Source organism: Cervus elaphus, chromosome 3 (assembly GCF_910594005.1).
Source record: "Cervus elaphus chromosome 3, mCerEla1.1, whole genome shotgun sequence".
NCBI classification, from domain to species: Eukaryota; Metazoa; Chordata; class Mammalia; order Artiodactyla; family Cervidae; genus Cervus; species Cervus elaphus.
In genome coordinates this window covers 37,528,178-37,816,535 of record NC_057817.1, presented here as the reverse complement: position 1 = coordinate 37,816,535, position 288,358 = coordinate 37,528,178, and the positions used below count along the sequence as shown (strand labels likewise).

General features: G+C 39.4%; 2 protein-coding genes and 1 pseudogene across 11 annotated transcripts; 1 reads left to right on the top strand and 2 right to left on the bottom strand.

Moving 5' to 3' along the window:
- The first annotated feature begins 88,795 nt into the window (after positions 1-88,795).
- LOC122678151 lies at positions 88,796-90,230 on the top strand (annotated as a pseudogene).
- A 41,177-nt stretch (positions 90,231-131,407) lies between these two features.
- On the bottom strand, positions 131,408-181,040 carry GXYLT1 (glucoside xylosyltransferase 1). Of its 2 annotated transcripts, XM_043886825.1 has the most exons (8): positions 180,621-181,040; positions 172,344-172,436; positions 162,969-163,140; positions 157,644-157,769; positions 153,268-153,519; positions 145,191-145,314; positions 144,815-144,987; positions 131,408-137,222 (listed from the first exon to the last, which is right to left on the bottom strand). In XM_043886825.1, exons 1-8 carry the CDS (start codon positions 180,839-180,841, stop codon positions 137,061-137,063), a joined length of 1,323 nt encoding a protein of 440 aa, XP_043742760.1. In that variant the 5' UTR covers positions 180,842-181,040; the 3' UTR covers positions 131,408-137,060. The 2 variants fall into 2 exon arrangements, with proteins under 2 accessions (XP_043742760.1, XP_043742768.1); XM_043886833.1 differs by lacking the exon at positions 172,344-172,436 and having other exon boundaries at positions 180,621-181,001.
- A 6,222-nt stretch (positions 181,041-187,262) lies between these two features.
- On the bottom strand, positions 187,263-272,847 carry YAF2 (YY1 associated factor 2). 9 transcript variants are annotated; one of them, XR_006337650.1, is made up of 6 exons: positions 271,777-272,847; positions 271,228-271,353; positions 247,327-247,398; positions 247,134-247,233; positions 202,801-202,855; positions 193,266-193,365 (listed from the first exon to the last, which is right to left on the bottom strand). XR_006337650.1 is itself a non-coding variant. In XM_043886780.1 (5 exons), the coding sequence occupies exons 1-5, from the start codon at positions 271,800-271,802 to the stop codon at positions 192,175-192,177; spliced, it is 615 nt and encodes a 204-aa protein (XP_043742715.1). In that variant the 5' UTR covers positions 271,803-271,961; the 3' UTR covers positions 187,263-192,174. The 9 variants fall into 9 exon arrangements, 6 of the variants coding, with proteins under 6 accessions (XP_043742715.1, XP_043742751.1, XP_043742723.1 ...); XM_043886780.1 differs by lacking the exons at positions 202,801-202,855; positions 247,134-247,233 and adding an exon at positions 187,263-192,412 and having other exon boundaries at positions 193,213-193,365; positions 271,777-271,961; XM_043886816.1 differs by lacking the exons at positions 202,801-202,855; positions 247,134-247,233 and adding an exon at positions 187,263-192,412 and having other exon boundaries at positions 193,213-193,365; positions 247,327-247,459; positions 271,777-271,912.
- Between the last annotated feature and the right edge of the window lie 15,511 nt (positions 272,848-288,358).

Sequence of the window (288,358 nt, the reverse complement as noted above, 5' to 3'; positions counted from 1 at the left end):
GAAAGAAAAATGGAAGGAAAGAAGGAAAGGAGGGAGGGAGAGAGGGAAGGACAAAAGGAAAAAAAGAAAATGCAGTCTTTTCTAAAGCTGTTAGAGCTGGTTAACAGCCAATTTATCATTTCTAACCCTAAGAAGAGTATAATGAGATGGTAAAAAATTGCTATTCCAGTGTCAAAGGGCTTAATCATTTTTAGCTAATCTGCAATCCTGTCATGCAGCATAGATTAAATTTGCCACCACATTTGAACTCATAACTATTTCAAAAAAGTCACAAAAGACTACAAAATATTGTATAATCTTACATATTCTTGTAATAGCTGCTCAATCCAAATTCTTTTCCAAAAGCAGTTATACGGTCTGAACCAGGACTCTGTTCTATACACCTTTAAAGTGGTATGTATTATGATTGTTATTGTTACTATTCTCGTAATTAAACATTCAAAAAATCCACAGTAGAGTCAGGAGGGGATCGACTGCAATTCATTCTGGTGGGTCCTGCTAGACAGTATCCACCAGACTAGCACAGAGTAAAATATTGATAAGGACCTTTCTTGAACAATAAAGTCCTTCACATATATATGAAGTGCTCAGTAAATGCTTGATGAAGAGACCCGAAAAACAGAAGCACTTCCTGACTCTATTTGAGCTTCCCTCAAACATCTCACCAGAGACCAGCAAAGAACAATAAAAATAGCCACAAGCAGTATTAACACCAACTATGTACAACCCACTCCAATATTCTTGCCCAGAGAATCCCAAGGACAGAGGAGCCTGGCAGGCTACAGTCCACAGGATTGCAAAGAATCGGACTCGACATAGTGACTAAAACAACAAAACAACAATGTAATCACTTTACCTCACACTGTAATCACATTTGTTACCTCATTTAGTCCCCACAACAAATTAAGGAAATAAGTACTGGCATTATTCCCATTCCACATATGGAAAAACTGAGGCTCAGATCCAGGAAGTTATTTGCCCAAAGGCAAACAGTGGTGGTAACTAATGGAAATAAGCTTCAGACCAATTTCCCTGATTGCAATATCTGTGCTCTTAACCTCCGATGGGGCTATAATATCACAACTATCCTTCATGGTGGAAAAGAAATACAGCCCCAAAGAGGCCAATAAAAGAGCAGCTAAAAGGATGACTGGCAGTCCAAGGTTCCCTGACATTTGAAAAGCCCAGGGCATTGTGTTTGGCTGTTGTGAGTGGGGATAGGACATACAAATCCTCAGTCCTATTAAATGTGCACTCACAGGAAAGTACCAGCGTCTGCAGCCCTCCTGGATGGCACATTTATCACAGTTTCTAGGTTTAGACTTACATAACTCACTCTGATTTAATAGGTTTCTACTTTTTGCCTACTGCTAATGAGGCAAGTTCTTTTTCATTCCACTCAGGAGAAAGAAACCCCAGCAGAAGAGAGCTTCAGTCAGCATGCCTTTGAAAACTAATGGACTTGGAATTTGGCCTTAGAATGGTCTGGTGAGAGGAGCCCCAGAGGAGCTTCTTCACCTGCATCCATTGGAGTCAGGAAGCCTTCTCTTCTTGAGAATGCTCTATTAAAATGCAGAAGTCTTCATCACTGCCAGATACAATGCCAGAGGCCTGCTGGTTCCAGCCAAGTTCCAGACTTGGCCTCTAGCCTATGGATTCACAGCACCTTCCAGAGCGCCCCTATCCAACCAAATCCCCAGCCTGGCTTCCCAGCCAGCCCAGGCCTGCTGCCGCCCAGTCAGGACATGGCAGGACTTACTTCCTCATTACGCATGTTCACTGCAAAATCTCCAGTCTCATGCTTTCTCCACTGGCTCACCTCCCTCCACCTTCAAACACTGCAACATCATGATATTTATCATCCACACCAGCCTACTCTTGAGAGTGAAAGTGGACAGTGTATCAGTAACATGCTGAGACGAGAGACCTAAATCCACAAACTGAGATCCAGTCACCCCATCAAAATCTACATGACTGCCTTACCTTTAAAACAAAATTATATTTCAGCGGCTTTTCTGGTGACACAGTGGTAAAGAATCTGCCTGCCAATGAAGGAGACATGGATTTGATCCCTGGTCCAGGAAGATCCCACATGCTGCAGAGCGACTAAGCCTTGCACCACTGCTATTGAGCCTGTGCTCTAGAGCCCAGGAAACCCAAATACTGAGACCTCTTGCCATGACTACGGAAGACTACATACCCTAGAGCCCATTCTCAGCAACAAGAGAAGCCACCACAATAAGCCTGGGCACCGCAACTAGAGAGTAGCCCCTGCAGGTCGCAACTAGAGAAAAGCCTACACAGCAATAAAGACCCAGCACAGCCAAAGAACAAATCATTTTTTTAAAAAAATTACATTTCAGTCTAGTGCCTTTTGCGGAAACTCATCCAAATTCTTCCCCTTTCTTCTCCACCAAAATTCTAGAATGCGTTGCCTACAGAGATGGCCTGTGTGTATTTGCCAGCCCCCGTCCTCGCTAATCTCCGATCAATCTCTGCCTCTATCACACAATGCAGCTGATTTTCTACATACTAAAGCAAAGTTCCTTTTCTCCAGTCCGTATTCTCCTAAAGGCTTCTGCTCCATCTGATCCTTTTCAATTCTTCTGTACCCCAGCCTTTAGGTTCCTGAAGGTCTCACTGTCTCATCTGTTCTTTGTTCCCTATTATAAGTGGCAGGTACCTTTAAATATTTGAAACACCTGACTTTTCTGAGTTAAGTCTCGGTCATCCCTCATTTAGCGTGATTATGAGGCACTGTCATCCTGGCTGCTTCCTCTGGTTGAGCTCCGGTTCATCAGTAGTCTCCTTAGACTGTTTCATCCAGAAAGGGGCACACCCTGACCAGCGCAGAGAAACTCAAGACTGTCTCCACCCTCGGCCTCTCTCCACCACTTCCGCCTCGTACGGTCTTAGCTTTGTTAGCAGGCTCTTCACTCTGGGGGCTTCTATCATGGTGACAGTCTACAAAATCTCCTGGATCCTCACTGGTGAATTCTTACTAAGTTGCTTTCTTCCATCTTGACCTTGAGCAGTGAACTTTTTTGTCAACCCAAATAGAGGATTTTACATTTATCCTTGTTCCATTTCAGTGTCTGATTTCAATCCTATTTCACAGCCTGTCAAGACCCTTTTGAGTTTTAATGCCACCATCTATCATGTCAACCCTTCTTTCTACTGAGTTGTCTACAAATTTGATAAGCAGCCCTTATGCGAGTTTATCATCTGTATGTCAGTTGCAGCTTGGAAATAGCTGATTTTTCAAATATACATGTTAAAGATCTATTCTCTGCCTCTCAGCATCCTGTGTGACAGTATGTCATGAGGAGTTCTCACTTCCCAGTCTGACGTTTGGGACAGTGGTTCTCAAACGTGAGTGGACATCAGCATTACCTGTCACATTTGTTTAAATACATATTCCTGGGCCCAAACCAACTATTCTAATCAGATTGGAGAGGAGTCCAAGAATACGTGCTTTACAAGCACCCCAAGTGACTAATGAATAAATTGCAGTTACTATTTGAACACTTCTTTAGGACTGCATATTTTTTGCTTTTCTGAATCTCTGTGCACTGGCAGGGGTGGGGGAGAGGGGGTTTGAATGGGATAACAGTGGCAGAGTAGAGTTATATTTTCTAACTGCCCTTCCAGCTCCCAAAGAACTTTTCTATAGTAAGTGACAATGTTATCAAAAAGAATACCCCCAAAGAAATTTCACCAGGCAATAAGGAACATTTACAGTAAAACAACAACCCATAACAGAAAGCAGTTGCAAAAACATGAAAGATGTGGCATGCCTGAAGAGGCAGGACATGATTTATGCTATTTCAAATTACCATGCTTTGAAAAACTAAAAATAATTTAATACTATGATTTCTCTTTCAAACGCATATTTTCATAGTGTTTTCTTAGAGTCAAATGTTTTAGTGAATTTCATTGGACATGCTACATCTTTTTTAATTTATTTATAATGGAACATAGTTGATAAACAATGTTGTGTTACTTTCTGCTGTACAGCAAAGTATTTGAATCAGTTATATATATATGTATGCATGTACGTGTACATATATATACACATATATATATATTATCCACTCTTTTTTAGATTATTATTTTCCCATACAGGTCATTATAGAGTATTGAGTAGAGTTCCCTGTGCTGCACAATAGGTTCATGTTAGTTATCTACGGACTTGCTACATCTTAAATAGGATTGGGAAAGAAAAAGAAACCATCTTAGTCACCTTGTCACTTAGGTCACCTCCCTTGACATAGTTAATCACACAGCAGATGAAGATGTAGTTACCAGAGGGGAGGAGTGGGGAAGGGTAAGACAAAATAGGTGAAGGAGATTAAGAGGTACAAACTTCCAATTACAAAATAAACAAGCCTCAGGGATATAATATATAAGAAATATGGTGACTATTGCTGTAATAATTTTGTATGGAGGCAAATGGTTGCTAGACTTATTGTGGTGACCATTACATAATGTATGTAAATATCAAGTCACTATGTAGTTCTCCTGAAAGTAACATAATATTTTACATAAACTTCAATAAAATTAAAAATAATAAGTAAATAAAAGACTAGCAAAATTCTATACTATTAGGTAATAATTATAATTCTTATAAGTGCATATTGTTTTATAGTTTACCAAATATCTTGTAAGGGAATTGGACATGAACATGATGTCATTCTGCCAATATTCAGTTCACATTTTCTAGGTAGATTCACATTATAGGTAAATGGTACCAAATGACTCCTTAAAGGAGCAGACTGGAAATTACTTTAAAAAGTGAACATAGGTCACTGAACTAAAATTGGATCCACTCACCTGATATATAGCAAAGCCAATCTACTGACACCAGGTTGTAGTGAAGGAAAGCATAGCATTTATTGCAGGGCACCAAGCAAGATTAGCAGCTGATGCTCAAAAGACCCAACTCCTTGATGGCTTTCAAAGACAGTATGAGGTTTTTAAAGACAGTGTGAGGGAGGACTTCCCTGGTGGTTAAGAGTCTACCTGCCAACGCAGGGGTCACAGGTTCAATCCCTGATCAGGGAAGGTTGCACATGCCGTGAGGCAACTAAGTCCAAGAGACACAAGTATTGAAGCCCACGTGCTCTAGAACCTATGCTCCGCAACAAGAGATGTCACTGCAATGAGAAGCCCATGCACCACAACTAGAGAGGAGTCCCCACTTGCCACAACTAGAGAAAAGGGCTGCGAGTAGCTACCAAGACTCAGAGCAGCCAAAAGTAAATAAATAAATAAAAATAAATGCATTGTGAGGGAAAGGATCACAGAGTACATGATCAGCCTTTGTGCAGTCCTCTGGTTGATGGTGAGGTGACAGGGTAATGTTTCAGGAATCTCAGTTGTTTACCTTCTGGTTCCAACTCGTCTGGGATCTACATGCTGATAGCCAATATGGAGTTAACTTCTCCCCCTAGGTAGGGGGTCTTAATATCTGCAAAACAACTCAAATATATAGCTCCGAATATTATCTTTAGCCCTTGAGGAGGAATTAAAGATACTTGACTTTGTTTTATGGCTGTTATTATTTATACTTGACAGTTTTCCTTTGTTTCTGTATTTTCTGACTTCTCAGGCTAAGTTGGTCATTGGAAAAGACCCTGATGCTGGGAAAGATGAAGGCAGGAGGAGAAGGGGACGACAGAGGACAGGTTGGTTGAATGGCATCACCGACTCGATGGACATGAGTTTGAACAAGCTCCAGGAGTTGGTGATGGACAGCGAAGCCTGGTATGCTGCAATCCATGAGGTCACAAAGAGTCAGAGACAACTGAGAGACTGAACTGACAGGCTAAATTTGCTCTTTGGAACTTGGGGAAGGCCTAGGAAGCCAAAACTTTTCCACAAACAAGAGGCAGGGTTACAGAGGTCTGTTCCCAACAAGGCCCTACAGGGTCCTGCTCTGTTTCACATATATGTACAGCTTCTTTATGGTCTTAACTTTAAACAAATAGAACTACCATATGATCCAGCAATCCCACTCCTGGGCATATAACCAGATAAAATCATCATTCAAAAAGATACATGCACCCCAGTGTTCATTGCAGCACTGTTTACAATAACCAGAACATAGAATCAACCTAAATGTCCTTCTACAGAGGAATGGATAAAAAAGTGGTACATATATACAAAGGAATATTATACTCAGTCATAAAAAGAATGAAGTACTGTCAGTTGCAGTAACATGGACAGACCTAGAGATTGTCATACAGAGTAAAGTAAGTCAGACAGAGAAAGACAAGTAACATATGGTATGACTTATATGTGGAATCAAAAAAATAAGTATCAATGAACTTATTTACAAAACACAAATAAAGTTACAAATAAAGAAAACAAATTTATGGTTATCAGGGGTAAGGGGGAGCTGAGAGATAAACTGGGAGATTAGGATTGACATACACATGCTACTATATATAAAATAGATAACAAATAAGAACCTACTATATAGTACAGGGAACTCTACTCAATACTCTATAAAGGCATATATATTGGAAAAGAATCTAAAAAAGAATAGATATATGTATATGTACAACTGATTTACTTTGCTGTATACCAAAACTAACACAATAAACTATACACCAACAAAATATTTTTTAATTTAACTAGATTATTTTCAGTCTTAATTCATATGTCTTTGACTTAAGTGTTGTAAAATAACCCTGGTCATACATTTTTGCAATGTTATATCTGTGAAAAGTGAAAGTGCAAGTCACTCAGTTGTGTCTGACTCTTTGCAACCCCATAGACTATACAGTCCATGGAATTCTCTAGGCCAGAATACTGGAGTGGGTAGACTTTCCCTTCTCCAGGGGATCTTCCCAACCCAGGGATCAAACACAGGTCTTCTGCATTGCAGGCAGATTCTTTACCAGCTGAGCCATAAGGGAAGCCCATGTAATATCTGTAGTTGTTGTTAAAAAGAATTTCAAATATTTTTGTGCTCTACTTTTAATTTCTATTATTTTAAATTTCCTATTTATTTTTAAATCAGCATTATTTTACTGGTTACTAACTTCAAAGGTTTAGTTTCCCTTTAAGCTTTTTATACTTTGCTCTTTGAAGATATTTTATTTAAAGATATATCACTAGAGATAGTTATTTTAACATTTTTTAGCTTTATGACTGTCTCACCTTTTTCAAGTTCTTTCATTTTATTGAACTATTTCTAGTCTCATCTTGTGCTTTTCTGTTTTTGGTCTCTTGCTTTCACAGTGCCTGAAAAAAAGTGGGTCATAGAAATGCTCAAAATGGAAGGAATCTGGTTACAACCAGGAAAGTGTCAAAGCTGCCCAGCCTCCTTTGTATGTATTATGCTGGCTTCTAATTCCTCATCCTAAAGACTCAAGAGGCTCACAAGAAATTCCATAATAGAGACTTGCAAATAATCTACCTAAAACATTCTATGTCATTTTTCTTATGCTCTTAATTTGTTAGAGAAAGCCTATTACATTATAACTAGTGTTAGAATGTGCATGTTCCAAATTGTTTTTGCTTTGTTTTGTTTTTCTTAACCTAAATTTCTTCTATAACTACCTTCATGCACGTTAAAATCATTGAATAAAATAATCCATGATGCTTTCACATGGATTAATCCAACAGACTCATGTAGAAAAAAGAGAGGGAAATGAAAGCAGTTACCATTTATTGTGGCTCAGTGGTAAAGAATCTTCCTGCCAATGCAGGAAACACAGGTTCGATCCCTGGGTCTGGAAGAATGCCTGAAGAAGGAAACGGCAACCCACTCTAGTATTCTTGCCTGGGAAATCCCATGGACAGAGGAGCCTGGTGGGCTACAGTCCACAGGGTCACAAAAGAGTCGGACATGACTTAGCGACTAAACAACAACAATAACCATCTACTGAGTGGCACATTCTGTGTTAAGTGACTGAAATACAGTAATATACACTCTGATTGATTTTCATAAGAATACTGCACTTAAGGTATTCTTATCCTTCTTTTACAGACAAATAGTGCAGACTTTCTCTCTTTCTGCTACTCCACACTGCATGCTAGTCATGGAGGATACAATGCTGGAGGATTCCCTCCCCAAGTGACCAGTGTTGCTGCCACCTCACTGTTGGACCTCTCTGAGATTTGCCCTCAGCTAAAGACAGCCCCTCACCCAAGGTCATACCTCCTCCCAGGGGCAGCCACATTCCTTAACTCATCAAAGGGAGAGAGAATGTAAGTGTCAGCCTCCTTGCCCAAATCCAAGACAAGACCACATGGCCATCCCAGCTCCAGAGGTCCCCTGGGATCAGCTGGAGCCTCAATACCTCTGCTGTATGCCTTGCTTCCTCCCCTTCTCTCACTTTACGAATGCTAAAAGTACTCCCTAATGAATGTCCTATGCATAAATTTCCTTATCAGGGTCTGCTTCTTGGAAAACATGACCTGCAATATTGTTTGTGGTGTAACATAGCTATTTTTATTTATGCTTCCTCTTTAACAAAAAGCACCAAAGGCAGTTTTCATGAATATGTAAATACAAGTTAACATATTAGAGGTGGCAGAGGAAGAATAAAGAAATAAAAAATAAAGAAATCAAAATGAGCTAGGCATGTGGCTAATACAAAAATGCATCCCTTAGCTGAGCCATAAATGTGGCTCTTTTTTTTGTCAATGGACAAGAAAGCAAACACTGCAGTCATACAATTCACTATAACTTTAAGATGTTTGACTAAATACATAGCTGCTCAGGAAAAAATCAAGACCAAAAAGACTTACCTCCTGAGAACTCATATAAAGATTTTCACAGCCTTATGTTAGATACACCAGTAAGTTCCAAGGTGATGTGTTTGATTGGCTGGTATGGTGACCAACCGTACAGGTTTGTCCAGGACTAGAAATTGCCCTGAGACAGGGACTCTCAGTTCTAACAGGACCATCTGGGCAAACTGTGATGGTTGATCACTCTGGTGATAATAAACTCCAACATCAATACAGTAAAAAGCAAACCCGCAAGGGGCCAAGATGAATCAGTCTAGGCACACAGCTTTATGCTCTCATGGCTCAATCCAGGAATATTTTGAAGTTATCCAGAGGAACATTTAAACTGAGCAGCCTTCACACAACCTCCATGAACACTGTTGATCTTGGCTGAGCTTTTGAGAGATCATGCATACAGCAACGAGCTTAATGTGCACTCTTCCAAAAATAACTAAAGTATGGACATTTTATGCTGTCATTTCACTACAGAGCCTTATGCTTGAGCTGAGCTAGGAAGAGAGTTAACATTCTTGGGTGAAAATTGAAAAGCCTGACAAGCACAAAAAGGTGATTTCACCTCGGCTTGCTGGTGAGCTAAGGGAGCATTTGGGGGCAGGAACAAAATTCTTTGAAAGTAATTTTGAATCTTCTGTACTACATAAATGTAGCAAAAATACTCCACTCCAAGAATTGGGTCACCACAATTTTAGCCTGAAAGAATCAGAAACTGAAAAAGGCAGATGTAACCAAAAAAACCAATCATAATAAAACATCTATAGAATAATTATCTAGACTCCTTGCTACTTTCAAGGACATCAACTATAAGCAAACTACCTGAGGAATTAACAACAGGAGATGCGGTTCAATCATTGGGTTGGAAGATCCTCTGGAGAAGGAAATGGCAACCCACTCCAGTATTCTTGCCTGGGAAATCCTATAGACAGAGGAGTCTGGCAGGCTATAGTCTATGGGGTTGCAAAAGAGTCAGACATTACTTAGCCGCTAAACAACAACTGAGTAATTGCCTAGGACCTGCGTCTCATTAAAATGGGATATTCCTTGATATTCACCAACTATTCTCTAACTAAAATAATAATCCACCACTTTATAATGTTAAGTTGTCTCTAATGGACTTTACCCAAGAATTACAGTCAATAATACTGATTCAGGAGTTCCAGTTTAGTTAGCAGCTGTCTCTTAGCAAATAACCTTTGGAAGTCATTTAACAAGCAAATATTCCTTTTTCCTAAGTGATCTAATCAGCAATCAGATGGATTTTCTTCTCTGGTTAGGTTCTAGTTGTCAATTGTAATTTGTAAAAGAAACTGGAAGGAAGTTAGAAACAAAGATGGCAATTACCCAGCTAATTGGGATTTGTGTATGGCTGCACACGTCAGATATGCTTGACAATATTTTCTATTTCCACTGACAACATTTCCAAATGATTGGTAACATTCTCTCTCATATCCTATTGCGTGAATAACCACTAGTAAAACTGAAATGAAGATATTCAGTCAGGCCCAATCTGCAAAGAAATGCATGCGTAGTTGCTCAGTCATCTCTGACTCTTTACAACCCCGTGGACTGTAGCCCGCCAGGCTCTTCAGTCTATGGAATTCTCCAGGCAAGAATACTGGAGTGGGTACCCATTCCCTTCTCCAGAGAACTTCCTGACCCAGGGATCGAACCCAGATCTCCTGCATTGCAGGAGATTCTTTACCATCTGAGCCATGAGGGAAGCCCCGTCATCACCTTATTCACCAGTTAATTTCCAACACTTCATTTCATTTTGTGCTGAGTCGATCCAGTGGAGGACAGAATAGCAGGGTGCCCCAGAGCCGTGTACCAAGACCACGCAGCAAGGCATTCTACTCCCTTCCCTTGACTCCTTCACGTCCCGACCTGCTTCACACTACCTAAATCCCATTCCAAGCCATTCTGCTATTTGCCACGCAGTTTTAATCATCAAACAGGAGGGAAAGAGCACCCTTTACTGCACAATGAAGCTATCCGTTTCCTCAGCTAAGCACACAGGCGAGCTTTGCTTCCTTCTAAATAACTAGTTTCATATGTGACGAAGAGATTTGAAATTTTACTACTCAACCTGCCAACTTTTGCATTGAACTGAAGGGAAGGTCAGTAATCTTCCTGACAAAAGATTTAAAACAAGCAGCTTAGCGATCAGGTCCAAGGACTTAACCCGCTATGCCCTCATGGTGCACTGCTAATGGAGCTCAATTTCACTTTCCAGTTGGTTTTTTAAAAAAGCTGATGAGGACAGAATGGTGCCCCCCTCCCTCTCCTGCCCCATCCACCTATAGTTGGACATTTTCTACACTTTCAAGAGGACTAATAAACAAGCTCCTGGCAGTGAAAGGCAGGACTGCAATGGTCATTCTAGCTCTGGGCTTCTTGAATTCTTGAATCCGAAACAGTTTCCAAATACATCACTGTCAGTACACACCTTTAGACTGCCATCAAGGAGCCTGGAAATTGGGTTGTCATCTTCTTCTTTTCTAAAGGTAAATGAGACTTTGGGGAAAAAAAGTTATATTTTACTATGGATATTAAGTTTTGCCTTGAATAAATGGATGGTATGTATTTCACTCTCTAAAGAAGAACATAACATTTCTATTTCCAAAATGTACATGCATACATTTGTTTAAAAATAGCTTCCTTCATTATCATAATGATTTTTCCCCTGTGTTCAGGAGCTCGGGGAATTAGTGGTAAATGTAAATGTAATCAAGGGTACCACCATGCTCTTAATTTGGCAAGTAAAAACCATTTATATCAATATCTCCCATCACTATGGCAGGACAAGTCAGCTTTATTACCAAAAGAAGCTTCGAAGTAATGTCTGACATCTGACTTTTTTTTTACGTCTATGTCTTGCCTGAATAAAAATCCTGGTCTTAAAATATAAAGTGTTGGTGCAGTTATGGGAAAATGTACTGTTGTTAAGCATGTAAATCAGTACTACCTTTCTAGAGACAATCTGCCAAAAATACATTGAAAATGTAAAACCATGACTGTCCTTTGACCTAGAAGCTCCACTTTCATGAATTTACCCTGATGTAGTTGCACATATAGAAAAAGATACATGCACTATAATGCTGTTTACAACAGCAAAAAATAGCTAAATAAGAAAATACCCTAAGTGTCCAATAAAAAGCATATTACAGCATGCAGATAAAGTTTAACACAACTATTTAAAATTATAGGACATTTGAAATGTTATTTAGTAAGAAACATCTTGCACAGTATATAGAATTCATATAAAACCTAATTCCGCTATGAATATTTTCAAACATTTACTAAATGACATACAGACATCATTTCATAGAAGAGATGGACAAACCTTTTCTACAAAAGTCTACAAGCATGTGTGCTAAGTTGCCTCAGTTGCATCCGACTCCTAGTGATTCCACAGATTATAGCCCACCAGGCTTCTCTGACCATGGGATTCTCTAGGCCCTCTTCCATGGGATCTTCGTGACCCAAGGACTGAACCCACCTCTCTTATGTCTCCTGCATTGGCAGGCTGTTTCTTTACCACTACCTGGGAAGCCCCAAAAGTCAACATAGTAAGTATTTCCAGTTTGCAGGTCACAGGGTCTGTGCTGTAGCTTCTTAACACTGCCACCAAAGCATGAAAGCAGTCCAGGCAACATGTAAACAAATGGGTGTGGCTGTGTCCCAACAATACTTTGTTTACGAAAAATAGGCTGCTAGATGGATTTGGTTACTGGTTATTAGTTTGCTGACTGCTATTCTAGACTACTGAGATATAAAAGTGATGCAAAACATACAAAAAGCTCTGTTCCAAAAAGGCTTACGTTCTGCAGATATCTGTTTATATATAACATATATATAGATAGATATAGATAGATGTTCACCAATCATCTGTTAAACAAATCTTTGGTGATTGTGCCAGACACCATGCCGTAATTAGCTAGCTATTCAATGGTAAACAGAAGAGATTTGGTCCCTGTCCTCATAAAGCTCATGGTCTAGTGAAGACACAAAAAAGCAACAAAAAAGAACAATAACTGTTTATTAAAATTTATAATCAAGTAAAATTATTAACATACATTATCTGGTTAGTGATATGTCTAATGTGTTTTCCTTAATTGATTTTTTTACTTTATTGTTTGAGGTTTTTATAATAAGTATGCTGTATCATTTCAAAAATAATAAAGTTAGTCTCAAAAAATTGTCAGTAATGAAATGGATAAAAATTAATTCATATTTTCTATAGAATACATAATCCTAATGGATTTAGAATGGCAGACAATCTCTACATTTTTCACAGTAATTTGCTTCATCTTTAAAACTGTTCAGTTCAATTCAGTTCAGTCGCTCAGTCGTATCCGACTCTTTGCAACCCCATGAATCGCAGCATGCCAGGCCTCCCTGTCCATCACAAACTCCCAGAGTTTACTCAAATTCATGTCCATTGAGTCGGTGATGCCATCCATCCATCTCATCCTCTGTGGTCCCCTTCTCCTCCTGCCCCCAATCCCTCCAAGCATCAGGGCCTTTTCCAATGAGTCAACTCTTCGCATGAGGTGGCCAAAGTATTGGAGTTTCAGCTTCAGCATCAGCCCTTCCAATGAACACCCAGAACTGATCTCCTTCAGGATGGACTGGTTAGATCTCCTTGCAGTCCAAGGGACTCTCAAGAGTCTTCTCCAACACCACAGTTCAAAAGCATCAATTTTTCGGTGCTCAGCTTTCTTCACAGTCCAACTCTCACATCCATACATGACCACTGGAAAAACGATAACCTTGACCAGACGGACCTTTGTTGGCAAAGTAATGTCTCTGCTTTTTAATATGCTATCTAGCTTGGTCCTAACTTTCCTTCCAAGGAGTAAGCATCTTTCAATTTCATGGCTGCAATCACCACCTACAGTGATTTTGGAGCCCAAAAAAATAAAGTCTGACACTGTTTCCACTGTCTCCCCATCTACTTCCCATGAGGTGATGGGACCAGATGCCATGATCTTAGTTTTCTGAATGTTGAGCTTTAAGCCAACTTTTTCACTCTCCTCTTTCACTTTCATCAAGAGGTTTTTTAGTTCCTCTTCACTTTCTGCCATAAGGGTGGTGTCATCTGCATATCTGAGGTTATTGATATCTCTCTCGTACACCTAAAATAAAAGGTCTTACTATTCTCCAACTAAATAAACAAACAAAAATCCTTGACTTCGGGATGAGGAATTTAGCAAAGGACAAAGGAAACTTAATTCTTCTCCACTCACACACTAATCTGAAGTGTAAAACAAAGTGCTTAAGAAAGCATTGCAATCAATGACTAGTAACCCTTTGAGATAATTGACTCCAAAAATAATTCTTTATTTTTATTTTGAAATAGAAGTGTATAGTATAAATGTGACTTTCCCCAAAGAGAGGGTTAGCCTTTGCCCTTGGCTTCTGGAAGGTAATCTCTGTCATATCTGAAACTGAAAGTGTTAGTCTCTCAGTCATGTCCTGACTCTTTGCGAACCCATGGAGTGTAGCCCGTCAGGTTCCTCTGTCCATGGAATCCTCCAGGCAAGAATATTGGAGTCAGTAGCCATTCCTGTCTCCAGGGGATCTTCCCAACCTAGGGATTAAACCCAGGTCTCCTGCATTGTAGGCAGATTCTTTATCATCTGAGACACTGGGGAAGCTCCTCATACCTGATGGGAGTATCTTTGTTGAGGGGGAGGCTGGCCACCCCTGACAATCTTTGGTTGGGGGCTGGCCACATCAGAAAAAGCAATGTGTGATTTAGGTGTGAGCTTTGGGTCACATAGTATCAGTCAACCAGGTGACTGGGTTCAGTCAAAAGGGCAATCAGCCATGCCTCTAAAATGAAGCTCCAAGAAAAACTTTGGATCCCAAAGCTCAGGTGAGCACCCTGGCTGGCAGTACTCCGTGTGTATTGTCACACATTGATACCAGGAGGGCAATGTGTCCCCAGGACAACAGAAACTTCACGTTCAATTCACTCTCAGACTCTGCCCTAAGCATCTCTCCTTCCTGCTGATTTTAATCTATGTCTTTTCCCAATAATAAGCATAAACATGCATATGGTCAGCTCTGTGAATTCTTGAGTCTTAGCAAAATATGGAACTAGAGGATGGTTTTGAGAATACCCTCAAACTTACAGTTGGTATCAGAAGGGAGGGTGGCCCTGTGGAGGACCGTGCCCTATGAACCTGTGGGGTGTCTAACTCTGTGTAGGGCGCATTCAGAGGAAGAAGAAGAGAAGATGGGGTGTTGTGGAAGTTCAGCTCTCCATGTGAGATGAGAATACATTCTCCCTTTGCTTCTTCTGAGTCTCAAACATCATTCACCAGATTTAACAGAAGGAATGACTGCATAGTACCTTTCGACTTTACAAAGATGCACAACTATCTTGATGAAAGGTATGTCTTTAGGGCACATTTTCATACACGATTTTCATATTTTATCTGTAACTTTTTGTAGAAAGATTCTGTACAATCTTTTTCTCTTTTAATATATGAGAAGCAAGTGAGAACTCAAAGTCTCAAATCAGTGCACTTCCTTCATGCAAGGAGCACAAAATTTGCCAAAATATTTTCCTGACAGTTTTTAAATGAGTTAAAGGAAAACGTGTTTCATTTGATTTTTCTGACTTATTCCATTTTTAAAATTTTTTCTAGAACACTAACTTTTAGATACATTCCATTTTTTTTTTTTTTTTTTTTTCAAAAGAGCCACAAAGACTTTGTCTCTGTGAAGGTTTAGATGAGTGCGCATGTCTGTCTCTGAGTGGTTGAGACCCTGGGGAGTTAACAACTTCTACTGAACCTTTCTTGGAAGCAGCCTTGGGCCTTTCATAATGGCAACCTCTAGTCCATTTATCTTTAAGGTAGGAGAAAATCCCTAAAGCTTAGTCTGTCATTTCCTTAGAGATTGCCCTAGTGGCCCCACCAATCAAATGTGGGTATATCATAAATCCTAGGTCACCCAGGTCACTATTTTTTAAATATCAAAAAATAATCCAGGAAAATTAGCACAGTGAACTTTCCTTAACAACCCTGGAACTCAAAAGTCTTTCCTCCATGCCTACATTTAACCTGCAGAAGTCTTTTATTATTAGTTTTGAAGGCTTGCATTCAGGATAGTTTCAACCTCTAGAAACTCAGTCTAGTTCTGAGCTTGTCCTTGACTCCAACTTCCAGTGCCTAGCACTTGAAAAGATCAGGTGCAATTCAATTATGAAGTCCTGTCTGACTTTTTGAAGTGTAAATCCACTGCACTTGAAAATGGCAAGTGTAAAATCCATTCTTAAAAAGCACTTGACATTTTCACATGCAGCTTTACAGCCATGGAAATGCGAGGAAATAGCCAAGAATGACTTTTTTAAAAAGGAAAGAAAAAAGAATAAAAGTTCTAATGCTTGGTCAGGAACAGAAGCCTGATTTTTAGTTCTTTGTTTTACTGAGAAATTAGAATTTCTTTAAAAGATGTGCTTTGTAAAACTCATCTCTGTAAGCTGATTTTTCCTTGTAATATTTAACTTCTGGTTTGCTTGCCATAATATCACAGGCTTTTCTCTTCACAAGGACTTTACAGGTTATCTTGATGTCTTTATTTTGTATTTGCAGCCTGAAATAATCAGATAGATCAGGGGTTGACAAACTTTGTCTGTAAAGGGCCAGACAGCAAACATATTTAGCTTTGTGAGCCAGATGATCTCTGTCAACAATATCATAGCATGAAAACAGCCATTGACAATAAGTAAACAAATAAACGTGGCTGTGTTCCAATAAAACTTTATTTATGCACACTGAAAGTTGAATTTCATGTGATGTTCACATGCCATAAGATACTACTCTTCTTTTGATTATTCTTCAACTATTAAAAAAAATAAATGCTATTAGTAGCCTGCAGGCTCTACAAATACAGGCAATGGACTGGATTTGGCCCCCTAGCCATAGGCTGCCAACCCCTGATATAGAAGGCAAAGGTAATTTAACAAAATAGAGCATAAACGGGACTTCCCTGATGGTGCAGTGGCTAAGAACCACCTTCAAACACAGGGGAGGCGGGATGGATCCTTGGTGGGGGAGCTAAGATCTCACATGCTGTGGGGCAACTAAGCCCCACTGCACAGCCACTAGAGAAAGGCCAGGTGCTGCAGCAGAGACCCAGAGCAGCCAAAAAAAATTTTAAAATAAAGCATAAATGGCAGTGCACATGATCTGAACTTTTACACATTCTGAGGAAAAGATCTGCCAGAGATCCTCAATATGTGTGTATTAGTTGCTCAGTTGTGTCCTACTCTTTGCAACCCCACGGATTGTAACTCACCAGGCTCTTCTGTCCATAGAATTCTCCAGACAAGAATACTGGAGTGGGTTGCCATTTCCTTCTCCAGCGGATCTTCCCAACCCAGGGATCGAACCCGGGTCTCCCACATTGCAGGCAGTCTCTTTACCATTTGAGCCATCAGGGAAGCCCTGTAATATCCTCAGTATTTCTGAGCACAAATAAGCCAGCAAGTCAATTTGACTCCATCAGTGGTTCAGTTAGCTCATTATCCTGCTAAAGCAGGCCAACCAAGGCTCTGGCCTGCCCTGCTCCTCAGTGGGCTGCAGCCCTGACACTAGGAGTCCCAGCCCCATCTAAGCACCATCCTTTTACCAGCAGCAGCAGCTGGTACAGCAGAAATGCTGGACCTCAGGCTCCATCCCCACACCTCCCAGATCAAAATCTGCACATTAGTAAATGAAGCCACACACAAAAAGCTCAGATATTGTGTGACTCCATTTATTTGTGTGACTCCCCGTATTTGAAACATAGAGAAGACAGAAAGGAGATTGGTAATTGCCAGCGTCTGGGAGAAGGTGGGAATGAGGAGTGACTGCTTGATGGGTACTGGATTTCCTTGATGGAGAAATATCTTAAAACTAGATGGAGGTGATGATTGTACAATTCGAACATACCACATGCCATTTGATTATACCCTTTAAAATAGTTAATTAATTAATTTTGTGTGTGAGTTTTACCTCAATAAAAAGTGCAAAAAAATTTGTGCATTTTAAGACCCGCCCCCATGTGATTTATATACACATTAAAGTTTGAGGACTCAGTTCTACTAGATGAAATATCAGGTATTTCTAGTCATTTTCAGCCTGGCTTCTAGAAACACTGAATTTTCAACACAAAGGAACAAAACTCCAAACTCCATGCATTGATACTGATGCACATAGCATCTCAATATTAATGGTTACCTAAATACTGTTGATAACATTTACTAAACCTTTGGTTTAGGAAATGTTAAAATCATCTCATTCTTTAAACTCTTATTCCAGATTTGTTCTACATATTCAAAGGGGAAATTCTAGTACCTATGAAATATCAAATACATTTCTCCTATTAAATTTGAGTTTGTGCAATTCTTTTCTTATTCCAAAAGCTGTTCCCTAGCACCACCTATTTCTTCCTGTTATTTATTCAACTATAACATTCTTTAATTTTTTTTAACTTTTACAGATTAACTCTCCAGAAGAAGTGTTACCCTACTTGATATTCAGTATATATTTTCTTGTGACAGCTTTATGGTACAATTAAACTTCATACATTTTTTTCAGCCCTCTCTGAATATGCATTAGAAAGCCAACCATCATAATTCTAAGCCAATTGGCTTGATTTGCTTTTTTAAGCCCACATCTCACAAGCCTGCTAAATTTCCATACATTCCTTTCCCATCTGTACTCCATCCACCTGGCAAAGTTATTGATTGTGCTGACAGTGAAGAAAACCACAGGGCACTGACAGTCAAAATATAATTTCCATTAGAAAGCCTTATTGAAAATATAAAATCTATATTTAGACTCTGTATTTTAATATGCCAAACTGTATAGTGTTGCCTATTTAATCCAGGTCACGGAAGAAACTGAAAACTAAATATCAACAGCAGACTGGGCCTGCAGTTTTCAAAATCATTATCAGAGTTTAGCATATAAGAAATTGCTATCCTATTGTACCATATGAGAGAAAACCCTGATGTTTAGATGGACTAAGTAACTTAATAAGGCTCATTTGGATGCAAAAATAAATGAGCATCAAGTTAACATTAACTTTTAATGCTTGCCATTTTATGTTAATTCATATTTTTCAATTATGGCTGATTCTTTGCAATCAGTCTATGGCTAATTATATCTCCAACATGTAAATCTGATGGAGTGCTGGGACCAAGAACAACAAAAAATATCCAACAAAGACCTTGGAGACTCAGAACTGTCACGTGCCCTTGTCAACCGGTAAAATCCAGCCTGCAAAGCAAACCTCAAGCACTGAAATTCTGTCACCATTCTTCCTCAAAGATCAGAGCTTCGTGTGCTTAACCATGGAAACCATATTGATGTGCCCTGTTTGCAAATGTTTTCCCTGAATTTTTTTATCTTTGCAATTGATGACTCTATCCTAAGACACAATACCTATATGTTAGGTAGAAATAGACTGGATTTTTAAGTAACCTCTAAGCTGAAACTATGTAAATAAGGAGTCTGGAATTAAATACATCCTCCCACCCAACACTAAGTTTCTATGGGTTTGTCAAGACACAAATATTCTCGCAATTATAAAAAGATACCCAGATCCAGCTCTCTTAATAAAGATGTCTTCTAATGGCACATTCTCATCAGAACCTTAGATTCTAATAATACAAAAACTAATCTACCACTTAATGAGGGTCTACCCCAAACCAGGCACGTTGTGAACACTATTTATCTCACTTACTCTCCACAACAACCCTGATGAGAAAACTGAAAGATATTTACCAAAGTTTCCAAGCTACTAAGTGACCAAAGCAAAGTTGTCTGATTTTAGAACCAGGTAGATGTGAACTGTTCAAATCCAGATGCTACAGATTTAACAAATGTTTACATATCCGATATCCACTAGCTTTAAAAATATAACTCCCACATTTCACAGGTTAAAACTCTGAGACCCAAAAAGGTTAAGCAATTCACCCAAGGTTGCATAGAGATAATGGCAAGTCCAGCACCAGAACCCAGATCTCCTATATGCTTGGCCATCTCTTACCTTCCACATCTTTAATGTGTATTGAGTCACCTAGGGACCTTGTTACAATGTATGTTCTAATTCAGTGGGCCTAGGAAGGGCCTTGGGCTTCCCTGGGGGCTCAACAGTAAAGAATCTGCCTGCAATGCAGGAGACCCAGGTTCGATCCCTGGGTCGGGAAGATCCCCTGGAGGAGGGTATAGAAACCCACTCTACTATTCTTGCCTGGAAAAATTCCATGGACAGAGGAGCCTGGCAGGCTACAGTCCACAGGGTTGCAAAGAGGTGGACATGACTAAAGCGACTGAGCACACAGGAAGGGCCTCAGGTTCCGCATCTCTGCTAACTACCAAGGTGGAGACGGGGCCCGAAACCAATTCTCCATACCACACTGCTATTACCACTGAGGATGAATGGACCTAAAAGACCTGCAGATGTACCTCAGGATTTTAGCTAGGATAAATGACAGCATAAATATTGTTCACTGACCACTAAGGTGACCAACTCATCTCAATTTGGCTGGGATTTTCCCAGTTTTAGCATTGAAAGTTCCACATCCTGGGAAACCCCCCAGTCCCTGGGAAACCAGTAATGGTTGTTCTTTCTATTGTCAACTGGTTTATAGACCACACCTAACACAGCACTAAATTGGGAGAAAATACGCAATATGGATTGGAAGAGAGCAGGCAAAAGGGGGAGGGCTTAAGACAGTGTGGTGGGGGTTGGGGGGGCGCACATGTGCAGTCACCCAGGCCCCAAACTCAGAAGGTTCCTCACTTTGCTTCATGTTCTGCTCTTGTTGTCTTGAAATTTTCTATTTTTTTTTTAACTGAGATATAATGCACATACCATAAAATCCCTTTTTAAAGTATACAATTCCATGTTTTTAGTATATTCAAAAGCTTGTGCCACCATCATCACAACCTAGTTCCAGAACGTTTTCTTTGCCCAAATGGAAATTCGGAATCCATTGGCAGTCATGCCCCATTCTCCCCTCCCTTAGGCCCTGACACCACTAATCTAATTCCTGTCTCTAAGGACTCATATTCTGAACAAGTCATCAAATTGGAATCCTATAATATATGGCCTTTGTATGTGGCTTCTTTCTCTTAGCATGTTTTCAAGGTTCCTTCATGTAGCATGTATCAGTACTTCATTCCTTTTATTGCTAAATGGTATCCCATTGTATGGATACAATATGTCCATTCCATGGATATAGTCATGTTTTGCTTATCCATTTATCAGTTGATGGGTATTTGGGTTGTTTTCACTCTTTAGTAGTAGCAGTAGTAGTTGTTCAATCATGTCTGACTCTTTGTGACCCCATGGACTGTAGCCTGCCAGGCTCCTCTGTCCATGGGGATTCTCTGGGCAAGAATACTGGAGTTGGTAGCCATTCCCTTCTCCAGAGGATCTTCCCAACCCAGGGATCGAACCCAGGTCTCCTGCATTGCAGACAGATTCTTTACCATCTGGGCTACACATTTTGGCTATTATGCATAATGCTGCTATGAAGATAAGTTTTTGTGTAAACACATGTTTTCAATTCTCTCTACTAGAAATAGAATTGCTGGATCACATAGTAACTCTATGTTTAACTTTTTGAGGGAATGCCAGACTGTTTTCCAAAGTTAGTAAATTTTACATTTTCAGCTACAGTGTGTGAGGGTTCCAGTCTTCCCATATCCTTGCCAACACTTGTAATTATCCATCCTTTTTATTACAGCCAACCTAATGAGTGTGAGGTGGTATTTCATTGTCATTTGATTTGCATGAAATTCTTAATAAATTTTGAACAAGGGGCCCTCATTTTCATTTAGCCTTGGGCCTTGCAAATAATGTATTGGTCCTAGCTGGACAAAATTAATGTAAAAGGAAGTATCAGCACCCAGGGTCTACAGTCCTACCTTGTTTCTCCCAGGCATACAAAAGGCTGGGGTGTTGAAGGAAGAATAAAGCCCCCTGTTTCTGATATACCCATCAGACACCTTGGAGTAACTGTTGGGTTCATTATCAGATGAGACCTACTAGGATTTCAGTTTACCTACTTCCCTAAGCCTATGGACATTCATGCCCCACCCTTCACTTACCCCTTAAACTCGAATTCCTTCAATTGAGAGGGAACTAAGTCTTTAATTGTTCATTCAACAGCAGTTTGTTATTTACCTACTAGGCAGTGAGTTAGAGCTGGGGCTACTACAGCAAGCAGTTTCAAGTCCCAGGATTCTTAAAGCTGATAAATGCTTGACTTCAAAGACCTGCTTGGGACTTCCATGACAGTCCAGAAGTTAACGCTTCGTGGTCCACAGCAGGAAGCATGGGTTCAATTCCTGGTTGCGGAACTAAGATCCTACATGCTGCATGGTGTGCCAAAACAAAACAACAAACAAACCAACAGACCTGCTTGATTTACCATATCCATGAATACTCATTCACATTAAATCAACATTAACAGTATTTTTCCAACAAATGAAAATTTCCAACAAAATCAGTTTCTGATGGAAGATAAGGAAAAAAGAAGGTGTAGAATGCCTTAAGTCAGAGGAGGGGGGAATCTGTGAAGACATAAAATGAAAAGTAGAGAAAGGCAGAAGGTTGAAATATTTCATACTTTTGCTAAAGAGTGGCCCTGTTTGCTTACATCTGGGCAGGGCTGAGAACCACTCTGCTGAGGGATGTTTCTGTCTCGCCAAATGCCTACAGGCAGTTCTGCCTGGCTTGATTTATGAAGATGAGATTGGAACATATTTTTTTTTCCACACTGCCTCTTTCCCTGAGGATTTGTTAATTGAGGTATCACCTCTCAAGAATCATTGAGTAAAACTAATATATTACATTGCATGTTTCTGATTTCCACCAGGGCAATTATTTCACAATGTGAATTAAAGGGAAGACCACGCTCTTGAGCACGTCAAATAGAAAGCAGTTTATTCAGGACCAAATGGGGAAGAGGTTGATTTCCCTAATTTACACACTGGAATTAGACGTTATTTCATTTCTTTATCTTATTTCTAGAAATGAAATCATAAATTTCTCTTGATGGGTCAGCACAAATTAGTTTTAAGTGTTCATAATTCAGTTATCTTTGGTGTGTCTTTGACCAGCATTCAGTCAAAGTTGATTACATAACCTTGTAACATCCAAAATTGTACACTTAACCCTTTTCAATATCCTGGGATGGTTACTTCCTATCTAGAAATATTATAAAATAACCTGATACAATTTCCAGGGTTTCCTAGACTCCTAGCAACTTAGAAAAGTGCAAATGAAGGTCCTCAAGCATTTTTATATTTCTGAAGGTCCAATGAAAATCAAACCAATACATCTGCACAAGACAAAAACAACAAAAAGTCTGTGATGCTGGGAAAACTGGTCAACCACTTGTAAAAGAATGAAACTAGAACACTTTCTAACACCATACACAAAAATAAACTCAAAATGGATTAAAGATCTAAATGTAAGACCAGAAACTATAAAACTCCTAGAGGAGAACATAGGCAAAACACTCACTGACATAAATCACAGCAGGATCCTCTATGACCCACCTCCCAGAATATTGGAAATAAAAGCAAAAATAAACAAATGGGATCTAATGAAACTTAAAAGCTTTTGCACAACAAAGGAAACTATAAGCAAGGTGAAAAGACAGCCCTCAGATTGGAAGAAAATAATAGCAAATGAAGAAACAGACAAAGGATTAATCTCAAAAATATACAAGCAACTCCTGAAGCTCAATTCCAGAAAAATAAATGACCCAATCAAAAAGTGGGCCAAAGAACTAAACAGACATTTCTCCAAAGAAGACATACAGATGGCTAACAAACACATGAAAAGATGCTCAACATCACTCATTATCAGAGAAATGCAAATCAAAACCACAACGAGGTACCATTACACGCCAGTCAGGATGGCTGCTATCCAAAAGTCTACAAGCAATAAATGCTGGAGGGGGTGTGGAGAAAAGGGAACCCTCTTACACTGTTGGTGGGAATGCAAACTAGTACAGCCGCTATGGAGAACAGTGTGGAGATTTCTTAAAAAACTGGAAATAGAACTGCCATATGACCCAGCAATACCACTTCTGGACATACACACTGAGGAAACCAGATCTGAAAGAGACACGTGCACCCCAATGTTCATCGCAGCACTGTTTATAATAGCCAGGACATGGAAGCAACCTAGATGCCCATCAGCAGACGAATGGATAAGGAAGCTGTGGTACATATACACCATGGAATATTACTCAGCCGTTAAAAAGAATTCATTTGAATCAGTTCTAATGAGATGGATGAAACTGGAGCCCATTATACAGAGTGAAGTAAGCCAGAAAGATAAAGAACATTACAGCATACTAACACATATATATGGAATTTAAAAAGATGGTAATGATAACCCTATATGCAAAACAGAAAAAGAGACACAGATGTACAGAACAGACTTTTGGACTCTGTGGGAGAAGGTGAAAGTGGGATGATCTGAGAGAACAGCATCAAAACATGTATATTATCTAGGGTGAAACAGATCACCAGCCCAGGCTGGATGCATGAGACAAGTGCTCGGGCCTGGTGCACTGGGAAGACCCAGAGGGATCAGGTAAAGAGGGAGGTGGGAGGGGGGATCAGGATGGGGAATACATGTAAATCCATGGCTGATTCATGTCAATGTATGACAAAAACCACTACAATATTGTAAAGTAATTAGCCTCCAACTAATAAAAATAAATGAAAAAAAAAAAGAGAAAAAAAAAAAAAAAAAACCTAGACTTTCTCAGTCAATACCAGGAAAAAAAAAGTCTGTGATGGACTCTAATTACATTGTTTCCCACATTCACTGAATATTAGGACTGACAAACATGTGTTGTTGCTGTCATATATATATATATATATATATATATTCCTGAATATATATATAAATATTTATTTATACATATACATAAACATATGTCATTACTTAATAAAATTATTTCATAGATATTTTTTAAACTGAATACATGAGGAAGGTGTCAATCACTAAAAGCGTCCTTGACATTGAGAATTGTGGGGAAAACCTGCAATAGACTAAAAACATCACAAAATTCTATTCCTTTAGCAGGTCTTGCTTTAGAATGCAAAGCTATTCAGGAATTCTTGTTCTCACCTTCTCATCCCTATTCACAGTTTATTCCCGCTCCCAGTCACTCCCACCTGGGACCTAGAATGGTTCTTGCCTGAAGAGTAGGGCTTACAGGCAGGTTTTTTTGTAAGCTGAATAATCAAAATGATGCAATGTCGATATATTTTCTCGGCAATATCAACTTAGGTTTCGCTTTTTAGTTTTAACAATAACTGCTTTCTCTCAGCTCACTAGAGGGGCCTCTGAAATGAAAGCCCCCTGAAGTGCCAATGGGCATCCTTGTTGCAGGAAAGTTTTGAGCAAAGATAGCTGTGATTAATTTGGTGCTTCTCTAGGGGGAAGTTCTAGACCGGGCTAGTGAAATTTCTGGAGTTGGGGCTTTACTAAGAGATTTTGATCATTTGTTAGGAGTGAACCTTATCAAAGAGCACCCAGGCTCATGAAAAAGTAAGCTTAAATATGTATGTCAATAACAAAGGCAGGTAGGTACAAGGTGGCAATGAGCCATTCCCTCTAGATAGAAAACAATGGAGCAAGTCTCTTGGCGTGCTCTCACTGTCAAGAGTGGCAGCAAAAAAAATAACAATACTAAGAAGAAAGCAAGTGTTTCATTAATACTTTGCTTTCCTGCCGCCCCAAAACTGAAAGGCTTCATAGAAATCTGCCCCCACTGGAGTTTACCACTCACAGGGAGACATAAACTAACAAAAGCAAACTCTGGTATAGAGCTTTGGCTATATTATGTGACAGGTAAACAAAAGCACTCCATCTCTGGCAAACAGCCTCTGATGCCTGTAGTTTCAGACATTGCAAGGCCAGAGTGAATAGAAAAGGCTGGATGCTGTTTTGTTTTGTTTCAGTTAGTAAATACAGCTACCATGAGCCATAAGTACATGCTATTTATATACTAGATTTTTTAAATTCTTTATTCTATAGGCAATAAAAAGCCATTAAAAGTTTTCTAAACAAGCAAATGACAATCTCGAACTTGCGTGCAAGAAGATAAGGCTGGTGGCTGTATGAAGGATGGATGGGCTGATGGAGAGACTGTGGGTGAGGCAGATAAGGAGCTTCTTGCAAAAGATGGTGCCAGGCCAAGGTAGGATAAAGGCAGATAGTGGCTGGAGGTGATAGATAAAAGGAACATGGTGAAGAATAAAAATCACTAGCAGTTAGCTGGCTGATTAGGAGTGAGAGAGAGGGAGGCAGAGCAATGATACTGAGGAACTGACGATGAGAAAGGCATGTATTGAAAAACTGTAAAGAATACATTCTGTGGTGGTTTTATAGATGCTTATGGAATCTTGCCCACAAGCCTCAGTGAATGGTGAACACCCAGTAGGACCTGCTCAGATGACTGGGCTGATAACTGCCTCAAATCAAAAGTGAGCCCATGGGTGTAGCTGCAGCACAGCCACAAAAGCCCAGATTTGAAGTTAACTGCTTGGATTTGGATATCTACATGCCACCCTCTCTCCACTACCCTCATGTGATCTAGGGCTGGCTACTAACTCTGTCAGAACCACTGCTTTCTGATCCAAAAATGAGGATGATGTCCAGCATTATTTCAGGATGGCACCTACTGCAGGCCTAGCATGTATCAGGGGCCTAACAATTGGTAATGGTTATCATCAGCCACACAGATTTCCTATTTGGGGCTCAGAGGGAATGCATGACTTTCCCGAGGTCAAGGTCATACAGTAAATTAGTAATAAAACCAGAACATAAAGTCAGTTTGTCTAACATAATCTTCCCCCAAGCTAGATTTCCCAGATGCAAGCACGAGAGGTGGTCTCTGTGACCTGTGCACATCTCCTTGTCAGATCCTGAACAAGATCCAAAGCAAATCACCAAAAGCTTCCATGTCCAATATCAAAACATTTTTCTGCTTACAGTGTTTACTATCATCGTCCTTAGCTCATGTAACAATTTTTTACAATTCTGAATGACACAATATACTGCATTGTTTTTGTCATCTACTTCAACAAAACTGCCCCAGAACTTACTGGCTTGATAAGGACAATTTGTAATTTCTCTCAATTCTGCACCTTGTCTAGGTGCAGATGGAAGGTTCTTCTGCTCCACATGCTGTTGGCTGGGATCAGCCTTGTGGCTGCATTAGGTAGAAGTTCAGCTATAAAGTCCAAAACGCCTTCACTCATGTGCATCTGAGGTTGTGACTCGAATGGGTCCCCCTCTCTCTCTTTCCACATTCTTCAGTTCTCTGGCCTGAACTTCTTTACTTAGCAGCTGAGTCCCAAAGGGCAAAGCAAAAGTTGACTTCAGGCTAGGGCTCAGAAGTCCAGGTCACCTCCACTGCATTCTGTTGGTCAAGCATCCCACGGCCAGGTACAGAAGGAAGGAAACAGACTCCATCCCCTAATGTACACATGTTCCCACAAGGATAGAGAGAATTGTTGGGAGGAAGCATTGATGGACCTCTTTGAAAGTATTAATATACTGTACAAGGAATTTTACAAGTATTATGATTTTATAAGAAAAACACTACTTGTAAAATCTGAGCTTCAGAGTCAACAGTGAACTATTTCATTAGGACTTTTTAGAAAATATCTCATCTATACATGAATAAAATTTTCCTTTTGTAAATGTCTTTTACCTTTGATTTCCCAGAAAGCACTGAACAATTGTAGTTGGTCAGATTGTGGGCTTCAAGGAGATGCCCAAATCCCTAAAACCTATAAATGTGGTGTTATTTGGAAAAACGGTCTTTGCAGATGTCATTAAATTAAGAATTTTAAGATAAGACCATACTAGATGACCCAGGTGGGCCCCAAAGCCAATGACTAGTATCTTCATAAGAGACACAAGAAGAGAAAACACATAAAAGAGAAGGTGATGGGAAGACAGAAGCAGACATTAAGGCAGTCACAAGCCAAAGAAGCCAAGGAATGCCCCCAGCCACCAGAAGCCAAAAGGGAAGGAAGAATTCTTCCCTAGAGTCTCTAGAGGGAGGGTGGCCCTACTTACAGCTTGATCCAAGACTTCTGTCCTCCAGGACATCAGAGAATTAATTTCTGTTATTTTAAACTACCCAGTTTTCAATAATTTTCTACAGCAGTCATAGAAAACTAATCAAGGAACTTCCCTACTTATAATTAAGACAACAATAGTCCCTCCTGTCAGTTGGAGATACATTCCAAGATCTCCAGTGGATGTCTGAAACCACCGATAGTACACAACCCTAAGTTGTTTTTTTTTTTGCCTATACCTACATACAAAGTTGAATTCATAAATTAGGTACAACGAGAGATTAACAACAATAACTATAAGAAGACAATTATATCATATACTGTAGTAAAATTATGTGAATGTGGTCTCTCTTTTTCAAAATATCTTACAAACGTGATGCCTTTTCCATCTTAATTCAGCACTTATCACACACTACAGGTATAACTTTTGCAGTTTGACGTTTGACAACAAAACTAGCAGGAATTTCCTTTTCCCTCTTCACATCTTCACAGGATCAAAGATTCACTCTTAGCATAGATATTAGCAGGTCAGCATAGATTTCACCTTTCTACCCAAAGAAAGCACTTTGTGGCTTTGGCATGCCACTCCTCTTGCCTCCAGGGCCATTATTAAGCAAAATAAAGGCAATCTGAACTGCAGCACAGCACCCTGGGATCTGATAGCCCAGTCCTCTACTGACTAACAGGCAGGAGACAAGGATCAGAGCACCACAGCAAGACTTCATCACCCTCCTCAGAAGGGCGTATAATTCTGAGCTTATGAATGGTTTATTTCTGGAAAGTTCCATTTAATACTTTCGGACCACAGTTGACCAAGGGTAACAAACTTTGGAAAGGAGCAGACAGATAAGCAGTAACTACTGTAAACATTTTACTCCCATTTTAGGATTGAGATGCACAGGTCCATGGCTCCTACTTTCCCAGCCCTTCAGTAGAGACTCTGCCTAAGGTCCTTTCCCTGAAAACTCAACTCAGCCCAGGTCTAAGCCTCTCCTTGAGCCTGGACAACTAGGTCCCACTCTAATTATGCCATCTTGCTGCTTCCGGTCTGTTTAAGCCAGAGCTGAACTCTGAGATTTACCCTACTCCTGAAAACTGAGTCTGGGCTCCTTATGGAAGGGGAGATGTGTGGGAGTCCTTTTGAAGTATCCCCAATTTGCTCCCCTGTTTCTCCCTCCTGTCCCCCCACCCACCATAGTATTATCCTAGTTTTTTCTTTCTCAGCTTCTTACCTACCCTGAGGAGGAGAGGCTGAACCAGGCCGTGGACATTAACCCCCGCCTTCCAGGAGCTATTCTCCAATTTCTGAGAGTGGAGAAAGGCCTGGACATGCTCAGACTTCATCTCTGATTTCCTCTTGGTCGCAAACTATTAAAACAAAACTACCTAAAAGTTCGGACCTGTGCCGAGACACTGGAACGAGAAGGGCCCAGCCTGCCTCCAGCAGTGCTCCTCAGGCTGGGGAGGAGACTGCAAGGACAGTAGGGGGCTGAGCGCGTGCAAGCCCAGGTCCTAAGTGGGGAGACACAGACGACAGGACAGGATCAAAGGTGGACACATATAGGTGATGTGATACGGTCTTTGGACTTGATCAGGATTTTATTTTATTCCTCCTGAGGCAAATTGATTTTTCCCTCTGTTGCCCCTTATTTATTGCTGAGTAAAACGATCCTTTATAGACTCAGTGCTGAGAGAATGGGACTTCTTGCTTTCTTTTGAGGGTCTGGCATGTCATTCGCAGGGTGCACTTTGCCATCTGTCATGGTCCCAGCATGAGCCAAAATGAATATGAATAGGTAAAAAATAATAATAATAAGTTTTTAATTAAACTAAATAAGGCAATTAAAACACCTGGCACAAAGGATCTTAAGAAATGGTGTCTCTTATTCCTACTATTCTTATGCTCTCTGCCTGTTTCTCTAGTTCACACTCTTCATACCCAGTGGGCCTGGAGCTGAGCCCCAGTCTGGTTAAGTGAGGCCTCTTGCCCCCAGCAACTGGCTACCCCATTGCAAACAACAGAATCAGTGTAGCAAAATTAACCGCAAGGTCAAAACCTGACTTTGAACTGTAAAGGCAGAGCATCTGACACTTGTACTGCCAACTGCTTTCTATAGCAGCTTGAGTACCTGCCATAGGGCACCCCCTGATACTTCTTTTTTCTGAGTTAACAATGTATTTGATAGTCATTGGATGTCGACTCAGATTCAGATTAAGCTGCTCATAAATCCTGCATTTATCCTACCAGGATCTCATGAGCTAGGCTGTAAAAGCCCAGAATGTTTATAGGATTCAGAACTGACTGCCTGCACCCAAAACCTGGGGCATTTCGTGCTGTGACCCACCCCTGAAGCAGAAAGGAAGTGGATCTTCAGGCTCTTCGGCCCCTCCTTGTAATGGTTCAGACAGATTCTCTCATTAAAGCTTCCTCCTTAATTACTGACATACATGCAATTCAAGTTACTTTCTTGCAATTATGTTATTCAGCAATAATTGGATTTCTAGTTTTAATTGGGCCCTAAATTAGCAATAGCTTTCATGAAAGCCATTACAGTGATTTCTAACTACAGTTTTTGCTGCTTTTTGAGTACATTATATTTCAAACAGAATGATTCACCAGTGGAAGAAGTCACAGCTGTGGCGAACTCTTACACGGGTTGCTCTTAATGATTACAAGTTGGGTGCTATTCTGTTGTAACTAAACATTTGCTGCAAATACTATCCCTCGAGTATTGCTATGTCACAAGAGAGGCAGCCTCTTGCCCAAGGTTAAAACACATAATTCTGTCTGTGATGAAGATCCAGTCATGTAAGCAGCTATTTAGCTTGGTTAAATGGGGGAGAGAATCTATTACTTACCATCTGCTAATGCAGATAAACATAATACAAAATAAAGAAAATCAAATTTTGTTGAACCTATAGAAGACATAATCCCCTTGGTTTCTTCCATTCCTAAAGGGATCATCTACTCAAATCAACTCAACAAATGGGCTGAGTGTCAGCTATGCACTAGTCATTGCAGAGGACACTAAGCTATTAATAGTAAGAGACAATACAGTGATGCAGTTAAGAGTATTAATATAAGCTTTGGAGTCAGACCACTTCCTGGCTGTGTGATCTTAGGCAAATTACTTAATTTCTCTGAGGCTCTATTTTCTCATTTGTAAAATATACCACAAGGTAGCTGTGTGGATGAAGTGATTTGCTACATGTAAAGAACTTTTAAAAGTGCTGGCATGTGGTAATCACTTATTAAGTATTAGTTCTATTATTCTGGTTTAAGGTGGCAAGGACAAATCTACATTACTCATCACTCTATTCCCAGAATCCAGAACAGTGATTGATAGATGACAAGTGCTCAAGATGGGCTTTTAGTCTAATAGAGAAATCCATGACTACAGAGAGTACCTTAAGAGAGAAGAGATTTAAAGGAGAGAGTAACTGTGCCTAGTTTGGGGTATACCAGTCAGGACATCTGGTAGTAAATGGATAGAACATCCAAAAGGAATAATTGAGGAGCATTTCATGAAATAACTACTTATGAAGAAATGGGGCAAATTTATAGAAACAAGCAAAACTGGCAAAGCACTGCAGGCTTAGCAAAAGCAGACTGCTGCCAATGCAGGAGGGGACTTCCCAGGTGGCTCAGGGGTATAGAGTTCACCTGCCAATGAAGGAGAGGCCAGAGACACAGGTTTGATCCCTGGGTCCGGAAGATGCTGTGGAGTAGGAAATGGCAACCCACTCCAGTATTCTTGCCTGGAAATCTCCACGGACAGAGGAGCCTGGCAGGCTACAGTCCATGGGGTTGCAAAGAGTCAAACACAACTGAGTGCACACACACACACATTATCATCTCTAGACCTCAGAGTATCTGAAAAGGCAGAAGCAGTCAAGAGCAGCAGCCTTTAAGCAGAGTGCAATCTGTGCCACCCGTAGTTGAACAAGAAGGGCATCAGGGCAATAATACCCTGACTGCTCTCTCTCTCTTTCCCCCTCATACTGTACAACTGGCCATCTCAATTAGAAACCAGACGGTAAATGACACAACCCATATAGACTAGCCTCCTAAGCACCCATCAAAGTGAACAAGGGTAGAGAGTGAATCTGGAAAAGTAGGCAGAGAACATTTAATTTAGGGGGAAAGTAGGAAGAGATTTGATAGGGGAGGAATTTAACTTGAACCTTTTAGCAAGGTTGGACTATTTATGCAAGGTGAAGTTGAAAGGGTGGGGAAGGTGTCCCAGGTGGAAGGAACAGTATGAGTAAATTAAGGCAAGAAACAGATTTAAGAATCAAAATTAATCCAATTTGACTGTTTAGAATAGGACATAAACTTGTAAGAAAAGATAACATTGAAAAGATAGATTAGAACATTTCACAGAATGTCTCAGTGCTAGGGCAAGATGGGAGACTTGGTTCTGGAGGCAGGAAAGGCCACGAAGTCAGGAGTCCAGCAGATAAGGATCAGAGTTATGGCCTAAGAAGTCTGATTTTATACAGGTGCATCAGAAATACACAGAAAAACTACACAAGAAAGGTCCTAATGATTTGGATAACCATGATGGTGTGGTCACTCAGAGCCAGACATACTGGAGTATGATGTCAAACGGGCCTTATGAAGCATTACTACTAAGAACAAAGCTAGTGGAGGTGACAGAATTCCAGCTGAGCTATTTCAATTTCTAAAAGATGATGCTGTTAAAATGCTACACTCGATGCATCAGCAAATTTGGGAAACTCAGCAATGGCCACAGTACTGGAAGAAGTAGTTTTCATTCCAATCTCAAAGAAGGGCAATGTCAAAAAAGGTTCAAACTACCATACAATTGCACTTATTTCACATGCTAGCAAGGCTATGTTCAAAATCCTTCAAGCTAGACTTCAGCAGTACATGAACCAAGAACTTTCAAATGTACAAGTTGGGTTTCAAAGGGACAAAGGAACCAGAGATCAAATTGCCAATATTTGTTGGATCATGGAGAAAGCAAGGGAATTCCACAAAAATATCTACTTCTGCTTCATTGACTACACTAAAGCCTTTGACTATATGGACCACAACAAACTGTGGAAAATTCTTAAAGAGATGGGAATACCAGACCACCTAACCTGTCTCCTGAGAAACCTGTATGCAGGTCAAGAAGCAAAAGTTAGAACTGGGAACAACTGACCGTTCAAAATTGGGAAAGGAATATGACAAGGCTGTATATTGTCATTCTGCTTATTTAACTTATACGTGGAGTACATCATGCGAAACGCCAGGATAGATGAATCACAAGCTGGAGTCAAGATTTCCAGGAGAAATATTAACCTCAGCTATGTAGATGATAACCACTCTAATAGCAGAAGGTGAATAGGAACTAAAGAGCCTCTTAATGAGGGTCAAAGAGGAGAGTTAAAAAGTTGGCTTAAAACTCAACGTTAAAAAACTAAGATCATGGCATCTGATCCCATCACTTCATGGAAAATAGATGGGGAAACAATGGAAACAATGATAGACTTTATTTTCCTGGACTCCAAAATCACTGCAGATGGTGACTGCAGCCATGATATTAATAAACACTTGCTCCTTGGAAGGAAAGCTCTGACAAACCTAGGCAGTGTATTAAAAAGCAGAGACATCACTTTGCCAACAAAGATTCATATAGTCAAAGCTATGGTTTTTCCAGTAGTCATGTATGGATGTGAAAGTTGTACCACAAAGAATGCTGAGCTCCAGAAGAATTGATACTTTTGAATTGGGATACTGGAGAAGACTCTTGAGAGTCCCTTGGACTGCAAGATCAAACCAGTCAATCCTAAAGGAAATCAGCCCTGAATATTCATTGGAAGGACTGATGCTGAAGCTGAAGCTCATGTACTTTGGCCACTTCATGTGAAGAGCTGACTCACTGGAAAAGACCCTGATGCTGGGAAATATTGAAGGTGAAAAGGAGAAGAGGGCAGCAGAGGATAAGATGGTTAGATAGCCTTACCAACTGAATGGACATGAATTTGAGCAAACACTGGGAGAGAGCGGAGGATAGAGGAGCCTGGCGTGCTGCCGTCCATGGAGTCACAAAGAGTCAGACAAGACTTAGCAACTGAAAAACAACAATCAGAAAAGACTGGAAAGTGAAAAGATTAGTGCCAATAATATGATCTGAGAGGTGTGAATATTTGTCCAAGGGAGAGAAAAACAAAAAAAAAAACCCCAAAAACAGTGTGAACCCAGGTGTGAGCCACAGGGGTGGGACTAAGGAAGCAGATGGGTTATGTGTGAGGTGGGGGACAGGGGTCAAGAGTTCACAAAGAGTCAAAGGTCATTCCAACATGTTTGGCTTGGATGGCTAGACGCGTAAAAGGAGGAAGGCAAGGATAGAGAAGATGTGAGAAGATTCAGCTCTTGGGAACAGAGGAGCAGCGAGAAACAGTCAGTGAGTGTCCTCTTGTGTATTCCCCACAGACCTCACACGGCACCCTTGGATTCCAGCCAGCTGGATTCTACTCCAACTCACTTCTGCCTGGACTCACCACTGTTACTCTGACAGCCCCCTGGTTGACCTGATTTGGTTTCTTTGGTACATGACTCATTTTCAGGCCCCTGGCTGCTTCTCATCCTGAAGCTCAACCCTGGTTCTGAACCCACCCCTCGTTAACCTCAGGACTTCAAGCCTCTTGTGTTTAGTTATTCAGCTCCGGACCCATTCATATTCAGGCCACAGCAATGCTGTTCTCCAGAACTTTCCGTGATGATGAACGTGTTCTATACCTTCACTGTCCAGTATGGTAGCCACTAGCACATGTGATTAGTAAGACTGAGGAAATGAACCTTTAATTTTAATTAATTCTAATTTGGATAGCCTCGAGGTAGGAAGCTCATTTCAGTGGGAAGGATGAAAAAGAATGAAGGTGTGCTAGATTTTGAATTTTTAAACAGATGTTGCGGGAGCTAGCCCTGGAGAAACTATTGTAAAAGTGAAGTTTGTCTTTAGCATGGTTTCAGCTTTACTTCTACTTCCCTTCCATACACATAGTTATCCGTCAGAAGCTACTCTGAGCCCCTTAGCCTGGACCTGCTCTGCCCTACCTCTCCTTGGAACATCTACAATGCGTGTCGCAGCTGCTACAAACTCGTCTCCCCACCAGGCCAGGTTTGAGCACTAGGCAACTAAAACAAAGAAAGCAGACCACACGCGGCAGGGCCGATCAAACGAAAGTGTCCAGCTGAACCCCCTTCTGGGGAATGAAAACTCTAAATCTCACTCTAAACCCTGCTCTAGGTTTTATCCATAGGAGTTTTTTTTCAGAGTGACTTTATTTCATCCTCAATTTAAAAAAATTAATTTACCGAGAAATCTAAAAGATACAAATGGGCTTATTTACAAAACAGACATAGAATCACAGATATAGAAAAGAGACTTACAGTTACCAAAGGGGAAGAGCAGGGGGAGGAATAAATGAGGAATTTGGGATTAACAGACACACAGAATTATATTAATGTATAAAATAGATAAACAACAAAGTCCTACTGTAAAGCACAGGAAACTATATTCAATATCTTATAATAACCTATAATGGAGAAGAATATGAAAAAGGAAAAAGAATATATATATATGTATAACTGAAACACTCTGCATTTTAATGTTCTAAAATACTACATAATTTAATTATGTTGTGTTTATTATTTAAAGCTTCTCTCCCCACGCAAGAATGTAAGCACAAGGGCAGGAAATTTTGTGTATACTGTTCATTGCTACACCAGATTACCAAGAGCAGGGACTGTTGGACAAATGAATTGGTCCTGGTGAGGGAGACATGGGCTGTGGCGAGTGGTACAAGGAGGCATCAAGATTCTAAGAGTGAGTTTAAACTGGAGTAGGATCCCAGACAATAGTTGAAGGGTACAAGAAATAAGATTTAGCTTAAGACAAGACCAAAATGTAAAATCTGTGGGCAATTCCCAAAGAACAATCACTCCTGACCACTAGGTTAGAAAAGACTGTGAAAACAAGCCTGACTCTAGCAAATGCACATTGCAATCAATCCGTTATGTCTGCCGTGAGTGCAGGACTGCTCTGTATTTGTCTATCTTGACCAGAGAAATGAAGGAGTAAGGCTTCAGCCCAAGGGCCTGTGATTCAGGCCAGCTGTTCAATCCAGTAAAGGAATTTGAGGTCACTGAAAAAAATAAAAACACTCGCCTAGTCATCCAATCTGTTAAACACAGCAGGGTGATATTAGGAAGAAATACAAGTGATGCCTATGTCCCCCACAGAATACAACATATTTCAAAATAAAGGCATCAGGATGCATCCACTGGTTCAACCAATGTCTACTTATTATCTCTGTTCCAAGCATCATTCTAGGCACATTCATTCTGGAAGACACAGCATTAATAAAACACAAAATTCCCTGCCTTCAAGAAGCTCACAATCTAGTGACAATAATCACAATAGCCAAAATATATAATATGATATACAGTGGTTAGAATTAAGCTGAACGGGGGTTAGAAAGTATGTATGGGAGTAGAATTGTTGGAATTTCAGATAGAGTAGCCCAGGAGGGCTTCATGCAACTGATAAATTGAAGATCCACCTCTTGTGGGCTGGAAACCCTAATTACAACAGAATTGCATTAGGATGGCTTGACTATTTTGGTGATACTGGCCTTGCAGACACCAGACTTGGCACCTAGAGAACATTCCCTACAGGGGAACAGGATGCTGGCTCGTTTTGTTGTGAGTCTTAGCTGGTTCTTTGGAGTCACCCAGAAGCGAGGACTTCCCACTGCCCTCTCTCCTGGCACAGACAGGAGGGTCTCCTGGCCATGGACCCTCTTAGCAGGCTGATGAAGCCTGAATTCCTTTTTAGAATAATTTTTTCAAGACATAAAATAAAATCCATGGTATTAGAAAGAAAAAAGATTTATACTGAAATTTAATTATCAAATATTTTAATAAATTAGTCATATATTAATAATAATATATGTGATTCTTTATTAATGTGTTAAATAATAAAATCTAGAGACAGGTATAATAGCTACCATAATTTCAAAGACAGAATAATTGAAAATATTTTGATATGTCTGAATTAATAGCATAATATTTTAAAAATTGATTTCTATTGCTGACAGTCTCTTGGGGTTTGTAGTTGAATAAATGCTACACATTTGTAGTTGAATCCTATATTTGTAGTTGAATAAATGCTAAATTTCAGCTATATGTAAGCTAAAATAAAATAGTCATCTTTCCCCAGTCCAAGTTCATGGACTCCTTGAAGAGTTCCACTGGCCTAATCCTGTCATGCCGTCTTCATGGTCACAATAGGCAGATGCTAATGAAAGCAAAACTAACACAGAGTGTTGATTCAAAGGGCCATTACCCTTCCTTGGAGACAGAAAATAGTTGAACTATTTGGTTTGCTGAGCCTTTGCTATTCCCAAATAAATTCTAATTATACATAATCATGAGGAAGATGGTCGTGGATAACTTGTGGAGACCATCTCATTAATTTATAATCAGTTTTCATAAAATTTACTCATTTAGCAAATATATATTGAGCACAAATGATATGACGAGCACTCTTCTATATGTATTCTATATGTGTAGTATATTCTATATACTAGGAATACATTAATAAACAAATAGATCCCCCCAAAAGCCCTTCCCTCATAACCTGGAGATTCCAGTGGAGAGTGGTTGGAGGCAGGGGCTGGTAGAAGTGGTAGTGAGACAATAAACTCAAACAAATGATATAAACAATATCATAGACAGGAGACAAGCGCTGTGAAAATATATATATAACATTGTAAGGAGTCAGAGGGAGAGATGCAACTTTAAATGGAGAGATCAAGGTAAAGGTAATTAGGAAGTTGAAGGTGATATTTAAGAAAACAATTGAAGGAGATGAAATCAATCAAATGACTTATCTCTCCCAAAGTGACCACATTTTCAATAGGCAGCGTGGCTAACACAAGGAGTTCAAGAATGGAATTCAACATGTACCCCCAGTGTTCACTGCAGCACTGTTTACAACAGCCAGGACATGGAAGCAACCCAGCTGTGCACTGACAGATGAAGGGATAAAGAAGTTGTAGTCTGTATATACAATGGAATATTACTCAGCCATAAAAAGGAACATATTTGAGTCAGTTGCAGTGAGGCAGATGAACCCAGAACCTGTTATACAGAGTGAAGTAAGTCAGAAAGAGAAAAACAAATATAGTATATTAAAGCCTGCACATGGAATTTAGAAAAATGGTACTGATGAACCTATTTGTAGGGAAGGAGTAGAGACACAGATGTAGAGAACGAACTTGTGGACACAGCGGGGGGAGTCCAGCTCAGCTGCTCAGTCGTGTCTGACTCTTTGAGACCCCATGGACTACAGCACGTCAGGCTTCCCTGTCCATCATCAACTCCCAGAGCTTTCTCAAACTCAGGTCCATCAAGTTGGTGATGGCATCCAACCATCTCATACTCTGTCATCCCCTTCTCCTCCTGCCTTCAATCTTTCTCAGCATCAGGGTCTTTTCTAATGAGTCTGTTCTTTGCATCAGGTGGCCAAAGTATTGGAGTTTCAGCTTCAGCATCAGTCCTTCGAGTGAATATTCAGGGTGGATTTCTTTTAGGATTGACTGATTGGATCTCCTTGCAGTCCAAGGGACTCTCAAGAGTCTTCTCTAACAACACAGTTCAAAAGCATCAATTTTTTGGTGCTCAGCTTTCTTTATGGTCCAACTCTCACATCCATACACGACCACTGGAAAAACCATGGCTTTGACTAGATGGACTTTTGTTGGCACAGTAACGTCTCTGTTTTTTAATATGCTGTTTGGGTTGGTCATAGCTTTTCTTCCAAGGAGCAAGCGTCTTTTAATTTCATGGCTGCAGTCACCATCTGCAGTGATTTTGGAGGCCAAGAAAATAAAGTCTGTCACTGTTTCCGTTGTTTCCCCCACCTATTGGCCATGAAGTGATTGGACCGGATGCCATGATCTTAGTTTTTTGAATGCTGAGTTTTAAGCCAGCTTTTTCACTCTCCTCTTTCACTTTCATTAAGAGGCTCTTTAGTTCCTCTTCACTTTCTTTCTTCCATAAAGGTGGTGTCATCTGCATATCTGAAGTTATTGATATTTCTCCCAGCAATCTTGATTCTAGCTGTGCTTCATCCAGCCCGGCATTTCGTATGATGTACTCTGCATATAAGTTAAATAATCAGGGTGACAATATACAGCCTTGGGGTATTCCTTTCCCAATTTGGAACCAGTCCATTGCTTCATATCTGGTTCTGTCATTTCTTGACCTGCATACAGATTTCTCAGAAGGCAGGTCAGGTGGTCTGGAATTCCCATCTCTTTAAGAATTTCCCATAGTTTGTTGTGATCCACACTGTCAAAGGTTTTGGGGTAGTCAATAAAGTAGAAGTAGATGTTTTTCTGGAACTCTCTTGCTTTTTCTATAATCCAACAGATGTTGGCAATTTGATCTCTGGTTCCTCTGCCTTTTCCAAACCCAGCTTGAACATCTGGGAGTTCTCGGTTCATGTACTATTGGAGCCTCACTTGGAGAATATTGAGCATTACTTTGCTAGCATGTGAGATGAGTGCAATTGTGCAGTAATTTGAACATTGGAATGAAAACTGATGTTTTCCAGTCCTGTGTCCACTGCTGAGTTTTCCAAATTGGCTGGCATACTGAGTGCAGCACTTTCACAGCATCATCTTTTAGGATTTGAAATAGCTCAACTAGAATTCCACCACCTCCACTAGCTTTGTAGTGATGCTTCCTAAGGCCCACTTAACTTCGCATTCCAGGATGTCTGGCTCTAGGTGAGTAATCACACCACATGGTTATCTGGGTCATGAAGATCTTTTTTGTATAGTTCTTCTGTGTATTCTTACCACCTTGCCTCAATACTTTCTGCTTCTGTTAGATCCATAGCATTTCTGTCCTTTATTGTGACCATCTGTGCATGAAGTGTTCCCTTGATATCTCTAATTTTCTTGAAGAGATCTCTAGTCTTTCTCATTCTATTGTTTTCCTCTATTTCTTTGCATTGATCGCTGAGGAAGGCTTTTTTATCTCTCCTTTCTAGTCTTTGGAACTCTGCATTCAGATGGGTATTTCTGGGGAAAGGAGAGGGTAGGACAAACTAAGGAAGTATATAGTACCATGTGTAAGATAGCTAGCTAGTGGGAAGCTGCTATCTAACACACGGAGCCCAGCCTGGTGCTTTGTGATAACCTAAAGGGGCAGGATTGGGGGGTGGTGGGAGGGAGGCTCCAGAGGGAGGAGATGTATATATACAGTTATGACCGATTCGTGATGGGATACAGCAGAAACCAACACAAACATTGTAAAGCAATTATCCTCCCATTAAAAGCTAAAAATAAACAAAAGCCCATGATAAAAACAAAAACAAAACACAAGAAAGAACAGAGTCAAGAATCCTTGTCCCTGTTCACTCTCTACCAGTTGACTTTTCCTGGACTAGTTTCCTCATCTGTGAAAGGAGAGAAAGTCCTAAACTAGGTCAGGTGTTATAGAACCATGATTGGCACAACCATCAGGTGGAGGAGGTAACTGGGGGCCCTGGAGGGAGATGCTGCTGCTAGAGGCTAAGCAGGGAATGATCTGAGTCATTTCCTCAGCTTCAACTTTTGATCTGTTTTATATAATGTGACTGCAAATCAGATTTTGTTTGAAAAAAGTGTTTCACTACACATCCTCCTTCCAAAGAAGTCTGAAAACCACAAATAGTAATTATAAAATTTTATCTTTTAAATAAAAGATTGTATTTGTTTTAAATAATAAAAATAGTTTAAATAATTATTCAAAAGAGAAATCATGACTGTGATGTACACTGCAGCCTTGATTCTTCACTGCTCACAGCTTGCCTGTGATTTCACTACTTCTCTCTGGGCTTTATTTCATTACTTTACACACAGTGGTATTTAGAGTGATGATAATGAGTTTCAAAACAAATCTAATGAAATGTGCATTTCTGTAGAAGTGTGAGTCCCTAGAATAAACAAGTATTGATTTAGGGAACCAAATTACCCAGCAACCAGGGGAGGGGGGCTGCCCCAGGAAGATGCATGTGCAGCCTGCATTTCTTTGCCCTTCTTCCTGGCACTGCGCTGCCCCCACCTGCTCCACTAATACACTCTGGATTGATTCTATTAAAGGATCATCTGATCATTTCCATTGAAAATAGTCCTCCAGTTGACGCAGGGGTGTGCTCACCTAGAGGAATTTTCTAATAGGCGATAGATCGTCAGTACAGGGTCCGCTCAGTCAGACATCAGACACAGCATACCCACATAACTGATTAGATTGCTCTCCCCATAAATATTCCACCACCAAGGAAGAGATTTACGATATTGTATCTTCAGTTCAATTTTCAGAACGATTTACAGCTCACACACATCCAAAAACTTATTACCAACTGCATTATTTGAAAACAAAGCGATAACTTGCTCTCCTCTGAGAGGAAGGGAGAAGCCTTCCCCCGTGCCCTCCCTCCCCCACTATCTCTGCCACTGCTATTACCAGGATATATATACATAAAACAAACCTCCTAAGTGAAGTTACAAAGCACACATGCTACACGGCGCCTAGTAGTCTATTAAGTGAAAAGCCTTCAGAGCATCACGTATTTGTCTTCAAACTGGCAACCTTGACAGAACTTTTCAAGAAACTGTGAGGCCTAGAGCAGAGATTGCACTGAGAATCCATAAGGCCCTGGGAGCATCCTCCTCATAACCTCTGACACCACCGCACAGAGCCAAGTTTAGACGACAACAGTGTTCTAAGTTCACCCAAGTTCAAGGCTTCTGTCCATGGGAGGCCCAAGGTGACTTTGCAGCATTGTTCCCAGCCCTGACTGTACATCAGAAACCCCAAGGGAACTTTTCAAGAAAAGACTGTCCTCCCCACACTCCACCAGCCCCATATTTAGCCATTCCAGTTTCATTGGTTTAGGGTAGAGCCCAGACATCAGTATTTTCAAAAGCAGAACAATCCAGGTGATTCTAATGTAACAGAGGTGCGAACCTCTGATGCCATGTTCTTGAGATTTAGTTTCCTGAGTGGTGAACTACAGGACAAACTCGCTTTGACAAACAGGGCTGATGTATACCCAGGGCTGAATTGTTGTCTAACCATGGTAGTTCACACTAGTGCCTGGCACACGTTAATAACTCACTAAATATGAGTTGAATTAATCATTGAATAAAGATCAAGTTGTGGGCATGGCTTACCACATGGTCATCATCAACCAGTGACAACTAATGTTGCTAATCAAAATGCCTTTCTAAAAACCTTTTAATTTATAGTTTTTGTCAACAAAAATGTTCTTATTTGACTCTTGCTTTCCCATGCAAAAGGCATTATCTCCTCTCAGGACCAATTTTTTGTTGTTTCATTATCACATAATAGGGAGAATTATGAAACCAGATATTGTTTTGAACTGTGGTATTGGAGAAGACTCTTGAGCGTCCCTTGGACAGCAAGGAGGTCGAACCAGTCCATCCTAAAGGAGATCAGTCCTGAGTGTTCAATTGGAAGGACTGATGTTGAAGCTGAAACTCCAACACTTTGGCCACCTAATGTGAAGAACTGACTCATTTGAAAAGACCCTGATGCTGGGAAAGATTGAGGGCAGGAGGAGAAGCGGACAACAGAGGATGCGGAGATTGAATGGCATCACCGACTCAATGGACATGAATTTGGGTAAACTCTGGGAGTTGGTGATGGACAGGGAGGCCTGGTGTGCGTGGTCCATGGGGTTGCAAAGAGTCAGACACGACTGAGTGACTGAACTGAACTGAACTAAACTGTAATAAAAGTACCAGTGTCCGGCACTGGCATGCACCTTTTTAACCCTAAAATATTTGCCTGTATCCTGTTTCAGTGATACACCGAAGAAGAAATGCTCATTGTCTCCATTTACCATTCCTCATTTATTGAGAATACATTTTTCCCATGACTAACTTCATACTGTAATGAAAAAGGAAAACTATATCCCAACATTCAACATTCTTAGAAAAAATCAGTGAATACCCTCTGTAGAGGCAAAATCACAACATGAAAAATTTCAAATTAAAATGTCCATTTTCATTTTAGTTCCAACAGCATCAAAGCTGTCTGCTAATCAGATAGGAGTGGGACACCCATCACATCTCTACATGAAATGCACCTCCTGTTAACACATACAATACAGTCATTCCGGCGCATTTCATTGATTGGTGCCAATAGCCACACCATCAATCCCACTGGGGAAGCAGCCCTGAAGACCAGCATTGGTAATAAAGGCAGCTGGACAAGCTAGTGCCACTGAGCTGAGTTCCACATGATAAATGGATACAACGTCAGGCTCAGTTATACCAGAGAAGAGGGATTCTGAAAAAGTAGCCACTGCAGTAGTTCACACAATTATCAGCCCATTTAATTGAGATTCACCCCTAATTCTTCCTTTTGTTTTCTCATTCTGAATTCCGTTCCACATCACTTAGGTGGTCTTGTGATTCACTTACACTAAATCATCCTTTTCAAACTAGGTCCTTCATAGTCACGACTTAAAACTTGCGAGTTTCATTCAGATTTGGCCACTTTGAAAGCCACCTTCAGACTGCTCTTTAAAATATGAATAATTTCCACCCCCTCAGCCAATCAGGGCGACCCCAACCACATTCTTTTGAGGGGCATGTTCCCCCAGGATTGCCTGCAATGCTTGCATGTTTGAAAAATATCTGTAATAAAATTCAAATACATTCAAAAATGAACATAAATAAAACATAATTTCTTCCAAATGATTTATAAAATACTAAAACATTCACTCTCCTGTCTCCCTACCTGTCATCCTTGGGGTGGTGGGGCTGCTCTGGGTACCCCTGCAGAGTCTTCCGCCAGCGCTGCCTTGACAACGGAGAAAACCCGGAAGTCTGCCGGTTCTCAGAGAATGTCACTCTCTCTTTATCCGTCAAAGCGCCAGGTTGATTTCATCCATGGCGAAATGGTACAGCTCTATATCTCCTTCTTACAGGGCTCTGATTTTAGCAAAAATGTTAGAATGAAAAAGTCTGTCAGGACATCATCAGGTGGGGGATGAAGAGTGAACCGCCTTATCCTTGGGGGATTTTATTCGCGCCCCAATCTTAGAGAAAGGCACTGTGGAGCTAAGTTCTCTCCTCCACCCACTTCAGCCTTCCCCTTTCCCTGCCGATCCCCAGTTCCCTGCCGTGGTAACCACAGAGATACCTGGAGTGGACGTAGGCTGTAGTTGACATGTACAGAATCCCCTGGAGGGCTGGTGGAAACACAGGCTTCTAGGGTCCAGAGAATTTGGATTCAGCAGCTCTGTGGTGAGACCTGAAAACCTACATTTCTTTTAACCCCTCAGCTTTATTAAGATATAATTTGACACATAACATTATGTAAGTTTAAGGTATACAACGTGATGATTTGAGAGAGAGATATATATACATGATTGTTGCAAAATGATTACCACAATACGTTTAGTTATCACATCCATCACCTCATATAGGGTGTGTGTGTGTGTGTGTGTTTGTGTGTGTGTGTGTGTGTGTGAGATGAGAACTTTTAAGATCAATCCCCATGGCAGCTGTAGGGAATTCAACAAGAGGCTCTCGTGAGGCTCTCTCGCCCCATGATCTTATTATGCCCTCTCGCCCCATGTTCTGTAAACGATGACTTTGCACAGGTATGTAACAGCTGAGAGCGCTTATAGCACTCACTGCACACGCACGTCATGAGGTACTCGCTTGGCCACGGGCTACTTTCGTTCTGTAAGTATAAATAAGCTCCACCTGGAAAAGCCCAGAAGGTTGTGTGTGGCTATGTTGTGTCACGTTATGGCGGCTGCTACGGCTGCGGCACCAGCCAGGAGAGAAGAAACGCATCTGCAGTTCCTTTGGCTCCTCCCGTTTTCTTCCAGCTTCCCCATTTGCACTTTTGTCTACCGTGGGTTCAGCAAACAGTGTGTACAGTGAGACACAGTGAGACAATTGGCGCTGTAAACAGGATCAGCAACACAACTGGTGTAGTCGGCAGGATACCCAGCAGATAGAAGAGCCCCAGGCTCCACTGGATGGAGGAAGCCAGTGGCCACCATATAGTTTGTAATACCACGTGGCTGTGATCCTCTCAGCGTGGGCTCCGGTGGAAGATTGAGAGGCGGTGGACAGGTCACTGGATAGCACTGAAAATGTGTCACAGGTGGTGAGTTCCCATTTGCCGAACTAGGCAGCACAGACTGCCGTTGATACCATGGGGTGGATTTTCCCGACTCCCTTGAAGGTGAATATGGATAGTTCTCTCTGTGATGCCACACCAGTGTGCAAAGTGCAGAGATGCTTGGAAGAACTAGAGCAATGTATATGGCATTAGAGCAAGAACCCCATGGCCCTGAAGAACCCAGCATCTCTGACAGTGAGGCTGAAAGCGATGGTGATCATGAACGTTATGAGACTGTGGGTTGCCACTTGGCAGTGAAGCCCTTTGTGCAGCAGAAAGTGAGCCATGAGCAGCATATGACCTGGGGGACATCCTCAAGGGACTCCCCCCCAATGTGACAGAGTTCACGACATATCGACCATATACTCAGGCAGAGTTGGTCGACTTGGGTACGCAATTTCAGCAAAAGCAAGGCGAACCATTGGCAGCAGGGCTTTTGCAACTCTAGAACACAGAGGTGGACGGTATCTTGTGTTCTGGGGATGAAGTAGAATGGCTGGCATCTATAACCACTCACTCCCCACTGAGACAAAGGTTGCAGAATGCTAGGCAACTCATGCAAGGTGCACCTAACCAAATGCACATCCTCACGGAATGGATTGATGCTGCCATCCACACCGTGTAGTTGAATGCAGCGGAGCTCTGGTATGCTGTGAGTAAATGGCATACCTATGCCGAGGTGATGCAAGTGGTGAGAGAACTGAGATTGAAGCAGTTGATATTTAACCCAAATACCCGAAGTCCAGATGGCAAGTGTTTTACTGGGTACCATTTTGAACAATGTCCCATCTACCACTTTTGGATCCCTGCCTGCTATTCTTGCACCCTATGTGGGGCGCCCATCTATAAAGGTGACCTCAGTGGTAGCTAGCTTGGGAGAAATAGAGGGACAAAAGCAAGCAACAGGGATTAGAAGTGTGAAGACCATGAAGGGGGCCAGAGCTGGTAAAGGCTCCATCTGGGTGACAAGAAAGTGGGCTGATTTGCTGGCAGTGGGAGTTGACAGAAATAAAATTGACACACAGCCCAGTGCTCTGCTCCTAGAGATATGGAGGTAACTGAGGCCGGAGCAGCAGCTTGCCAAATTTGGGAAGCACCCACAGCAAGCGATACAGGTGGTTCCATTAAAAGAGTACATGGTGCCCAAGGATATTCCTTTCGATGATGCCCTTTTCCACTTTGAATAGGGCTCAAACCTAGATGCCCACCTGAAGAGCCCAAGCAGGAACCAGCCCATGGTGAACTTGCAATACACTGGTCACTAGCTAATGTACAGAGAGTCATGGCCCTGGTTGACACTGGTGCTGAATGCAACCTTGTTTATATAAAGGCTGTGTCCTAGATTTAGAACAGTATACTGTAAAGCGGTGTCCTATGATGTAGATTTAGTAGAACAGTATGCTGTAAAGGCTGTGTCCTGTGATGTATGATGTAGATTCAGGCTTGTCCTGTGATGTAGATTTAGAACAGTGTATAAAGGCTGTGTCCTGTCATATGCTACTAACCTCTGATTCTCTTGCAGATTTAGACCAATATGAAAGCATTTGTAATCTTGTGGGTAGGGCCTCAAAAATTTCCTCCTTAAAGGGATGGACCCATTGCCTACTGGGGGTTTTGCAGGTCCTTAATAATAAAAAACCCTGCAGGGGTGAGGTTGCTCCCGTGGAGGCATTCCTGAAATTTCAAAAAGACAGATGATGGACTGGACTTGGCCATGGAAGATAAAGGAACTCCACATACAGTGGGTTGCTCTTCTAGCCCCATGAGGGCAAGGACTGCAACATGAGTTCCAGGTTACACCTGGCACTGGGTTTTGCGATGTCTTGGGGATGTAACTGTTTGTTGTTGTAGCTACTGCTGTGGCATGTTGTTAAATCCAAGAATCAGTGTTACACGCCAAGGGAACATCACAGAAGATGGACAACACATAGATGGTAAGGCAAGAGACCCTGAAGGGGTGGAATGTGGGGAAATTAACAAGATGACACCAGTCAGGCTCTCTCACCCCACACTCTCATGCTCTCTTGCCCCATGTTCTATAAACAGTGGCTGAGAGCACTTGTAGCACTCACTGCACATGCACTTTGCAAGGTACTCGCTTGGCCACAAGCTACTTTTGTTCTATAAGTATATATATAAGCTTCACCTGGAAAAGCCCTGAGGGTTGTGGGCAGTTATGTTGTGTTATTTTATGTCTGCTGCTATGGCTGCTTCACCAGCCAGGAAAGAATAAACACTTCTGGATTTCCTCCGACTCCTCGAATTTTCTTCCAGCTTCTCTGCTTGCACTCTGTCTACCATGGGTTCAGCGAACAGTGCACACAGTGAGATACAGCGAGACAATTGGTACTGTAAACAGGATCAGCGATACAGCAACTTAGAAGTATTCAATATAGCATTGTTAACAACAGTCACCATGCTCTATGTTAGATCCCCAGGACTATTCATCTTATAGGCTTCAATAGTACTTGAACCATGAACTTCCGGATGTTCAAGCTGGATTTAGGAAAGGCAGAGGAACCAGAGATCAAATTGCCAACATCTTTTGGATCATTGAAAAAGCAAGAGAGAGCCAGAAAATCATCTACTTCTGCTTTACTGACTATGCTAAAGCCTTTGACTGTGTGGATCACAATAAACTGTGGAAAATTCTGAAAGAGATGGGAATACCAGACCATCTGACCTGCCTCTTAAGAAACCTATATGCAGGTCAGGAAGCAACAATTAGAACTGGACATGGAACAACAGATTGGTTTCAAATAGAAAAAGGAGTACGTCAATGCTGTATATTGTCACCCTGCTTATTTAACTTATATGCAGAGTACATCATGAGAAACCCTGGGCTGGAAGAAGCACAAGCTGGAATCAAGATTGCCAGGAGAAATATCAATAACCTCAGATATGCAGATGATACCACCCTTACGGCAGAAAGTGAAGAAGAACTAGAGTCTCTTGATGAAAGTGAAAGAGGAGAGTGAAAAAGCTGGCTTAAAACTCAACATTCAAAAAACTAAGATCATTGCATCCAGTCCCATCACTTCATGACAAATAGATGGGGAAACAGTGGAAACAGTGACAGACTTTATTTTCTTGGCCTCCAAAATCACTGCAGATGGTGACTGCAGCCATGAAATTAAAAGACGCTTACTCCTTGGAAGAAAAGCTATGACCAACCCAGATAGCATATTAAAGAAAAGAGACATTACTGTGCCAACAAAAGTCCATCTAGTCAAAACTATGGTTTTTCCAGTAGTCATGTATGGATGTGAGAGTTGGACCATAAAGAAAGCTGAGCACCGAAGAATTGATGCTTTGAGCTGTGGTGTTGGAGAAGACTCTTGAGAGTCCCTTGGACTGCAAGGAGATCAAACCAGTCCATCCTAAAGGAAATCAGTCCTGAATATTCATTGGAGGGACTGATGCTGAAGCTGAAACTCCAACACTTTGGCCACCTGATGCGAAGAACTGACTCATTGGAAAAGACCCTGATGCTGGGAAAGACTGAAGGCAGGAGGAGAAGGGGATGACAGAGGATGAGATGGTTGGATGGCATCACTGACTCAATGGACATGAGTTTGAGCATGCTCCAGGAGTTGGTGATGGACAGGGAGGCCTAGCATGCTGCAGTCCATGGGGTCGCAAAGAGTCAGACACAACTGAGCAACTGAAATGAACGGACTCATTCATCTTATACCTGGAAGTTTGTGCCTTTTGACCCTTTTCACCCATTTCCCTCAAACCTGGCAACCACCAATCTACTCTCTATGAGTTCGTTTTTGGGGTGATTCCACATATAAGTGAGATCATGGTATTTGTCTCTGTCTGACTTATTTCACTTATCATAATACCCTCAAAGTCCATCCATGTTGTCACAAAAGGCAAGATATCTTTCTTTTCTATGACTGATTAATATTCCATTGTGTATACACAGACATACATCCAAAATAGTAAGGGTTTGGTTCTAAGGTGCACCACAATAAAGCAAATAGCACAGTAAAGTGAATTGTAAATTTATTGGTTTCCCAATGCATATAAAGTTATCTTTATACTATATTACAGTCTATTAAGTGTACAACAGCATTATGTCTAAAACATGTACATACTTTAATTTTAAAATACTTTATGGTTAAAAAACGCTCACCATCATTTGAGCCTTCAATGAGTCCTAATCTTTCTGCAGGTAGAGAGCCTTTCCTCCACATCAGTGGCCACCGACTGTTCAAGGTGGTAGTTGCTGAAGGTTGGAGTGGCTGTGGCAATTTCTTAAAATGAAATAACAATGAAGTTTGCCACACTGATGTCTCTTCCTTTCATAAACAATTTCTCTGTAGCATGCAATGCTCTTTGATAGCATCTTTCAAATTCATTCATTTTGTTTTTGGCTGTGCTGGATCTTCATTGCTGTGCAAGAGCTTTCTCTAGTTGTGGTAAGCAGACTTCTAGTTTTGGTGGCTTCTCTTGTTGCCAAGTGTGAGCTCAATAGTTGTGGCAGATGGGCTCAGTTGCTGCAGCTTCTACATCAGCACTTTCTTGCATTTCATCTTGTACTTTTATATTATGGGGATGGCTTCTTTCATTAAACCAACCTCTGCTAGCTTTGCACTTTTCTACTGCAGCTTCCCCACCTCTCTCCACTTTCACAGAGAGAGCTGGGGTCTTGCTCTGGATTAGTCTTTGACTTAAGAGAATGTTGTTGCTGGTTAGATTTTCTATCCAGACCACTACAGATTTCTCCATATTAATAAGACTGTTTCACTTTGTATTATTCACTGGAGTAGTACTTTTAATTTCCTTCAAGATTTTTTTTTACATTCACAACTTGTCCAACTGGCACAAGCGGCCTAGCTTTTGGCCTATCTCAGCCTTCCGCTAAGCTTAATCTTTTCTAGCTTTTGATTTAAAGTGAGAGATATTTCATGTGCACATTTAGAGGTCATTCTAGGGTTATTAATTGACATCATTTTAATATTGTTGTTTTCCAGGGAATAGGGAAACCTAAGGGGAGGGAAATGGGAGAATGGCTAGTCAGTGAAGCAGTCAATGTAATCAGTAAATAAATGTTATATTTATCAATTACATTTGCTACCTTTACATGGTCATGGTTTGTGGCACCCCAAAATAATTACAATAGTAATATCAAGGATCATTGATCACAATCTAAATAGACATTTCCCTAGAGAAGGTATTCAGACAACCAATAGGCACTTGAAAAAAATTACTCAACATCACTAATTATTGGGGAAATGCAAATCAAAACTACAATGAGGTATCACCTCACTCCAGTCAGAATGGCCATCATTAAAAAGTGTACAAATAATAAATGCTGGAGGGGGTGTGGAGAAAAGGGAATCCTCCTACACTGGTGATGGGAATGTAAATTGGTGCAACCACGATGGAGAACAGTATGGAGGTTCCTTAAAAAACTAAAGATAGAATTGCCATATGACACTGCAAGGGGTTTCCCAGGCAGTGCTAGTTGTAAAGAAGATGCCTGCCAATGCAGGAGACGTAAGAGATGAGGGTTCGATCCCTGGATGGGAAAGATCCCCTGGAGGAGGAAATGACAACTCCTTCCAGTATTCTTGCCTGGAGAATCCCATGAACAGAGGAGCCTGATGGGCTATAGTCCATAGCGTCACAAAGAGTCAGACACGACAGAAGTGACTTAGCACACGGGCACACGTGACACCACAATCCCACTCCAGTGCATGTATCCAGGGAAAACTATCATTCAAAAAAATACACGCACCTCAGTATTTATTGCAGCACTATTTACTAATAGCCAAGACAGGGAAACAACCTAAATGTTCATCAACAGAGGTATGAATAAAGAAGGGGTGCGCGTGCGCGCATGTGTGTGTGTGTGTGTGTGTGTGTGTGCACACGGGTGCACAGCAGAATATTACTCAGCCATTAAAAAAGAATGAAATAATGCCATTTACAGCAACGTGGATGTACCAAGAAATTATCATACTAAGCAAAATAAGTCAAAAAGAGAAAGACAAACATCATACAATATCTTACATGTGGAATCTTAAAAAAAAAATACAAATCAAATTATTTACAAAACAGAAATAGGCCCACAGACATAGAAAGCAAACTTATGGTTACCAAAAGGGAAAAGGGGGTGGAGTGATAAGCTAGGTGCTTGAGATCAACATATACACACTAATATATACAAAATATGGAGAACATAGGCAAAACACTCTCCGACATAAATCACAGCAAGATCCTCTATGACCCACCTCCCAGAATATTGGAAATAAAAGCAAAACTAAACAAATGGGACCTAATGAAACTTAAAAGCTTTTGCACTACAAAGGAAACTATAAGTAAGGTGAAAAGACAGCCCTCAGATTGGGAGAAAATAATAGCAAATGAAGAAACAGACAAAGGATTAATCTCAAAAATATACAAGAAACTCCTGCAGCTCAATTCCAGAAAAACAAATGACCCAATCAAAAAATGGGCCAAAGAACTAAACAGACATTTCTCCAAAGAAGACATATAGATGGCTAACAAACACATGAAAAGATGCTCAACATCACTCATTATCAGAGAAATGCAAATCAAAACCACAATGAGGTACCATTACACGCCAGTCAGGATGGCTGCTATCCAAAAGTCTACAAGCAATAAATGCTGGAGAGGCTGTGGAGAAAAGGGAACCCTCTTACACTGTTGGTGGGAATGCAAACTAGTACAGCCACTATGGAGAACAGTGTGGAGATTTCTTAAAAAACTGGAAATAGAACTGCCATATGACCCAGCAATCCCACTTCTGGACATACACACTGAGGAAACCAGATCTGAAAGAGACACGTGCACCCCAATGTTCATCGCAGCACTGTTTATAATAGCCAGGACATGGAAGCAACCTAGATGCCCATCAGCAGATGAATGGATAAGGAAGCTGTGGTACATATACACCATGGAATATTACTCAGCCGTTAAAAAGAATTCATTTGAATCAGTCCTAATGAGATGGATGAAACTGGAGCCCATTATACAGAGTGAAGTAAGCCAGAAAGATAAAGAACATTACAGCATACTAACACATATATATGGAATTTAGAAAGATGGTAACAATAACCCTATATGCAAAACAGAAAAAGAGACAGAGATGTACAGAACAGACTTTTGAACTCTGTGGGAGAAGGTGAGGGTGGGATGTTTTGAAAGAACAGCATGTATATTATCTATGGTGAAACAGATCACCAGCCCAGGTGGGATGCATGAGACAAGTACTTGGGCCTGGTGCACTGGGAAGACCCAGAGGAATCGGGTGGAGAGGGAGGTGGGAGGGGGGATCGGGATGGGGAATACGTGTAAATCTATGGCTGGTTCATATCAATGTATGACAAAACCCACTGAAATGTTGTGAAGTAATTAGCCTCCAACTAATAAAAATAAATAAATAAATAAAATAAAAAATTTTAAAAAAAAAGAGTCAGCTCTACGACCCAAGAAGGCCAGGCATTGGCAGGAATTTTGACTTGGACCACATATCAGCTTTCCATCTGTGTCAGTCATGTGGGTGTTCTACTGGTGATGAGGCTGTGAAGACTGTACCTGATATACAGCCACAGAGCCTGACACAAACATGAGTCAAATGCGCAATAATGATAAAATGTTAAAAGACAGACTGTATGGGTATAAGCCCAGATGTACAAAAATAAATCTTTGAGAAAATTGTTTTCCTATATCTCAACCTACCTTAGCTTCCAAACTTCAATTTCACCTGAAGCAGAAACTTTTGTATAGTCACTTCCAAGGAAATTCAGTCCATTCAGTGTACTCATCTTCTCCTTTTAACTCTTTTTTTTTTTTTTTTTGCCCAGAGATTATTTCAATCATGGACGCTCAAGTGGCCACTATGTGTCATTGGCAGACAGCATCTTTTCCCCATCTTCTTCTTCTTTGCTGTGTCCACTACTAACACCTCTGGCCAGGTGTTTTTACTTTGGGAGCACTAACTACACTGCAACTGCTGCTGAACCTTGCAGGCTTCACCTTGATCTCTGGGCACCAAGGTCATAAAGGTCAGCTGCATCCTTCTTGTCTGGATGTCAAGGCCTCTCAGGTACAGAAGTGGCTGCGCCCTCTTAAGAACACAATTGCTTTCTCTACTCTTCTGCATTACTCCAGGGATGAGTAAACTTGATGTTGTGGGCTGTCAACTCTTCTTTAAGTGTATGTTAGTTATTTTTAATCTACTAGGGACCCAGTTGGTGCAGGGGTCTAAGAAGCTTTTTGTTTTCTCAGGCTTCACCCAAGAAGCAAAGCACAAGGACACCTCCTCTGCATCTTCCCCCAGACTTCTCTGGGATTTCCATTGCTTAACCTCTGCCATGGACTTATCCCAGAAGGTATGGAATCCCCTCTCCATCACCAACCTGCTCTGGTGTAGCCCCTCCAACCCCCCTCCTACCAACTGACTGAACTTATGTCTCTTTCAGAGCAGTAAAATCTGTTACTTGAAAAAGAAATACACTTCAGTTCATTTCAGTTCAGTTCAGTTCAGTCACTCAGTCTTGTCTAACTCTTTGCAGCCTCATAGACTGCAGCACGCCAGGCTTCCCTGTCCATCACCAACCCCCAGAGATTGCTCAAATTCATGTCCATCAAGTTGGTGATGCCATCCAACCATCTCATCCTCTGTTGTCCCCTTCTCCTCCTGCCTTCAATCTTTCCCAGCATCAGGATCTTTTCCAAGGAGTCAGTTCTTTGCATCAGGTGGCCAAAGTGTTGGAGTTTCAGCTTCAGCTCTAGCCCTTCCAATGAATATTCAGGATTGATTTCCTTTAGAATTGACTGGTTTGATCTCCTTGCAGTCCAAGGGACTCTCAAGAGTCTTCTCAAACACCACAGTTTAAAAGCATCAATTCTTCACTTACCTCAAAATTATTTGTATAATATACCATGGTTATTCATTGTTTGTTACCAGGCTTCTCTGTCCATGGGGGTTCTCCAGGCAAGAATACTAGAGTGGGTTGCCATGCTGGCCTCCATGGGATCTTCCCAGCTCAGGGATAAAACATAGGTCTCCTGCATTGCAGGCAAATTCTTTACCAGCTGAGCTACCAGGGAAGCCCTATTGAGTATCTGCTGCTGCTGCTAAGCCACTTCAGTCGTATCTGACTCTGTGCGACCGCATAGACAGCAGCCCACGAGGCTCCCCTGGCCCTGGGATTCTCCAGGCAAGAATACTGGAGTGGGTTGCCATTTCCTTCTCCAATGCATGAAAGTGAAAAATGAAAGTGAAGTCACTCAGTTGTGTCCGACTCTTTGCGACCCCATGGACTGCAGCCTACCAGGCTCCTCTGTCCATGGGATTTTCCAGGCAAGAGTACTGGAGTGGGGTGCCATTGCCTTCTCTGATTGAGTATCTACTGTGTGTCAAATATGTTCTAGGCACTTTGAATATGGCAAGAAGTCAAATATGAAATATTTCTATACCATGAAACTTAAGTGCTAGAGGGAGATGGTAAACTATAATGAATAAACATAATACTTTATTATTTCATTTAGTTTATTACATTTACAAATGATTAAACAGTATACGTACTGATTGAATGGGGCTTCCCTTGTGGCTCAGACAGGAGAGAATCCACCTGCAATGCAGGAGACCCGGGTTTGATCCCTTAGTCAAGAAGATTCCCTAGAAAAGGGAATAGCTACCCACTCCAGTATTCTTGCCTGGAGAATCCCATGGATAGATAAGCCTGGCAGGTTACAGTCTATGAGGTAGTGAAGAGTCAGACACGACTAAGCGACTAACACTTTCATTGATTAAATAGTATGTTAGAAGATAATAAACATTATTTTTTTAAAAGCCCAATGCTAGAGACAAAAATATAAACCAGTAAGTCGAGTTCTATGGGCATGAGGCCCTGGCATCAGTATTTTTTAAAAGTTCTCTAAATGATTCTAAAGTGCAACCAGATTTGAGAATCACTGCTTTTATCCACGGAGAATATCACTATTGTTCTGTAGGAGTTCTTTCTTTTGTTGTTAATTCATTCAGTTACTCACTTATTCAAATAAAGATTTATTTATTAAAATATAGCACTTCCATTTTCCAGCCTTGCTGTAAACACCAGGGATACAGCAATGAGAAAAAGAGACAACGTTCTTGCTCTCATGCTTTTCACGTAACAGACAATTGTTTTTTTCTTTCATCATCTTATTTAATTCTCACAACAAGTATATGCAGTGACCATTATTATCCTCACTTTTCAGGTGAGGACACTGAGCATTCATCCAGTTAACGCATTACTGACCAGGGAATTTTTGCAGAAATTAACCCCTATGGCCAGCCATTTGTTATGTAAGAGAATATTGAAACACTGCTCAATAACATTCAGGTAACAAAAGATGTATTAATACCTTTCTGGTCAATAAGTTGTTGCTGCTACTAAGTCTCTTCAGTCATGTCCGACTCAGTGTGACCCCATAGACGGCAGCCCACCAGGCTCCTCCATCCATGGGATTTTCCAGGCAACAGTACTGGAGTGGGTGCCATTTCCTTCTCCGCAATAAGTCATTAAGAAACTTGAAAAAAGTCATACAACTGCTACGTGACAGATTCACTTAGTAGGATTCATACCCAGGCCCGGAGGAATCAAACCACTATACTCTTATAACCCTCTCTCATAACTGTATTTTCCCAGTGAAAGGCCTTTATGCACGTTTACTCCCATCTTATTTTCAGTACTTCATATGGGCTAGTTTTGTGATATAATTTAATGGAATTAAATGTGAGCAGCTCGAAATTGTATAATTGATTGCATTCAGTTTCCATCACAAATTACTAATCTGATTCATACCTGCTGATGTGACACCTGGAGGGAGGGAGTGGAGCTGGGTGGGCGGTTAGGCCTTACTGATCTGTGATATACCTGCCAACTGATCCTGCAAAAGCAATGTTTGAAAATTTCCAGTGGGCTGTGATTAGGCAGGCAGACCATATAGCTATCATTAGCCTGCCTGCTAGATACCTGGAAAATTTTGTAATCGGCCTAGTAAATTCTGAAGTTAATTTTCATTAAATCTTCTTATACAGGGGTTTCATTGAGGTTATCTCCATATATTGTATGTGATACTTGCAATGCATTCTTCATATATGGATCATATATTTATATGAGATCATATATTTATAGAAATTCTAAATTTTTGATCAGCATTTCACACTCAGTACTAATGTGTGTTATTTTTTTTCCATTTATTTTTATTAGTTGGAGGCTAATTACTTTACAGTATTGTAGTGGTTTTTGCCATACATTGACATGAATCAGCCATGGATTTACACGTATTCCCCATCCCGATCCCCCCTCCCCCCTCCCTCCCCACCTGATCCCTCTGGGTCTTCCCAGTGCACCAGCCCCGAGCACTTGTCTCATGCATCCAGCCTGGGCTGATGATCTGTTTCACCCTTGATAATATACATGTTTCGATGCTGTTCTCTCAAAACATCCCACCCTCGTCTTCTCCCAGAGAGTCCAAAAGTCTGTTCTGTACATCTGTGCCTCTTTTTCTGTTTTGCATATAGGGTTATCATTACCATCTTTCTAAATTCCATATATATGCGTTAGTATACTGTATTGGTCTTTATCTTTCTGTATATTGGTTAGTATACTGTATTGGCTTACTTCACTCTGTATAATGGGCTCCAGTTTCATCCATCTCATTAGAACTGATTCAAATGAATTCTTTTTAATGGCTGAGTAATATTCCATAGTGTATATGTACCACAGCTTCCTTATCCATTCGTCTGCTGATGGGCATCTAGGTTGCTTCCATGTCCTGGCTATTATAAACAGTGCTGCAATGAACATTGGGGTGCACGTGTCTCTTTCAGATCTGGCTTCCTTGGTGTGTATGCCCAGAAGTGGGATTGCTGGGTCATATGTGTGTTATTTTAAAGATATATACTGTTGTGGGTTGAATCATTCTCCCCTAAATTTCAAATGTTCAAGCCCAGTCCCCCAGGACCTCAGGATGTAATTATATTCAGAAATAGGCCTTTAAATGAGGTCCTTAGGGTGGGCCCTAATCTAATGTGACTGCTGTCCCTATAAGAAGAGGAAATTAGACACACAGAGGCAAGGCCATGTGGGGCACAGTAGGAAGGTGGCCATCTGCAAGCCAAGGAGAGAAGCCTCAGAAGACACCACACCCGCTGACACCTTGACCTTGGACTTCCAGCCTCCAGAAGTGTGGGAAAATAAACTTCTGTTGTTTAGGCCACCCAGTCTGTAGTATTCTGTTATGACGGCTGAAGCAAAGTAACACACATGCATGTTACATTCCATTAAACAAATAACACGGTTCTATGTCTGACATAAAACTATACAATTAGGAAGATACCGTAGACCCTTTTTTCAAGGAACTTCCAGTCTCTTAGAAAGACACATACATGGATGAGACAGAGAGTAATAGGAGATCCAGCAGAGGAAATAAGTGCTGTCCTCAAGGGATCAAAGCCAAGACAGAGCAGCACAGATCACCCAGAGAAGAGTGTAAAAGAGGGAAGAACGGAGGCTGGGTGGGGCAGGGGGTAGAATGAACGACAGTACAAACGCTGAAGGCTTCAGAGAGAGTGAAACAGGGAGGTGACCGGCATGTGTTCCGGCGCAGTCGTTACACTCAACTAGATACGTGACCTTCAGGTGGAGACGATAAAATGTACACGTCATGGGGCTGTGGTGGTTACCTGTGACTGTGCTATGGAAGTGATTTGCTGGCATATATTAAGCTCTCAACAAAAGTAACGGGATTATGAGAGAACAGTGAGGCCAGAAAGAAAGAAAAGATAACAGCCTGAGAAACAGTGAGCGATAAGGGGTATCCTCTGGAAGGACTTGAGACTCACCTGAATCCTCCCAGAAGAATTTCCCTAAAAGGACTGCTGTGCTCCCAAATTGACAATATATCCGTATAAGAACAGTTGACAAGTGCTAAGCACCCATGTGTGCCAGGAGCTATTTTAAACATTTTATTCTGTACTAATTTGCTTCACATGTATTAATTAGTTATTATTATGAGTGTGATAATCCATTGACATAAGTCTGATAATAATTACCCCCACTTTATAGATGAAGTAACTAAAATGGGAAAAACTGATTTATCACCGTGCAATGGAGTTAGGTGCCGGCCGTTCTGCCCCAGAGTCCCGAGTTCACGCACGCCAGGACCCACACCCTCCTCAGAAGCAGTCACAGTGCCCCGTAGGTGCGAGCCCTCAGCCCGCTCTCAGCTTATTAATGCAGGAACTGAGACACTGAGGAGGGTTCTGACTGACTACCCCGAACTGTATAGCAGACAGGTGGCAAAGCCAGAACTTAGAGTCCTTCTGGCCTGCGGCCTGTGCTCTCCCCCAGCTTGGCCCTGGCTCTCTTTTCAAGATATCTAATTTTCAGAGATGGTCTTTTTCTTCTTTTCCAAGTGAATATGTTGACTTTCACCAGACTCTGGATACTTCCTACCTCTCCATGTGATTTGGTGACTCTCAGAACAAAAAAAGAAAAGAAAATTTTCAAAATATAAATTCTGCGACTACAGGGTAAAAAAGAAAATTTAAATGCAACATTTCTGCGTGTGCATTTGCACAAAAAAGCTAGTATTTCTGAAGGCCCTAACTGACAGAGAGTCCCTTGGACTGCAAGGATATCAAAGTAGTCAATCCTAAAGGAGATCAACACTAAATATTCATTGGAAGGACTGATGCTGAAGCTGAAGCTCCAATACTTTGGCCAGCTGATGCAAAGAACTGACTCATTTGAAAAGACCCTGATGCTGAGAAACATTGAAGGCAGGAGAAGGGGACAACAGAGGATGAGATGGTTAGACGGCATCACCAACTCGAAGGACATGAGTTTGAACAAGCTTGAGAAGTTGGTGATGGACAGGGAAGCCTGGCGTGCTGCAGTCCATGGAGTAGCAAAGAGTTGGACACGACTGAGCAACTGAACTGAACTGACTGACTCAGGGCACATTCACGGCACTTTCTCATTTCATCCTCACACCAACCTTGGCAACAGGCAGGTGCCATTCTTAACTGTTGCAGAGATGAGACTGGGAGTCAGAGGTTGAGGTGGCTGGTCCAAGTCTAACAGGTCATCAGTGGTGGAGCAGGAGCCTCAGGACGTTTTGTCAGGCAGAGCCCACACCCCCTAACTCCAGGCTTCCTTATTAATGGGTCCAACTGGCATTCTCCTCTATAACCTCCACAAGTTTCCACTTGTGAAAGCCTTCTTTTCCCTCCAAATCCTAATCATATCCAAAGCACCAGTTTCCATCTTCCCTGCCCCACCTGCAGCCCTTTACACCAGAACACAAGCCTCAAAACAACCCAAGGTGGCTGGTTTAAATGTAACTTCCCGTTATTGTTGTTGTAGTTCAGTCACTAAGTCATGTTGCAATCGCAACAACTGCAACTCGTTGCAATCCCAAGAACTGTAGCACTCCAAGCTCCTCTGTCCTCCACTATCTTCTCGAGTTTGCTCAAACTCATCTCCATTAAGTTGATGATGTTATCTAACCATCTCATCCTCTGCCGCCCCCTTCTCCTTTTGCCTTCAATCTTTCCCAGCATCAGGGTCTTTTCCAAAGAGTCGACTCTTTGCATCAAGCGGCCAAAGCATTGGAGTTTCAGCTTCAGCAACAGTCCTTCCAATGAATATTGCCCTACCCCTAATCCAGCGAATTATAATCTAGGAGAGCGGGGCTTGATTGCATTTTTTTTTTTTTGAACTGTGCATTTCAATAGTCACTGGGGGATTCTGAAGCTCACTGATGTTGAGAGCACTGGTCTACCCTAGGTCATATGAAATGGCTGTACTAATGACAGGGTGATCCAGGGACACTTGGAGTCTGGAAGAATTGCACCAGCTCCAAGCAGGTTTGATCACAAAGACAACACTTTGTTTGGCATTTCTCATAAATGTTTATTGGGCTCTTAGGTTAGCCAGCCAAAGCAGGGTTATCCATCACGCAGCTTAACTGTGGAACCAGTCAAACCTTGGTACTAATAACGGAAGAAATGTTAGTCATGGAACACAAAGAAAGAGAGAGCATGTGGCTTGCAAAACACATGTCATGGGTTTCATTCATGTTTACTGCCTATTTACAAGTCAAAGAGTATGCACACCCTTTTGGCATTTCCACTTCAAACAAACAGATGTGTAAGAAAGCAACATGGATACCAGAGATTTAGATCAAGCTCTGTAATAAGCCGCTTCTAAACGCCAGGTGGCTAATTCAAATTAAAATACATTTTGTTTCTTTTCTTAATATGAGGGACGAGCAGAATAGACATTTTCAATAACATTTATGAAGCATTGATTTTCCTTTCTAACCCAGGGATACTCCATTCACACTACAAATACTGCCCTAAATATGAACATGATTAACAATGATGATTTGATGTCAGGCGTATTTGCAGTAAAGCAGCTTCTTTCCCAACATTAATAAACATTTATTGAACACCCACTATGTATAAACCATAAAATGAAAGAAAGATTTGGAAAATATCTGGACACTATGCCATGGAAACCTGAAGATGACAGTATCTTAAAGAATGATCAAGTCCTGGAGCAAATCTGGAGCAACTAGGAAGCATCCTCATTCAGTCTGATCAAAGAAATCATAAAAACACTGGAACACAAGATTTCCTCAACTGCTTCATCAACCAGCAAGGTTTAGGAAGCAGGAATTGCCTCCTTCAAGCATCCCTCCTGGCTCTCCAGAGAACATGCGATTGTACCATTGTTTCCTCAATCCAGTCAGTGACTACAGAAAATGGAGGGAAAAAAATCCATGTATCTTCCATAATGTTATTTTTGTAGTATCTGTTAAGAAAACGCATACTGCTGAAAGGTAATACATTCAGTTTTATCTTAAAATATTGTATTTCATTAAGCCCAGCAGTATCTGCATTCTACATATACCTAACGGGCAGTTAATCATGTGGTTGAGTCAGGCTACAGACCAGTCTTGGTGAACTGCAGAATCGGAAGTTCTCTTTAATAGTTTCAAGGGCCAGAAGCAGAGGCTCGCATTCCACAGGCTAAGATCTGTTATCCTAGCCTTTTATCTCAAGAGATTCCGCCCAGGCTCTTGTCCTTAGCTGGTCTGTGGAAAGAGAGCCCTAGCGTCCAGTGAGAGCACGGAGGTCAGACCTGTTAGGAAATGGGAAGGCTGACGGCAGACGCTGGCTTCCGCAGATGGTTTACAGCAGCATTTTCTAAAGTTGTCAGGCTCTTCACCACCTTTAGTACCGGGGACTGAACCTCGGCTGGCTCAGAGCACCTACTTCATCCTCTGCAAAGATCTGATTTCATCCCAGAGGACACCTTGACTGGCTTAAAGCATGGTGGGTAGTAAAAGAGTGAGGCAAAAAGGCGTTCTCAAGTAGCTCATAATCATCCAGTTCTCGCTACAGGAGGCAGACATTGTCCTTAGGAGTAGTTACACTATAAACCAGGAGGCAGAAGAGAAGTGGGTTAAAGCAGAACGTTCTTGAGGTTTATTCCTCAAAAGTCAAACATGATTTCAGTTTGGGGTCATCCACCAAGCATGAAGGTTGTGGATAACAGTATTATTAATATTCCATAAATTCTTTATATAGTACTCAGTGGAAAATCATCATTTGTAATATTTATCTGGTGCTTGAATGAGAACATGCGATAATACGACAATTCAATTTTCTACTTTGACATTTCAAATATGACCAAGTCATGATAATCAATCAGCAATGCATTTATCATCTACATGAAGCCAATTATGCACCAATAATCAGTAAAATTTCAAACTTGTAACCTAGACCCCTGTGCAGTGGCGACAGTGAAGGTGGAGACAATTTGCTATAATTAGGCTGTTATTGCTTCTAACAAAATGTTTTATACCTCAAAGGGCAGGCAGTGCTTTTAAAACCTCAATTCCAGTCTGGCTTTTTATTATAAATTGCCTTTTGAATCATAAGCTTTTTAGAAGGGCAGTAGGAGATGCAGTCATCGGAAGACAGCAAGAACATATGGCTCTGAAATCAGAAAGCCTGTGGTTCAAATCCCAGCCTTGAATTTATTAACTGAGTAACCTTGGGCAAGTGATCTCGCTCTTTAAGACTCAGTTTCACCATCTATAAAGGGGCTTCCCTGATAGCCCAGTTGGTAAAGAATCCACCTGTAATGCAGGAGACCTGGGTTCGATCCCTGGGTTGGAAAGATCCCCTGGAGGAGGGAAAGGCTACCCACTCCAGTATTCTGGCCTGGAAAATTCCATAGACTGTATGGTGCATAGGGTCACAAAGAGTTGGACACGACTGAACGATTTTCACAATAATTACCTCACAAGATTGTATAAGGATTGTAGGGCACACGAAAGTGAGAGTCACTCAAGTCATGTCCGACTCTTTGCAACCTCATGGACTATACAGTCCATGAAGTTCTCCAGGCAGGAATACTGAAGGGGTAGCCTTTCCCTTCTCCAGGGGATCTCCCCAACCCAGGGATCCAACCCAGGCCTCCCACATTGCAGGCAGATTCTTTACCAGCTGAGCCACAAGGGAAGCCCAAGAATACTGGAGTGGTAGCCTATCCCTTCTCCAGCAGATCTTCCCGACCCAGGAATTGAACCGGGGTCTCCTGCATTGCAGGCGGGTTCTTTACTAAGCACATAGGTGCTCAAAAAGTAGGAGGTATCATTAAATTCAAAAGAATATAAGCAAAGCTTAAGGGTTTCAATCATGTTTTTAAAAGAATAAATTTAAAACTTTCTATATAAATGAATCAGTGTTCAAAGAAGAAAAACATTTAAAACAGAACACTCATTATAATCAAGTATTTTTTTAAATATTCTGATTACTAGACAACAATTATATGCACTATTTTAGTAATATCATAAAGTGGTTACACTTGGTTCTTTGTTTATTGCATTCTGAAAGCCCATGTTAGAATTATAGGCACATAAACTGGAGCTATTAAGAATGCCTGTGGAGAGCATTTACTGATGCATCATTTAGCCTGTATCTTGTCTTTGGAAGAGAGAAAGCCAAATAGCTGCTTCTTTCAAATGTCACCCGGATACATGGTGTTCATTTCAGGTCATCTATATGTTTGTGTGTGTGTGTGTATGTGTGTGTGTACATTGCACACACACTTTCCACAACACCTCACAGGAGTTTCTCTGCCCCTGTGAGATAGTTAATAATACTGTGCTGCCTGGGACCAGGAGCGATTTGGAGGCAGCCAATACGCATGGGATGTGGCACTGTAGAAAACTTCTCATGAAACTTCACAGAGCTATAGAGTTGTTGCCAAGAATTCTTGAATCAATATGAACACAATCATTCACTATGTACAGTGTACAAAGAGAATATTATCACAAAGGATGTGTGTTCCAGTTATCAATTATTATATGATAGTAATAACAACCACCCCAAAACACAGAGTCCTAAAACAAAATGTTTTCCTTCTCATAATTCTGTGACTTGACCAGGGTTTCTGCTGCTCCACCTGGTGTTACCTGGAGTGTCAGCATGTCTGCAGTCACCCAGAAACTTGACTGGCCTGGAACATCCAGGACGTCTCACGTACTACATGGCTGCCTCTTGTTGGCCCTTGGCCAGGAGGAGCTCAGCTGAGGCTGTCAACTGAAACACCTACACACAGAGTCTCCATGTAGATTGGGCTTCATGGTTGGGTGGCAAGGTTGAAAAAGTAGCACCCCAAAAAAAAGGGGAGCGTTACAAAGAGCCAGATGAAAGCAGCAAAGCTTCTTTTGACCTTGCCTTGGACACCACACAGTGTCATTTCCTCCTCATTCTATTGGTCAAGCAACTCACAGGGCTAGCCTGATTCAAGTGATGACGATTAGACTTAGCTTCTGGGTGGGAGAACTGCTGGGTTTCAAGTTATTCTGTGTGTAATAGCTATAATACAAATTTATTGAAGGGCATATTGAATTCTTAGCAAATTTTAGTCATTAAATATTTTTCAATCAGCTCATAAAAATGTATAAGCAATTTAACAAGATGATTAGGAGTTCAAGCTCTGCTGTCAGACAGCTCTAAATTTAAATACAGACACCTATTGGTTACATAGCCTTGAGAAAATCACAAGTCTCAATCTCTCTACCTCTAGATTGGTGATAGAAATGGACTTCACAGAGTGGCTTCAAGGATTGCACAAGAAAATGCACAGCCGATTGCTTAGGGCTCAGAAATAGTGAGCCCTTGTAGGTTCCAGAATGTTGGGATGCACAGCTCTAGTTGGCTCTCTCTTTCTATTGGCTCCCTTCCCCTACCCCTATCCTTTCCCTCATTTCATCTTCTACTGGCTGGACTGCTACAATGCTGGATCATGCTGTGGCTGGGAAGTGTCTACAGGTAGAAGCTTATTGGAAAGATGAATTTTAACATTTACTTAGGCAAAAAAAAATTTACTAACGTCAAACAAAATTTAAGGGACATGACATTCATTGATGGAAGAAAATGAAAAACTGAAAAAGTAGCCCTATTATTATCAAGTATCTTTTTTCAAAAATTCTTAAAAGCCCAGACCTGACAAATAAGTTGGGAGTCAGCTACTACATATTAATTACATGTGGTGAGTCAGTTCTGGCCCACTTGCCACATTTCTTGGGACAAAATTAATCAAGAGGCAGAAGTGGGCTCTAATGCATAATGAGTTAAAGGCAGTATGTGAGTGCATATTGGGAAAATTAGGTCTAAAGCCCAGGAATGCAGGAGGAAGAGGGAGGCTGCAGGCCAATACAGAGCAGATAATCAGGAACCAAAAGAACTTCTGAATTCAACCTGTGCAATTAGGGTAACAACAGTAGGTTAAGTAAGTGGGAGGCAGGAAATCATACTGGGCAGAAGACAAAGTCAAAGCACTGAAGCATTGGAAGTTCACAGAAAAGATCCTGCTGGCCTTGGGGCTGTTCCTCTTACTGCATGTTTCATGCAACTATTCGCTGCCTGGAGTAGAAACCGGCACTGGTGTGGCTTCTGACCCAAGTTCAGTACAATTAAACCCAAGTTCAGCCCAGCCAGAAGCTCACTGAAGGAGTGGAAATTTTGTTAAATTCAAATCTATTATTGGAAGAAAGGAAGGGTACTCTCTGGCCCTAAACTATGCAAGTTACTATCTCATGAAGTGGTTCAATAAACATTATGCATGAGGTTTTGTTCCCATAGAGTGAAGACAGCAAGAGTTATGCACATTAGAGGAACCTCAGAATCTGCTTTATAAAGTGCTTAGAGACTCTGAGGGGAAAAACATTTATGAAAGTTCCATGGACAGGACCATTCTCTGGGTGTCATAATCCTGGTCATAGGTAGAAAAAGGTTCCAACAAAGCTCTCCAATATAAAACTTTTTTAAAAGGCTGACAGAAGGCTGATGGGCTTCCCAGGTGGCACTAGTGGTAAAGAACCTGCCCGCCAAGGCAGGAGACTTAAGAGACACAAGTTTGATCCCTAGGTCAGGAAGATGCCCTAGAGGAGGAAATGGCAACCTCCTCCAGTATTCTTGCCTGCAGAATCCCATGGACAGAGGAGCCCAGTGGGTTATGGTTCCTAGGGTCGCAAAGAGTCGGAAACGATTGACACAACTTAGCATTAGCACGTTAATAATGTTGAAAAACAATTTATAGACAATGCATTAGCCACCGAAATTAGACTCATACTAAGACTTTCGCACATTATTACATACAGTATTTGTTGTATTGTTGAGAGTAATTTTTATTTACTTACACTTTCTTAATGTATGAGCTAGAAAGGAAAATGTCACCTAACATTCCCATTCTGGGGCATTTCCTATTCTATTAGTGCCATCAAACTAGAAACAACTTTCTAGGACTGTCGGTCCCTTTGAGAATTTCTCTAGTACGCTGATAGTCACACCAGTTATCTAGTCATGATTTTGATGCGAATTTCTTATACAGTTTTGTTTAAACTCAAAAGATGCTGGTTGAATGAGTGGTTCAAATGAAGCTCATTGCCTTTGCCCCCTCCCTACCCAGAGAACTTCTTTTCTAAAAATGCTCACTGGCCACACTACATTGCAACTGAAAAGAAGAATTCACCTTTAGTGATACTCAAATGATTGTCCCATACCTTCAGACAGCCATTTATTACTTAAAACCATGATATCAGAGAAAAATAGGTTTATATCTCATAGCACTAGATTCCGCTGACTATACCCTTCCAACTATACACTTGCATTTAAATGTACACTTAATTGGATGGGAGTTTATCCAGGCAAAGGTGCAGATCTGCAGTCACCAGGCCATGTGGAATTGACTGTTACTCATTAAAGTTATCCTTAGATAAAGATTTAAATCTATTTCATTTCCTTGCTCGGTATCACTAAAGTAAATAGGACTAAGACATGAGAATTGAAGGAGATTTTCCAGCCAAGAACATTGACAGCTGAAATATGATCAGTTTCTAAGATTTATAATGCTATTGACTTTTCTTTTGCATCATAAATTTCACTGCTGACTCTCTGCCTGAGTTTTATTATAATATCATATCATATTAGGGAGATCAGCTTTGCTGGTGACAAATGAAAATCACTGATATGAAAAAAATTCCCATTATCAGCTCATCACCTAATCATATTAGCATCTTTGTATCCTATTATCAATTTTTTATATAAAATAACATTTCCTAATGACAGGGATTTCACTAATGTGGTATGAGTGGGACTAATGTCATTTGAGAGTTCTCATCTGCATATCCTACTTGAAAGCAAAGAGTATTTGTTTTCTACACAGATTGAAATTTTCAAATGGGTGTCTAGCAATTCAGGCAAAAGTGTGGTTTTATGGGAAAAAATCCTCGATTGGCATCTAAGCGCCCATCACAATTTGATCCCAACTTTCAATCAGCACCAGACTGACTCACAAAATTTGAAGGTAGTTACAGTAGATTTTTCTAAACCCCAATCAGCTAACCTATTGAATGCAAAGTAGAATAGATCTAATTTCTTTAGTTATCACTCATAGTATCCTCAAATTTAAATCAGGGTAAAGTTCAGGTGAATTCCTTGTTACCCAATACCAAGTATTTGCCAGTGCCACTGAATGAGTGATTCTTAGCTATTTGTTACTAAACTTACAACTTTCTTAGATCAGTTGAACCCAGCATTTCTCAAATTTATTACTTAGAATGTGACCAAATCACTGAAGTTTGTAGCTATATCTGCAAGATGCTGAACCAGTCAATCACCTCAGCGATTCAGTACGACAACCAGTCAATGCAGTGAGAAAATCAATTTTATCAGTTCATTGAACTGAACTGACACCTGTAGACACATGCAAATCAAAGGTTCTTCATGGTTTCCCATTGCTACTGTGGCAGCTGCTTCTCTCTCGCCGGATAGGGTAAGGTTCTCACGCAGCCAGAATTCCACAGAAGGGGAGCCCAGCCCTCCCATGTATTTCTGAGTTCCCTTGGCATCTAGAATGGAACTAGGAGACACTTGCTAAGCAGCACCAAATACCTCTCCAGGCCAACTGCAGTCTGGGGCCCCAGAGAGCATGCTGAGCTCCCTTGAGGAGGACTCCCCTGGTTGCCTTCTCAGTGCTTCTAGAATTCAAGGTTCACCTTTGACCCTGCTTGAGAGTATGTTACCAGTGATTCTCAAACCGACATCTCAGTCTTCTCCAGCATTTCATCCAAGAAGCTTGTTTACCAGGCTCTCATTGCATTCCATTCCTCTCATAGTCAGTCAACAGCTTCTAGAATCCACCAGTTCAGTTCAGTCACTCAGTCGTGTCTAAGTCTTTGCAACTCCATGGACTGCAGCACGCCAGGCTTCCCTGTCCATCACCAACTCCCAGAGCTTGCTCAAACTCATGTCCATCGAGTCAGTGATGCCATCCAACCATCTCATCCTCTGTCATCCCCTTCTCCTCCCGCCTTCAATCTTTCCCAGCATCAGGGTCTTTTCCAATGAGTCAGTTTTTTGCATCAGGTGGCCAAAGTATTGGAGTTGCAGCTTCAGCATCAGTCCTTCCAAAGAATATTCAGGACTGATTTTCTTTAGGATTAGCTGGTTGGATCTCCTTGCTGTCCAAGGGACTCTCCAGAGGCATCTCTAACACCACAGTTCAAAGACATCAATTCTTCCATGCTTATCTTTCCTTACAGTCCAACTCTCACATCCATGCATGACTACTGGAAAAACCATAGCTTTGACTAGACAGACCTTTATTGGTAAAATGATGTCTCTGCTGTATATATGCTGTATAGGTTGGTCATAGCTTTTCTTCCAAGGAGCAAGCACCTTTTAATTGCATGGCTGCATTCACCATCTGTGGTGATTTTAGAGCCCAAGAAAATAAAATCTGTCACTGTTTCCCCATCTATTTACAATGAGGTGATGGGACCGGATGCCATGATCTTCATTTTTTTGAATGTTGAGTTTTAAGCCAGCTTTTTCACTCTCCTCTTTCACTTTTATCAAGAGACCCTTTAGTTCTTCTTCACTTTCTGCCATAAGGGTGGTGTCATCTGCATATCTGAGGTTATTGATATTTCTCCCAGCAATCTTGATTCTAGTTTGTGCTTCATCCAGTCCAGCATTTCACATGATGTACTCTGCATAAAAGTTAAATAAATAGGATGACAACATATAGCCTTGAAGTACTCTTTTCCCAATTTGGAACCAGTCCCTTGTTCCATGTCCGGTACTAACTGTTGCTTCTTGACCTGCATACAGATTTCTCAGGACTCCATAGAGTGGTTAAATAGCTGAATTTCTCATGAACCTTCCCTACATGCCACCAGCTGAAATGAATGTGCTTGAAACAGAGGTTCCCTGTCTTTATAACCTATGCAATGAATGGCAGAGCATGGGGTTTAGTAAATATTCAATGGCTGGATTAATCAACTAATTAAAGCGTGCATACGTGCTAAGTCACTTCAGTAGTGTCCAACTCTTTGCAACCATATGGACTGTAGCCCATCAAGCTCCTCTGTCCATGGGATTCTTCAGGCAAGAATACTGGAGTGGGTTGCCATGCCCTCCTCCAGGGGATCTTCCTAACCCTGGGATTGAATCTGTGTCTCTTATGTCTCCTGCATTGGCAGGCTGGTTTTTTTTACCACTAGTGCCAACTGGGAAGCCCAATTTAAAGCAGCGGTTTTCAAATTTTAGTCGGCATTAAAAGAAATCACTTGAAATGTTTAAATATGGATTCCTAGACCCCGTTCCCCCCAAAATATTTATTTAACAGGTCTGGATTGGGTGCAGGTACCTGGATTTTTACTGAGTACCCTAGTTGACATGCTTTGATTTAAAGGATCAGTTGTCTTCAGTGATCTGACTCTTACTTAAAAAAGCAAAACAATATGTAAATGCTTGCTATATGACAAATTTTGTAAGCTGACCCATTTCTGCTGCAAGTGTCTATTTTTGCTGTTGCTTTGATGCATCATTTATCTAAGACTAGGAAAATGATCAGGCATATCTTTAAAACATATTTCCAGCCCTGAGTTTCAGCACCAATTAGTTAGGAAGGCGTATGTGAAACGTGTGAAAACATTTTCAGGCAGAATACATGAAGACATTTGTTAAAATGCCTCCTCTCACGTGGTTTTCTCGTGACCTCCACCTCGTGAATTTCCAAGCACCTGGCTATACAAGGAAACACAGGCAAGTCTGGAGCAGTTCCCACCTTTAAGGAGAGGCCAGAGGAGCTGGGGAGAAGCCTAACTACACTGTCAGGCTGAAGGAACAAGTACGGGAAAGTCAGCTTCCTAGGATGCTAGTAGCAGCCAGACAACATAAAGGAAGAGAGAAGGTTAGAAATGTCGAGTCTCTGCTGCTTTCTCTGGCAGTGGAGTTGCCTCCTGGCCGTGCTCCTGTTCCAACAAGGATATGTCTACACAGCAGAGCTTTTTACAGTATAGTCTAGTTCATGGCTCACTGCCTCCACGAATTCATAAACCCTTCAGGGCAGGGCCTATGACTGACGGTATGATTAACAGCTTGTTGTAGAGGCAGACCCCAAATTCAAGTCCAGGTCTGCCATTTATTAGCTGTGTGGCCTTGACAACTTACCCTCTAAACCTCAGATTCCTCATCTGCCAAATGGACACAGTAATAACTTCCCTAGAGAAATGATTAAATGAATTAAGTGAAATAATCCATGTGAAATGCTTAGCAAACCTGCTTAGTAAGTGTCAGATATGTGTTAGCTCTTATAATTATTGTTCATTTTGTGCCCCAGGAAAGTTTGTGATACACGGAATGGTAATGGGGGTGTCTGATGCCCATCCAACCATAGGCCAGCCTCTAGCTCCAGATGGGTCCCTGAGGTAGATAGAAGTCAAGGGTAGTTAAATGTCCACCGCTGGTCACTCTCAGTCCTGTCAATGAGCCTTACGTGGAAGCCTAACTGTGGTGTACTTGGACCAAAAGCTGAAGCCAGGAGATTTCCATGGCCCCTCACTTGGGTCCACCCTCTGATCTTGGGTCTTGAAGTTTCACCACCCTGTGGAAAGAAGACAATTAGAAAAGGGATGCTAAAGAAGAGAAATGCCTTTCCTAAGCCTCACTGCTAGATCATCTTGGTGAAATTATTAGTATAAGATTAGTATAATTATTATAAGACGCCTTCCCTACACACCCAGGTCCATGGAATTCTCCAGGCCAGAATATTGGCGTGGATAGCTGTTCCCTTCTCCAGGGGATCTTCCCAACCCAGGGGTGGAACCCAGGTCTCCTGCATTGCAGGCAGATTCTTTACCAGCTGAGCCACAAGGGAAGGAAGCCCACACACCCAGGTAGGGAGGATAAATTCTGTGGTTATCCAGCCCCTACGCAACAGAGGGCAGGAATCCCTCCAAGTGACCTGCAGCAACTTGGAAGGGGCTCAAGCCTGTCGCACGACACCAGCCTCCTGGGCTAACAGGGAGAAGAAACCATCCGGAGGAGGAGAACTTCCAAGCATGTGAACTGCTGGCCCCACCTCCACTCAGAAAGGCCTGCCCTGGGGCCTTGCAGCCCAGCTGTGTTCCTGGGAACTCCTCTGGCCCTGGACCACCTCTTCCTCAGTGGGAGGCAGCCTAAGGAGGTCTAGCTCCTGGGAGAGTTTTAAAGAGGCCTCTGAACCCCTTTCCTAGCAGGGCCCCCAGTCTCCATAAGGAACCCAAAATATGAACTTTCACTTCAGGAAAAGCCTTTCCATGGACTTCAGAGCTTGTTTGCTTTTGATAATCACAACATTCTTAGATAAGGAACAAAAGACAATCTAACAAACTGCTGGTTGGACAGTGGTCACAGGCTATCAAAGACAAGTCCAAAATAATAATAAAAATCATAGTCAGCCACAATAACTAATTTCTGTCAAGCACTTTCTGTTCCCAATGTGCTTCCACGACCTCATTTCTTGTCTTTTCTGACTTTTAACCTCATTGTTAGCCAAAATGACACAGAGAAAGTGATTTGCCATGATCACACACATGTAGCAGGCCTGCAAACTGAACCCATGGCTCGTAATTTCAAATCTCGTGATTCTCTTTAACAGTCAGTCACATCATAATCGGATTAAAATTGAACTTAAATATGGGGAAAAAAAGAAGAGAGAAAGATATAGCTAGAAGGGAAAACCAGGGAGGAACCATTTATGAAGTGCAGGCAACATCTCTGACCCATTCTTTCAATGTAAACACATACTGTGGAAGAAGAAAAGACAGAAGGTAGGACCTAGCTGTTCACTCAGTTCATCTCTGTCCTCAGATGCTTTCATGGAGCATCTCATCTTACTGAGCGTGATCCTAAGACTTGAAGGTTTGTATTTGGGGACAACAAACTCCTAAGTACAGATGAACCTGACTAGTTCTCCTCGTGTTCAACCCAAGGAAATAACCACGTGTTAGATATTGGAGGAAAACCCCAGTGAGGGACAGTATCTGGCCCCTCATGGCACCTTCCCCAGAGCTGTAGCCCCTCCACTGTTCAACACTGTACTGTTGTGAAAGTGCTTTCACAGACCCCACCTCATCCAATCTTGTCAACATGCCAGAGACAGGGGGAGATAGAAGAGATGAGTAAACCCCCAACTTGTGGCGGGGTAAGATAAAATTTTATGATAATACATTGTGGTTTTTCTCTCTGCATTTGTTCTACAGGGAAAGAGGGGATCAAGTGGTTAAGACTCAGGCAGATCAGGCCTCTCGGAGTGTAGCGCTCAGACGTGGGCAAGGTGCCTTGTGCCCGGGCTTGGTTCAGAAGCCTCAGAGCTGCCTGCCTCCAAGGTACGCGGCTTGGACAGTGCAATTGCCAGCCGTCAGCACACTGGACTGATTCTGCATGGTCCTTCCCGGAAAGCTAGGCACCCCCAAGCCTCCTGGGTCCTCACACAATGCAAAGGAGTCAGAAGAAGCCCCAATAATAACTATAAATAAGTTTCTTGCACACCGTGGGAAATGAGCTTGCACAATCATGTTCTTGTTACCTATTTGTCTTTAAATTAAGAAAATTTTTAGAGCAGTTTAAAGTTCACAGCAGAATTACCAGGAAAGTATAACGATTTCACATACACACCCGCCCCTACACATGTATTGCCTCCCTGCTTATCTACATCCTTCACCAGAGTGGTACATTTGTTACAGTGGATGAAACTACATGGACACGTCATAATCACCCAAAGTCCATAGTTACCATAAGGTGCTGTGCGTTCTTGGGACAAATGTATAATGACATGTATTCACCATTATGGTATCATGCAGAGTATTTTTACTACCCTAAAAATTCTCTGTACTCTGCCTTCTCGTCTACCCTTCCACCCGTAATCCTTGACAACCACTGATCTATTTACTGTCTCTATGCTTCCATCTTTTCCAGAACATCATATTTGTCGTATTGTCATTCAGTCTCTAAGTCATGTCCAACTCTTTGTGACCCCATGGACTCTAGCACCCCAGGCTTCCCTGTCCTTCACCATCTCCCAGAGTTTGCTCAAATTCATGTCCATTGAGTCAGTGATGCTATCTAATCATCTCATCCTCTGCTGCCCTCTTCTCCGCCTGCCTTCAAACTTTCCCAGCATCATGGTCTTTGACAATGAATTGGCTCTTCATATAGGTGACCAAAGTATTGGAGCTACAGCTTCAACATCAGTCCTTCCAATGAGCATTCAGTGTTGATTTCCTTTAAAATTAATTGGTTTGATTTCCTTCCTGTCCAAGGGACTATAGTAGGTAGCCTTTAGAGATTGTCTTCTTTAACTTAGTGATATTCATTTAAGTTTCTTCCATGTCTTTTTTGGGCTTGATAGGCTCACTTCTTTTTAGCACTGAGCAATATTCCATTGTCTGGATGTACCACAGTTTATTTATCTGTTCATCTACTAAAGGACATCTTGGTTGCTTCCAAGTTTTGTGCTGACTTTTTTTAATGAAAATATATTAAATTCCTTGCAGATCTTATTTTGTGATTGCAAATTTTTCCCTACCTGTGAATAAAAGGAAAATAAGATGCCAAACATCCAGAAAAATCACATATTTAAGTTATAAGAGCAACCTTTGTGTGGAATGAGGCAGTTTATTAGGCAGACTGTTGGCTTACATGTGTTTTTCCTTTGTTTCCTATACAGACCTCAGTCATTTAAAGTGCCACTTGGTGCCCCTGTGTTTACCACGTGATGGACTGTCTCTAACACCAATTACTGTCCTAAGTATGTGACATCAAAACAATTAGTGTGGCTCTTTGCAGACATACAAAAGAAAGGGAAGGCACAAAATCATTAAGCAAGTTTTTGCACCCAGGTGCCAGGGCCTTTCCTCATCGTATAAAAAGTAGCTCAGTTTAATCGTTCCTTGTCATCAAAGAGTCTATGCATATAAACTCACTTAATATTCATCTAGTTGAATGTATCTCCTACACGTGCTGTTCTGCTCTCTCTGCAGACTTTTGGCTTTGCTTATTTTTAGTATTTGAGGATCTGTTTTCTTGATTTCAGGCTCAGCTATAGTTAAGGATTTCTCTTACATCAAATCCAGCATGTCTCTATTTTCAGAGCCGGAGGAGGTTTTCTCATAGCCCTCAAGTTTGCCATTTTCAGGGTAGTCTCCACAAAGATTTCATTCTTTACACAACCAGCCTATTCGAAACCTTAAGAGGTGTCAGGCATTATGAAAGTCACAGGGAATGAGACAAACAGAAGTGAGATGAAAAGCCTGTTCCCAACAACCTGATAGCCTATAGAAGAACACTGATAAACGCCAGCACAATGGGGCTCTCGGCAGCCTGCGAAGGGAACAGGAGCAAAGAACGGACCGTTGGCTGTGGCCAGGAAGCAGAAGGCTTTGCGCGTAGGCTGTGTGTGATGAATGCGACCTGCCAACACCCATCCATGATCAGCGTGTCAGCGACAGAAATTAACTTTGACGTTTCTGCTCTGAACCTGTTTTAAAACGCAATAGAGCATAATGTAAAGTGGCTTGTTAGACTGCTTAAGAGCCATGGGTCATAGTTCTCACTCTGAGTCTACCGGCACTTGAGAGAACCCTTGTACCCATCTAAGCATCACTTTCTCCCCATATTATTTAGCCAGTTAGGTGAAATAATCTCTTAAGATCTTCTCTAACTGAAAGTTAAATGATTATGATACTGAACTGTTATCATTTTCCCACAAAAAGCATTTTTATTCAATTATTTAAGGAAATACAGCTAATCATACTTGTTTGCCAAAGTCAATAAGTGCAATTTAACTAAAGAAACAGACCCAGAAGAAGAAATGGACATAGACCAAAAGACTAAAGAGAGGAGAGATTGCTGATGACCATTAGCTGCAATTAGCACAGTAATGCTGGAACACTGCAAAACGAAGCTGGTTGTTTAGTATCAACGGGCAGAAATTTATTTTGACTAAATGTCTAAGGGTCACCACCTTAACCACAAACTTCTCAAAGTTACAAGTCACAACTTGGCAACTCACCACCAAGCATCAAGGGACCCTTAATAAATGCAAATTGGTGACAAGGAAGAAGACAGCATCCTTTTCTTGGTGTTGGTGGGGTGTTGCTGAGAACAGACTTTCAACCTCCCACCTCAACAATCGGGTCCTTTCTCCTGACAAGCAGCCCGTTCTCTTAGCGGTAATGAGCCCTGTTAATGCAATGCATTAAGCCCCCTAGATCAAAGATAACAAAAACTATGTCCTTGAGAGCACAGATCAGTATAAAGTGAGGTGAATTATGATGCTAAATGCGTAGTTTCATTTGCTCACCCAATTCTGAATATGTTTACGATCTTCAGCTCAGTTCTGCCAAAATTGGGTTCTGGTCCCATCCCTAAAGGCAGACAAAAGGGGAAGTGCAGCGCCATCTGCTGTCTGTCTGGGCGAAGAACGGACACTGGGAAAAAATGACTACTGTGTCCTGAAAGCGTTTCTTCCAATGGGACTGTGACTACATTCTGGAAAGAAATTTTCTCTAATATAAACGAATACATGACATTTATTTGTCGTTGAATTTTTTATTATTTACTATCATTTTATTTTTGTTTGATATTCTAGGTAAGGGTCTCAGATAAAAATGAGATTTGAAATTTAAAACCTAGTTTATAAAGATAAAGACCAACACAGTATACTAACGCATATATATGGAATTTAGAAAGATGGTAACGATAACCCTATATGCAAAACAGAAAAAGAGACACAGATGTACAGAACAGACTTTTGGATTCTGTGGGAGAAGGCGAGTGTGGGATGTTTCGAGAGAACAGCATCGAAATATGTATATTATCTAGGGTGAAACAGATCACCAGCCCAGGTTGGATGCATGAGACAAGTGCTCGGGCCTGGTACACCAGGAAGACCCAGAGGGATCGGGTGGAGAGGGAGGTGGGAGGGGGGATCGGGATGTGGAATACATGTAAATCCATGGCTGATTCATGTCATTGTATGACAAAAACCACTACAATATTGTAAAGTAATTAGCCTCCAACTAATAAAAATAAATGGAGAAAAAAATAAAAATAAAACCTAGTTTATATTTATGCATGTCATAGAACCACAGCATGCATTTTTTAATAAAGCATCAGAACTTAATTACAGTTCTTGCCTTTATTTTAAATATTACAAAGTTAATGCCACACACAAAGGGGAATATTGCAGAGGGAAAATGTATTCAAACAATGTTATAAAACAGCACCTTTTGAGTTACTAAGATAAATATTTTAAAATAACATTAGAATTTAAAGAATGATTCAAAACTATTATTCCTTCCTTAAAATGGCTGAAATGTTTTTAACTTTTTAATTTTGTACTGGAGTATAGCCAATTAACAATGTTGGGATAATTTCAGGTGAACGGCTAAGGGACTTAGCCATACATATATTTGTATCCATTCTGCCCCAGATTCCTTCCATCCAGACTGCCACATAACACTGAGCAGAGTTCCATGTGAAATTTTGTACCGAGTTTACTGATCTTTTCTTATTGGACTCAGAATGTAATTCTCTTTTGATGAAGCCTATTTTCAGACCTAATAGTGGTCCATGGGATTTTTTTCAACTACAGATGAATATGCCCCAGTGGTGGTGATGGTGCTGGTTTAGTCTTGCGGTTGTTTAGACCCTTGCGGTTGTTAGGCTTGTGGTGGTTTAGACTCTTGCGACCCCGTGGACTGTAGCCCGCCAGGCTCCTCTGTCGGTGGGATTCTCTAGGCAAGAATACTGGGGTGGGTTGTCATTTCCTTCTCCAGATGAAATATGCCCCAGATAGGACTAGATATTCGTCTCTAACTTGGATGATTTGGGGTTTGTGTAATTTGACTGGGGAAAATGGTAAACAGGATGTCAAGGACAGCCACAAGTGCCAGCCGTAAAATCCTAGATTGTGAACACAGCAGAAACCTCCACACAAAGGCAGCCGCTTTTGACACCTCCTGCCAACATCTAACTCCAGATGTTGACTTTTACTAATTAAATTTCTATTCCTAAAACTTGAGATGGGAGTGATAGTAAGAGATAAAAAAATGCTTATTTTTATTATAAATATTACCCAAAATACTGGGAGAGAACGAGATGCTAAAAATAGTACTCATGAAACAAATTATAGATTGAGCCATAAGAAACTGCTACTAGTTGACTATTTTTTACCTTAAATAAAGCAATTTCACACATCACTTAGGAAACAGGAAACTCAAGAAAAAGTACACCAACATGGGTGTGACTAGGGAATATCATTCCTTGTACGTGCAGTTTTTAACTGCACACCATTTGTTCACAGCCAAGGCCATGTTTATGCAACGTGCCTGGCTGGCTTCATGAGTTTTATCAAATAGCACCATCACTTAGCAGAATACACCCACTCAAATAAACTTCCAGTGAGGGCTAGCAATTTGGGTGTTGCAACTTAGTTTTCTCATTCTTGCTTACTAACTTTCTGTCAAACCTTTTTGTTATAATATAGATAAGAACTGCATATTAAATTATGTAATAGACATATTATGTTGCAAAAGTCCATTTTTATGGCAGTTGCTTGAAGGTAAGAAAGTACCTCCTCAAAGAACTAAAAATGTGGGTAAGTTCTCAAGCCAACTCACAAGTATGCATAGTTTATCACGCACTTGACATTATGACGTGATTATACAAACCCGAATCACAAGCTCGGGAAACAGAAAGCTAAAAAGGGGCAGGAAAAGGATCAAAAAGTGGCATTGTGATGCCATTTCCGGTATCTGCCTTATTATGCTATTTTTAAGTACTAAAATGCACATTTAGTTCTGGATGATACCGTTGTTCCAATGTTTGAAAAAATATGAAATCTGAATCCCTTATGTATTCAAAAATCAGTGACTCAGTTGTTCAGTTTGTGCCACAAAACAAATCTGTGCTTGTTTTTAAAACCTGGGCAAGACCACACCCAACAGGATGTGATAAGCAAGCAAATGTGCAATTGCAATGTTTCCACAGAAAGGATTAGTCTTCTTCCAATTCAAAGATTTTCTAAACAAGTGAAATATGAATCTGTCGGTACTGAAACTGATAAAGATCCCTCAACCTCAGTCTCCAAGACACTAAGAAAGACAAAGACAAACCCGAAATGCTTTCTTCCAAACAAAATATTGCAGCTTACCATAACAAAAAGATTGTCACTCTCAAAAATTTTCAAAAAGTACTCCTCAAAGAGATGGGATTATTTGAAGATAAAAGAGTCAAAAGTAAATGTCTGTGGTTAGCTTCCAGCTTACTTCTCCATTTCTGACATGTACAGAATAATGAAAGAGCATCAGCAGCAGCTGGAGAAATTTGTATAAAAACAGACTTGCGACTGAATAATGATACAGTTGACCTCATTTCTTTTAAGCTGGTACTTCTTAAAAGAACTATACATTACACTAGATATTTTATTTTCTATTTTGTGACTAATTTAATTTTCTTCCTTTTCTAAAAAGCCCATTTAAATAAGGCATTGTTTTATATATTTCATCTTTTAATAATTTATACTATTATAATGCCTATTTATTTTCATAAATGTATATGTTACTTGAGGGTTTCCTGGTTTATAATTTCATACTTGAAATATATGATGTTTTTAATCCAACTGAATGTTTAGAATTCTGAAATTTTGTTTTAAATAAATTATAGATGGATTTCATTGCTCATTTCACTTAAAATCAAAATAAATACAGAAGTGCTAGAAATGTCATTTTTTCTGGTAGATCATAATTTCTAGTGATGCTCAGAGACATCACGTTGAGGAGGAACATGGTGGAGGAACAAGGAACTAGGACCCAAGAGACCTGTATTTCAGACTGAAATAGGACCTACAGAGACCATAAATAGTGAATGTTACCCCTTCACCAGTATGTAATTAAAAATTAAAACAATACTAAGGCATAAACTAAATCCAACCGTCTTTCTTTTTCTCACAATGAATAATAAATATTTTTGTTAAATATTTCATCTTCCACAAGAAAATATGTGTTGGTTCCCTAAACATATGACATGCTTCATCCATCTACATGGAGTCCAGTCCTCCCCAGCCTTCTTTGGCTCCAACTATGCTTCTGTTCACCAGTGATTCCACCTCTCCAGGCCTCTTTCTTCATCAGCACAATAAAGCTTCTGATTAGACGACATCTAGCCTCCCATCCAGCTCTAAAGAGTTACTTCCCACTTCCAGTCACTGCAGAGTTAGTCCTAGACAAATGGGATATTGTGATTTATAATAATACATTGGTCTTCATCCCCATTTCTGGCACTTTAGAGCTTCTAAAAACCTTGTAATTTCCTAAGAGGTGAGGGGGATTAAGGTTCCCTTGTGTTAATTAGGCGGCTTTTGGACCCCACCTAGAGCTTCCTAGGTGGTGCTAGTGACACAGAGCCTACTTGCCAGGAGACTTTAGAGGCACGCGTTCAGTCCCTGGGTTGGGACGATCCCCTGGAGAAGGGCATGACAACCCACTCCAGTATTCTCGCCGGGAGAATCCCACGTACAGAGGGGCCCGGTGGGCTACAGTTCAGGGTCGCAGAGTCGGACCCAGCTGAGCGATTTAGCGCAGCGCAGCACAGGACCCCCCGAAGGATGGAGACTGGTTGCCAAGAGAACAAGCCAGGTGATTAGAGGGCTGAAACTCTCAGTCCCACTATGAGCCTTCGGGGCTTCCCTGGTGGCTCAGAGGTTAAAGCGTCTGCATGCAGTGCAGGAGACCTGGGTTCAATCCCTGAGTCGGGAAGATCCCCTGGGGAAGAAAATGGCAACCCACTCCAGTATTCTTGCCTGGAGAATCCCATGGAGGGAGGAGCCTGGTAGGCTACAGTCCATGGGGTCGAAAGAGTCGGACAGGACGAGCGACTTCGCTTATGAGACCTTCAGGAAGGGGGTGGGGCTAGAGATTAAATTCAATCACCAATTGACAATGATTTAATCAATCGTGCTTATGTATTGTAATAAAGGCTCCATTAAAAAAAAAAGAAACAGAAAAGACAGGATTTGGAGAGCTTTGGCATTGGGGTACACATAGTTATTGGGAAGAGTAGCACTCTTGGAGAGGGCATGGAAGATCCAAGACATTTCCCCACACCTCACCCTATGGATCTCTTCCATATCTAGTAAGTGAAATGTTCTCTGAATTCAGAGGGCCACTCCAGCAAATAAACTGACCTCAAGGGGTGGGCGGTGGGGGGGGCGGGTCGCTGGAACCTTGGATCTGTAGCTGGTCTGTCAGAAGCACAGGTGACAATCTAGAGTTGCCACTGGCATCCAAAGGGGAATTGGTAAGGGGAAAAGGGGCAGGGGGAGAGTGCCATCTTATAAGATTAAGCCCTTACTCTGTTGGATCTGACTCTACCTCCCAGATGATAGTGTCAGAATCGAACTGAATTGTAGGACACTCAGCTGCGGTCAGAGAACTGCTTGCTGGGGTAGGAACTCCCTTCCCATACACTGGAAATTGGTTGTAAAACCTTTTAGCCATGTATATGAATACCTTTGCAGTCTTCCCACCTCCATTTAAGACAGCAAGTTGTTGAACTCATTGAAAGAACTGTGTGAATGAATGATAGATAGTCTTAACCCTTCCAAGTATGTATTTATTTTCATATTATTAACCACAAGTCTCTAATTAGGTGGATTTCAGGCATTTTTAAGAATGATTTTCTTATGGGTGATAAGCATGGTATTTTCTGAGAACAAAGGCTTTGGTGTATGATTGATATGGATTTAGAGATTGACCAATTCTTCCAAATGGGCAGGTACATGGATTTGGTAAGGGCATGGAAAAATAAGTACTCTCAAATACTCCTCTAAGGAGAGTAATTTGGTTCTATCTTTCAGATTTTCAAAGTGTGTTTCCATGGGCTGGACAATTCCACTTGAGAATTTGTCCTAAAAATTTATTCACAAAAGGCAAAATTTGGGTAGAAGGACCTTTGTGAGGGCCAAGAATTCTAAGGCGTAGACCGTGCTAGTTATCCTCAGACCCTCACCCACCTCCTACAATATGTTCTGTGTTCCTGAGACTGGCAGTGTGCAAACTGCATTTTCCAGCCTTGCTTTTCAGCTGGCTTCCCATTTGGTTCTGCCAGTAAGAGACTCTGGAAGGTATTGAGACAGTCAGAGAAAAGAAGGCAAACTTTCTACTTCTGGCTCTGGCAATGTGGTAGTTACTGCTGGTGGCTGGCAAATACTATCATGGCAGCAGAATTCCGAACTTAGTACCTGCAAAGCATCTTTTCAGCCATTTCAGGGTTGACCTAGGTGCACAGATTCAGCAGCAGTTGGTCAGCAGCAGTCTCCAACAGAACAGCTGCTGGGTGGGTCTCAACCCCAGGGGTAATCAGGTGCCTGCTGACCTCAGATTGTCACACCATGTTCCATTTTTCTCCAGAGTCCCCTAAATCTTCTAACTTTTGCTATTCCAATCCTTCTAAGACCTTTCTAACCAGTGTCCTATGTTGAAGTCCTGTTTGAAATGCAAAATAAATATATTGTCTTTCCAAAAGGTACAAAGATCATTTATTCTAGTACTGTATTTAATAGGAAAGTATTTTAAAACAATACGTCACTTAGTAAGGGATTCGGGCTTCCCAGGCGGCATAGTGGTAAAGAATCTGCCTGCCGGTGCAGGAGATGCAGGAAACACAAGTTCGGGTCAATCCCTGGGTGGGGAAGATGCCATGGCAAACAGCCTCCCTTCTCAATACTGCCAGAGGTCACTTCATTCACAAAACGAAAGACACTGTTATCACTCTCAATAATTAGGCAATCCCAAGGGTTTGGGGAGCCGTGGATGAAGATCAAATATGTATGAAAAATATAAGTATCTGAATGACCAAATATACATTTCTTATAAATCACAATATCATAATAGGACTTTTTGATTTAGTATGCTGATGAGAGGAAGGGAAATTCATTTTCTCCACTTTGTTTGAATAGCACAAAGGAGATTTAATAGTCAAGTGTGCTTTAACTTTCTGATGGAAAAAAAAATATGATATTAATGAGAAGAGGAACCTAAACTTTTCAGGCATTTACCTGACAGTGAGGAGACGCTCAAATCAAATTCAGGGCATGTTGCTGGCAGGTCCAGCACAGAGGAGACATGGGAAATGAGTGAATTCTCCAGGGTAGGGAGACCTCTTCCTCTAACAGAAATTATTGTGTATGTAGCCGTCAGGTTTACTTAATTAATGCTCTTCCTTGACCCATTTCAGAATTTCTGGGAGCAACATAAAAGAAGAATTTACAAAAGCCCTTCAGGGGCCTCACTGCCTTTTTAATTAGTCCCAAGAAGTAGCTAACATATTTGAAGTGACTCCATAAAGATCCAAGCAGGATTTATCAATCTGGGTTTGGTCAGAGAACAGAGCCACTGCAAGTGTTAAGAAATAAGGAGTTTTACGTAGGAATTAAAGCCTGCAGCCGAAAAAGAAGAAAAAGAGCAACTAACAACCTTGACAAAGTAACCAGTGGAAGAGAAGGAGCAGAACACAGCGGGAAGTCTCATGGCTTGTGGCCATCACAACCAGCAGGGGGAGCTATAGAGAAACCTGCTGAGCCATCCCGTGTGGCCGCCTGACTTCCTGTGAATAACGGCTCTTGCCTTCACGTGTGAAATCTTTATACAACTTTCTCTCTTGCCCAGCTCTCTCCTTACAGGGGAAGGGATTCAGAGAAATGTAGTTCTAGCTTTACACGGTGCAGAGTTGGAAATGGACAACCTAGTATACAGAACTTCACTTTTTCCTCTACTAAAACCTTTTGCATTAGACACAGTTGGCTATTTCCTTCTTTTCAAAATACTTTCTTCCCCTGATTTCTGAAATATCACTTTCTTTTGGGTCACCTTTTACCTAGTTTATCTTTCCCTGTCTTTTTTCATACTTCCTCTTCGCTTCCCAGAGATATGTCCTGGGAATCTCCTTGCTCATCTCATCTGATCTTATAACTTTAAATGATATCTGTTTACTGATGACTCCCAAATGCATCTCCAGTTCAGATGCCCTGAAACTCATAATTCATGCACCCCAGTGCCCTCTTCTCTGTTCACATGTCTAGTAGGCCAAACCAAACTCTTGATTACTCCCAAGAAAAGTTATCCCTCAGCCTCCCACTTCCCAATAAATAACAACTCTATTTTTTCAGTTGCTTATATCAAGTCGTTTTTTATTTTCCCTCATACCAAAGTCCATGCGCACCAAATCCTATCAGCTCTATGCTCAAGAAGAATCCGTCCACATCTCATCACCTCCACCTCTGTAACCCTGTGCAAGCACCCATCTAGATTATTGCAGTGGTCTCCTATTCCATTTCAAATCTATTCCCAATACAATAGGCAGAGGGCTGCATCTAAAGCATACAACATACATTAGATCACATCACTTCTCTGCTCAGAATTCTACAATGACTCCGTTTCACTCAGAGTAGTCAAGAGTTTTTTTATCACAAAGGTTCATCCTGACCACCTTATATAAAGCAGCAGCCCCATCAGTTCTGCCCTTGGTGTATATCCCCATCAGACTATTATGTATTTGTGTGGTGTTCTATTTCACTACTGTGAACCGCATTGTGTCTCTCTAAGATTCCTATGTTGAAGCCCTGACCCCCAGAGTGACAGTGTTTGGAGACAGATCCTTTGAGAGGTAATCGGAGTAGATGAGGTCATGCGAGTGAGGTCTCACTCTAAGATGAATGCTCTTAGAAGAAAAGACAACTGAAAAGTTGCCTCCTCTTTCTCTGCCCTGTGAGGACGTAGCTAGAAGGCGATCCTCTGCAAGTCAGAAAGAGGGCTTTGCCAGGAACCGACTCTGCCCACACCTTGATTTTGAACTTCCTAGCTTCCAGAATTGTGAAAACATAAATTTCTGTTGTTGAAACCACCCAGTCCATGGTATGTTTTTAAGGCATCCTGACAACATTAGAACAAACCACTTTGCCCAGTTAGATGATCAGATTCATAAGGGAATAGATTTTATTTTGTTCCCTACTATATCCCCAGAACCTAGTTGCCACTTGACATATGGTGTATTTGCACAAAAATGACTGAATGAATGAGTTGCCCAATGTCTTGACTAGACTGTGGCAGAGCTTGAACTAGCTCAGATGCTAGCTGATAATAACACAATGAAGGATAAGTTTTCTATCTTCATTGTGTGAATCTATTTTGCAAATAATAATATAATCAACCCATTGTGAACATTCTAGTAGATTCATAAAATAAAAATATACAAATTCTTCCTCTCAACCTTTTTCCTGTTTGAAAGAAGTGGTCATCCACGTGAGAAAAACTCACAGCATGTCTATCCCACCACAGACTGCATCCAGTAAACAGCATGTGGAGATTCAGAGCACCACACTAAAGTTCACTCCCTATCCAAACCACAGAAATGTGTTTATTTCTTGAAAGCTATTGCAAAGCTAACTCCCAGTACAAGGGCCAACCAACACTCTTGAGGTCCTGACTTTAAAACCATGGCACAGCTTTTTTAATTGCCCCAGAGGGAGTACATGTTGTTAAAAGGACATAATTCACAACGCGAATTAGCTTTTGATAGCAATTCATCTGGTTCCACTAACACAGAAAGCTCAAAACCATTCAGACGTGTTTCCTTGAGACTGCTGAAAATAAGATTCCTTTCAAAGCAGTAAGTAGTAATTGCCCCTAGAAGTCAAGACCAAATGGACCAGAAATGAGAAACCATTTGTAAATCCTGAGTTTGGGTCCACCAGAGCCAATTACTCTATAAGGCACAATCTTGGTGTCTTTATTTGGATGCCTGAGGTAGATTGTTTACTACAAGGTAAATGAATTGATGTGTTCTCTAGGTGTAATTGAGGAGAAACCTGTTGGATCACAGATTCACCCAGTAATTACCTAGGATTCCTCTGAGAAAGTGCTTACATAATTTCCTTTGTATGTGTTTTCCAAAAGGACATACATCTCCAATCCAGTGTTCTCTAAATCACAAATGTAGCCCATTGATTTTTCTCAGTCCACAGTGTGCTGATTTTCAGCCCATCGTGTAGAAGGTGAAAGGAAACAATAATTGTATATAGAAAATATTGATCTGCAACCATTGATTCAAGGCCCCATGGTATCAAAAGATTAGTTACTTTTAAGAGAAGTACTAAAGGTGACTTTCAGCTACTTTTTATTGACTAACACAGACCAGATAAATCCTTTCATTCGAAGCCATAGACTCTTCTCCAGAGGCCATAATGAATACACTATTTTACTTCCTTGCTTGAGATCTAAATAACAGTGTCAACATATTTTCCAAATACATGTAAATATATGCTGCACTACTACTAAATGATTCATATTTAATCTTAATTGTAATAATGATTAATACATTTAATATTTACTATGTCCCAAGAATTGTTCCAAGTGATTTACATACATGTATTTTTTTTAATGTTCACAATACCTCTCTGAGTTAGGTGCCAATATTATTCCTATTTTACAGAAGAGTAAACTGAAGCATAAAAAGGTTATGTAACCTGTCCAAAGTCACACAGTTAGTAAGTAGCAGAGCCAGACTTTGAACTCAAGTAGCCTGACTCTAGTCAAGTTATACTTTTAACTACTACATAATGGTACCAGCCAAATGTTAATGGCAACCCACTCCGGTATTCTTGCCTGGAAAATCCCATGGATGGAGGAGCCTGGTAGGCTGCAGTCCATGGGGTTGCTAAGAGTCAGCCACAACTGAGCAACTTCATTTTCCCTTTTCACTCTTATGCATTGGAGAAGGAAATGGCAACCCTCTCCAGTATTCTTGCCTGGAGAATCCCAGGGACGGGGGAGCCTGGTGGGCTGCCATCTATGGGGTCGCACAGAGTCGGCCACGACTGAAGCGATGCAGCAGCAGCAAATGTTAAGGAAAATGTGAGAAACTTCATGGGTCAAAATTGCAAATAAAAATTATTTAAATAGCAGCCATTATTCTGCATCTGAAGAAGGTGAAAAAGAAAAGGTAATTTGTTATCTTTCCGATGATAGCTAATCTGACAGGCGCGAGGTGATATCTCTGTGATTTTGATTTGCATTTCTCTGATATTTAGTGATGGTGAGCATTTTTTATGTGTGTGCCTGTTGGCCATCTGCATGTCTTCTTTGGAAAAATGTCTTAGTCACATCCTCTGACCATTGTTTAATTGGGTTATTTGGTCTTTTGATCCTGAGTTCTATGAGTTCTTTGTGCATTTTGGATATTGATCTCATATTATTTGCAAATATTTTCTCTCATCTAAAGTTTTCATTTGTTGGTGGTTTCTTTCACTGTGCAAAAGCTTGTTAGTTTGATGTAGTCCCATCTGTTAATTTTTGTTTTTGTTTTTGTTTCCTCTGAGGAGACATATCCAAAAGTATTGCTAAGACCAGTGTTAAAGACCTTATTGCCTGTGTTTTATTCTGGGAGTTCTATGGCTTCAGGTCTTACATTTAAGTCTCTAAGCCATTTTGAGTTTATTTTTGTACATGATGCAATAAAGTAGCCAATTTGATTCTTTTGCATGCAGTTCAGTTTTCCCAATACCATTTATGAAGAGGCTGTCTTTTCCCCACTGTATATTCTTGGCTCCTTTGTCATAGATTAATTGGTCATATAAACATGGGTTTATTTCTTGGCTCTATTCTATACCTTTGATTGTGTCTGCATTTGTGCCAGTATTATATTATTTTGATTAGTTTTCCAGTTTAGTTTGAAATCAGGGAGTTTGATACTTCCTATTTCATACTTCTTTCTAAAGATTGTTTACAGTATTCAGGGTATTTTGTGTTTCCATATAAATTTTAAAATTATTTGTTCTAATCTGTGAAAATGCCGTTGGTATTTTTATAAGGATTGCACTGACTTTGTATATTACCTTGAGAAAGGGGAACCTTCCTGCCCTGTTGGTGGGAATGTAAATTGGCATATCCACTATGGAAAACAGTATAGAAGCTCCTCAAAAACAGAAAAGTAGAACTATCACATGAACCAAAAATTCCATTTCTAAAGCATTTTTCTAAGGAAAATGAAAACACTAATTTGAAGAAAATATATGCACCCCATGTTCATTACATTATTTACAATAGCCATGATATGGGAGCAATCTCAGTGTCCATTGATAGATGAAATGGGTAAAGAAGATGTGGTTGATATAGATATAGGATGGACTATTACTTGGCCACTGAAAAGAATGAAATCTTGCCATTTGCAACAACATGGATGGACCTAGAATGTATTATACTAAGTAAAATAAGTCAGACAGTGAAAGACAAATACCATGTGATTTCATTTATATGTGGAATCCTAAAAACAAAAATAAACAAACATAACTAAATAGAAACAGAATCATAGATACAGAGAACAAACTAGTGGTTATCAGAAGAAGGGTGGAGGGATAAAAAAAAGGTAACCATATGAGATAATAAATACTAATTAGCTTAATTGTGGTATTTCACAATGTATATTTATGTGAAACCATCATGCTGAATACCTTAAATACATACAATTATTTATAATTATGTTTATAATTATAAGTTGCAACTTTTTCAAGTTCAGTTTTTCTAGTTTATCTTCAAAAAAAATAATTTAGAGGATAACAAAAATTTTTTTATTCCATAGCTTAATAACATACTCAGGGAAGATTTCTTATCATCATGCATAACTTTCAAATTGTCTCAACTTATAGTCTAGAGAAATGCAAATAAAAATCACAAGATACCACTTCACACCCATTAGGAGGCCTGTCATCAGAAGGAAAAAACAGAAAATAACAAGTGCTGGTGAGGATGTTGAGAAATCAGAACCCTTGCTAGGGAGAATGTAAACAGTGCAACTGCTATGGAAAATAAGAAGGGGTTCCTTAAAAAGTAAACATAGAATCACCATATGATCTAGCAGTTCCACTTCTGGGTATACACCTGAATAAACTGAAAACAGGGATCTAAACAGACATTTGTATGCTCATGTTCAAAGCAGCATTATTCACAATGGCAAAAGGTGGAAGCGATTTAGGTATTGACTAAGAGATGACTGGATAAAATGTCATACATACATATGATGGGAATATTATTCAGCTTTAAAAGGGAAAGATAATCTGACACATGCTCAACATGGATGAACCTTGAAGATATGATACGAAGTAATATGCAATCACAAAAGAACAAATACTGCACAATTCCACATATATGATGTACACAGAGTAATCAAACTCATCACAATGAAAGTGGCATGGTGGTTACCAGATCCTGGTGTAAGAGGGAAATGAAGAAGTCGTGTCCTATAGGTATACAACTTCCATCTAGGAAGATGAAAAACGTTCAGGAGATGGATGATGGGTGACAGTTGCACAAGAGTGTGATCATATTTCATTCTACCAAACAGTACAGTTAAAATGGCTAAATTTTATATTAAGTATATTTTACTTAATACTAATAATAATTTTACATGTGTTCATTTGTGCATGTAGATAACGTAAGAAGATGATAGAGTCTCTTTTTTACACTAATTGAAACTGTGAACACGGTTCTGAATCTTCTTTTATTCTGGTAACAACATATCTGAGGAGAAAATTCCGTATCAGCACATTCTTTTAAATGGCTGGTTGATATTCTATGATACAGGATACTAAACTTTATCTAAGCTACCTGTTGGCAATGGTCATTTAATTATCTACAGTCTTTTGTTACAAGACACAATGTGGCAACAACAACAACTTCTCTACAATAAAAGGCACACCGGATGACTCTGAACGCCCATCCTGCCAGGTCCAGAGAACCTGGGCCCAGTGCTAAGAAGATGTTCATATACAAAGACCTGGGAGTGGAGAAGAGTGACTCAAAAATCAGAAGGCTGGTCCCCAAACTTCAAACTTCTGCAGTCTCAGCTCCAAATGAAGAAGGCAGCTCTCACTTGGGCGAAGAGCCAAGGGACAATACAAAGTACTGTCCTTGCCCCGGTCATCCATTGACTTCAAGCAAGGTGGCTCTTCAGATGAGCAGCAGATCTGGGACACCCCACCACACGCAGCCGCGGGCCTCATGGATCCTGTTCCCAGTGGGTTTTCTGCAGGAGAAGTTTTGATCCCTACAGCTGAGGAATATGCCACAGCGTTTCCTAATGATTATGAGAAAGTAGTGAGGGGCCAAAGAGAGGCGCGACAGAGGCAGCGGGAGCTGGAAAGACAGAAGAGAGAGAAAACAGGCATGAAGCCAGACTTGAAACTAGTAGCTTTTTCAGGTTAGGAGATCCAGATTGATGAACATGAATATTATGAGTGAGAGAGAAGTATGAGCAGAGCTGCCAATGCACCACCCGCTTCTCTTGTAGAGAAAGACAAAGAGTTACCCTGAGGCTTTCCTTATGAAGAGGATTCAAGACTCCGCTCCCAGTCTTCCAAAGCTGCTATCTCTCCCCCAGTGTAGGGCAACAAGACAGACCCAGATCCCCGACTGGCCCCGGCAACGCCTTCCTCACCAACATGGGGCAGGTTGGGGGCGGGGGGGCGGGGGCGCACAAACAATAACACAGAAAATCATGCAGAAGTATGGCTTCTTGGGAAGGTTGAGCAGGGCCTGAACACAATGCTGTCGGTGGGGCAGACCAGAAAGCGGGAAGGCAAAATCATCATGGGCGACACCACTCAGAAAGATGCAGCCAGGAAGTCAGATTCAAATCCATTAACTGAGATACTTGTGTCCTACTAAAGTGGTCCTACTAAGGAACATGGAGGAAGCCATGGCAACCCACTCCAGTTTTCTCGCCTGGAGAATGCCCATGGACAGAGGAGCCTGGCATGCGGTTCATGGGGTCACAAAGAGTTGGAGGTAACTGAGCGACTAATCACAGCACAAAACTAAGGAACGTGGTTGGTGCAGGAGAGGTAGACAAAGATTTGGAAGCTGAAACCAAGGAAGGGTGTGAAAACTATGGCATAGCTGTAAAATGTGTGATATTTTAAATTCCTGATGCCACTGATGATGAAGCAGTAAGAATGTTTTTAAATTTTGATAGGGTTGAATCAACAATTAAAGCTGCTGTTGATCCAAATGGGAGGTGTTTTGGTGGATGGGTGGTCAAAGAATATTTCTATAATTTGGATAAATTCAGGGTCCTGGATTTGGCAGGACAAGTTTGATTTAAAAACTAGAGTTTGAGTCATCTCCAGTGATCCTTCAACAAGCTGCAGACTGAACTGAGGAGGACAAGGCGATAGGCAACATTCGTGGCTGTGGGTGCAGAGATTCTGGAAAGAATTCTAAGATATTCATCAACCGATCCCTGTTTTATTTTGTGGTTTTTTGATATAGGATAAAAATCTTTAAAGAAACAAAGTATACAATAGTTCTTATTAGTCAGGATAGACTTCATAACATGACACTAAAAAAAACAAACCCCAAATCCTTTACTGAACTCCCAGGTTCTCTTAATACAAGAGATTCTTTCCTCCTCAGGTGACATGTCCTGCAGAAATCAGCAACGGCTTCTTTCCACACAGCTCCACCATCTTCTTCTTCATCATCTAGAAGACACAGCCTCCCTCCTTATTCACTGGGATTCCCACAGTCTCAACCCAGAAGGAGATACATCACATTAGCCAGGACTAGTATTTTCTCCCTCTCAACTGAAAGGAGGCTGAAAAAAATGTAGGAGAGTAAAATAAACTATTTCAGCATCTCTTCCCTACTTCAATCACACAAACAGAATTAATTTCCTCATCAAGGTAAGTCCAAAATTAACAAATTATTTCAAGAAGGCCTTTTTTAACTCTCAAGTAATTATATTTCATTCAACAAACATTTATATCACTCCTACCATATGTTGAGTGCAGGAACATGGTAGGCACTCAATAATATTTGCTGAATAAACAAATGTATGATCCCTAATTATACTAGTAATTGCTACCTACCATTTCTCTCAGAGCAGTCCAACTGCTAGAAATGAATACGAAAAGAATAAGAAATGACCCTGTCTTCTCACTTAGCCACTTGACCAGAGCCCAAATTAACTAAACTTCCTATCTGAGGGCAACCCTTGACCATCAGGAGGAAAACCAGGAGTCTGACTAAACTCTAAGCTACAATTAAGCCATGATTATTGCCCAATTCAAAATTCTCATTGCCTCAAGGTCAATCCCTGAGCCATAGCTGGCACTTAAAACACTTCAGCTTACAGCTCATATTTGCATTCTGCACAATTATGCACAGGTAAAAGAAGAGAATACGATTCAGCTTAATCCAATAGCTAATTAGCAACACCTGCACCAAGACACTATTAGCATCTTACTATTAGGTTACTGTTTGCCTTAAAGGATAAGTGATTATGCCTGTCAAATTATGACAGGACTTGCTTCATATTTTAGTTCATGTATAAATTTAAATGCCATATTTTTTAAGGTCCCACAAAATGTTTAGATATGACATTGCTATTTTTGAACTGCTGTTACAGATTTCAGTTCAATGACAGAATTACAATTCAATGACTAGGAAACTTAAAAGTTGTATTTACATGAATACTTACATGAATATTTACATGTCCTTTTAATTATTAGTATCAGAATATCCCTTCTAATCAGTCTCCCTGTTGTCCCTAAGGCTCTGGTGCCTAGATATTAACTCTAAAGGTAGTAACATGTGCTAATGCTCAAAATTTTATGCCTATGCCTAAAAAGATTACCCAGCATATGTAAGTGCTCAATGTATATTGGTTAAATTAATTCATCTTCTGCATCTCTGTTGATGACCCTCAAATTTCCACTTCTAACCACTTTCTAAGCTCCCGGCACCATTCTACAGACATGCTCTACTGTGATACAGTTGTAATTATTTTCTAAATATAGAGTCATTCAGATCAAGATCAAGAATTCACAGTATCCCTGGTCCACATGTGAGGGAAATCTTCCTTCTGCTAGAGAGAGAAGTGGCCAAGATGGTGGAGTCGGAAAACCCTGAGCTCACCTCATTCCAAAGGCACACCAAAGCTGCAGCTATTTGCAGAGCGATTATCCATGAAAGTCACCTGAAGACTAGCAGAAAACATCTTCTGAACTAAGAACCAGAACCAGCTAAGAACCAGAACCAGCTAAGAACAAGATAGGTAGGAGAGGCGTAGACACAGTATAGTCAAGATCCACAGTCCAGTTAGGCAACTCACAGATGAGACGATAATTATAATTGCAAAAGTTCTCCCCAAGGAGCACGGGGTCTGAGCCCCATATCGAGCTCCCAAGACCAGGAGTCGTGCACCAGAAAAACAGGCCCCCAGAACATTTGTCTTTGAAAGCCAGTGAGGCTTATTTTTAGGAGAGCCAGAGGAGTGTGGGAAATAGAGCCTCCACTCTTAAAGGATGTACACAAAATCTCACGCACCCTGAGACCCAGGGCAAAAGCAATAAGTTGAAAAGGGCCTGTGTCAGACCCACTTGTTAAATATTGGAGAGCCTCCTAGAGAGGCAAAAGTCAATTGAAACTCACCCTGGGGCCACTGACTCTGGCAGCAACCATTTTTGAAAGCTCATTTCACCATGAAGACACTGACGCTGCTAAGCACCATTTTGAAATCCTCCCTCTAGCTTATTAGTGTTAGGACCTGGCCCTGCCTAACACTTGGTCATCACCAGCCCTGGGATGCCCTAGGCCAGGTCCCCACCCACCAGCAGGCCAACTGCTCTAGGATCCCCTGAGCATCTAGCCAACCTGGAACTCAGCCCCATCCACCAGAGAGCGCAGGACCTACCCCCATCCACCAACAAGTCTACTAGCCCCAGGACCCAGGGGCCCCCATGGCTAGCTGTCAGATTGACCCCTACACTAGCAGGCTGACACCAGGCCCTGACAACTTCACCTCATAGACAGCCATTACTCACCAAGTCAAGACCCATTACTCACCAGTATGCTGGACCCTGGCCACACCCAACAGTAGGCAAACACAAGCTCAGAACAATTTTGCCCCCTCTGCCAGCATGGCAGAATCTGGTGCCATGTACCAGCATGCTGCGATCAGCTCTGGCTCACCCCAGATTCCATAGCCAGCCATGTCAACAGTTGACCTCATCTACCAGCGGGCTGATACTAGTGCTAGGACCCCAAGCCCAGCAGTCAGGTGCCTGAGGACCCAGCTCTGCCCAACAGTAGGCCAACATGAGCCTGAGGATCCCCAGAGTTTCACAGCCAGTCACTTTATGTCCTGGCACCACTCACCTGATAGCCAGCACCAACGCAAGGACTTCTCTGGACATGCATCTGCTCCACCAGGACCCAGTCTCACCTATCAGCAGACTCCACACAAGGCAGGGCCTGGCAACCAACCAGACCAAGGACCAGTCACACATCCAAGTATTTCCACACTAGTCAGCCCCACCACAACATAAGGACCCATGCAGCCCACAAAGAGGGCACTCCTAAAGCATATAGCTCTGGTGACCAGAGGGGAGGACATTGCTGGGATCCATAAGATGTTTCCTACACAAGGCCTATTTCCCAAGATCAAGAAACATAAACCAACCTACCAAATATATAGAAATAAAAATATCACATTGGGCAAAATGAGGCAACAGAGGAATATGAAGATAAAACCCTAGAAGAAGAATTAAATGAAGTAGAGATAAGCAACCAATCTGATAAAGATGCTAACAGAACTCAGAGGGGGAAATGGATAAGCAGAGGGAGTAGTTAGAAAGCTTTAACAAAGAGTTAACAAAATATAAAGAACAACCAGACCTGGATGAAGAATACAACAACTGAAATTTTAAAAATGCACTGGAAGGAATCAACAGTAGATTAGATGATACAGACAAATGAACTAGAAAATTGGAAGACACTACTGGAAGTCAGTGAAACTGGACAGTGATTTTAAAAAATGAGGACAGTTTAAGAGACCTCTGGGACAGCATCAAAACATTCACATTTTAAGGATCGCAGAAGGAGAAGAAAGAGAGAGAAAGGGGCCAAGACATATTTGAAGACATACTAGTGGATAACTTCCCTGGCCTGGGAGAGGAAATGGACATCCAGTTCCAGGAAGTACAGAGAGTGCCAAACAGAATCAACCTAAAGAGGACCAAACCAAGACACACTGTAATTAAAACGGCAGAAGTTAAAAATAAAGAGAGAATATTAAAAGCTGCAAGGGCAAACAACAATTTATGTGCAAGGGAACTTCCATAAGGCTATATGCAGACTTATCAACAGAAACTCTGCAGGCCAGAGGGAATGGCAAGATACTCCACTTTTTTAAACTGTTAGCACTTTTATAAAGTGATTAAAGGAAAAAAATGACAACCAAGAATACTCTACCCAGCAAGGCTTTCATTCAGATTTGATAGGGAGATCAAGTTTTTTTAGACAAGCGAAAGTTAGAAAGAGTTTAGCATCACTAAACCAGCTAAACAAGAAATGAGGTAAAGATATTTCTCTAAGTGGAAAAAGGTCAAAACTAGAAATATGAAAAGCACAAAAGAAAAAATTTCATTGGTAAAAGGCAAATATAGAGTAAAGGCAATAAATCAACAATTTATAAAGCTAATAGGAAGGTTAAAACAAAAAAGTAATGAAATCATTTATATGATTAATGAGGAAGTCAGTTCAGTCACTCAGTCATCTCCAACTCTTTGTGACCCCATCACTGCAGCATGCCAGGTTTCCCTGTCCATCACCAACTCCCAGAGCTTACTCAAACTTATGTCCATTGAGTTGGTGACACCACCGAGCCAACTCATCCTCTGTCATCCCCTTCTCCTCCCACCTTCAATCTTTCCCAGCATGAGGATCTTTTCCAATAAATCAGTTCTTCGCATCAGGTGGCCAAAGTATTGAAGTTTCAGCTCAATATCAGTCCTTCCAGTGAATATTCAGGACTAATTTCCTCTAGGATGGACTGGTTGGATCTCCTTGCAGTCCAAGGGACTCTCAAGAGTCTTCTCCAACACCAGTTCAAAAGCATCAATTCTTCAGCACTCAGCTTTCTTTATAGTCCAACTCTCACATCCATACATGACTACTGGAAAAACCATAGCTTTGACTAGATGGACCTTTGTGGTCAGAGTAATGTCTCTACTTTTTAATAGGCTGTCTAAGTTGGTCATAACTTTTCTTCCAAGAAACAAGCATCTTTTAATTTCATGGCAGCAGTCACCACCTGCAGTGATTTTGGAGCCCCCCAAAATAAAATCTCTCACTATTTCCATTGTTTCCCCATCTATTTGCCATGAAGTGATGGGATCAGATGCCATGATCTTAGTTTTCTGAATGTTGAGTTTTAAGCCAACTTTTTCACTCTCCTCTTTCACTTTCATCAAGAGGCTCTTTAGTTCCTCTTCACTTTCTGCCATAAGGGTAGCATCATCTGCATATCTGAGGTTATTGATATTTCTCCCGGCAATCTTGATTCCAGCTTGTGCTTCTTCCAGTCCAGCATTTCTCATGATCTACTCTGCATAGAAGTTAAATAAGCAGGGTGACAGTATACAGCCTTGAAGTACTCTTTTCCTGATTTGGAACCAGTCTGTTGTTCCATGTCCAGATCTAACTGTTGCTTCTTGACCTGCATACAGATTTCTCAGGAGGCAGGTAAGGTGTTCTGGTATTCCGTCTCTTGAAGAATTTTCCAGTTTGTTGTGATCCACACAGTCAAAATCTTTGGCGTAGTCAATAAAGCAAAAGTAGATGTTTTTCTGGAACTCTCTTGCTTTTTTGATGATCCAACAGATGTTGGCAATTTGATCTCTGGTTCCTCTGCCTTTTCTAAACCCAGCTTGAACATCGAGAAGTTCACAGTTCACGTACTGTTGAAGCCTGAGATGGAGAATTCTGAGCATTACTTTGCTAGCGTGTGAGATGAGTGCAATTGTGCAGTAGTTTGAGCATTCTTTGGCATTGCCTTTCTTTGGGATTGGAATGAAAACTGACCTTTTCCTGTCCTGTGGGCACTGTTGAGTTTTCCAAATTTGCTGACATGTTGAGTACAGCACTTTAACAGCATCATCTTTTAGGATTTGAAATAGTTCAACTAGAATTCCATCACCTCCACTAGCCTTTTTCGTAGTGATGCTTCCTACGGCCAACTTGACTTCTCATTCCAGGATCTCTGGCTCTAGGTGTATGATCACACCATTGTGATTATCTGGGTCATGAAGATCTTTTTTGTATAGTTATTATGTGTGTTCTTGCCACCTCTTCTTAATATCTTCTGCTTCTGTTATATCCATAGCATTTTGGTCCTTTACTGTGGCTCAGTTGATAAAGAATAATAAAGAAAGCTTATGCATGAAACAAAAGGATGTTAAAATATGATGTCACAAACAATAAACATGGAGAGCAGGAGTAACACTGCAGAATTTTAAAATGAATTTGAACTTAACAGATCAGCAACTTAAAATAATCATGGACTGTAGCCCACCAGGATCCTCTGTCCATGGGATTCTCCAGACAAGTTTATTGGAAAGGGTAGCCATTCTCTTCTCCAGCAGATCTTCCCAATTCAGGGATTAAATCTGGGTCTCCGACATGGCAGGCAGATTCTTTACAGCCTGAGCCACCAGGAAAGCCCATATAAACCTATAGATTACTACATATAAACCTCATTGTAGAGTGCAACAAAAGACATAGAGCAGCTGAATGGATAAAAAGTAAGACCTATATATATGCTGTCTTGTTGTTTAGTCGTCCAATCATGTCTGACTTTTTGCAGCCCCATGGACTGCAGCACGTCAGGCCTCTCTGTCCCTCACCATCTCCTGGAATTTGCCCAAGTTCATGTCCATTGCATCGGTGATACCATCCAACCATCTCATCCTCTAATGCCCTCTTCTCCTTCTGCCCTCAATCTTTCCCAGCACCAGGAACTTTTCCAATGAATAAAAGACACTCTTTTCAGTAAATAGTATTGATAAAACTGGAAACTACATTCAAAAGGCTCTAACCGGATCTCTTTCTCACACTACATACAAAAATAAACTCAAGATGGATTAAAGATTTATGTATAAGAATGAAACTATAAATCTCCTAGAAGAGTATCCTCTTCTAGGCAATACACTCTTTAATGTCTTAGCAGAATTTTTTTGGTTTTTTCATCAGGCAAGGGAAACAAAAGCAAAAATAAATGGAACTCCATCAAATTAATAAGCAAACACAGAGAAGGAAATGATAAAAAAAAAAGAAAGAAAAGAAAACCAAAAAACTGCATACTGAATAAGAGAAGATATTTGCAAATGATATATCCAACAAGGGGTTAATATCCAAACTATATAAAGAAATCATATTCTTCAACATCAAAATATTAATAGCAAACAACTCAACTGAAACTGGGCAGAGGACCTGAATAGACATTTTTCCAAGGCAGACCTATAGACGACCAACAAACACATGAAAAGATGTTTGACAACTCTTATTATCAGGGAAATGCAAATCAACACCACAATAAGGTACCATCTCACACCTATCAGATAGCTGTATCAAAAAGACAAGAAGTGTTGGTAAGGATGTGGAGAAAGAGCAACCTTGTGCACTGTTGGTGGGAATGTAAATTGATACAGTTGTATAGAAAATAGTATAGAGATTACTCAAAAAATTAAAATTAGAACTACCATATGAGGGGAAACTAGATGAAGGTAGTCAAAAGGCACAAACTTTCAGTTTTAAGTACTAGAGATGTAATGTACAACATAATAGTATAATTAACACATTATATATTATAATGTAAATTGTTGAGAGTAAATCCAAAGAGTTCTCATCACAAGAAAAAAGTATATATATTTTTCTATTTCTTTAATAATGTATCTATATGAGATCATGGATGTTAACCAGACCTGTTGTGGTAATTATTTCATGATGTATTAAATCAAATCATTATGCTATACCTCTTAAACTTATACAGTGCTCTATGTCAATTATATCTCAATAAAACTGGAAGAGAAAAGCTTTCTTCCTCTAGTCCTAGAAACAGTATCGTGTGTGAAATGGGCTTTAGAAGCTTAGAGTCTTAACCTAGAACCACAAAGAGGGTTTTAGAAATCCAAGAACCTCATAAAACTCATACAAAATTTGTGTCTCGTGGATTTTACCCTTTCTCTCAGGGTAAGAATGGGGTTGTACCTGTCGTACTGGCATGTTGGCAATCCCGGCTGCAGCAGAACATGTTTGTAGTGGCAGCGTAATGGCAGTGATGGTTTATCTAGGTCTATGTTCACGGTGTCCACAGAGTTGGTGGTGGTTGCTCCAGGACCATATGGGCAGTCAGGGCCAGTTACATAATTCACAGGGCTTAATGCAAAATGCAAATGTGAAGCCTGGTGTTCAAAAATGATTAAGCAATCCAAGGTGGTAACGATAGAGCATTAAATCAAATGTAAGCCCTTCAGAACACGGTGCCCTATGCCACTGCTCAACTTGCAAGCCCAGGAGCAGGTTCTATTTGTAGTGTTGACAAGATGCAGATGGTGGTTGCTATGGGTCCACATTTGTGAGGCCAGCCAGTCTTGATGCTTGTTGCTGTGGGACCATGTTAGTGGGTCGTTTCTGTCTGACCATGAACAGCCTAGCTCCTCCTAACACTGCCCACCAGGTTCAACTATTTCCAGGTGCCAGATCAGCTAGGAATCCTCATCCACCACCATTTGATAAACACAGGTTAACTAGGTTTTGCTGTAAAATTGAAGGAGGTGCTCCACAGGCAGTTCCCCTTTCTCATTATACCTTCAGGAAAACCAGGAGGATGCTGGACAGATGCATCATGGCAACATTGCCTGGGATTGACCAGGCCGTGTTCCAGTGGGAGACTGGCCTTCCCATCCTGTGTGTGGACTCCACATGGAGGAACTGGGAGTAGCTGAGGGAAGGTTTCTTTTTGATGCTGACCCAAGGCAGAGAGCTCCTGACTCAGAACTGCTTCTCTACCTTCACCCTGATGAAGTTGTGGCACTTCTTTCTACTGTGCAGGGCAGCCTAGGGGTCAGACACGCACAACACCTTCCTCCTCATGGACTACAGAGTCAATGCCATTGCCTTCTGCTTCTATGTCTTCTAGTGGGGCACTTGGCCCTGACTGCACTCACCCCCCGGTAAAGAACCCACCTGCAAATGCAGGAGACAAAAGAGACATGGGTTCGATCCCTGGGTCGGGAAAATCCCCTGGAGGATGGCAACCCACTCCAGTACTCTTGCCTGAAGAATCCCATGGACAGAGGAGCCTGGCGGGCTACAGTCCATAGGGTGGCAAAGAGTCAGACATGACTGAAGTGACTTAGCACGCATGTATGCACTCACCTCTAGGCCTAGTGGACACTTTGTGCTGGAAGGGAGGAGGGATTTTCTCCTTTTCCTTAAACACATACACACAAATAGAAAGAAATAAACACAGTTTACCCACTTCCCAAAAAATGGGGTGGAAGCTATGGTTTCAAAAGCACTAAATTCCAGAAATAGCAGTCCAAACTGCAGCTTATAGTGCAATGTAACAGTGGATTCCTCACCAGACACCTCTGTAGGGTGGGCTTGGACATTTCTTCCTGGTTGGTTAATCCCAGTTCCAATTCTACAACTCTCCCAGAGGTTCTGTGAGCTACCAATGTCTGAAAACATAAAGCCTCCTCTCCATTTCAAAATCCAATTCTTTTTTTTTTTTTAGCTTATAACAGACAACCCCAACTGATGTGTGGCTTAAATGGATTTATTGGGAAGGGAGGTTTGGCTGTCATCAGATTCTTTCAGAGGTTCTCTGCTTCAGAACAAAACCTAACTGAATTTCAGTGACAACTCTGTGCCTTCCTTGCTTTACATCTTACTTCCCTCTTATATAAAACAGGTATAATAAAATCTGCTTTGCAGTGTTTTCTGAGGGATAAGCAACAATCCAAGGAGGAACTGTCTGGCATACATGTACTTCATCAAGGTTAATTCCCTTTCTCTAGACTAACTTAAAATATAAATAAAACTTGTTTCACATTAAGAAAGAGGGTCATAAGGTAGAGTTAAAATACAAAGACCAGTGATAGCATAAACATATTTAATATTTGTAAAAATAATCGGATATCCTAAATTTGCTAAAGGTCTTTTGAAAATACAAATAAAATCTACAGAAAACTAAGATGAGATTAAAGGCTTCTATAAACAATACAGGGAAGAATTAAACAAGAAACTGGGAATAAAAATTAAACACCATTATAGGGACTTCCCTGGCAACAAAGGTCCATACAGTTGAAGCTATGATTTTTCCAGCAGTCATGTATGGATATGAGAGTTGGACCATGAAGAAGGCTGAGCTGTCAAAGAATTGATGCTTTTAAACTGTGGTGCTAGAGAAGACTCTTGAGAATCCCTTGGACTGCAAGGAGATCAAATCAGTCAATCCTAAAGGAAATCAACCCTGACTATTCATTGGAAGGATTGATGCTGAAGCTCCAATATTTTGGTCACTTGATGCCAAGAGCCAACTCAATGGAAAAGACCCTGATGCTAGGAAAGATTGAGGGCAGGAAAAGAAGGGGGGAACAGAGAATGAGTTGATTGGATGGCATCACCAACTCAATGAGGATGAGTTTGAGCACACTCCAGGTGATAGTGAAGGACAGAGTAGCCTGGCATGCTGCAGTCCATGCGGTTGCAAAGAGTCGGACATGACTGAGCAACTGAACAACCAGTGGTCCAGTGGTTGAGTCCACCTCCAAGTGCAGGGGAGATGGGTTCAACCCCTGGTCTGGGAAGATCCCACATGCTGCAGAGTGACTAAGCCCATGTGCTGTAACTACTGAGTCTGCAACTACATAGATGGCACCAGTAGTAAAGAACCCACCTTCTAATGCAAGTAGACAGCAACAGATGTGGGTTCCATCCCTGAGTTGGGAAGATCCCCTGGAGGAGGGCACATCAATCCACTCCAGTATTCTTGCCTGGAGAGTCCCATAGACAGAGAAGCCCAATGGGCTACAGTCCATGGGTTTGCAAAGAGTAGGACAAGACTGAGTGACTAAGATTAGCACAGCTCACTCTGGTGCTCTGCAACAAGAGAAGCCACTGCAATGCGAAGCCCACGTACCACAATGAAGAGTAGCCCCTGCTCACCACAACTAGAGAAAAGCCAGGCATAGCACCAAAGACCAAGTGCAGCCATGAATAATTTTTTTAAAAAAGAATTAAATACCATTATAGTTTAAGGTCAACACAAATATTTCATTTCTGGGACTATCGGTCAAGTCAAGTCCATGTGCATAGTATCACTGAATTTCAGAATGGTATTATTATATTTGGTGGTGATCTTGTAAGATATAAGAAGTGTGCTGGAAGTGACTTAGCGTGGTAGGCCCATAACTGGTTGAATGACCAGAGTCTAAAACACAGATTGTGGGTTGCAGGACCAGGGTTTAATGAGGTATGTAAGAGAGCAACTTCCTTGGTCATGTACACATGTTTCTTATTACCTTGCTGAGGCCACTTGACCCAAGAAATACGTAGTAAAAGCTCACTATATGCCATGCATTATACTAGACACTGAAGATACAAAATGCATTCAGGATCATACACGTTAGTGAGGAAATGAGCCAAGGATATGACCATTATAATGTATAATGGTTTGATGAGTGCTAAGACTAACATAAATACAGAGCACTATAAGAGCTCCAAAGTAGGCCATCTCACCCAGCAATAAACAAAGTCCTAGAAAAAGTGATGTCTCAGTCAAACCATGAAGAATAAGAGCTTCATAGCAGAGGGAAAAAAAGGAAAAAGTATCACAAAACAGTATAAGCAATGACTCAAACCGAGATAAAGCATGACTTGTCCCAAGAATTATATTTCTGATTGTATGTATGGAGTAGAGTGTATGAGGGTGGAAGTGATGAGCGATGAGGCTGGAAGTGACATAAAAGAGCGTTATAGGATTGCTAGCTAATATGAGAAAAATTCATGAAGATTCTGGTAAGCCAAAATGATAAGCTAAATACAACAAGAAATTTAAGAGAGATAAATGCAAATTTCAAAGTCTAACTCAAAATCTACTCAAGGATGTGTGAAAGTGTTTAAAGAGCATGAGAAAAGAGAACAGGGATTTTAGTTGACAACAAGATTAACATGATTTAAACTAGTGTGAAGGTAACCCATAAAACAAACTTCTTCAAAATCCAAGTCCTAGGGACTTCCCTAATGGTCCAAGAGTTAGGAATCTGTCTGCCAACGCAGGGGACATGGTTCGATCCCTGGTCTGGAAAGATTCCACATGCAGTGGGGCAACGAAGCCCTCGTGCCAACCACTAAGCCCACACACGGCCAGCTGCTGCAGCCTGCGTACCTAGAGTCTGTGCTCCGCAGCAAGAGAAGCCACCGCAATGAGGCCGTACGCTGCAGCTAGAGAGTAGCCCTGGCTCTCCGCAACTAGATAAATCCCGCATACAGCAACACAGGCCCGGCACAGGCTCCTCTGTCCATGGAATTCTCTGGGCAATTCTACTGGAGTGGGTCACCGTTCCCTTCCCCAGGAGATCTTCCTAACCCAGTGGTGTAGCACTTGCCACACCATAAATCAAATTTTGTATCATTGTATTTGACTTCAAATGTCTAAAAGGTTTTTCACATGGAAGAAGGAACAGACTTGTTCTGAGAGGCTTCAGAGGACAAACCTAGCATGAGAAAGTTATTTACTGAACAGATTTGGCTTTTCACCTTTCAAAAGCAAACAACTGAGAGGCAAGTATTGATGAGAAAGGAAACCTGCTTTATTCAGAAAATCTGGCAATCTGGGGAGATAGTGAACACTTGTCTGAGGTTCACTCAGCCATGACAATTTTTTAGGGAAAAGGGGGAAACAATCCCAGTAAATCATTAATGTAAGAGGTCAGATTCTTTGTCATTTTTCCATTGAGTGCAGACCAACTGACTTCTGACCCTCTTTTGGATGCTGTCTTGCCCACATGGACAGCATGCAAATTTGCTAAGGGAAAGTTTGGCATAGAGAGTCAGTTATTCTTTTACTACTTACTTCTTCACTTTTCACTCCTTTTAATCCAAGAAAGGAATCAACAGGTTAGGCAAGGCATTGTGTAGGTTCAGTAAAATAGAAGTCAAGAATTAGGTTAAATGTTACCTAGGGATCTCATTTTTGTGATTAAGATTCAAGGAAAACAGAGATAAATAGAAAAGCTGCTTGCCAGTTCCCACTGTCAGATATCCTTCCATTTCTATGAGATTAGAGGCAAAGGCCCCTCTTCTCTGATGCTGAGAAAGGGCATCGAGATCTTAGAGTGAGAAATACCAGCATGGGTCTGTAGCATCTCTTTGCTGACAATTCTAGAGCAAGCTACAATTATTCTAATGCCCACAAAAATATACATGATTATAAGCAACAGCATTAATCCCAATTTTTCATCAGACACTGAGTCTATGACTTTATTGTCCTAATCATTCATTGCTTGAACCTGCTCTTATGTGATCCTGGGAGGCCTGGGAGACTTCAGCTTTTCTACAAACAAGAGTCAAGAGACACAGGGGCCTTTGTACTTGCAGGCAGGGAAGCCGCAGGGCTCTGCCCAGTTTCAGTTGAAGAAGAGAGAATGAAAATTCTTCAAGAGAAGAAAAAGGTTCTGCCTAAGCTGTCAAAACCAGGATGGGTTGACTGGTATAGTGGGGGTAACAGTGCTGAAACACGTTCAAGCAGAGGCTTGCCCATGACTATTTAGATGAATATCTCCAAAGACCTTCATCCAGGACTGACCAGGCATAGTAGGAGTGAGAGGATAAAAAAGTGAATAAGAGATGTCCCTGCCTTTGATCTAATATCATGCTCTATATAAAGAGGTGTGTGGAAATTAATAAGGGAAGTTAAAATTATACTGTCACTCAAAACTATCCTATTTTGGAAAGATTCTTTTGCCTAAATATTGACTTTTGCAGCTCTTTGTGTATTTTTTAAAACTATATTGTCAAAATATTTTGTATTTCAATTTTGCAGTTAAAAAGCATTGATTTACAACCTAACATAAGCAAACCCACACTCTGACTCTAAAGATTGAAAAGCTGTTTTCTGTGCATGCCACCATGGGAACCCATTCAATAATCAAGGCTCCACGCTTTCTGTGAAATGGACTCAGACTTCGCCTCCAGCTATACAATGTAGAACCCTGTGGACAACGTTTTTAAATTTGCCATTAAAAGTATAAGAACGTTCTTCAGACTCTACAGAAAACTACTCTTTCAGACAATGGGAGTCATTTTTTTTTCATATCACTAAACTGAAAAGGGCACTATAAGTCAGAATCTTTATACTCAGAGAGCACACGTATTCATTTATTCCAAATTCCATCTGAGAATGAACCGCAGCAGCAGTTGACACAATTTGTTACAGACCAATTTATCCTGAAAAGATCCAAAATAGCCTTTCTATTCAGCATACAATATCTACTCATCTATTGTGAGAAGCTCATCTTCACTACATACTCTTTCTAGGTATGGACATTCTTTGTGATACTCACTTGACTTTGATGACCAGTTTGCTAGCTTTAGCCTCTACTGAAGAAAAGTGTTCTCTAGTTTAAATATCTTGACTTAAATAGAAAACTGTAACAGATTAGCTGAAGCAAGGCAATTGTATCTATTTTAGAATGTTTAGATACTTGTAAGAAAAAGACATTTTGAACTAGCTAATTTCTGTGGGTTTTTAAGAAATAATAATAAACTGATTTTTATAATGGACTCAGTAAAAACAATAGTTTGCCTTTATATCAGGGACTAAGAAAAGTAGGGGAGGAAAGAAAGAAAGCACAGTGGTTTTTAATATTTCTCTTAAATAAGGTGAGAACTCAAAATATAGTTTTCAAAACAAATGTTACCTACTTTTCAGAAATAAGACAAAAGTTGGCACAATGTATAAGCAATAGAGCCTGGAAGTTTTACTCTGTAATGCTGTCTCTATGAAATGTCTTTGATTCTATACATTATAAATCCTCTAACTATTAAAATTCAATGTAATTTAAAATTAATGATGTGAAGAATTTTTTTCACTTATCATTTAATCAAGCCACTTTCATAATTCAGCTAGTCACCTTGGCTTTTCAGAAACTAATGAAAGAAATAACTTCCCAAATGGCAGGGGTTATGGACTCTGGCATCTGATCTTTTACTACAAATCAATCACTGACTACCTCTATAACCTTGGACAAGTCACTTCACTTCCCTGGTCACAGGTCTTTATCTGAAAATAGGTACATTTTTTTTATGTGCCTATCACCAATGCTGTCACCAGCTATGGACTGAAGGTTCCAACCAATCAAATTTGGTTTGATTAATTTGCTAGAGTAGCTTGCAGAACTCAGAGAAACACCTTACGCACTACATTAGCAGTTTATTTTAGAAGGCATAACTCAGCAACAGCCACATAGAAGAGATGCATAGGGTAAGGTCTGGGGAAAGGGCCCAGAGCTCCCACTATTCCTGAATGGCATACCATTCTTCCTGAATCTCCACGAATTCACCAACCTGTCCTTTCAGGTTTTATGGAGGTTCATTACATAGGCATGACTGATGAAATCACTGGCCATTGGTGATGAATTTAACCTCCAGACACTCTACCTTCCCAGAAGGGCATGTGGTAGGACTGAAAGCTCCAGCCCTCCTAATTATAATGGAGTGGGCTGTCATTTCCTTCTCCAGAGTATCTTCCCAACCTAGGGATCAAACCCTTCATTGGCAGGAGGGTTCTTTACCACTAGCACTGCCTGAGAAGCCCAATTAACATAACAAGAGACACTTTAACAGCTCTTATCACTTAGGAAATACAGAGTTTTAGGAGCTCAACTGAGTGAAGACCAAATATGTATTTCTTATTATGTCACAATGGAAGAACTGATGCTGAAGCGGAAGCTCCAAAATATTTGGCCACCTGATGTGAAGAGCTGACTCACTGGAAAAGACCCTGATGTTGGGAAAGATTGAAGGCAAAACGGGAAGAAGGCAACAGAGGATGAGATGTTTAAATATCATCACTGACTCAATTGTCATGAATTTGAGCAAAATCTGGGAGCCTGTGAAGGACAGGGAATGCTGTCATGCTGCAGTCCATGGGATCACAAAGAGTCAGACACAACTTAGCGACTGAACAACAACATCATAGAAATATACAAAATACATACAAGGGGTGGATACAAAGAGTAATAGATAGGGCCCCATTTATATGGTATAATCAGAATTACAGTAAAGATGACAACAAAATGGAATCACAAATATAAAGCACTTGGTGCATAAATGGTATTCAATAAACAGTATTTTCTTATTACAATGCTCAGAGCAAGATATGGAGAAAAGTCTAAAATATGAGTAGGTAGGATTTGAAATTTAAAGGAATAGCAGGCTAGATGTTTTCAATTTTTTTTTTCTATAAGATACATAGAAAAACTGAATCAAATATAAGTCATTCTTTCCAACGCATACCTGAGTTCATTTTTTTTTAATGTATGAGGAATCCCCCCTAAAAGCAAGTTGTAACCCATAGTTGCAGGCTGACACTGAAAGTGCATTTGGCCTCAAAGCAGTTAATAGTTCCCATTTTCTAAAGGCTTGGTTTTTAAGAGTGACCGGTAGACAGAAAATAAGATCTTGAGCTTACAAAAGACAGGGATTTGGAGTTGAAATCCATGTGCTCAACCTCAGTAAAGAAAGAAGGCTGGAAAACTGCTGTCTGCCTATCAGCAAAAAGAAAACACAAGATTGTTCTGTCTTGGCACAGATTTAGGGTGCCTAAAAAATAAAAAATATCTTCTGAAATTCATAACTACTGGTTTACCCTTATGCATTTGGGATTAAAATGCAGGCTCTGATTGGTTGGGAAACCCCCAAACAATAAATTAACATAGAAAATTCAAACAAACATGGTATCACAATCCAAAATTACAAAACACACTGGCCATGAGCAAAAGAGCTGGAGAAATAAAGAATTGGGCCCTCAAGGACTGTAGCTATTGGAAATATCAGATAGAGAATCAAAAATTAGAATGCCCCAAAGCAGCTTAAAGTGACCCCAAAGTAAAAATCTAGAAAAGATTATACTGATGATGGGGTAGGATACCCACAAAAACTTAATCAAAAATAAAAATTAAGGTGAAAAAATTATAGGAGAAATGGATGTCTATAAAATATAATGGAATTGTCCAGAAGGTGTCTGAAATTTACACAGATGTCTCAAACTACTTCTAATAAAATAAAATTCATGCATCACAAATTTTTTAAAGTTTCAGAACTGAGAATAAACTGCTGAAATAGTGTCTTCTTCAGTGAAACAAAGATTCTTGTGCATATAATATAATATGATATGACATGATGTCTGAGGTGATCTCAGGCTTTCATTAGAACTACCTTATTTAGAATTGAAACAGCTATTCATTTTACAATTTTGATCAAGAATAATTTTGACCAAGAACTGCTATTAGAAAAATAGCTTCACAAAATTGGTATTTGTAACGTAAGCCCAGGGTTGATCAGGAGTGTACAAGAGAATCAGATGCATGAAATACAGATGTGCACACATCGGGGTAATGTCGTTTTATCCCCACTTGGTATCTGCTGAGAAAGTGGTCTTGCATATCTGCCCCCAGGCTGGCATGAACAGAGGAAGGGGAACAGGGGAGAAGCATACAGAGAAAGCAGAGGTTGGAGTCAGCACTTGTGCTACTTCGTATGAATAACATGACTTTCCTGTGTGGTTGATGGATCCACAGAAACTGCATGGAAAGGAATCATCCAACCAGAACAGCTCTCATGGAAGCCATTGCTAGGAAAGTGGTCTGGTAGTAAGAGGAGGTCAAGGGAAGAGGCTGATCTGAAACCAAAGATCCCACAGGAAGGGATTTTGTAGTGGGGACCCCGTCAGAAAGTCAACATCTGCACTCTGCAACCAGGCATTCTCTCCCATCAGCATTACCAGAAAAGCAACGACAAGCAGATTGTAATCACCCAAAGAAGACAAAAGAAGTTTTTCTTCCCTGCCATCACTTCCCCAAGTTCTAGATAGAAGACAGAAGAAGAAAAAGTCTGACCAGCCCTGAAGAAGAGTTTTGCATCAGATATGAAACTGAAGCTTTTACCTGGACTCAGTTCAGTTCAGTCCATTCACTCAGTCATATCCGACTTTAAACCCTGTGGACTGCAGCATGCCAGGCTTCCCTGTCCACCACCAACTCCCAGAGCTTGCTCAAACTCAATCCACTGAGTCAGTGATGCCACCCAACCATCTCATCCTCTGTCTTCCCCTTCTCCTGCATTCAATCTTTCCCAGCATCAGGGTCTTTTCCAATGAGTCAGTTCTTCTCATAAGGTGACCAAAGTATTAGAGCTTCAGCTTCAGCATCAGTCCTTCCAATGAATATTTAGGACTGATTTCCTTTAGGATTGACTGGTTTTATCTCCTTGCAGTCCAAGGGACTCTCCAGAGTTTTCTCCAATACCACAGTTCAAAAGCATCAATTCTTCAGTCCTCAGCTTTCTTTATGGTCCAACTCTCACATCCATACATGACCACTGGAAAAACCATAGCTTTGACTAGATGGACCTTTGTTGCCAGAGTAATGTCTCTGCTTTTTAATATGCTGTCTAGGTTGATCATAACTTTTCTTCCAAGGAACAAGCATCTTTTTAATTTCATGGCTGCAGTCACCATCTGCAGTGATTTTGGAGCCCAGAAAAATAAAGTCAGCCACTGTTTCCACTGTGTCTCCATCTATTTGCCATGAAGTGATGGGACTGGATGCCATGATCTGTTTTCTAAATGTTGAGCTTTAAGTCAACTTTTTCAATCTCCTCTTTCACTTTCATCAAGAGGCTCTTTAGTTCCTCTTCACTTTCTGCCATAAGGGTGGTGTCATCTGCATATCTGAGGTTATTGATATTTCTCCCGGCAATCTTGATTCCAGCTTGTGCTTCATCCAGCCCAGCATTTCTCATGATGTACTCTGCATAGAAGTTAAGTAAGCAGGGTGGCAATATACAGCCTTGATGTACTCCTTTCCTGATTTGGAACCAGTCTGTTGTTCCATGTCCAGATCTAACTGTTGCTTCTTGACCTGCATACAGATTTCTCAGGAGGCAGGTAAGGTGTTCTGGTATTCCCATCTCTTGAAGAATTTTCTACAGTTTGTTGTGATCCATATAGTCAAAGTCTTTGGCGTAGTCAATAAAGCAGAAGTAGATGTTTTTCTGGAACTCTCTTGCTTTCTCGATGATCCAACAGATGTTGGTAATTTGATCTCTGGTTCTTCTGGCTTTTCTAAATCCAGCTTGAACATCTAGAAGTTCACAGTCCACGTACTGTTGAAGCCTGAGGTGGAGAATTCTGAGCATTACTTTGCTAGCGTGGGAGATGATGCCACTGTGCTCAGAATGTGGGGCTTACCTGGTGGCTCATCTGGTAAAGAATCTGCCTGCAATGTGGGAGACCTGGGTTCAATCCTTGACTTGGGAAGATCCCCTGGAGAAGGGAATGGCTACCCACTCCAGTATTCTGGCCTGGAAAATTCCATGGACTGTATAGTCTATGGGGTCACAAAGAGTTGGACATGACTGAGCAACTTTCACTGGCATTGCCTTTCTTTGGGACTGGAATGAAAACTGACCTTTCCATTTCTGTGGCCGCTGCTGAGTTTTCCAAATTTGCTGGCATATTGAGTGCAGCACTTTCACAGCATCATCTTTTCGGGTTTGAAATAGCTCAACCGGAATTCCATCACCTCCACTAGCTTTGTTCATATTCCTCCTGAGGCCCTCTTGACTTCGCATTCCAGGATGTCTGGCTCTATGTGAGTGATCACACTATTGTGGTTATCTGGGTCATGAAAATCTTTTTTGTATAGTTCTTCCATGTATTCTTGCCACCTCTTCTTAATATCTTCTACTTCTGTGAGGACCATACTATTTCTGTCCTTTATTGTGTCCATCTTTGCATGAAATGTTCCCTTGGTATCTCCAATTTTCTTGAAGAGATCTCTAGTGTTTCCCATTCTATTGTTTTCCTCTATTTCTTTGCATTGATCACTGAGGAAGACTTTCTTATCTCTCCCCACTATTCTTTGGAACTCTGCATTCAGATGGGTATATCTTTCCTTTTCTCCTTTGCCTTTAGCTTCTCTTCTTTCCTCAGCTATTTGTAAGGCCTCCTCAGACAACCATTTTGCCTTTTTGCATTTCTTTTTCCTGGGGATGGTCTTGATTACTGCCTCCTGTACAATGTCATGAACCTCCATCCATAGTTCTTCAGGCACTCTATTAGACCTAATACCTTGAATCTATTTGTCACTTCCACTGTATAATCGTAAGGGATTTGATTTAGGTCATACCTGAATGGTCTAGTGGTTTTCCCTACTTTCTTCTATTTAAGTCTGAATTTTGCAGTAAGAAGTTCATGATCTGAGCCACAGTCAGCTCCCAGTCTTGTTTTTGCTGACTGTATAGAGCTTCTCCGTCTTTAGCTGCAAAGAATATAATCACTCTAATTTCGGTATTGACCATCTGGTGATGTTCATGTGTAGCGTATTCTCCTGTGTTGTTGGAAGAGGGTGTTTGCTATGACCAGTGTGTTCTCTTGGCAAAGCTCTGTTAGCCTTTGCCCTGCTTCATTTTGTACTCCAAGGCCAAATTTGCCTGTTACTCCAGGTATCTTATGATTTCCTACTTTTGCATTCCAGTCCCCTATAAAGAAAAGGACATCTTTTTTGGGTGTTAGTTCTAGAAAGTCTTGTAGGTCTTCACAGAACCATTCAAATTCAGCTTTCTCAGCATTACTGGTTGGGTCATAGACTTGGATTAATGTGATATTGAATGGTTTGCCTTGGAAATGAACAGAGATCATTCTGTCCTTTTTGAGATTGCACCCAAGTACTGCATTTTGGACTCTTTTGTTGACTATGAGGGCTACTCCATTTCTTCTAAGGGATTCTTGCCCACAGTAGTAGATATAATGGTCATCTGAGTTAAATTTGCCCATTTCTGTCCATTTTAATTCACTGATTCCTAAAATGTCAATGTTCAGTCTTGCTGTCTGTTTGACCACTTCCAATTTACCTTGATTCATGGACCTAACATTCCATCTTCCTATGCAGTATCGTTCTTTACAGCATTGGACCTTGCTTCTATCACCAGTCACATCCACAACTGGGTGTTGTTTTTGCTTTCACTCCATCTCTTCATTCTTTCTGGAGTTATTTCTCCACTGATCTCCAGTAGCATATTGGGCCCCTACCGACCTGGGGAGTTCCTCTTTAAGTGTCATATCTTTTTGCCTTTTCATACTGTTCATGGAGTTCTCAAAGCAAGAACGCTGAAGTGGTTTGTCATTGCCTTCTCCAGTATACTATATATTGTCAGAACTCTCCACCATGACCCATCCATCTTGGCTGGCCCAACAGGGTATGGCTCACAGTTTCATTGAGTTAGACAAGGCTGTGGTCCATGTGATCTGTTTAATTAGTTTTCTGTGATTGTGGTTTTCAGTCTGTCTGCCCTTTGAGGGATAAGGATAAGAGGCTTATGGAAGCTTCCTGATGAGAGAGGCTGATTGAGGGGGAAACTGGATCTTGTTCTGATGGGCGGGGCCATGCTCAGCAAATCTTTAATCCAATTTTCTGTTGATGGGCGGGACTGTGTTCCCTCCCAGTTGTTTGACCTGAGACCAAACTAAAGGGGAGGTAATGAAGATAATGGTGACCTCCTTCAAAAGGTCCCATGCACACACTGCTGCACTCAGTGCCCCCGAACCTGCAGCAGGCCACTGCCAACCCATGCCTCCACCAGAGACTCCTGGACACTAACTCACCAGTAAGTCTGGGTCAGTCTCTTGTGGGGTCACTGCTCCTTTCTCCTGGGTCCTGGTGTGCACAAGGTTTTGTTTGTGCCCTCCAGGAGTCTGTTTCCCCAGTCTGTGTAAGTTCTGGCGGCTCTATGGTGGGGTTAAAGGCGGCCTCTTCCAAGAGGGCTTATTCCACACCCAGGTCTGCTGCACCCAGAGCCCCTGCCCCTGTGGCAGTCCACTGCTGACCCAGACCTCTGCAGGAGACACTCAAACACTCAAAGGAAGGTCTGGCTCAGTCTCTGTGAGGTCTCCTGGTGCACAAGGTTTTGTTTGATCCCTCTGAGCATCTCTGGTAGGTATGGGGCTTGATTCTAAATGTGATTTTGCCCCTCCTACCATCTTGCTGGGGCTTCTCCTTTGCCCTTGGACATGGGGTATCTTTTTTTGGTGAGATCCAACATTTTCCTATCGATGGTTGTTCAGCAGCAAGTTGTAATTTTGGAATTCTCGCAGGAGAAGATGAGTGCACGTCCTTCTACTCTGCCATCTTGGCACAAATAACAGAAATTGATCAGAAAGGTGTAGGAGTTGCTCAAGGCGTTGCTAGGGGGTTGAAAGTCATACTTGGCATAGAATTATTAAAAGTGGCTTGTATTCCAATGTTTCACATGTCTCAATATTGCAATGAAAACTCTGCAAAAAGCAGAAAACAATACAGTACTCAGTTTTCCAGTTCCTCCATTAAATAGTACACCTGCATTGGTTTTTCTTGTGGATTGAAGTTTACAGTCTATCTAAGAGAGACAAGGTTCTCAGACATAAAACATTAATGCAAAGTACTTCACATAGGCACAAGGGGTTAAATGCTGAATATGTGGCACAGACTATGAGTTGAGAGAAGGAAAATTCTGTGAGCTACCCAGTGAGGTTCACGGACAATATAGGACCTAAGCTGTGCCTGAAGAGATGAATATAATTTGCATTGATAAAGCGATGTCAGAAGGATTTTGCAAAACGAAGAGGCAGCATGAGCCAATGTGCAAGGATGGCAATCCAGGCAACCATGGTCTACTTAGCTGCCAGGGGATTCACATGAGGGAACAATGGGACATAAATGTGCAGAAAGAGTTCAAGGTCAGATTCCAGCAGCCATGACATATCAGCCAAAGGAATTTGCTTCTGATCAAACAAATAATAAGAAACCATTAGGGGTTTTGCACAAAGGTTTTTGAGATGGTTGTCAAAGGAAGAGAGAGAAGGAAGCATTTAGCAAAGGAAATAAAGCATTTATTTTCCAAGAGGGCAAAAGAGTCAGACTTCAGAAGAACTGGCTCGCCAAAGTATTTAAATTTAAAAGCTGCAGAATTACCCAGGTTACCAAGTTTACATAATTCTGTCCATGAAGGAAAAACAGCAGTTTTCTCACATGCTTATCACATTCAAATGGTCATGATGTATCTTTGGACACCAACATGGCAAATAACAGGTATAAAATGATTTTCAGGAAATATGCAAGGTTTTGCTCTGCGTGGGCCAGACCCAGTCAAGGTGGCCTCATTATTTTTGGTGTATGTCAGAGGGTTACATGTTTTCTCTGTCATATATGAATTGCTTAAGCATATTGGAAAGAGGGCAAAATGTCACTCTTGGCTTCTATGGGATCAATGCAGAATTTGAAGCCAATAAACTTGACACTGGTGTTCAGTCAGGTTGTTGAGATGAGCAGATGTCTTTGTAGGTCTGAGCTGCTTTTGTTTTCCAGTTTCACCACAGAGAAACTGAGGCAGACGTGTCAACTGACAGGCCCGATAACATATCCCACTGGGCCACAGTATGCAGCTGACAGTGTAGCTGTCCATTCCACTTGCCCAGCCCTTCTGATTAGGCTGCTGAATCATTTCACTTTTCATTCAGTAATAACTACCAGCAAATTAATTCAAGTGTGGGTGTTTTGGAGTTGCTATCAACAAGACAAATGGTATAAGCCTCACCAGCAGGGCCCATAATTCAATTATTCATAATTAGGCAGTGCTAATCTGAGGAGGAGCCATCCTACAAGATCCCAGATGCCTCCCTGGATATATCAGCATTATTGTCAGAGCATCTGCCTCCTTTATTGCTCATTCCAAACCATATGATTTACTTCTTATTATATTGTGGGGTTTTCCCCCTTGAACCTGGAATGTGCAATTGGTGTCTTATTATTACGTTTTTCATCTGGCCACAGAAGGAGCAATGTGAGGTTACAAATATGCCTCGGTGGTGTCATACCAATTCAGCCATTAAGAGAGTCCCATTATTTCCGCCTGGCTCCATCTGCTCCTGTGCTGATGGGAGGAATCTCTTTTTAAAATCTTGACTGTATGCATTTGGTCTTTACTACACAATGGACTGTTGTTCAATAACTAAGTATTAAAAAATACAATACTTCTCTACAGTATGTTGTATAAAGCAGAGAATTTTTTCCATACCTGTTCTTCAAAGTTGCAAATTCAGACCTTCTTGGGTCTTCATTTGTGTCACACAATTATTTTTTTCTAACAGAGTGTTGACTTGGATTTTTCTGTTATCTTGACATTGCTGTTAATTTAGTCGCTCTTTGTACTGATCTGACATACAGAGCGTTCAGTGCCAAAATAGACACACAGCTCCACAACTCTGCAGTTAACAGTTGTGTCTGTAGACAAATTTCTGAGCAGAAAGCTTGTCCTTCAAGTTTTTGTCTTCTCCCCATTGATGACAGTTTTCCCCTCAGCTGGTTTGATGTCATTTTATTGAGAAGCATTGTGTTCTCTAAGAGGGTGGTAACCCTGAGGCAGAAGGAACCCGCTACCCAAACTGGATTCTGGAATGAGAAGTGTGTCGATCACTAACACCTTTATGGTGTGTGTGATATAATACATATACCATAAAATTTAACATCTCATCCATGTTTAAGTGGACAGTTCCGTAGTGCCAAATACATCCACACTGCTCTGCAACCCATCACCAGAATTCTCCTCATCTTTTAAATCTGAAACTCTCTACCCATTGAACTATAACTCCCAACCCCTCCTACCCCGTCCCCTGGCATTTATGGCCTTTTAAGAAACCCCTGTTTCATTTCCTTTCAGTGCTGTCTGCCTGATGGTCCCCACCAGTTTTCTGCTTCTAGGAATGAAAGGCGCCGGCTTTGCCATCTTCCATTCTCTGCCCGAGAAGCCCTCTCAGCTTGTCACACTCATCTCCATGCTTCTCCTCGTCATTCCTCACCTACTCACTGCTCTCCGTTTCCTCCTAGGCAGCCATATTGGCTGGGATAGCTCTTCCTTCTCCCCAGATTTATTTTCTTTTAGACTGACTCTGAGTTGACATTTTAAACACAAGTTGAAAACTTTTCTGAAGGCTGTGGTTGCTGAGTAGCAGTAGTAGCAGGTGTGTGGGCAGCTGTAGCAAAGCAAAACAGAGACTGAGGAGACAGTGAAAAGATGTCTGCCTAGAGCACCTGGACCAGAATTCATTCCGAAAAACTACTTTCTTGGCCATTCTCCCATTAATAGTCTTCAACCTTCCCTTTTCAACCATAGCTCTGTACTTCCACCCCCACTTAAGCCACTGATACACCATCTTCTAGCCCATTGTTTACAAACAGCATTGCATAGATGTGTCCGGAGAGATAGGAGGTGGGAGAAAGACTTCTGTGAGTACAAATTTAGACAATACTGCATATTCTTTTCCCCTCTTGGAAATTCCCAATGTTCATTTGAATAATAAAAGCTCTGACAAGTGCTATAATGAAGAAATTGATGTAGTTTCATCTAAAATGTTGTTGTTCAGTCGCTCAGTCGTGTTTGACTCTTTGCAGACCCCATGGACTGCAGTACACCAGGCTTCGCGGTCCTTCACTGTCTCCCAGAGTTGGCTCAAACTCATGTCCATTGAATTGGTGACGCCATCCAACCATCTCATTTTCTGTTGCCCCCTTCTCCTCTTGTCCTCAATCTTTCCCAGCATCAGGGTCTTCTCCGGTGAGTCAGCTCTTTGCATAGGTAGCCAGAGTATCAGAGTTTCAGCTTCAGCATCAGCCCTTCCAATGGATATTCAGGATTGATTTCCTTTAGGATTGACTGTTTTGATTTCCTTGCTGTCCAAGTGACTCCCAAGAGTCTTCTCCAGCACCACAATTCAAAAGCATCAATTCTTCAGTGCTCAGCCTTCTTTATGGTCCAATTCTCACATCCATTCATGACTACTGGAAAAACCGTAGCTTTGACTGTACAGAACTTGTTCTGCTTTTTAATATGTTGCCTATGTTTGTCATAGTTTTTTCTTCCAAGGAGCAAGTGCCTTTTAATTTCATGATTGCAGTCACTGTCCACAGTGATTTTGGAGCCCAAGAAAATAAAATCTGCCACTGTTTCCACTTCTCCCCCATCTATTTATCATAAAGTAATGGGACCAGATTTCTAAAATAGCCTTTTCCAAATTACTTGACTATGTACCTCATAACATGATGGTGAAAAACACAGGTTTTTTGGAGTCATGAAGCTCTAGATTCCAGGACCAACTTTTCTACTTACAAGTTTCACCAAGTTACTTACCCTCTCTGGACTTTGGCTTCAACATCTGTGCAATAGGTTAAATAACATCTACATTTGTAAGGAAGAAAAGGGGAATCCTATAAACTCAATTTCTATGATGACATGGATTCAAACTATTTTGATTCCATAGATTTAACCTAAATATAATAGTAATAGCAAAAAAAAAAAAAAAAAAAGTCAGGATCAAAAACTAAAAGAAGCTAATGAAATGTTTCAGATTAAAAGAGACTAAAGAAACATGACAATGTCATAATGTATGTGCATGGATTAAATCTTGGACCAGAAAAAAAAAAAAAGCTATAAAAGACATTATTGGGATGATTGATAAAATGTGAATATAGGCTGTATTTTAAACAAACAAAGGTGTATACTTGATAAATTTCTTTTTGTTTTAGTTCTTTACTTTGGGCTGTGTTGCGTCTTCATTGCTGCATGGGCTTTTCTCTAGTTGCGGCACTCGGGCTTCTCATTGTGGTGGCTTCTCTTGTTGCGGAGAACAGGCGCGAGGTCTCTCGGGCCTCAGCGGTCGTAGTGAATGGGCTCTAGAGCACAGGCTCAGAAGTGGTGGTGCACAGGCCTAGTTGCTCCACGGGATGTGGGCTCTTCCTGGATCAGGGATTGAACCCATGTCTCCTGCATTGGCAGGAGGATTCTTTACCTCTGCACCCCCAGGAAAGCCCTAAGTTTCTCGATTTAAATTATTGTACCATGGTTATAAAAGAGAATGTCCTTATGCCTAGAAAACACACACTGAAGTAGTTAGGCTAAAGGAGGCATAATGTGTCCATCTTACTCTCTAATGGTGGAGGGAAGCCTCAGAATGAAAGAGGGGAGATGGAAATGATAAAACAAATGAGGCGAAAGAATTAAGTATATACAGGAGTTCCTGGTGCTATTCTTGCCAACTTTCTAGTTTGAAGTGAATCAAAATGAACACGTACCTAAAATTCATGATAACAAATATATGGAACAGCTAGCTCAGGGCTCATCTTCTCAAAAACACCTTTGTCTAATGATGCCTTGGGCTGGTATCTCCCACTGGCCCCTCCAGTTTGGCTTCCACCACCCTTCTTGCCCCAGTTTGATCTCTGGGGATCTGTCTTTGAGGCCTCTATTGCTGGACTCTGTGCTCTCTGGTCTTCAACTGGATGTGCCCAGTGGGAGATGCTCTCTGGGTTCTGGCAACTCTACCTCCCTGCTCTGCCCCTTTGGACTTAGAAGTGATAATAATTCCCCAGTCTTATGAGCCCTGGATATTCCAACATTTTATATTGTTTTCCCTAAACCTTGACCCCACATTTGTAACTTGTTTCTCCATGTACTTCTCCTCAGTTACCCAGTTTGAACATACTTCAGTATACTCCCTACACACTAGAGATAACAAGATGGTTGAACATGAACCATGCATTCTAACTGCTCACAATCCAAAGTAAAAATTGAATGCAGCTAAATAAAATGCACTGTGATACCCTCAGTCATAACCTGAATTACTCAGGCACCTTTCCTCAACCCTCTCTTGCCCAGCCTTGTGGTTTGGAGAGTAATCTTGCCTAAATGTTCTCCAGCTGTATTTGAGCCATCCCCAAAGGGGGCCCCCTTACAGACACCAGGAGCAGGGTCTTTGGTCTCTTCTGCTCTGGCCTCCTCGTGTCCACGTGCCACTGTGTTTGATGACAATGACACATGTACAATCACCTGCCACCGAGCCCAGTTAATGTGGTTTTCATTCATTTCTTAGAGCAATGATCTTCCCTCTAAATGGTGGTACTAGTGATAAAGAACCCACCTGCCAATGCAAGAGATGTAAGAGATGTGGGTTGCATTCCTGGGAAGATCCCCTGGAGGAGGGCATGGCAACCCGCTCCAGTATTCTTGCCTGGAGAATCCCACAGACAGAGCAGCCTAGCGGGCTACAGTCCATAGAGTTGAAAAAGAGTCAGACACAACTGAATCAACTTAGCACACAAATCAGAGAAAATGTAGTCAGTGTTAATAGAAATTACTAAAAGCCTTAGAAAAATGGAATATTATAACTTAACACCTACCACTCTGCTCTGGAATGTCCTGGTGGTGTTCTTCACCTAATTCACTCACTGCTCCAGTCACCAGAAGCAACCCCGCCTAAACTTCCAGTGTGAAAAAATTGAGAAGATTAACAGATCAAATAAATCTTTAAAATGATGGGAAACTAAACAGACATTAAAGATTAAAGATATGCTAACGAGCTACATAAACAATAGTGTTTACAATGGTTGAAGAAAAATAGGTTACAGAACCCCTTGTAGAGTATGAATTCATACATACACATATATGTATATAAACATATATATACGAACATGTATGTACTTACACACTCATCAAATTTGTTAACCTGGGAACCATGTTTCCCGGAAGCCCCTTCCCTGTCTGGGTCTGAACTGGAGTCAGCAGCCACATTCTGTAGGAATTCCCAGTGAGATACAGTCAGACAGACCCAGACTTTCCTGGTGGCTTCCAACTTGTTCTAACTCTTCTCATTCCACATCCATCTCTTCTGCCACAGCAGCCCCCCTCCCAGCTCCCCCCCACAGAGGCAACAGCTTCCCACAGACCTTGCCACAAGTCTTGGCTTTTTTGTGAGATGTAGTAGGGCTTCTCAGATTTCCTGCAAGCTCCAACTTATCCACCCACAGCACTGCTTCAGGAGAGTGGCTACTAGATCTTTCTCAATCCTCCATCTCCCTCTTCTGGACTTTCATTTCTCCAGCTCCCCCCACAATTGGCTAGAGTCTAATGACTATCATTAACCCCTCTTCTGTAATATCCATGGGGACTCTGCTTCCCTGACTGTACCCCGAGAGAAACGACACATGAATGTGTGAAGGAAAATATCTGAAAAGATACATACCAAATGGAAACCCTCATTATCTCTGTATGGTAGGCTTTTTTAAACTTATTATATACTATCGGCTCCCGTAAACTGTGTTTCCCATGCTGTACAATATATCCTTGTAGCTTTTTTATTTTATGCGTGGTAATAATCCCCTTCCATGTATTACTCCTCCCACTTCCCTCTCCCTGTTGCTGACCACTATTTGTTCTTTATAAGTTTGTTTCTGCTTTGTTATATTCATCCATTTGCTTCATTTTTTAGATTCCACATATAAATGAAAACATATAGTAAATACTATATGTTATGTCTTTCTTTGTTTGACTTACTTTACTAAGCATAATACTCTCCAGGTTCATTTACATATATATATATATATATATATATATTATACAGATAAAACATCTTTTTCCATTCATCTGTTGATGGACATTTTTTTGCTTCCATACCTTGGCTAATGCTGCTATGAACATAGGGGTACATGTATCTTTTCAAATTAGTGTTTTTGTTTTTTCCAGATATATACTCAGGAGTAGACTTGCTGTATCATATGGTAGTTCTATTTTTAATCTTTTTGAAGAACTTCCATACTGTTTTCCACAGTTACTGCACCAAGTTACATTCCCACCAGCTGTGCACAAGGGTTCCCTTTTCTCCATATCTTTGCCAGCAATGGTTATATGTGGTCTTTTTGATGACAGTCATTCTGACTGGCATGCAATGATAACTCATTGTAGTTTTGATTGAAATTTCTCTGAGTTAAGCATCTCTTTATGTGCCTGTTGGCCATCTGGATGTCTTCTTTGGAAAAATGTCTATTCAGGTCTTCTGCCCATTTTTTTAATTGACTTGTTTGTTTTTTGATATTCAGTTGTATGAGTTGATTATATATTTTGGATATTAACCACTAATTGGTCACAACATTTACAAATATTTGCTCCCATTTATTAGGTTGTCTTTTAGTTTTGTCAATGGTTTTCTTTCTTTCTTTCTTTCTTTTTTGGTTGAGTTGCATGGCTTGTGGGATCTTAGTTCCCTGGCCAGGAACTGAACCTAGGGCCACAGCAGAGAAGGGCCAAGCTCTAACCATTGGACCACCAGGGAATTCCCTATCAATGACTTTCTTTACTGTGAAAAAACTTTTAAGTTTAATTAGATCCCATTTGTTTATTTTTGTTTCCTTTGCCTTAGAAAACAAATCCATGAAAGTATTGCTACAGTTTATGTCAAAGAGTGTTCTGCTGTTTTCTTCTAGGAGTTTTATGGTTTCTGCTCTTACATTTAGCTCTTTAATCCATTTTGAGTTTATTTTTGTATGTGGTGTGAGAAAATGGTCTAATTTCATTCTTTTACAAGTAGCTGTCTCATTTTCCCATCATCACGTTAGGAATGTCTTTTCTCCATTGTACAGTTTTATCTCCTTTGTCATAGATTAATTGACCATAGGTGCATGGGATTATTTCTGAGCTCTCTGTTTCATTGATCCATGATCTATGTTTTGTGCCAGTACCATATGATTTGATGACTGTATCTTTGTAGTATAGTCTAAAGTCACAGGGTGTGATAACTTCAGCTTTCTTCTTTTTCTCAAGATTGCTTTGGTAATTAGGGGTCTTTTGTGGTTCTATATAAATTTTAGGATTATTTTTCCTATTTCTATGAAAATGTCATGGCTATTTTGATAGGAATTGCATTAAATCTGCAGATTGCTTTGAGCAGCATGGACATATTAACAATATTCTTATAGTTCATGAATATGATATATGTTTCTATTTGTTTGTGTCATCTTCACTTTCTGTCATCAGTGTCTATAGCTCTCCATATAAAGGCCTTTTACCTCCTTAGTTACATTTTTTTCTAAGTGTTCTAGTCTTTTTGATGTGATGATAAATGGGATTATTTCCTCAATTTCTCTCTGATCATTTGTTGTTATTGTATAGAAATGCAACAGATTTCTGTATATTAATTTTATATTGTGCCACTTCATGAAATTTGTTGATGAGTTCTGGTATTTCTCGTTGAGTTCTTTAGAATTTTCATGTACAGTATCATGTCATCTGCAAACACTGACAGGTTTACTTCTTTCTTTCCAATTTGGATTCCTCTTATTTCTTTTTCTTGTCTGACTACTGTGGCTAGGACATCCAATACTGTGTTTTTTGTTGTTGTTGTTCCCTGAGGTAAGCTTGTATTACTATAAACTTCCCTCTTAGAACTGATTTTCCTGCATCCCAGAGATTTTGGATCATTGTGCTTCCATTTCCATTTGGCTCCAGGTATTTTTTATTCCCTCTTTGATTTTTCAGTGATTCATAGCTGTTTAGTAGCATATTGTTTGGCCTCCACATGTTTTGTGTTTTTTGTAGTTTTTTCTTTGTACTTGATTTTTAGTCTCATAAAATTTTGGTTAGAAAAGATGCTTGAGATGGTTTGGATTTTCTTAAATTTACTGTTTTGTCACCTAGTAACAAGCCATTTTTAATCACTTGTTATACAAGAACCCTAACAGGAATGAATAGGACTCAGACTAGCTGGCATCAATATCAGAATCTTCTCTTCAGTATTTAGCCAGAAGTACTCAGTTTATTCCCTGAGACAGTCAAAGCATCTCTGAAATATTATGGGGTTTTTTTAAAGGAGAGAAACAGAATAATTACAAAATTTCAGACTTTTGATCACCTTCACATTTCTTCACTGATTCTTTTCTCACCCTGGAAAAATTCATATACAAGCCTTAATTATACAGAGGGAGAGACTGACAGAGAGGGCAAAGGAAAGCAAATTTAAAAATTTAAAGTTTAAATATAATGTTTTTCTAAAACTATCACAAATAAGGATCAATGATATCTGGAATATATACAAATTCTGTATCAATTTGTAGGTCTTTCTTGGGTGGGAAGGTTTTTGTTGTTTGCTTTTGCAGGGTAAGTTGATTTTTTTTTTATAGACTGAGTGGTCACATGTTTGGAATAACTTAGATAAATATTATAATTAATTTCACAGATGATATTTTGGTATTAAAAAGTTGGCAAATTGTCAGCAAATTTGACAATTGTTTAAAACTGAACATTTTATCAAATGTGCCTGTATGGTGCAGTATATAATTACAGAGCTGTGGATATGATGCTAAGCTGTCAAAAGGATACATATGGAGTGGATTTGATTCTTGGAGCATGAGGGTAATGAAAAGCACTTTACTCTAATAAACCACCCTCCCTCACATGACCTAAAGTGGTATTAACATAAAAACCAACAGAAAGTCTTTTTAAAGAGAAATTTAAACGACTCATTCAGTACCTAACATTATATTCCCCAAAGATAATATAGTAGTAGAAAAAGGAAGAGCCACAATAACAACAAAGCAAAAGGATGCATATTAGTTGCTTTGAGGCTAAGAATAAGAGCACTGAGGAACTTCTAGTTCAAGACGGCATAGTAGAAGGACATGTGCTTATCCCCTCCTGCGAGAGCACCAAAATCACAACTAGCTATTGAACAGCCATCAGCAGGATGCTAGAACCTACCAAAAAAAGATACCCATGTCCAAAGACAAAGAAGAAGCCATAGCAAGATGGTAGAAGGGACACAATCACAATAAAATCAAATCCCATACCCACCAGGTGGATGACCCACAAACTGGAGAATAATAATATCAAAGAAGTTCTCCCACTGCTGTGAAGACTTGGAACACCACATCAGGCTTCCCACCTGGGGACTGATAAAGGGACTGGGAATCCCCAGAGAATCTGACCTTGAAGGCCAGTGGGATTTGATTATAAGACTTCCACAGGACTGGGGGAAACAGAGACCCCAGTCTTGGAGGGCACAAACAAAACCTTGCTTGCACCAAGACTCAGAGGAAAAGAGCAATGACTCCACAGGAAACTGAACCAAAACCACCTGCTAGTGTTGGAGAGTCTCCTGTGGAGGCCACGGGAATGGAGGCACTGGCAGCAGTCCTGGAAGGACCCCTTGGCATAAGCCCTCTTGGAAGCTGTCATTAATTCTACCATAGACTTGAAGGCTGGGTCACCTCAGGCCATAAACTACCAGAGAGGGAGCATAAACCCACCAATCAGCAGATAACTGCACTAAAGCTTTACTGAGCAAGGGCCTGCCCAGCAGGGCAAGATGCAGTTTTTCCCACCACCAGTTCCTCCCATCAGGAAGCCTACACAAGCCTCTTAGCCTCCTCCATCAGACGGCAGACAAAAGAACCAAAATCCCACAGCAACTAAAACATTACAGAAAGTGAATCAATGAAAAAGCAGAAAGTTATGTCCCAGATGAAGGGACAAGATAAAACCCCAGGTAACAACTAAATGAAGTGGAGATAGACAACCTTCCAGAAAAAGAACTCAGAATGATGATAGTGAAGATGATTCAGGATCTTGGGAAAAGAATAGAGGCAAAGATTGAGAAGATGCAAGAAATGTTTACCAGAGACCTAGAAGAACTAAATCAGTTCAAGCTGGTTTTAGAAAAGGCAGAGGAACCAGAGATCAAATTGCCAACATCTGCTGGATCATCAAAAAAGCAAGAGAGTTCCAGAAAAACATCTATTTCTGCTTTATTGACTATGCCAAAGCCTTTGACTGTCTGGATCACAATAAACTGTGGAAAATTCTGAAAGAGATGGGAATACCAGACCACCTGACCTGCCTCTTGAGAAACCTGTATGAAGGTCAGGAAGCAACAGTTAGAACTAGACATGGAACAACAGACTGGTTCCAAATAGGAAAAGGAGTACGTCAAGGCTGTATATTGTCACCTTGTTTATTTAGCTTATATGCAGAGTACATCATGAGAAACGCTGGGCTGGAGGAAGCATAAGCTGGAATCAAGATTGGTGGGAGAAATATCAATAACCTCAGATATGCAGATGACACCACCCTTATGGCAGAAAGTGAAGAACTAAAGAGCCTCTTAATGAAAATGAAAGAGGAAAGTGAAAAAGTTGGCTTAAAGCTCAACATTCAGAGAACTAAGATCATGGCATACAGTCCCATCACTTCATGGCAAATAGATGGGGAAACAGTGGCTGACTTTATTTTTCTGGGCTCCAAAATCACTGCAGATGGTGACTGCAGCCATGAAACTACAAGACACTTACTCCTTGGAAGGAAAGTTATGACCAACCTGGACAGCATATTAAAAAGCAGAGACATTACTTTGCCAACAAAGGTCCATCTAGTCAAGGCTATGGTTTTTCCAGTAGTCATGTATGGATGTGAGAGTTGGACCATAAAGAAAGCTGAACGCCGAAGAATTGATGCTTTTGAAATGTGGTGTTGGAGAAGGCTCTTGAGAGTCTCTTGGACTGCAAGGAGATTCCACCAGTCCATCCTAAAGATCAGTCCTGGGTGTTCATTGGAAGCACTGATGTTGAAGCTGAAACTCCAATACTTTGGCCACCTGATATGAAGAGCTGACTCATTTGAAAAGACCCTGATGCTGGGAAAGATTGAGGGCAGGAGGAGAAGGGGGTGACAGAGGATGAGATGGCTGGATGGCATCACCAACTCAATGGGCATGAGTTTGGGTAAACTCCGGGAGTGGTGATGGACAGGGAGGCCTGATGTGCTGCGATTCATGGGGTCACAAAGAGTCGGACACGACTGAGCGACTGAACTGAACTGAGAAGAACTAAATAACAAAGAAACAGAGATGAATAATACACTAGAAGGAATCTGTAGCAGAATTACTTAGGCAGAAGAACGGATAAATGACTGGGAGGACAGAATGGTGGAAACCACTACCATAGAACAGAATATAGAAAAAAGAATGAGAATAAATGAAGACAGCCTAAGAGATCACAGACAACATTAAATGCAGCGACATCTGCATTACAGGGGTCCCAGAAGGAGAAGAGAGAAAGGACCCGATAAAATGTTTGAAGAGATAACTTCAAAGAGATAATATTTGAAGCTGAAAACTTCCCTAACATGGGAAAGGAAATAGTCAACCAATTCCAGGAAGCACAGAGAGTCCCAGGCAGGAAAAACCCAAGGAGGAACACACCAAGACACACAATAACAAAACTGATGAAAATAATTAAAGACAGATAAAATATTAAAAAAACAGGGAAAAAAGACAGATAACATACAAGGGAACTCCCATCAGGCTATCAACTAATTTCTCAACAGAAACTCTACAAGCCAGAAGGTAATGGCATGATATACTTAAAGTGATGAAAGGGAAGAAACTACAACCAAGAACATTCTACCAAGCAAGACTCCTCTTCAGAGGTAATGGAGAAATCAAAAGCTTTCCAGACAAGCAAAAGTTGAAGAGGATTCAGCACCACCAAACCAGCTTTACAACAAATGCTATAGGAACTCCTCTAGGCAGGAAAGTAGAGAAGAAAAAGACCTACTACAGAAAACAATAAACCAAAACAATTAAGAATACAGTAATAGGATTATACACATTGATAATTACCTTAAATGTAAATGGATTAAATGCATTAACCAAAAGACATAGACTGGCTGGGTGGGTGAAAATGTGCATGTATGCACTTCCATTTACCACATCACTCTGCTTGATCCAAATTGTATGTAATTATTTTATATTATTAGGTTAATAATGTTTCCATGATGGTTTACAATTGTAATTATCTTTTATTTTGGTCTGGCTATTGATTGTAAAAAGTGATAAACATCTTTTACTATTGTGATTATTTAACTATTACTCACTTAACACCATTGCATCATGACTGGTCAACAGAAAAATAAAAGAATTCTATATCACCAAAATAACCATTTAATAGAAAATCCTGTAATCACTTTTTAAAATCCAGGTGTATATCAGAGTTATCTTGGAATTTTTTGAAAAATACAAATGTCCAGGTATTGCTTTTATTCACCAGAGAGCCAAATATGTTTCTAATGAGCAGCCATGTTTAAAAACACCTGGAGTATATGAGGATCTTTTACTTTTGTCTAGTTTGATTTACTTTTTCTATTTCATATTCTGTGCTCCCATTTTGTTTACTTTATGTTTTCCAATTTCCTCATCTCCTTTTTTTCTGATGTTCTTTCTCAAGCCTTTATCAAACATAGTAGAAAAGCTTTTGTATATGTATATATAAATATGTATAATATATATATCTTAGAAAACTTATGAATTTTTGCCTAAAAAACTTATGACATTTTGGTTTCACTTGTTTGACTTAGTATGAATAGAATGTTAGATTTCTAATTCAAAAAAATAGACATGCAAGAAGCAACAAAGGTTTACTGTACAGCATAAGGAATTATACTCAATATCTTGTAATAACCTATCTGAAAAATAATTTCAAAAATAGTATGTTTATATGTGTAACTGAATCACACACAAAAAAATAATTCTTTTTGAAATTTAGTAATGTTTATCTTTTTGCCAGTTTTTCTAAATGTCTAATCACGTGATACAAAGTTTTAAATATATTTGTGTAGGACATAAGATTAATATAAATGAATTAAATATAAATCTATTTTATTTAAATTACTAATGATATCATTCAAGATGCTCCTGTTCTTATTTTTTCTCCACTTGGTAAAATATTCTCAGAGAAATGTTAATATGTCTCACTATGATTACATATTTTTTCTTTTTCCTTATATTTCTTCTGCTTTTTGCTTTATGTTTTCCTTCTTTGTTGCTAGGTGTCTAATGGTTTATGATTTCTATTTTCTTTGTGAATTGTACCTTTTATCATTAAAAAACTCATCTGTTTCATTTATAATAAATAAAATAAAAACAATGCTAAAAAAAAAAAAGAATTCGAGCATTGAAGTCTGCTTTTGCCACTTAAAAGTTGCTTTGCCTTAGGCCAGTAATATACCATGCCTCTCATTTGCTCCACTTAAAAAGTGCAGATAGTACTATCTCGCTCCTAGAACTGTCATAAAGATTTCATGAGATAATAAATATAAAGCAAAGAGCATCATACTTAGTGCTCTATCTCAGAAAAAGCTTAGCTCCTTTAAATAAAGTCTTGTGTGGGTGGAATAAGGAGCTTTCTGAAAGAAGATGGAGCTTAAAACACCCAGAGTTTAGCTAAATGAGTCTTTCACATGTAATGAGGGCCACTAGAAAAGTATAAAGTTAGAAGAATAGATAGAAAAGAAAATCAAAACTCTTCATGTTGAAGTTTTAAGAGCAAAACTCTTCAGGGTTTCCTGGTGGCAACAAAGATCCAGCACAGACAAAAATAAACAATTTTTTTAAAAAGCTCTTCATGTTGGGCCATCCCTAGTGATCCAATGTTTAGGACTCCATGCTTCCACTGCAGCATGGGACACAGGTTCAATCCCTGGTTGAGGAACTAAGATCCTGCAACGGCTCATGGCTAAAATACAACAAATTGCCTAATTAAACATAGTGAATTGAACTCACATATTACCTTTGTGTCTTCACTAAATTCCACCAAAGTGATAGCAAAACAGAAGCATACATCCACATGGGCAAAGAAAACAAGAAAGATGAAAGCAGCAACAAAAAATTGAAAGCTGAAAAGTAAAGGAACAAGGAGTTGCTGACTATTTTCTTTGTTGAAATGTAAGCAGGAAATGGGCTTCCCTCATGGCTTCAGCAGCAAAGAATCCGCCAGCAATGCAGGAGACACAGGAGACATGGGTTTGATCCTTGGCTTGGGAAGATTCCCTAGAGAAGGGCATGGCAACCCGCTCCAGTATTCTTGCCTGGAGAATCCGATGGAAAGATGAGCCTGGCGGGACACAGAGAGTCAGACACCACTGAAGCAACTTAGCCCACAGCACAAGCAGGAAACGGGGAAAGCACGGGGACAAGCCGCTTGAGTCAGAGTCCTGGAGGAATATCAGGAACTGCAGTACAAGGTTCTGCTGAAGGTAGGGGCACTGGTGGCCTCAGCAGATGAGCTGCTAGACAGCCCGCCCAACCTCACCCCAACACTGCACCTCCGTACAGTGAGTACATTCCTCCACGACGACAGAGTCTGGAGTTTAACTGGCTAAAGAGTTTGAATTTAAAAAAAAAAAAGAAAAATAGTGACTTTGGATATATTTGCCTCAACTCACTTTCCAAAAAAAAAAAAGAGGGGGAGGTAAATTAAATGATAGCTAACAGCCCCCTTCCCCTCCTTAGTTCTCACAATTGAATGCAGGCTCAAACCACATAAACATGTTCTCCTTTCTGAGGCATCTGACCAGACCAAGAAAAAGACCTATAGATACTGAGAGAACCAAGAATTCCCAATAAAACAGCACAGATTATCCTGTAGTAAAGCCCATCAGATAATAAATCGCACCCATGCAGAGCTTCTACTCAGCTCTTAGGCACCTCAATATTAACTATAATCATCAGACATCCAACATTAGAGGCCGACCAAAACAAGGAATAAAAAGAAACTTTGTGATTGGGATTATGCAAAATCCTTAACATCCTTGGGGAGAAAAGAGTACATTTCTGAAATGAGTACAAGATGGTATAAAAGAAAACATTGGAAATTTTAAATACAAAAACAAATTCTTAGATGAGTAGGAGAGAGGTGGGCACGCGTGCTAAGTCACTTCAGTCGTGTCTGACTGCAACCCTGTGAACTATAGGCCGCCAGAGGGGCCCCAGGGAGAAGGCAGCGATCCACCTCTCCCCACACTCTCCGCCATGAGCACCACCCCAAGGGCGACTGTTGGCAGAGTGGGTACCTCTCACCACCGCACATGCCTACGGCAGCCCCATGACAAATCCAGCTCAAGGTCAAAGAACTGGCTTTAGACGGGAGGTTTAGTAACACAGGGAAGCCAGAAGATTCTACCAGAGCAGATTCAGATTTATTATAGATTTGAGATTAATGTGTGTGCATGAATAATCAATGACCCAAAAAGTGGACCAGGAGGGTATGTGAATCACATGACCTCACACTGTCACCTGAAGTTCTGTGCAGTAGACTCACCACATTGCTAGCACTGAGCTTCCTCTCATTATCTCAGACATACACACTTTAATTAGACTAGAATTTTTCACCTCTTCTGGTTTAACTTCTTTCACTATCCATGAGGGTATACATTTTGGGGAAATAGAATTTTATTTCTTGTTTTTAAAAATAAAATGGCCAGAGTTCAAACTCGTCCCAATTTACAAAACACCTCCACAGTTTTATAAAACATCCCTCAATTAAAATGTATTGAGCAAATCTGTGTATAGTCATGTATAGTCATGGTGACAGACACCACTTGAAAAAAGAAATGACTTTTGCCTCGAGTTTGCACTCTAGTGGAGCTGTGCTGTTCAAATTGTTAACCACGAGCCGCAAGTGGCCACTTGAAATGTGACAAAGCTGAAATGAGATGACAAAAATGTGACAAATGCTGTATGTGATAAACACATGCTTATTAGTACAATATGAAAAAAATATGATCTCACTAAATATTTTTATATTGACTACATGACCAGATGATAAAATTTTGGATATACTTAAGCAAAATATATTACTAAAATTAGTAGCAAGTACCTTTCACTGCTTTTAATGTGGCTACTAGAAAACTTAATTATATATGTGCTTGTATTATATTTGTAAGACAGCACTGTTCTAACAGATTAAAAACCTCTTTTAACCTGTTAAGTTTATTAAAATATTAAAATATTTTAAATGCTAAAGAACAGTAGATAAAGTATAAGTAAAACTGATGGTCCAATTCTGTTAATTTTCACAAATAAATTTTTTAAAACTTTACTATTCAAAAATGTCTTTTTAAGAATGGAAAGGTAAAAGAATAACCCCGAAGTAACAGTACTTAGACATGTCAGTCTCACAAAGATATAACTATTATTTACTTTTATTATTTTATTGTATACTTATTACAAATTATTTTACAAAAACTTTCCACTTAAGGTACTTAAATTAAATCACAACTAGAAAAATGGTAAAAGTAGTTAATGACTACTTCCCCTAACAAGTTAAAACTCATTATTTTTGGTTTCATACTTCAGAAGTCCATAGGCTAATCTCTACTTAAGTACATTATTATGACATAATATGTAGCTAAAGAATGAGGTGGATCTAATGTATCAACAAGGCAAGATATTATAATGTATAATCTGAAATGAGGCAAGCTGTCAGACGTTGTAGAAGCCAGCCCAGTGTGGGTGCATCACGTGTAAATGTGCAGAGCAAGACAGGGAGGATACATGCCAAATGTTCTCAGGGGTGGCTTGTTAGGAGTCTTTTTTTACTTCATATACTTTTAATTCTTCTGTATTGTTTGAACCTTTTTTAATAAGGACATTGTGTAACTTATAAATGATATAAAACAAAAGACTGTTGATTTTAACTGTCTTGTAAGTACTCATCACCTCAGTAGCTTTTAAAACCCTTATGCTTGCTATCAATTGTGACCGGAAAATCATAGTATAAATAACAAAATATGTAAACCTGAGAACTATTGGATCATAACATTACGGAGACCCATTAAAGTACAATTACACACACTCTGGCACAGAAAAAGTGCTCTTCTCTAGATCTGAAATTTGATCCTCTGGGAAGTTTTAAGAAATACTTGGGCCAGTAAAATCATGTAGGTCTGTTATCTACCCTTCTACCCCACAGACTTCTAACAGAACCCTGATGTTACTTCCTTTTCCTTTCCTGTGAGTAGCCATTTTTCAAGGGGAGGCTACGGTTAAGTGTGGGGCAAATTAAGATCTGAGCGAACCATTCAAGTTTTATTCTCTTTGAAAAGTAATGGTTTTGGACACAGACAGCCACTGCTATGGCTATGAGGGCAAGTGAATGGGGACAGGTGGCACCTTCCTCTTATAAAAAGATGTATTTTTGCCTCTGGTTGCCATTTGGGACCCAGAATGCTGGCTGTCACTTAGGGGCTATGGGGGGAAAACTAGCTCACATGGTGAGAACTGTAATGTAAAGACAGAAGGTACCTATGTTTCCAATGACATTGTCCAGTTGGTGAATCAGTCAATCCAAGAACTGCCGCCTGCCTGGACTTCTAGTTATCAACTTTCCCAAGGCTAATGATTTCAAAACTACTTTTTTAAAAAATTACTTAATTGGAAGATAATTACTTTACAATACTGTGATGGTTTTTTGCCATACATCAACATGTATTGGCCTTCTAGAGTAATTCAGACACACCATTTGAAGAAATCAGACATTTATTGAGTATATGTTCATTTAATACCACCACAAAGTGAAAAAGATATGAACTCCCCCCAAAACAGAACAAAGCAACTTGCCATTATTCTCCTGTTATATCTGAATCTATAATCTTGCACTCACCTTCTCTTTAATAAATGTCAAGACACACAAACTACTTGGAGGAGGATATCCAATTTATCCTAAAATCGTAATATTTTAAGGTAAAAAGCAGTTTAAGAGTAGTAATCGCTATGTATCACAGTATAGCAAAATGCCTTCTTGCAGCTTTAGAATCATTACTACTCGAAATATTAACACATTTATGCAAATACTTGTGAAAAATGGAACCACCTTCCAGTTTCTGATTTCAGGAACAGGTGCAAACCACCATCTCCTTCACAGATCTTCTGTTACAACATCCATCAAAAGCCACTGGCCCAGCTCTCAAATACTGACAATGACTATGATGCATGTGTGTTGAGTTTGGAATGGATGACACAGTCTACAGCAAAGCTACAAGACCTGAATTATTTTTGCATAACACCCCAATACTCCCTGAAGAAATTTTACACACAGGTTGAAAACAGCTATTGTCCATCATAGTTTAAGTCAACTTATATTTTAAATGGAAGGTACACTGTTGCTTCTCTTTAGTTTTTACAAGGACTAACTATGATGTTGTATATTTGAATATGCTTACGAATTCAGACAGTATATGTAAACTACACATAATCAGAGGCTTCACATCAGTTAAGTTTGTATTAAAAAGTCTGACCAGACCTTCCAAATAGCATTCACAGCATTAGAAGTGAGAGAGATTTTCCTTTTTCTCTCCACATCTTTTCAAAGGCTCTCTTTTGTTTGAAAACTGGAGTTACAGAAAATTCTTAAAAAATAATCCCATTAGACATTTTGAATTATTGGTAGAAATGAGGTGACAATAGGTATTTTTCATTTAGAAGTAAGTTTGACATTTATTTGTAATCATTTCTAAATTGCTTAGTCCAATATCCTATTCCATGCTCTTCTCATAATTCTATAATTGCTAGGTATCTAAATTAACATCATATTCATTTTTAGTTAACAAAAATTCTTGCACCACAATTTACCCCTGCCTTAAGTTCATATAACTTAGCTTTTAAAATCTAGTTTCATGTTCAATGAATCAAGAAACAACAAACATTAGGACAGTTAAGCCAGGCTTTAATAGGCAAAAAAGGGTTGCTTTGGCAAAGTATAAAAGGATAACTGTTACAGTACTAATCATTATTTAATCTACTTTTATTAAATATTAGAACACAATAAGGCAATTGTTTTAAGACACTTGAAGTTACATTTAATAAACTGATAACTGGTCCTACACGGACACATTGTGCACCTACCTTTCCTGATACACTGTGCCCCTACTTCTCTTCTCTGTTTACTCTAAGAAATCAAAAAGTTAAAAATGAAAAATTAGCGGGCTTACTAAATCACTACTGATTAACACTAAGATGTTTATTCCTTACAATATAAACTTCTGAAAAAGAAGACTCTGACTACCCTCTTTCAAGGTTTTTCCATTTAATGTACTCCTGTTGTCTCCTGGTATCTTGAATCCCTTCCTAACACTCCACCTGGAAGTATGCCTACTGAGGAATCAATGGATGTGATGTGTGGTTTAAACTGCCACTCAAGGTAGGGCAGTGGTTCCCAAACCTGGCCTCCTATCAATATCATCTGGGAAAACCAGATAAGATTCCTGGGCCCTCTTCACATCTAATAAGGTTATCCCCTTCCACCCTAACCTCCCATATGATCTATGTGGTCAGTCCTGCATAATCCAGTATCTGGGAGGACTAAAAGGATGTTAAAAAGGAAGATATTTGTCATCGTGTTTCCACAGGTCTTGGGTCACAAACTGGGATCCAATATATAGAAAGAAAAAAAAACTACAATGTAGAATCATAGCACTAAATAATCAGTGAGCAGAGTAACTGGGGAAAGACTTTACTATCAACAAATCAAACAAACAAATTCAACAGAGGTAGCCTGGCTGCCCCTTCCATGAAAGCCTGACCCCGCAGGGCCATGAACAGAGGAAGGCAAGCTGACCGCAGGACAGGCTAGGGGGTTGCAGCTTCAAAAGTGACTGTCCCCACACCACTTCCCTCCCTCTCGCCTTCTCCATTCCCCGCTCTGAGCCACTCTTCTCTTCCTCTGCCTTTGGCCATTCTCTTATTCCCTTCTCTTTCCTCACTTTTCTCACTTCCTCTCTCTTCCTTCTTCCTCTCATCATTCATTTACATCATTCTTTTCTTCACTTTCTCTTCCTTAAAAATTCTTCCTTACACAAGCTAAGCAAATTCACACTGGAGATATAATGCACGTCAGCAAACATTCGGTCTAAAACAGAATGATCTGTGCAGGAGACAACAGCGGGGCACAGAACTTCAACAGCAAGGCCGGAGTGGCGTGAGACAAGCCATGCAGCTAACCCGTTCTCTCCCGGGGCTCACGGCTCCAAGACTGCTGAGTCTCATGAGGTGGGCAAGGCACAATGATTGTTCGCAAGCTTACGGGACTGAGAAGGTGACTGACATGCCCTGGCCCCCTGATCAAGAAGAGAATGCAGATCCAGTTCAGTTTGGTTTTCTTTCCTTTATACCAATAACATTCGACTTGGGGCAAAATGAGAGAGCAGTGAAGCAGTAATACTGTTTCAGGCTCGCAAGTATCCAGAGATAACCGGGTTACTGTATATACATTATGAACTACTCTTCACAGGGGGGAAAAACAAAGTATGCATTTTCTTAAAATATAAATCACAATATATATTTTCTCAAGGTTTTTTTCCTCTAAGATGGCAACTTCATATAAATGAAGGTTGACTACATTATAAAGTCATTCCACTTTGGTAACACTGTAGCCCAGAGATAATTCTGAGGTCAGAATTTTTCTAAGACATAGACTCGAAGAATATATAATATAATTCAAATACACTGCATAGATATACTGTCTTAAGGAAAGAAATATAAAACATTCTGTAAGCTGCTCTAGAATTTAACCTCATTAATGCTGAGAAACTGTATTTCTTGAAACTTCTCAAGGGAAAAGTTTATCTAAAGATAAACTCAGAAAATTCATTTTAACATTGTTAAGGACTTCCTGTGATATCCTAAATTTTAGGTAAAAATAGTCCCTCAGTGGAGAGTTTTCACCATAACCCAATTTATGGTAAAATGCTAATATTAGGTCAGGTCTGAATAAACCAAGTGAAGAACCTTCCAACTGACCCCACAACGAAGAGTGTGTGATGGTATAAATAAGGCACAACATGTGTGAGACCACAGCACACAGTCCAGTTAAACTATGATACACTCTACCCAGTCTCAATCATACTAGAGCCCACGGGGCTAAGAGTCTGTTCACTGAGAAAATTAAACCTAAGGAGCTTCCTAATAATATAAATTCATATCTTGGAAATAACCCCAAGTACTTCCACTAACATTCCAGAGTCACATTTATAATCCACCAACTGTGCTGAGAATTGTGGTCCTAACTTCAGCCTTCAAGTTGGCAGAATGATTTCCAGTGGTTCCCAAACTAAACGACACCAAAATCATCTGAGGTGCTTATTAAAAATAGAATCATAAGGTGACTTATTTTTGCACTCTTATCATAAGGGAAATGTGCCTTCGATATTAACTGAAGCCAAAGGGGGGGCAATGTCATTGCAGCTACCAAAGTGTTTATACAGGTGAAATAACATGATGACTGGCATTTTCTTTAAGATACATCAGCAAAGGAAAAAGGGACAGATAACACAGAAGTGGTAAAACACGGACGTGTTCAATCTGGACGAGGAGTACCACTGTACTATTCTCTCCACTTCTGTGCAATGTGCAGACCCATCTGGATATGGCATACCAGGGTCATCTAAGGTGAAGCCCAGGCCATTCTCATCAAGGTCTCCACAAAAGCCTAATGTGGCCAGGCAGCCAAGGGTCTTCCTCTGGGGCCATTAAAAATGATCCTATCTGCTCCAAACTTTGAAATTCTAGGGATCCCATTTTTTATTTAGCCAATTCAATCTCAACACGTTCACGAGTCCTCATGTTCACCGTAGCATTCCCTAAATGCTTCTGCCCCACGAGAGCCGGGCTCTTGTCAAATTCTGATTCATCTTTCTCACACCTTCCTTTCTCAACCTGTCCTTGACTCAACTGCTCAAGGCAGAGGCCAGCTGTTCTCCCAACCCCCACAGAGGGCTCTGGGTCTTCATAAAGCCAGTCACCACTATTTCAGGTACTTCATAAACTACCATGGCAGTTTTCCTTCATGATTTTCTCTTCTCTATTTAAGTATTAAAATACCAAAAGGAGAAAAAGAAGTTAACCTCATAGTACTTGGTAAAGAGACATGTGCCCCAGCACAGCACATGCTAAGTACTCAGAATCTATAGTTATATCAGTTAAAGGTCAAAAACACTAAGAAAAGTAATATTTTTCTTACTGTCAGGATAAAAAAAAAATAGCTGTCTTAAGTGATATTCAAAAAAGGAGGACATGCACATTAACCAAATCAAAACTATGTTTTCTACAGTCAGATGTGACAATCTTAAGCCAAATCATCCATGATAGTTTTCTAATGTACTTAAATTAAGGTTGTATATGTATATTTGCTTCTTCAAAGATATTTTGCAAAGCCATTTTGAGGTAGAAGGGAAAAGGTTTCAATGGACCACTTTTTCCTGCTCCACTGTTAACTGTAATCACTGCTCACAGAAGACGTAGCTTCCATATTTTGGTCCATCACATTTTCCACCATGACAGAAGTATACTTCTTAGGTTCTCACTTTATTATCTGCATATTTATTGCTTCCAGAATGCCCAGTAAAGCTGAAATTTTTCATTTAAAGTGATAAAAAATTTTCCTAAAATACTTGCTTAATAATCTTAGACCTGACTTTTGGCAAGACAGTTAAGCACATACAAATGAAAACACTACATTTCACAAATACACACAAAAACTAAAATCCAAACTTTCACTGTTTTTCTTATGGAGCTCAATCTTAAATGTGCAGCTTACGTATAAACTAAAAACACTTTTAAACATGATTGTCACAAAAATATTTTAAACAGAGATGAAATGTATAAAGGCACACACAGATTGTCAATAGTGACATCAGTTCCATCACATTTCTTTAGAAACAGAACCTTTCCTGTTTCTGTAAACAACTTCTTTTTCTCACACATTTAAAGTGAGGTTAGTGCTGACGTAAGATTATTGCTATACTCACAGTTTGAGTGTTTCCACTGTGTATGAGGTACATTTTCTCCATTCATACATCCTTACTGCCCTTACCTACTGAAGAGTTAAGAGTCAACCCAAGTCTGTAGGCTATAACCATTCAATAACATTTTTGTCAATACTGGAATGATACCAGATAACATTATAAAACATCAGAGATCAAAAATATCTTCTTGTTGAGGTCCAAGACTTCAACTTGTTCTTCATTACATGAAAATACAGCTCATTTGACTTCTTCAGGAAAAAAATTCTACTGAAGATGAATAATTCCTTCCTGAAAACTTCATCTAAGACTATTCCTTCACAATAGTCTCTGATATTTTGTTGTTTTAATTCATTTGATTTAGCAGTCACCAAGAATCACCTTTCTTTCGGCGGTCTGTCATAACGGTCTTGTATGCTTTTTGTCAGCTGTTTGATAAATATTTTGTAAATTTTTCCACAGTATGTATGCACTGTCTTTTGTAGTTCCAGTTCTAATGGTTTTAATAAGGAATGGATGTTGTCATCTTCAAAAGAACACTAGAGAAAGAAGATAAAAAGACAAAGATATATATAAAAATTTAACTATTCCCAATAACTTCTTCAATCAACTTTGTATCAACAGTCTCCACTTTAAAAAGTCTCATAGAAAGCATGTGCCCAACAAATAATTTCAATGAATTAAATAGAAGACATCTCACAGGAGGAAGGAGGAGGCAGAGAATCCTGAGTCAAGGCAAGGACATGGTCAAGAGCAGAAAAGACCCAGAGATTCTCACAGCTGTGAGAAGACAAGCAACAGGTCTGAAGGTGGCTGAGAGAGACTAATAAAAGCCAAAAATCACTCTGGTAACACTGGTGAAGCTGGACTGGGAAGGACTGAGATGGAGACAGCACAGTTCAGGGTTTCCCAAAGAACCCCAGCTGCACCAGGATAGATGTTTGAGAACTGCTAAACACCATGAACTCTTGAGTGAGATTCACAGGGACACGTGAGAAACTATTAAAACAGAAAATACACCTGTTGGACGTTGTTTGATCCACTAATTCCAAAATGTACTTTCAGAATCCTTTTTCACTACAAAATGTATTAATATCTCAAGAAATATATTTTGGAAAACACTGTAGTAGTAATAAGTGGAAAAAAAGCTGAGCTCTTAGTATTTTCGGCCATGTACCTTTTTATTATTTGCAACTACAATCAGAAAGACTGATGGGGCTTGAAAATATCTTACAGGAAAGTTTAAAGTCAGTAAAAAATGGAAGACTCTAAAGGAAATTCAGAACCAGAAATCTAGGAGGACTGCAAATGACCCGAGGTTTACTACCCTGCCGCAGAGGGAGAGGAAATGGAAGCACCACTTGAATCACAATTAGTGCCTGGTGCACTGGGAAGACCCAGAGAAATCAGGTGGAGAGGGAGGTGGGAGGGGGGATCGGGATGGGGAATACGTGTAAATCTATGGCTGATTCATATCAATGTATGACAAAACCCACTGAAAAAATAAATAAATAAATAAAGGAAAAAAAAAAAGAATCACAATTAGTGAGCCTGTAGGAAGCTGCAGCCCCTTTATGGAGAACAGGCCGAACTTCAATGCTCATTCAGAACACTGCCGTGGTAGGGCTGCACAGAGATCCTAAACCCTTGTGCCTCTAGTGCAAGAAACTAGAAGCATTAACTGCATGAAACCTTCCTTCTTGGGTAATTTTTTCAAACCTAATCCCATACACTGAAGATAAATATCTTAAAGTATTAAAAAAAAAAAAAGCAGGGGGGAGAAGAGGCTTAACTAGAAAGAAATGTAATGAAAAGAATAACAGCCAGCACTCTGGGATCTGGAAGAAACTGCTGAAAGCTGGACTGGTTAAAAAGCAAGCACTCCCTACACACCAGGCATCAGGCTAAGAGCTTTACATGCAGTAAAGCATGTAAACCTCACACCAACTTTATGAAACATGACAATTCACAATGAAGCAACTAAGGAAGGGAGAGAGAATTCTCCCAGTTACAAAGCTCTGAGCGCTCAAAGCACACAGCACTGCCTACCCAAAAAAGCAAATGCAACTGTGCCAAGTGAGCTTCAAACCTCTGCTGAAAAGATGAAGCTCAGTTACCAGTGGTGAACTGCGGTGTGCTCTATATAGATGTGTCTACATTTGTCTGGGGCTAAAAGTAGCAGCCATACTGAAGAAGGGAACCTCATCAGGGTGTAACACCTGTAATGGAGTGACGGTCTGCTAACAGTTCACTGTGTACAAAAACGTACTAGGGCAACGGTGGCTGAGAGGCGAGTGATACTGGGCAGACCAAACTGGTCTTTTTCCTACTCTACAACGACTAAAAATGAAAATGCTACAAAGGTGTTTAAATGTTAATTCCTGGGGAATACCTGAGATTCACTTCATTTTCTTGTGATTTTAAATCCCAGTGTCTGTGGTTAAAAAAATGTTTTTCTTCACTGGGAAGGTCTTGTGATGAGTATTTTCCTGAAATAAAAACAGTGCCTCAGGGATTACAGCTCCTTTAGTCCACCATAGAAGTTTGACCTTTAAAGAAGAAGGTGAGAAATCACCAGATGCCCACCTGTATACACAGAGCCAGCACTCGCCCTCCGCCAGGCTCAGACTCCACAGCACCCAGGACTGCACGCACCTGGCCTCCAGAAGCTCCCCTGCCCAGAGGCCACGGTGCCCTCCCCTGGCTGCAGGCCTCCTCCTCCCCTACTGCGTGCTACCCGACTCGTCCACACCTTTGGCTGCCTGGTACTCGTCCTTCCAGCTCAGACCGATGTCTGCTCCTCCGAGAAGCTCTCCTGACACAGATAATCACTCCCTCTTCACTGGCACCATACCCAGCACACAAACTTTTAGGAAGGTCATGTTTTATTTATAAGAATGTCAGCTGAAGGCAGAGAGTGAACAGTGAGGCTATGATGCCCACAATGAGATACTTCAAGGCATTTTCAAAAAACAGAACATATTTTAAAAATACAAGTACAATGGCAGGCAGTTCAATCCTTCAGATGCCAAGTGCCAGCTACATACAAGATTGTGCAGGAGAGGATGTTGAGTCCCCTGAATCTCTGCAAATCTACTGCATCTGATGCAGACACAAGAAGGGTATGAGGTAAATCAAAGTTAACCCAGAAACACCACAAAATCTAATAACTCAAATGAAATACAGGAAGCAGAAAATACTTTACAGAGCAATAAAATGCTTTATTCCCACTGTGAATCTGCACTTTTTAATCTTAGTATTTGTATTCACTCAACAACTAATATTTAACAACTATGTATGGACTGTAAAGCCTGATTTGCTGGCAGACATAGCCATGCATTCAAATTTTACAAATGGTTCACATCCTATGGTTCACAACATTCAATGGCTATGACTAAGCTTCTCTCTGAAACTTGCATAGATACCTCTGTCTGAACAGTAATTCTTTTAAAAATTATACTTTCCATTGAATAATAGATAAGAGAAGATAAAAACACTAACCAAGCACCAAAAAGACCGATTAACTTCGTTAAGATGAAAACTGGGTAGATAAGGCTAATTAATACAAACCGAAAGCAACCACTAGTCATTAATTACTTCAGGGTTTGAAACAGTTTTTAAAATAAGATTTATTTCTTAAAAACCGAGTGTAATTAATCAGCTTAAAACAAATACTCAGTTTTTTTTAAAAGTATATACTTATAAGAGATCAAAGAAAAGATCAAATAAAACTAGTAAGATTTAATTCCTTAATAATGGATTTTTTTTTTAATGCTCAGAGGCAACAAAGAAATCACATTTTTATAGGAGTGCATTTCTTTTCTACCCTGCAAAGTCTCAGAACTCCAAAACTACCTTTTGTTATTTTTATCACCTCTTGACAAGCCATAATAAAGCACTATTAAAATATGATACTGATTCTGAAGGCATACAAGGTCAGCTACATGAAAATGAACATCAACACTAAATTTTATCATTCTTCAGTGAGTGTAGCTGTATCATGATAAACTGATTATTCAGAAACCCTTTCTCTCAGGCTTATAGGATTAAGAAACTTAGAAAAACACTAAAGCTGTAGCCTACAATGCTATCAGCATTTTCCCTACCACCAAGTGTGAGCAACACTCATTTCCAGGAGAAAACTTCAGCTGCAGATCATCACCTTACACAGCACACATCGTCACCACGTCCAGCCCAGTCCAGCCACTGCCTACTTGCACCCATCACCCCAGTCAAACAGCTCAACTCCTGACCTCCTCACGGGATTTTCACCACCCTCAAGACCTTTTCTCAGGCAGTGTTGGTTCTGCCTGCTCACCTGGCAAAATCTTACTCATTTCTTCAGGGTTCACTTCAAATGCCTCTTCATCAATGAGGCCTTCCTTCCCTGGCCCTTCGGGGCATAGCTGCTGCACTCTTCGTCATCCTAATACAGTCTGTGTCTCAGGAGGTTAGTTCAGTATCTTTATTCTCATTCCTATTAGTGAGACTGTACTAGCAAATACTGAGATCAGTCATTAGCAAATACTTAAGAGTCTCGCCAATAGGGGCATCAGCTCTTTTGATCCCCACACTTAGACCAAACCAGCACTCCTGTTGCTGATATCTGTCTTCACATCCATAGAAGATTAGACACCGTCCAGCAGCGCAGAGAACATACCCCCTGAAAGATGAATGGTCACTTATAACTTCTCCCTAGGTATCGGTGAATTAGCTGCATGGATAGTGACTGATATACAGCTCATTAAGCAAAACCATAAATCCAATCCTTATTTGGCTTTGCCCCAAGTCTTGGTCCCCAACATACTCAGAGACCTGATTCATGCATCAATCTACAGGTACGTGAAGTATAATCATCTCCCCCTGTCAATCCACCTTAACTACATAAAAGTGGACTGTTAAGACCAAGGGGAAAAAGAGACAGAAACAGGTACCTGGGGTGACAGGGCCAGAATAATTTTTTCCAAATTTAATATAAAGTTTAGTATTTAAAAAAGAAAACCTCATTTACAAAGGCAACAAAGAAAACTGAATAGACTTAAGATGTGTTCAAAATCCACAGTATGAAGAGATCTATTCAACATTCCTGAAAGACACAAATCAAAGACAACCCTTGTTCCTAAGATGTCTCAATACCATCAAAACGTCAGCAGTCACTAAGTCGACATGTGACGATGACACACTCCCAACGAAAAAACAACTTTTTGTTAAATGTGTTGATATCTGTGTAAAAATAAAAATACACTAAGTAGGAAAACACTATAAGGACAGGATGTGAACAGGGAACAACCCTTCAGTTCAGTTCAGTTCAGTCACTCAGTCGTGTCTGACTCTTTGGGACCCCATGAATCGCAGCACGCCAGGCCTCCCTCTCCAGCAGGTATTAAAATACAGCACAAAGACATCATAGTTAAAACAGTGTGTAAGTGCACAAATGGACAGACCAGTGGAGCAAAGAGAAAATCCAGAAATCACAAATGGAACTTTAGTATATGATACAGTCAGTATCTCAAATCTTCAGGTTATAGATAACCTTTCAAATAAACATAATTGGGACAAGACGGCCACTTGGAAAAAGATCAAATCAGATCTACCCCTTACTCAAGAGTAAATTCCAAATTGAGCAGAAGACTAAACGTAGTAAGTGAAACAGTATATAGGTGAACCTTTCTGTAAGCTGAGTATAGGTAGGGAAAGACTTTCTATGACTTTTTTTTAAAGGTTTTAAATTTGATTACACAAAAATTTTTAAAAAACAAACAACTCTGAATGACAAAAAATGCCATAAACAAAGTCAAACTGGGAGAAAATATTTACATCAGATATAACAGAAAAAGAACTAATATCTTTAATACACAAAGAACTTGCAGCAAATGATGGGCAGGTGGGAAGTAAAGTATGAAAGTCTCACATGGTGATGACTGTACAACTCTGTAAATATACTAAAAACCACCAAATAATTTACACTATGAGTGAAAAGGATGGCATATGAAATATGTTAAAAATAAGTCATTTTTAAAAATCAATAGAAGACGAAGTAAGAGATCTGAAAGAAAATTCACAACAAAAAGATGTAAAAACAGCTGTTAGATATATAAAAAGATGTTCATCTCACTCATACGAGAAAGTGAAATTTAAACTAAGATTCCATTTCTCACTTATTAGCATGGCAAAAAATTTTCAAGGTTGACAATACACTCCTGTGCATAACAGGCTTCCTCATGAACTGTTGGCAGGAATGCAAATAATCCCTATGTAGGGGAAACAGGCAGTAACTTCCATTAAAATTATCCCATGTCCAGGAATTCACCCTAATTAATACATTGCTTTCTCCTTCCTCCCTCCCTCCGCCACTTCTTTCCTTCTTTTCTCTCTCTCTCTCTTTCTCTCCTTCCCCCTCTCTATTGGCCCGCCTTTCAGTCTGCAGAATCTTAGTGTCCCCAAACCAGGGATCTAACCAGAGCCCCGGCAGTAAAAGCATGGAGCCCTAACCACTGGTCCACCAGGGAATTCTGCAGCATTATTATTCAAAATGTTGGAGAATACCAAAACGTTCAAACTTAAGAGATGAGTTGAATAAACTCTAGTACATGCACAAAGTGGAGTGTCATACAGTTGTGTAAAAAACATATGAGGAAGATATTTATAAATGCCCAAACTTACAGAATATTGTAAAACAAAAGCAAAGAACAGATAAAGATGAACAATACCTTTCATGTAAGAAAAGGGGACTTACAAAACATACGTGTACCCTCTCATCTGTACAAGAAGGACAAACCAGAAAATGAAATTAGTGATGGGGCTGGGACTTGGGGTGGAAGGATGGGGAAGGAACAATTTCTGAGTAAACCCTAATACAGCTTTGACTTTTTGAAGTATATTAATATTCCTCATATCAAACTGAACTTAGGACTTTCCCTGATGGTCCAGCGGTTAAGACTCTGCCTGCCAATGCAGGACACAGGTTTAATTCCTGGTCTTGGAAGATTTCACATGCCATGGGGCAACTAAGCCCAAGAGCCACAACTACTGAGGCCCCTGCTCTAGAGTCTGTGCTCTGCAACAAGAGAAGCCACTCTAAGGGGAAGCCTACGCACGGAAACTAGAGAGCTCCCACGCACTGCAACTAGAGTAAGCCCTTGTGCAGCAGCAAAGACCCAGACAGCCAAAAAGTAATTAATTAAGTCCTTAAAAATTCAATCAACAAAGATGAGGGGAAAAATCTTAAAACTGAAAGCATATGGAAATACATGAATCCAACAGTATTTCAAATGAATAAATAATGACACTGACAGGAGAAGAAAAAAACTAATGCAAATACAGTACAGAACATGCACCCTCATCCAGGGGTGGGGAGGGCAGGAGAAGGACTGTAAACAAACTGAATGTTTACAGCCAGCTAGTTTTTCAAGGAGAGGAGTGGGGATAGTAGTACAAATGGAGCATTTCTGAAATTATTTTGAATGTATTATAGCATTAAGCAAAAGAGGAATTTCTAGTTTGCAGCAAGGATTCTAACTGGAAGAAAACAGAAACCATGTAGAAGAGGAAAGGAAGGAGCCTGGGGGAATGAAACTGGGCACACTGGTGCGGGCAGAGGTCTCTGTGTGTGTATGTGTTTGCATTTTTGTATTTCCCAGCTCTGCTGCTGAAAGGGCTTGGAAGGGAAGACACCTCTGCAGCAATAAGCATCAGAGTTCCTTAGAGAGACAGCTGATTTCAGGGCGAGGGCAGGGAAGGCATAGTAAGATAAGCCTGGGATATTTTGCTTGTACCTGCTCTTTGAGAAGGTACTCAAAATGATGGGAATGCGTCAAATAAGCACAAGAGATGGCAAAAGGGGCACTCAATCGCTAAATTTGGCACAACTTCAGCATCAATATAAATAACATTGAACACTGCATTACAATTTGCTGAAAAGAATAGTATCAGTGAGTTCATACTGATAATGCATAGGTCAGTAAGTGGGCAAAAGGCAGTGTCCTTCCTTAGCAGAAAGCCAAGTGCCAGAGCTATATGGGGAGGGTGTGGTGGGGCTTATCACTATGGAACTAGAGTAAAGGATATGCAAATTCTCTGTAAACCAGGGAGCATGTCCACAAAAACACTTAAAAAAAGAAAAAGAGCTTACATTTCTCAGTGCTTCATAAATAGCTCTAAATGCTGGTTGTTTATCATCATGGTAAACACCTCTGTTCCCATGGAGAATAAAGATTCCTTCTTCTTCAGCTTCTTGGCAATTGCTTCCATATATGCAATGATCTGGTCGATAATTCCATTGGCAAGGAAAAACAAAAAGGCTTTCTACGCAAAGATAAAACAAAGAAGTAAACACACGCTAATTCCACAGAATTAACATTCTGCAAAGATTTTAAACTTAGTTTACTCTGTCTTAAACATAAAGACTGATAATATAAGCCAAAATCAAATAAATGCATTTTTTTCAATTTTGACTAAATACTATGGTTTTTTTTTTTACAAAGAATAAAATAAATTTTAAAAATTACCTGGATTATGAAAAAATATGATATTCAACAGATCTTGATCACCCCATGTAATGTTCAGTTTGTATTTTTTAAGCAATGGCATCAGTATATCTCCCCATCGTAGTCGTACGGTGGTCATATCATTCTGTGGGTAAATACATTAACAGATTTCTCAGACTTCCAGGTTAAAAATGGCAGCATAGTGACAGTTCCTCATTCTTCCCTTAGCAATCATTACGGAGCAACAGGAGATGCGCAAACTTTTTTGTTACAAAACAATGTGACCCTAACGTAAAGTGAGGAAGAATGAACAGCTCAAGTGGAGAGATAACAAAAGATATCTGAAGCTGTAGGGAGACATGATGAAACTAACAGAAGTCAGGAAAAAAAGGGAAAGAAAAAGGAGATGCTGGTTTCAGTGCTATGACTGTACCCTCATCCTAAAAAGCACAGTTTTAGTACATCTGTCACATATCTAGACACAGCACCTATGTCTCTGCAATACGCTGCTGAAGATTAAACATGTTACTATATAAATGAAAAGTACTAGGAGCAGTGGGGCTTCCCTGGTAGCTCAGACGGCAAAGAATCTGCCTGCAATGCAGGAGACCAGTTCAATCCCTGAGTCACGAAGATCCCTGAAGAAGGGAGTGTCTCCCCACTCCGTTATTCCTGCCTGGAGGATTTCATGGACAGAGGAGCTTTGCAACCTATAGTCTATGGGGTCGTAAAGAGTGGACGTGACTGAGCGACTAACACACACACGAGCAGTACTTGGCACGGCGTTGGTTAGCTCTCATCACCATGATCACCATGATTCTTAGACTGATCTGCTAATCCTTTATAATCGACATTTCAAAGAGATCACTTGAAACTGATAAATAAAAAATAGATACTGAATTTAATCAGATGCCTTTGCAGCCTCTATGGAATTACTCTTGGCTCATTATTTTAAAACTCAAAGTCAGATACGTAAGGAAACAACAGAGTTGAAAGAGGCCTGGGGATCATTTGAATCTAGGGTGAAAAGGGGTGGAGTTGAATACTAAGTCTTTTATACAAATCTGACTTTTGGAAACTCTCTAGGTTTAAAGTAAGTACTTTTCAAACTATAGTTTGCAACATGCTGATGAGTGAATTTTTCATATCCTCTGAGAGATTTAAGTACAGAAATTGAGCGTAAAATTTAGAAACTTTTATAGCAATTTAACAGAGTAATTTTATGTCTATTTATTTTAACATTTTCCAAGTAACTTATTTATATTATTTTTTACAAAACCATTGGCTCATGACAGATTGCAAACAATGTTTAAAAAAGCACTGATCCTTCTTCACTGATCCTATCTCCTGAGAGTCTGAAAACAATTGTTACAAGCTATTCAAGGATATATAGTAAACTCAGTGGAGGAATAAGCAATCTATCCTTTGAGAAGGAAAAGTAAGAATTCCTAGGAGAAAAAACTACACATTAAAACTAAATATAATCTACTGTAGTAATTGTATTACCTTCTTTCTCAGGATGCAGTAAATACAGTGACTATACACAATGAGAAATCTCACACACACACACACACACACAAAATCTGGAAAATGACTGAAACAAATATTACTTAAGGAAATAGTAAGAAAACAATTTATTGAAAGGACAACTCTGCAATGAGTCACTGATCATGTTAACTAAACACTCTTAGGATCTGAAAAGGAAAATATGAGTTGATCAACAAGGACCAACACCAGTAACGCATTCAATAGACAGTACTGATGGAATAACCTTTGTATCATGTCATGTTCAAGTTTTCACTAGATTTTACTTATTTAAAAAAAAAAAAAGAAGAAAAACATACCTATTCTAAGAAACACATCTACTCAAAGAAGAAAAGATAAATAACAAGTCCAGGGCAGTTTTAGGGGGAAACAGGGTGGGGGGCATGGTGGGGGGCGGGGAGAGGAATCTTTATAACGCAAAGGAAAAGTCCTACCAGAAAAATATTGGACAAGAAGCAATAACACTAGTAGTACTTGTTGAGGATATAATGTAGAATATCCAACACCAAAAAAGCCATGAAAAATGAGTTTAATAAAGAGGCATTATATACAAAAAGAGTTCAAGCTAACAGAAACAGAAAAACAGCAAAATAGAAGTCAAAGGAAATGGACATACAGCCATTCACAAAGGAGGAAACATAAACGGCTAAAAATTATGAAAAGATTTTCACCCACATAGGTGGTGTAGTCAGGAACGTAAAAATCAAAATACATGAGGTATTTTTCAGCCATCAATTCAGTTTAGTTCAGTTGCTCAGTTATGTCCGACTCTTTGTGACCCCATGAATCGCAGCACATCAGGCCTCCCTGTCCATCACCACTCCCGGAGTTTACCCAAACTCATGCCCATTGAGTTGGTGATGCCATCCAGCCATCTCATCCTCTGTCACCCCCTTCTCCTCCTGCCTTCAATCTTTCCCACCATCAAGGTCTTTTCAAATGAGTCAGCTCTTCACATCAGGTGGCCAAAGTATTGGAGCTTCAGCTTCAGCCATCAGTCCTTCCAATGAATACTCAGGACTGATTTCCTCTAGGATGGATTGGCTGGATCTCCCTGCAGTCCAAAGGACTCTCAAGAGTCTTCTCCAACACCACAGTTCAAAAGCATCAATTCTTCGGCGCTCAGCTTTCTTTATAGTCCAACTCTCACATCCATGCATGACTACTGGAAAAACCATAGCCTTGACTAGACGGACCTTTGTTGACAAAGTAATGTCTCTGCTTTATAATATGCTGTCTAGGTTAGTCATAACTTTCCTTTCAAGGAGTAAGCGTCTTTTAATTTCATGGCTGCAGTCACCATCTGCAGTGATTTGGGAGCCCCCAAAAATAAAGTCAACCACAGTTTCCACTGTTTCCCCATCTATTTGCCATGAAGTGATGAGACTGGATGCCATGATCTTGGTTTTCTGAATGTTGAGATTTAAGACAACTTTTTCACTCTCCTCTTATCACTTTCATCAAGAGGTTCTTTAGTTCTTCTTCACTTTCTACCATAAGGGTGGTGTCATCTGCATATCTGAGGTTATTGATATTTCTCCCACCAATCTTGATTCCAGCTTGTGCTTCATCCAGCCCAGCGTTTCTCATGATGTGCTCTGCATGTAAGTTAAATAAGCAGGGTGACAATATACAGCCTTGATGTATTCCTTTTCCTATTTGGAACCAGTCTGTTGTTCCATGTCCAGTTCTAACTGTTGCTTCCTGACCTGCATACAGATTTCTCAAGAGGCAGGTCAGGTGGTCTGGTATTCCCATCTATTTCAGAATTTTCCAGTTTATTGTGATCCACACAGTCAAAGGCTTTGGCATAGTCAATAAAGCAGAAGTAGCCATATAACTCGGAGAAGGCAATGGCACCCCACTCTAGTACTCTTGCCTGGAAAATCCCATGGACAATGGAGCCTGGTAGGCTGCAGTTCATGGGGTCACGAACAGTCGGACACAACTGAGTGACTTCACTTTCACTTTTCACTTCCATGCATTGGAGAAGGAAATGGCAACCCACTCCAGTGTTCTTGCCTGGAGAATTCCAGGGACAGCGGAGCCTGGTGGGCTGCCGTCTATGGGGTCACACAGAGTCGGACACGAGTGAAGCGACTTAGCAGCAGCAGCAGCCATATAACTACATATTAATACTAGTACACACATCAAATCAAATTATTCTTTCTCCACAATATCACACACATTAAATGTGACAGGCTATACGTACTGACATAAAAATCAACTATATATTTGCTAAGTGAAAAAAGCAAACTGAAGCTGTATAAAAGGTCTCCACATGTATATGCTAATGTACATGTATATCTGCTTCAAAATGCCTTTTTAAAAGGGCCTGAAGAATACAGAGCAAAATACATAATGTCATTCGGGCAAAAGAATGAAACTGGGGATAGTGGAATGTAAAGTGGAAAAGTGTCTTTTTACTCAATGAATTGCCTGAATTTTTACAAGCATGATTTATTTTGTAATTTTTAAAAAAAGATGTAGCTTAATATTCATTTCAGCAAATCTACCAAAAATGCACATGTATTATGCTAAGATATATTAGTTTCATTTTTAGAATTATGTAAGCTTTTGAAAACAAACTCATTATTACCATCAGTCTATGTTATATGTAAAAATAAAATTAACAGATGACTATTCATATCATGCTCTGACAATGCTAGAAACTGAGAACTCATCCATTCTCAAAGATTGATTACTAATTTCTGAAAAGTTCTGCCCCTTTTGGAAAGATGTTCACTGACATTGTTTTCTCAAGCTGTATATGTAACACAATAAAAGCCTTCCATCACACACATATTTCAAATATGTAAAAACAATCATCACAACTACCTCACAGTAAGTATTCTATTTTTTTATACTTTTCAATAATTCATCAATGGCAAAAAAAAAAAATAGTTCATTATTGCCTGGTTTCCAAAACTTCTGTCTGTCCTCTGCAAGTAATTATCTGAGTTGCTACTTTATGCCAGACTCCATGCTAAATATTCTGAAAGCAAAGCTGTATAAAAGACATACCCTCCCCTCAGTACCTGGAGAAACAGGCCAAAATTAAACTTTACAAAATAATAAATGGCAGGACACGAACAAGGTACAGCAAACATACAAGAAAAGAATTCTCAAGATGCCTAAAGTCTTTGGTTTTTATCTAATAAATAGGAAAAGGTCAAGAAATATCCTAATAGGGATTCAACACTGCAGAAACAATCATAATACAAAGTAGTATCTTAGCCAGGGTTATATCAGTGTCTACCAAGCATTATGAGAAACAAAACAAAAAGCTAAATTTTTACTATTTTAAATTTTAAAATATTTAATTACAATACATAAGGTTGGAACTGAATAATTATGAATGGCTGGAGCTGGCTACAGCAAAGCATATTAAGAATTTAAAACATGGTCACTGCCCTGTGGGTTGTCTTACAGGCTTTCATGTGATAATAACTATGGGATAACATTTGTGGACCTTTATGAAACAGTTTGAAAAGTTATTATAAGTAATTCAGTTATATCATTAGAGCTCTAAAATTTGACATCTGTGCCAGAAATTATATAAAGTCAGTAGGAAAAAAAACAAGGCCATGTCTGCTAAAGATATGTTTGGAAATCAGGAAAAATAAAGAGATATAAAATGGAACAACAACAAAAAAAATCAATAAATTTTGTCAAAACATATCAGCAATCATAAACAAAATATTTTAAAAACAGAGCAAATCTTTGTTCCCAGTGGGCAAGAACAGAGTTGTCTGAAACAAAGGGACAGTATGTATGAAGTAAACTGCACCTACTAATTAATATACAATCATACACCTCATATTTTTCTTCATTAAGTCATTAATACACAGATAAAAACAAGTTTGAAAGCTTAGAAATTTTTTCAATTCCCATATCTACATCTCTAGTTGGATTAGAACATGCCAGACTAAAAGGAAAGGGGAGAAACTATTCCACGTACTTAAGAATGACATTCTAATAAGTAAAAGGCAAATAAAAAATAATTATAGATTTGAACTACATAGCTGTAATTTGAAATGTTCTTAAAAATCAAATAATGGTGTTACACTAAATTGTCTCTAAGGTTCTTTGCAACACAACACTTCTCATAATTCTGAGAATTCCAAATGAAGAGTCCCTAAGCACTTACATCATTCCTTAGCACATAATCTCACAGCACCATCTTCTGGTATAATATTACTGTGCATAGTCTAACCATCAGAAAAGGAAGAAAATTCATGGCATGACACCTGCCTTACTTAGTAAAACGTTATGGTAGATAAATTTTTAAAACTCAAAATATATTCGCAAACTGGGTAACTGAGGTTGACTGATGAGAGCACACGTTACATTGACTTCATTAATGCATTCATTTGTGGGAGACAAACTGAAGAGAAATCAAGATTTCAGAAAGGTACAGAAGATGGGAAAGCTAAAAAAACAAACAGACCAACCCTATGTCTGCTAGATATACAGAAGATAAGAGTGATGGATATTAACTGCCTTAAGAATGAAATGTCCAGATGTGGGTGGTGACGGTTACAAGCAGTACAGTGGCCTGTCGGAAGGATACAAAGGGACAATAGATTTAAATCAGACGTGAAGACAGGAATAAAAATAATGGTGTAAACTTTGGTCCACCACAGCCAATGGAAAAATCCTAAATATATATATGTGCAAATATGTATGCATAGATATTCATATCATAAAAGATATAATATCCCTTAATGTTTAATTCAGTATTAACCAGATGTAAAGGGAGAAACAGTGAGCGTGCTTATTTACTTCTATGCAGAGTACATCATGAGAAACGCTGGGCTGGAGGAAGCACAAGCTGGAATCAGATTGCCGGGAGAAATATCAGTAACCTCAGATATGCAGATGACACCACCCTTATGGCAGAAAGTGAAGAGGAACTAAAAAGCCTCTTGATGAAAGTGAAAGAGGAGAGTGAAAAAGTTGGCTTAAAGTTCAACATTCAGAAAACTAAGATCATGGCATCTGGTCCCATCACTTCATGGGAAATAGACGGGGAAACAGTGGAAACAGTGTCAGACTTTATTTTTTTGGGCTCCAAAATCACTGCAGATGGTGACGGCAGCCATGAAATTAAAAGACGCTTTACTCCTTGGAAGGGAAGTTATGACCAACCTAGATAGCATATTAAAAAGCAGAGACATTACTTTGCCAACAAAGGTCTGTCTGGTCAAGGCTATGGTTTTTTCAGTAATCATATATGGATGTGAGAGTTGGACTGTGAAGAAAGCTGAGTGCCAAAGAATTGATGCTTTTGAACTGTGGTGTTGGAGAAAACTCTTGAGAGTCCGTTGGACTGCAAGGAGATCCAACCAGTCCATCCTAAAGGAAATCAGTCCTGGGTGTTCACTGGAAGGACTGATGTTGAAGCTGAAACTCCAATACTTTGGCCACCTATTGTGAAGAGCTGACTCATTGGAAAAGACCCTGATGCTGGGAGGGACTGGGGGCAGGAGGAGAAGGGGATGACAGAAGATGAGATGGCTAGATGGCATCACCAACTCGATGGACATGAATTTGGGTAAAGTCCGGGAGTCTTTGATGGACAGGGAAGCCTGGTGTGCTGCGATTCATGGGGTCGCAAAGAGTCGGACATGACTGAGCAACTAAACTGCACTGAACTGAAAGTGCTTACTATGTGTCATGCCCTATATTAAGCACTTTGAATGGGTCTCTTAAAAAGACAACCTACATGAGTCCATTTATTATCTCTATTTTTCAGCTGAGAGAACTGACATTTGAAAACTAAGTAGCTGGCTAGTAGTTGTGGTGAACAGGCAACAAAGTTAAACATAAGGCCAAACCACTTGACTCCAATGGCCCCAGACTACAATGACTTAAGGATTCATCAGCATGAAACTGATAAACAGTACAGTGTGTTCAGAATGCACAGTCAGAGAATTCTATAAGCTGGACTTTTCTGATCCCAAAATTTGAGACAAGAAACATGTAGGGATTTTTTTAAAAGTCACTATAATTTCCAATAGCACCAAAACAGCCAACATTTCCTATGTGTTAAGCCTCTGTTCTAACTAATTTATTCCTCACAAAAATCCCATGACATACATACTGTTATCTATCATACCACTTCACAGATGAGGAAATCAAAGCCTGGAGATGTTCAAAACTTACCCAAGATCTCAGTGTTTGAACCAAGCTAACATGACAGTCTTAAGCTCTTAACCACAATCTGTGCTCCTCCAGGACATATCACACTTTAGAGTCAAGTATTATGAGGCTGCACGATTACAAAATGATAACTCTTATCTGGAATACCAATCTAGGAATGTTCACACTTGCTGCTTGATTCTTGATACCTGACTGTAATGCCATCTGCTTTGACCTACTGTAATGCTCTAATAAACAGAATACTAAGAACACACTTGCTTCAATTATTCTAGGTAAGTAGAAAAAATTCTGAATAGGTCAATCTAGCTTTTAATAAAACAAAACTAAACTGGAAACCAAACAATCTGGAGGGAGAAGAGAGGAATGCTAACCTGAATCAGTGACTTACCTTGAAATACTTCCTTCTCATCCTGGTCATGTTCATCAGCATAACTCCCGAGTTCACTCCAGTTTTTCCATAGTATGGATGTCTGGCAAAGCGATTATACCAGCCTATTCGAGGCTCTTCATGTTCTGGTGCCATTGCGGCAATTTGTGTGGAATTAAACTTCTTTAGCAAAGACCAAATATCGTCAACGGGCCGTAAAAAAAGGATATCAGTGTCGACATACAATAGTGAGTCAACTTCTTTCAGGATTAACTGTGGGGAGAGATATTTGAATCAGTAACTCTATTTCATTATAAAACACCAAAGAGGCTTTCATTATTTTTTTAAAAATTACTTGAGAGATAAACTACTTGACATTAATTTTTTTAATTAATTTTTCCCAAGTCTGTCATTTTTACAACAGAATATATAGATATTCTGCTAATCTTCTTATTAACTTTTAAAGAAGAAAAGCTATAAAAACACATCTGAATAAAAACTCAATACTAAAAACTGGAAGAAAATAGTAAAAGCAGTATCCTCAAAGACTAGGGAGGAAATGTTTTCCATAATGGAAAATAACATTACCTTTGGTGAACTGACATAGCAAATCTTAATTTCCTGACATAAATACAGAAACTAGCCAATACAAATGAAGATCTGAACTTGTCCCCTCTGCCGTAACACTAATAGCTGGTACCTTTACCTCATTCTGGCCTCAGCCAGCAACTGGTAGAGTCAAAACTGAAATCCAGACCACCAAGCTCAAGTCCATGCTCTTATATGTGAGCTGATCATCTCCTAACAAATCAAAGATCTTGCACTTAAATAGCAAGGGCTAAAACAAGACTTGTCTTGGAAGACTGGCTATGTCCCTTCCCCAAGAGATGTTAAACCTCCTGCCTGCCCTGGCTGTGCTCAGTTGGGTCTGACCCTTTGCAACCCTGTGGCCTGCAGCCTGTCAAGCTCCTCTGTCCATGGAATCTTCCAGGCAAGAATGCTGGAGTAGGTTGCCCTTTTCTGCTCCATAGGATCTTCCCCACTCCAGGGGTTAAACCTCCAACAGGTATCTTTCACAGGAATTTTCAAGCGTAAGTTTTTATTTCTGCCTCACCCAAAGACTTAAGCATCTGACCCCTGCAAATTTAAATTTGTCTATCCCAGTGTACTAGTAAGGCTCAATGATTCGGTTAACCTATTAAAGCTTTTTAGTTAAGAATATAATGAGGATAAGATCTTGATCCTCATTCTGCTCCCTTTCAAAGCTGCTGCCTCCTCCTGCAGCTAGGGTTAAGCCATCACCTTAATGACCAGTTACAAAGCCGAAATCACTCCATTCCCCCCCTGATTTAATACCAGGCTGAGGGAAAAAAAATCTGACAGTTAACCACAGAGCCTGAGTAGGCAAGGTTCACTTGTTCAAGAACTACAATTCAAAGGGTATGTATGTATGTATGTGTCTGTATGTCTGTCCCTCTCTTCTTTTTTGGGGGGCAGAAAAGTGGATGAAGTTGTTTTGCTTCTGTACCATGAGACAAATGTGTGTTTACAGACCACTGTGTCATTGGCTGTCTAGGAAGACACCACAGGAAGCTCCAAGGTCACCATCGGGAGCCACTGCCAACTGGCGGTCATGTTGTGTGTGTGTGTGTGTATTCTGTTACTTAGTCATGTCCTACTCTTTGTGACTATGGATTGTAGCCCACCAGGCTACTCTGTCCATGGGATTTCCCAGGCAAGAACACTGGAGTGGGTAACCATTTCCTCCCCAGGGGATCTTCTCAACCCAGGGATCGAACCCACGTCTCCTACATCACAGGTGGATGCCTTACCGCTGAGCCACCAGGGAAGTCCATCTGGAAGTCATACATAAGGTGAAATAAGTCACATCAGTATTTTTCTACGGTTCCTTTTGGAGGAAGGAGGATTTGCCAGAGCTTACATTAGATCTTTTAACCCCTCCATTTTTTTAAAAAATTTTTTTAATGTTTATTAATTGACTTGGCTGTGTCAGGTCTTAGCTGTGGGACATGGGGTCTTTGCTGCAGGGTGCAGGCTTAGCTGCCCTGTGGCACGTGGGATGTTGGTTCCCTGCCCAGGGATCGAACCTGCATCCCCTGCACCTGAAGGCAGATTCTTAACCACTGGACCAGGGAAGTCCCTTAATCCCTCCATTTTAAAAGAGAAGAAATAGTTAAGATTTTTACTTAACTACTTCAGTAAATAGTTTAAGAAAATTCTTCTTTTAAGAAAAATGAAGAACCAATTTACTTAGAATCTGGTTAAAAAGATGCAGAACTAAGAGTGAATGAAGTACAAGAACAATTTGACAGGTTTTAAGTATTTAATTTCAGTATTTCAAATTTTTAACTATATCACATCATTAAATGATCTTGCAAACTTCCTATCACAACATCAGCAATTAAATTTAATAATGCTGAATAAAACAGAAGAGCAATGGTTGTAACCTCATGCTTCTTTCACCATTCACTGTTTCTCAGTGGTGTATTCTTGTTTATTTAATGTCATAATGTGTTTGTTTAACTGTTCATCTCCCATATCAGACAATGCTGCTGCTGCTGCTGCTGCTGAGTCGCTTCAGTTGTGTCTGACCCTGTGCGACCCCATAGACGGCAGCCCACCAGGCTCCCCCGTCCCTGGGATTCTCCAGGCAGGAACACTGGAGTGAGTTGCCATTTCCTTCTCCAGTGCATGAAAGGGAAAAGTGAAAGTGAAGTCACTCAGTCGTGTCCAACTCTTAGCGACCCCATGGACTGCAGTCCACCGGGCTCCTCCGTCCATGGGATTTTCCAGGCAAGAGTACTGGAGTGGGGTGCCATGGCTGTATGAAAACCAGAAATCTGGGTATATATTCATTCCTATATACCCAGCACTTCAGTACAGATACGTGGCAGAACAAAGGCACTCAAACTACTAGTTAAATGATGTAACACTGCAATGACTCAACCTAAGTATTTTTTTTAACTTTTAAAATTTAAAGCCTGCATGAAGCTATCTAAAACTTCTTAGGCTTTTCCCCTCCTACTCCCTTATTTGTGTGCTTCTTACAAGGGAGGCAGATAACAAGGAAGATATCGTAGGATCAAGATTTTTTATGCTCAGCAATAAACCTACTGGTTAGGCAGATTCAGCTATCAAAATGTAACATGATTTTAAATCTTAACTGACATCCTAGATTTGACAAACTCTATTCTCAATATGCTAATAACTGCCTTACTTCACTTAATAACAAATAAGTTTCTTCCCAATAATTCCTATACTTAACAGAACTCATGAGCTTTCAATATTTCTACTACCATAATTATTTTAAACATTACAGTGGTTCTAACAACTACTGAGAATTTTTTAAATATGGGTGAATTAAATTCAAAATGGAAGAGGTAATCTTGCTTCTGAATATTTTTTTAAATATTTATTTATTATTTATTTGAGTGTACTGGGTCTTAATTGCAACACATAGGATCCTCTATCGTTAGTTGTGGCAGTGGGATCTAGCTCCTTGACTAGGGATCGAACCTGGGCCCTCTACACTGGGGGCAGAATCTTAATCACTGGACCACCAGGGGAGTCCCTGAATATTTTTAGATTAAAAAAAATAATAATCAGGGTTTATCACCAGAGACTACCACCAAAGAAGAGTCCCACTGAATAAATGGTTCCCATTTCCCTTTTAGTTCACGTGCCTCAAATTCTATGTTAAAAATATCAGCTAGAAAAGGTGAACTCATTTGCTGTTAAAACAGAAATAGTTATTTAATAATCTGTTTCATTTCCCGAATTACAAACGCAGCCTGCAACTGGCAGGTGATCCTGCCGCTGCATTCCTACTGGCAAAGATTTGGCTCCATTAAGATCTGATAACCTCTAACTCCTTCTTAGGGCTTCCCACATGGCGCTAGCCGTCAAGAACCTGCCTGCCAATGCAGGAGGCATAAGAGACGTGGGTTCAGTCCGTGGGTTGGGAAGATCCCCTGGAGGAGGGCATGGCAACCCACTCCAGTATTCCTGCGTAGAGAATCCCCTGGACAGAGGGGCCTGGCGGGCTACAGTCCATGGGGTCGCAAGAATCGGACACAACTGAAGTGACTTAGCAGGCAGGCAGACAAGCAACTACTTCTCAGAGAAGAAACAGTTTATAGCAACTGAATAAATTAAAATGTAAGAAATAGTATTGCAACAGAAATTACTTATACTTTTCATTTTTAATAGCATATTTTACCATAGCTTTTATTTGTCCTATGGGAAGTCTTTTCTTTCTTCTAATATTCAAAAGGAAAATAATTTGTGTGTGTTTATTTAACTGATTTACATGAAACTCTTCATTAACTCATGTGTAAAAGCAAGATGCAAACAAAAAACGCTGGAGAAAAACTTACTGGCAAGAACAATCTCTGGGAAGCACACGGTTTAAACAGTTTTTTCCACTCTGCTGCATTCTCACTTGGAAAAGTTATCGGGTATAATGAATAAGTAAATGTTTGCAGAAATGACCAGCTGTCAAGCTACAACAAAAAAATAAAAGAACTCAATTCAAACTTGTTTCACTTTCTCTGCAAAATTATAAACCAAGATTATTTTTCAAAAGCTAAAAATTAAAATGTTATATATCGTATGTCATACACAGTTAAGAGAAAGTTGAGATTCTTCTTTCCCACCATTTTGTTTTCATTCAAAATCTTAAAATCATTCTAATAGCTAGAGAAGACTTCACCATAAAGATCTAAGGGACAATTAAAATTATAAGAGTATTAATCAAAAAACCAGGAAGTTGAAAGAACCATACAAACTGTTCACCTCCATCTAACGTGACCTGATGTACAAATCCTCTCAATCCTTAAACAAGTTAAACTCAGAAAAATTAAGCACTAATTTTATTACCATCGTATGTATGACATAATAGAAAATGTTTACAATCCAAGTCAGACCAACATAAAGAACTGATGAGAAAATATTATCTGGGACTTCTCTGGTGGTCCAGTGGTTAAGACCCATGTTTCCACTGCAGGGGGCTCAGGTTCATCTCTGGTTGGGAAACTAAGATCCCACATGCTGTGAGGCATGGCCAAAATATATTTTTTTAAAAAGAAAATATCGATGTATTTTCTATATTCATAGATATTCCTCATAATATTTCAATAAATATATATCTAGCACAGAATTTTTGTTTCTGGCCACACTGTGCGGCTCATGGGATCTCACATCTCCAATCATAACCCGGGCCCTTGGCAGCAAAAGCTCCAAGCCCTAACCACTGGTCCGCCAGGGAAGTTCTTCCAGTGCCAATTTTTAAAAAATCATTACAAATAAAGCAAAATCTGATTTTCTCATCTGAAAATCTATAATGAACACATTTACTTTTTAGTTTCCTGAATGCATCTGGAGACTCTGAATTGTTTCAAATTCAGAAAGTATTACCTATCATTGTTGCTTCAACAGTATTGTTGACGTAAATTTCCCACAGAGCATTCACAATCTCTGGGGGAAGAAAAAAGTAACAGACTGAAGATCTCTTTTTGAATTACGTCTGTGTTCAAGTAATTTTTAGAGACATCCTCCTTCTTTCTTTCCTTCCAACATGTTTGGAAGGAACACATGCCTTTCAACGTAGTTTAAGGGAACAGCTTTACATCCAACACAGCTTTGATGCCTCCATCAACCAGTTTCAAACACTAGCATTTTATTTCCCTTGCATGACTTACTAATCACTTATTAAAGATCCTTTAAATACCAACATCAAAATGAAATCTTAGTCATTTTTAAAGTTCTAGTATCTAGTCATCTTTTTTGCAGTAAAATCACATTCCAGGAAATATTTGATTCTCTTTCATCAAAAGAAAACCCAAACATTCTCAGAGTTAACTATGATAGTTAAAGAAAAACTAAGCTTAAAAATATAACATATACTACACAAGCAATAACTCATCCAGATCTGAAGACAACACAGAGCTGCATATAAGATGAAGCAATAAATTTATTTTACTTTCATATTATATTTTCAAAGGCTTCCACAGTTGGTAGCAATCTGTTGCTAGTCTTTGAACTGTTAGGACAAGATTAATTCTTCTGTTAATATTTCAGAAAACAACCCAGATAATGACCTTAGGATCACAAAAGCACATATCACAGATACAGAAACTATAAATATTTTAAAATGGTAAGTAAAGCTTTTATTTTGGTTATTTTATTGAACTACAGCTGATGTACAATATTTGTAAGTTACGGGTTACAATACAGTGATACACAATTTTTAAAGGTTATACACCATTTAGAGTTATCATAAAATACCAGCTACAGTCCCTATGTTGTACAATATATCCTGTAGCTCATTTTATACATAATAGTTTGCATCTCTTAAACTCCTACCCTGTATTATCCCTCCTCCCTTCCCTCTCCCCACTGAGAACCACTAGTTTGTTCTCTAAAACTGTGAGCCTGTTCCTTTTTAGTTATATTCACTTGCTCACTGTAATTTTTAGATTCCACCTATAAGTAATATTACACAGTATTTTTTTCTCTGTCTTACTTATTTCACTTAGCACAATATCCTCCAAGTCCATCTATGTTGATGCAAATGGCAAAATATTCATTTTTTTATGGCTTGTTAGCATTTCACTGTTTGTGTGTGTGTGTATACACATCACCTCTTCTTTATCCATTCATCTGTTGATAAGACACTTAGGTTGCGTCCATATCTTAGCAACTGTAAATAATGCTGCTATGAACATTGGGGTGTATGTATCTTTTCTAATGAGTGTTTTTAGCTTTTTTCCCAAATATAAACCCATGAGTGGAATTGCTAAGTCATATGGTAGTTCTATTTTTAATTTTTTGAGAAACCTCCATACTGTTTTCCATACTGTCTGCACCACTTTACATTCTCACCAAGAGTATACAAGGAAATGAATATTCAGTTCTTCAGTCCATTTTTTTAATCAGGCTGTATTTTGATGCTAAGTTGTATGAGCTGTTTATATAGTTTGGATATTAACCCCTTACTGGTCATGTTGTTGTTCAGCCGCCAAATCGTGACCAACTCTTTGTGACCCCATAGATTGCAGCACACCAGGCTTCCCTGTCCATCACCATCTTCCGGAGTTTGCCCAAGTTAATGTCCCTTGCATCAGTGATGCCATCCAGGCACCTCATCCTCTGTCACCCTCTTTTCCTTCTGCCTTTAATCTTTCCCAGCATCAGTGTTTTCCAATGAGTCAGCTATTCACAACAAGTGGCCAAAGTGTTGGAACTTCAGCATCAGTCCAATGAGCGTTCAGGGTTGATTTCCTTTAGGATGGACTGGTTGGATCTCCTTACCATCCAAGGGACTCTCAGGAGTCTTCTCCAACACCACAGTTCAAAAGCATCAATTCTTCAGTGCTCTACCTTCTTTATGGTCCAGCTCCCACAACTGTACGTAATTACTGGAAAGACCATAGCCTTGACTATACAGACCTTTGCCGGCAAAGTGATGTCTTTGCTTTATAACACACTGTCTAGGTTTGTTATAGGTCTCTTGCCAAGAAGAGCCCAAGAAGAGGAAATCTGTCACTGCTTCCACCTTTTCCCCCTCTATTTGCCATGGAGTGACAGGACTATATTTCATGATCTTAGTTTTTCAATACTGAGTTTTAAGTCAGCTTTTTCACTCTCCTCCTTCACCCTCATCAAGAGGTTCTTTAACTCCTCTTTGCTGCCATTAGAGTGGTATCATCTGCATGTCTGAGGTTGCTGATGTTTCTCCCGGCTATCTTGATTCCAGCTTGTAACTCACCCAACCCAGCACGTCTCATGACGTGCTCTGTATGTAAGTTAAATAAACGGGTGACAATATACAGCCTTCTTATACTCCTTTCTCAATCCTGTACCAGTCAGCTGTTCAACATAGGTTTCTAACTGTTGCTTCTTGACTGGCACACATGTTTCTCAATATACAGGTAAGGTGGTCTGGTATTCCCATCTCTTCATTTAAGAGCCTTCCACAGTTTTTTATGATCCACACAGTCAAATGCTTTAGCGTAGTCAATGAAACAGAGGTAGATGCTTTTCTGGAATTCCCTTGATTTCTCTATGATCCAGCAAATGTTGGCAATTTGATCTCTGATTTCTCAGCCTTTTCTAAACCTAGCTTGGACATCTGGAAATTCCCAGTTCACGTAATGCTGAAGCCTAGGATGCAGGATTTTTAGTAAATCCTGCATGCTAGGCATAGTGGTCATATCATCTACAAGTATTTCTCCCATTAAGTAGGTTGTGTCTTTTTGGCTGGTCAATGGTTTCCTTCGCTGTGTGAAAGCTTTTAAGCTTAACGAGGTCCTATGTGTTTATTTTTGCTTTAGGAGACAGATCCAAAAAACACTGATGTGATTTATGTCAAAGAGTGTTCTCCCTATGTTTTCTTCCATGAGTTTTATGGTTTCAGGTGTTACATTTAGGTTTTTAATCCATTTTGAGTTTTTGTGTATGGTGTTAAGAGAATGTTCCAATTTCACTCCTTGTAAAACAGTAAGTAAAGCTTTATGCCTCTTAGAATCAAAGATTTTAGCAGGAAACTAAGACTTGAAGTCACAAGTAGTATTGTTCAATTAATATGAAAAATGAACTAAATTACCTGAGAAAATATCAAATAAGCTTTTCCTACATAGGTCAAGCATAAAAATCCAAATCAGTTTGAAAGCTTAACTGAATGGACACAGACAGACAGAGATGGTGAAGGCATAATCACCATCACTTTTACCACCATTTCAGAACACAAGGTAATGAGATTTCTGGGGAATTTTCTTTTTTGTGTATGTTCTCCCTTCTATATTTATCTGTTCTCTTCTTCTTGCATAGTAATTTTTTTTTGTTAAGATAATGCAGTGATCCTTATTAAAAGAGTATATTTTCAGCACAAACAGCTAGATATGGTCACATGACTAAGATCAGACCAATGATATACTGGCAGGAACATCCTGTGTGACTTCTGGAAAGTCTCCTTAGAAAGGAGAACACCCTTCTTCACTCCTTTTTCCCTCATACTGGCTAGGATATGAGTGTGATCACTGGAGCCTGGGTAGCCATCCTAGATCATAATCTATGATCATCCTAGATCATAGATTTCTTATGTTAAAGATGGCTCAGCCGCATGAGAGAAAAAAGAGCAGAATCCCTGGAAATATGGGGCTGCCACGTAACACAGGCTGCCTGCTTTTATATGAGAGAAATAAACTTCTATCTCTTTAAGACATTTTGGGTTTTCTGCTATTACAGCCAAACTGATTGCAACTAATGCAAAACCAAAATAAAAAACCTTACTATCAGAGCAAGAAGTCACTTCCCTCCACATTATCAATTAAAAGTTCCCTCCACTCAAAACAGAATCAAAACCTTGTGCACACTCTGACTGAGGCACCCTCAAGTCGAGGATGGGAACACAATTAAGACACAGGACTTCTCAGTCAAAACATCCTGGAACTACAGTTAGTAAAACAAAACCTCCACGCCTGGCAAAGGACGAAGTAGGACTAAGCAGCCTAACTCCTTCACAGAGACAAGCCTTCTTCTTACACCCCAGGTCTGAGCGCACAGATCCAAGTGGCAGCAGGGAGCAGTCCCCACTCTAAGAGGGCAGAGCTGCAGGGTAAGTGTTTTTGTTCAGCAACATTTTACTATAGTATATGTTAAATATTCAACTCTACAGACCTGACCAAGTCTCAAATACTTACTATGCCTTTAAAACTGTCATGCAGTTGATCTTCAGCAAAAATATGGAACTGAAGAGGTTTGATGCTGAAGATGAGCGCTGACTTCAACATGGTTACGGTTTCTTCCAGTCTTTCCCCGCAGGCAACTACGGCTAGGTGCACTCTCTCAGTGGGCTGCATTTCCACACCATACCTGATAGAAAAGATAACCACATTTTCCCACAGTTTTAGTACACGGTAACATGTTAACAACATGGTATTATTCTGACTGTGTTCGAAGACTGAGGTTTGAACAATAAGGTCCTACTGTAGAGCAGAAGGAATTATATCCAATATCCTGTAATAAGCCATAATGGAAAGAATATGGAAAAGAATATATGTATATAACAAAATCACTTTGCTGACTTCAATTTTTGGTTAGAGATCCTTTCTGTAAAATGTACAAGGGGATTAGAAATTATATTGTTTAACATTAATAGTTCTATGTATATATTACTAAGTAGCAGGGACAGGTGATCAATCATTTTTCTTAATTTTACAGGCTAAAATTATTGCAGCTACATTGCTTATTAGCACAGGACTTTGGAATCTTGAGTATTCACGTGTGCATGTGTCAGAGTGGACCCAGAACTATTTTCTGAAGAAAATCTTGTTCATGGATATTCCCTCAGCTGACGAGGATATCAGAAAAGAGAAAATATGCTAAATAAAATTAAATACAAATAATTGACTATATAAAACATGCATGCATGTGTGTGTGCTCAGTCATGTCTGACTCTTTGCAACTCCATGGACTACAGCCCGCCAGGCTCCTCTGTCCATGGGATTTCCCAGGCAAGAACACTGGGGTAGGTTACCATTTCCTCCTCCAGGGGATCTTCCCAACACAAGGACTGAGCTCGTGTCTTCTCCACCTCTTGCCTCAGGCAGGTGGATTCTTTACCACTAAGCCAGGTAGGCCCAAATATTAAATTCATACATCTTAATGTTTTAACACTGAACATTTGGAATTATACTATTTTTTATCCTTTTTAATAATTATACCAATTATTTATATTAACATGATAAAAAATTAAGCCTGGAGATATATATACATACATATGTGTGTGTGTGTATATATATCCTGCTTTTACTGTGGATCTGTCCGTTCCTATTAACAAGCTTGTTTGTTAAGGGCCTAGAGACACTTAAAACAGCAGTTGAAACTGACGCTTCTCTGGTCTGACTGGGTTCCTGAGGCCTGAACACAGGTTCATTTCTCTTGTATACACAATTACTGGTGACAGTCAGCCTTCAGCACAGAATACTCACCTCCTAGAAAACAAAGGGGTGGTTTCCGTCCCTAATCCCTCAACTGGGAGACTGAAACTCATAACCTTGACAACTTACCCTTAATGGGCTGATTATTCTAAAGGTGAGGCTCTTTAAAATCAAACAACAAAAACCACTTTTAAGAAAATGAAACTTCCCCCAGATAACTGACAAAGTTAAACATTATCACACCACTTTGTTAAAGGTGGTAAATGGAGAAGTCACATATAATGTGATATTCTTGGAAGAAGAATATTTACTATTCAAGAAAAGGTGCTCTAATATTTCATTCATTAAGTTACTAAGACCATTAATAAGATTAAGATATCAGGTACATATCTTGCCTTTAAAACTTATATCAATCTACCAAGAAATGATTTTTATGAGTGGTCTGAAGAGGGGAAAACTGCACACTTTTGCATGTGGCTATCCAGTTGCCCGAGCCCCTTCTGTTACAGGATCACAGAGTCCAGCCTTTCCCTAACCACCTGCTATGCCACCTCTCTCCCACATAAGGTGTAGCCTAGGCCTGGGTCTTTTGAAAGCTCTGTTCTTCTGTACTGACAGCAATTAGAAAGCCACAGCACCTCCTTCCTTGTCTGCACCCTCTATCCATTGCCCTCTTTTCTGTTGAGCCCTTCAGTGTTTAACACTGGATCCCTATCAGAGGGGAGACCATCCACACCTTCTATATCTAAACAAGGGCACGTGAACCCAGTTCATCTCTAAGCAGTGGAAGTCACACAACACAAGCAGAAGCCAGGGCAATCAAGACACATAACAATTTCACAGAGCTCTAAACTGTCTCATCTTTCTGATAAATGCCTCCAGATCCTGTTCCTCATGATGACCCAGATTTGAGAATCTATGATGGGCTCGAATTACCCACCTGGCCATAACTCGATCCTGCTCCAAAGATAAAAAGACTAGAGACTTAAGAGAGTAAGCAGTAACAGGCACGTGCCACTTTCCAGAGAACTCTCTACATACAGAGACAAGAAGCAGAATAAACCTTCTCAAGAAAAACAAGTCAAATGTTCTTCATGAAAGAAAGTCCCTCTGAGTCAGTCCCAGGGACTCTGGCTCTCAGGCGTTGCAAGGCTTCTGCTAATCATGCTGCTAGCACTCCTTCCACCAATTTCTATGAAATTTGCTTTTCTGTTATGTGTCTCTTTTCAGTAAAAGCATTATACACAGTACAGACTCCAACATCTAAACTGAGAAGACAAAACATAGTTCGAAGCTGTCTCTGCCCACCACCCTGTCCCTAGACCCAGGGATGGGAAGTCACTGCAACGGGATGAAATCTAAAGCAAGCTTCTACACTAGAGGAAGGGATGACTAAAACTTTCGAAAAAGTCATAGGAAAGTAGCCATTCAAGGAATTTTGATCCCAAATGAATGGTGTTAATATTGTCAGGATCTACAAAAATGTGCTATATGCTATATAGTAGTCACAGTGTGAATAAGAAAAAACCCCTGTGGATTTAAAGAAATGTTATCCAAAAGGACATTCTAAAGTCAACTCTGTTCTTCTACAGATATCGGATCAGAAGATATCCTTCAGATAATTCAAAGTTAATACCTGAGGGTCCCCATGACTAAATTTGGCATCACCTGAACACAAACAGCAATTGTGACAGTAATGAATGGTAACACATTCTATTAAAAAAACTGAATCAACGGGTCCAATATGATACTAAGTAAAGGGTAAGGAGGGTGGGGGGAGGAGCTCTCCTTTAAAGAATAATACCAACCAATAAATGTAGAAGGAATGAGAAAACCACAAAAAGCACTATTTTGCATTCACTCCTGTAGTAGATGATTTGAACAAGAATAATTAATGGACGCTAAACCCACATAGTATCAAGGTTTTATCCCCACACATTACAAAGGGGATAATGGTACTGTTACAGTGTAGAAATGTGATACCACCATCATAACCATCTGATCAAACAACCAATTATGTTAACCGTCTGCCACCAGGTGCCTCCCAACAGCATGCCCAAAGGGCACCGGATCTCCCGTGCAGCATTCCTGCGGAAGATCCCAAATCTGACCCCAAGCAGACAGGCAAGTTCAAACAAAGGAACATTCTGCAAAACAAAAATATCATGTCCCTGACCTGCCCCTCCTCAAAAAAAGAAGTCTGCCAATTGTCCGAGAGAAAAGGGGGCCTAAATAGATTTAAATAACTGAACGCAATGTATTTTCCTTGACTGGGTTCTGAATGGCGAAGAAAAGATATAAAATTCATTAATAGGTAAATAAGGAGATATGAATATATCTAAATGTATTATAAATGTACATGTAGTATATAAATATAATATTGTCAGTGTTTGAAGCAGGAAATGGCCAGCCACTCCAGTATTCGTGCCTGAAGGATTTCATGGACAGAGGAGCCTGGCAGGCTACAGCCCATGGGGTTCACAAACAGTTGGACACAACTGTGCAACTAACATACACATATTGTCAGTGTTAAATAAACTGAAGTGCCAATTTTGTTATGGTGAAATTGGAGAACATCCGTGTTCTTAGGCAATACATGCTGAATATTTGTGGCGGTGGTGGTGATTTAATCTCTCAGTTGTGTCTGACTTTTGCGACTCCATGGACTGTAGCCTGCCAGGCTCCTCTGTCCATGAGATTTCCCAGGCAAGAATACTGGAATGGGTTGCCAATTCCTTCTCCAGGGGATCTTCCTGACCCAGGGATCGAACCCACATCTTCCACATTGCTGGTGGATTCTTTACCACTGAGCCACCTGAGAAGCCCATGTGGCATAACGGCTGTTGCTCAAATGGTTCACCCAAAATCAAAGTGGCAAAATGTTAACAATAAGTAAGTATCTAGTGAAGGGTGAGAGTGCTCACTATGCTATTCTTATAACCTCTGTAGATGTGAAAACTTATCAGAGTAAAAAGTTGAGAGGAGGAATCTAGAAAAAAAAAGTTAACACAATGTTTTAGATGAAAATTCTAATGTAAATACTGTAAATAGACTTACAAGCCTTAAGAACATTTTAAGTAACATTTTAAGTAACATTCCTGTTATAAAGGAATAATAACTTTCCCTCTCTTTTTAAAAAATTAGGCCACATTGAAAGCTTCCAGCCTATAATTAAACTAGTGTTTTCTCTAAAAAGAAAACAATGTACAATCAGATTTAGACTAGGAATTACCATTGTAACGAAGTACATAAATTCAAGGTAAGCAAATTAAATTTCTGGTAACATTCTCCTCAAACTAAAAAAATAACTACCATGAACTAATTTTTAAAATCTGCAGTTGAACAAAACTGGAAAACTATACTCAGAAACACTAATGATAATTTCCTTAATGTGTAACCTTTTAAAAAAGTTTTTCCTTTTACTATAGAGGGAAAAAGTTGTAGTGAATTATCATACTAGGTAAAACTACTTTAAAGGTTGTATATAAATCACTTTTGGAAAAGGGCATGGCAACCCACTCCAGTATTTTTGCCTAGAGAATCCCATGGACAGTAGAGCCTGGCATGGCTACAGTCCATGGGGGTCACAAAGAGTCAAACATACCTGATGCAACTTAACATGCAGCATGCATAAATCACTTTTGGGACAAAATACAATTCTTTGCAAAAAAACTCTGCAAGGTTTTATGTAAGGCATTAAAAAATCTAAAAATTCAATATGAAGTATAAGTATTAACTGTTAAAATACAATTTGAAAAAGTCTGTAAAAATATACCTCTTAAAACTAGTATGGAACCATTCAAGATAACAGTTCAGGTAGTAAATACACAGACACTATGAACTGAAAATCAATTCCAATCATAAAGAGAAAGATTAAATATTTTAAAAGCTCAAGTCATTTAATAATATTAAAATTAAGAGATTATATAATGAAAAGATAACCAAAATTTTAAAATTAAACCGATTAGGCAAACGTTTGTAATCAATGTCAAAAGTAGAGTATATTCTTCTTAGAGTTCATAAAGTAAACATTAAAAACCAAACAGGTAAATATCAATACAGACAATGCAAACAAAACTTTTAAGATTAACAAATACAGAAATATATTCAAGAAATAATCAATGAATATAAATCAATAATAAAATATCATTTTACTCTAATAGGTGGCAAAATTATAATTCCCAATAATGGATGTTGAAGTTATGGAGACACACAATGCTGGTGCAGGCTTAAATCTGTATAATTTTTAGAACACACGGGATTATCCACTCTTTGTAATGAGTATTTGAACTCCTTTCACATGCTAGACACGGGAAAAGCCAGAAAGCCATGATCTGAACCTCATACAATTTATAGCCTGTTGTGAAGAACAGATTTTTAAAAGATTTAAACAGAAAGCATGGTAACTGCTTCACTAGAAAACAACTGAGGTTGCTAAGAGGGCTTACTACACAAACATCTAACCTTAAGTCTGGAAGTGCTGGGGGAAATTATTACTAGTCGTTTACTGGTTGCCAGGCACCTGGCTAAATAATCGGGCTTAAATAATGAGCAACTTGGTGTCCATCTGCAAAGCCAGCACTTCTTGAAATGGGTAACAATTCACAACCACAGGAGATGCAGCAGGTACGGTAAGTGAGAGGATACAGAGAAGGAAGAAGAGGCGGGCAGGCAGTGAGATCACAGCAGCGGGATGAGAAGTGATGGCGTGGGAGTTCAGGCAGAGAAAGGAGCGGGCCGGCAAGAGCGCGGGCAAGAAAGGAGACGAGCAGGAATAGTCACTGTGGACCGACACACGAAAAGTCCACCGCGAATGAAGGCACAAAACCCAGACGAGGGGAGGTGTGATGAGCAGGTACAAATCACCCCAGTGCAGCTGGAAACACAGCTCGGGAGCTCAGGAAAGAGCCCTGGACTGAAGAAACCAATTAAACAGGGGATCCCGTGACCATCCAGGGAGCAGGCAAACAGCAGAGTCCCAAGGAGTCCAGAGGCAGAGAGAAACGAAGCCTGGGACACTGGTCTCGAGAGCCAGAGATGGAGACAGCACTGAAAGGAAGACGGACGGAGAGGTGAGAAGGAAGCAGACCAGCCTCAGGACAATCCCGACACCGAGCGACCTCGGGTCAGAAGCGGGTGCTGCTCACAGCTGAGGTGTGAAGGTGGGTTTTGATTTGTTTTTTAAGGAAGTAAAGCCAGGAGATAACTCTTATAAACGCTTTCTGGTGAAGAGAAAAAATAAAGAAAGGATGTTTGAAGGGAAAGGGCTGGAAGCAGGTGCTGTTGGGACTTCGTGCTTGTTTCAAGGACAGAAGACGGAGACGAGCTGTGAGCACTGGGGCGCGGTCAGCCGCAGACACTCAGATGCAGGCACAAGTTACCAAAAGCACACGCACGAAATGGACAAATACTGGTGGTGGGTGTCCTGGCGATTTGGGCTTTTTTATGTTGCTTTTAGCAGTCCACGGGGTAGCAAAAAGTCAGACACGACTGAGCGACTGAACTGCTGTTACTTGATGATCAGTGTATAATATATCAATTGGGAGGAATGAACCCTCCAGAGAAGATCAAAATACATAAAGAATTCACACTGGGAACTCTGGGACAAGTCTGAGGAGGAGAAAACGGTGCCAGCTGAGGGCCCACTGCTGCCAGACAAAACGGGAGTCCTCGTGTTGGCAGAGGGGATTTCCAAGATGCTCTCCTAGGTGGGTGGAGCAGCTCTCAAGTCAGGCCAAAACGCGGTGTTAATTAAATACTGAAATGGAGCAGGAGAATGACACAGCAACCGCACAACACTTCGGCTCGTCTTGGCCAGTCTGAACAGGCCAAATAAATAAGGGATTCCCAAGTTTCAAGTAAGAAACTCCGTGTGCTGGACCGCAGCATACAGGCCTGCAAGCCCTGCACTGGCTCAGTTCCAAGACGGGAGGAGGAGGCTGGAGTCCGGCGCCAGGGACCTCAGCGGCTTCTTGGACAAGGGGAGTTTACACACAGGAGGCAAGGGCCGGCAGCAGCACCCCACCGCGTGCAGAGGGCAGGGCAGCGGCGTTTTCTGGGGAAGGAGAGATCACCAGTTATCGAGAACTGACCTCAGGCTGGCTCACTGGTTACCAGGGAAACCAGCGGAGGGGTAGGCCCCTCACCATCCCTTTGATAAACTATCACGGAGGAGATGTTCGGATTTAAATGTTACAACACTCACTAGTCCGTTTAGGGACAAGTATGTAGCAAGGTCAGTCACGTGAGTAGGGTGAACGTGAAGCAGGCACTGGTGGAGAGGGAATGTACAGAGAGCAAGAGAACAAGCCATCTTGGGTGGCCTGATCATACACTAAGAGATTTTACATAATGATACGATACATGTAACAGCATGTTACAGTAATATGTACATATACATACATGTACACATACAGTAATATGCACACATACATCTAAAATGGTTTCAGAATTATACGTTGGATGTATAACTTTTAAAATCTCCAATTTAGGACAGTAAAAGGCACAAAGTTTGCAATATCATGCCTCCATCCACAGGGAATTCCTTCCAGGGAATACATGGGAACGTTGGGAAAATAATGAGTTGGAGAGGCTCAAACAAAAGGAATATTAAGCAGAGCTCCAGGATTCAGATTAGGTCAGCTTCTCTGGGCTACTCCTGCACTAAAGGAGTAGGAAGATTATTACTCATGCCAGAACTTACAAAAGGGTCTGGGTTATATAAATCGGAGAATACAGGGGCTTTCAAGCTTACCCAGCTTCCAGAGTGAATAGATTTATGTCACAAGACCAGGGATAACAAAGTAGAGCTTGTCAATATTCTATTCATAAGCAAACTCTTTAAAGAAGGAAAAATATGGAGCTCCTACTCTCCAAAATTATGAACAAGCTGAATGGTAAGATTATCCTAAAAAGTTAGTTTTTAAAAGTTTACATAATCTGACTTGACAGACTCATATTAGAATTTCATTCACCCAATCTTTTCCATAGCAACCAGATTAGAATATCTGATTTCAACGATTTCTCCCCAGCTGTTTGTGGGCTGCATAATATATCTGGACTATAAGAATTTTAAAATACACACTACTAGTATTGATTAAGAATACAGTTCTTCCCACCTGGAATATGTTACCTCCTATTCTTAAGCCTGGCTAATTTCCTGTTCATCATGTAGTCAACCCATCCAAAAAGCCTTCCCTGATGCCTTAAGATAATCCCATCTGAGGACCACCTGCTTCTCCCATCATCTTGGCTATAACTCCTCACCCTCTACTAGAATCTCAGGTCTGAAGCTTCCATCAGAATGTAAGCAGAAGGACAGGGCCATGTTAACCAGACTCAATCTGATTCTTACCATCTAGCACTGTGCCTGGCAAATGGAATGAGTAGAATTAAAATTCAAATGAATCACAAAAAAATGTTACTCCGGGGGAGGGCATTTCAGGCTATTACCTCACTCTCCCCTGCCGCTATCTCAGAGTCTGATATTCTATTTCTACCAACACTTGTTTCCCTCATTGAGGGTTAGAAGCAGGAGGTACCCGAGAGTCAGCCAACCCTGTGCCTTCATTATCCTGATAAGTGAACAAAGCCACACTCTTCAAAAACTTTTTTTAAAAGGGTCAATAAACATTGTCACTTCATTTGCTTCTTCATTATACATTTGTCTTTTTCCTCCCATCCCCAAATATTCAATCCCTCTGCTAATTACCAACTTAACCCTTCCCCAGTTGTCTCCATCTACCTACAAATGTTTTTTTAGTATACCAGCTTTAAATTAGATAAATGCTATATGCCTGTAAATGTCAGTGGAAGTCTATATTCAATATCTGTTTATCATTTTATCACCTATTACCTAAAAGTAGACCATAAATTGTTCTGTGAACCATGGTTTATCTTAATAACATCTTACAAATTTTAGAGCATTTCACGCAAAGTATGGATTTAAAAATTAGTCGTAACTACTTCAAAGTGGGAAAAAAAAGAAAACCTAATCAGAAAATGAATTACTTACTTTTATGATAATGTTAGATTACAAGAAAAGAAACCTTTTTCTGACCTGTTACAGTTAAAAATTTATTATCTACTATCTGATCTTACCTACACTGATCTACCAATTAAATATTAAGTGCCTACCTAAAGGCCGCTTCCCAAAAGCAGTTCATTCCACAAACATCAGAGGGCAGCATCCAATAGGGATTCCAGTAACACAGAGAGAACTCTTTACACCTAACAGAGTGAGACAGAAACCTATGTGAGTATTCAGGCTTAAAACTAACAAGGAATTTACTCAATAACATCAAAACTTACTGTTCTATTTTACAGCAACAAAACTGCAAATCCAACCTGCTATGGTAATGAGGATTTCTGGAAATTGATTTCTCCCTTACTTAGGGTACCACTATTTTAAACAGAACTGTGAAACTTTTAGGCAGAAAATACTACAGAGACTGGAAAAGTTTTTTAGTCATGAATTCTCTAATATAGTAAGATCTCCTTCTCAGATGACACAGAAAATACTGGAATACTTCTAAAATTTTCCTTCATGAACTGCACACATTCCCCCTAGAATAAAATCCATTTCAGTCAAACAAAACATCTGCTTATCCTGAAGCAAAATTTAAGCCACAAATGCTGGTAGAATGGAAAAAAGAAGATACTTAAATGCTTTTAAATTAGTCTTGAATCCAAGCTACACATATGATGTTTTAAGTGGGAATTAAGAAATCATGCTGATATTCACGGTTCAGTTTCACTATCTACAGTTATCTCAGCTTCACTGTATTTCACAAGCTAAAAGGGAGGATCAAATTTCTTCTTAGACTGCAGGTTGTAGCTAAAAAAAAAAAAAAACCACCACACACAACAGCAGCTACTTACAATACAAAATGTATGTATTTTCATTGTTATTTCTTCTCAAAACAATAGTCTAGCTGGTAATTCAGGACAGTGGAGGCCTGAGTTTACTAAAGTAAGCAAGTATGAAGCCAGAGTCACTAAGCCATGTCCCATCATCATGAATTCAATTAAATGACTTCTTACAGTGAAAGGTCTATGAAATGTCATATTTGCAAGATCTGTGAGTCCACCTCTCACAAATGCCAACAGGTTAAGACAGGGGGGGTCTCAGATCCAGGACACATAGTGAAATCACCAGAGACCCCTACACCAGACCTGTTAAATCAGAAACCCTGAAAACAGGGCCAGGCACTAGTAGTTTTTAAACCCTGCCTAAGTGATTCTGTATACTACTGCACAAAGAACTAGATCAGAATTTTAAATCAATGGGAAAAAACTGACATTGTAATGTGGTTTTTCTTGAAAGAGACAGCATTCTCAAGCACAGCATAAAACATTAACATATCTTAATTTAAATGGTTGATAAATCAGAAAAGGAAAACGTGAACAGACCAGTAAAATGTACAACTTGATAAAGAAATTTATGTTTGTCCCCTTCCAGGTGTGGTCATGTAGTTTTTAAGTCTTGCATTTCCTTAGGCTCAGTGGAAATGGCAAAAACTAAGTTGTTTTTTTTTTTCCAGACTCAAGAGTTTTCACATCCATTTAAGCCTCACAACAGAACTGTTTCAAATAGGTATCCCTATCTTTCAGATACAGACATTATCAAACCTTTCTTTCAAGTCCACAATTTATTTATAATCAACACCTTTATTTCAGGAAGGAAGCTGGTTATTCCATCTCCTGTCAAACCTTCCAAAGTAGAAAATGAGAATGAAGTCTCAAGAAAATGACTAAGTAAATTTTTCTGTAAAAATGATTATCTGAAATTATGTATTAACATCATTTTCTGCCTTAACTTGTATTACTCAATCCCTTAGCCCTAGGGAATCACACATTTATTTTCTGTCTCCATAGATAAATGGAATCATTAGTATGTGGCCTTTTGAGTCTGACTTTTTTTCACTTAGCTTATTTTCAAGGTTCACCCACTGTAGCACTTACCAGCACATTTCATTCCTTTTAATGGCCAAATAATATTCCATTTTATAAATGAATATATATACCACATTTTCTTTATCCATTCTTGAGTTAGTGAATATTTGGGTCATTGATAGTTTTGGCTATTATAAATAATGCTTTTTATGAAGATTCATGTACAGTTTTAATGTGAACATATGTTTGCAATTCTCTTGAGTGTGAGTATGTATCCCTACAAGAGGAATTGCTGGATCATGTAATCATTGTAAACTGATTACTGCAGATAAAACTACAGGGGGAAAAAAACGTCAAGTTTTACATAAGTTTCTTGACCATAACTCAATGTCAGAAAACACAGTTTATAGGAAGAATGTTTTCTTTCTTTCTTTAATGAAAATATAAAACATATGCATTAGTGAGTATACATTCTCCTTACTATTAAAAAATTTTAAAAAACACATAAAACACTCAGGTGCTGCTGGCAAGAGGAGACAAAATTTATTTAAGGTTTCTATCTCCCAAGCTTACATCCTCTCACTTATGAAAACTTGGTTTTTAAAGACTGAGAGTAGAAACTCATACTGAGAACTCATTACATACCAGTAACCATCACTACAAACAATAAATTAGGAAAAGCAACTTATCTAGAGATGACAGTACTTGCACTTTCAGACCAGAAAAAAAAAAAATCTTAAAAATGTTGGAAAAGTAAAGGTACCTATCCAAGTTCTAGTTATTAGTTGCTTTTGCCTTTATTCCTTAAGACTACTGAAAAATGAAACATTAGATATACAAAATTCAAAGAGATAACTTCAGTAATTTTAATGGAATAAAACTGTAGCTGAGGCAAACGGGTATGTCTTCAGTAAGTAATAATATCCAGAATGAGTAAAGTTCATAAATGTAAAGTTTTTCCACTGTGGATCAGACAGAAATAAAACTTTAAAAAAAAAAAAAAAGAAAGAAAACTTCACTAAGGTTCATCCTCCTACTTCGTAGGCTTAATGTTTCTAACTATGTGGGTTGTCTAGAAGCAAACTGATCAGGGGATAGCACGGGACTCTCCATGATGATAAAATAGTCTGTATCCTGACTGTGGGGGTGGTGACATGAATCTTACCTATTGATAAAACATCATAAAACTACACCTACACACACGTGTGTAAAACTGGTGATGTCTGAAGATGGTGTATGGGTTGGACAATGCCAATTTCTGGGGTTGTAGTACTCCACTACGTTCATACACATATATTCCAGATACAGAGGTATTATACTAAGCTCATGTAAGATGTCACTATTGGTGAAAAACTGAGTGAAGATTAAATGGGATGTCCATGAAGTTTCCTGTAAACTTAACATTTACTTCAAAAGTTTAAAAAAACCAACAGGTCACAAATTTCAGTACTTGAAAAATGTTTTAAAAATTGAGGCATCACACTCTGGAGATTAAACAGAGCATTAAACAGTAATAATGCTCTCCATGATAACAGTTTTCAAACTTCAAATTTACTTAAATCCAATAGTGGAAGGTCATTTATACTTTTAAATTCAACTGGAAAAGGTATTTGTCATTTCAAAACATCCATGATAACCATGAGGCTTTAGTGAAAACCATGCATACTAAGGAGAGTTGGGGATATGTCTAGGCATATCCAGCATAACAATGTGGAAGTCTGAATGAGGTGCCTCATCAATGATGTACCTTAAGGCATGAACGGATACCTTTACTATGACTGCAAGAGGAACGAAGATGCTCACAGCCACGTTAGAGGAGATCGTTCCCATGGTTCTGACCACCACTATTTAAAGAACAGTGCCTGCGCAACTCATTTTTAACTAAAAATTGTCTTCAGACAACTTAGATTGTTTTCTTTTTCTTAAATATCTAGTTTCAGGAATACCCAGGAAGTAAGAAAGAACTGTTTACATACAAATGGCAATGAACAGTTATTTCAAAAAATAAGTTAGCATCACACTGTACAACCTACCCTCTCTCAAAAAAAAAAAAAAACTGAATTAAAGATTTAAATGTAAAACAAGGGGGAGGAAAATCCCACTGATAGAAAACTTTTCTACACGACAGAAATAAAAATAAAGGAAAAAAACTGCCAATCTGAATACTTAAAATTTTAAACTTCACGTGGTATACACTCCAAAAACAAATTTAAGTCAACAGGTTTGGGGGAAGTATTTCCAACAGGTATGACACATAGATAATAGTCTTAAGGTTTTAAAATAGGATTTCTAAGTCAAAAGTACACATTTTTTTCACTCGCCTAACCATCTTCCCCTTTCAAAAGCACAGAACAATAACTAATTACTAGTCAGGTTTGTGCTAAGCACTTTATAAATACATGAAATGTAATCTTCAATGACTGAAATACAAGGTACAAGGTTACTGGTTTTTATATAAGATGCCACTGCATTAACAAAGCAGAGATTAAAGTGGCTTTAGTAAATAATTCAGCCTTCTTCACTGTTCACTGCCTAACTCCTCTCCTTTTCAAAACTAAGCACAAGGAAGAGGGAAGAAAATTCTCCCCCAGAAAACAACAGTGCAAAAATAGTGGTCAAATGATTCTCAGTTACATCAGTGGTTTAATCAATCTTTGGTTTTATAACAAATAACCTGGAGCACATATCTAAAATACAGATTCCCAGGCCCCACTGACTGGCACTCTGGTTTAGCAGGTGTGTACTGGGGCCTGAATTTTCTCCAAAGGTCAGAAAGAAAAAAAAAAATCACTTAAAATTAAAATGATCAAAACCATCACTGAATTAGCTGTAATTTTATTGTGCCAGGCACCACCAAGTAATCCACACATGCCATTTTATTTCAATTCCCACAAAAAAGCCCAGTTATCATAGATACTCTTACCTCTTTGTAAGTGATGAGGAAATGTGTTCAAGGTTAGCACAGTCAATAAGGGGCAAAGCCTGTTTCCAAAGCCCTGACTCTTTCCACTCTACATTTCCAGGACATCCTACTGGTGTTCCTGGGACCCAGCAGAAACCATAATTTGATGGCCTGACCAGATCTGCAAAGGAAAGTAAGGTGCCTACCTCCCAAGGCAAGCCATTCACACTAAGGGTAGGACAGCCCAGAAAAGGTATCACTGAAGCGCTTAGGAGTTTCTTGGTTCACCACTACCAGGATTCCTCAGTGAAATGTGAGAAATTACTCATCCTGAGAATCTAGTTACAAAATGGTTTGATTCCTTCTGGAGAATTACTGACACCTGATAATATTAAGGGCTGTAGATCAAATACTTGAAATACAGTCTGTCCATAGCGGCTTCAGAGAGTCTCTCACTTCCCTCCACTGAGGCAGGACTCCTCTCCTACACCGGTCATGGGATTCTGTCTGCAGTAGAGATGTGCGAGGGATATAGCCCACAGAAGCAGAGGTCCCCATTACAGTCAACAACAGCGGGCCCATGGATGGGCACATGATGCAAAACAAGTCCAAAGAGAGTCTTTTTCTAGAACTTTTACTTGAGATTAGAGATGAAACACTATTAAGAAGTGGAAAGATGTATGAACAAAGCCTGTCTACAGCAGAAGAGAAAGAGTCCTCAGTCCTTGAGGTTCCTATGGCTGTCCAGGCATTTTTCCTTTAATTCTGTTCCTTCTAACCACCCATTTAAGTCTATATGTAATATATAGACTATATGTAATATATAATCTATATATATACTACATATAATATATAGTCTATATGTTATATATATAGACTATTATATATATATATACAGTCTATAGTCTATATATAATACTATATTAAATCTGTTTTAATGGGTTCTGATGACTGACAGCTAAGAATTCTGATTCTGCGTGTGCTGTGTGCTAAGTCATTCAGTCAAGTCCAACTCTTGAGACCCCATAGACTGTAGCCTGCCAGGCTCCTCTGTCCATGGGATTCTCCAGGCAAGAATACTGGAGTGGGTTGCCATTTCCTTCTCCAGGGGATCGTCCTGACCCAGGAATCGAACTCAGGTCTCCTGCATTGCAGGCGGATTCTTTACCAACTTGAGCTAGTTAGGGTAAATATAAACTACATTTTACAGGTGAGAAAAGTGAAGCAGAAAGGTGGTCAAGGTTTCAAAGCAATCAGGGCCAGAAAGACACCACAGGTTTGTCTGACACTAAGATCTACCCATTTTCTAAATGGAATCCAAAATAATGGATTCAAACAAAGTGACTAATTAATAATAAATTTCACTGAAAAACTGTTTCCATCATTTTTGACTTTTTACTTTGAGAATGTGGAAGGACATTTCCAAGTATTTTGTTATCATGGAATTCTGTGCAATGAATATTTTCTATTAAGATTTGACCAATGGAACCTATTAGATACAACTGTAATCCCATGTTTTAAATCAGAGAAGTAGTAGTTTTAATCTCTGAGCTAAGACTGCTTCAAAAAAAGTAAGAACGTAATTGATAATCAAGTCCTACTAAGAAAAAAACAGATGTTGCTTGCCTCATAGCCCCATTTTTCACTGATTAAACACTATCTAGACTGGGGTCTTATCACAGCAGCTTTATAGAAGGAGTACTGGCAGAACAAGCAAAAGATACATAGTTTCTAATCCTGGTCCAGTACTGATGCTCTCTGATCTTGGCTCAACAATTTATACATTGGAAGCAGGTTAAGAATACTGACTCCATTTCCCATGATAGCCAAAAAAATTGAACTCTGTGAGAAGTCTAAAAAGATGTTATAAATGATAGTATCTAAAATGAAAAGAGCCCTGGTATCTTTCAGGAATTCTCCTGAACATAATCAAACCATGTGATCCAAGCAATCCAGCTTTTCCATGTAGTTCCTCTTCTCACCCTTCTTATGCATGCACACTTGGTGAAATGTATTTCACAACATTTTAACAAAGAATGATACACCTTCAGTTTTAACTCAAATATATGCCTCATTTAAAATGAGGAATTATGCTGCTCAGAGGACTTATAATACAAAGCTTTTAGTTGGCTCTGACACATCAAACTTCAGATTTCAGTAATGGCTCTATAAATTATCTTTTAAAACTGAGGCGCTTATTTTCTCAATTTCAAATAACATAATTTTGTTAAAATTAGCTAGCCAAGCAAATCCAATGTATAAAAATTTGTCACAAAATATTTAAGTATCTCAGACAAGGCACTAAAAATGCATGTTACTCTATCAAATCGAAATGCTAATATCATAGTTCAATTTCATTCAATGTTTTGACAGAAACGTTTCTTCTTTTCAATTCTACCCAATACAAAAACAGTTTCCTTCCCTAACTTTAAATGCTTCACAGAACAAAACCGACTTCGATTAGCTTTTCATGAGCTCTTCCAGATCTGTCACTGCCTCTCCCAGGACAGATAATGGCAGCGACAAACCTGGCCCTGGAAAGAAGTTCTGCATTTATGAACAGAGCCCTTGTAATCAAGTGCCAGGGTGAGAACACGACAGTCCGGCTTTTCCGTGCGGCTCCTCTGCCCAAACGTTCCTTTTCATTTTAGGATTGGCCAACAACTTTGAGAAGAACCTTCAACAGTCTACAGCGCTCCCTCCTCCTACCAATCCGATACTTTATCCGATCAAAGCAGCCTTTGCCTCTTACTAAGAGAGTACTCGGAGCAAGAGAGTTGCCCACAAATGGAGGAGCCTCTTTTTTCAAGGAAGTGCGAGCGCTCAGATTTTGTTAAGCATTCGTAATGCGTTGCATTCTTTTTTCCATTTAAATCTCATCTTGATTCCAACTCTGACAGTGATTTGTGTAAATCCACTTAAGTCACCGTGCTTTTTAAATTGCTATTTTTAAAGAAAGACACCTCTATCCCAACTCACAAAAGACGTATGTTAAGTATCCCTTATTTTTCTTAACTTGCTCTAAGTTTCACAATGGACCAATTGTTTCCCTAAAGAAAAATTCACAATCCGCAGAAAAGGCTCTCTTCAGATTTAACTGATCGGCTAATAATGAAAAATTTAAGCGTTAACAGGAAATTTAGACGCCTCATTTAGGAGGGAGGCGGAAAGCTGAACCAGGGCGCCAGGCGGCTGTTTAAATATCTCAACTGGAACGCCATGGAAACAAGAGGGAATTCCCACTAGTCAGACAGCAAGGAGGTTTTTGTAGGACCCCCTTATTTTCGACAAATCCTAAGAAAGAAAGAAAAAGAAGACGCAACTGTCAAGTAAGAGTTGAAAATTAATTTCTAATTGCTCTGAATTGTGCCTAAGGAACGGGTTAGAAGACAAACGCAAAACGCATTTGCTCTCGGGCTAGAGCAGCGGGGAGCTCACCCCTGGGGTAAAGGGAAGGAGGGAAGCGAGCAAAGAGGGTCAGAGTCGCTGCAAAGGAGCGGGAGATGCGGGCCCGGCGGCCAGAGGCGCTAGGCGGACTCGCGGGCAGCTCGGGCCAGGCCGAGTCCCGAGCCCCGTGCCGCCGCACCCCCGGCCCCCCAAGAAGGAACGGCCCGTACCTGTCCGACCGGCCGTGATGCGCCGCAGGGCCCGCGCTGCCCACCCCTCTCCCGGCGCCGCGTCCGTCGCCCCCCAGCCAGGAAGCCGCTGCGGCCTGCGGCTTCCCGCCAACGCCGCCCGCTCCTTCCTCCAGGGACACGGCGAGCTGGCTGAAGGCGTAAAGAAGCGAGCAGAAGCCGCAGGCCAGGCACAGCACCACGACGCGCAGGTAGCGCCTCATCGCGCTGGCCCAGCGCTGCTGCCGCCGCCGTCGCCGCCGCGCCCGCCCGGGCGAACTGGAACCGAAGGAGCGGCACCGCGCAGCCGCGAGCGCAACAAGTTCCTCCTCCGCCACGGCCTCGCAGCCGCCCCACTCGGCTCCCGGCCCACCACCTTCACCCGCGCGCCGACACCCCGCCCCGGCGCCCTGACCCCGCCTCCGCCGCGGGCCCCGCCCGGGGGCCTGGCGGCCCGACGCGCCTGCGCACTGGGCGCGAGGGCGGGGCGCGCCTGGTGGGCTGGGGCGGCCTGGAGCTCTGGGAGCTGGGGACTGCCGGGCGAGAGACTCCCAAGCCCTGCAACTCCCAACTGCGCTGCAGAAGTGTGGCGAGAGGAGCGGGGCGTTGGAGGCAACTGACCCAATTTCAAATTATGGTTCTCCCACGTGGTAGTTTGGGACGCTGAGCGACCTAAATTCTCTGAGCGGCTTTCCTCGTCTCTAAAATGGAGACGATATCCTCATCATAGGATGGTTGTAAAGATTAAATTGCTTAACGCACGAAAAACGCCTTGTATTTCGAAGGCACTTGATTAAGCCGCTTTTCCGCTCCAACCTCATCCAGCACCGACTTCCCTAGCCTCTAGCATTCTCTAATACAGTTGGTTCGAGCCGTTTTCACGCGGATATCGAATGCAGATGCCCGATGCTGTTGAGGATGCATATTCCGCCTCCCGTCGAGGTTGTAAATAAATTCCTGTAAGACTAAGGTCCAAGCTTTCACTCCTTTATGAACCAGCTCACAACTCAGCATTTGCAATAATATCTCCCTAAAGAGAGCTTTCTAGTTCTTCTCCCTCTTCTTCGGCCTTATTTTCACGCCATTCATTTATTGAACATTTATAGATCATCACTTATGTGCCAAGCACTGTGAGTATCTTGGGGCACAAAAACCCCTAGTTGGGGCATGGAGGTGGGACAGTGAATATTTGTAAGTGCAGTACAACCATACAGACGTTAGGATAGAAGCCTGTAAAGCTGGGTACACACACAGAACGGCGCAACCAGTTCTACCAGCAGGCATGGTCGGGAGATACTTCATAATGTCAAAATGCAGTACAGAGACCAGACTTGAAAATTCCTTGACCAGACAAAACCAGTCATACAAGCAAAGCTTAATTTAGCATATTTTGCAGGATAAGAGTTTTAACTTGATCTGGGTCACTTCTTGCCTATACATCTGAAAATCATAGTCAGAACTTAAATATTTAAGTCCCCAAAACTTGTATGAGGTAGTTCAGTTCAGTCGCTTAGTCGTGTCCGACTCTTTGCGACCCCATGAATCTCAGCACGCCAGGTCTCCCTGTCCATCACCAACTCCCGAAGTTTACTGAAACTCATGTCCATCCAGTCGGTGATGCCATCCAGCCATCTCATCCTCTGTCATCCCCTTCTCCTCCTGCCCCCAGTTCCTCTCAGCATCAGGGTCTTTTCCAGTGAGTCAACTCTTCGCATGAACTGGCCAAAGTATTGGATTTTCAGCTTCAGCATCAGTCCTTCCAGTGAACACCCAGGACTGATCTCCTTTAGAATGGGCCAGTTGGATCTCCTTGCAGTCCAAGGGACTCTCAAGAGTCTTCTCCAACACCACAGTTCAAAAGCATCAATTTTTCGGCGCTCAGCTTTCTTCGCAGTCCAACTCTCACATCCATACATGACCACTGGAAAAACCATAGCCTTGACTAGATGGACCTTTGTTGGCAAAGTAATGTCTCTGCTTTTTCATGTGCTATCTAGGTTGGTCCTAACTTTCCTTCCAAGGAGTAAGCGTCTTTTAATTTCATGGCTACAGTCACCATCTGCAGTGATTTTGGAGCCCCCCAAAATAAAGTCTGACACTGTTTCCACTGTTTCCCCATCTATTTCCCATCAAGTGATGGGACCAGATGCCATGATCTTAAGTTTTCTGAATGTTGAGCTTTAAGCCAACTTTTTCACACTCTCCTCTTTCACTTTCATCAAGAGGCTTTTTAGTTCCTCTTCACTTTCTGCCATAAGGGTGGTATGAGGTAACCACTAACCCAATTCCCTTTTAAGTAAATTCTCGCAGAGGGTAGGCAAACAGATGAAGAGGGTCAGTTGTATGGTGATAGTTGATAACTAGACTTATGGTAGTGACGACTTTGCAGAATATGTGTACTAAATTGCTTCAGTCGTGAGGGACTCTGCGACCCCATGAACTATATAGCCCACCTGGCTCCTCTGTCCATGGGATTCTCAAGGCAATATTGGAGTGGATTGCCAAATCCTCCTCCAGGGTATCTTCCCAACCCAGGGATTGAACCTAGGTCTCTTGTGTCTCCTGCATTGGCAGGCAGGTTCTTTACTACTAGTGCAACCTATAATGCTATACACCTGAAACTTGTATAATAAAAAGAAGGTAGAAATAAGAAATAGAAGCAGTTGAATAAAATATTCAATGTTTGAAGTTTAAACTGCAAAAAAGAAAAAAGAAAAAATTGTAATGTTTTAACCAATCACTGAAAAGACAACACACTCACTGCCTTCACACTATATACACTGCTTAATAACAACATACCCTTAAGCCTCATTGCATATTTTGGTTTGAGTGTTACCAGTTTGCTGTCTTTTGGTTGTGTGCACGATACACTTTTACTGGTAACTGCTTCAGTGATTCATAGGTTTTACTTTTGTTTTTTGTGAACCTTTGAGTATAGCAAAACTGGCCCTAGAGTCTTGGATGGGGTAATGGAAGTGATTCCAGGCTGAGGAATCAGTGAAACAGGCTCTTATGTTCAGGGAGCTGTGAGAAGTTTGATACCATCAGTTAAGCGAATGCAAGAGAGGATATGATGAGCGGTAAGACTGGAGGTTGAAGGGGCCAGATATCTGAATTCCTTGTTCAGCACACCAAGGAGTTTGAAGGTAATCTGGCAGACAACGGTGAACCACTGAAGGGGCTTTAAGTTAGGAAGTAACATGATAACATCTGCCTTTTGGAGGGCAGATTCTGCTTGCACTGCGGAGGCTGGGACAGAGAGGGAGATTGGAGCCAGATTGGAGCTACAGTGCCAGAAAGTGAGGGAAAGGAAGCAGGCTTTAAACACTCTCTCTCTCTCTCTCTCTCTCCATGGAGAAAAATCATGCTGTTAAACTGTTCAAATTGCAGTTGAAGCTTTGAAAAGTTTGGCCGTGCAAAACAAGATGGGGAAATGCTATGTAATTAACAGTAGTCTTCATCTGGAATCCCTACACCAAGTAAGTGCTGGTTCTGTGACCATGGGAACTAGTTACTTAACAAATTTAAACCTGTTTCTCCCCCATAAGGATTAAATTTCTTGCCTTACTTGACAAAAAAGCAAAACTAGCATGCTGTTAAGATGTATGAATAGAATGAAAACATACACTTATTCATTCAATAAACATTTATTGAATATGTTCTACATGCCAGACAAGGGGCTATTCTGTACTGCCCCCAAAAGGGGAGACAGGCAAGTAAAAACAGCGACAATAATCCTTTCACTACACCTTACAATTCTTAGAGAAATAAATAGAAACTTAATGAGATACAGAGATGGATAATAAAAGCATCTGTAAGAACAGAAAATAGATTTTGAGAGAGAAAACTAAAGGATATTGTAACAAGACACTAGAGTAAGAGCTAGTACTCAAATTATGTTTAATTTAAAGAGATGCTAACTACGATCATTTCTATTGCAACAAACTAAATGTAGTAAAAATAAAGAATAATTTAATGACCCAGAGAATGTTAAAATACTGGAATGGCAGTATTCATTTCTGCACAATATATGGGAAGAGCATATCGGGAAGAACAATCATCCTTTTACTTGACATCAGGGTTCTGGACCTTTAGATCCCTTTTAATCCTGTAATTAAAAAGGAAATTGTTGGAAAAGTATATATGGCTTTCCAAAACTAGATATGACTTTTGTATTACCCACCCACTGTCCTAACTGGTTATCCTGGAGTGTAAGGAGCTGTGTGAATACTTCTGATCATTCCCAGGATTCACACATATTGATATTTCTAAAATTAACAGTAAGTTACTGAAAATGATCTAAAATATCTTTATGTCATAATGGTTAGGCATTTACTTCCTTTACTTTGTGTATGTACATGTTCTTAAGTCTATTTTTGCATCTCTAGACCACCCTCTTGATTCTCTAATGACAGGCTGGCTATATTCACATTTTTAATCAATTCTGATTTTCCCTGCATTCTGTCAAAAAGGTTATGTTTAGGTGGACAAAAAGAAATTTAAAAGCAGCAACACTGGTTGTTGGTTAAATTGTGGAGATAGAGACCTTCTCCAGACCTGGGAAACTCTGATTCAGGATAATCCAAATCTCAAAAATCTTCTATTCAAAAGACTAATCTTGATTTTTCATGGAGCTCCTGGTACATGTTGGATATATAATAGACACTCAGTTAATGACATTTTAAAAAATCTTTCCTAAGTCATTCTAGAGCAAATGCTTCTGCTCAGTATTTCTTTTCCAATTCTACATTTTAGTACTTCTTTAAAAAAAGATATCCTATGAGGGACAAGGTAAATTCTATACCTTTTCAGAGTAAAGTTCAAAGACTTTTTTTTACATAACTTTCACTTTATAAAGGTCTGCATAATCTTACTTAATCCTGATAACAGCTATATGAAATAGATGTTATTTTATTCTTTAAAAAAAAAAAACAAGGAACCTAAAATTTAGAGAAGTTCATTAATAACATGGCCAATAATGAAGATCCATAATTCAAATGGAAAACTTTGAGGATCCACAGTGTGTATTTGTTTTTTTTCCCTTATACCATGCTATCTCACCATGAACAAATAAATGCTAAACTACGTGATGCAGATTAAAAGTAAAATCAAAAAGGAAGAAAAAAGATATTACATGGAAATCTCTTAGATTGGTCTTAAGGAATAAGACAAATTAAATTTACAATCAAAGAAATAGAAATCAGATTAGATGCAGAGCACAAAGAATCAGAAATTCACACTGAGAGTAAAAATCATTCTCTCCTCTTGTTGGCCTCTAGTGAAATTTCTTCATTTTTCACAAGCTATTTCCTAGAGACCTTGTTGGACTGGAGGAAAAAGTTGGAAGACTATGTTGTCAGTTGGAGCAAAAAATTTCATTTTGTGTTCATTCAGACCAGTAAATATGGAAAAAGGGTAGGGTAAGAGGGAAGATGAAAGAGTAAAGTGATTCTTTTCATGCTCAAAAAACTCAGCTGTAGGCAAAAAGATTAGGAAAAGAGTGGCGGTGGAAAACTAATAAATGGTGAGACTTCAATGCAGGAGCCCCCCGTTCGACCCCTGGGTTGGGAAGATCCCCTGGAGAAGGGAAAGGCTGCCCACTCCAGTCCTGGGGCCTGGAGAATTCCATGGACTGTACAGTCCATAGGGTCGCAAAGAGTCGGACACAACTGAAACGACTTTCACTTTTCACTCCCAAATAATCCCAGAATTCAGCTAGTTTATTTCTGCCCACAAAGGAGGGAGAGTATGAAGAGGCAGAGTGGGGAGGGGAGAAAGAATTATCCTATGGGCCATCCTTATTCATTCTCCCTGGTTAAATCTACAGGAACCCTCCATTCCCATTAATAGATTACAATCTATTATTATTTCTTTAAAAAGTACTGTCAGTGAAATTAAAAGTCTAGATTTGCAGGGAAATTTAGTTACGGGGAAAATTAGAATTAAAACATTCATGCCATCTGGACCCAGATTCCTCAAAATTGAAAGACGAAAACAAAGAATACCATTACACTTCAGAAGTATAGTGCTTAGTTGAAAAATAAAGTCAGAATTCTTGTTATCTATTATTCCTTTCTATATAGAAGTTACATCCTAAAAGTCTATGTTTTAATTTAATATTAATAGGTTTCATATGTTGAAATGGTTTTTTTCTCATTTCTGTATTTTAAATAAAGGTAAAAGGTTATTTTTGTTCTAATTGTTCCTTACATTATTTACCTTATCGTATATTGAAATCGTCATAGTCTTTCATATATCTCTTATTAAAGACCAAAAGCTCTCTCTCCAACCTAAGGCCAGATCACTCAGTTCTTCAATTCTGAAACCAGCCTACTTTCCTTTCCTTTTTAATGCTCTCACTACATTTTCGTCCTTTAGGAGTCTACTCCCCAACTGGTTTTAGAACAATATCCCAACTCTAAACACAGGCTAATCTCCTTGTTGCTATTAGTCTGAATTAGAACAGTGAAAATAATTCACATGAAAAAGTTTAAATTAATAGATCTTAGTACCCAGTTTAGCTTCTGAATTCTCTTGGTAAGAGTTGATGAACATATCAATATCTAGGTAAATCAGCAGATCCAGGTTTCCCTGGATGTAACTGAAGACCCACCAAACTTATGTATTATTTCCACTCCACAGGAATTTCAGTTGGATGCATTTTACTGGATACTTGCCCTGAAAATTTCACATGGTAGCTTCTCCTCACAACTAAAATTAAGCAGCTTTTTTGAGTTTTTTTTTTTTTTAAGTATTACTATTTAGCCTTATTTACAGAAGAGATTTAAGGAACTTTAGAACACAAGGAAAAAGGTTACGTAGATGAAAATTGTAATCTAGAAAAATATAGTTGGATCAAAAATAACAAGTCAGAATACAAATACACAGATGATTGAGTTCTACCTAATTATTAAAAGTAGGCCTGATTTTAATCTGAGATTTCTCACAACTATAGCAAACACTGGAAAACAGTCAGTGATTTGCATTATTCATAAGAAACATGCAAATTGATTTCTCAGGTTGAAGTAAAGCTCTTCCTGAAACAGGTCTGAATAAAATTTCTCATTTAGATTCTGAGAGATGTAATGTTTCCTCAATATCCTCACAAAAAGGCAACAGGAGATCTTATTCAATGGTTTACTGACTTTTAAAAATTAGAACGGGAAAATAATAATCTCACATTACATGGCTTAAGGTCTAACTTCTGAAAATCCAAGCTAGGGTGATGAAATGGTAGCTGGCTAAAGTTACTGGTTAACACCCAACATTATCAGCTGCAAGTATCAAGGTGAGATCCTAGTATCTTCAATGTGGACTCACAGTGGGCACTCAGGCCAAGCCTGAATTTTCTAGGAAAAGAAAGTGGCAAGCCTTCCCCCTTCTGTTACTTCTGTATTTTTATTGTTGAAGTAATGGCATTATATATACAGGTCTCTCCTCCAGTATGAGAGTTCCACATCTTAGTCTTTGAAACCAACCCCCAGACCCGTGCCTAAGACACAAATAAACTCAATAAATGTTCATTGAATTGAATACCAACATAAAGAAAATCAAGATCAGGAAAATACTGAGTGTGGCAATAAAACAGCTACTATAGCCTACAACTTTCACTGAAGGAGGGGAGAGAAATCATCACCGAAAAGCAATTCAGAACATGAAACATGTCCCAGAGAACTGAAAGCTATCAGAGCTCTACTTGATTTTTCTAGTATGGATGGACCTGGTCTTATCATGACATTTCATATGCTCCAGAATTGGCCCATTCCGCAAAGGCAGGAATACCTGCACTGGCTAAATACAAAGCCGTATTAAAAAGTGCAACATTTAGATTATCCAGGCTAGCAGGGTTGTGCATTCAAGACAGTAAAGTGTTCATATAATTCAAGGTAAATCTTCTCTATGACGCTTCTAAAAGTGAACTGGCTTTGAAGAAAATCATTTTATAGCTATTACACATATTGCTGCTCTAGTAAACACAACTGGAACAATGACTGCGTCATTATGAAGATGATTTATCATGCTTTAAAATTTCTTCCAAGAGACTTCCCAAGACAAATTCTTCTATTTGTCCTTTTTCTCCCTTCCTAGTGATTCTCCTCTGCCATCATCAACTGCATTCCAATGTCCCATTTTCTAATTTTTCCTACTATTATTGCTTTTTCTCTTTCTGCCTCCCTTATTTTTTCCCATTTCTACACTTCCTTGCCTTTGTTATTAGGGGACATTCTTTTTCATCACCCTCAATAGCCAGGGAATGTTTTTTCCTTCTGCTTTCACAAAATGATCAGTCACATCGTGTATTCTGTAACCTCGCTGTCTCCCGATTCTGCTCTTTTGTCACTGTTGACTTTTCTACACTTCAGTTTTTCTACATTTCACTTGTTCCAGACACCTGAAGGTGCCTGCGGTTAAGGGAGGAGCCAGTGCTAAGTCAAAGTATCACTCTGTGATTATTCTTCACACACACGTTCACTGTTTTCACTTAATTTTCAAAGTACAGTACAGAAGTTTCTATTAATGGCCCAGTTCCTACTTCAAGTCTTTAAAAGATTTAAGGAAAGAGATAAGTGGCAGACCAAGGAAACAGGTAAAATAAGAGTGTCAGTGGAAACTAAAAATTCTGGACCACTCAGCATAAATGCATATACTATGAATAAACTACAATGTTGTCAGGCGATGAGGACTTTTGTCTAAAAAAAAGGTAATAAATATGTCAACTTAGAAAAGCTGAGGTCTTTTCTTTTTAAATGTTTTCACTTTGTCTATAATCACTATAATTTTAGGAAAGCATTTAATAAAAATAAAACCTTTAAGTTATTAAGTCAACTATTTCTGTGTAATATAAAAGGTTTTAAGAATATGTATTCTTGTATGCCTCAAATTATATCTTCACTCTTACTTATATCAAAATAAGCTAATAAACTCTGAAAAACATCCAAATGCTCTTTTTGTGTAGAATTTGGCTAAAAGAATCCACTATTAAAACCACAAGGTAAGCTGATGAAACAGAGCTAAATATATACCTTAAGTCCAGGCTCTGAATCTTTTTGCATACTTGAACATTAGAGATAAGTATTTATAGAATTGGGGTCTGTCTCCTGGTTTGGAAGTGTATTTGAGGTAGGGTGAAACAAAGGCAGATAAACGTAACTATAATTAACGAAAGGAAAACAAAATGTCAAAGTAGCCAACTCAACTCATTTCTCTTGTCTCATAATGCATATCATCAAATTCTTTAATTATAGAAAGATAGCTCATCTGGGATCAGAGCAAACATCTGGTGTAAAAATTCAGTTTAACCTGTAGAACACAATTCCTTTCAGTCATGCAAGAAGGCATGGAAATAATTTTTGTTACCAAAAAAAAACCCAAAAAGCATTATGTTTCTGTAAATGGGATTTTACCTATAAAGATAGTAAAGGCTCACCTTTACTGAGCATTGGGTATGTATCAGGTAATTATTAAGAACTGTATAGGATTGACATTTAATCCAACAACACTATGAGCTAGACATGATTATCATTATCCCTGTATACCAGAGGAGAAATGACCTGGAGTGACTCACTCAAGCTAACTTAGGTTCTCCAAGAGATTAAAATGCCAGACACCAGTTAGCATCTTCATTCCCATGCTGCAGTGTCTCCTTACTATTTACAAAGATGACTGTGCTCCGTTCAGGTAAAATCCCATCTGCTATCTGATTATTCTCTCTTGCAGTCCATTTAAAATACATCTAGAAAGTATTTAATCATCATCAGAAGACCCAGTATCTCCAAAGAGTAGTTCTAATTTAAATATTATAATATTTTCCCTATTACAGTTAATACTTGCAATTTTTACTACGTCTAAAAAATGAATATATATGCATATATATAAAACATTTGAAACATGTGAAAAAGAATAAAATTTAAAAATTTCATGTTTTAAAAGAACATACCAGTTATTTGGGGTTCCACTGGAAGTATCTTAAAAACAAAATTCTTTCACTTAACAACACTAAAGAATGAGGTATATAAATGTTTTAATCACAGACTTTTACTGTATGCAATTAACTGTATTTCACAACTTGCATCTTACAAAAAGACAGTACCATAGTGCCTGTAAAAAGTACTGCAATTAAACAAAAAATTACATTACCACATGAAACCACCAAATATCACAACTGTCAGAGTCTACAGTTTCCTTTCTTCAAATGCTATCGTGATGTTTTTATGTGATATTTTGTATCCACATTATGATTTAAAGTTCATTTATAGTTCAAAAGTCTCCTACAGGTAAATATGTATTAAACAAATGGCTAAGAGAAAGTGGGAGACCCTATAATTTAAGTACTGTGTGGTTTCTAAGTTGGATTTTTAAAGACAACATAAAACACTTTTATTAGTTGCAAACAAAAATGCAAAATCTGTAGTCATAAAAATATTTTATTGGTAAATTTACATAATAGTAAGTGGGGCTGTAAATATTTTTTTAATTTTAGGATATTGATAAATGCATAAACTGGCAAGTGTCTCTGAAAATAGGGTACTATAATTTTTATAAGAATTGTTATATTTAATAAAGAGGCCAATTAAGCTGATTAAATATTAGTTATTTCCTAGTTCTGTGCAACAGTTCCCATTTGTGTATTAATTAGATTCATACTCCTATGACCCTGGATAAGTCTGGGGCAAGGAAACAGTGATAAAACTATTATTAAGTTAAAGCTTTTCCAAAATTCAGCTCTTAAAATTACAGCTTTCTTTTCTCTTCTGTTTTCGTCAAATGCTTATAATTACTTGAATTTTAATGTTCTATACAATACAGAAAATACCAGTGTTCAATGACAATAGCACTAAACCTGAATTATAAAGCTACGTAATCAATGTTTTATTGTTTACTAGTCTGCTAGTAAACATTACAATAAATGAATGTTTTGAAAGATAAGCAAACCCCCCCAGAACAGATAAAACCTAAAACATAATTCAGAAACAATAATTTAGTAAAATGTGTCAAAAACATTGGCAATGGTTTATACAAATTCTTTATTTAATAACAATCTTCCTATTTAACCACACCAAGTACCAGCAGGTGTATTTAAGAGGATAACCATTAAGAAAATTCTGTTGCAGCAATAGCTGATTAAGTTGATCTTTGACTTGTATACATATAACTATTTGTTTCACAATTCTCAAATAATACATATTTAGGCAACTTGCACTATGTTATAAAAATTTAAATTCGTTACATGCCAATAGTAGAGAATTCAAGAATTATGTGTTAGAATTCACTAAACTAAAAGTGAAAATAGACTTACCAATAACACTGCATAATGAATAACTCAACCACATTTTCATGGCATCTTTAACTGTGGAGACCAAAACATTAAGTCTGGAAATGTTTGGTAGGCACAGATTGCAATTAAAATCTAACGAATTCTAACAAATTTCTATTTTAATTAAAACGCAAATCATGGATTGTGCATGAATATGTTTGTCATGAAAATGTGGTACTTCTTGGCATAATCCGTGTATTTGCATGGTATGACAGAAGTGACGGAGACTGGAGAAAATAAACTTTAATGAGATTCTCCATTCAGTGACGAGGCTTCTCCTCTGGGTGAAGATGACCTGGACATTCCCCTCTCTGTGTTATCAGAGCTGGAGCCACTCTGACTGTGTTGATCTGCAGAGGCAGCACTAGATGCAGGCGGTGACTTCGTTTTCTCCTTAAAGTCTGTAATAATGACTGTCAGATCTCCAACGGTAACTTCCAAGTGTTGAGCACTACTCCGATCCACATTTTTCAATCTTGGCCTAAACACAAAAGATGATAAAAATTTTTAACTAGCTTTTCTATCTACCAAGTCTCTGAGCATGGAATGCATATTAAATTAAAGTAAAAATGACAAAATAAGTACATCTATCTTTAAAGCTCTATTTTTCATGTGTAACTAAACACAAAAATATAATTAAATGCTTGAAATCATTAACATTAATCAAGCCAATCATTCATGAATCTTCCTCAACATGACAAAAAACACTGGGAGTAAGGGTCTCCTAACTGTGCTTTGATCACTTGATCATCACTTTGCAGACGGCGTATCAATTTCACTGCAGTAAGGATTTTCGAACAGCAGTCAGAGCTGCGTCACAGAGGAAGCTAACAGCAGCCAAGGCTGAGTCAGGTGGAGGGCTGCCGCTCCGCTGATGTGCACCTAGGAGAAGGGCATCGTGACTGTCTGCTCTGCCAGGACCCAGGGCCATTCTGATTGGCTAAAATTCAGGCAAACATCTGCTCAGTACTGTGAATATCACTCCTGGCTTCATGAGTGAAAAAGAAATAGTTCGAACACAGATGTCTTTTAATCGAGTAAAACAAAAACAAAAAGCAGAAAGTATCCTCACACTTAAGCCTGTATTTGTGGCCTCCGTGTTTAATTTCTAATACAGCTTCAACTTGAAAAAATACTTTCATGACATAGTAAAACAGATGAAATCTTTCATTTCTATGTTATATATTTCATATTCTACTTTCTATATCAGTGTTAAAAGACAATATTAAATGGTTAATTTTATTACTTCGAAAGTACCATTAAAACACTCTTCAAATTTACCTGGTTTTCTTATGACTGTTCTTTTTGCTAGTTGTTTCCTTTTCACTTTTTTCTTTTTCTACTTTGTCTTTTTTCTCTTTCTTTGACTGTGTAGGGGGTACAAACTGCTGAGTAACCTGCTGTGCAACCAACTGGGAGACAGGTCGAGGCTTCCTGTGTGCATGTTAAAAACAAAGGTTTTTTTATTACTATAATTTAACAACATGATTTTTCATGAGAATACCTCAAATTATGAGAATAGATACATACTGTGATATTCACATATAAAAATTTCTCATATGTAAGGTAATTCAGATGTGCAATTTAACAGAAAAATGTATGTATACACACACACATATACATTATTATCTTTCCTAGTCAACAAAAATAGAACTATAATAACAGTTCAAAGTTATTGCCCAAGATATATAGTCAAACTATTAAAATGTAACTGTCACATAAATCAACATGAAAATTATTAAAAATGTATATCAAACAGTGCTCATGGGGAAGCAAACATATAAACAAACCTGAGATTTTTAAATTAAACTTGAAAGTTTACACTGAAATAAAATCTAAATGTATCCCTCCTCTCTCAGAGAAGGAAATATCTCACCATCTGTGACAGTGGCTATTCTTTTCTTTAAAAATCATTCATTTATTCATTCAGTAAATTTTCTCCTTATTGTTAAAGTCTTTAAGGTTCCTTACCTACCTAGCCACAATTTCACTGTGCTTTTTTGACCTTGAAGATCTTCCCAGTCTTTTGAGACTTGCCTAGCTTACTTATTAAAAAAAAAAAGAAAGAAAAAATGTATTGAGAGCCTACTGCAAAACTGTACCGAGAGAGATGAAATGTTTCCTGACTACAGCCTTTGATACCAGTTGTCAGTCTATTAGCCCAGGGTCAAGGATCCCTCCAACTTTACGGTACAGTGTGGGTGGCTGAGGTCAAGATTCAAAGTTAATAGTCTCTTAAAATGAGAAAGACTACTAAAGAGGGGAAAAAAGATGGGAGGGACAAAACAGGGAAAAATAAGATAAAAATAAATCATAACAGATGGTCTACAAAAAACAGTAATCTATTGCCTGGAAAATTCTGACCCTATTTTGGTCAGTAGAGCTGTTAAAAAATTTTTTTTCCTCTGCTCTTCTAAAACAAGACAAAATAGAAACCAAAGAGAAAATACTGCACAATCTAGCTTTCAAAGCTGCGAGGAGGAATCCTTTGAAGGAGGAAACAGGAAATGCAGTATATAAAACATCTCAATTGATGGATACTGAATTTTGTTTAGAACCTACAGAGTCTGAAGTACAGATAGGATATCCAGGAAAGATATCCAGAATACAATATAAAAAGTAGGGCTGACCCAGATACCAGAGTTAATGATGCATATTAAGAGTTACATAGATGAAAATATTATTGGCTGAGCTTGTTCAGGAAATAAACTTTAAAAGAAAAAGGACTAAAGCAGTGGTTCTCAAATTTAAGGTACGTCAGGATTACTAGAAAGTCTTGTTTAGCTTGCTTAGCTCTGCTCCCAGGGTTCTGATTCAGTAGGTCTCAGATGGAGCCTAAAATCTGCATTTTTAATAGCTTCTCAGTTAAGCAGAAGCCTCTGGTCTAGCCACCACATTTTGCAAAGAAGCCTGAAGGAGTGTAATATATTAACATTACTGCAGCAGTAAGTTTAAGATGGAGATCAGGGAGTGGCAGAGAAATGAAAGAAAGATATGAAGGAACCTGATAATGCAAAGCTAAGGAGTCTGATTTACTCTTTAAAGATGGGAGATCACTGAAGAAATTCAGACTTGAATTTTACAAAAATTACTGGCAGCAATCTGGAAGAGAAAGGTACTACAGAGGCAGGGAAAGCCACTTTAATAGATCAGGCAAAAATAAAAAGGGCTTGAACGAAAATGAAGCAGACGTGGGGTTATTTAAAGACAGAATGAAGAAGCAGAATCAAGGCGACATGGTGACTAATTAAAACTGCCTTTCTCACTTCTCAACCAATACAGTCCCTTAGCAAAATGTACAGAAACTCTTGCTTGTTCTCATGTAACCAGTATTCTGTGGGTGAAATTAAACAAAAAATAAAGTCTTAGATGTGAATAAATGCTATGGAAGAAAAAAAAAAGGTAAGGAACACAGGGAGATTTAAGGAAGGAGTTGCAATTTTAATTTTACCGTCTCTTTCTTCATCTAGAGTATAAACTCCACAAAGTAAGAGGTGGTATCAGTTTTATACACCACTGGATAATTAGTACCTAGCATAGTACTGGAAAATACTAGGCACCTAATATTTGTTGAAAAATGAATGAATGATAAAATCAGGTTTGACGAGGAAAGGCTTTTTTGCATTTATTAACAATTTTAATTGGAAGACAACCACTTTACCATGTTGTGCTGGTTTCCGTCATACGATGTGAATCAGCCGTAAGTACACGTATGTTCCCTCCCCCTGGAACCTCCCTCCCACCCTTCACCCACAAAGATGTGTTTAAAGGAAAGGAACACTGTCTCATGCTTACTCAGAGGATCAACCACTCACTACACAGAAGCCAGCAAGCAGTCAAAGGCAAGAGCAGCAGGAACTAATTCCTCTTTTAATTATTCTAGGGTATGTAAAGAGAAAGAAAGTTCAAAGGTGTGGCAGGTTGTGAAAAGATTTGGTTACACTAGTGCCTGGTGAACCAGTGAGTCACCTAAAACTGAGAGTCACTCCAAGCTATATAATGCAACTGAGGTGTAGTCATCCTTTGTCTCCCAAGGCATTATGGGTCTCTGAATCTCTTCCTGCCATAACCAATGGAAGTTTGACAACTTCCTTTATTACAGTTTGTACTCTTACTCCCTTAAACCTAAAATTGAATACAAATAAATTTATAAAAATTTTAAACTGAATTACAATAAATGGTGAAACTAAAAAAAATTCACATTCTAGAGTAGAAATCCTGATGTTTCCACCAATCAATAAATTGACATGAGTTATTTAGAGGCCATTCTCACTAACTTCAGATATATAATCAGGTATGTTCTCTTTATTTAGTGCTGTTTTTAAGCAAAACAATATTTTTCTAGGTTTTCTGGATTCATTATTAACCTCAACACAGTATTTCCCTTAAGATGTAACTGTCTCAATCATGGATTCTTTGATCACGAACTTTTTAGGAATGTAACTGCTGTGTTGTGGTTAGGTACTGAATATTTTTACAACGCTATCAATCACTCCCCTTCCCCATCAGTATCTGTCAACAAGTTGGTACATGTTGCTATGAGACACAGTTCCTCAATCACTCCCACTTTTACGTAAGAAAGAAAACTAATTCCCAACTTCATGAACTTTACAATAAAACTGCTACCAAGTCTTTTTCATAGTTAACAAGTTCTCTCTCCAGAATCTTTCTAGAACCATTTCCCCTTTTTATATGGCCCATAAATCTGAAAATGAAAGCATATCAGTCAATAGAGCATGATTTTCTCCATAAAACCATAAGGTTGACTTAAATAAATCAATATTTTAAAACTAGTTATGAATCTAGATTTCTTCTAAGTGTCATATTCTCAGAGGTAAGAACAAAAGTAATAAATGTATATTCTTCTACAAGGTAAAAACAACACAGAAAGAAAGACTAGCTGGCCTGGTCAGGTGAAAGACTGGAATCAGGAGACAAGCTAGAAGACCATCACATCAAACTAGAAATGATGGTGCTGGTCATGCTGGGTTTGTGGATTTTATAAAATTTAAGAAAAGGTGTCCCTGGAGCAAGTGGAAATGTGAGACTAGTGATCGCATAAGCAGCCAATAATTTCTGTACTTGGCACTGTCTGTTGTTAATTTTTTGTTGGTTTTTAAGCACCAACAAATTTTCTATAGTTGCTCTGTTCTGCCTCAAAAAATATTATTTTTGTTTTCCAGTAGTTACATCTCTTTCTCTTTTAATCTGAGATTTTCCTAAATGTCTATTAATTCATTCTTTTATTCTTATTTTAATTAGATGGTTGATTTTCACTTAAAAATTACATCTTTGCTCCTCTTTTGTAGGATTATTTGATCTGGTACAACTATGGATGAAAAGAAGCACAAAACATGTGTATACATGTAGCTTAACTATTGAACAAGCTTTCTGCTGCTCTCTAATGGCTGAATGAGTTTTAAAGATCCTTCAATGGAAGGCAGGAGGAACACAGCTTCTGACAATCTTTTCAGCCTATCATAAACTGACTCACCTTCACCATGCTCTATTCAAAAGAAAGCTCTCCTGTCTCTAGGGGTCTTAGGTTTAACTGTGATCCCTTTTCTACTAAGTGAGAAAAATCTAGAGGAGAGCAGGGGATTTTAGAGGTAGGAGATAGGATATAAGGGGAAGGGTATTTATACAGTATGCCTTTTTTATGTTCAGCAATTTATCATTCATGATTTTTGACAATACACCTACAATCCTGAAGGTTCTGTGACCAGGAGGACAAAAAGGTCACCCAGTTAGAAAAATAAGCGCTATCCAGACATATCTCAACTGTACTCTATTATTCATATATGTCACGATTTGATGTAACTTGTAACATTCAGCATTCCAAAATTTGGGGATCTCCTTGTGTCCCTATGTATCCATCATAAAAAGGTCAAAGAGATGGTGTAAAGTTTGACAGGTCTCTTTTGCTTTCCTGTAACCTAAAAATTGATTTCCTGTAACATAAAAAAAGAGGAGGGAACATTTCAACAAACATTTATGGATATCTCCTATTCATCAGAACAAAGTACTTTTAGGAGCTGCTTGACTTTTCATGTGGGTAGGAGACTGGTCATTGGTGACTTGATATATACCGTGTCTAACTATGTGTCTGCCCTCCACCCCAACCACCCTGCAACAAAAATTCTATGTGCTATTATGAAATAAACATTTTAAGCTTGATTAATCTCATCACAAATTAGCTTTGTCGAGCTGGATAGGCAACAAATAAATAAGATATAAAGCAATTATTCATTTTTTTCTAAAGGAGGCAGCATTACTCATAGCTGAGAAAGACAATCTGTTGCAAAACACTAAAATAAATATATTGTAAATTGAAGCAATATAATAAATTTAAGTGAGTTAAAAGACTAAACCAAAAATCTAAACCTGTTGCAAGTCTGTTGATACACTGCTAACAAAAGTCCAAAAATATAACCAAGGAAGATTTTATAAACAAGCCCCACTGTTTGACAAATATATTGCATATCCACACATGTCAGACACTAGACACGGTGCTGGAGATTCACTGTGAACAAGACAGACACAGTTCTCACCCTCAAAGTGTTTGCTTAATGTATGGGAGAGAAGCCACACAAAGGATAACTAACTAAATAAAAGTAAATTTTGTCAAAAGCACCAAGAAGGAAAAAAGGATGTGCTGTGATTTCAAAAATCAGACAGAGGATTTACTTGTAGTAAATGGATGGAAGGAACTTTCCACATGATGGAAGGAACTTTAGTTCATGTTTAAACGGTCAGTACACCAAGAAAAACAGCCATTACCATGGACTGCCACCCTCCTCTTTAAAATAATTTTATGAATAATTTACAGAAGTAAAAAAACAAAGGAACAATTAGTATTAAAAATTTTACAAGACTTTAAAAAAGTAGTAAACCCAAATTTTTATTCTATTTGAAGGTATACAGACCTGATATAGACTAATGTAACTAATTCCTCATCAGCTTGTTAGGCCTAATCCTAGGAACATATTTACCTTGTAAATAGTGACTCCTGATCTCAAATACATCTCTAATAGCCTCTGGCTTCTCTTTGCTTCCACTTCTTGCATTGCATCATCGAAACACTTTTAATCTGAAAGCCTGACAGCTCACAATTTTTTGAAGAGGCCAACCATTTTCTTTGCTCCCAAAGCATCAAACATTGTCACTTCTAGACTAGGTACACATTCTGACCCTTCAGCAGCTGTCCACTTACCAATCATATCAAATAAATTTCAGTGCCAAATGTCAAAGATGAAAAAAGAATACTATCACATGTTCTACTGCAAAACAAGATGATTCAGGTTCACTATTGCAAAATATTTCATGACAGAGTCCTTTGGGTTAAATGCCTACTTGTGTGAGAAACCATATCCCTTTCTGTTCTTAAAAGACTGTTCATGTAACAATTCTTAAATCTGCAGACAAACTCATCCAGGATTATTGTCATATGAAGACCTGGAGTCAGAGAGCCCAAGCACCATGCAGCATAACAAGCAGGAACGTAGGAAAGGTACTCTGTTGAAATTCCCTGGATTTCTCCTCCCAGGGCCCAGGGAAGTCCATTCTGTGGCCTGGCCTGCTCAATGTATCTTCCTTTCCCAGGCTTTCTAGGGCAGATCTTATTTTTGACAGATCAGTTTTTGAGGCTACAGAGGTTTTGATGAGTGTAGCTTGGGAGCAAAACTATCATGAGAGGGCAGAGGTAGAAGAGGGAAAATGATGACTAAAAAATGTTGCTAGGGCCATGTGAGTCTTTTCACTATGTTGGAGAAACACAAATGAAGGATTTGCTACTCTAGAAATTGTAAAAAAAAAAAAAAGTAACTAATAAGCAAAATAAATTAGTAAGCTTTATCATCTTCCTTCTGTGAACGTGAATATTTGGTGCACACTGATCCTGCTTCTTAGTCGATCAGTCATGTCAGACTCTATGCAGCTTCATGGACTGTAGCCTGCCAGGCTCCTCTGTCCATGGGATTTCCCAGGAAAGAATACTGGAGTGGGTTGCCATTTTCTTCTCCAGGGGAATCTTCCTGACCCAGGGATTGAACCCATATCTCCTGTGCGTCTCCTGCACTGCAGGTGGATTTTGCACCACTAGCCGCCTGGGAAGCCCTATTTAGTGCATAGAAGACATTTATAGAACAGGTTACTGAAATTTTTTAAAAGAAATGTACGTCACATGTCTGTGGAACCCCTGCAGCAGCTCTGTGGTCTTCTACACTCTTCTGCAATGCTGTTGATCCTTTTATGGCTGTGTTCTATCTCCTCACCAATGGGACTCTAATTCCTACGTGGGAAAAGATCACATATTGCCTATTTTTCTATCCCCAACAAATACATATACAGTAGAACTTACAAGTATTAGATGCTCAATAGATATCTCTTAACAGTAGCAATCATAAAAGCCTGTTAAATATGATGTGTAAATACAACTATAAATTAATTTTGTAAACACTGATTTAACTAGGTGCCAACTTTCAAGAATTCACTTTCTTGAAAAATTTGCTGATACCATTTTGCTTCTGAGCCATTTACTTCCTTTTTCATGAAAACGGAATGAAAGGTTTAAAGTATGACTACTCTGCATAAATAGTGACTACTAAATCAAAGGATTAAAGAGTCCTTTCTATGTGGCTTTCCCCACCTCCAAACAATGAAATAATCTACTCTGCTAATACCAGCACTATCTAACTTCTCAGCAAAAGTCAAATGCTACCTACCCTAGAGATATACAAATGTTTTGTTACTGTTTCTACAGTACATCATGCAAATAAAATCTTTACAAAGAATCACAATATATAAAACTGAAAGCAAACTAATGTCTTTTTATATATTTTTCTTTATTTTTTAAATTGTAAGTATGATAACAAAGGAGACTAGAAAATACAGAACAAAGTTACATATATTTCCACTATATATTACAATTCATTTTAAGTAAACTAAGATTTTTAGTTGGAGTTTCAATATTAAACTCTCAAAAATAGGATGAATATATAGAAAAGTAGAAAGGTATAGTAGACGTGAAAAGCACCATGAATCAATTTAACATAATTAAGATTTATACAATTTTCACACAACAGTAGAATAAAAACTCTGTTTAAGTTCCCACAGACTATCAACTAGGAGACATTAGAACGCATCCAGGGACATAAAACAAAGTGCAAAAAGTTCATGGTCCAGTAGTGGCCACAGGACTGCCAAAAGTTCAATCCTCATCCCAATTTCCAAGAAGAGCAGTACTAAAGAATGTTCAAACCACCAGACAATTGCAATCATCTCCCATGCTAGTAAGGTTATGCTCAAACTCCTGCATGCTAGGCTTCAGCATTACGTGAACAGAGAACTTCCAGATGTTCAAGCTGGGTTTAGAAAAGGCAGAGAAATCAGAGATCATATTGCCAATATTTGCTGGATCACAGAGAAAGAAAGGGAATTCCAGAAAAAAATCTACCTGTTTCACTGACAACACTAAAGCCTTTGACTGTGTGAACATAACAAACTGTGGAAAACTCTAAAGAGATGGGAACACCAGACCACCTTACCCGTCTGCTGAGAAACCTGTATACTGGTCAAGAATCAACAGTAAGAATCCTGTAGCGAGCAACTGACTGGTTCAGGACTGACAAACTAGTATGACAAGGCTGTTTACTGTCACCCTGTTTATTTAATTTATACACTGAGTGCATCATGAGAAATGCCAGGCTGGATGAATTATAAGCTGGAATCAAGACTGCCGGGAGAAATACCAACAACCTCAGATATGTGGATGGTATCACTCTAATGGCAGAAAGTAAAGAGGAACTAAAGAGTCTCTTGATGTGAAGGAGGAGCGTGAAAAGGCCAGCTTAAAACTCAATATTAAAAAAAACTAAGATCATGGTATCCAGCCCCATCACTTCAGGCAAATAGAAGGGGAAAAGGTAGAAACAGTGACCAATTTCCTCTTCTTGGGCTCTATAACCACTGTGGATGGTGACTGCAGCCATGAAATTAGTAGACAATTGCTTCTTGACAGGAAAGCTATTACAAACCTAGACAGTCTATTAAAAAAGCAAAGACATCACTTTGACAACAAAGGTCTGTATAGTCAAGGCTATAGTCTTTCCAGTAGTCACGTACGGTTGTGAGAGCTGGACCATAAAGAAGGTAGAGTGCCAAAGAATTGATGCTTTCAAACTGTGGTGCTCCTTGGACAACAAGGAGATCAAACCAGTCAATCTTAAAGGAAATCAACCCTGAATAATCACTGAAAGGACTGATGCTGAAGCTGAAGCTCCAACACTTTGGCCACCTGATGAGAACAGCCAACTCCTTGGAAAAGACCATGATGCTGGGAAAGATTGAAGGCAGAAGGAAAAGAGGGTGACAAAGGATGAGATGGCTGGATGACTTCACCGATGTAATGGATGTGAACTTGGGCAAACTCCAGATGGTGAGGGACAGGGAAGCCTGGTGTTCTGCAAAGTCAACACAACTAGGTGACTGAACAACAACAAGGCACTGAAATCACACAGACTGTTCTCTTATCACTATGGAATTTTGTTAAATATCAGTATCAAAAGATACTTGAAAATAACCAACATATTTTCAAGTGCAATGTGATATTTACCAAGAGAGATCTTTGATTTAGCCACTGAAAGCCTCAATCAAGTTAGGAGACTGAAAAAACAGAGGGTGACTGCAGAGAAGAAAGCATTTAAATGAGCAATCAATATCAAAATGAGAAATTTAATGTCCAGGATAACTTAAAGTCCCATATATGTGAAAATTAAATGTGCACTTTTAAATGATGGGTATATCTAAGAAGATACAACAAGGAAAATCAGAAAATATTTGTATCAAAAAAAAAATTAAAAAAGAACTTACCAGAATCTGTTGCACGCACTGGAGATGCTCAATGCAACTAAATACAATGTGGAATCTTGAATAAGGTATGAAAATAAATAATGGACACTAGCATAAGATTTTTTGTAATTTGAACAAAATCTGTACTTTAACAATACTGTATCACATTTAATTTCCTGTTTTTTTTTATGAAAAAGTATCTCTTTATATTTTCAGAATTGGATTAGAGGCTTCAAGCCTCATTCAGATTGTCTTTTTCAAAAATCACTAAGATAATAAACTTTCTAAACTTTCAGCAGTAATACTAGATACCAAAATACATGGAACTATATCAAAGTTCTGAGTAAATATAAATCAGAAATCTATCATTCTGTTCATATTAAGTCAAATAAGTAGAATCAAAATGTCATAAATTTTTTAGCTAGGCAAAAATTCCTAAATTTTCTAAAATATATGTATTATACATACTCTTTTTATTATGCATGCTATTATATTTATGCATGTATACTAAAGTTTTTCTACTATGCTTGATAAAGGATTGAGAAAGAACAAGAAAAAAGAGATGGAGAAATTGGAAAACAAACTAAATGAAAAGGAAGCACTGAATATGAAATAGAAAAAGTGAAACATACTAGATAAAAGCAAAAGACCATCATATAGTCCAATTGTTTTTAAACATAGGTGCTCGTTAGAAACACATCTGGAGCTTTGAAGAAAAAAAGCAATACTTGGGCATTTGTATTTCTCAAAAAATTTCAAGATAATTCTGATATGCACCTGAATTTTAAATAGGTTTTTCTATTAAATGATATAGTGATATAGAATTCTAATTTTTGTTGACCCATCATGATATAATTGTGTTGTGTTAGTCACTCAGTCATGTCTGACTCTTTGTGACCCCATGGACCGTACAGCCTGCCAGGCTCTTCTGTCCATGGGATTTTCCAGGCAAGGATACTGGAGTGGGTTGCCATTTCCTTCTCCAGGGGATCTTCCCGACCCAGGGATCGAAGCCGGGTCTCCTGCAGTGCAGTCAGATGCTTTGCTATCTGAGCTGCTAGGGAAGCCCTCATGATACAATAGTATTAAGCAAATAATAGTTACATAATCACAACAGTAAAAGATGTTTATCAGTTTTCACACTCAATAGCCAGACCAAAAAAAGATAACTACAACTCCAAATATGGTTTATAATGGAAACATGATTAACCTAACAATATAAAGTAATTACATACAATTTGGGGGGTTAAGTAGAATGATGTGCTAAGTGGAAGTGCATACATGTACATGTTTTCAACCCCAGCCAGTCTATGTCTCTCAGTTGGTGTATTTAATCCATCTACACTTAAGGTGATTATCTTAACTGTTGTGGGTTTATTTTGTGTAGGTCTGTTCCTTCTCTTGTGCTTCCTGCCAGAAGTGCCCTTAGCATTTGCTGTAAAGCTGATTTGGTGCTGCTGATTTCTCTTAACTTTTGCTTGTCTGGAAAGCTTTTGATTTCTCCATCAAATCTCAATGAGAGTTCTGCTGAGTAGAACTTGGTTTTAAGTTCTTCCCTTTCATCACTTCAAATAATCTTGCCATTCCCTTCTGGCTTGTACCCTTTTATGTTATTTGTCATTTTCCCCTTGTTGCTTTTCATATTTTATCTCTGTCTTTAGTTTTCATCAGTTTGATTATGATGTGTCTCAGTCTGTTCCTCCTTGGGTTTATCCTGCCTGGGACTCTGTGTGGAATTCCTGGACTTGGTTGGTTATTTCCTTTCCCACATTAGCGAACTTTTCAGCTATTATCTCTTCAAATATTTTCTTGGATCCTTTCTCTCTCTCTTCTCCTTCTGGGACCCCTAAAATGCAAATGTTGGTACATTTAATGTTGCCCCAGAGGTCTCTTAGGATGTCTTCATTTTCTTTCTTTTTCTATATTCTGTCCTCCAGGTCACTTACCCATTCTTCTGCTTTAGTTATTCTGTTATTGATTCCTTCTAGTGTATTATTCATCTGTTTGTTTGTTCTTTAGTTCTTCTAGGTCTTTGGTAAGCATTTCTTGCATCTTCTCCATTCTTTTTCCAAGATCCTGTATCATCTTCACTATCATTATTCTGAATTCTTTTTCTGGACAGTTGCTTATCTCCACTTCATTTAATTGCTTTTCTAGGGTTTTATCTTGTCCCTTCATCTGAGACATAACCCGCTACTTTTTCATTCTGATTAACTTTCTGTGACGTGGTTTTTGTTCTAGCCACTGTGGGATTGTGGTTCTTCTTGCTTCTTCTGTCTGCCCTCTGGTGGATGAGGTTAAGAGGCTTGTGTAAGTTTCCTGATGGGAGGGACTAGTGGTGGGAAAACTGGGTCTTGGTCTGGCAGGCAGGGCCATGCTCAATAAAACTTTAATCCAATCATCTGCTGATAGGTGGGGTTGTCAGCCCTCCTTATTAGTTGTTTGGCCTGAGGGTCTCAGCCCTGGGGTCTATGCACTCTGTGGAAGGGGTTAGCCCTCCAAGAGGGCTTATGCCAAGGAGCACCTTCCAGGATTGCTGCTGCCGGTGCCCCCATCCCAGTGGTGAGCCACCGGTGACTCAGGCCTCCACAGGAGACCCTCCAACACTAGCAGGTAGGTCTGGTTCAGTCTCCTGTAGAGTCTCTGCTCCTTTCCCCTGGACACTTGATGCACACAGGATTTTGTTTGTGCCCTCTAAGAGTGGAATCTCTATTCCCCCTAGTCCTGTGGAAGTCCTGTAATAAAATCCCATTGGCCTTCAAAGTCAGACTCCCTGGGGATTCCCAGTCCCTTTGTCAGATCCCCAGGCTGGGAAGCATGATGTGGGGCTCAGAACCTTCCCAAAAGCAAGAGAACTTCTTTGGTACTATTGTGCTCCACTTTGTAGGTCACCCACCTGGCAGGTATGTGATTTGATTTTATTGTGATTGTGCTCCTCCTCCTGTCTCGTTGTGGCTTTTTCCTCGTCTTTGGACATGGGGTACCCCCCTTCTTTAGGGGGGTTCCAGCATCCTCCTGTCCATGGTTGTTTAACAGCCAGTTGTGATTTTGGTGCTCCCCCAGGAGGAGATGAACGCATGTCCTTCTAGCCACCATCTTGAATCAATCTCGAAAGCAAACTAACTTCTACTGAAGTTAATGTGGAGACGCCACAGCCCCCACTTGTTCAGCGCTCATGCTTGCGTCTCCCAGTTGACCCTGAGGTATGGCTGTGAGGAAAACAAGTCTGTCTGCTGATCCAAAGTATTCACACCAAACCAATTAAATTGACACCTCAGGTTCGATGCACTTTGTCTTGTCCCTTGCCTTAGTTTGCTTATGGAATGCAATGTACAGTATCCTTCATCATTTTAAGAATCTATGCTGAGTATTTTGAAGAATTTTTATTCCAAGGTTTATATACATTTAATTTTCAACATCAAACATTTCCTCAGAGGCCCAGGACACAATTTTCCCCTAAATTCCCCCCTAAATTCCTGAGAGGTGGTGGCAGGAGAGACTTGATTGCTCAGGAGCTACTGAGACACTCTCTGGTAAGTATGGACAAGAAAGATGACTACATCAACTTAATAAAAACTATGCTAGTGTTCAGCAGTTAAGTCTTTGAAAAATCACTCACATAATTAAAGAACATCACAGTCCACTTCACTTTAAAGACTAAAGACATGCTCCAGAGCTATAGACAAGTCATTCTCAACTTTTCCATCCCCTTAGTCAAATTAAAATCAAGTCCTTTCACTTTTTTTTCCAATATTACTGGAACAGTTCTCCTCCTCATTCCCACAAGCACCACTCTGGCCTAAGCCAACAGCCACCTTCTATACTACCTGACTTGACTCCTTGCCTCCTCCCCTCCAGTCCAAGGTCACTCTTCCTTACATTCATTCAGTTAACAAATATTAACTAAGCCCTCAGATGTTCAAATCACCATTCTAAGTACTGAGGATAGAGTGCTGAACAAAACTTATTGTGTTCTCTTTACTTATCATGGAGTGACCTTGATTCTCACTTCAGAAAAACAGAAGCTATCTGATAGTCTAATTTTCCCTTTCCATAATCCTATTAAGATCGTGCCTCTATCTGCCAACAAGATCTCTTCTCCCAGGACACCACTCCTGCACCAACCATATTTCCTTCTCTACTAAGTTATTCCTGTCAGCATACAAATACATTATGATAGTTCCTACCTGAAAAAGAAAAAAAAAGAGAGTCCATCCCTCCTTCCACATCCCCTTCTAGTCGCTTGCCCCACTTCTTTGTTCTCTTTTCCACAGTAAGCATTAAATGATTTGTCTGTACTTACCTTCCTCCCTTCTCTCATGAGCTCTCATCAATCAGGCTTTTGTCCCTACCACTCTACCAAAAGCATTTCTTTCAAGTAAAGAATTTCAATGAGCACTTTACCATGTCCATTAGTCAACTACAGCTCGAATTTCACTCCGTTTCTTCAAGCCATATTTTAGAGTTTATCACACTTTACCTCCTGACAGAACTATAATTATCTTCAGATGCCTCTAGAATACCGGCTCATTTTTTTTCCCCCGCCTCATTTTCTACTCCTCTTTCCAAATTCTAAACTTTGGAAGGGCCAGGAATCAGCCTTGAGGTTATCTCTTCTATCTACATTAACCTTCTAGGATAGGCTATTCAAAGTATGGCCCATCGGCTCAACTGAGGGTATCAGCGTCTGGAAGCCTTGCAGAAATACAAATTCTCAGAATTTGCCCAGGAATATGTGCATTTGCTTGCAAACAAAAGTTTGAAAAATGACTATCCTAGGTGATCTCATTCAATACTTGGCTTTAAATACTATCTGTTCTCATGGTTCTCAGCCTGAGCTCCACAACAGAATTAACCTGTGATGCTTTTTAAAAATAACTGCACCTAGGAAAAAAGAAGTTAAATTTTTCTAAATTTTCTAAATTGAATAAGATCTGTCAAAATGAACATTTAGGAAAAAATTAGATATTTAAATTGAAATTAATACACTGAGTATTAATTTTAATAATGAAAATTGTGTCTGAAAAACTTCTGGGCATAACGTTTTCCTCAAGGACACACATATATCCATGCATACACAAAATATCTCATGCTGAAATATATGAAAAAATCTGATCCATACAAGCCAGCTATTCCATTCTAAGATATTTATCTAAAGAAGGAACTATATGTCCACACAAAGACTTATACACAAATGTTCACAGTAGCTTTATTTGTGCTGGCCCCAAACTGAAAACAACCCAAATGTTCATTAACAGCTGAATAAAAAAAGAAATTCATACAATGGAATACTACTCGGTAACAAAAAAGAATTATACTATAGGAGTTACACTCAAAACAGTTATACTTAAAGAAGACACACAGAAGAGTATATATACTATTAAGATTTCATTTATAGAATCCCAGAAAATGCAAGCTAAACTACACAGAAAGCAGATCAGCAGTTGCCTAGTGACTGAAGATGGGAGGGAGGCATAGTAGGGAAGAACTGAAATAGGATATAAAGAAACTTCTGCTGATGATGGATATGTTTCACTATCATAATTGTGGTGATGGTTTCACAGGTGTACTCACCTGCCAAAACTTATCAAACTGCATACTTTGTGTGTAGTATATTGGGTGTCAATTATACCTCAATAAAAGTTGTTTTTAAAAAAGTTTAATCTAACCACTAGCCAAATTAAAACAGGAATACCTGAGCCCCACTCCCACATTAAATGAGAATACATAGGGGTGGGATCAGGTTTAGAAATGTTCTGAAAATTTCCACGCTGATTATAAAGGGCATCCAAGGTTGAAAACTACTCATCTATTCAATGATACTCCAAAATTTCTATCACCAGCCCCAATGTCCCCTCTAAACTCCAGTCTTATAAACCAACTACCTACTTAAACGTTCATTTGGATGTTTAGCAGCAACTCAAAATAACTTATAGTTTTAATTGCTCCCTCCTCCCATTCTTCCATTCTTTGACAGTCTTTCTATCTTAGTAAATAGCACTCCATTTTTTCAGTTTCTCTGACCAGACATTTAAGACACAGTATTCATGCCCCATTTTCTCTCACACCCACATTTAATTCACAAGCAATTTCTTTCCATTCTACCTTCAAACTATATCTGGAATTGGATGATTTCACACTGTTCCCACGTGTGCAACAGTTACGAAGATAACTAATGTCCCTGGAAGGAAGACTATGCTCCCTCAAAGCAGCCAGTTGATCCTTCTAGGTGTAAATCAAAGTATACCACTCCTATGCCTGAAACAATTCAATGGATTCCTCCTTCCTACCCAACTCCTTCCCCAGGCAAAAAGGATACATGGCAACTGACAGGAAAATCCAAAATCCTTGCTCTGGACTGCAGCCCTACATGACTGAGTTCCTCCTTTACTCCCCGCTCTGAAGCTGCTGCTCCTGGGGTCTCGGTTGGTTCAGTTCAGTCACTTAGTTGTGTCTGTCTCTTTGCGACCCCATGGACTCCAGGCTTCCCTGTCCATCACCAACTCCCAGAGCTTGCTCAAACTCAAGTACATTGAGTCGGTGATGTCATTCAACCATCTTGTCCTCTGTCATCCCCTTCTCCTCCTGCCTTCAATCTTTCCCAGCATCAGGGTCTTTTCTAATGAGTCAGTTCTTCACAGTGGCCAAAGTATTGAAGGTTCTGCTTTAGCCATCAGTCCTTTCAATGAACATTCAGGACTGACTTATTTTAGGATTGATTGGTTGGATCTTCTCGCAGTCGAAGGACTCTCAGGAGTCTTCTCCAACACCACAGTTCAAAAGCATCAATCCTTCAGCACTCAGCTTTCTTTAAGGTCCAATACTCACATCCATACATGACTACTCAAAAAACCATACTTTGACTATATGGATCTTTGTTGGCAAAGTAATGTCTCTGCTTTTTAATATGCTGTCTTATTTGGCTAGGGCTCCCATAACAAATACTGGAGACTGGGTGGCTGAAACAACATAAATGTATTTTCTCAAAGTTTTGGAGACAGAAAGTCCAACATCAAGTCTATCAGGATTCGGCTTCTGGTGAGTGCTCCCCCTTCTGGCTTGCAGAGGCCACCTCACATGGCAAACAGGGAGAGAGATTTCTTTTTCCTCTTCTTAAAAGGTCACCAATCCCATCCCGTTAGGATCTCATACTTATGACCTTGGGCTTCCCTGCTGGTTCAGCTGGTAAAGAATCTGCATGCAATGTGGGAGAACTGACTTTGATCCCTGGATTGGGAAGATCCCCTGGAGAAGGGAGCAGCTACCCATTCCAGTACTCTGGCCTGGAGAATTCCATGGACTGTATAGTCCATGGGATGGCAAAGAGTTGGACACGACTGAGCGACTTTGACTTCACTTACAACTTATTTAACTTGCATGACCTCCTAGAAGCCCTATCTCCAAACAGTCATGCTGGGGATTAAGGTTTCGATACATAAATGGGTATGTGTATGTGTTCTGCACAATGTGGCATCCACCTTCACTGGCCTATGCCTGTCTGGAGGTTTCCCTTATGACCTCCTCTGTCTACTCACTCCCTCACTTCTTCCATGCCTCTGCTCACATGCCCACCAGCAGGGAAGTCTCTCCTAACCTGACATAAAATAGCACTCTCTTCTCTGACCCTTCTCCCCATTCTGGGCCCGTTCCTGTTTCCCTCATTATGCTTTATTTCCTACAAAACATTTGTTTTTACTTACCACATCATGTATTATTAGTTTATGGCCTGTCTTCCCCTACCAGAAAAGAATAAGCGGCCTTCCACCCCATAAGTGTAAACAAGGACTTTTTCCTGTTTTATTTTGTTCACTGCTGTTTGGCCTCTTCCTACGGCATAAAAAACAGAACAAAAAGCCACCCTAATGTGTTTTTAATAGATGGGTGAATTGAAACCCTCCTCCTCAAAAATTTCCAGGGACCTTAGGTGGTCCTATAGCAGTTTTTGAATGCTAGTTGCACAGTAGCCAACACAGGAAGTCTTTTACAAATTACAATACTTAGGCTCCACTCAGACTGACTGGATCAAGTTCTCCAGGAGTGAAACGTGGTATTTTTCACAGCTCCTCCATTGCCTTTCTTATATAGCCACTACAGAGTAAGATCAAAGTGCTAGCTCAACTGTCAAATTTCTCCAAGTCAGATTCTAGGATCTGTCAAGTGAAGCAAATTATTGCCTTTCACCTTGTACTTCTCTAACGCACCCGATCCCATCTCTTCCAAATAGCTTTCTTACTGTAGCCTGTATGCATCTCTCCCCTCTCGAAAACCCCACAGCACATGAGGACTATCAGGTAATCATAGTAAATACATATATACCACGAAGTAAAGCTTAGTCCCATTTTTAAACTACTTATATGTATTTTAATTCCCAACATGTGCTATGCACATACTAGACGCAATTAACATGTTGAATAAAGAAAGCTTGCTAATAAAATTATTTCCTTTTTCAATTTGTACTAAACCTGAGAAAGGGTGCATGCTCGAATCTTTCCTTTAAGAACCACTTAGGGGTTCCCTGGTGGTTCAGTGGTAAAGAATCTGCCTGCCAATGCAGCAGACACAGGTTCGTTTGATCACCCATCCAGAAGACCCCACATGCCACAGAGCAACTAAGCCTGTGCGTCACAGCTACTGAGCCTGTACCCTAGAGTCCGGGAGCTGAAACTACTGAAGCCTGCATGCCCTAGAGCCCAGGTTCCACAACAAGAGCAGCCACCGCAATGAGATGCCCTCACACCACAACTAGAGAGTAGCCCCCTGCTCACCACAACTAGAGAAAAGCCCACGCAGCCGCAAAGACCCAGCACAGCCAAAAATAAGCAATTTCTTAAAAATATCAATCCCTCTCATCTGATCTATGGATGCAACACAATCCCTCTCCCCCCAAAAAATAGAACCACTTAATTCAGTGGTCCCAAACCCTGACAAATTGCAAACACCTGAGGAGCTCTTAAGACACTATATCCTAAAAAAAAAAAAAAAAAAAAAGACACTATATCCTTGGCTGGGCCCCACCTTTAGGAGCTGTGATTTATTGAGCCTGGGATAGAGCCCTGGTATTCTTTTTTAGTTTGGTTTTCTAGTTCCTAAAGTGATTCCAATGTGCAGGAGAGCTGGGAACCAATGACTGAAACACATCAAAAGTCACTACCTTTTGTAAACATAGAAACTGACAACGTTTAAAAGATGGTGAGAAAAACGAAGCCTATGAGTCACAACTACTGAGCCCACACGCAGCCACTCCTGAAGCCCGCACACCTACAACCTGAGCTCAGCAGCGAGAAAAGCCACCACAGTGAGAACATACACCACAGTGAAAAGGCAAGCCCGCCCCCTGCAACTACAGAAAGCCCGAGTACAGCAATGAAGACCACCACAGTCAAAAAACTGAATTAGAAAATCTTAAAGAAAGAGATGTTGAGTTACAGTCTGCAGGAAATAGCACTTATATCTTCAAAGTCTTTCTTTTATGATATTGATGAACTCCTAGTGTACTTATTGACCAAGATGTCTATTTTAAGCTAAAACAAGTCTTATCCAGAGATTAATTTTCTGTTTTATGGCTCAAATTCTCTTCTAGTAATCCATATTTGTAGAGAACTTACTAGTACAAGCTACTTTTCTTAAGTTTTTCTTCTTTCCTTCATTCATCTACTCATTCATGAACATGTTTATTGTGGCAGCCTTCTAAAATGTCCCCAATAATCCCACTCACTGGTATTCATGCCCTATCTCATGTCCCTGGAGGTGACTGGATCTTGTAAAGTGCTTCTAACAAACAGACTACAGCAACATTGATTGATGCTACTTCCAAAATTAGGATACCAAAGGACTCTATCTTCCATCTTGTTCACATCTTCCTGCCTTGTTGTGAGTCCCTCTATATAAAGAAGTCCACACAACAAAGCAGATTGTTCAGCACCCAGTGAGGAAAGGAGGGCTGCCAACAGCCACCTAAGGAAACCTGGAAGCAATTCCTCCCTCACCGATGCCTTGAGATGACTGCCGCCCATGAGAGACCCGAAGTCAGAAGCCCCAGCTAAGCTGTCCCCAGATTCCTAACCCATAGAAACAGTGAGGTAATTAATGTTTGTGTTTTTAAGCAGCTAAATGTTGAGATAATTTATCATGCAGCAATAGATAATATACATAACTGAAACCAATTATATTCCAGGTATTGTGACATCATCATTACAGAAAATCTGATACCCATATTGGATGATAATGGCCTCTTTGATACACCTAGCTCTGATTCACTGAATCTTTATATATTACACAGAGGTTATGGTGTGGACTTAAGTCACCACTGGACTATAACAAATCATCTATCAGATACAGCACCTTCAGCATGGGACAAGCTGTCCTGTGCTTGAAGTTACTCAAGTAAACACTTGATTTGTTCTTCCCTTAATGTTCTCACAAGTTCCAATTGGCATTTCTTTTCACTCCTCTGTAGTGTTCACCTTTATTCTGCGCTATCAGTTCCTCTTGTTATGAAGTTTACTTTGTGTTGTCTATCCTACTCCTTGCTCTATTGCTTCTCCTCTGCTTCCTGGCCTGGTGTGGGTTAAGACAATGGTTTTCAGAGTCATCAAAGGCATTAATAACTTCTACTTTCATTTTTATCTCTCCTTTATTTTTCACCAGCCAGAACTGTTACTTACGTACTAATCAGACCTGTGGCCATTATAACACCTGCTCCTGGAACAACTCAGTGCAATAGCTTCAAAGTTTGGCTTGTGCACCACCAGTGTCCCGGTCATCTATTAAGTAAGTATCCACAGGCAGCCTGGTATAATTATAAACTTAAAAGGTAAGATCAATTACAAATTTCCACAAAAGCCTTATTATTTTGTAATGTGTAATTCAAACTCATAAAAGAAGAGGTGAAAATAATTCCAGAAATACCAGAATTCACTGAATAGGACTTCAAGAGAATACAGAACATCAATCATTATGAAAGGTAAATGAATCTACAAGTATTCATGTGTATGCACAAGTACCTGGAAAAGTGTGAATGGAAAAATACCTGACAAATGTCTGAAAACTGTTTTTTAATAAACTAGCATCCTGTCATCTCACATGATCATGGTATAATCTTTTTTCAAATAGTGGCATGAGCATTAAAGCTTCTGAATTATTTTTTTAAATGTAGTACTTTTCTGGCAAACCAAGTAAGCTTTTACAAAATGAAGGCAAGACATGCTCTTCGGTGTGAAATCAATGAACTCCGTCATCAAAAACAGCTAAGTCTAAAACTATAAAGGTAGCATTCATAGTTATACTCAATATCAAAAATATCATAAACTAGAAGCTTTTTTAAAAAAATTCACAAAGTCGATGATATGTTTAAAGGGAAAGTAGAAGGCATAAAATTCTTGTAATACAATATAGTTGGACATCATATAATGTTAATAGCATACAATACTATGTATTGTACATGTGCACGCTAGCAGATACTTTTCTTTTACAGTTGGAAAAAAATGTGAAACCAAGCAGTTCTTATGTCATTATAAGCAATCTATTTGAAAGAGAAATGATCAATGATTTTGTTTGATTTATCACTGACATCCCAAGCTACAAAAAAGTTATTTCCAGTAGAATGACACTGTATTGAAAACTGAACTACAGCATCAGTTGCAAAAGGTGGGTCAGAGTCAGTACTGATAGAACACCAGATATCTGCATAGATGCATGTGTGTATGCTATGCCGCTTCAGTCATGTCCAACTCTTTGCAACCCTCTGGACTATAGCCCACCAGGCTCGTCTGTCCATGGGATTCTCCAGGCAAGGATACTGGAATGGGTTACCATGCTTCCTGACCCAGGGATCGAACCCACGTCTCTTACGTCTCCTGCACTGGCAGGCAGGTTCTTTACTGCTAGCGCCATCTGGGAAGCCCATTTGTATAGATACCAACTTAAAAAAGAGGTTGCAGTTGATTGCCTCACCTTCACCTTGCTTTACTGTTCAGTATATAGCTGGCAATCAAAAATACACCTCCCAGTTTTAGGGAGGTGGGAGGGGGGATGGGGATGGGGAACACATGTAAATCCATGGCTGATTCATGTCAATATATGGCAAAAACCACTACAATACTGTAAAGTAATTAGCCTCCAATGAAAAAAAAATAAATGGAAAAAAATTCAAAAACAAACAAACAAACAAAAATACACCTCCCAGTTTTGATTCAATGTGATCAGAATGGTCATAATGGTTTTTCTATACAAAGAAAACATTGAATATATTGAATTGTGCACGTCAATATAAACTGTTGCAGTAAAAAGTGTTTACATTTCTTTAAAACACTGATAACATTAGAAATGATCATTTCTATGGCTTCTAGAGACTTGTTCAAGTAATATAAATATCTGAGCAATATGTTTAAAATCTTGAGTAGCATGAAATATGGTGATTTAGGATACAAAATAATAAATTTAATTTTTAGTTTAAGAAAAAGTCAGATATGGTAGTGTTGATTACCTAGAGATGATTTTCTCACTAAAAAATAACCAGGAAGCTAATTAATATTACATTCACCACTGCCTCAATTTGAAAAAATGCAAACTTTTAGCATTTTAGTGAGACAAAGTTGATCAAGAGTTTGAGAGTTCAAGAAACAGTATAGGGAACTATCTGTAATTTTGGAGATATGTTCAGTTTGAACATTCAGAAATATCTGAGCAAGCCATTGCTTGCTATCATTTCAGAAACCTATAATTGAGTACATAAGAAATCTGAAAGCTGATATGTGAAGGCAGAATTAAAATATGATTTAGGAACACATACTTTTATAAGACTTTAAGTTTCTCATACTTTGTCATCTTAAAAAAAAAATCAAAATCACTTCTACACTACAAAATCCCAACTTGGAAAAAACTAAAAGCTATTTGGCTTACTCATTTCCCCTCTGTTTCACAGTTCTGGAGCTAGATTAGACAACTGTCGCTGGCCTTCAAGACAGTTTCACACCTCTTGGCATTCACACCCTTCCCAGGCTCCTCCTCAGATGAACAGTGCTGATTTCCACCAACAGAAGGACATGCAGAAATGGATGTAAGTGGGACTTTCAAGGCTATGTCATAAACAACACTTGCCTTCCATCTGCCTCACCCTTGATCACTCACACTGGGGAAGCCAGCTGCTACGTCATCAGAACATTCACGCAGGGCCTGTGGGGAAGCACACACCGCCAGACACTGGGACCTCCCGCCCACGAGAGCCCGTGTGCGTGCGCCATCTTGGAAGCCCACGTCCGCAGCTGGGTCCAGCCTTCAACTGTCGCCTCAGTTAACATCGTAATTGCAACCTCATGATAAACCCAAGGCCAGAACTATCAAGCTAAGCTGTTCCGAAACTACTGACTCACAAAAGCTGTAAGAAAACAAATGTTTTGGAATACTCTGTTACACAGAAATATATATATATCTGTTTGCCAAAAATCCAGGTGAAAAGACAGTGGTTTCTGGTGTGGGAAAGAGGAACACAGAAGGGGGTGGGGGTGGGGAAGAGACTGAGTCAAGTGAACAGAATAAATCAATGCAAAGTGATAAAAATGTTTTAGGTTGTTATCTCTAGGTTTCAAAATCATTTTAATCTTTTTTGTCCTTATCTATATTTTCCACACTTTTAACAATCTATTTTACTTTAAAAATAAAAACAGAAAAAATTAAAAGAGAAATTTGTAATCCTAAAAACTTTTTAATTTTTAATTCTAAGGACTTTCTAAATTTCATGTGTATAATTTTATTAGGTAATGATCTATTTGAAAATAACTGAAGGTCAACTGTTGAGATCACTACTGACTTCAAAGCTTCACCTAGAGGAGCTAAGATGGCGGAGGAATAGGACAGGGAGACCACTTTCTGCCCCACAAATCCATCGAAAGAACACTTGAACGCTGAGCAAACTCCACAAAACAACTTCTGATCGCTAGCAGAGGACATCAGGCACCCAGAAAAGCAGCCCATTGTCTTCATAGGGAGGTAGGACAAAATATAAAAGATAAAAAGTGAGACGAAAGAGTTAGGGACAGAGATCCGTCCCGGGGAGGGAGTCTTAATAGATGAAGTTTCCAAACACCAGGAAACCCTCTCACCGGCAGGTCTGGGGGAAGTTTTCGAATCTCAGAGGGCAACCTAACTGGGAGGAAAAATAAATAAAACCCAGAGATTACAAGCCTAAAAGCAACTCCTAGTAGAAAAGTACCCCAGACGCTTGCATCCGCCACCAGCAAGTAGGGGCTGAACCTGAACAGAGATGAGCGGGCGGCATTGCTTAGGGTAAGGACCGGACCTGAATGCCCTGAGGGCAATCTGAGGGAGCTAACACGAGACAGCAACTTAAATTGTGGGATAGCAAGAGAGAGAATTAACCTGCAAAAAGCCCTAACCTAAGGCACAGCCTGCCCATTCGCAGAACAAAGAACGGAGCAATACGAGAAGAGCTAGCCGGCTGCGGACCGGGCCATCCCCCGCCGGAGGCAGGGGAGAGGCGGGCGCCAGCCAGAGCCGGAAAGGGGCAAACTCGGCCCCAGAGATGGCATCCCCTACCAAACTGCAAACAGGCTTCCCGTTTCCAACCAAAGACTTCCTGAGATTCTGGATGGTTGACCTCCGCCGGGAGGGTCGCAGCCAGAGATCAGCTCCCCAGAAAAGACACAAGGCGCGCCAAATCGGCGCTCCCAGAAACTGAGGCTGACGGGGAGGGGAGAAGTCGCGCTGCACCTGAAGAGACTGCGCTCGTCAAGCTTCTGGCTGCCTGAGCTGCTCGGACGGGGAAGGCACAAAACGCAGGCCCAACCCAGTCTGCGCCTTTGTGGAATACCCAAGAACCTGAACCTGAGCAGCTTAGGCCTGGGAAGTGCACGCAACGCAGGGCCCGCTCCCTGTAGAGCAGCCTGGAGCCTGAGCAGTGTAGACGGGGAAGCACACACCCATGAGCGGGGGCAAACCCAGTGTGGCCGGGACACTGCGAGTGCTCCCCACACGCGCCAGTGACATTTGTCTGCAGCGCCCCTCCCTCCCCGCAGCACGACTGAACAAGTGAGCCTAAACAGGAGACCACCTCGGCCCACTTGTGCCAGGGCGGAAATGAGACACTGTTCAGTTCAGTCCAGTCGCTCAGACGTCTCCGACTCTTTGCGACCCCATGAATGCAGCACGCCAGGCCTCCCTGTCCATCACCAATTCCTGGAGTGTACTCAAACTCATGCCCATCGAGTCGGTGATGCCATCCAGCCATCTCATCCTCTGGCGTCCCCTTCTCCTCCTGCCCCCAATCCCTCCCAGCATCAGGGTCTTTTCCAATTAGACACTACAGAGACCTACAAACAGAAGCCAAAGCTTCACCTATATGCAAGACACGGTGCTAAATGGAAGAAGAGACCAAACGATGAAGATGACGTGGTTCCTAATGCCATGGAGGCTCAATTTAGTAGAAGAAACTGTCAGGAGGAATTCAATAATGGCTTAGAACTTGGTATAGTCTTAATAAATATTTATTGAAAAAAATATGAGTAGGATACAGTAAAAGAGCATACCTCCAGCGAGGAGAGTCAGAGTTGAAAAGAAACATATCAGGGAAGCCCTGCTAAGGAGACGGTACTTGAACTCAGCCTTACGTGTAGAGATAAAGGTGGAAAGGCAAGTTGAAGCCAGGCTATGGACAGTTCTGACTGATATATATTCAGTGGTCTGGAGTCTGGATTTTATTCTGAAAGAATAAGGAGCTATCAAGTTCAATCCATATAATATTATTTCTATTATATGTTTGAAACTTCATATAATGTTATATAAATAAAGTCAGCATGGCTGCCATGAAATTAGAAGACACCTGCTTCTTGGAAGGAAAGCTATGACCAACCTAGACAGAATATTAAAAAGCAAAGAAATCACTTTGCTGACAAAGGTCCATATAGTCAAAGCTATGGTTTATCCAGTAGTCATGGACAGATGTGAGAGTAGGACCATAAGGAAGGCTTTCGAAGCCAAGAATAGATGCTTTCAAATTGTAGTGCTGAAGAAGACTCTTGAGAATCCTCTGAACAGCAAAGAGATCAAACCAGTCAATGCTAAAGGAAATCAACCGTGAATATTCAATGGAAGGACTGATGCTGAAGCTCAATCTCCAATACTGTGGCCACCCAATGCGAAGAGCCAACTCACTGGAAAAGACAGCGATGCTGAAAAAGACTGAAGGCAAAAGAAGAGGGCAGCAGATGATGAAGAGGAGAGAGAGCCCCACTGACTCAATGGACATGAACTTGAGCAAACCCCAGGACACAGTGGAGGACAGGGAAGCCTGGCGTGCTGCAGTCCATGGGTCACAAAGAGTGGGAAAAAACTTAGCTACTGAATAACAACAACAACATATAAATAAAAGTTTAAAAGTTGAAACTGTTTTTGAATCCTCATTGCTGACCATGCAAGAGGCTCAGGGTTAGACTGAAAGCAAAGGAAATCATTAAGAAAGCGTTACTACAGAAGTGTTTAAAATAGAGCTTCAGGGACTAGATGGGCTACATGCGAGAGCATATGTAGGGAAAATAATCAGAAATCTATTTTTATTTGGAAGTGTTGAGACAAAGGGGAGGAATGAACAAGGATGTCACAATTTATAACTGAAGCACAAGAGCATGATGACACCACAAAGCAGAGATGTGCTTAAACTTTATTATCTGGCCTTGGATATGTATATACGTGCGTCCCTCGTGGCTCAGACGGTAAAGAGTCCACCAGCAACACAGGAGACCAGAGTTCGATCCCTGGGTTGGGAAGACCCCCTGAAGGAGGGCGTGGCAATCCAATCCAACATGCTTGCCTGGAGAATCCCATGTACCCAGGAGCCTGGCAGGCTATAATCCATGGGATCACAAAGAGTCGGACACAACTGAAACGACTAACACACTCACACACATGTATATATGTATTAGACGTGTGTTTACACTTAATTTTGAAAACATTAATCACAAATCTGATCAAAATTGTCTTTTTTAAATATAAATGCCATAAAATAAACTTTTGTTGTATTCTTCAGGTTGTTTTTTCTACTTAATTCAAGATCTCTACAATCATAGAGATTTCTAATTTAAAGAGTATTCTTTCAAAAGATAGTGTCCTGTAATCAGAATGATTTTTAAAACACTGAACCTAGTAATACTAATCACTGTTAAGTCTGTTTCCCTTTGATGATATTATGTATCAATTCTTCACAAATGATTATTATTTTCTGTCTGCTAACAGAAGATTTAACTCAGCCTTCAGAAAGTTCTCCAAAAATTTGGATTAATGGCTATATATCTTTCTTTTTTTTTTTGGTGGGATCCAACATTCTCCTGTTAATGGTTGTTCAGCAGGAAGTTGCAATTCTGGAGTTCTCACAGGAGAAGATGAGCACACATCCTTTTACTCCACCATGCAATATCACAGTAATCCAAGTCTATGCCCTAACCTCCAATGCCAAAGAAGCTGAAACTGAATGGTTCTATGATGACCTACAAGACTTTCTGGAACTAACACCCAAAAAAGATGTCCTTTTCACATAGGAGACTGGAATGCAAAAGTAGGAAGTCAAGAGATACCAGGAGTGACAGACAATTTTGACCTTGGAATACAAAATGAAGCAGGGCAAAGGCTAACAGAGTTTTGCCAAGAGAATGCACTGGTCATAGCAAACACCCTCTTCCAACAACACAAGAGACTGCTCTACACATGGACATCACCAGATGGTCATACCAATTTCAGATTGATTATCTTCTTTGCAGCCAAAGATGGAGAAGCTCTACACAGTCAGCAAAAACAAGACCGGGAGCTGATTGTGGCTCAGATCATGAACTCATATTGCCAAACTGAGACTTAAATTGAAGAAAGTAGGGAAAACCACTAGACCATTCAGGCATGACTTAAATCAAATCCCTTAATTTGTCAGTGGAAGTGACAGGTAGATTCAAGGGATTAGAGCTGATAGACTGATAGACGGAGTGCCTAAAGAACTATGGTCGGAGGTATACATTGTAAGGTCCTGACGTTGTACAGGAGGCAGTGATCAAAATCATTCTCAAGAAAAAGAAATGCAAAAATGCTAAATGGTTGTCTGAGGAGGGCTTAAAATAGGTGAGAAAAGAAGGGAAGCAAAAGACAAAGGAGAAAAGGAAAGATGTATCCATCTGAATGCAGAGTTCCAAAGAATAGCAAGGAGAGATAAGAAAGCCTTCCTCAGTGATCAATGCAAAGAAACAGAGGAAAACAAAAGGATGGGAAAGACCAGAGATCGAGTCAAGAAAATTAAGAGATACCAAAGGAACATTTCATGCAAAGATGGGCACAATTAAGGAAAGAAATGGCATGGACCTAACAGAAGCAAAAGATATTAAGGAAAGGTGGCAAAAATATACAGAAGAACTATACAAAAAAGATGTTAATGACACAGATAATCATGATGGTGTGATCACTCACTTGGAGCCGGACATCCTGGAATGCGAAGTCAACTGGGCCTTAAGAAGCATCACCACAAAGCTAGTGGAGATGATAGAATTCCAGTTGAGCTCTTTAAAATCCTAAAAGATGATGCTGTGAAAGTGCTGCACTCAATATACCAGCAAATTTGGAAAACTCAGCAGTGGCCACAGGACTGGAAAAGGTCAGTTTGCATTCCAATCCCAAAGAAAGGCAGTGCCAAAGAATGTTCAAACACATTTTAAGCACAAATGCACTCATCTCCCACACTAGCAAAGTAATGCTCAAAATTCTCCAAGTCAGGCTTCAACAGTACCTGAACTGTGAACTTCCAGATGTTCAAGCTGGATTTAGAAAAGCCAGAAGAATCAGAGATGAAATTGCCAACATCCATTGGATCATAGAAAAAGCAAGAGTTACAAGAAAACATCTACTTCTGCTTTATTGACTAAACCAAAGCCTTTGACTGTGTGGATCACAACAAACTGTGGAAAATTCTTCAAGAGATGGGACTACCAGAGTACCTTACCTTCTGAGAAATCTGTATGCAAGTCTCGAATCAACAATTAGAACTGGACATGGAAGGACAGACTGGTTCCAAATTGGGAAACGAGGTGTTTTTTTTTGTTTTTTTGTTTTTACCACAAGCATGTATGTTGTCAGCCTGCTTATTTAACTTCTATGCAGAGTACATCATGTGAAATGCCAGGCTGGATGAAGCACAAGCTGGATCAAGATTGCTGGGAGAAATATCAATAACCTCAGATATGCAGATGACACTACCCTTATGGCAGAAAGTGAAGAGGAACTAAAGAGCGTCTTGATGAAAGTGAAAGAGGAGAGTGAAAAAGCTGGCTTGAAACTCAACATTCAAAAACCTAAGATTATGACATCTGGTCCCATCACTTCATGGCAAATAGATGAGGAAAACAATGGAAACAGTGACAGACTTTATTTATTTGGGCTCCAAAATGACTGCAGATGGTGACTGCAGCCATAAAATTAAAAGACTCTTGCTCCCTGGAAAAAAAGCTATGACCAAGCTAGGCAGCATATTAAAAAGCAGAGACATTACATTGCTGACAAATGTCCATCTAGTCAAAGCTATGGTTTTTCCAATAGTCATGTATGGATGTGAGAGTTGGACCATTAAGAAAGCTGAGCACCAAAGAATTGATGCTTTTGAACTGTGGCGTTGCAGAAGACTCCTCAGAGTTCCTTGGACAGCAAGGAGATTAAACCAGTCAATCCTAAAGGAAATCAATCCTGAATGTTCGTTGGAAGAACTGTGCTGAAGCTGAATCTCCAATACTTTGGCCACCTGGTGTGAAGAACGGACTCATTAGAAAAGACCCTGATGCTGGGGACGACTGAAGGCTGGAGGTAAGGGAATGAGATGGTTGGATGGCATCATCCATTTAATGGACATGAGTTTGAGCAAGCTCCGGGCATTGATGATGGACATGGACGCCTGGCAGGCTACATCCATGGGTTCGTGAACAGTCAGACACAACAGAGCAACTAACACATTCACTTTTTTCCAGCTAAGGTATATTACAAAACAGTTCGGTGTGATCACTGGAAGTTGTACAGAAGTGAGTTAAATTAATTTAGAATGAATGGATATAATGATATGCTTCAAAATAACTGAAAAGGGGAATTTAGGGTTTGATGACATCAAATATAAAGAAACATGTAACAAAAAAGAGGCTTACCTAAAGTAAAAGTGGGGAGGAAAAGACTACCAGAGAGACTTCTAGTGATGAACAGAGTCCTAATTTAGGAAAAACAGATGTCCTCTACTCTCAGCATTTCTCAGCCAAACACAAGTAAAATCTCAGCTTCTCTTTCCAAACACAATAAGGCAACAGTTCAGGATTCTCTATGTCTAATGATCCTGAGAATTAAGTTAAATTTATTTTCCAGATCAGCTGAGGAAATAGTTGTAATTTTCCCTTTCATCCCATAGTTCCCCATCTGATTCACTTGTCAAAACTTACTTTAGGATACAGAGCTAAAACACAAACGTATGGTTGAAATAACAAATTTATAAACACATACAAATAACCTACGGGGCTTCCCTGGTGGCTCAGCGGTAAAGAATCTGCCTGCCAACGCAGGAGACAATGGTTGGATCCCTGGGTTGGAAAGATACCTTGGAGGAGGAAATGGCTATCCACTTTAGTATTCTTACCTGGGAAATTCCATGGACAGAGGTACGTGAAGGGCTACAGTTCATGGGGTCACCGAACAGTTGGACACGACCTAGCAACTAAACATGGGAGAAGGAAATGGCAACCCACTCCAGTATTCTTGCCTAGAGAATCCTGTGTACAGAGGAGCCTGGTGGGCTGCTGTCCACAGGGTCGCACAGAGTTGGACACGACTGAAGCGACTTAGCAGCAGCAGCAACTAAACAACAACAAGAAGTGATCTACTAGCAGGCCTACATGACCACGGCAGATCTCTTTCTGATAAAAGTATAAGGAATAGAAGTATATTAAGCCAAATAAGATAAAAAAAGAAATATGAGAAGACATACTTCAATAATCTTACACAAGATTACACCAGTTAACATGTGAAAGAAAGAAAGAAAAGTGAAGGCACTCAGTCGTGTCCGACTCTTTGCAGCCCCATGAACTGTAGCCTCCCAGGCTACTCCATCCATAGAATTTTCCAGGCAAGAGTACTGGAGTGGGGTGCCATTTCCTTCTCCAGGGGATCTTCCCAACCCAGGGATCGAACCCAGGTCTCCCACATTGCAGGTAGACACTTACCATCTGAGCCACCTGGGAAGCCCTAACATGTAATATGTAATAATAAATAGTTAACATGTAACATGTAATAGTTAGCTAACATGTAATAGTTAGTTAACATGTAATATGTACTAATAAATGGAAGCTATGTACAGAATTTTTGGTACTCAAGGCCATAAATAAGTAAAATTTATGAAGAAACATTGACACTAAGTTAATACAAGTCAACAGTGACTACAAATCAACTCAGTTTTCAAAAATAACATTAACTTTTTATTAAAGAGCTTTCTTAACATAGATTTTACTAAGTTATCACATTAATATTTGAAGCTAAATGTAATCAAATTGAACATTTAGGACCTGTGTTTGTTCTTATATGTTAATTATACTTCAATTAAAACCCCCCAAAAAAGGACAGAAATGGTATGGACCTAACAGAAGCAGAAGATAGTAAGAAGAGGTGGCAAGAATACACAGAAGAATTATACAAAAAAGATCTTCTCAACCCAGGTAATCAAGACAGTGTGATCACTCACCTAGAGCCAGACATCCTGGAATGTGAAGTCAAGTGGGCCTTAGGAAGCATCACCATGAACAAAGCTAGTGGAGGTGATGGAATCCCAGTTGAACTATTTCAAATACTAAAGGATAATGCTGCGAAAGTGCTGCACTCAACATGTCAGCAAATTTGGAAAACTCAGCAGTGGCCACAGGACTGGAAAAGGTCTGTTTTCATTCCAATCCCAAAGAAAGGAAATGCCAAAGAATGTTCAAACTACTGCACAATTGCACTCATCTCACACGCTAGTAAAGTAATGCTCAAAATTCTCCAAGCCAGGCTTCAACAATACGTGAACCGTGAAATTCCAGATGTTCAAGCTCGTTTTAGAAAAGGCAGAGGAACCAGAGATCAAATTTCCAATATCTGCTGGATCATCAAAAAAGCAAGAGAGTTCGAGAGAAACATCTATTTCTGCTTTATTGACTATGCCAAAGCCTTTGACTGTGTGGATCACAATAAACTGTGGAAAATTCTGAAAGAGATAGGAACACCACACCACCTGACCTGCCTCTTGAGAAATCTGTATGCAGGTCAGGAAGCAACAGTTAGAACTGGACATGGAACAACAGACTGGTTCCCAATAATAGAAGGAGTATGTCAAGGCTGTATACTGTCACCCTGCTTATTTAACTTATATGCAGAGTACATCATGAGAAACGCTGGATTGGATGAGGTACAAGCTGGAATCAAGATTACCAGGAGCAAGACTCAGTTTTTCCCATCACCAGTCCCTCCCAGCAAGAAACTTACACAAGCCTCTTAGCTTCATCCATAAGAGGACAGACAGAAGAAGCAAGAAGCAGCACAATCTCACAATTAAAACAAAAACCATATTACATAAAGTTAATCAGCACAAAAAAGCAGAAATTTATGTCCCAGATGAAAGGACAAGATAAAACCCAAGAAAAACAACTAAATGAAGTGGAGATAGGCAATCTTCCAGAAAAAGAATTCAGAATAATGATAGTGAAGATGATTCAGGATCTTGGAAAAAGAATGGAAGCAAAGATTGAGAAGATGCAAGAAATGCTTATCAAAGACCTAGAAGAACTAAAGAACAAACAAACAGAGATGAATAATACACTAGAATGAATCCATAGCAGAATAACTGAGGCAGAAGAACAGATAAATGACCTGGAGGACAGAATGTTGGAAATCACTGCTGCAGACAAGAATATAGAAAAAAGAATGAAAAGAAGTGAAGATAGACTAAGAGACCTCTGGGACAACATTAAATGCATGAACATTCAGATTACAGGGTTCCCAGAAGGAGAAGAAAGAGAGAAAGGACCTGAGAAAATATTTAAAGAGATAATAGCTGAAAATTTCCTGAACATGGAAAATGAAATAGTCAACCAAGTCCAGGAAGCTAAACCCAAAGAGGAACACACTGAGACACATAGTAATCAAACTGACAAAAATTAAAGACAGAGATAAAGTATTAAAAGCAACAAGGGAAAAAGAACATACAAGGGAACTCCCATCAAGCTATCAGCTGATTTCTCAACAGAAACTCTACAAGCCAGAAGGGAATGGAATGATGTATTTAGAGTGATGAAAGGGAAGGACCTACAACCAAGAATACTCTATCCAGCAGAACTCTCTTTCAGATTTGATGGGGAAATCAAAAGCTTTACAGACAAGGAAAAGTTAAGAAGAATTCAGCACCACCAAACAAGCTTTACAACAAATGCTAAAGGAACCTCTCTAGGCAGGAAACACAAGAGAAGGAAAAGACCTACAGAATATAAACCCAAAACAATTAAGAAAGTGGTAATAATAGGATCATATATATTGATGATTACCTTAAAAGTAAATGAATAAAAGGTACCAACCAAAAGACATAGACAGGCTGGGTAGATGAAAACATGTGCATGGATGCACATTGACTTACCATATCACTCTGCTTGACCCCCTAAAGTGCAGGTAATTATTTTACATTGTGGACTTCCCTGGTGGCTCAGAGGTTAAAGTGTCTGCATACAATGCGGGAGACCAGGGTTCGATCCCTGGTTGGGAAGATCTCCTGAAGAAAGAAATGGCAACCCACTCCAGTACTCTTGCCTGGAAAATTCCATGGACGGAGGAGCCTAGTAGGTTACAGTCCATGCGGTTGCAAAGAGTCGGACACGACTGAGCGACTTCAATGTCAATTTTACATTGTAGAGGAAAATAATAGAATGGGAAAGACTAGAGATCACGTCAAGAAAATTAGAGATACCAAGGGAACATTTCATGCAAAGATGGGCACAACAAACAGAAATGGTATGGACCTAACAGAAGCAGAAGATAGTAAGAGGTGGCAAGAATACACAGAAAAACTATTTAAAAAAAAAAAAAGATCTTCATGACCCAGATAACCACGATGGTGTGATCACTCACCTAGAGCCAGACATCCTGGAATGCGAAGTCAACTGAGCTTTAGGAAGCACCACTATAAACAAACCTAGTGGAAGTGATGGAATTCCAGTTGAGCTCTTTAAAATCCTAAAAGATGATGCTGTGAAAGTGCTGCACTCGATATACCAGCAAATTTGGAAAACTCAGCAGTGGCCACAGGACTGGAAAAGGTCAGTTTGCATTCCAATCCCAAAGAAAGGCAATGCCAAAGAATGCTCAAACACATTTTGAGCACAACTGCACTCATCTCCCACGCTAGCAAAGTAATGCTCAAAATTCTCCAAGCCACGCTTCAATAATACATGAACTGTGAACTTCCAGATGTTCAAGCTGGATTTAGAAAAGCCAGAAGAACCAGAGATGAAATTACCAACATCCGTTTGATCACTGAAAAAGCAAGAGAGTTCCAGAAAAATATGTACTTCCGCTTTATTGACTACGCCAAAGCCGCTGACTGTGTGAATAAGCACAAATTGTGGAAAATTCTTCAAGAGATGGGAATACCAGAGCACCTGACTTGCCTCCTGAGAAATCTGTATCCAGGTCAAGAAGCAACAGTTAGAACTGGACATGGAACAACAGACTGGTTCCAAACTAGGAAAGGAGAACGTCAAGGCTGTATATTGTCACCCTGCTTATTTAACTTATATACACAGTTCAGTTCAGTTCTGTCACTCAGTCGTGTCCGACTCTTTGCAACCCCATGAATCACAACACTCCAGGCCTCCCTGTCCATCACCAACTCCCGGAGTTTACTCAAACTCATGCCCATCAAGTTGGTGATGCCATCCAACCATCTCATCCTCTGTTGTCCCCTTCTCCTCCTGCCCCCAATTCCTCCCAGCATCAGGGTCTTTTCCAATGAGTCAACTCTTCACATGAGGTGGCCAAAGCACTGGAGTTTCAGCTTCAGCATCAGTCCTTCCAATGAACACCCAGGACTGATCTCCTTTAGGATGGACTGGTTGGATCTCCTTGCAGTCCAAGGGACTCTCAAGAGTCTTCTCCAACATCACAGTTCAAAAGCATCAATTTTTCGGTGCTCAGCTTTCTTCAGAGTCCAACTCTCACATCCATACATGACCACTGGAAAAACCATAGCCTTGACTAGACGGACACACAGTACATTATGCAAAATGCCAGGCTGGATAAAGCACAAGCTGAAATCAAGACTGCTAGAAGAAATAATAATCTCAGATATGCAGATGACACCACCCTTATGGCAGAAAGCGAAGAACAACAAAAGAGCCTCTTGATGAAAGTGAAAGAGCAGAGTGAAAAGGTTGGCTTAAAGCTCAACATTCAGAAATCTAAGATCATGGCATCAGGTCCCATGACTTCCTGTCAATAGATGGGGAAACAATGGAAAACAGTGAGAGACTTTATTTTCTTGGGCTCCAAAATGACTGCAGATGGTAACTGCAGTCATGAAATTAAAAGACACTTGCTCCTTGGAAGAAAAGCTATTACCAACCTAAACGGCCTAGTAAAAAGCAGAAACATTACTTTACTAACAAAGGTCCATCTAGTCAAAGCTATGGTTTTTCCAGTAGTCAGGTATTAAAGTGCAAGTTTGATTATAAAGAAAACTGAGAGCCGAAAAACTGATGCTTTTGAACTGTGATGTTGGAGAAGACTCTTGAGAGTCCCTTGGACTGCAAGGAGATCCAACCAGTCCATCCTGAAGGAGATCAGTCCTGGGTGTTCATTGGAAGGACTGATGCTGAAGCCGAAACTCCAGTACTTTGGCCACCTCATGTGAAGAGTTGACTCATTGGAAAAGACCCTCATGCTGGGAGGGATTGGGGGCAGGAAGAGAATGGGACAACAGAGGGTGAGATGGTTGGATGGCATCACCGACTCGATGGACATGGGTTTGAGTAAACTCTGGGAGTTGGTGATGGACAGGGAGGCCTGGCGTGTTGCGATTCATGGGGTCGCAAAGAGTCGGACACAACTGAGCAAATGAATGACTATATGACCCAAGGCAATCTGTAGATTCAATACAATCCTTATCAAACTACCAAAGCTATTTTTCACAGAGCTAGAACAAAAAATTTCACAATTTGTATGGAAACACAAAAGACCCTGAATAGTTGAAGCAATCTTGAGAAAGAATAATGGAGCTGGAGAAATCAATCTTCCTGACTTGAGACTATACTACAAACCTACAGTCATCAAGACAGTATGGTACTGGCACAAAAAACAGAAATACAAACCACTGGGGCAAGGTAAAAGCCCATAAATAGACCCACACATCTATGGGCACCTTTGGAGAAAAGACAGTCTCTTCAATAGGGGTGCTGGGAAAACTGGACAGGTACATATAAAAGAATGAAATTAGAACACTTCCTAATACCATAAGCAAAGATAAACTCAAAATGGATTAAAGACCAAATGTAAGACCAGAAACTATAGAACTCTTGGAGGAAAACATAGGCAGAACACTCTGACATAAATCACAGCAAAATTCTTTATGACCCACCTTCTAAAGTAATGGAAATAAAAACAAAAATAAACAAATGGGACCTAACTAAACTTAAAAGCTTTTGTACAGTGAAGCAAACTATAAATAAGGTAAAGAGACAAAGCTCAAAATAGGAGAAAACAATAGCAAATGAAACAACTGACAAAGGATTAATCTCCAAAATATACAAGCAGCTTATGCAGTTCAAAACCAGAAAAACAAACAACCCAATCTAACAGTAGACAGAAGACCTAAACAGATATTTCTCCAAAAAAGATACACAGATGGCTATTAAACACATGAAAAGATGCTCAACATCATTCATTATTATAGAAATGCAAATCAAAACTACAATGAGGTATCACCTCACACCAGTCAGAATGGCCATCATCAAAATATCTACAAACAGTAAATGCTGGAAAGGGTGTAGATAAAAAAGAACCCTCTTGCACTGTTGGTGGAAATGCAAACTGAGACAGCCTCTATGAAGAACAGTATGGGGATTCCTTAAAATATTAGGAATAAAGCTACCATATGACCTAACAATCCCATTACTGGTCATATACTCTGAGGAAACCATAACTGAAAAAGAGACCATGTACCATCGCAGCAACATTTACAACAGGTAGGATATGGAAGCAACCTAGATGTCCACTGACAGATGAATGAAGCTGTGGTACATATACACAATGAAATATTACTCAGCCATAAAAAGGAACGCATTTGAGTCAGTTCTAATGAAGTATAGGAACCTAGAGCCTATTATACAGAGTGAAGTAAGTCAGAAAGAGAAAAACAAATATTGTATATCAACACATATATATGGAACCTGGAAAGATGGTACTGATGAACCTGTTTGCAGGGCGGCAATGGAGACACAGACATAGAGAAAAGACGTGTGGACACAGTGGGGCAAGGAGAGAGTGGGCCGAATTAAGAGAGTAGCACTGACACATATACATTACCATATGTAAAACAGAGAGTCAGTGGGCATTTGCTGTCTGAAGCAGAGAGCTCCAATCCAGTGCTCTGTGACAACCTAGAGGGGTGGGATAGGGTGGGAGGTAGAAGGGAGGTTCAGAAGGGAGGGGACATATGTATACCTATGGCTGATTCAAGCTGATGTATGGCAGAAACCAACACGATATTGTAAAGCAATTATCCTCCAATTAAAAATAAACCAAAAAAAGTACAACTGACAAAACTATATACAATTTAAGCTGTACAATGTAATGTTTTGATATACATATATACTATGGAACGGTTACACAGTAACAGATTCTTGAGAGTCCGTTGGACTGCAAGGAGATCCAACCAGTCCATCCTAAAGGAAATCAGTCCTGAATATTCACTGGAAGGACTGATGCTGAAGCTGAAACTCCAATACTTTGGCCACCTGATGCAAAGAACCGACTCATTTGAAAAGACTCTGATGCTGGGAAAGACTGTAGGCGGAAGGAGAAGGGGATGACAGAGGATGAGGTGGTTGGATGGCATCACTGACTTAATGGGCATGAGTTTGAGTAGGCTCTTGGAGCTGGTGATGAACAGGGAGGTCCAGCATGCTGCAGTCCATGGGGTTGCAAAGTGTCAGACAAAACTGAGCGACTGAACTGAACTAAACACAATGACTAATTCATTAGATTCCCCAGAATTTACTCATTCTGCATAACTGATACTTTGTACCATTTTACCAACATTTTCCCATTTCTTTCATCCTCAGCCCCTGGAAGCAACCATTAACCCTGCTGTTATGAGTTCAACTTTTTTAGATTCCACATATATTCCACATCATGTAGTATCTGTCTTTCCACAGCCCATACTTCCCACATGTCACAAGGCTGTGCTGTCTTTTTTTTTTTTTTGGGGGGGGTTTTGTCATACATTGATATGAATCAGCCACAGATTTGTGCTGTCTTTTCTACTCAGAACCATCTTTGAGAACTTCATGCAGCATGGTATTCTGGAGACATTAAGAAGTTCTGGAACATCTGCCTTCATCTGAAATGGCAGTTCCAGAATGCTGCCTCATTCTAGTTGGTGTTTTTATTGTGCCCCATCTTGGTATCAGTTACCACTTCTCTGTATAACTGCTCTGGGCAACCTTAGTCATCTCAATCACAACTCCAAGCCCCAAGCTGCTTCTAATTTAATATCTACCATAACCAAAGAAGGACTGAAAATTGCCAAGAATAATAAGATCTTATCAAATCGGTGGTCATATTTTATACAAAAATTGTTTTATATCACTATTAACAACTGTGACACAAAAAAATTCCATGAAGCAGAATAGGGTTGTAAATCTTACAGTTGCACACAGCATTCCCAGAAGCTAATGGAGGAGTCATGGATGACGAAGAGGTGACTACAGTGCTCCCTAATCCCTCTGCAACAAAAGTAGCTCCGCTTTCACTTTACTCATTAGAGCTCCAAACAAAATTTTTCGAGATTTTTTAATGGCAAAACCACTAAAATAAGCTAATCAAAAACACTGTGACTGCATTTGTGGAAATAACTGAAATGTGGCTGAAAATTTAACAAGGTGGATAGCTCTTGAACATGGTAATGAAATGCCCAGAACAAAGCACTTGAATGTTATCCAAAGTGTTTGGGGATTACTTCGATATCATGCTTCTCTAATTTCTTTAACTGTTAGCACATCTAGAACAAAGTTAAATAATAGTGATGAGAATTTCCTTGCCTTGTTTCTAATATTAATATCACTTAATTTCTAGTATATCTCCCTGAGGCACTTTCCTGAGTATGATTTTGAGGTACATATTTTAATTATGTTATTACTAAAGACTGCTTCCAGGCATACATGTCTGACTTTATTAACTGTATTTCAAGATCTATTGAGATAATCACAGGGCTTTTTTTCTTTTATCTACTAATACACTGAATTATCTGGAAGTTCTCAGTTCACATACTACTGAATGCTGGATTGAAGGACTTTGAGCACAACCTAGGTAGCATGTGAAAGGGGTGTAACTGTATGGTACTGTCATGAATACTGACCTTTTCCAGTCCTGTGGCGACTGCTGAGTTTTGCAAATTTGCTGGCATATTGCGTGAAGCACTTTGACAGCATTATGTTTCAGGATTTTAAATAGCTCAGCTGGGATTCCATAACCTCCCCTAGTTTTGTTCACAATAATGCTTCCTAAGCCCCACTTAACTTTACACACCAGGATGTCCGGTTCTAGGTAAGTGACCACACCATCATGGTTACCCGCATCATTAAAACCTTTCTTGTATAGTTCTTCTGTGTATTCTTACCACCTCTTCTGTCTTTCAGGTCCTTGTCATTTCTCTCTTTTATCATACCCATTCTTGCATGAAATGTTCCCTTGGTATCTCCAGTTTTCTTCAAGGGATCTCTAGTTTTTCCTATTCTATCGTTTTCCTCTATTTCTTTTCATTGTTCACTGAAGAAGGCTTTCTTATCGCTCGTTCTGTTCTCTGGAAATCTCCACTCAGTTGGGTATACCTTTCCCTTTCTCCCTTGCCTTTTGCTTCAACAGTTAGAATTGGACATGGAACAACTGACTGGTTCAAAACCGAGAAAGGAGTACAAGGCTATATATCTTCACCCTGTTTATTTAACTTCTATGCAGAGTAACATCATGTGAAATGCCAGGCTGGATGAAACATAATCTGGAATCAAGATACCTGAGAGAAATATGAACAACCTCAGATACGCAAGTAACATCACTCTTATGGCAGAAAGTGAAGAGAAACTAAAGCCGTTACTGACGAAGGTGAATGAGCTGGCTTGAAAGTCAACACTAAAAAAATGAAGACCATGATGTCCAGTCCTATCAGTTTATAACAAATAGAAGGGGTAAAAGTGGAAGCAGTGATAGATTTTATTTTCTTGGGCTCCAAAATCACTGTGGATGGTGACTGAGGCCACAAAATTAAAAGATGTTTGCTCCTTGGAAGGAAAGTAATGGAAAAATCTAGACAGTGTATTAAAAGGCAGAGACATCACTTTGCTGACAAAGGTCCCATATAATCAAAGTTATGATTTTTCCAGTAGTCATGTACAGATATGAGAGCTGGACCATTAAAACGGCTGAGCACCAAAGAATTGACGCTTTCAAACTGTGGTGCTGGAGAAGATTCTTGAGAATCCCTTGGACTTCAAGATCAAACAAGTCAATCCTAAAGAAAATCAGTCCTGAATATTTATTGGAAGGACTTATGCTGAAGTTTTTTTAAAAATAATAGAAAAGCAAAAAAAAATAATAATAATAATAGAAAAGCCTCAATTCTTCCTTATTTTCTCAAGGTCAATTTAAATATATGTGAAATTATCTGTTCCATGAAGGCCTGAAAGAAACCACTTGTAAAACCATTTGAGCTTGGTAGTTTTAGGTTTTCAGTCTCTTCTCGGATCAGTTTTGAATACAGAATAATGTATATTTTCCTAGAAAATGGTATGTTTTCCCAATGCTTTCTAATTTATTTATTGTGCCAACCATTCTTTTATGTTTGTATTATTTACATCTATGCTTGTTTTCTTCTTCATAATCTAAATTTTAATTTTTGTACTTTATCCTTTTGTTTACCAAGAAAAAGTTAGCTAGTCTTATTTTTGTTTTAATCAAAGAACCAGTTCTTGGTTGTATTTATCTTAAAACAGAACTACTGTTCTGTTTTCTCACTTATTACTTGCTATGTTGTGCTTTATTATTTTTTTCCAGCTTTCCTTAGGTTTGTGTTATTGCTCTTTTAATAAATTCTTTGAATATTAACTTGTTTATTTTCATTTAGTAATGAAACTTTTAGAAATAATTTTACCTATGCCCTTTATTTATATATTTAATTTTTAAAAATAAATTTATGTAGTTTATTTTTTTAAGCCATACCACGTGGGATGTGGGATCTCTGTTCCTATAACTAGGGATTGAACCTGCGCCCCCTGCATTGGGAGTAGAGTCTTAACCGCTGAACTGCCAGGGAAGTCCTTGTATTTAATTTTTATTGTAATTATTTTCCAGAGAGACCACAATTGCTGGTTTGCGGTACCTTTAGACCTTTGATCTAAAATTTTTTAGGAGAATGTTTTTACATTTTTAAACTCAATTAGCTGAGGTTTTTGTTTTGAGGTTGGGAAGATTTTGTGGTTGGTTTCTGGTTCTAATTTCTCTATTAACTTAAAATTTCATTGTAGAGCATGTAGTTAATACCTTTTCCCCCCAACTTTCTTTCTAGTATTTATTTTTGACAATGTCCCATGGGGAATTAAAAATATGCTATTCTTTTTATAATAACAAAGTATATTAAATGAGATTTATTAATTACATAATTCAGATCTCCATATCCTATTTTTATTTTCTCTGACGTGGCTAGAACTGAAAGATGTTTTAAAGTCTCCTGTTACTGTTAGACTTCTTTCTCTTCCTTCTTGAATTTATAATTTTTACTTTAAACATTTCAATGCTTCACCTTCAAAAAATAAAGATTTGTGGTTCACTTCAAATTAGTAACTATATGCTTGATTTTATATATATGTGTGTGTGTGTATACATAGAGAGAGAGATAGATAGGATAGGCATGTACGTATATACATACTACAACATGCATCTTTTTCCACCTAATGTTCATTCACTTTTAATTCACCTTTGTCTAGCAATATCATTCAACAATTAATTTTTTGTTTTTATTCGCCTAGTACCTTGTTTTGATTATACATTTACCTACAACTCCCTTAGAAATTTTGTTCTAAATGTTTCTAACATCAAGCATGTAGTTGGGTTTTGTGATTTACCAGAGTCTTGCTTAACAGCTGAGCTTATGTCATGGATTTCTGTTGTTTTAATAAGCACATATGATCTTTTTTCTAGTTTTGGGGTCTTTTTTCCTTTCATGCTCATTTTTACATTCCATCTTTTGCTATACAGTTATTCACATATTAAATATTTACTGAGCACCTATTATGTGCCAAGTACCATACTTAACATTAAGAACATAATGGTAAACAACAACAAAAAAAAGTCAGCACATATACATAATAATGGAGACAGGAATGGCAATCCACTCTACTATTCTTGCCTGGAGGATCCCATGGACAGAGGAGACTGGCGGGCTATGATTCGTGGGGTCACAAAGAGTCGGACACAACTGAGCGACTAACACTATACATAATTACAAACTGTGGTTTTGTTCTTCCCCACCCCATGCAAATATCAGAAGCAATTCTAACATGAGCAGGGGTAGATAAGGTTTTCAAGGAAGACTGCTCACAAGATCCAACACACTCAGACTTAAATAACACGAATAAGGTGCTTCAATGACATAGTGAAAGAAAGGTTATAATGGGCAGAAAGTCAGCACTGAGTGTATAAATGCAGCAAAGAACCTGGTGGCCTATAAAAACGGAAGAAAAACCTGAAGAATATTGAGCAAGAGGGAAGAATTAAGTGAGATTAAAAGGTAAAAAGGCCACATCAGGTCTCCAAGTTAAAGAAAGAATCTCGGTTTTATTTTAGGTACAGTAAGTATCCTGAAATACTTTTAAATGTTAAACATAGAGAATGAAACATGACACATGCAGAACTGAAGAAGAAATGGTGCAGTATTAGAGTGGTCCTGACAAGCAACGGTGCTGGCTTGGAGTAGTTGGCAAATGGTGAAGCTGGATCCAAAAATTTAAATCAAGGTAGTACTATCGCTCATCCCTGTCCCCTCTCCCAATTCAGGAGTTCTGTGGTCTACTTTTAGTTCTATTCAATATTGCTTTTACATATAGCATAATTTGGTAGTTTATTTAAAAGACATGCTACATAAACTCATTCATTCAGCAAATACTTAATCAAATGTGTATTACTGCCAGGAAACATTCTAGGCACGGGAATACAGCAAGGAAGAAAAAATCCCTAACCTTGCATAGATTACATGTTGTGAAATTAGACAGTTTTATTTAATTATTAATTATTTATTAAGTTTTAAGCCTTCCTTATGTATCTGATTATGTCCTACCATAATATTCTAAATCACCAACATTAAAGCATTTTTTGATGTAATACAATCATTCATTCACTCAACAGATATTAGTCCTCAGTGAAATACAGGAGTAAGCCCTGAAGGTATCTAGATGTGAAACATTCCAGGAAAGGCAATACCAGCTGCAAAGGCCCTGAAGCAGAAGGCTGGCATGTTCAAATAACACTAGGGTGACCAACATTTCTGAACTGCAATGAAAAAGAGAGAAAATGGTAAAACTAGTGTAAAGAGGTGGCCAAGGACCAGATCATACAAAGCCTTCCTCTCATACAGTTGGAAATAACTTGGGATTTTATTCTAAGTAGGATGGGAAATGAAGTAGGATGTGAAGCTTCTAAATAAGGGAATAACATGATCTTATTAAAGTTAAAACAAAAATTACTTGGTTGCCCTTCTTGGAATGGTCAAAATCCACAACACGGAAAACAGCAAACACTGAAGAGATGTGAAGGAACAGAATTCTCATTCATTGTTGGTGAGACTGAAAAATGGTAGTCACTTTAAAAGATAAATTTTAAAAGATACTAGAATTCTCAAATTATACATACTAACACCTCCTGGAAACAGTCCATGGACTCAGCACAAAGAAAATTATACTAGATTTTAGAGATCCAAAATTTCCTACAGATGAAAATATTTCTCAAGTCAGAATTCTTTGGCACAAAACAATCTGACACAAGACTTCATATAAAGTTCTCAGGTAAATTGCTTTAAACTTTATTAGTCAATGGAAGATACCCTAGATGGCTTAAGAACTTTGGGTTGAGGTGCTAGGTCATTTGAAAGTGAAATGTCAAAGTGCATCAGTTATTCATTCCAACATCCAGGGGTTTGTTACACACAGGGCATTATACCAAGTTTCAGAGATGGTGAACAAGCCACAATCACTGACCATTATAGAATTTACTCCCTGGCAGTTTTTAAAAGAATAGGAAGTAGGATCACAATCAATATTTCATTGCCTGTTTCTCTTGCCCCAACTCAAGACACTTCCCCCTTCTCCTATCTGCATATGGAGGGGAAAGGATGGGGATAGAGAAATAGGGAAGAAGAAGAGATCTGGCTATAACATACTGAATTAAAATTATTTTTCTTATCTCTTTCCTTGTACAACTCTGAACTCCTTAAAGAAAGAGGATGAAAGTGTTAGCCCCTCAGTCATGTCTGACTCTTTTGTTCACTCCATGGACTGCAGCCTTCCAAGCTCCTCTGTCCATGGGATTTTCCAGGCAAGAATACTGGAGTAGGTTGCCATTTCCTCCTCCAGAGGATCTTCCCAACCCAGGGATCAAACCTGTGTCTCCTGCATTGCAGGCAGATTCTTTACCCGCTGAGCCATCGGGGAAGAAACCACCCTATCTCCAGCACCCTAATCCAGGGTCTGGCACTTATCTGCTGCTCACTATCTCAGAACTAGACTAAATTATAGCCATTGTGACAGGGCCACTGCTTTTTTTCTTTTTCTATACAACCAATATCAAGAAACATAAAGATTAAAATAAAGGCCAATCTTTTCAATGTTTCCTTTTACAGAATAAGCACATATCTACAGTAAGTGCAAGTATTTAAAAGCTATATAGTAATGTACATAATCTTGAAGGAAAAGTTCCCTATGCTAGCTTTCTTTTACCACCATCACTGATCTCCCTCACCTCCCAATCCCATTCAGTGGTAACAACTACCATGAATTTGGTGTAAATGAGACTTATCCTTACATTTATGTAAGGGATTAACTTTTCCTTACAACTAGGAGGCCTCTCCATATTTTTAAACATCAAAAGGCAGCATGGCATAGTGGACTCTGGGACCAGGCAGCTTTGAATCCCAGCCCTGCTATTTACTACCCATGCGCATAGGCAGGGTTATTTACTCCTCTATGCTTCAGTATTTCATCTAAAAAGTGGAGACAATGACAGTACCTACTTCTAAGTTCTCATGAGGACTAAAATATTTAATGTTTATAAAATGCTTAAAACAATCCTGGTTATAGACAGTACCACTTATTTATTGTATTAAAAAAAAAAATCACGGGACTTCTCTGGTGGCTCAGAAGTGAAGCAGCAGCCTACCAGTGCAGAGGACACGGATTTGATCCCTGGTCTGGGAAGATTCCACATGTCACGGGGCAACGAAGCCCACGAGCCACAACTACTGAGGCCCTGCTCTAGAGCCTGTGCTCTGCAACAAGAGAAGCCACCAAACGATAAGCCCAAACTCCACAACAAAGAGGAGCCCCAACTCTCAATAACTAGAGAAAGCCTGTGCCCAGCAATGAAGACCCAGCATAGCCATAAATAAGTAAATTATTAAACCACTGATAATAACCTAATCATGAAAAGTGAAAGTGTAGTGGCTCAGTCATGTCCAACTCTTTGCGACCCCATGGACTGTAGCCCAACAGGCTTCTCTGTCCATGAGATTGTCCATGCAAGCCTGCTACAATTGGTCACCATTTCATTCTCCAGGGGATCTTCCAACCCCAAGGATCGAACTGCAGGCAGACTCTTTACCATCTGAGCCACCAAGGAAGTCTGTAACCTAATCATAGATTCAGGGACTTCTTAATTAAATAACTTTTATATCCTATATATCCATGACTCTTATTGCAGCCATTTAGACTGTTTCCCAAATGAACACCCCTGCACAAATCACCCTGGGCAAAGGTGCAAGCTTCTCTAGACAATATCTTAAATAGAAATTGTTGGATAACCGTGTATGCACATTTCTAATTGTGTAACACTTATTTTAATGTGTGTAACACTTACCTGATCCTGAGCCTTGCAACTTAATGGGTAAACACTGATGACTCGTATGTTTTTAACTGCATCTACCCTAAAAATGGGACATCCCTGGTGGCTCAGACAATAAAGAATTCACCTGCAATGCAGGAGACCCAGGTTCAATCCCTGGGTTGAGAAGATCCCCTGGAGAAGGGTATGGCTACCCACTCCGGTATTCTTGCCTGGAGAATTCCACAGACAGAAGACCCTAGCGGGCTACAATCTATGGGGTCACAAAGAGTCAAACATGACTAAGCAACTAACACTTTCAAATAAAATCCCTACAAACAGACTAATCATCTTCTCAGTACAATTTCCAGTCTTTGCTGTGAATTGCCATACTATCCATTGTTCATTTTATTTGTATTACCTATCTTACCTCTTTTGATTCTTACATATTCTGGACACAAAACCACTGGATAGTACAGACACTGTATATATTTCCCAGTTGTGACATTATGTTTTATTTGGGTTTATGGGGTCTTACATTAAACCTAAGGTTGTTTTTTCTTTTTTTTTTTTTTTTTTGAGGTAGTCAAATCCTTGATGGTTTTTCATCCCTGATGGTTTCTTCTTTTCTTCTTGACTTGTTAAAAAAGGCCTCACATATTCTGAAGATATTCACGTATTCACATATTCGTCTATACTTTCCTTTTTTAAAAAAATGGGTTTCACGTTTAGTATTTAATTCAGTTGGAATTTATTTCTGCATATGGCCTGAAGTAGAAATCTAGTTTTCCCTTATACAGAAAAACCAATTCAACAGTTCACATTTCCTTTCCCTGATGGCAGAAAATGCCATCTCAAGCACCAACCAACTTCTCAAATATATATGGATCCATTTCTTAACTCTATTCTGTTATATGAATCTGGTTTTTTGTATATTAAGACTATACTACTTTAAATAAAAGTACTGTGTACAACCTGATTTTTAAGTATGTAAACCCCTGTGTGATCCAACTCAGATTAGGATATTAACTTTTTTCAATGCTTCAGAATCTCCCTCATACACCTTCTCAGTTAGTACCATGCTTCCAGGAGAACTGCTATTCTGATCTCAATCAACATAGATTAGTTCTGTTTTTGAGCTTCCTAAAAATGAACTCACACTATATGAACTCTTTTGCGTCCCACTTCTTTTGCTCAACACTAAGTCTGGAAGATTCATGTTGTGTGTGCCGATGATTCATGACCCCACGGACTTCTCCTCTGTCCATGGGATTTCTCAGGCAAGAATACTGGAGTGGGTTGCCATGTCCTCCTCCAGGGGATCTTCCCAATCCAGAGATCAAACCCAGGTCTCCCACACTGCAGGTGAATTCTTTACTGTCTGAGCCACCAGGAAAGCCACACACATGTTGTGTGTAGCAGTTTACTATTTTTCATTACTGTGTAGGATTCTACTCTAAATACCAAAATTTAAGATTAATCTAGATATCCAATAGTCAACTCCCTCCTCCTTCTTTTTCTTCTTTCACAACTGTCTTGGTTCTTTACTTCTGTATATGAAGATCATTTTCCTCCAAAAAATAAAACAAATTCTATTAGGTTTTTGCCTGAAACTACATTAAGTCATAGAGAAGTTAATTTTTTAGCAATATTTATACTTCCCACTACTAATTATATCTTGTCTTTTACTCATGTCTAATTCTATGTCCTTCAATAAAACTTTGGGTACTTCACAGAATTTGCTGTAAAAGAGGTATTTTTATTTCCTAATTGACTACTGCCAATTTGAATGTTGATCTTGTATCCAGCAACACTGAATTCTCTTATGAATATATTTAGTCTGTTGATGGGTTTTTGAGGGATTTTTTGACCAAGCCACATGACTTAAGGGATCTGAGTTCTCTGATCAGGGATGGAACCCAGGCTCATAGCAATGAAAGTGCTGAATCTTAACCACTGCACTGCCAGGGCATTCCCTATTCTGTTTATTTTATTTTTTTATTTGTTTTGGCCACATCACACAGCACGTGGGGTCCTAGTTTACTGAGCAGGGATTGAACCTGTGCGCCCTGCATTGGGAATGTCGAGTCTTCACCACTGAGCCACAGGGAAGTCCCATAGTCTGTTGATTTTTTGTTTTTAATTTCCTATGGATACATTCATCTCATTTTTCTTCCTTTCCAACCCTTTTGTACTTTATTTCCTTTTTTTTAATCTTACTAATAGAGATATATTTGTCCTGTTCTTGATATTAATGGGATGTTTCTAAGATTTAGACAGTTAAGTTTTAAAAAGAGCCTTTATTGGAAGAAACATGTTTATTTCTCGTCATGGTTTAAAGGTTACTAAAAAAAAAACTAATGAGTATTGAGTTCTATCATAATTTTACCAAATCTTTCAAGATCTTTTCCCCTAAATCTTACCTTAATAATTTTCATATATTGGGCTATGCTTACACTCTTATCCTAATTAAAAATTTTGTCTCTGTTCATAATTGAGATTGAATGTACCATTATTTTCCCTTGCATATTCTTTTCAGTTTAGGTTTCCAGGGTAAGTTTCTCTGATAAACAACAGAACAGCTCACCCTCTTTTTCTATTATCTAGGTCAGTTTGTATAAAACTGGGATTACCTGTTCCCCGAAAGTATGTCTGAAATTATGATAACAAAATCACAATTAAAACTATTCTTTCTGATACTGCTTCACACCCATTAGGAACGCTTTAATTAAAAAAAAAACATATAATGAAAATGCTGATGAGGGTGTAGAAAAGCTAGAACCTTCATACACTGCTGGTTGGAAAGTAAAATGGTACAGCTGCTCTGAAAAATAGTCTGACAGTTTCTTAAAAGATTCAGTGGTTACCACAGTTCAGTTCAGTTCAGTTCAGTTGCTCAGTCATGTCCGACTCTTTGCGACCCCATGGACTGCAGCACACCAGGCCTCCCTGTCCATCATCAACTCCCAGAGTTTACTCAAACTCATGTCCATTGAGTCAGTGATGCCATCCAACCATCTCATCCTCTGTCATCCCCTTCTCCTTCCGCCTTCAATCCTTCCCAGCATCAGGGTCTTTAAAACTAGTCAGTTCTTTGCATCAGGTGGCCAAAGTATTGGAGTTTCAGCTTCAACATCAGTCCTTACAATGAATATTCAGGACTGATTTCCTTTAGGATGAACTGGTTGGATCTCCTTGCAGTCCAAGGGACTCTCAAGAGTCTTCTCCAACACCACAGTTCAAAAGCATCAATTCTTCAGCACTCAGCTTTCTTTATAGTCCAACTCTCACATCCATACATGACTACTGGGAAAACTATAGCTTTGACTAGATGGACCTTTGTTGGCAAAGTAATGTCTCCGCTTTTTAATATGCTAAGTTGGTCATAACTTTTCTTCCAAGGAGTACATGTCTTTTAATTTCATGGCTGCAGTCACCATCTGTAGGGATTTTGGAGCCCAAGAAAATAAAGTCTCTCACTGTTTCCCCATCTATTTGCCATGAAGTGATGGGACCAGATGCCATGATCTTAGTTTTCTGAATGTTGAGTTTTAAGTCAATTTTTTCAAGCTCCTCTTTCACTTTCATCAAGAGGCTTTTTAGTTCCTCTTCACTTTCTGCCATAAGGGTGGTGTCATCTGCATATCTGAGGTTACTGATATTTCTCCCGGTAATCTTGATTCCAGCTTGTGCTTCTTCCAGCCCAGCGTTTCTCATGACGCACTCTGCATAGAAGTTAAATAAGCAGGGTGACAATACTTGACGTACTCCTTTTCTTATTTGTTGTTGTTCCATGGTTACCACAGGACCCAACAATTCTACTCCTAGGTATACATCCAAGAGAAATGAAAACATATAACTATGTTTACACAAAATCTTATACACAGATGCCAGTATAAGGACTATTCATAATGGGAAAAAATCCAAATATCCATCAACTGATGTGGTATATCTACACAATGAAATATTATATGGCCATAAAAAGGAATGAGATATATGATACATGTTTCAACATGGCTGGACCTTAAAAATATTATGCTAAATGAAAGAAGCAAACCACAAAAGGCCATTTACTGAATGATTCTATTTATGTGAAAGATCTGGAACAGGCAAACCTATAGAAACAGAGAGTAGATTAGTGACTGTCTAAGGCCTGGAGGGTTTCAGAGAATTGGAACTGACTGCTAATAGGTATACAGTTTCTTTCTGAGGTGATGAAAATATTCTAAAAATTAACTGTGCCAAAGATTCAACAATTATGTAACAATATTAAAAACCATTAAATTGTACATTTTAAGTGGGTAGGTGGTATGGTTTATGAACTATACCACAATTATTTTTGATATTTTTAAAAACTTCTTGGGGAAATTTATTACAGCTTCAATTTTTTAATGGTTTTTAGTTTCTATGACTATCTTTTTCTTGTACAATTTCTAAATGATATTCTGCCTAGAAAACAGACAATTTCATCAGGTTTTTAAAATTTATACACATAAAAATTAATAGTGATTTCTTGTGATTTTTTAAATTATAATTATTATTTGTAATTATATCCCATTTTATAATTTTATTGTATAATGTGCTTCTTGGTATTTCTAGTACTTAATCAGCTGAAGAGAAATAGCTATGATTTGAAAGATGATTGCTATCATTTCTATTGTTGATTATTTCTATTTCATCTAATTCCATTTTTATTTTCTCTTTTCTCCTGTCTTTGGTTTTACTTTTCCCATTTTTTGTTTCTTGAGTTTATATATGGCTCACTTACTTTTATTCAATTTAACACAGCCATTTAAGGTTATAAATTTACCCCTAAGTACCACTTTTCTTACATCCTTCAAATTTGGCTACAACATTTTTATGATTCCATTCTAGTTATTTCTTAATTTCCACTATTTTTTTTTAATATTTGAAAATCCTTAGTCATTTTTCTTCAATATTGTTTCTCTACCACTCTCCATATTCTCTCTTCTGGACATTACATTGAAGCTTTTCAATCTAGCCCTAAGTGTCTTAGTTTTTCTTTTCTATTTTTCATTCTTTATTTCCCTGGGCTCTGGTCCTTGATGAGTTATTGGTTTTATCTTGGAATTAACAACGTCTCTCTTTATCTATGTCTAATCTTCTGTTTTGCCCACGATTATTTTATAACTAGATATTTTCATTTTCAAGATTTCAATTGGTTAATTTATATATCTACATATATTTACTGTTTCTTGATTGCTTTTATTCAATTATAATGGAATGTGCTCTTAATAATAAAAAAGGGAACAGATATATTTTAATCTAATATACTTTTAGGTGAAATGGTCTTTGAAATGTTCTCCACTATAAAATTCTTTTTTAATGTAAAAAAAAATTACTTCTTAAAAAGCTCTCCTGACTCCTATTCTACCAAATGTTATCCCACTGTGCCTACCTGCATCAAGGCATGGAAAGAATAAGTTCTATTATTGTCATTTTAGAATTAGAGAAACTGAAGCACAATAAAGTTCTTTTTAAAATACTCTCCCCCACACACAACTTTTCTTTGAAAAATATCAGAGCCACAGGAAAGCTTAAAGTACAATGTATACCACTATACCCTTCACCTAGATCCAAAACTGTTAAAACTTGCCAGATTTGCTTTCTCTCTCCCTTTATCTCTCTTGACATACACATAACATATACCACATTCAGATACCTACACGTGATTTTTCTGAACTCATCATGACATTTCACTTCTAAGTATTTCAGCATGCACCTCTAAAGAATAAGGCCATCCTCAATATAACCACCATACCACAATCACACTGAAAAACCAGGAGATTGAACAGTCGGCAGATTCAAATCAAACACTGATGTCTAATGACTAAACATTCTTCAGTTTGGTTCATCTAACTGGACCTGAAGTGGTTCTCTGGTGATTATTTAGAAGTGACACTTGGGACTTCACTGGAGGCCCAGTGAAGACTCCACACTTTCAATGCAGGGGGCACAGGTGTGATCCCTTGTCAGGGAAGGAAGATCCCACACGGTACCTGGGACAGCCAGAAAAAAAATAAAGTGACAGCCAATCTGTCATAGAGCATTTCCTTCCTTCAATGGCCTTGAAATCAGATTTTATTTACTGTTTCATCAGACAGGTATCTTAAATCCAAGCATTTCTGAAAAAACCAATCAATTATCTCCTAAGATATTCAGGCCTCAAAAATCAAGTACACTAAGTTTCCAGATTGTTTTCCAATAATACACAGTCTTAAAGTGAATACAATCTAATTAACACTCTCAAAACTATACCATCTTTTCTCAACTGCAATGGAAGTTTACAATGTGTATCAGTTTTGAAGGAAACTTGTTGTTAAGAAAAACAAACAGTACAAACAGGATTGATTAGCCAAATGAACCTATTTTACAAATGAAAAAACTGGTAAGTATATATGTCATTCTACATGAAAACTAACTTTTCAATGGGTATAATTTAATCTCAGTCACTAACTTTAAGAAGTAAGGTTACAGACAAAAAAAGCCTATTAAAAAAAAAAAAAAGTCTCTTAGTCGTGTCCAACCCTTTGCAACCCAATGGACTATACAGTCCATGGAATTCTCTAGGCCAAAATACTGGAGTGGGTAGCCTTTTCCTTCTCCAGGGGATCTTCCCAATCCAGGTGTATTCTTTATCAGTTGAGCCACAAGGGAAGCCCAATAAAAGCCTATACTTGCTGTCAAAGACCATAAAAGTCAGAGTAAGAGTTTTATATCAGAAGAAATATCTACTGGTATAACCTAATACTAATATTTAAAGCTAAACTATGTCATACAGATAAGAATTATATGTACAATCACAAAAATATTTAAGATAAATCTATGGTCAAATAACAGTTAATAAGAGAAGTTAGTATGTGCCACTAGTCACTATTCTAAGTACATTACATGAATGAATTAATTAAAGCCTCATAGCAATCACATTTTTTCACTGAAGAAACAGATGAACAGAGATGTCAGCATAAAAGGATATACGTAAGGGGTAGGACTTAACTTCAACTTTAAAATATAGAGAAGCAGAATGGATCTTTCCAAGGTCATTTCAAGAAAACGGAAAAGTACAAGCTAAAGCATAAATACCAAGGTAACACCAAAACAAAAGTATCAAATTGGAGAAATTAAGGCTGGATAAACAGGATAGAATTGGATTATGAGAGGCCCTAAGTACTGAGCTATGGATGAAATTTTATAAAACAGCAAGAGCGTGGCATCACTATGGCTCTTTATGTGATGCAAGTGGCCTTTTTAGAAATGGTTACTGGTAACAATACAGAATGAGTAAGAGAGAAATGGGAAGCAAGGAACTCTATATAATTCTAACATATATACAAACAAATAGGGTTAGTAACTGAGGCAGAGCTCACACTGAACCAACTGTGCTGCCCTTCACATTAATAAGGCTATCCATTATAAACAATGAAGTAGTAAATATAATTGCAACATACCTTAATTTATTTCCAAACATACATTCAATGAAATTTAAGGTACACTGAAAATTATATCAGTAAGAAGTGTTAGTCAGTTAATGTAAAACTATTCTTGCTGTTCAGTAGAATGCCAAAAGAATTTGGCTAAATTAGACACAAGCAGAAATTTTATAGTACGAGTATCTACTTCAATAAAAGCAATATCACAAATAAAAGAACTAAAGTAATTCAACACACAGCTCCTCATATTGCTTTAGAACTATTACACTATTTACCCAAAGGTAGTAAACACATAATTTTTATAAACAGCTATTATGTAAATGATGTACTTTAATGTCACATTTATTCATATGTCCATTAAGAACTAGGCATTTATCATCTATACAATAAATACTATAATCCACATCAAACTTACAAAAAGAAACTATCCCAAACCATTTCCTCTCTTTGCAATTAAATGAACTCCTAAAGAGAAGAAATGGGCGAAAAAAATCTCAATTCTGTGAAAACTAGATTACTTACCAGTAACTTGAGTTATCCTATTGGGTCTTTTCCCTCACAGATCCACCTCTCTTGCCCTTCTGTCCAGCATGGGAATCTTCCCGACGGGCATCCACTGGAACTGAGGGGGCATGCAGTACAGACGCATATGTAAGAAAGTTGAGGGAAGGGGATTTGGGAGATGCTAGAGACATGCTTCAGTGTGCTTGCTTACCTTCCTGAAATTGGAAATTTCAACAGTCCCATGGTCCACGAGGCATTCACAATAACTTCAAAGAATGTGGATCTGTGGAGATTACCCAATAGGAGAACTCCAGTTACTGGTAAGTGATCCAGCTTTTTCTTCTCTATCAGAATAAGAAAATTATTTAAATTTATTTGAGATTAATACATAAAGAACTACAGGGGAAAGGGCTGCAAATTAATTAACTAACTATACATGAATGCACCAAAGTAAATACAGAAACAATGTACTAACTATAAAGTCAACAGAAACTTCTGGCACTATTAGAAACACAAGAAAAAGAAAATGATTTGAATAGTTTCATTTTAAAATCTCTACTGTAACAACAGCAACATTTTAATTTATAAAAATATCAGCTATCAGACTATTCTGTCTCGTTAAAGTACTACCATCATTTTTTAATATCCGTAAAGGGTAATTAATTGATCAAAATCTACTGTTTCTTAACTAGCCACTGTCATTAACATAGGCTGAATTTGGGTGTAGAGGCCACTACAGTGGATTAACAACCTATAACACTTCAGATAAACAGCATCAATGCAATTCCCATTCATCACTCAATAAGTCTTTAAAATAACCATTTGTCACCTATAACAAACCAACCACATACATATATGTAAGTATGCCACTGTGCTATGCTCAGTCATGTCTGACTCTTTGTGACCCCATGGACTGTAGCCCTCTGTTCATGGGGATTCTCTAGGCAGGAATACTGGGGTGGGTTGCCATTTCTTTCTCCAGGGGATCTTCCTGACCCAGGGATCAAACCCACATCTCCTGCATTGGCAGGTGGATTCTTTACCACTTCACCACCTATGAAGCCCTTATGAATGCCAGGCCACTGATAAGTAATAATGCTGATTTTAACATAAACACTTGTACAAAGTAGTACAGTAATATTTTCGATTAACTGTTATACTTTTTAAATTGGACCTGTCATTAAAAAAAAAAAAATTTCTAGCAAAAGAAAGGTATCCTTAATAGAACTTTATCTTCAGGGACACATGAAGATTGCCTTTACCTTTAACCCAATACATATTCGAAGGCGGCAATGGCACCCCACTCCAATACTCTTGCCTGGAAAATCCCATGGATGGAGGAGCCTGGTGGGCTGCAGTCCATGGGGTCGCTGAGTCAGACACGACTGAGTGACTTCACTTTCACTTTTCACTTTCATGCATTGGAGAAGGAAATGGCAACCCACTCCAGTGTTCTTGCCTGGAGAACCCCAGGGACAGGGAACCTGGTGGGCTGCCATCTATGGGTTAGCACAGAGTCGGACACAACTGAAGTGACTTAGCAGCAGCAGCAGCAATACATATTCATCGGGTACATGTTCATTTTGATGTGCTATAGTAGTGATGACTTCAAACACTAGTGCCTATTGAAGATACAGACAAATTTCAGTAACAGTCTTCCTTTTCTCATTATGCTGCTATTTAATAATTATTTCCTACCTTCAAAAAACATATGGTTTCATGGTTCTTCTTTCTATGGAAAAAATTAAATACATAGCTTCTACTTTAAGAGTAAACAGGGTAAGATGGTATATAAAATCATTAATTCATCAAAAACAAAATGTAATTCTTTTTTTTTTCCATTTATTTTTATTAGTTGAAGGCTAATTACTTTACAATATTGTAGTGGTTTTTGTCATACATTGACATGAATCAGCCATGGATTTACATGTATTTCCCATCCCGATCCCCCCTCCCATCTCCCTCTCTCAAACAAAATGTAATTCTTAAAAACATTCTTAAAATGTAACGCTAATGAAAATCTAGCATTTTAATCTTGTTATGAGGTAATATTTATATAATAAAGGTGGACAACACCATGTCAAGATTTTTCCTAGATTCCCACTTAAAGATACAAATTGTTTTGGATAAACTATATCCATTTTACATAAATCTGAGTTTTAAAAAATAATAGCAATTAGTGCATTAGTTTTTAAATGACTCATTCAGGCAAAGAGGGGCACTACACAGACCTCAATTTCTAACTGCAATAGAGATAAATTCCAAAAGGATCATCTAGTTTAAATTAGATTCCTAGTTAACTTACATTTCCTGAAGCGTGAAGCAGTACACGGCATGAAAGCCCTATGTGTCTGGATTGATACAACTGATACAGGAGCAATAATCCAAATATTTTATCCTTACAGTAAAAGCTAGTATAAAACTTTTCATTAAGAACTAAATAATAATTTCCAGTTTTACTTTATGGCAACACATACAGTCTTCATTTAGACTGAGATCTTGTGAATTTAAAATAAAATCAAATGCACTTTTTAAAACAATTTGAGAATTAAAATATCTTGAAAATATTTTAAGGTAACCTAAAAGGTCACTTAAGAGACCAGCATTCAAAGCTATTTGTTGCTGTTATTAGGCCATAAGCTTAACTAAAATGGGTTTTATTAGAATAGCTTAGAAAAGAAATTGCAGAAATTAGAATACTCTACTCAAAAACATCCTTTGTAAGTTCCAATAATTATAATGCCAGTCCACAAAAAGGTTAACAAGTAATTAAGAACCTAATAAAGCATTTCACTAATGAGAATCTACTCTAAAAAATCAATCTGAACTTTTGAAAAAACTGCTCAGAAAAAAAAATAAGTTAGCTAACTTTCACTTCCACTACTGCTAGATATTATGTTTTGGCTAGAATCAACTTAAATTACAACTGGTTTTGTGATTCCAAGTACATGTTTGAATTTTTAAATAAGGTTTGCAATTCTAATGTAAGGTACTATAGTTGTGGAAAGCTGTTCATGGTAAATCCAGGATGTGAAATCCTTTAGCAGTGTAATAAAATTTAACATTATACATATATTCACATATACTTAAGTGACATCATAATGGTTCATAAACATGGGGGGAGGTGTGTAGCTCAATTAAGTAAAACAAGGTCAAAAGTGAAATGTAAACTTACTTATTAAATAATATTATTTACAGAAACTATCATCTTTCTTTGTTCCTTAAAGAGCTCATCAGATAATCTGTTAATTAAATTTTCCTTTCCTTCAGCTTTATCCTTTAGCTCTATATGAACTCACAAAGAAACAAACAAAAACAGCATCATTTTCTTGTTAACATAAATAACCTAAAATCAAGATGAAAAAACTATACTTATCTGTAAATTAGGGGTAAAAACAGAACCTACTTCATAGAACATTTATGAGGATTAAGTTAATAAAAATTTAAAAACCATGCCTGGAATCTAACCATGTTATCAAACTGTAACATATCCACCCAGAAATGGAATTATTTTCAAATGATTTTATATATCTGCAAAGAAATACTAAAAAAATTCTAAGTGCAGAGATTTATTGTTTGTATTAACTTTGGAACAGTTGGCTCTCTGTATCACGGGTTCAGGATACACAATTCTACCAACTACACGTCAAAAACATTGAGAAAAAATTTCCACTAAGTTCGAAAAAGCAGAACATGAGTTTCTCATGCTAACAACTATTTACAGAGCATTTATATTGTACTAGGAATTACAAGTAATTCCAAAAAGCAGAACATGAATTTCTCATGCTAACAACTATTTACAGAGCATTTATATTGTATTAGGAATTATAAGTAACCTAAGGATTATTTAAAATATACAAGAGGATGTGTAGGTTTGTGGAATATGCCGCTTATAATCCTAAAACTACATATAAGGGACTGTGGCATATTCAGATTTTGGTAACCGAGAAGGTCTCAGAACCAATCCCCCATGGATACACAGGGATGACTGTACTATTATTTTGAGACTATATTCTTTATATTGCAAGAGAAAGAAAATAAGTAATTTATGGTATTCATTAGGAATCATGGATCGGTCTTCCCTGATAGCTCAGTTGGTAAAGAATCTGCCTGCAATGCAGAAGACCTGGGTTCGATCCCTGGGTTGGGAAGATCCCCTGGAGAAGGGAAAGGCTGCCCACTCCAGTATTCCGGCCTGGAGAATTCCATGGACTGTATAGTCCACAGGTTCCCAAAGAGTTGGACATGACTGAGTGGCTTTCACTTCACTTAGGAATCATGATTTGCAGCATGAAAGAGATACAAAGCACATTAACAGTGAAGTGCAAATATCATTGATATACCTGTGATTTTTTAAAAAATACATACAATTTGGAAATAGTTAAGAAAACATTCTAGGCAGTAGTTACTGAGTAAATCACTATCATTATCCTATCAATATATAAATTATATCTGCTAATATTACAAAATGAGGTATTCCATTAGATTTACTAGTAAAGAAAGCTCCCCAGACTATTAAAATTGCCAGAAACATTTACACAAATCATTTTTCATGTTCTAAAGCCTGATTGTTATAAGCTAGAATCTTAGAACTGCAACTGCTAACAAATTCTAAAAGGAAAGGTTGAGGAAAATAGTATATATTCATGTTCCTGATGGACATTAAATGGTAAACATACTAATATTCAAACTGTTCAGAAAAGCTGAAGGGGAGGGATGCTAGTAGGTTAGCTCTAGCTTCCTAAAACCCCTGCTCTGGACAGAACAGCTCTCTATTTATCCATTGTATATTCTGGGTTTCCTCTACAAACTTACCTTTCAATAATGAATTCTCTAACAACAAAAAAAAGGTTTTCAACTTTAAAGGACATTGTGGCGGGCAGGCTTTCAGATGGTCCACAATGATCCCACCTCCTGGTATGCATGCCCTTCTGTAACCTCCTCCCCTGAGTACGGGCTGAATTTAGTGACCCACTTCTAAGGAACAGAATTTCACAGAAGTAATGGAAAGTGTCAGTCACTCAGTCATATCTGACTCTTTGCGACCCCATGGACATGGCCCACCAGCTCCTCTGTCCATGGAATTCTCCAAGCAAGAATACTGGAGTGGGTAGCCATTTCTTTCTCCAGGGGATCTTCTCCACCCAGGGCGTGAACCCAGGTTTCCTGCACTGCAGCCGATTCTTTACCATCTGAGCCACCAGGGAAGCTGCCAAAGTAATGGATGTCACTCCCAAAATTAGACTATAAAAGCAGAGTGGCTCTTGTTTTCATGACTCTCACCAGACATGCTGCTTCGGGGTGAGTATGCTGTCATGCTGTGACAGCCAGAGTCCCGACAGAGGCCTGCCAACAGCTGCGTGAGTAACCTGGGAGCAGGTGTTCTAAGGCCCCTGAAAACCACGAGAGCTCAGACATGGACCCCTCCTTAGTCGGGCCTGAGCGATCCTGAGCCAGAACCACCTGCTAAACTGAGAAGGGACGGGCGAGAGGGAGGAGGTATAATAAATGCTGATTGTTTTCTACCACTAAATCTTGGGGTAGTTTGTTATAGAGCAATAGGTAACTAACACAGAAAGCATTACAAAGTAATTAATATTAAGCTAAAAGTTGCAAAGTGAGTATCAATTTGGTGCCTAAAAAGGAACTCACAGGAAAATATGAGTCAAAGGGTGGAGGCCCAATTCTGAATTTGATTCTTGGGTTTTAGGTTCAAAAATTCACCCTAAGGCTAAAGCAGATAAGACCCAACTGAACTATACCTACAAACCTCAAACTGTTAACAAATCAGACGTCATCCTCCAGGTGTGTTTCCTTCCCCACATCAACAAACCTGGACAGAGCCAAAGCCTCCAAAGAAGCGCACGGTGCACAGTCTAAGTGTGCAGCAGCCCTGAACACTGGGTGCTGTTATCCACAAGCTACGTGTTTTAATTTTTAGGCCTAAGATGCAGTTAATATAAAGCAGCCTACATTACTACAACTCCAGAATAAGGCGCCATTCTAGCAAATGCCAAATAACATCTCACTTCCTACCACCTCCTGTGCTATGCTAAACATGACCAATTATCCAGTGATATAATGCTATATGGTTTTGCTTTTTTATATCATTTTATGTTCTAGTCATTCTTTCTAAGGATACCTTAATCACACTAATTGATCTTCAACAATATTTTGATCTTCCTAATTTGACAAACACCCTAGTCCTTTAACTAAGCACCACATGTTATAAATGACATCCTAAAATGAGGTACTTCTGTAGAAAGTTAATATGCTGTTGTTCAATCTACTTTCTGTAGAAAGTTAATATGCTGTTGTCTGATGCTTTGCAACCCGATGAACTGCAGCATGCCAGGCCCTTCTATCCTCCACTATCTCCTGGAATGTGCTCAAATTCCTGTCCACCGAGTCAGTGATGCTATCTAACCATTTCATCCTCTGCTGCCCCTTTCTTTTGCCTTCAGTCTTTCCCAGCATCAGGGTCTTTTAAGTTAATATCCTCTATTCTTGGGGATTCCCTGGTAGCTCAGTTGGTAAAGAATCCGCCTGCAATGCAGGAGACCCCAATTCGATTCCTGGGTCAGGAAGATCTGCTGGAGAAGGGATAGACTACCCACTCCAGTATTCTTGGGCTTCCCTTGTGGCTCAGCTGGTAAAGAATCTGCCTGAAACACAGGAGACCCCTGTTCAATCCCTGGGTCGGGAAGATCCCCTGGAGAAGGGAAGGGCTGCCCACTCCAGTAGTCTGGCCTGGAGAATACAGTCCATGGGGTCCCAAAGAATCGCACTGAGCAACTTTCACCCACTCACTCACTCACTCCTCTATCCTTAATAGTTTCTAGTTTAAGGAAATATTTTCTTGACCCTAGTTCAAAGTATCAGGAGCTTTAGTCCTTCATATGCTAATTATAGTCAGTATCCAAGTTAAATACACAAAAATAACAAACAGCTAACTATTTTAAATGCCAACAATTATGTCAACATGATAAAGAAGTCTAACCTTTACTCTGCAACTTCATCCTTTTTTCTCACCTTTTCTGACTATAATATTAAAATTAATCTGAGGAGATTCTAAGCCCTGTATTTGTTTTCAAATCAACTTTTAATAAGCATTTCTAAAACATGAGTGCATATTTTCAGTGTAAAATTGATTTTATAAAACAATGGCAAACTTTTCTAACAATAAATCTCAAATAGTCTGAGGTCAACAGTAATAGTTTGCAACCTACTGACTGTATTCTAAATATTGTTAATTCAGAGCACTCATAAAATCTGAATCATAGTGAAATGAATGTACATTCTCAAAAGAGATACCCCACCAATGGGCTTTTTAGAGCTTGTCTAGCACATATCTGCTTGTTGTTGTTTAGTCCCTAAGTCATGTCTGACTCTTTCGACCCCACAGACTGTAGCCCTCCAGGCTCCTCTGTCCATGGTATTTCCCAGGCAAGAATATTGGAGTGAGTTGCTGTTTCCTTCTCTAGGGCATCTATTAAAAGGTCACAAAATTATTTTGCCTAAAAAAAAAAAAAAATCTGCATCATGGATCATATCAAATTCAACATACCCCACAATGGCTATCACTTTAGATACCAAACAAACTGTAGAATTGTATGAAAAGTATTGTGATTTGCTTACTAAGTTAATAAAACTTTTTCATTCCTTCTAAAAACAGAAGGTAAGGACTTCTTCAAACTATACAAGCTTCCCCACAATTAACAATGCAATTTTCCAAAAAAGTGTTCCAAGTTAATATACTTACCATTTAAAATATTTTTGATACCAACATGGACCCAATTTTTAAATTAATTCTACTCATTTCTATAGCTACAATCAGGAGTTAACTGTAAATGCAGAGGCTTAGTTACAGGTTTAACTAGATAATTAGAGCATTATTCCTTGAAAGAGTAACGTAATTTTACTCGTCTCCTGATCTACCATCATCAATCTCCTTTACGTAATCTATAGATATAATTCAGAACTGTTGAAACTATCATGGAAAGCTTAGCCCAACCACTAGGCAGGATTAAATTCTTGTTACAATTTGAAATACAAATGTTAATGCAACACTTGTTAAAAATAAACATTACAAAAAAAAAATAAAATAAACATTACACAGAATGCAAAGGAAAAATTAAGATTCTGACAAAAGTAAAAGCCCTTTGCCATGGCCAACCACATCCTCTCCTTTTGAAAACATTCTTTTCCTTCTCTTCCTATAACATTACTCTCTCCTGGGCTTTTTATTCCCCATTTAATTTTTCTTTCTCCTCCATTTCTTTCTTCTTCTTTATATGATGCTTTTCTTCTACCTTAAGGAAGTGATGATGTTTCTCAGTTTCGTCCTAGGTTCTCTTTTCTCACGCTATTCAATCTAGTCTCTCCTTGATCTGTCTCACTCTCCTGGCTTCAATTGGTCATGTATGCTGATGACTACTGAACATACATTAATAGCTCTGATTTCCTCCCTAAGCTTAAGCACCACATACCCAACTGCCTCATATATCTACCCTCTCATACTTCTCTCAGATGCTTGAAATTCAACAAATCTAAAAGTGACCCAGTTGTTGCTGTTCAGTCGCCAAGTCACGTCTGACTCCTTCTCACCCCATGAGCTACAGCATGCCAGGCTTCCCTGTCCTTCACTATCTCCCAAAGTTTGCTCAAACTCATGTCCATTGAGTGAGTGATACTATTTCTGTCTCAACCTCTGCCGCCCCCTTCTCCTTTTGCCTTCAATCTTTCCCAGCATCAGGGTCTCTTCCAATGAGTTGGCTCTTCGCCTCAGGAGGCCAAAGTACTGGAGCTTCAGCTTCAGCCTCAGCCCTTCCAATGAACATTACCTTGCCCAAAACCTGTCCTTCCTTCTGTGCCCTTTCAGTGAAAAGTACCACCATTTACCTAGCTGTATAACTAAGCCAGAATCCTGGGATTTATCCTCAATTTCTCGCTAAATACTCTCTAAATTTCCTCTCTAAAACCCAACTTCCTATCTTCCACAACCATAGTCAAACATCCATCAAGGCCTATACATTTTCTCCTAAACATATCTAGAATCCATTCATTTCTCTCTCCTATTGACACAAACCTTGTTTGGGCCACCACTCTCTCTTGCCTAGCATACTACAATGAATTCCACCAAATGGTTTCTCTATCTCTAGTCAAGATTCAACGAACAGTAAGCATGACTTAAACAGAGTACAATGCTGCCTGCTCTGCTTTCTAGTATGCATTATTTTGATGGCAAAAGAAAACATTTTTAAACTGCTGAAAAAGTTGAGTATGAAGGCAATTTAGGTTGACACAAGTTCTTTTATGAAGTAAATACTCTACCCAACTCAAAAGTTCAAAAAATGAAATGAAATGATATAAATGTTCCTTAAAAATAAGTGGCAAACAGTTGAAAGGAAGGACAGAACCAGAAAAATGATGAAGAGCCTTTGCAGTTAAGCATCGTCAGTACCTACAGGCTGCCCTGGTGGCTCAGCTGGTAAAGAATTGCCTGCAATGCAGGAGACGTGGGTTCGATCCCTGGGTTGGGAAGATCCCCTGGAGAAGGGAATGGCCACCCACTCCAGTATTCTGGCCTGGAGAATCCCATGGACTGTGTAGTCCACGGGGTCGCAAAGAGTCGGACACCGCTAAGCGACTTTCACTTTCACGCAAGACACAATGACAGACATTGGGATCTTTTATTAATGTCATTTACAATTATTATCATTGTTATTAACTAAAAATTATGTTAAGTTTCTTATATCAATTATCACATTTAATCATCAACACAGAGTTCTATGGTCATATGACCATAAATGGCATGTTAGGGATTTAAACTAAAATGTGATTCCAGTATCAGTGGCACTATGCTCAAGGAAATACAAGTCAGGGAAGCACAATGAAATATTTTCAGTACACTGTGTAAATACGATCATCACATGTTGCACAGCATACTTTAAGACTAATTGAAAGGGCATTCATTCTAGCCTAACAGATAGAGAAATGCTTCTTGAGAGAGATGATGCTTTGAGCAGTCATAAAGAATAAGAAAGAAACTGTCGTGAATAGGAGCGTATGAAGCAGAGGAAACAATATAATAAACAAGAAGACACAGTGGCCTAAAAAAGACCATGACCAAGCTGTCTGACAATCCAACCTTGCAAACAGACTTGCTGCCGTTGTGCGGTCACCAAGTCATGTCGGGCTCCGTGCAAGCCCGTGGGCGCCCTCCACTGTCTCCTGGGGTTCGCTCAATACACGAAAATGGGCTTACTCTTCGTTAAAAAAAAAAGGCTGTTTTTAACTATTCAATTCTTAAGTCTATATAAAGTGCTTACCACTATTATACTATCAAAGTACTTCCTGGAGGTTAAAACTTTTACTGGTGAGGCCAAAATGTTTATATGACAGTCCACATCAGCTTCACACACACACACACACACACACACACACACACGCATATGCACATACAAGGAAGAGAAGAAAGGAGGAGAGATGGAAGGAGTTAAGAGGAGAAAACATCCCGGAGGCAATCTGTTGAAATATTATTTTTCAGTAGAAGACACTCACCCTTATGTTCTGGATTTTGTCAGTCACCCCACTGGAACCCATACATTTGACAATACAAATTGTTATACCCCTATATACAAGTCTACTATGATATCACCACTCATGTATTTAACTATTTCAACTAATATTTTCTGAGGACTTACTGTATGCCAGGCACTGTGCCAAGTACTTTACAAAAATTATCTCATTTAATCCTCACAACCACCCTTGGTGGTTATTATCATCTCCATTTTACAAATGAAAAAACAGGCTCATAGTAACTTTCATGAGTTCACACAGTCAGTAAGTGGAGACTAATATATAAGTTCAAGAAGACGAGTTACAGAATCAAAACTCTTCATCACTATACCACATAATTGCAAGCAACTCATAAATATCAACATTCTTTTCTTTGTTTTTCATTATCATAATAAGTACACATAAAAATTAAAAACAAATACACAATTGAAAAAAACAAAACTAAATACATTTTCCTGCACTAAAAAGAAGTATAATGAAACTCTACACAAGTGGAAGACGGCAAGATTACAATTAAAATGTACACTACCAAGGAAGCAAAAAATGCTGTGTGAACCACAGCCATGAAGTTTACAAAAAAACTAGCACACTGAGCAAATCTAATAACTATGTTCATGTAGATGACGAAACAGTCTTACTAAGTTTTATCATAAAGTACAACTTGATGACATTATGAACTTCACGAATTTTTCACCTGTAAGTTGTACTGCTCATTACGCATCTAATCAATGATTACAGAGCTCTGGGCCTTACCAGCCTTGGTCTTAAAAAAATAAATAAATAAAGAGCAAAAATGTCTAAGATGGGTGAACAAAAAGGAAAGGAACAGGGAAGGAGGGAGAAAGAAAAAGGCTTTTCAAAGGAAAAAGCTTCAAATTCCCCCACCACTGTACAGAAGTCAGTATTAGCTCTTCCCTTTGAAATGTGAGGCTAAGAAGCCTAGTCACAATTAATTCAGCCTGTGCCGAACAGAATTTGAGTGGTAGAATGGATGAACAGGGCGATGATTTTCAAAAAGTTTTGACAGCAGAACAAGTTTAGGAAATAAAAATTAAGAGAAATCCTAATACGTAAAATGTGTAAGTCAAGGCTATGGTCTTCCCAGTGGTCACGTACGGTTGTGAGAGCTGAACTGTAAGAAGGCAGAACGCCAAAGAATTGATGCCTTCAAATTGTGGTACTGGAGAATACTCCCAAAAGTCCCTTGAACAGCAAGGAGATCAAGTCAGTCAATCCTAAGGGAAATCAACCCTGAATACTGATTGGAAGGACTGATGCTGAAGTTGAAGCTTCAGTATTTTGGTCATCTGATGCAAACAGCTGACTCACTGGACAAGTCCCTGATGCTGGGAAAGACTGAAGGCAGGAGAACGGGATGACAGAGGATGAGATGGCTGGATGGCATCACTGAGGCAATGGACATGAACTTGGGTAAACTTCGGGAATGGTGAGGATCAGAGAGGCCTGGTGTGCTGCAATGCCTGGGGTCACAAAGAGTCACACACGAATGGGCAACTGAACAACAACAAAATGTAGAAGAGCACAGATGATCTGGCCGAAGTTGAGTAGGGGAACACAAAGCCCCACGTGGTTGCTCTACTGGCAGCCACTGAGACAACTTCAGGAGATCTCAGGGCTCGGGAGAGCACAAGTCAAAACCTCTGCACCCTTCTAAAGGAAAAAACAGCTCTCTCTACACCAAGAAACATGTTACTTGATTCTAAGCGGTAAACCCATCTCCTTATTCCCTATCTTCTGCAACTTGCAGGAAGGGCGCTTCTCAGAGCTGGCCCTGAACAAGCGGCACAGCTGAAAGAATGGACGGCTGTGCGTTCAACGCTGTGCTAACGTCTCTCTGGCGGGAGGGATGTCATAATGGTGGGCACTCCTATTTTCCTCCTTATACTTTACTATCTTCAATGAATATGTAGTACTTTTATCATCAAAAAGATCTATTCTCTTAAAGAAAAAAAATAATTCTATCCCCCATGCTCAGGTTATTTACACTCATACTTGAAAGTATTATTTTATTTAGATTTACCTAAAACAGGAAAGCTCTAATGAAGGAATAACTGCTGGTGGAGGAAGAACATAAAGGAATCAGAACATTTCAGAAAGTATTATCATCAAGCAGATGCTGGGCCTTGGGCAGACAAAAAGTAAAGAAAGAAAAAGGATGGAAAAAGCCGAAAAACGACTAAAACAACTCTGCCTACTCTGAAAATACACACAGAGCTCTACTTCCTGAGCAACTATTTCTCCGGCATAGAATATTATCTACTTGCAGCTGTTGTAGGTTTATCATCATTAGCATATCCTATAAAGGATGATACTGTGTAAAAGAGCCCTGATCAGACTATAAAATATGTAAAGATGAAGTGCCTCTCAACTCATGCCTAAAAATTATCAGAGAACTGCACAAATTTTTTTATCATACACACACAAACATTCAAATTTGTTATTAGTTATACTATTAGAGAGTCTTAGTATTTGTATCACAAATAAAAAAGAAGGAAATAATATTTACTGGGATTTTTCTCCTAAGAAATACTATGGTACCAAAGAAGTCAGAATATATAGCACAATAACCATTATTATAAAAGACATCAAAATGAAGTTTAACATTTTAACTTTAAAAATATTACCTAAAATAGGGAAAACAATTAACGGTCATTTTGTTCTTCATTCAGTATAATGCTAGCCCAAATTTTAACATAAATTCTTGTACTAATTATAAGTAGTAGGTTTAGTGTTAGACGTTTTCAAGGTGTACAATACTAGCTACAGGCATAGGAAATTTACAAGAACTCTTTAAGAAATTACTTGCTAGCAAATTTAAAGCTACCACAGCAAGGTAATAAAAAAAGACTTAAAGAAATCCAAACATTTGAACCTGGCACTAACCAGCTACTGATCTTGAACAGGTCACAAACTTTCCAGGCCTGTTTTCTTACCTGTCAAGAAGCTAAGCTAGAGCCATGAGTTCCAACACAAAGAAAAGACCTCACCCAGCATATTGCTATGTGTTACCTGGCAGTTCTCTAAGACTTCAGTGCAACAAGAATCCTCTAAACTGAGCTGAAAATGTCAAACAAAAGGATCTGGAAACAATAATAGCCTTGACAATTTCAAAAGTTTTAATACCAACATCTCTGCCCCATACCCCTCAAGAACTTCCCTCTGAAGACTATCTTATCTATCATTAGGTGCACGTGTGATCAGTCGTGTCCAACTCTTTTTGACCTCGTGGACTGTAGCCCACCAGGCTCCTCTGTCCATGAGGTTTTCCAGGCAAGAATACTGAAGTGGGTTGCCATTTCCTCCTCCAGGGGACATTTCCAACTCAGGGATCAAACCCAGTCTCCTGCGTCTCTTGGATTACAAATGGACTCTTTAATTGCTGAGCCACCTGGGAAGCCCTCTACCATTAAGGTTTCAGGAAATAAAAACCAGCCTCTCTCAGGAAATTGCTAAACACTATGGAAGCTCTTAAAATTCTCAGTAATTCTGTAAATTTCCATAATAAACAATATTATAGAATGAAATCTCTACTGAATCTTTTACAACTGATCAATCATAGATCATATATCACGTAACAAAAGGTAGAGATTTTAGCAGGAATAAAAGTCAATAAATAAAACACAGCTAAGTGTTCAGTAAATATTTGTTAAATGAATAATTTATTTTCAAAATCACAATTAAATATTTTACAACTTATTAAAATCACTATTTAAGGAAAATGTGTCTTTTAAAAAAAAGAAACACTTCAGGTTTCACTGAATGAAAACGTGATACCCCAAAGAATGCTAATCCTTGTACCAAAGTATGTTGGCCAGATATCTAACCTCGAAGGAAAGAGGAATAGCAAAGAAACCTTTCACCCAAATAAAGTAGTTTCATAAACTTCTTTTCTCAGAGACAGAAGGTTGAGCCAAACAAACCTGTGTTTCTTTGGTTTATTTAGAAGTAAAAAAAAAAAAAACTAGGCTTCTAGCAATAAAACTATGATTAGATGACCATCTCCCTCTCCTGAATGCAGGGTGGCTTCATGAACAAATGGAAGAATAAACAAAAGCATTCTGAACACAGTAAAGCACTACACGAATTATAAATACTTTAACGATATTGCTTTTATTGAATTCCTACCCACAGAAACAACCTATAATAACTAAGAATTAATTTGGTGGCAATAAGTTATAAATATTCTTTTAAAAATATTTAGTGAGTACTTACTTGTACCAGCCACAATGATAAGGGCTTTACAGAAATTAACTCATTTAATATTCTCAACAACACTTTTAAAGGAAAAACAAACAAGCTAGAAAAACAAAAACTGAGTGGCATAATGGAGATCACTGCCAGTATAACCAATAAGACAGCTGAGAAGAGAGACATTAAGTTTAATAATGCAGTCCTGTTATAATTATTTTACTTTCAAAAACAAAACAGATGGTTCCTGGGATAAGTACAAAATATATATAAACCTCATCCAATCCATCCTATGTAAATCTGTCATAGTCTTCATAGTAATCATCTTAAGTCTTCTGAAATACATAGGAAACGTCCTCCTGCTGTTCATTGTTCAGTCACTAAGTCATGTCTGACTCTTTGTGACCCTGTGGACTGCAGCACACCAGGTTTCCTTGTCCTTCACCATCTCCTGGAGTTTACTCAAATTCATGTCCATTGCGTTGGTGATGCCATCCAACCATCTCATCCTCTGTCAACCCCGTCTCCTCCTTAAACATCTCGTTAAAAACAGCAATCCCTTTTAAAAACATATTTATACATATATGCATGTATATATGCCCACATACATATATACACACATATAAAGAGAAAGAGGGTTTTACCCAACAATGAAGTGGCAGCTTCATTTGGCTGAAATTTCTTAGGAGAAAAGTAATCAAACTGGAAATGGGCCACAAGGTTAAAGCACACTTTGTACCAAAAGCACTTTACTACTGGCCACTACAGTAACTGTTTTTATACTCAACTTGAATATAGAACTCCAAAAACTAGGACAATATTGTAAAATTTTAAATTCCTTCTTTTGCTTACTCATTAGCAAATACTATCGACCTTCTTTGCTAGATTTCAAACTCTCAGAAGCTGGAACTGGTGTCTCATCCACAATCCTACAGGCCTAACGCTTCTGGCTTATGGTACACGTCCAGTGACAACATGTTGCCCAACGAACAATAGGAGGATGTCTGCTGTGCAACTGAAGACTTCAGAAACTAGATTTTGTTCACTTCTGATGATTTATTTCCAATAATTCATACATGTATACAGAAGGTTTCTTTTCCAAGTATTGACTTAACCTGTATCAGAATTCCAACTTTTTCAAATACTCAGCTTCAGGAGAAAGACAAAACCAATTCTGGGTTTAGGAGGAAATGCTCATTAGAGATCACAATGAGAGGCACGAACGAAGACACAAAGGCAGGCAAGCTTTGGATGGACTTGGGGAATGGCACACAGACTGTGTGTGTGAGCCGGATCTTAAAGAAGCAGTTAATATTGCAGGCAAAGTAACAAATTCTAGAAAGATATCAATGACCAGTTCTTTTAGCTTGACTCATAAAAATCAGAAATAGTAAAGAAGCACAAGATGAGGGAAATTTCTTTTTTTTTTAATGTCTGCCTAATTTCTATCAGGAAAGTAGAAGAGGGAGAGGATGAGATGGTTAGATAGCACCACCGACTCAACGGACGTGAATTTGAGCAAACTCCGGGAGGCAGAGGAGGACAGAGGAACCTGGTGTGCTACAGTCCATGGGGTAGCAAGAGTTGGACATGACTTAGTGGCTGAAAAACAGCTGATTTCTATAGTTACACAGGTGTCTGCTAATTTGTACAACTGATTTATCTTTAAAAGTAACATGTTGATAGATAAAACAATGCTACCTCAATCATAAGGTAAAAATTAGTGCCATTTTAATTATAATTAAATTTAATTCATTCCATTGGTTAATTTTAAATTCAGTACAGTTCAAACAAATGCAAAAATCTGAATTCTAAATTATTTTTTGATTAAACAATCTCAAATATTACAAATTTATGTTCAGTATATTTTAGTTTCTGATAGGCTCTTGATATCAACTATTTTAACTTTGAATATTCAACGGAGAACCTACAATTTAATCAAGTAACAGAAATATTTTTATAATATGTTATCTTTTATGACTTCAGTATAGTCAAGAAGTACTTCTATACTATGCAAATTTCAGTAAAGTGAATAACAAGACCTAAATAAAAGGTTGTAAGTGAGATAATAAACACAGAATTTTCCAAAATTAAACCTTAAAAATGTTAAGGTATTCATATATAATACCATCCTTGAAATAATGTTAAAACATGAAACATATGTTATATGTCAATACAAAAAATGATAAAGCTAAAAATGTACTAAAACTGAGATAAAAGTTGTATTTTTTCTTGTACACATACATGCTTTTAACAATGTGTATAAGAACAAATAAAATATGGTAATAGAAATAAGACATGTGCTAAGCTCTTTGTTTTTATCTGATCTTCAAAATAAATATTGTATTATAAAAATACTATTTCCACGTTTAAACAAATACTCAGAATTACTCATCTCAGATACTAATCCAACTGTAAAAATAGTGCTTTTACTATATGGCAACATTGCAAAAATTTTTTTAAATGCACAAAGAATTAATATATGCTTAACAAATTATGACAAAATAATTCAATCATATTTTACAAAGATCATCTCTAAAGTTATTGGAAAAGCAATGCCAGGTGGCAAATAGTAACAAATTTAAAAGAACATTAACTGACAAGGTTTAAATGCCTCAAATGTTCCAAGTACTTTACTAGCTTCGGAGTCAGCAAAGTAAGATAGTCCTTGCTGGGGAAAGCAAACATTACACAGTACTGTGTTCTGGGGAAGTAATTATACACACATACACATACAAAGATACACTGAATCAATATGATAGTGGGAGCGGGTGCAGGGATGGCTGTAATCCCCCAGGACTTCTTTTTAGAAGCACCATCTGATAGAAATGCTTGAGTGCTGAGGCAGCAGAGGCCTGGCTGGGATACACAGCAAGAACTGAAGCTAGCAAGGCAATCTAAACATAGGTTGTCATGGCCTTGAACACCATGCTCAAGAGCTCAACCTTTATTCAGCAGTCACTAGGAAGATCTCAATTTGTTTTTAATACAGAGCAATCAAAATAATTCCATAGCTTTCAAAAAAGTGCTGAAGATAACATTAGCAGTGTTCTGGAGAAAAGACCCATCTGTCCAATACCTTATAAGAGAAATGATACTGGCTTCTTAACTATACCAACAAAAACTGTAAAAAGGACAGATATGAGAAAGAGCCAAAAGAAGACTGGACATGAGGGAGGATGATGAATTGAAATCAAAGTTGAGACAACCAAAGTTTCTAGTTTAGGTCCATAAAGTTTATGCCCCATACAAAATAAGGAATAGAGAGAAGTCAATTTGGGGTAAGCAGAAGTTAATTTCAAAATGTACTAGGAAAACTAAGAAAAAGGAGTGTTAGAGACGTCAGGGAAGGGGAACTTACATTTTTAGGAAAGGCTGCCAACATCAAATACTGCTGAGGTGTCATGAAAAAGACTGAGGTTAGGCTTCTGAGTTTACCAACTAGGTCACTAGGGGTCACTAGGTTATATCTGAGAGCTGTCACTTAACTAAGGATAAAAGAAAGGGAAAGAATGCTTGATGAAGGACATTTACTGCATACAGAAACCCAAGGTAGCAAAACTCTATGCCAGCAGTGCATAAATATTTTGGTCCCAGGATCTCATTATACTCTTAAAAGTTAAAAGAGCTTTTGTTTATCCAGCTCTTATCTAAACCAAGAAATAAGTTACTACACTGAAAATAAAAACAGAAAAATTTAAATATATACTAGTTCATTTTAAAATATTTTAATATATTTTTATGAAAAAAAACTTTATTTTCCAAAACAAATATAACTTTGTGTACTTGTGTATTTTTAGTGGTACTCACATAAGACCTCTGGATTGTGGTATTTCCTCTTGCATTCAATTTGGCACGATGTGTATTTTTAAGAATATGGAGAAAATCTTGACTCCCACAAATTTGTAGTTGAGAAAGGGAGGCACATTTTAATAGCCTTTTCAGATAATTGTGGATATTCTTCGATACATACATAAAAACACAACAAGGAGTTGTTTCTCAAAGGTTAGTTGCATATGAAATCTGGAACCACATCAATGAAGTTTTCATAGGGTTCCCTTAAAATCCACTGGCTCTTTTATACTTTGAGTGGATTATCGATCTATGTATGGTTTTATAACATGATACACTGGTAACTGGGAAACACTGGTTTACTGAGTTATGCAAATCTTCCAAATGATAACAAACTTTATGATAAAGTATCAGAAATTATATTTGTGGATATAACCATCCAATCTCATCTTTAAAGTACTAGGAAGCTCTTAAACTCACTACAGAGGTTACAAGTTTTCAAACATTTTCACTTGAAAGCTCAGTTTTCTTCACTGGCAACAAATACCATCAATTGTTTTCCTTGAAGTGATAGACTATGTTCATTTTTGAGAAACTATCTAATGAGTATCCAAGTCTAAATAACCACAGTTTGCCAGGTATTCTCTCAAATAAAAATAATGTTCTATCAGAAAAGCTAGTTCTGCTCAAAACTCAAACAACTACAAAAATGCTTTCCCGTGAATCAACCACATGATTTTGGTATGCAGCAGGAATGTTTTACTTGTACTTCCCAGTTCATCAGAGAGAATATTTTAAAATACACAAGACTTTCTAAAACTAATCATTTTTTACTGCTTCATGAAGGATATTCTAAAGTGAAACTAGCATTATTCTTACGACATGTGCATGGTGGTGAAGATTACGATGAACACAGCAATGTGGTGCCACTGGAAGAGCTGGCAGGCTTGGGCTTTTTATAATTTTATTTATCTGTTTTATTTTTGGCTGTGCTGGATCTTCACTGCTGTGCAGGTTTTCCTGTAGTTGTGGCGAGAGGGGGCTTCTCATTGTGGGGGCTTCTCTTGTTGCGGCTCCTGGGCTCTAGAGAGCTGGCTCAGTAGTTGTGGCCTATGGGCTTAGCTGTTCCGAGACATGTGGAATCTTCCCGGATGAGTGATTGAACCCGTGTCTCCTGCGCTGGCAGGCGGATTCTGATCCACTGAGCCACCAGCAAAGCCCCAAGACAACAATGTTACCTAGCATTAACTCTGCACCACCACCTCAAGTGTCAACATGGTAACATCTTAGAATGATTATGAAAATTGTTTGGACCTTACAGACTCCCTAAGAAGTCTTTAGGGACTCTCGGGGTTCACACTTTGAAAACCACTACTATCCAAACACTAATCACTTTTAAAATTCCTCTGTAAACAACAAACCCGTGTGACTATCTAACCCAAGATGTAGAGGAGAAAACAAACAAGCCAACCTCTTAGAATAAGAAGTCTATGAACAATAACTGTGTGGTCGTGGGAAAGGTTCCTCAGGTACGGGAGGCTCAGAACTCTGCATTTCTGAAAAACAGACTGCCTGAGATGGTCCTCAATTTTTTTCTCCACATTCTCACACAACAGTCTAGATGAAATCTGTGCCGAGCCTCAAATTAGAAGACAGAAAGCAAGCATGACAACAATGACACTGAAAAGATTTTTATCAGATGATAACTGGTATAAGGTTTCTTCAAAAAAATGTGAATTTTATATCATTTACTTCCATTTTATAGAAACTAAAATAAATCACTCTTTTTACCAATGGTCAAATCCTAACCATAATGCTGTATTTAATTATAAACACTATTTTTTTAAATAAGAAAATTTCACCTCCTCTGCTCAGACATAAAGAATTACTAATACTACCTCCTGTATAAAATCGGTTACAATTCAAAGTGTTTCTGAACTGACAGCAAATCATAAAATTTTACAGAAGAAACAAGTATCTATTTTGTTCACCACTGTAAGTCTAGTACCTAGCTCAACCCCAGTACAAAATAAGATTGTTCAATAAACATTGCTGAATGTTGAAGTGGTTAAAAATAAGAATTCATGGTCAAACTCCTAGTATACCTAGTGCTCTTGCTAATATATGAAATCTTTCTCATCAATCTTATAACATCTCTTAGAAACCCAAAGGAACTCATACAATTTACCCTGAGAAAATATAACACTATCTATTGTACTTGAAATTACATTTGAAAGCCTGCTCTAGGCTAGATGTTTTATAAGTATTCATTTAGATCACAGTTCAAAACCAAATAGCTCTATCACTTTCCTTTTCAAATATCTACAATCTGAATTAAGCATTAATTTCCATTCCTATATGAAGTGGCAGTAAGATACCACTCTAACTCAACACATTGATTGTACTACCTCACACACATTATACTACTTCTTTTTCTCTGATAATTCAGAATTGTTCTTGATTTTTTAGTTTCTTAGACTCATACCTGAGATACTATTGCCTTAAAAGAATGTGAAATATAAAGATGAAGGAAAATGTGTAGTACTTTTAATAATAATTGTCACTGTAACTTTTTCAATTTTTCCTGTCAGACTGACATTTGTCATTGATTCTCTTACAAAAGCACAATGTATAAAACTTTCAGTACTGGAACTATCTAGTTATTTAGATTTTAGGTGGTTTTTTTTTTTTTAGATTTTAGTTTTTTTAAAAAATTAATCAAATTTAAACTAATTAAGGCCAGTAAGTACAAAATTGCAATTCAACTGGGGAAATGGCATACATTTAAAGAAGCTAACAATTTAGGAATTGAAGTTACTTCAAATCGCATTTCATCTTGAAACACTGCTATGAACATAACCCCATTTTATTTCATACAATTACTCTGCAGAAAAACATGACTTACCAGGGATATTGTCAAAGGAAAAGATCTTCTGTTGCAATATAAAAGGATTTGAACTAGATATCCTTTAAACAAGAAAGACTGTCAGAAAGACTTTAAAGGGAGACCACAGACTCCATCTTCTCTGGAGGTTTAAAAAGAAAAGTTTTTCAAATGTCTAGGATTGGCTTAGACATGGCCTCACATTTGGCAACTGAGACAGAATCAGTTCAAAGATCAGTCTGACCCCAGGGACTGAAGTCCCGTCTGTCAGTCTCACAAACGAGTCATCAGCAAACTGCCTCCTTCTGCTCTGCAGCTATGGAGTCCCTGCCGCGGTAATCGACAACGTCATTCTTGAAATTACCCTAACTGCTAATTAACATGTCAGTCACAGAGAATTATTTCTTCCAACTACTGAAACTTCTGCTCCTCCAAGTATTATGTAGTCCTTTAATTCTGTATTTCTAACATTACCAGAGAGGCAAATATTTTGTGGTGCAATCAATATCTGCCCTATTAACAATGCCCTGTTCCATTGTTCTCTCCAAACATGGAGTCCACTCTGCATTTCAGAAACAGTGGGAGAAAAGTAACAAATAACAGAGAAATTAGAGCTCTTAGGTTTAACTTAGGGCCAAAATCAAAAGAGAAGAGACAAATTCAGAGAGAGGAAGGAAGAAGCTGAGAGGGTCGTAGTGTAGAACACTTACTTTTAGGAACAGAGTGTCCCTTAGACTTCTGGTGAGTTGCCCAGAGCCTCTTCAGTTTCAATCCAAATGACAATGCTTCTCTGAGTCCTTCTCAAGAAATGTTTCCACCACTAAAAATTGGATCTATAAGAGCTCAGATGTACTGGTAAAAAATGTCAGGGGCCCCCAACGTGGGCCTCAAACCTCTTTTAAACTAGGCCCACTTCTCTGTCCTGGGCCAACTCCCCTGTGTACTATATTCCTTCTTCTTCCAGGTGCCAGGTATTCGGCCTGTTTCTTCTCTTCTGAGCTGCCACCACCTACTCTATTTCTCAGGGTTCCTCTAACCCCAAGACTGGCTGTGGAGTAGGCCACCAGCTTCCCCCCTTCCTTGCTGTCCCTGCAAATAAACATATAGGCTCTTCTAGTTTCAGTATTTTTCTAATGGCCACAAGAACATAGAGAGGGAACAACAAAAACCAACAATACTGTACCAGAGATTAAGATTATAACTGTCTCCACATTAAAGTTCCTGCCTTTTCTTAACATTGCTTATTGAGCATTTTAAAAAGTACGACATCGAAAAACAAATATAATCTAAACCAAATCAAACCTTATATAAACTAAAAGGTATAAAGATACTTTGCTTTTCCAAATACTTAAATCACGGGTCCAAAAATAGCTACCACATTCATTTCAGCAAATGGGGCTTTTTCCTTTTTCCTATGTTCTGTTACATTCCCTTGAATTTAGTAGTTGTTCTAAAGTTTGCTTTTTAAAAGATATCAGGAAAATATTTAACAATTTATTGAATTTAATGAGACTATACAAAAAGCATACTATGGTTTACAAAAAGGTATGTCAAAAGCAGCTAGCTTCAATAAGCAAATCTTAAAATTTCAAGATTTTTAAAACCATCTATGTCTCTACATTTAAAATTTAATTAGAATCAAGATATCTCGTTTTTAGAATAACTTCTACCGAATATATTCCCCTAAGGTTAATATCATATAGCCCTTTTCAAAAGCAACAGAATATTGCATTAGTATACTCGTCAAAATTCACTTTCCAAGAAACTTTAATCTAAAATATATGCCATTTAATATCAGGCCACAAATCACAGCAACTAAAAGTGCTGGCAGTTCAAGATGTCACTGACTTTGAATCTCCCGAATGATCTTCTTTATCCACTTAATACACTTAAGTGGTTTTTTAAAAGACTGTTATCATACTGTAAGCTGACAATGAAGACTGTTATCATACTGTAAGACTGAAAATAGGCAGAGATCATTTTATCTCATTTGTATAGCATAATAAGTTGCCATTTAATCAAACTAAAGATATTCAGATACTTTCAGGAAAAATGTGTCCCTGTGACTGGGCTCACCTCCAACTATTTATTTATAAAACATTAAAGAACTGAGATTTAAAACACTACACAAACCCCTGATTTGACCTTTCCAGAGTCTATATTAAAAAAGGAAGGTTAATCTATTGTGTATCTCTAATCAGATACTTTTTTTCAGGAACGAAATCAAATTAACATCGTTTGCTCCTAAAGAGGTTTTCATGGTTTTTCTGATTCCTACACACTAACACAACAATGCAGCCAGCATTATTTCATCCAGAAAATGTGGTGCGGATGGCGGGGGGGGGGGGGGGGGGGGGGGGCATTACACCCAGCGACACGAATTAAATCGCGGTAGAGCTAATGCCTCCCTTAAATAATTTATTCTCTCCTGGCAGCAAAAAAATTACAGCCTCTTCAATTACCCTCACCGCAAAGCATCGCTCGGGTCGTGATCAATCTGACCCAGTTCCTATCGCGGCCACCACCTCAGTCTCGCCTCGGCCCGCCGGGTCTGCCAGTATCCTGGGAGGGGGCGGCGGCCGCAGGGGCGACCTCGGCGCCGGGACCCCGGGGGCTGGCGGCGCGCGGGGCAGGCCCGGGACTCACCGGGTGGAGGTGCCCTTCCGCACATCGCACATCATGCACTTGAAGGCCTCGGCGCTGTTCCGGAAGGTGCAGACGCTACAGTCCCAGTAACCCTCATCCGAGGACGGCTTCGGCTGCCGCTTCGGCCTGCAGGACACAACCCGGACACGACGCGGCGCGGGGTCACCAGCGGGCCGCGCCCGGGCCCCGCGGCCGCCCCCGCCCCGCCCCCAGCCCAATGCCGCGACCCCCGCCCCGCCGGTCCCCGGCGCGCCGGGCTCCCGCTCGGAGGGGGAGGGGAGTCAGGCAGGCGGGGGCGCGAGCACGGCCGCAGCAGGAGCGGCCGCCGCTGGACACCCGGGGCCGCCGCCGGACACCGCGGCCGCCGCCATCGCGGCTCCATTGTGGGGCGGCCGGCGCCGGCCCTTCACGCGGCAGCGCTCGCTCAGCGGCGGCACCGCCCCCGTTCTCGCCCCGCTGCCCCGGCGGCGAGCGAGGCGGCCGCCCGAAGCCCGGCGCAAGGGCCCCGCCGCCCGCACAGTCCGGGCCCGGGGGCCCGGGCGCTGTTACCTGGTGGGGCTCTTCTTGTCTCCCATGACTTGGCTACAAACGCACGCCGAGAGTCGCCGCCGCAGCCGCTGTTTGTCAATAAGGAGGATAATAAGCCGGGCGGAAGCGGGCGGGGGAGGAGGGAGGGAGGGGGTGGGGAAGGCCGCACCGCCGAGCTCGGGAGCCGCCGCCGGATCCCACGCAGCCTCCAGCTGTCGGGGAAACTCCTGCCTGGGCCACGTGACCCGCGCCAGCCAACCCGCGGCCGCGCCGGAGACTTCAAACGCGGCCAGCGCGGCCCAGCACTCGCGGGGAGTTCGCCGGCGGCGGCGTGGGGGTGGCCGCCGCCGCCGCCGCCTCTCTGCCCCGAGCCGCCCGCTTCCCTTGGGCGTCCTCCGAGCCCCTGTGTCGGGGTTGTCTTCTGCCATCCTGCCCGAAGCCTGGTCCAAGGTGGGCCGGCGTTCGGAGGTCAGCTCGGCTCCGGACCAGAGTGCGCGGCCGCGGGCTCCAGGTAGAACCGCTTTCCGGGCCTGGCGAGTCTCGGCGCGTCTGCTCCAGCCCGAAGGATCCCCGGGGGCACGCGGGAGCCACCAGCGAACGCCATTGCTAGGTGCTCAAGCCACTTGGTTTTGTGCACACGAATGCTCTACCAAGGATTGTTGCCCTTACTCCGGAGGAAAAGAAACTGAGGCTCAAGAGAGGTTAGGTGATTTCCTCGATATTACATAATTAGAAAAGGATAAAGCTAGGACTCTAACCCTGGTTTGTTTGCGGATGCGCTCGTCTCGACTCCCAGGCCTCTACAGTAACTGCTTCAAAAAAACAATCAAGAAAACACTCATAAGACCTTTTTTTCTTTTTTTTAGATAACGAGCTTGCATATACCCTGAACGTTGTTAAGAACAGTTTCAGAGGGTGGGCTGAATGGAGAGAGTAGCATGGAAACACACGCACTAACATCTGTAAAATAGAGAGCCAGTGGGAATTTGCTATATGACTCGGGGAACTCAAACCGGGGGTCTGTGACAACCCAGAAGGGTGGGGTGGGTGGAGTGGGAGGAGAGAGGGAGGCTCAGGAAGGAGGGGACATATGTATATGTTGATGTATGGCAGAAACCAACACAATATTGTAATTATCCTTCAATTCAAAATAAATTAAAAAAAGAACACTGTCCTCCCAGGTCTGATTAACTCAGCGTATTGGATGCCCTCCTGGACTCTGGCAGTTGCCATCCAACTAGTCTCTGAGCTCCAGCCCCACCTCCTCAATCTATTCAGTAATTCACAACCAGATTAATCATAAAGTTCTGGTAACATTGTGTCACCGGGCTGATCAAGAACTTTGCTTAGGCTCTCAGACTTGGCCTAATTAAAAAGAAAAAACACCACACACACTCTTTAGCTCTGTGTGCTGGCACTTTGTAAATCTCTTTACACAAATTCGTGTTTTAAAGGGCTGTAAATTTGCACATTTGTACTATGCAAATGTTCTCATCAAATAGCTTAACTACATTTGAAAGACAAGGAATTTAGGAACCAGGTTAAATGTTTTCTTTAGTGAACTGGCCAGGTTAGAGCTCAAATATCCTGTCAGTCTTTCACCAAGTCATGTTTTCTTTCTTTTCTTTTTCAACTGAAGTGTAGTTGCCTAAAAAATATCAATTTCAGGCTGCAGCATAGTGATTCAATATTGTTACAGATTATACTCCATTATAAATTATTACAAGATAATGATTATAATTCTCAGTACTATACAATATATCTTTGTTGCTTATGTATTTTATCCATGTTAATTTGTGTCTGTTAATCCCTAATTTGCCCCTCCCTGCTTCCCTCTCCCCTTTGGTAACCACAAGTTTGTTTTTTTGTGTCTGTTGTCAAGCCTTACTTTTTGGTTAACCAAATCAGGTTTACAATTTACAGCCATTTGTGAGCTTCTTGCACCACCTGTATTTCTGGCAGGCATCGCTTCTTACAATTCACACCTCGATGCAGACACCCAGGAACTGTGAGGAAGGCACACGGAGATCTAAGGCCTAGTCTTCAGTCTCTTGGTAATGCAATGGGTAGGTTTAGGTAAGTCATTTCCATTTTTCCATCTGTGAAATAAAGGGGTTAAAACTATTTTCTCAGTTCAGGTTCCTTCAGCTCTAAGGTATTGTGATGTTTTTAAATTCCTCAACTGGATGTAATCAATGAGATTAACAAAAACTGGCCTACTTGGAAAAGCGATGGAGATGGCAAGATGGCAACAAAAAGTGTTTTTAAATCAAAAGAAAAGCAAATGGAGAACTCTAAAAATCCCCAGTGCTGAAACTCACCATTTTGCTAGAAAATAGCATCCACCACTATGAAACAGTCCTTCCCCGGGTGGATCAAACAGTAAAGAATCTTCCTGCAATACAAGAGACCTGAATTCCATCCCTGGATCGGTAAGATCCCCTGAGAAGGGCATGGCAACTCACTCCAGTGTTACTTCATGGAGAATCCCATGGACAGAGGAACCTGGCAGGCTACAATCCATGGGGTCACAAAGAGTTGTACAGGACTGAACGACTCACACACACACTATGAAATAAACTTCATCTCTGATTCATAAACTCAAGAAGGATAGGAACATTGATTTATTGTCTTCATCATTGTGTCTAGGATAGTCTGACACATAGTAGGCAGTCAATAAATATTCTCAGAACAAATACATTGACTTGTGTGTGTCACAATTCTACAATGAGGTATTTTTTCATATCAAGACTTATAGCCTGTTATGTTGAAATTTACAACAGCCCTTCAAACTGTACTTTACAACTTTGCAAAGTAGTCCTTGTAAAAGAACCAGAAATTCATTTTCTGGGGAGGACCAAAGCACATGTCCTGGTACTGTAACAGGTGCCGGCCATTTACTGCTGCTTCTCTTATAAAAACCCCATTCTGTACTAGGCTTCCATGGTGCCAGTGATACAGGAGCTACTTCTACTTCACCACAAAAATCACACTTTTTTCCTTAACTGTGTCTTAACCTATCTGGCAGCACGGCTGGTGGAGAAGAGAAAGATCCTTATCACTAGAGTGGTGCAGGTTCTTACCCACTTAGTGTCCTTTTAGTACATCAACAGTGTTTAGTACTTTAAACATGCAATTCACTAGGATCATTGGTAAGATGATAGAAACCATGTAACAATAATGTTTAACAATTTAACAATAAATTCTTGAAGTTTACTAATGATATACCTTTTAAAAATTAAAGTAATCCCTGGATTCCCTGGCGGTCCAGTGATTAGGACTCCATGCTTCCACTGCAGGAAGCCCAGGTTCGATCCCTGCTCAAAGAACTAAGATTCCGAAAGCCACGTGGCACAGCCCAAAAATAAAAATAAAATATCCCTGGGTCATTGATATAATAATATTAATTTCCATTCTGTTATGCTTCTGAGAATGGTGAAGACTGGAGAAGCTACTGAAACTGTGTGTGGGATCCCACACACAGGATTCTGTTCTGTGTGGAGGTGGATGAAAAAGATTGAGTGCACTGGCTTTAGATCAGAAACTTGACTTTGGATCCCAGAGCCCCCAGGATGTTCTGATGAATTCTGAGCTTGTATCATAAGACAAGCATAACAACAGCAATAAAAAATGTGTATTAAGGTTTTGTATATAGTTATTAGGCAACAGGAGCTAATAACTGAAATGAGGAGTGCTATCTTGCCTATCAACTGGAATTTGAGGAGAAAAATGGTATAAATTAAGCAGAAATAAGCTATAAACCCTCCCTGAAAGAATTCAAAATAAAGTGTAACAATAATAAGCTACAACTGTAAAACCAATCATACTTTAAAAGGTTGATAGGTTTTTGCTTAGTTGTTGGTGTTTTTTGGTATTTTTGTTGGTTATAAAAAGTGTATGTTTCCAGTTGTATTAGCTTCTAGGGTGCCAAGACAAAATACCACAGACTAGGTGACTTCAGCAGGAGAAATGTATCTCTTCACAATTCTGGAGGCTGGAAGTCCAAGATCAAGGTGTCGGTGAGGTTGGTTTCTTCTGAGGTCTCTCTCCTGGGCTTTCAGAGGGCTGCCTTCTCTCTCTTTCTTCGTGTGGTCTTCCCTTTGTGTATGTGTCCTAACCTCATCTTCTCGTAGGGACACCAGTTATATTGAAATAGGGCCTAACCTAAGGACCTCATTTTATCTTAATTACCTCTTTGAAGACCCTGTCTTCAAAAATCGTCACATTCTGAGGTACTAGGGGTTAGTACTCAATGTGAATGGCAGGGGGCAGAATTCACCCCGTAACACCAGTGAAAAAGCTCAGCAAAGATTTTTTTAATTAACATATCCAGCACATTCTTGTAACACTGCTGGTATAGCCTCACAATCCTCATCTGAAACCCTTAAAGTCTGGATATGTTTCATAAATAATATATTTGGGATTTCCAAATGTATGTTCCAAATACTGCATAATTACCTAATACTTCACATGAGTTCTGAAGCAGTAACCTATAATCAGATGCATTAATGTTTCTGCAAAACATAAATATTCACACTAAGTGGGAAAATAAAGTCTATAAGTTACCTCACATCAGTTCTACTCAAGTTTTACTGCTGAATGATTACAGATCAAGCAAAATGTGAAAATGCTCTCAATTTTCAATGCTTTTTGATTACAGAATTGTGTACAAAGCAGTGTGGATCTGTAAGAATTTGCAGATGAATTCAGATTGAAAAGGTGACCCAGTCCTTCATTCCTAAATGCTCAGTGGTCCTGCCTTGATTTGGTTGCTGAAATTTGCATTAAATTTTACTTTTGGACATTGAAGTACTAAGAGGTGCACTCAGTAGCATCCTGAGTTGAAGACATGGTCCTTCTTACCCTCACAGTGTTCCAGCAACACAACTTTCCCTTCATAATCAGGGTCAGTCTCTCCATCCAAAAAAAGCTAATCTGCTGGTTCAGTAGTGTGAGGGGCACTGAACGTCCATTCTGGAAGTTTCGTCTTCCAGTCCAGTAAAAGAACCATTGTTGTGGTCCCTGATAGAAGCATTCCTACCCCAGGAATCAAGATCTCCAGATCTTTAGAGTTTGATGTTAGGGGTATGGAAAGCAAAAACTCTGCAATCAGGATTTTAGGTAAAATAGAAGAGCCACTCCCACTTCCATCCTTTTTATTCCACTCTTTAGTCTGGCTATGGGAAGGACTGTACCACATCCTGGGCTCTGATTCAAAGCATGTGCTGCATTTTAAGATGAAAGATGTGGATGGTGAAAGATGGGAGATAAACCACATTTTGGATGTTGTTTTCAAACTGACTGAATCTTGAGTAAGCCACTCCACTGTTCTGTCAGGCCAGGTACTTAATCAGAACCAATGTTGTACAGAATAGAATGAAAATGAGTAAGACATTTTATGAGTCCATGGATGGTGATGCCAGCAGAAGCATTATAGGAAGGGAGGGCAAATCTATAATATGTGTGTGTGTGTCTATATGTATAACCCAGTGGAAAGATTTCTGTCCTCTTCCATGAGGGAAGTAGTCCAATGTACTCAACAGATAGCTGGCTTGTCCCTCCAAGAAGGATATCAAATAGAAGACCAAGTGTTGGTTTATGCTGTTAACTAGTTAAGCACTCAGTGGTAATTTGGTAATCCAGCTAATTTGTAGCAAGGCTACAAGGTCTGCCTTCCTGAGCGGATAATATTGCTGAGCCCATGCAGAGCCTCAATTTCAAGACATATGACCACTTTACACATGGGTCCATTAAGAAAGCATTGGGGTGACTGTGGGCAGTGGCTTATAGACATCAAGAGAGCATCACTTTGTCCACCTGATTGTTGAAAGCCTCCTCTTCAAGTGATACCCTTTGATACATATTTGCATGGAACAAATATCTTTACACCCTGTCTGTGTTCTGAGAGAGCCATTCATATGCATCTTCCCCAGACCTTCTTGTATCAATATTCCAATCTTGTCTTCTCTGAGTCCCTGACAATCCAATCCAAATGTTAGCAAGTGCTGGTGAATCACTGAAGATCCATATTTCTGATCGTGTTTCAGTCCAGATAACGTGGACATTCAAATGTGTTGCTCTCAATTATGCTCATTAGAGTAATTTCCCCTCTATTACTGCTCTCCAGAACTATCTCTCCACTGGAACTATAATGATACAACCATGTACCTGGATGCCAGCAAATCATAAAGAACCATTTGGAAACCAGTCCTGGATTTGTTATCTTCCTCCTGGATACATCAGTGATAAGAAACTCCCACAAGGCCATAAGTATAGGTTGAAGGAGAGGAAGAATCACTGTTGAAAAACTCCTCATGCAGTTACCTGTGTCTTTCATCTTTGCTCAAATCCAGTATCTTATTTGATAATAGATTTCTGCCATGCACACTCAACCTTATCATTTGGTGGTCCAAATAACACTCATTTCATAAAAGGAAACTCAGTCATTATGGTCACTTGATGTTCCATGGTTAGTCTCTACCCGCGACTAAATGGCAAGATAGGAGCTCTTTCTAAAAAGAAGAATTATCTAAAATAGAGAACATGGATTTTTTTCCAAAGCCCTAGCGATCTTCACTGTAACTTCCCTTTGGTGCAAAGGATATCTGCTTACTTCATAATATGGTCAATTTTAATATGTACAGCTATTTGAGTATTAAATATTAATATTACCATTCTTACAGATGTTTTTTTTAAAAAAACCTTTTTGTTGGGGACTTTCCTGGCAGTCCAGTGGTTAGGATTCAATGCTTCCATTGCAGAAGATGTGTATTCAAACCCTCATCAGGAAACTTAAGATCCCACAAGCTGTGTGGTGTGGCAAAAAAACTTTTTTTGTTAAAAATGTGTGCTTTCATCTTCTGGTCTTCAATTTTCTGTTTTGGTTTCTATTATTCTCATAAATTTATGTTCATTTTTCCTTCACTTTCCTATTGTTTTTTCTTTTTGTCTTCCTTCTTTTGTTTTCTGCAGATAGTGCTTTTTCAAGTTTTCCTCTTTTATTTGTTTTCTATTGACATACTTTCTTCTCCTAAGGTTTCCTATTATTCTTTCCCAACTCCACTTTTATATCTGTATTTTCTTATCAATTCTGTTTTATTAGTGCCATTTAAGTTTTTAACACAAGACTCTGGGATAGGTTTTTTATGTTTATCCTTATTGATCTTACTGGAATTTTTTGGAAAAATTTACAGCCTATGAAAAATTTCCCTCATAGTTCAGTTGGTAAAGAATCCACCTGCAATGCAGGTGACCCCAGTTTGATTCCTGGGTCGGGAAGATCCACTGGAGAAGGGATAGGCTACCCACTCCAGTATTCTTGGGCTTCCCTTGTGGCTCAGCTGGTAAAGAATCTGCCTGCAATGCAGGAGACCTGGGTTCAATCCCTGGGTTGGGAAGATCCCCTGGAGAAGGGAAAACCTACCCACTCTAGTATTCTTGCCTAGAGAATTCCATGGACTATACAGTCCATGGGGTCACAAAGAGTCAGACACAACTGAGCAACTTTTACTTTTCACTTTCACAATCTATGAGAATATTTAATATGGTATGGTTGGAGTAGCTGTTGAGAAGACCGTAAATTTGATATTCCTAAAAATCAGAGGGTTCAAAACTAGCATAATCTTTGTTAACTGCAGTCATATGTGAATGCATGCTTAGTTGCTCAGCTGTGTCCAACTCTTTGCAACCCCATGGACTGTAGCCCACCAGGCTCCCCTGTCCATTGGATTCTCCAGACAAGAGTACTGGAGTGGGTAGCCATTCTCGTCTCCAGGGGATCAAACCTGGGTCTCCTGCATTTGCAGGCAGATTCTTTACCTTCTAAGCCATCAGCGAAGCCCAACTGCAGTCATACTACATCACTAACTCTGTTAGGTGCCCTCACACGTCTTCACCTTCAATATGAGAGGAGTGCAAGGAAAGCAACTCCATGTGCATATCCTATAACCAAGCAAATTAATGGCATTGTATTTATTATAAAAAGGATCATGGTAATAAACTCCACAGTTGTAAAGATTTCATCCTCAATTATATATTACATAATTTCATAGAATTTCCATATAAAATACAGTAATTATAGAGCTACACTTAGAAACTAGTAAAGTCAAATATATTTTAAACATTTTTTATTAACATGTTTGACCCAGAGAAGTCTACTGTAATGTATCTGAAAAATTTATTAAGTACCCCAGATCTTTCTGCCAATAACATAAACATAACTGAAACATTACTAATCAAAGTAATATTTCTCTGAGATATAATCTTAGAGACAGATGTTTAAGGAGAATTTTCAATCTGTTGTCACATATGTCTTCATAAGAAAATGAATTAGCATTAGTTTTTGCAATAATATAAATAAGACTCCAGCAATTCTTGCAAGAAGTTCTTGCAGCAAACACATTGCCACTTAAATAGTACATTTCATTAGCACATTATATTCTTGAAAAAAAAGTATGTCGGTAATATATTTAAGTAACATATTTTAGAAGTTATCTGTTGCTTGACATTTCTCAGATTAAATGTACATTTTTAAAATATTTTTTTTTGGTTACACGAGTCTTCGTTGCTGTAGGCTTTCTCTAGTTGCAGCGAGCAGGGGCGACTCTTCTTTGTGGCGTGCGCGCTTCTCATTGGGGCGGCTCCTCTCATTTCAGAGCACAGGCTTCAGGCACGTGAGCTTCGGTAGTTGCGGTACACTGCCTCAGTAGTTGTGACATGTGTGTTGAGTTGCCCCGTGGCATGTGGAATCTTCCCAGACCAGCGATCAAACCCATGTCGCCTGCATTGGCAGGTGGATTCTTAACCACTGTACCATCAGGGAAGTAAAGATTAAATATATGTTCAACTTTTAATGTGAATAAATGTTCAGTTCAGTTCAGTTCAGTCGCTCAGTCATGTCCGACTCTTTGCAACCCCATGAATCGCAGCACGCCAGGCTTCCCTGTCCATCACCAACTCCCGGAGCTTACTCAAACTCATGTCCATCGAGTTAGTGATGCCATCCAGCCATCTCATCCTCTGTCGTCCCCTTCTCCTTCTGTCCCCAATCCCTCCCAGCATCAGAGTCTTTTCCAGTGAGTTAACTCTTCACATGAGGTGGCCAAGGTATTGGAGTTTCAGCTTCAGCATCAGTCCTTCCAGTGAACACCCAGGACTGATCTCCTTTAGGATGGACTGGTTGGATCTCCTTGCAGTCCAAGGGACTCTCAAGAGTCTTCTTCAACACCACAGTTCAAAAGCATCAATTCTTCAGCACTCAGCTTTGTTCACAGTCCAACTCTCACATCCATACATGACCACTGAAAAAACCATAGCCTTGACTAGATGGACCTTTGTTGGCAAAGTAATGTCCCTGCTTTTTAATATGCTATCTAGGTTGGTCCTAACTTTCCTTCCAAGGAGTAAGCGTCTTTTAATTTCATGGCTGCAGTCACCATCTGCAGTGATTTTGGAGCCCCAGAAAATAAAGTCTGACACTGTTTCCACTGTCTCCCCACCTATTTCCCATGAGGTGATGGGACCAGATGCCATGATCTTAGTTTTCTGAATGTTGAGCTTTAAGCCAACTTTTTCACTCTCCTCTTTCACTTTCATCAAGAGGCTTTTTAGTTCCTCTTCACTTTCTGCCATAAGGGTGGTGTCATCTGCATATCTGAGGTTATTGATATTTCTCCCTGCAATCTTAATTCCAGCTTGTGCTTCTTCCAGCCCAGCGTTTCTCATGATGTACTCTGCATAGAAGTTAAATAAGCAGGGTGACAATATGCAGCCTTGACATACTCCTTTTCCTATTTGGAACCAGTCTGTTGGTCCATGTCCAGTTCTAACTGTTGCTTCCTGACCCGCATACAGGTTTCTCAAGAGGTGGGTCAGGTGGTCTGGTATTCCCATCTCTTTCAGAATTTTCCACAGTTTATTGTGATCCACACAGTCAACAGCTTTGGCATAGTCAATAAAGCAGAAATAGATGTTCTTCTGGAACTCTTTTGCTTTTTCAATGATCCAGCATGGAATAAATGTTGGCAATAACCAAAACAAAACCATTTGCTTAACCAATGGATAATGACATTATCTATACAGCCAGTTTGCTTGGATTCAAATTCTGGTTCTCAAACTCAGTAGCTGTGTTACCTTAAATTTACCTAACCTGTCCCCCCGTTTTTATATTTATGGAGTTAATAACATTAGATGTTTATAGGATTATAATGCAGATTAAACAAGTCGATTATTGACAGTCCCTTAGAAAGGATGTGTGTGTGTATGTTAGTCACTCAGTTTTGTCCAGGTCTTTGCAACCCCATGGACTGTAGCCCACCAGGCTCCTCTGTCCGTGGAATTCTACAGGCAAGAATACTGGAGTGAGTAGCCATTCCTTTCTCCAGGGGATCTTCCTGACTCAAGGATTGACCCAGGTCTCCTCATTGCAGGCAGATTCTTCACTGTCTGAGCCACCAGGAAAACCCTCTTAGTAAGAATGCTATTAATATTTTTGTGAGGTAGCTTAGCAGAATGGCTAGAGCCAGACTAACAGTTGCTAATCCCAGCTCTACAATTTACTGCTGCCTGCATAACATTGGACAAGTTATTTAACCTTTTTGTACCTGAGTTTCCTCATCTATAAAATGGGAATTATGCTAATATTGCCTCATAGAATTACTGTGGGTTGATATATGTAAAGTTCTCTGGTGAGGACACAGTAGACTCAATATGAACATTTCCTTTTACCATCAGCCCTTGCCCTGAAAGCCAGAGAGGCTTGAAAGCCCTATCAACTTGGTGAATTTTTATGCAGTCCATCCTCCCTGGGCTCACTGAAGGCCCCTGTGTGGTAGCCAGGTCAAACACCAGGATTTCTTCTGTTCAGGGTTCCCTGCTCCCTTCCAGGCAACTAGAGGTTGATAGATAATAAAAATTATTCATCTTTTGGATTAAAACAAGGAGAGAAGTATATAATCAGCTGAGGGTTCTAAGGTATTTGACTTGGCTCTGGTTTTCCTACCCTGGAACTGCTTTTTATCTACTTGTTTTTTTGGTATCTAAATATAAGTCAAATTATTTATCATTAGGCTTCTCTGCCTCAGTTTAATTACTTGTAAAATAAGAGGATTGTACTCAAAAATCTCTCGTGTCCCTTCCAGGTATAAAATTCTAAAATTCTAGCATTCCATCCACACATGGAGTCTTAGTTGCTATTTGAATCAAGCCCATAGCTCAAATACCTCTCACTGTTGGTAGCAGCTGCCTAAACACTTGATCTCTACGAATCCTATAATTTCTTATTATTATGGAGAAAAATTACCAAAGTTAATTGGAATGTTTATCATGATATGTATTTCCATGACTAAATTGCTATAAAACTCATAAACTACTTTGAAATAACAGAATTTTATAGGTTTGAAAGTTTCTAAAGTCCTTCCAAGCATAAATTTTAAGTTTAACTGAGGATATGTATATATATATATATATATATGTATATACATATCCTCAGTTATATTCTCATTTCAAACACACATATATGTTCTTCACACTGTTAATACATTTACAAGTGCTAGATGTCATCATTTTAAAAAAGCAATCTTGTCTTAACTTGTTTTAACAGAAGAACTTTATAACAGTTTATGAAGATAGAAACCTCTAATTATTTAAGAAGCATATAAAGTCCTTGATTCTAAACTGACATCAAAGCATTTCTGTGTGATAAGATGTCCAAGTAAGATTTCATGTATATGATGTCATGCCAGTTGCTAGGAGGATAAGCAGCTTTACTTTGATGGTTTTGAGTTTCCACATTTGCTTTTAGCTCCCCTGGTAGAGGCATCCCTCACCCCCAGATAAATGTCTCTGATGTTTTTAGATAGCAAGGCTTTTTTCCCACTGCCTTTTCAGCTTTATCAGATAGCAGAATGACTCATCTGTTGGCAAAATTTGTTCATCTGTTATTGTCTATTAGCATGTAATATAGGAGCTAATTCTATAGTATTCTTTAAAATATGGCTTGGGTTTATCTTTGCAGTAAAGTATAGTGATCCATTTACCAACGTATGTTTGAAAGATAATTTTTGGTGCAAAGTACTGCCAAATCACTTTGTCATTATCAGGCCTGGTAAAAGGTTTACATTAATTAGCACATCTCACAAATGGTACAGTATTTGTGTTGATATTTTTATGTTTCTTGATCATATATTCAGTGTTTCACTAGTCACCTCAATTGATCTGCAGGATTACCTTTTCCTCAAATTTTATTGAAACATAATTGACATACAGCACTATAAGTTTAAGGTGTACAGCCAAATGATTTGACTTACGTATATCATGAAATGATTATCTCAATAAATTAAGTGAACATTCATCATGTTATATAGATGCAAAATTAAACAAATAGAAAAGCTTTATTCCTTGTAATGAGAACTCTTAGGATTTACACTCTTAACAACTTTCATGTAAATACACAACAGGGTTAATTATGTTGTACATTACATTCCTAGTATTATTTATCTTGTAACTGAATGTCTGTACCTTTTGACAGCCTTCCAATTCTGCCTCCCCCTACCCCTCCAACCTCTGGTAAACACAAATAGGATCTTTTTTCCTATGAGTTTGTTTGCTTGTTTGTTTTAGAATTATAACTGACCTACAACACTATGTTAGATACTGGTATACAACTTAGTGATTTGATGTTTCTATACATCTCAAAATTAACAACATGATAAGTCTAGTTACCATCTATCACCAAGCAAAAATGTTATTTAATTATTCACTATATTCCCCACACCGTACATTGCATACCTCTGTGTGTTTAGTCACTCAGTTGTGTCCGACTCTTTGTGACCCCGTGGAATATAGCCCACCAGGCTCCTCTGTCCATGGGATTTTCTAGGCAAGGATACTGGAATGGGTTGCCATTTCCTTCTCCAGGGGATCTTCCTGACCCAGGGATTGAACCCAGATCTCCTGCGTTGCATGCAGACTCTTTACCATCTGAGTCACCAGGGAGGCCTGTACATTTTATTTATTTTATATATGAAAGTTTGTACCTCTCAATCTCTCTCACCTATTTTTCTTCCCTCCACTGCCCTCTTCTCTGGCAACTACCTGTTTGTTCTCTGTATCGAGGAGTTTGTTGCTATTTGGTTATGTTTGTTCATCCATTTTGTTTTTTAGATTCCACATATAAGTGAAATCATACAGTATTTTTCCTTCTCTGTCTGACTTATTTCACTTGGCATAATACCTACCCTACAGGTCCATCCATGTTGTTATAAATGGCTAGGCTTCTTTTTATAGTGTATTATGGTCAAACCTATGGTTTTTCCAGTAGTCAAGTATAAATGTGAGAGTTGGACCATACAGAAGACTGAGTGCTGAAGAACTGATGTTTGTGAACTATAGAGCTGGAGAAGACTCTTGAGAGTCCCTCGGACAGGAAGGAGATCAAACCTGTCAATCCTAAAGGAAATTAACCCTGAATATTCATTGGAGGGACTAATGCTGAAGCTGAAGCTCCAATACTTTGGCCCCCTGTTGTGAAAAGCCGACTCTGGAAAAAACCCTGATGCTGGGAAAGATTGAGGGCAGAAGGAAAAGGGGTTGACAGAGGATGAGATGGCTGGGTGGCATCACCGACTCAATGGACATAAGTCTGAGCAAACTCCAGGAGATAGAGAAGGACAGGGAAGCCTGGCATGCTGCAGTCCATGAGGTCACAAATAGTTTGAAATGATCGAGCGACTGACCAACAACAGTCCATTTTGTGTGTGTGTGTGTGTATATGTGTGTTTGTGTGTGTGTAGATAGATAGATAGATAGATATCTTACATATTATTTATCCATTCATTTGTTGTGGACACTTAGTTTTCTTCCACATCTTGACTAATGTAAATAATGCTGCTATAAATATTGGGATGATGTATCTTTTTGAATTAGTTTTTTTGTTTTGTTTTGTTTTTTCTGGGTAAATAGCCAGATATGGAATTGCTGGATCATATAGTAATTCTATTTTTAATCTTTTGAGGAATATCTTTACTATTTTTCATAATGGCTACACTAATTTATATTTCCACCAACTGTGCACAAGTATGTCCTTTTTTCTACATCCTTGCAAACACTTATTTGTTGTCTTTTTGATAATAGTCATTCTGATAGGTGTGCAGTGATATTTGTAGTTTTGATTTGCATTTCCCTGATGAATGATATTGAGTATCTTTTCATGTGTTTGTTGACTGTCTATATGTCTTCTTTGGAAAAAAGGTCTATTCGTGTCCTCTGTTTTTTAGTTGGATTGGCTTTTTGATGTTGAGTTGTATTTTTTCTTTGTATATTTTGGACATTAACCCTTTATCAAATGTATCATTTGCAAATATCTTCTCCCATGCAGTAGGTGGCATTTCTGTTTTGTTAATAGTTTTCTTTGCTGTGCAAAAGGCTTTTTAGTTTGATGTAGTCCCATTTGTTTATTTTGCTTTTGTTCCCTTGTCTGAGAAGGTATATCCAAAAAATATTTTTGCTAAGACCAATATCAAAGATTTTACTCCCTATGTTTCCCTCTAGAAATCTTAAGACTTCAGGTCTTACCTTTAAGTCTCTAATTCATTTGGAGTGAACTCTTGTGTGTGGTGTGAAAAAGCAATCCAGACTGATTCTTTTGCATGTAGCTTTTCCCAGCACTATTTACTAAAGAGGGTGTCTTTTCTCCATTGTACATACTTGCTCCTTTGTTGTAGATTAATTGTCCATATGCTGCTGCTACTGCTAAGTCGCTTCAGTCGTGTCCAACTCTGTGAGACCCCATAGACAGCAGCCCACCAGGTTCTTCTGTTCCTGGGATTCTCCAGGCAAGAATACTGGAGTGGGTTGCCATTTCCTTCTCCAATGCATGAAAGTGAAGTGAAAGTTAAGTCGCTCAGTTGTGGCCGACTCTTCGAGACCCCATGGACTGTAGCCTAGCAGGCTCCTTCGTCCATGGGATTTTCCAGGCAAGAGTACTGGAGTGGGTTGCCATTTCCTTCTCCAAATTGTCCATATAAATGTGGGTTAATTTCTGAGCTCTAATGAGCTTGTTTTTTTGTTTGTTTGTTTTTGTGCCAATACCATACTGTTTTGATTACTTTGGCTTTGTAGTATATTTTGAAATCCAGGAGTATAATATCTCCAGCTTTTTCTTTCTCAAGATTGTTTTGCCTATTCAGGGTCTTTTGTGTTTCTGTACAAATTTTAGAATTATTTGTTCTAGTTCTACAAAATATGCCAAAAATATTTTGATAGAGATTGCACTGAATCTGTAGATTGCTCTGAGTAGTATAGTAATATTTTAGCAATATTAATTCTTCCAGTCCATGAACACAGTATATCTTCCTATCTGTTTGTGTCATCTTCAGTTTGACACAGTTGATGTGTCAACCTTCATCAGCTTCTTACAGTTTTCTGAGTGCAGGTCTTTTACCTCTTTAGATAGATTTAATCCTAAGTATTTTATTCTTTTCCATGTAGTTATAAATTAAATGATTTTCTTAATTTCTCTTTCTGATAGTTTATTGTTAGTGCATAGAAACACAACACATTTCTATATATTGACTTTGTACCCTGAAACTTTACCAGATTCCTTGGGCTTCCCTGGTGGCTCAGAGGTTAAAGTGTCTGCCTGCAATGCAGGAGACCCGGGTTTGATTCCTGGGTTGGGAAGATCCCCTGGAGAAGGAAATGGCAACCCACTCCAGTACTCTTGCCTGGAGAATCCCATGGACAGAGGAGCCTGGTAGGCTACAGTCCATGGGGTCGCAAAAAGTCGGACACAACTGAGCGACTTCACTTTCACTTTCACTTTTGAGGAGCTCCAGCAGTTTTTGATGGCATCACTAGAATTTTCCATGTATAGTATCATTTCAAACAGTGACAGTCTTACTTCTTCCTTTCCAATTTAGATTCCTTTTATTTTTCTTATCTGACTGTCATGGCTAGAACTTCCAAAACTATGTTGCATAAAAGTAGTGAGAGTATACCAGCTATTTGCAGACATCATTTCAGTGTAATTACATCTAACAGGTAGAATTGGGGGGGGGGGGGGCAAGTAGTGAGAGTAGGCATCCTTGTTTTATTCCTGGTCTTAGAGGAAATGCTTTCAGCTTTCACCATTAAGTATGATGTCAGCTGAGGGTTTGTCTTAAATGATCTTTATTATGTTGAAGTATGTTCCCACTTTGTTGAGAGTTTTTATCATAAATGGACATTGAATTTTGTCAAATGCTTCCTCCACATGTATTGAGATGATCATATAATTTTTATTGCTCAATTTGTTAATATTCTATATCATGTGATTGATTGGCAGATATTGATCCATCCTTGCAACCCTTGGATAAATCTCACTTGATTTTAATATATGGTTCTTTTGCTGTATATTGAAAACAGTTTGTTAAGACTTTGCTGAGAATTTTTACATTTATGTTCATCAGTCTTATTGGCCTGTATTTTTTCTTTTTTGTGTGTTATCTTTGTCTGATTTTGGTATCAGGGTGATTTTGTCCACATAGAATGAGTTTGGAAGCATTTCTTCCACTGAAAATTTTGAAATACTTTGAGAAAGATAAGTGTTAACTGTTTTCAACTGCTT

Excerpts from the sequence above, each read along its gene's own strand:
- GXYLT1 (XM_043886825.1), bottom strand. The coding sequence starts at position 180,841 with ATGAGGCGCTACCTGCGCGTCGTGGTGCTGTGCCTGGCCTGCGGCTTC. Across the intron at positions 144,988-145,190 it reads CATATTTTTTCATAATCCAG|AAAGCCTTTTTGTTTTTCCT; the intron begins GTAATTTTTAAA and ends ATCTTTGCGTAG. Across the intron at positions 137,223-144,814 it reads TTTATGAAGCACTGAGAAAT|TGTTCTTTTGAAGATGACAA; the intron begins GTAAGCTCTTTT and ends TTCTTTCTCTAG.
- YAF2 (XM_043886798.1), bottom strand. The coding sequence starts at position 272,183 with ATGGCAGAAGACAACCCCGACACAGGGGCTCGGAGGACGCCCAAGGGA. Across the intron at positions 247,399-271,227 it reads CGGAAGGGCACCTCCACCCG|ATCCACATTCTTTGAAGTTA; the intron begins GTGAGTCCCGGG and ends TAATCTCCACAG. Across the intron at positions 247,234-247,326 it reads AAATTTCCAATTTCAGGAAG|TTCCAGTGGATGCCCGTCGG; the intron begins GTAAGCAAGCAC and ends ATGCCCCCTCAG.